Here is a 288,358-nt window from a genome sequence, read left to right as displayed (position 1 = left end):
GTTTTTAATGGATTTTCGCTCCTATTTGAATATATTTGCATGTTCAATGTCCCTGTAGTCATTTAACACCGCTCGCGGGGCTTTGTTTTTTAATTAGTTATTGATAGCTGTGTTTTTATATGACTTTAAGGGGGAAAATTGAGGAAATAGCTCAAATGCTAAAATACATCCGCCTATTTAGAGTCTGTTCGGAAAGAGAAGAATCGTGGAATGTATTGGGTCCCATACATCCCATGACTCTTCTCTTTCCGTACGGACTAGGTATACCTAGTTAGAGTTAAGGATGACTCACGTTAGACAGAGCCGTGTCCGGACTGGAGCTTCCGGCGATTACTTTTCTGTGACATGACAGGTGATCACGTGATGCATTCCGTATAAAACGATGCGCCAGAAGCTCCGGCCCGGACACGGCCCGGTCTAACGTGAGTCATCCTTTACGGGGCGAAAGCCAATCCAATGATTTCTTGCGATGCCAGCAATTTAGTGGTTTATTTTTCAGGGGGCCTATCCAAAGCGACAATCGTTAGCGATGTAACGAACGAAACGCTACATGTCTCTCGATCGCACTTATAAGGAAGAGATAGAGGTAGGTACAGATAGCGTTTTTTTCGCTACGGCGCAAATGATTGTCACCTTGGTTAGACCCCAATATGCGCTATATGCATCTCTTTCCTCAATGTGTCAAACGAAAGTGACGCAACGTTGCATCGCAATAAACTAATTGTAAAACTCTGTGCCAGTATTTTCTACACCGCTATTACGAAAATCCATTTCCTCGCAGAAGGCAGGTAATGTAGAACAGTTTAAAAGAATACCCAGTTTTTATCTCACACGTTGTAGGTAAAATAAAGTGGGATGCGAGATGAAAAATATGCGTTATTACCACGGCTGAGAGACTTCGTGTCAGGATGATAGCCTATTCTGACTAGACCGTGCAGTACATTTGGAGACAGCAGAACTTTTATGCAAAATATTATGAGATTATATTATGAGATTACCTTCTGACCTACATAAGATATGCTTAATATCGTTATTACTATTATTATGTGTTATTGACATTGATATCTTTTATTGACAAAAAGAAATATCACTTTATGTGTGAAAAATGTATTCACTGCTCATTATTTTTTTGTTATACAATACTCGTAGTTCTTGTATTAACGATACGGCCAAGCTACATGCATACTAGTATTTTGACTAAGGTGTAGAGTTTGTGAAGTTCAGGTGGCCACTGAGGAGCCTTCCAACAGTCCAAATAGGGTGGCTGCAATCCAAAATCGGTCCGTGAATGTCAAAAACGTACAATGTTTAATATTAGGATGCCGTCCATTTGGATGAATCCATTGTAACGGCATCCATTGGGAAGGCTCGTCAGTGGCTTGCTTTAGGGCTTGTAGAGTCAGGGCGTGTACCTAGAGTTAGAAGCTTGGCGCTACATGAAAGATGATAACAACGCTCTTAGGTGAAAAATGTATTCACTGCTCATTCTTTTTCTGTTACACAATAGTTCTTGTATTAACGAAACGGCCAAGCCACATATTTTAAGTAAGGTGTAGAGTTTGTGAAGTTAGAGCTTGTAGAGTTTGGACGAGAAGCTTGGCTCTACATGAGATTTGATAACTTTTTGACGGTGCGAGCCATATTGGTCTCGTCTTGGCAACATTTTACATGAAATTTTATTTGTATTTATTGTATACATGTGAACGTTTTACAAAAAAATGTACATTTCATTCATTTCTTCAAAATATTGACTTCTTGGGCTCATTTTACTCAGAATCATTTATTATTTGTACATTCACGCCTCATTCACGAAAAAACGTGTCCCAAAATGTTGTATGAAAAAATATTTTTCCAGTACGTCACGTTCATACAAATAAAAAACTTATTCATACAAAAATGTGACGATCTGGAAAGGAAATCTTGGGATACATTTTTTCATGTATGAGGCGTGAATGTACAAATGATTCTGAGTAAAATGAGCCCAAGAAGTCAATATTTTGAAGACATTAATGTACTTACTGTACATTTTTTTGGAAAACGCTCATGTACAGTACAGTGCATCAGAATACGTGGTGTTAAATATAATTTCTAACAGGCCTATTCGGATTACGAGATAATCACAAGATCTTGAGACGATTTAGAGATCAACTAGATCTACATTAGATATCGACTAGATGTGACTTGGATATCTAAGTCATAACTAGTCGAAATCGTTCAAGAGGACCTCCCGAATCGCGGAAACGTCAAATTTGACATAATCTATCTTACAAATATCTTTAAATTATCCGTATCGTAAATTGTTGAAATCTAATAGAAATCTAATTTATTTTCCGAATCGAGCCGTTAGTAAATAGTACTTGCTACCCTGTGAGGGCATTATGTTTATGTTTTTAATTTTATGTTATCTACGTCTACCTTGCCGGCTGTGGTCCGCATTAAGAGCATGTTTTCCGAGCGGGCGGCCAGGAATTTATCGCAGTCATCGCTTGCCGGTCCCTGCGGAACATCGTATGCGAGAATGCCCTCAATCTAGGTAACTACGAGTATCATTTCCTGAGTAAGTCTTTTGATCTTGGAATTGAACTGATATTTTTCGTACGAGGCAGAAACTAACTGCCAAGGAAATCGTGTTAATAAGTTTAATGGTAAAATTGATTATAAGTAGGTTTGAATGAAATTAAGAATCTGACATTTTAAGCCGGTCGCTACGCTACGCTCTGTGTCGTGTCTGGAGACGTGCTTATTTTTTTAAAATATTTAATAAAAATAATCTCGCGTTTGTAGAGGTGTTTAAAAAAAAATATAGGGAAATATTCAGAAATAACCTTAAGCATAAAAGTCAACTACACATTCAATAATTTTGGAAATTAAGGATATAATTAAATAAGTTTTGCCTGTTTCACACCACAGACTTATGCCAACATTCATATTCGCCGTATTATTTAGGGTACAGCAAGTATTAAATGTAGGTAAGTACGAGTAATAGGTACATAAATGCAACCACCCGATGTATGTGTGTTGTGTGCAAAGCAATGTTCTCGAAATATTAAGGTAAGTACCTAGTTGTTTAGTAAAGATACGTGAAAGATTATTTCCCAGCGTGAGAAAATTACTTCGCAGTCTAAACAGCTTAGGGCACCGAACCGGGAAAGAGCCTTCTCGGGGCGTGGAGATTACAACATACGTACATAATTTATTTGTACTAAATAAAGGAAGGTGTTTTATTTAAGAACTATATTTATGAAATACAGTTTAGTCCTAAAATATTATGTTTTATTTTTTAGAAATCCATGCAGTATTTTTGAATGTTTGTGGGAAAAATACATAGGTACTAGAATGATTATAGATATCCGCGCATTAAAAACATCCCGATCATTGCTGTTGCGTCCGCTAAAAACACGAATAAACATCATGATTATTCATAATGAAGAGAATGCGGTGATAAACGGCAATCAATACCTAGAAACGTTTTATGTTATTTAATTCCCAAAACATAAAGCGCACACACATCGTAAATCCTCACAATACTGGCCATCGGAGGCCATAAACTGGCGGGAAAGTGGAAAAATAAAAGCATTCCTGGCCCCGACGCACGATTCGGGCCCTCTAATTGTGCATTTCCCGCTGCTTCCGTTAGACTGACGTACGGGTATGAAATGAATTTACTTGGAAATCTTGCTGAGGTGTAGTAAAATAGGTGTTTCCTTTTTAAGTCACAAAGTTTCAGGACTACTACTCTTACTGATTATGAGGTTTAATGTAGTACTAGAATTTATGGCTAGACTAGGTATATCTAGTTAAAGTAAACTACATAGTTCACCTAAATATAATTTTTCTACTTAAAGTAGTGGTGGCCGAGTGGATATGACGTCTGACTTTCAATCCGGAGGTCGCGGGTTCAAATCCTGGCTCGTACCAATGAGTTTTTCGGAACTTATGTACGAAATATCATTTGATATTTACCACTAGCTTTTTGGTGAAGGAAAACATCGTGAGGAAACCTGCATACCTCTGCGAAGAAATTAAAAGGTGTTTGTGAAGTCCCCAATCCGCATTGGGCTAGCGTGGGGACTATAGCCCAAGCCCTCTCGCGCAGGGGAGGAGGCCTGTGCTCAGCACTGGGGCGTATATAGGCTGAAATGATGAAGATGATGACCTAGGTACTTAAAATAACCAGCCCAAGGCAACTATTTTTGTAGGAGTTCGCATTGCTGTCTCGTTACAAGGTTTAAGGTGCCAACCATTGGTGGATTCAATTTATCCTTTTCTTTGTGTTGATTGTAGATTAAATTAAGGTAATGTGCGCGAATAATTATAACGCTTTAATATTACATACGACATTAGTTATACTAGTAGGTCTCGGGTACATTTAGAATTCCCATGTACATACTCGTATTAAAAGAACTGCTTTTATACACCTACCTCTAAACTGATTCACATTTATTATGTAGGTATTGGAAAGTATGTAAGGTGAAACGAAAGTAGTCTGTACTTTGTGCCAACATTCTGTCGATTATGCATATACAGTAGAATTCAGTAGATACCACCCCTGCGCATTCTTATTTTTTGAAAAACGAACGAGGAATGGAAACACGTAACATGACAAATTGTAAAAGCTAAGCATGAGATGTGCACATTGCACAAAATTAAATCAAAGAGACCGAGTCACCTTTAGTATTCACGGCAGGAGAGCGAACAGAATCCAAGCGTATGACAAATTGAGTTTACAATTTCGCCATTTTTTACAATTCGAGTCTAAAAATTAATTCAACTGCACCAAAACTCATTGGTATGCGCGCAACGGCCCGAAAATCAACAACTGACTGAGCATTGTCTATTCAGACCGCGTCCGAATCAACCCTTTCTCCTCTCAGTTCATTTCTTTCCAAAAATTGTGATTTTATTTCCCTCAGTGTAAATGCAATGAAATGTCCTTTTGTCAACGGCTCCCCCTTTTGCAAATATCTCTTTCTCGGTAATGCTCAGTCTTTTTGTCCTAATATTTGTGGATCAACAGTTCTATTGTCTGAAACAAAATAGATATTGTAATTGACAGTTCACAATAACGTTTGTTTTTGCGTCTTAATTTTAAGTACATAATTTTCCAATTGGATTTTTGTTGTTTATGTAGTTAAGTTTTTCAACCGATTTCCAAATTTAAGAATTAGGTTTCAGTTCGGAATCTCTGATATTTTTATTGTATTTTTCGATTTCTCGCAGGTCCATGGGCCAATACCAGATTTTTTGTCATTCTAACCACCAAATGATAGCATTTTAAATTGTTTTGTGAAGAAGGAATTTTTGTTATTAATTATCTCTAAGAAATTCATTTGTCCACTTCGGTTGGCATTTAATTTAGTTTCTTTAGGCACAATCCCATTTTTCTTGCTTTCAGGATTTTACAAAAACAATCCAACTCCACTCGACTGCACTCTGTTTTACTGTAGTTTAGCCACCACTTAAAGGTCTTCCTTTTATCCGACAGTGTCACCAGAAGCCGGCAATATCCCCCGAGCCCGTTTACGTTGGCCACCGCCAAAACAGATTAATTATGGAAGCCTGGCTCACTCAGCCCGTATGGCAAGGCAAGCGATATGTCAAACGCATTTAACTACTATATGTGCTAGTGGGCTCGATTCGGATTTTTAAATAGATATCTATTAGATATCTATTAGACATCACCAAGATACGATAACGATATGTTTAAGATCTAACCTGTCAAACTTGACATTTGCGAAATTCTGGAGATACTCTTGAACGATTTCCACAGGATAATGACTTAGAGATCCAATTCACATCTATTAGATATCTTACTCTATCTAACGTAAAAGTGACATTGGTTGCCCAAATTGCGTTGCAAAGATAACTAGTTGATATCTAAACTATAACGTATCTAGAATAGATCTACAGTACGTGTCGTCTCTTGTGAATATTTTCAAGTTCGAATACGGCAGAGTGTAGCTTTGCGATGCTGTTGTTTTCGAATTCATTTAGAAGGGTTGTTTGACTCGTGTTGTGTTCGTGATAAAACTGGTAAATGTTTAATTAGGTATAAAAAATTTCATAATATTGATACTTATATAGTACTCATTTTGACTTATTTTCAATAATAGTAGGTTACACAAAAAATATCTGGCACGATCTTATTTGTAGAGCCATTAGAGCGTGTCACATATTTTTGGGACCCGGGTATGTCCTTAAACTACGTCCAAGACCACCGGTGGACGGGCAGCAGCGTCCCTCAAATTCGGTGTATTCGACTGCGATCGCCAACCCGCCTGCCAAGCGTTGCGATTATGGCGTTCACCCCCCACAAGGGGAAGGCCTATGTTCAGCAGTGGACGTCTTATGGCTGAGATGATGATGATGATGACATATTTTTGCGGCGTTCGAAGAGTAACATATTATTGCAGGTGACTGTACCTAATGCAAACAATAGGATATAAATCCAAAGCTAATATTCATTGAACTACCGCTACAAATACAATGTTAAACAAATACAGACCGCTCGTTTCCGACTAACGAAACGGCCATGTTTAAAATTACCATAAATGCTTATATCTCATTTTGCTACATTGTATGCTGTTTCATTTGAAATTCAAGTATCTCCGCGATTATTTTAATGTATACGTTTTAGTTTAAACTAGCGACCCGCCCCGGCTTCGCACACGTTACACAAAACCTAAACAAATTATAACTCTGAGGGGCTACCGTGAAAACCGAAATCCGCAAATTGCGGGGATCTTTCTCTTTTACTCCAATGAAGGCGTAATAAGAGTGACAGAGAAAAATGCCTGCAATTTGCGAACTTCGATGTTCGTGGTTATAGGCCTGACTCTGACTCTGACTCTGATTGTGACTCTACACCTAAATCTTCCTCAAGAATCACTCTATTGATAGGTGAAAACCGCATGATAAATTGATAATCCGTTCAGTAGTTTTCGAGTTCATCGCTAACATACCTGACATACACACAAACAGACGCGGCAGGGGACTTTGTTTTATAAGGTATACCGTAAAATCAGGTGCCCTTAGGGCCAGTTGCACCAACCACATTTACAGACTGATCAACGTCAGCCGGCGCGCGCTCTAACGCCTTGACAACAGAGGCGTGTTCAGATATTTGTGAGCACCTTGGCCGCTCCGATATATCTGATGGCGACTGTACAAATGATAAAGGCTCGTTAAGAATCAACGTAAAAAATTGGACCATAGTTGTACATAAGGACTATATTAGTTACCTGATATTACCGTAGTGATAAAGGCAAAAATATACTGGCATTTATTACAAGATTAAACTATAATTTGTAAGTTAAGCAGGTAACTTTATGGCTGTTATGTGCTTCTCGGCGCTGTTTCAGAGTGTAATGAGACCTTTGAAAAGATTTGTATGTTTATACGCCGTAGTTTATGAAGTGAAACATTTTCTTGTATTATATTTTATGTCAAGTATTAACTTTTGAAAGAAAGTCATCTATTCTGAGGTACCTACTTGTTTTTTCAATTTAATCGAAACTACATTAAAATATAACCTAATTTTAGAATAGAATAAGATTAGAAATAATATGTATTCGTTAGCACACACATGAATGGAAAATTATAGGAAACAGAAAAACATAAAAAGGAGAAAGTGCCACGAAATGGTCTCACCTCAGCATGTTGTTGGCGACTTCCAGCGCTGATCTTCCGGCAAGACCATCTGGTGAAACAATCACGACAGGTAACAATAATAACAACAAAATTAATATAAAATAAACAAAAGACAAAGATAGTAATAATTACCAACCAACGCAATTTTTCTAAAATCTAGCTTTTGAGTATTTCTCAAAAATATATATTCATCACCATCACTTCGGCCATAGCACGTCCACGTCGTCCACTGCTAGATACAGACGGCGCCATTCGGGAAATGAATTAGACATTCACTAGATATGAAATAGTAACGATATGTGACGTTCCAGGACAAAAGGTACCTTATGGCCCCAATAATATTGGAGCGACGTTAATAACAGCGTAAGCGCCAACCACCATAAGGTACCTTTTGCCGTGGAACGTCACATATCGTTACTATTTCATAAATAGTGAATGTATAAAATCATTTCCCGAATCGCGCCGAGAGTCTCCTCAATATACTTCCACATTGGCTAGAAAAAGGATACGTTTGCGTTCGAGGTTTTGGTGTCTTTTATGTTTGATTCTGTTAAATGATTCATGAAAATACAGAATGATCCGCCAAAACATTTAGTTTAAGAATATCAAGGATCACAAAAGCAATACGGGCTCAGGGATTATTATAACCGCGAAAATCGAAGTTCGCAAATAAATAAATAAATAATAATAAATAAATAATTAATAATTAATAATAAAAAAAAAAATGCGTGCATCTTTCTCTGTCACTCTAATTAAGCCTTCATTGGAGTAAAAGAGAAAGATCCCCGCAATTTGCGAATTTCAGTTTTCGCGGTAGCCCCCCAGGTAAACCGCCGCAAAAGGGGTAGAAAAACAGACTGGCATGTATCGAACGTATGATATGTGAATATTGAGGATTTCAGCAATACGTGCCTGCCAAAATATTACCACGATATTTTTCCAAAAAGTTTGTCTGTTACTGCGTGGGGAGTGCGGTAAACCGTTATTTATACGGGTATATTTTATATCAATAAATACTGATCTCAGGTGTAGGTTTGAACAGAGAGCCTACCGCGAAACACGTTCGACGTGTTGCTTCCCTGTCACACTTACGTGCGAATTTACAAGTGCGACAGAGAGGCAACACGTCAAACGTTATTCGCGGTAGGCCTGATAACGTCTGGTCTAGATGTTGCAGTAATATTACGAAAATACATAACATTGAAATAAATTATTTTTCACCACACACCTCGTAAGTGCTCTCTTTATTCTTCAAAACTGATGAGAGTTGCATTTTATCCACAAGAGTGTTAAAGTAATTAGATGCAAATTTTGAGTTGTTTTCTCATAACCCTCATGTTATATGGTGAAATTGATTGACGTGTGATGTGATGAAGGCGGGGTAATTCCGAAGGTTTGTTAATAAGGTTGACTGGTAGAGATAAGGTTGACTGGTAAAGAATGCTTTTGGCATTAAGTCCGCCTTTTGTACGATATGTTTTCTTTTGTGCAATAAAGTTTAAATAAATAAATAAGGAAGGAATATAGCATAGATTGGACCTGGGGAGCCGACACGTTCACCCCCCCCCCCTCCCTTTTGGGGGGTCTGCATGGTACGATCTCCTGGCTACCGGGCCCGATCAGCTTTGTTTGACCTAAGGAACAATCGTGCTAAGCGGCATCGCCTGAGACTAAAGTGCACTTCCATACATTTGTGTTCCTTACTAACCCTACTATACCTTCTGGCGAATTTTAAGATATCAATGTGATTTACTTGACAAATATGCCTGATTAGGGTTTGCAATCCGGATCCGAAATGTATGAAATTATCCGGATCCGGATCCGGATCCGCGGATCCCGGATACATTTCGGATCCATCGTGCAAACCCTATGCCTCATGTCTACTTTATCACGTGCAACAGCAATAAACAAAGCACAAATTAAATAAAAGTCTTCCATGATTCATTGTTAGCGCCCTCAAATCTCGATACTCTTAGTTTGGGGGCTGACCCCTCGTAAACGGAGATTGGGCGAGATGACCAAATTTACTTAGACGCGAGTACTGTGCCAATATACCGCGGCAGTACCGTCGTGCGCGAAATATCCCACGCCCTTTTAACTCGCTATATTTCTATAAAAAAGGCCAATTCGAACATATACCTACATCAGAACTTTTTAAGGTTTGTTTATTTTTATTAGTATTGCCATTCAGCGAGGGAATGCTGCCAGCGGGAGCTTTATTTAGATGTATGTTAATTGAGATTAGTTTAGTTTTTAATTTTATATGTAGCTTCTGTACTTAAATATTAAATAAAATTTTAGAAAAGTCTGCAACGATTTTGATAGCATACGCAGTGCAAGTGTTTTTTTTTTTACGTCATAATTTTATAGAAGTTTGACGTTTAAAATAACACTTGCACTGCGTGTGCTTTCAAAATCGATGCAGACTTTTCTTGGTATAACTCTACATTACGTTAATGTAGCCTTGAGGCTTGTAATATCATGAACGCAAACCGACGTCAGCAGCATGACCTGTGTGAATAATATATATGCATCATATCAAGCATTGTGGTCAAACGTTTGCAAATGTAGTGTAGGCATTTAGGTCATATATAGGTTTTAGCTGCTCGCTGTCAGTGTCAGCCTCTGTGGAGGACATAGGTACAGGTAGAATTTAAAAAGCAGAGTTATTTATATTTGTTTTTTTTTAGTAAATTTATTTAATAAAATTAGATTAATGTCAAAATAAATAGTTACACCAAAAAATAATTTTTAAAGCGTCTAAATCTAACCTTATAAAATAACTTACAATTAAATAAAAACTAAATTAAAACTAACACAAATAGACCCCCAGATCCGATCCCTGCGGAAGGGTGCCCATAATGCTGGCCACATTGCCCCGCTGGATTGCTGGCCCCGCTGGATGGCAACTCCAATTCTTTGGCCAAGGAATGAGCCAGCCCTAGGAGCCCTGGTGGTGTCAATTTGATATTACATAGTATTCTCAATATTTTTGATGAGATTTATGAATGATTGTGGTTAAAAAATAATAGAAGTTTATGATTATTGAAATAAAATGAAGGGACTGCCCTCTGTTTTACCAATGTGATAATGGTAACCTGACAGTGACAATTCGCCGTACGTTACTGGTACAATACAACAAGTAATTATAAGTACGTTTATTTGTAAAACATGCGGCGCGATTCTGGAAATGAATTAGATATTCACTAGATATGAAATAGTAAAGATATGTGACGTCCCACGAAAAAGGTACCTTATGGCGGTTGGCGCTTACGCTATTATTAACGCTCCTCTAATATTATTGCGGTGCTATGCGACGGAAGCGCCGGCCGCCATAAGGTACCTTTTTCCATGGAACGTCACATATCTTCACTATTTCTTATCTAGTGAATCTCTAATTATTTTCCCGAATCGCGGCGCCAGCCGCCATAAGGTACCTTTTGCAGCGGAACGTCACATATCTTTACTATTTCATATCTAGTGAGTCTCTAATTCACTTCCCGAATCGAGCCGATGTTCCAAAGTGCCAAAGCATATGCATGACTTAGGTAGGCAACATGTCTACCTGCGTTTGCAACTAATGTTTTTATCATAAGAGAAAATACGGTACACTTAGTAGGCCAAGAAATAAGAAGTTATAGAGGGAAATGCTAGGAACACAATTTTTGACTCCGTAACTTTGTTTGGACTAGTTAGGAGGTGAACATATCAAAAGTCCCCGGCCGTAGCCCCGGTGCTCATTTTTCGGTTTTTCACTAATATCTTGGAAACTTTGCGTCTTAGCGACATGACTACTGAGACAAACCAAAAGCTGATAAAATTTGTTACAAGTTTTATTCAGTCAAGTTTTTCGATATCTTGAATAGTTTTTGAGATATCCGCTCTTGAAAGTTTATTTAGGGCTTTCAATTTTATTTTGATATCTACATTAGTGAAACTGCTAGGCCGTGTTTGGTATCATTTTCGTATATATCGGGGGTGCTGAATTCATTTTTGGTATCCCTCTTCCCCGCAGCACCGGGGCTACAGCCGGGGACTTTTGACATGTTCACCTCCTAACTAGTCTAAACAAAGTTACGGAGTCAAAAATTGTGTTCCTAGCATTTCCCTCTACAACGTTTTTTGAGCATTAATTTACTGACCTATAGTGACTTGCGTTATCGACTGTACACTTCCACACCTATCACCATCTTTCCGCAGTTCCACTCGTAAGGGTCCACAAACATAGGAGATGAATCATAAAAGTGAACATTCAGCACGCACTGAATTTTATGGCCGCTGCACCCCAGCGTTTTATTTTGCACTTGACAAAACTTTAGTTATGAAATGCCAGTAAAATTGTAGATTGGTGAAATGACTTTTGAACAGTCGTAGAAGAGTAGGCTTTTAGAATGACTAGAATCATAAATGCTAGTATTAACTCTAGTTTTCTAAAATTGTGTCAACAATATATTGTTAACACATTGTTATTTATTACTTTTCAATAATATGGTATGATTGAATAATTTTACGGTTTAGACTCACTTGTTTTTAGTCACTCGTGCAACATGTACACGATACACGACACACACACACACACACACATGCACACACACACACACACACACACACACACACACACACACACACACACACACACACACGCACACACGCACACACGCACACACACGCACACACGCACACATACACGGCCGATACACCGCCGTCGTGAACGCTGCTCGCACTGTTAGTGCTTGAGAAAGGAGACCTAGGCTCTCCGAAACATGTCGCGCGAGTGACTAAAAACAAGTGAGTCTACACCCGAAAAATTATTCAATGTTAGTATGTCTCACAACAGCTTAAATTCGAATATGGTATGATATGGTAGAGTCGGACCAAGCTAACTCTGCATGGCATTTCCAATGACGGGTGTGGCAATGTCAACATTAATGTCAAATTTCTATGAAAATATGACGCTTCTAATCACATTCACTCGAAGTTCACTCGCTTGTTCTGTTTAAGTCGGTGTAGAACATTTAATAACCGGAGTCGCCTTTAAAAGCTTTTCGATATAAAACCCCTCTGTCGAAAACCTTGCAGAATTGTGCAAACTTTTGTATGGACTGCCGTTTATCTGGCATGGCAATTTGTACGTTACGTACAACTCACGTACAAATAGCAGACTGTTTTGTACAGAAAATGGCAGCAAGGCGTCTTCAGTTACTAGATGCTCTAAGGTGTAAAGTTAGCTTAAACGGACTATACAGGATGTGGCCTGTAATACGAGCAAATAATTAAAACATAGATTGTACTCCTCAAACGGTGACAGTTTTGTTCTACAACTTTTAAAAATTATGAAGTATTTTAGACTCCCTATTTTTCATACAAAATAAATATTATTTTCAATGGACGCCATCGCCACGACATATCATTGTGATTGACGTTGCTTGTTACGCCTTAAACATAACAAAATTCGCAATACATTGCGTCTTAGAAGAAACTTTAAAGTGTATTAAAAATCAAACCACAAGTTAGTTTTAAAAGTCGCTGAACAAATGTTGGTCAGTATGAGGAGTACAGCCTACAGTTTAATTTTTTGCTCATATTACAGGCCACACCCGGTATATTTCAATCAAAATAAGGTAATATTTCTTTAAAAACCTAAGCATGATTTAGTGATTCCATTTTACTGCGGTTTCCACTTTTCATCTGTATTTTTGTTTTATTTAAAAACTCACGTTTTTGACAAGTTTCTAAAACTGAGTTTACATTTAAGAGTCAGCGGGGAACATACATATTTTATCTGCTAAAAAGCAGAAGAACTCATATAAATGTAAAAACATTTACATGCCCCATGTTCAGTTCGTTTTGTCCGGAAACCCCAGCGGGCCGGACGAATTTGTATGTTAAATGTTTCACCGAAATTTTGCACAAATTTCAAAATACCCGACACATTAACAAGATATTAATCACAAAACCGCCAAGGATATAATCCTTATGACAAGACAAGCATGCCGGATTCGACGAATTTATGGATAATAGGGATTTAAATTCTGCTTTTATAATTTCCGTCCGTGTGCACCCTTTTTCGTAATCCCCGAAAAGACAACGACTCAGTAAAGGGTTCCGTATAGCTTAATTCCAATAAAACTTGGTACGTGCAACGAATAACGCTTTCGGTTCGGAGGTTTTCCATACGAATTCTGTAGGGCGCCAAATCTGCATCAAAAGACAAATCCTTGACACATTGTCAAGGATTTGTCTTGACACATTGTCATTGTTGCGAATAAAAATGTTTGAAAAAACGCTTTTTTATGGAACTAAACAATAGGTTTATGGGTTTTGTCTTCGTATGTATGTTCAATTCACACAAATAAATGAAACTAACATTTGTGAGAGTTGTCTTAATTAACAGAATAAAAACATCAAAGAGATGAGAGTTACTTGCAGGGACTGGTCAACCAAAAATGTAAAATATTTAATAAAATGGAATTGTATTAGAAAGTCTTTCATTTGTTCAGTCATAAAACTATATTATAACTGACTAATTATTTGTGCTAAAGAGCTACGACTTACAAAAAACCTAATTCTATTAATATTCACTGCCAGCGCAAAGTACGCGCTACGAGCGTAGCCGATGCCACGGTTTTTACGTGTGTAGGGAAAAGCGCCTACGAACAGAGAACCCGCCTAGCGAATCGCCGAATGTGTTAAGTACAATGAATGTGTTAACATAACCAAAAGCTCAAAAGTATCAAAATGAGTCCTTTTGTATTCTCACAAAGTATTTTCGTTTTTAACCTAGAGTAGGAATACGTAGTTATACCGGTGTGCAACCCTGCACTTCGCCCGGCCCCCCTAACGGCGCCGTAATGAAATGCTATAGGTATTCATGTCGCCTCACCGATACACCCCCGGCATACTGATACTGTAAATTCCGAACGAAGTTTCCTTGACGGATATATATTATCGTGCGAGAAATTCGCTTTTATGATTTTTGAGAGCTTTAGCAGTGTCAGGTATGATGAAATTTTGGGAATTAATGGGATTGAAATTTGGCTGAAATCGGCGGTTTTATTGGCAGTAAGTACTGCTTACAGTGCTTAAGGTCCCAGGTTACAAACCCTTTAAAAAATCTGTGCAAGTGTTTAATTTGTACTCTTTTCTTAAATAATCCCATACATCATAATTTACTCGAGAATCTCAAAATAAGCAATAAGCTCCGACGCTGGTTTTTCGGGATTCATTTCTATATAATTAAACTCTCAATCACGAAAAGAATCTTCAAAAACTGCAAAGTTCCCATGAAATGTTCTTGGTAATTTTTTGCACGTTTATTGCCAAACATTCTTACAGTTAGTGGTGGCGCTACTGCGCCAAATTTTCTTTTTCAGCATAACCTCTTTTAACATAAACTCTCTACGGTGACTACTGGCCACCGAGACGTGACGCCGATATATTGACAGACTGACAACTGACATCACTCTTGGTCTTGAAAATAAATTGCCGCATCTTATACTGATATTACTGATTTCCGTCTATATAAGAAGAATCCTGCAAAAGTTAATATTATATCGCTCCGCCGCATGATAAGAACATACCGCTTTAGATTTTAGTGACGAGGACTACGGACTAACGGGGTAAGTGAATCACCTACAAGTATAAATTTCCTTTTAGACACCGTATCGCAGTATCGGCTTCAGCTCCCGGAATTTCCCGTAATCCTCAAAACTCAAAAAGTCTACGACAATATTAATCAGTTAGTTTCGATTTCTATGACACCTTGCTTTCGACGTCAATGAGTGACGTAAATGTTTAATGAAACAGTCGTTCACAGTTAATAATCCCTGATCTAAACGGTATCTTTCGAAGTGGAAACTTGCACGAGAATATTTTCATGAAAGTTTGCAGATAGGTATTTTGAGAATTTTGAGAACTTTCTGCAACTTGCACATTGCTAATTACTCCAGGCAAATTTCGGTGCGTACTTTACGCTCAAGATTCATTAATAAAGTAATATATAATTTACGCAACTCGTTATCAGTCTGATAATTGAACGAATGCCGAAATTAATTAGCGTCTAAGTCCCGGTCGTAAATTACACGCCGCTGTTTTAGTCCTCTCCGATCTGTTTTCTCTAATTAATGGAACAAGAACTTTCTTTCCGAAGCTCTGAAATGGGGCATTCCACGAGACTGTCGCTTACATAACGCTTTTGCCTTGTATGGCAGCTACCTCAATAAAATACGTGAATCTCGAGAATATGCTGCCAATTTGTTAGCCAAGTCATGAAATATTACCTGATAGACCGGGAGATAGTGACACATTTTACTGGGTCATTTGTACCAGTATAGCGGTTCGTCAGGGGTCTAAGCATGTAATGAAGGACCCAATATCGCTTACTCAGCATTTCCAGAAGTATTAGAAGAATTGCGTTATGTAAGCGACAGTCTCGTGGAATGCCCCTAATACGGTCCTATTCATTTGTATTTTTATTAAAAACGTTATTTTTAGATATAATATTTGGTTTGTAATATTTTTAAAGGCCTTTTTCCGCCGGTAAGCGAAGTGGAAATTGTTTTGTTTTGGATAAGTTGCTCAGTTATTTAGTTTAAGATCGGATAAGCTATATATTAATTTTTCCGGAAGAAAGAAACTAGTATCTGAAACAAGATATTTTATTTAATAGTCGGCCTACACTAATAAGTACTTATACTTCGATCACAGTTAATACCTAGTTGTATAAGTATTTGTTGTTCCATATTTTTAATCAGACAGTTAACTTCAGGTAGCACAATTTCAGCGAAAACGCAAAATTCCATTAAATTCCAAAAATAGATTGCGTATTGAATGAATCTGGAAATAACTAACGTTAGCTTCCTTCAATATAACTAAGAACTTACAAAGTAAACACCTACAAGTAGGTTGACGATGATTAGTACGTAGTTAGGTAGATCGGTATGTCTAGGCAGGATTTAGAAGAAACTTACATAGGCTTTTTCTCAATTATTCTTTGTACAGAAGTACATACTTATTATGTAAACTCGTTTCACTAACAACAACAAGCCACAGAGTAATATCTCAATTAATAAACTAACAAAATAAATAAGCTATATTCAGAATCAATAATAAATTACCTCTCAATAAATCCCAATAACGTTAATAAAACCAAATTTTAATAAAGCCTTGCTCGTTGTTCGCGCTGAATATTCAATAATACGAGTATAATATTTACTGTTAATTAACATAATTAATTTTCGAAATTAAACCTCAGTACACAGATGAAAAGGAAGAAAATTTATCAACCGACTCGTTACAATTATTACAGCGTGACGGAAAATATTATTAAAAGCTTTAATGTGTATTAAATTGATAAAAAAATATACAAAAGCGATTTAAGATTGCAACAATGAGAAATTTAAAACTACTTTTAATTTTGTACATTTTGCTAATGGACTGTGGAGCTTCTTACTGGTTGCGGTTTTGATGATAAAAACAAACCGGCCAAGTGCGAGTAGGACTAGCGCACGAAGGGTTTCGTACCATTTTACAAAAACGGCAAAAAAATCACGTTCGTTGTATGAGAGCCCTTTTTAGTATTTGTTGATAGAGCGGCAACAGAAATATGTATTGTACATCATCTGTGACAATTTCAACTGCTTAGCTATCACGGTTCATCAGATACAGCCTGGTGACAGATAGACGGATGGACAGACAGACGAACGGACAGCGGAGTCTAAGTAATAGGGTCCCGTTTTTACCCTTTGGGTACGGACCCTTAAAAACGATTTATATTTTGATGCTTCTGCGGAGTTTTTTCATTAGAAAGCATTAGCTAGAAACGAAAAAGGTGTTCTTAAATACATATTATATAGGTACCTAGTGTCCTTCTTTCTTAGACTATTGTACCTATTAGTCAGAGGGCTTCCCGCCGGGACGGAATTACTACTAACAAGCTGACGCATCTCCGCCATCTCCGGCGACGCCCCGAATGTCTTTGTCTTGTCTTCTCTATGGATTTTCTCTTAATTATTTGTGATAGATTTGTTTAATCACGAGCCGAAAACTACCGTCCCATTGCCATCCTGAGCTCTTTCGCTAAGGTTTTCGAGAGTGTTTTGCACTCTAAACTGTACACTTTGGTGGATCCTTATTTAAGTGATGCGCAGCATGGGTTCAGAAAAGGCCGCTCTGTCAACACAAACCTTCTCTCGCTCGTCAACCACGTCTCGGATAAACTGGACGAAGGATGCCAAGTTGACGTTGCATACCTTGATTTCAGAAAAGCGTTTGACCAGGTTGACAACGATATCCTTTTAGAGAAGCTCTCCGCGATAGGTTTTGACCCATTACTCCTAAAATTATTTGCCAGCTACCTGAAAGATCGCAAACAATTTGTCAGGCTTGGTTGCTTCGACTCCGATCCGTACCCAACGAGATCTGGTGTTAGTCAGGGATCCTCGCTAGGGCCCTTTCTCTTCTCTATTATGGTGAATGATCTTTCGAGCTGTCTGGTTGATGGTAAACTTCTAATATATGCTGACGACATAAAAGTCGTGGTTGATATCAAAACCCCGTCAGATTGCCAATACATGCAGCGTAACCTGGATGCGATATATCGGTGGAGTGTTAAAAACCGCCTTTCTCTTAATGTGGCTAAGTGCCATGTCATGAGTTTCACTAGGGCTAAGCAAGGAATACTGTCGAACTACCTCATTGATTGCGAGTCTCTATCCCGCACCCATTCTATGAAGGACCTGGGGGTGCTCTTTGATCCAGGTCTTACTTTTCATGACCATATGCGGTCTCTGGTTACGGAAGGGTTTAAGCGCTTGGGGTTTGTTACACGTATCTGCAAAGACTTTACGCATGTAGGGGTCTTTAAAGTTTTGTACTCTGCTCTGGTACGATCCAAACTGGAAGCAAGCTCGTGCGTGTGGAGTCCTTACGAGACAACCTACATGCTAATGCTGGAGAAGGTTCAGAAACGTTTTCTGCGTACTCTCTTCAGGAAACTGTACGGGTACTATCCTTTTATGTATCCGACAGCCTACCTGCAGGGCACGCTAGGATACAACGCACTAGTGACGCGCAGACTGTTCGACCAGCTGATAACCGTGCTTCGTATCCTGCGTGGTTGCCTGGACTGCCCCGAGTTAGTTGGTGAGGCATGTCGACTATTTGTCCCGGACGAGCGTACCCGGTTTCGTGCTGACCGGCTGCGTCTCTTCGCGGTCCCGCCTGCCCGCACTGTCTCGCGGCGCAACTCGCCCGTTTGCCGAGCGCTGAACACGCTCAATAAGCTCGGTGCTGTGCAACACTCCTGCGATTTGTTTGCGGACGGCTGGACGGTTATTGAGAAAGATTGTTTGAAAATATGCGAGTTACTAACCAAATGATTTAAATGTTTAAATTCGATGTATTGTATGACATGATCTGTATGTAATCGTTTTGTTTTATTTGTATGATTATTAGTTAATTTATAATTGAACTTAGGTATAAGAAATGTAATGACTTAGGCTAGTCCTGTAAAATTGCATTTTGCGTTAATAAATTGAAATTGAAATTGAAATTAATATTGTCAGGGTGTTCATAAAAAAATATACGGTAATTTTTCATCGCACAATTGACTTTATATTATACTTTTACGTTTACACATTTCGATCATGAATAGAAACAAAAAGTGATGCAATTTTCAAACTTTACAAATGCTAATGTGTAGGTAGGTACCAGAAAATAATTTTTTTTCATGATTTTTTTTAATTCAAATATCTTTTTATGTAAAAAAGTACCTATTTCAAACAATAGCTTAGAATTATCTTTACCAAATAAATACTTCTCAATATTTGAGATAAAATTGGTTACCTTCCTTAATTGGTTGGTTGGAGTATTTTTACGTTTTATGGTTTATGATATGTACTTACATTAAATAAACTATATCTAAATTAAGATTAACATAACATATGATATGATATAAAAAATTTATAAATCAGATCATTTGCTTCTTTTTATTTACCTGTAGAATACTTAACCGATTGCATTCAGCAGCAGTAGCGAACATGAATTTTCCCCGACCATAAACAAGTATTTACTGGAACATTATTTTTATTTCCATACTAAAGCAAGCGGGAGATTTGCGATAGGAGAATACAATAAAAATCATAAGCAATATTTATTATTTTATCGTGAACGCGACTTTTATAGTGAGTTTGATTTATGGGTGAACAACTGAATAATTTTGGGGCGGACGCTATTTCCGATTTTACGCATCGCAGACGCTTCCGCAAATCTTCTTGGAGTTTTCTAAATGTGGTAACTACTTTTCCAAACATGTATCAACAATTCGGAAATCTAACTGGCGCAGTATTGGCGGAGTAAGTATTACGAATTAAAATATTTTTTTTTTAGTAGTTTGACAATTAATAACATTTCGGCTATAAAAAGTTATCGCCATGCACATGATAATTATATATTTATTAGAATAGAATAGAAATGATTTATTCGTACGCACAAACAATCGGTACAATACATTATAATAATATAAAAGAAAACACAAAATAAGATTAAAGTGCCACGCGATGGCCCCATCTCAGCATGTTGCTGGTGGCGTCCAGAGCTGATCTTCCGATGAGACCATCAAGTGAGAAGAATCACGGGAGGTAACAGACAAGACATCAAGAAATATATACTGGATACTGGATGAAACACATGTCCCATCAATTTCGTACACCAATAAAAATAACATAAAGATTTTCTTAACTCGAAAAGATACACGACAAGTCTACATAGTTTGGCGCATTTAAAATTCTGTTTGGTATGAATTCTTTATCTTCAGGCAGGTTAGTAAACGTGTTTCGGCGGAGTAAGCCTCGGCTTTACCGTTCCCTTAGCAGCCATTCCTGGGAGCCTGGGATCAACATAAAATAAAATTGAAGTATCCATACAGAAGGTGCGGTGCATTACGAGTTCGGTATAAAGAGACTGATTTCCTTGCGTTATTTGCTTGCGGGTTCATTTGGGCGTAAAAGGTTGTTTTTGAGTAATATTTTGTTACGTGTGGTGAATTATCTAAGGAATGGAATATAAATTTTTATATTGTTGCTTGATTGCACTGTATATTTTTCGAGTAAGTTAGTCAACATTTTCATTTTTAGTGTTCCGTACAAAACTTTGTTTACGGAACACTTATGGGATCACTTCGGTCTTGCAAATCAGTTAAATACGTTTTTGTATTTACTCATCAGTGGACCGATATTACAAATTTAACAAAATGTACTTAAACATAATACATCAGTCGCTCGTTTACTGGTTTGCGGCTTAACCAATTTAATTTCAATATGGCAACACATTAGTACTGGTTCGATCATTAATGGTATACAACATTTATGTGGTTGGATCAATCAATTTTACATATACGATAATGATCATGATTTTTTGAAACCACTAGAAAAACAGTGAATAATAGCTTAAAGTTAATACTTGTAAATAGCAGAACTTTACAATTAATGGGGTATCCAGACGGGACTGACGAAATCAGTCGATTTGTTCAGGAAAATAATTGGTCAATCTCATCTAGCGTCCACACGTACACAAATTAAGTCACCAATTTGCATTTTACTATGAAAATTGTCATTTTTGTGTCCGCACCTGCTGATGTGATCGGGGAATCAAATTGGTATTTGCGTCCGCACGGCCCTGTTCGATCGGAGAATTTCATCAGATTGGCGAAAAATTGTCTCGTCTGAATACAACTTAAGTTGTCCTAGGTATGTTTGACACCGATTGTACCCTTAAACTTCACGGAGTTAAAAAAACACGGTGTATGCTCAATTTAGCAGAATAAAATGAAATAGTGTTTATTTAAGCAGCGAAAAATATTTACACTGAAAGCACACAGACGAAATAGATAAAAAAAACAAAAAACGAAACATGTCCACCCTAAATGCCTCCACTCCATTCGCCGGTGCGTTTGACAAGCCTAGTCATAATCATAACATGGGATATAGGTAGGTATAATACGTGTACATATATCTATTTAGGTACCTACTTAAAGAGATCATAGAGCTATCAAAAAATTAATAAAAAAAATTCTCACTTCAAAATAATGTCAATTTACTAAAAAAATACTAAATTTCGATGAACTCTTAAAATCGGAGTACCTGTAGAGCATGGAATCTAGAAAACGGATTCATAAAGTTACTTAAAATAACTTAGCAAAATAGAACCATTGGCTTTTTATATTTCATTAAACTTCCTTTTGTTTACTTTTGTGAGAAGCTACTAGTGAATTTGCGTTACGTACAAATAGCCATACCTACATTCGACGTGCCCCTCACCTGCAAACATCGGCATATTGTTTTGTACAGAAGATTATAGACTAGGCGCGTGGTTCTTCAATTCTCTAAACTGCCGACCGGCATAGTTATAGTTACGTATATATATAATGTAAGACGATGGTTACCCACACATTTGATTTTCTAAATAACGCAAACCTAAGCTCATTACCGTGTCCGGCGGACAAAGTATCAAAAACACTCCCTCATTACTGGACCAACAAACCTCGCTCTCATGTGACCAAAATAACAATTTTAGGGAGGAGGGGGAAAAACAACAAGGTATGTTGTCAATAAAATCAGCAGGTGTCCGGAGGGATGGGGTCGTTCACCTTTGGACTGTACTTAGCCTTTATTACGAACTGTGGTTGGGGTTAACAAGTTACAGTTTCGGTTTATTGAAATGTATGGGTGTTTGCAAATTGACCGTGTGAGATTGCAGAAGATTAAAGTTGGATAGCGAACTTTCAAATTGATTATCGATACCTGCGAGACTTTTTGTTTTATTTTACGTGCAAGCTGTCGAGTATAATATTAAAACTAAGAATTCAAGAGTACGTTTAATTAGTTTCACTAATTAACACAGTAGGTTTCAAATGAATTTGCTCTAAGAAAAAGAAAACACTTAATCTTTCGTGGCGATTCAACAAGTATTTATTTTAAATGTACAGTATTTAAGTTTAGGTTAATGAACAATTTTTTTTTACAAACACCGAGAAGGTGTTATTTTCTTTAAACATTTGCATGAATACAAAAAATACTGCCGAAAAATAGGCAGTGTTTTGTTAACAAATTTTATTCCCATTAATATCTTAAAGTTCCAAATAGCAATGGAAATTATATGTATCAGAAGAAGAATTAACGAGGCGACCAGTTTATTGATATAGGTGATACATGAAACTATTGCGGTTTCAAATGAGCAAAGAAATAGAAAATATCGTCGGGTGACAAGCAAAAGTCACTAACTAACACCATTGAAATTATTGGACAATAAACCGTGTTACAAGTGTAATAAAGTACATTGTTACTTTATTTTTTTGATAGTACATAGTGACTTTTGCTTGTCACCCGACGATATGTCAGTGCCATCCTTATGGGCCCTCGCAGAAGTATCAGCGCTATAACAAAATTGTTGTATTTATACAATAAAAACAAAGGGCAGTAGGTCCCGAAGGAGCGAGCGGTGCCTGTCCGTTCTGTCCCTTAATAAATTCTTTATTCCCTCCCAGATCTTTACTTCTGCCGTTGTGTGGGTGTTACGAGATATTCTCGTAATCCTCTCGGCTTTTTTGGATTTTCTCGTAATTTGTCTTGATCGAGCCGAATGAATATTTTTACTGTACCGATACCCAGTACCAGATTATTTTTGGGATTTTTCTCAGAGAGTACTAACTAGTAATTCTAGTAAACCATATACTAACTAAACATGTATGACTGTACTTGAGATGAAAGTTATGTGATGAACAAATTAGTTTCTTGCCGCTGTTTGAAGTTGAAGTTTTTACTTCATGGATTATGAAGTTTGCTGTAGCGCCGGTATAATGAAGTTAGTTTCAGGCTGGTTCTGATTAGTGTAGCGAGCTCGAGTGCATTTAGGGGTCATCCATTAATTACGTCACACGAATTTCTAGGTTTTTTGACCCCTCCCCCCCCTTGTCACATTTGGTCACATTTGGCAAACCCCTCCCCCCTAGTGTGACGTCACATTTTTTCTACGAAATCGCCTAAGTATTATTAATATTTTATCAAAATATTTTTAACGATATAAATATTAGTAATTTTATAACCCAAAACTGCTTAGGAAAGAAAATTAAACGAATAAAAATGATTATAGTTTAAAAAACTTGTTATTTAAATGTATAGCGAATAAAATAATTTAAATAAATTTTCGGTCACTGATGAAGTTAAAGTGACGTCACAAAGTTTGTGTCTCCCCCCTCCCCCATGTCACAATATGTCACATTTTCTTGACTCCCTCCCTCCCCCTAAACGTGTGACGTAATTAATGGATGACCCTTTAGTACTACTATCATCCATTGTAGTACTAAATGCGTGTATTATTCTTGAGGTTGGTAACAAAATAAATGTTTGCGTCATTAATAACTAATAACCACCCCACGTAAAGGGGATCACTGATTAACTGTCCGCCAGACGGACTGATTAACAGTCCGCCGGACTGTCAGTTGTTCGGAACTGTCAAAATACTGACAGGCCGATCCCGTCCGGCGGACTGGTTAATCGGTAGGCCTCTTAAAACCCGCGACAACTTAAATGAGTAGAGCGTAACAGGCCGCGTAGCCAAGATGCAAATCGCTTACACTCCGTAGCGATCGAAACGCAACTGTCACTATCGCACTAATATGGAAGAGTGATAGAGAGACATAAAGTTTTTCGTTGTCGAAGCGATAGCGATTGTAACCTTGGCTAGGCCGCCAGTAAAGAACAAAAACGGCAACATTTCGCTCTTCTATAGTGATTCGCTAAGCGATCGGAATGTCCCCAGGGCTGATCGAGGGCGATTAACGCAAGGATGAAAGTTTTAAGAGCTTCGTACACAAACGCGAAGAAACACTTCGAGTACCTATAGCTTCTACTGAAGTTTGGCCTTTGACTACGAAGTATGGACAAGTTGCCACATTACACTGATAAATATTAAATAAATGAAATTCACAATATTGCGCATTATTAATTTAAAATACATCCCAAGAAAAAAAAAAAAATATTAAAGAAAAATCCATTCCATTCCATTCCATTTCATCCATTTTAACGCTGCTCCAATATTATGCCCTATGCGACGTAAGCGCCAGCCGGCATAAGGTACCTTTTGCCGTGGAACGTCACGTATATTTACTATTTCATATCTAGTGAATCTCTAATTCATTTCCCGAATCGCGCCGATAGTCATTTAACCCTGTTTTGCCAAAGCGCGTGAGTCCAATCAATACCTGTTATCAGCTATTATCATTACCAAAGCCACTTATAGTTCGTTTTTTTTAGCATTAGAAAGAACTCCGCAGAAGCAAGCCTGCAGTTTTTATCAGGCTCGTTAATTGTTAATAATTATTGAATTATCTAATGTCGCATGGTCAATACATATAATTTACTTCAAATTGTTACCGCTAAAAGTGCCAGATTTAGAACCACAAGCGAACTTCTGCGAAGTTCTTTCTAATGCTAAAAAAAACGGACTATACATCTCAACACTATACGGCACTATTACTAATTACTAATACATATACCTACGCAAACATCGCGCCCGGTCAATTTGGATAATTAAATTTTGGTAGCCAGATAGATCCGTCTGGCTTTCGCCGTAGATAATTAATTAATTGACAGGACAATGGAGGGGCAACTGTTCGGGGTCACTCCGCTATTAATAACGTTTGTTTTGCGTGACTAATCACCACATGTCACGGCCCGATAATATTTATACGCGATATATCGATTTGGATTGCATGGAATAAATAAATTTGATTCCGCAAATGTTGCTTACTTTTCACACCTCGTATTTCATTTTAGTTCTTTTGAAAAAGCGACCTTATTATGTGGTTACAGGGTTGTGATTGTAATTTTAACGAAATCATGAGAGATTTGAAGGATTATTTTTGTAAAAATGTGGGAACAAATGTCCGAGGGTTGCCCTATAAATGTCAATAGTTCGCGTGCTCAAGTAGTAATATACCGGGTGTGGCCTGTAACACGAGCAAATAATTAAAACATAGATTGTACTCCTCAAACGATGACACTTTTGTTCAACAATTTTTAAAAATTATGAAGTATTTAGACTCCCTATTTTTCATACAATATAAATATTATCTTCAATGGACGCCATCGCCACGCCATATCATTGTGATTGACGTTGCTTGTCACGCCTTAAACATAACAAAATTCACAATACATTGCGTCTTAGAATAAACCTTGAAGTGTATTAAAAATTAAACCATAAGTTATTTTTAAAAGTCGCTGAACAAATGTTGGTCAGTATGAGGAGTACAGCCTCCACTTAAATTTTTTGCTCATGTACACCCGGTATATTTGAAGCAGTTTTCCAATACTATAATGCATGGTTACAGTCTAACACCGCAATTTTACCTGAAGCATATCAAGCTACCTACCACTTATGCACTTGTGTTGCAATTTGGCTAGAGTTTAATATAACAAAGTGAGGGGCGGAAACCGGTAAAATTTTCGATTTGATTTTCTATCAAGTGAGTTTATATATTCGCTTTATAAATGTCACTATCGCTGATCGACATAAATATTATTACTACATGTAAGTTAAAAAAAAACAAACTGATGATTAACTCACATCATAGACGGGTCTAACGCGAATTATATTAAATTACCTATTATGTATTGTGTATTGTGTATTATGTGTTCAAAACGCGAAAGTTTAAAATATTAAACTGATGATTTATTTAAATCCATATTTAATCGATTATCTTATTCTAATAAGATCTTGCAAGTATACAAAGTTTTTCTATTTGCATAACCTGCTACACAAAAAAAATATCACGTCAAAAATATCCTATTATTTGTGATTGGAATAGGTACCAGTGGCGGAGCGTCCATAGAACTCGATTCCCATCGGCTTGTCTGATATTCAGGCTCTTGGGCCATTTTCTTTAAACTTATGAAGAAAAAGAAGGGTAACTTAAATACTTGCCTACAAGCGATCTAGACGCGCCGCCACTGATAGGTACGATTATAAATCATGTTTCTATCTACTAGAACTAATAGTTAAAAGCCCAAAGAGATGATAAGTACTATAAGTTTAAATATTTGTACCATTTCATAGTTTCTTTAATAGATTGCATGCATTCCAGATGGAACCAAATCGAATTTAGCTAACAAATGATTGCAGATACGGTAAATGACTACACTTTGGAAAGTGCTCGGGAATACTCGAATTGACTGTCACAAAAGACAATACATAATACAGACAGTTCACCCATGCTCAGGTAATCTTAGAAATAGATCATGCTAAGCTAAAATAATTTCTCAATCTGATGAACACCTGAAACATCTGAACACTTTAAGGCATACCTATGTGTTTTCTTTATATCTTTGTACTTCGTTGAGCTTCTGACCATGCAAGGTAAGTTTACTGATGTAGATAAAAAAAAAACTATATTTATAATAACACAGGCTCAGTTCCTGCGACACCGCGGCGCGGCATGGGTTCAAAGCCAAAAGGAATCAGTTCCATAATGCCTATAATGGCTCCTCTACACGATGGGCCAGCGCCCACCACTCCAAGGGACGCATTTATGCGTTAGAGGGAGCAAGTGATATTCAGTGGCTGATTTGCAGTCTTTGCCGCCCTAGGCCCCAGGTCCTTTAGCCGCCCCTTTTCTCAGCACCCATCATATTGACTATATTTTGAGTTATTTCTTGTTAACATCAGCGAATTTTTTGTCACAATTTGCCGCCCCTAATATCACGCCGCCCTAGGCCCGGGCCTACTAGGCCTTAGGGCAAATCCGCCACTGGTGATATTGCTATCTTATTCTACCGCATGGCTGCGTCCCTTGGAGTGGCCGGCGCTGGCCCATCGTGTAGAGGAGCCATAACAAGAAGGGAACTTGTCAGTTTTTGGAAGAACGCGAGGGCTATACAAATTATGATAGTCAAACCATTGTTTTCTCGTCTTTGCCTGTGATTTAATTTAATACCGTGTAGTTGTAGCGTCCACGGTTTACCTGGAAAGTTTGCAAACTACGGGCTCGGTGTTTTGTTTAGTTGTTAAACCTTAACCTCTAGCGGCCCACCATACAAGGAAAATTGGCAATCCAATTTGAATCAACGGTATTAGAAAATAGAGTTGAATTTGTTTTGTTTTAAAATCGAACGAAACGAAATAAAAGAAACTCTATTCCATTTAATTAAGATTTAAATTTCATTGCAGGTAATTTGTACTAGTATTAGGACATTGAACCCCAAGAGGTTAACTATGTATCATGTTGAAGCTACCTACTTTTGTTTATGCTATAGGTAAACATTTGCCTATAAACGTGGGGAGTTTAACATAAAGACTGAATTTTAAACATGTCGACGCTAAAAACACGTATGTATGTACACTAACATCAGAATAATCTGATGTCATTCAGTTATTCGATTGATCGTACATGTCCGTACATGTATGATGTTGATGCGGGCGAGACGCACGATAAATAAGTAACATCATTCTTTAGATATCATTCTGATGTATGATGTATTGTATCTAGTTTCATACGTAATAATCTATTTAAATGCAGACTATAATTATCATTATTTTACAGTTGTTCTGTACCTATGTACCTACCTATATTTTTTTTAATATCTAATATATATTAAAATATTACTTACTTAGTCGATCATAAGAATTTTCTATTTTTCGATATAGGCAATAAATTTTTAATCTTCTTATTATGTCAACAAAAACACAAGACACGGGGTGAATAATATCGGGATTTCGGAAAATCCCTCCAAAAGAGGGCTATATTCGCGAAAATCTAAGTTCGCAAATTGCGGGGATTTTTCTCTGTCACTCTAATTACGCCTTCATTGGAGTAAAAGAGAAAGATCCCCGCAATTTGCAAATTTCGGTTTTTGCGGTAGCCGCTCAGGTAATGCCGCCGAGCGTTTTGTTTTTTACTAAATTTAAAAATAGCGACGTCATGACAGCAAAAATATCAGCTATTTTTCACATTGTACCGATTTCATAAAGGAGCATAAAGCACAAATAACTCGAGGCGTTCACTTGTTATCCATATCGGGACATTCAGAGCTGGCCTCGTTAGCAGGCCTGCTGTAGTTTCATTTTCACAATACTGAATATATATAGAATTTGTACAGACAAGCACATAATACAGTATGTTAATCTACTATTTATTTATCCTTTAGTAGGCCTGCTGTAGTTTCATTTTCACAATAGATACTGAATATATATAGAATTTGTAAAGACAAGCACATAATAGAGTATGTTTATCTACTATTTATTTATCCTTTAGCTGGCCTGCTGTATTTTCATTTTCACAATACTGAGTATATATAGAATTTGTACAGACAAGCACATAATACAGTATGTTAATCTACCATTTATTTATCCATTTAGTTGCTGATGATGATACATTGCCAAAGCGAGAGGAACGAGGACGAATATGTCGAGACGAAATTCTTTGGAGGAGTTACATTGGTAAGCAAAAGCATATTAGAATCAGCGAATTTAGTCCTGTTTATAGGATACCGGGCACTCAATACGACGTATTTGGACCAAAATAACAGAGTAAATACAATAGAAGTAAATTAACAAAAAGAAAAAAAAACGATTATTTCTAGATCCAAAAATTCCATTTCATACACACGTTGTCGGGTTTACCGTGGTACTCGTGGTAGGTTGTGCTATCTTGGACTATGGCGTTCATAGTTCATATGTATAAGGTGGTATAGTATTTTGACGTTGAAGATATACAGTAATTATTAGCTCTTTATCTCTGGTATCTGTATCAATTTGTGCAATATTGCCCCGAACAAGGCAAATTCTCGGCGTGTACCAGGAGCGCATAGTTGCAAACAACATTAAAACAGGATGGATGCAAGCCTGTCGTCTAGCGGAGTAACTTAGCTGGTAAGTAATTGTTTTATAATTGAGTGCCTTTGAATACACTCTATTAGAATTATTATTTTAGACTTGATGATAATATGTTGACGGTCTTCATGGTCTACGAAGGTTCGAATCCCGGTAAGCGCATTTCAATATCTACCTGTGTAAAATTGGTCGAGATCATCATCATCAAAATATTTAAATTGACATGTATTTTTTTATTGTTAGGTATTGTGAATTTTTTATTTGTACGATTTTATATAAATGTTTGAAGTGATTTGTAAATTTTCGTTGCTTTATTGAAAAGTGCCAAAGTGAAACGACTGACGTTTTTATTGCTTAAATTGAACATAGCGCTTTTTGTGACCGATTTAAGCCTATTCTGCTTCTGTAAATACGGTGACGTGACACCCCTAAGGATCCCTCTCCTAAATTTTAAGTCTTTGAGGCATTGTGAGAATGAATTTTGTCACCGCATCATAATCCTATTACGGCGGGAATATATGTGAGTTGTATTGTATCTTGACAATTCCTGACGCAAGTTAAGGCAATGAGCATTAAAACTAGGTGGGTAATAATCTTCTTACGTTCCCCAAAGGAAAAGAAGCCTAGTAAAAACAAAAGAACGTTCACAATATTTTTAAATTTTAACAAGCTCAGTTAGACGCTGAAAATAAGCTGAAAAAGGGTTATAAAAGTAGCTTCAGCTACATCAAGAAACGTTGAAAAATTGTCCTTTAATGTATAAGCTTAGTTAAATGAAAATTTCCTAGAGATATCGTTACAGTAACAAATCATGCTTTTGTGCTTGCTTCTAGCCCCCTCGCGGGGACGTTTTCCACTCCATAAAATTAAATATTGCTCCGAGAAAGAATAATTTTATTACAGACATTACGTTATGAATGAACGTTGGTTACTTTTGTATTCTTCTTTTGTATTTTGTATTGTTACGGCCAGATAAGCGAGAGGGATCTGTTTATATTAAACAAGGCCAATTTTGTTTTATGAAGTTTTATGGGGTTTTGAAATGAGCTTCTTTAATATTTTAGTTTAATTTGTTTCAAAAGAGCAAGGAGTGATTGGATGGGGTACATACTTATTACATGTTCGGAAGTCGAATTATATTCTCTGATAAAGGTCGTGTCGTGTTGATTAACTATTACCTACCAATTGAAGAACTATAATGGTAACATTTCATTTCTAACCGCCGCTGCACTCCCGGTACTGAACGCGTCGCTGTCATTGTCAATTTCCATCTTAGAAGATATAACCAATGGAGACGCCATGCCTAAAATTTTCGGTACAAAATAGTCTGCCGTTTTTTGCGGGGGAGGGGCACATCAAATGTATAGGTACGTCATGTCAGATAAACGTCAGTCCATACATATGGTTGACATGAGGTTGACCATTGACGGCCTATTTTCGACAGAGGGGAACGCCTGTTAATGGCGGCTCCATATTTCCATAGTAAAATGAACAGTAGTGCAGCTGTCGTTGGAAATGGACTGTCACCCTAAGTAACAATAATAACTCCACGGCAGACTTCGGCCACGGCGACTGCTGTCAACTCCGTTGCTGTCGCTGGTGTGCTCGCAAGTGGCTGATGTAGCCGATCTGGTTGGTAAAAGTTCGCGAACATTGCGAGCATGTGAGCACACTATTGACAGACTGAATTAATGCGTCTGGTGTAAATTAAGAATACGAAAAAATGCGAATAGAAATTATGCTACAGGAAAATTATGATTTTGGGAAAATGATCTAACCAGTCTATTGACATAGTTACAGCGTATTGCCGCAGGTGGTCTGGCTTTTTAGGGTTCCAAAGGGTAAAACGGGACCCTATTACTAAGACTTCGCTGTCCGTCCGTCCGTCCGTCCGTCCGTCCGTCCGTCTGTCACCAGGCTGTATCTCACGAACCGTGATAGCTAGACAGTTGAAATTTTCACAGATGATGTATTTCTGTTGCCGCTATAACAACAAATACTAAAAACAGAATAAAATAAAGATTTAAATGGGGCTCCCATACAACAAACGTGATTTTTGACCAAAGTTAAGCAACGTCGGGAGGGGTTAGTCCTTGGATGGGTGACCGCTTTTTTTTGTTTTTTTTTTTTTGCGTTATGGTACGGAACCCTTCGTGCGCGAGTCCAACTCGCACTTGCCCGGTTTTTTTCTATCACGCTCGGCATAAAGCTGTAAGCGCCGCCGAGATTTAAAATCTGTTATTACAGCCCGCCATATCGTACACACTTACCTCAGTACCTACTTATCGAAGTATTGTAAGGACCAATATCGAACGAATGTTTATTATAGCAAACTGTTGTTAATTAGAAATAAAATCAAGCTATCGTATATAGGAAGGTACGCCATCAAGTACATAATCATCATCATCATCATCATTTCAGCCTATATACGTCCCACTGCTGAGCACAGGCCTCCTCTCATGCGCGAGAGGGCTTGGGCTATAGTCCCCACGCTAGCCCAATGCGGATTGGGCACTTCACATACACCTTTGAATTTCTTCGCAGATGTATGCAGGTTTCCTCACGATGTTTTCCTTCACCGAAAAGCTAGTGGTAAATATCAAATGATATTTCGTACATAAGTTCCGAAAAACTCATTGGTACGAGCCAGGATTTGAACCCGCGACCTCCGGATTGAAAGTCAGACGTCATATCAACTCGGCTACCACTGCTTCAAGTACAGCAAGTACATAATACACATACTTTATTGGTATATCGGTCCAAAATTAACAAAGCGCCTGCAGAATGTATATAGCAACAAGTTTACCGCACAAACATTTTCCATTAGCACTTGCTGTGCATCGGACAAGCTTAATAACTTCCACCTTTAATGCACTTACCGGCTATATTATCTAAATATACCTACACCTAATAATGTTCAGCCTTTCCTAAGGGGCTTTCCACAAGTCCACGGCTCGGCGTTGTCGCTGCAAAACGCTATTAGTAGTGAAAATATACATGACGCATGGACCCGGGTATGTCCTTAAACTACGTCCAAGATCACCTTACAGCTACAGTGTCTAGCTACAGCTACAGTTACAGCGTCCCTCAAATTCGGTGTACTCGACTGCGATCGCCAACCCGCCTGACAAGCGTAGCGATTATGGCATTCACCCCCTATAAGGGGGAGGCCTATGTTCAGCAGTGGACGTCTTATGGCTGAGATGATGATGATGATGATGATGGATGTAGGTTTAGTCACCACACGGGATAGTAATGCCGTTTAGGGTTTTTGCTAATTGGGATTCTGTAGCGTAAGTACATTGAACAACCAACTTAGCTAGGACCCTAAATGGCGCAACATTCGCGGAGCGTGATGGTACACCCAGTTGCAAAAGTGCGTACCCCGGGCCTTTATGAATAAAGTCCATTCATAAAGTGGATATTCACTTTTGTAGCTCACTATACATATATGAAACCGGATAGTTAAGGAGGACTTTGTCTTTATGGCATTAGTTATAGTATAGGCATACCAATTGATATATTGACTTTGCCTAATTAAGTTATGGGTCTCATAATCAAAACGAAGATGCGGTCCTCTATTTTGATAATTTTACTTTTCTGGACCCTCTATCACTTTTGCATATTCGACCGATAGAGAGCGGATACAGAAATTTTGATTTTTGTTTTACGCTGTAGGGAGGGCCTCAAGTCCGTGCCACGGTTTCACAGCGTTTCACCATGACACTGCCGCGCCGCGCCGCGACGCGGTCATGTGGCCAGGCCCTTATTTCTTAAGCTTTCTGAATATCAAGGGTGGCGACACACGTAGCGCCGTTTTAAATAAAGAGTGCAGTTTAGTCATAATGGACAATTTTTCATGTAAATGGAGGTTTTGAAGTTTCAGCAGCGTTGGTGAAAAATCTTGGAAAGTATTGTGTTTTAGCGCACCGGCTGAAAGTTTAGGACGTGATCAGAAATAACAAAGAAAATGTGGAAAAATTCGGTGGTCCGGATAAAAACTAGACTTTTCAAAAGTATGAAAATAAAAGAATAAGAAGCCATTTATTGCAACACACAAAGCATTCAGGTTACAAATAAAAATTGTGCGGCAAAAGGAACGGGCTCAGCATACGCTGCGTCAGTCATTCATAAATCACCTAGTATGGACATATATGCCTAATCTTTTTTAATGTTTTTAAGTGTACCTACATATTTAGAAAGTATTTCCTTGAAACAATTTTTTTAATGATTTAATTAAGACCAGGCTAAGGTTAGTTTCAGAAATATAATTGTTCTAATTCTCTAAATCTTACTCGTATTTAATTATCCCTACTAATATTAATAATACATAATATTAAACACATAATTGGCTTATTGACTGACAAGAGACTGTCTTGGTTGTTGTATTTATCACTTATAAATGTTGCTAAGTATTTTCATATGATGCCGCTATTAATGTATTGACTTGTGAAAAAGCCCTTGAAAATGTACACCTCGCAGACTAGTCACTATATGGGGCATTATCTATGAAAAGGGACCTTATTGTGGATGGCGCTTACGCTGCGCAGCGTCCCGCGGCGTTGTGTTTATATCGGAGCATCGTTAATAATGGCATAAGCGCCATCGACAATAAAGTCCCTTTTCATAGATAACGTCACATATAGTCTCGTTTGCAGTCGCGATAAAATAAGCGCAGCTGCGCTCAGCGGGTGAAAGAGGAGGGGTCCATTTAGCAGGCCTTAGTGCAGCACTTATCGAACCTTAGCTTAACCTTAAGGATAACTCACGCTAGACCGGGCCGGTGTCGGGCCGGAGCTTCCGGCACTTCGTTTTTTATGGAAAGCACCACGTGATCACCGATCAGCTGTCATAGAAAATGACGTGGTACGCTCGGCCCGAGCCCGTCCGGTCTGGCGTGAATCATCCTTTACCCAATGTTGCACATGACGACTTTATACGAAAGTGCGCAATACTAAACCCAATGATTATTATACCGGGTGTGGCCTGTAACAGGAACAATAAATTAAACTGTATAGGTAGGCTATACTCATCAAACTGACCAACATTTGTTCGGCAACTTTTAAAAATATATTGCGTTTTGATTTTTAGCAATACACCTTTAAATTTGTTCATTAAAACAAAAAAATATTCACTGTCAGATATGTTTTTAAGAATGACCTTACCTTCTTTAAATTTTAAATACCTGTCCCAGGCGTCGAGCGAGAATATCAAATGTTCCGCTTAATTTAGCTTATTCTCATATTACCTTAGTCTCATTCATACTCGTATTTACCCTACATTCTCATTCAAAGGAAGTCCATTATAACGGACTATCCCAAAATTAAGCTTCTAAATTCAAATTATTATTGTTAGACGGCAGGGTGAGGCAAATTCGAACTTAAATTCCAACGTCTACTACATAAATGATGTAATTTTGCTATCATTCGCGCGAGCATTTCGCTCGTAGGTACTTGTCTACTTGTATGACGAAAAACGCTCCAAAAGGGCCTTGGTAGATAGATACTTTTGGCGCGCCCTATAATACTTTTGAAAATGGAGATAAATCTCTACATTTCTCGTTCAAAAGTACAGTCGCCATCAGATATATCGGAGCGGCCAATGTGCTCACTAATATCTGAACACGTCTCTACATATTGTAAAGGCGTTAGAGTGCGTGTTCAGATATTGTGAACACCTTGGACGCTCCAATATGGCGACTGTACCTATTTTCTACAGTCTTATTATCAGAGAGCGAAACTTTGGTGCGGGTGACGTCATTATGACGTGTAGTCGCATATAGGATGTTTTTTAAAACAACATTGTAACACGTCAATAATTCTTAATAATGATAATATATATATAATTGTTTATTTATAAAAATGCTTGGTAATTTACACAAAAAATAATGTAAACATTAATAAACGATACGAGTAACATTTTTTATTGGGTAATGACTCATTGTAATCTAATGTAATTCTAACAAAAAATATTATTCATCGTGTAAATAAAACAACACAACAAAATGTTCCTCTGAATGACGAAGTTTTTTCTTAATATTTAGATATATACATTTCACACGTACATTCAGGGCAAAATAATTCTTGAACCTCTCGCCAGTTAACAAAATTGGCGTCGAACTGGTCATAATTCCTATAACCACACCTGGAGCAAATGTTGTTGACGGTCAACCCTTCTTCATTTAAATCAATTTCTTTTGATGGGAATGGCGCTAATGTCTTTAAAAATAGTTCTTTGCGTAAAACTACTGGCAATCCGAGATCCCAAACCCATCCTCGAAAATTTATCATCTAAAACAATAAGTGTTAAGGAATAAAAGTAACAACATCGGTATATAATTATTATACGGGGCCTGTACTTTTCATGCCGATGACATCAATTTGACGTCACGCTGCAGATGATCCCAAATGGTTACTAATGATAAGAGGTGTAAAAACTTACTTTATCAGCAAAACTGTATTCATTATTCTCATCTAAGTAAAAAAGAAGATTTTTATTTAATATTCTAGCAGTGCTCTCCATTGTAAGGTCTCGTAATGATTTGGGAATTGAATTACTTCCACCCATCCTTTACGATTACGAATATATCTAGCAAAACTTCAGGAAAGCGACAATAAATATGGTATTTTTTAAAAAGTATAGATTAAAGGTTTTTCATCTAACTGCCAGTTACATAGCGTTTACTAGGTACCAAAAAGTTTATATACAGTCAGTTTGGGTAAGTTTGGGCCGCTGCACCCAAAGGGTAAAACGGGACCCTATTAATAAGACTCCGCTGTCCATCCGTCTGTCCGTCTGTCACCGGAACCCTAAAACATGTTGTTTTTGTGGTGTTGCCAATGTTACCCAAACTGACTGAAATCCTTCAGTTATTATACTTCGATTCAAAATTAATAATCAAAATCTGTTCTAAACTACTAGGAGTCATGTTACATCGCCTGCTAGTAAAAATCCACTTCAAAATTGAGAAAGATCTTTCTACTTCTACGGACGTAATAGGAGCATATTTGAAAAAACGCCACAAGTCCATTTTTTCTGAGGATTCATGGAGACAGATTTCCTTGTCGTCGTTCAGATCAGCCATCTTTTCCATAATCTGTAATCCACTATTTTTTTGTAATATTGTTTTATGTTTTTTGTATATGTTTTTCCCCTTTGCATGTAGCCTAATCTTAGATAGTTTTGCCGTGACAGTTTTAACCACACGCAATGACTCGCTCAATGCCAACGTTGAATTTTGTAGATGCCTAGTAGAATCAACCAAGATGCTGCAATTTTCAGTTATGAAAAGTATGTTCTCTTTTACGTTAGGTTTACGAATTGCTAACTTTGCTCTTCTCACTTTGGCTGCATTTTGTTCATTTAAAGCATTAATAACATTAGTGATTTCATCAAAGTACTTCCTGTAGTACATGCATGCCTCAATCCACGTATTCCATCGTGTTATAATGGGCCGTGGTGGCTGAGGCATGTCAGGGTAAAGTTGTCTCAATACTGTCATTCTTGAGGGCGATTTTAAAAATAATAATTTCACACTTGCTATTAATTCATTAACATCGTCGTATAATTCTCTAATTTTCTCTGCAACACGATTAAGCCCGTGGGCTACACATGTTACATGTGTCATATTTGGGAAAATGCCGTTTAGTGAGCGGCCTGCTTTTAACATATACGGAGCCCCATCAGTGAGAAATAATGCCACTCTTTCATGATAATTATCACTTTCAAATAGTTTGTTTAACGAGTCAATTACTAATTCTTTAATAGTGACATTATTTGTTTTGTCCAGAACTTGACAAGCGATAATATGTGGTCTGCTCGCGTTAGTTTCCTTAAGAGCTCCGACAATAACATTTGCAATGTTTTGCTGTAGTCTGTCTTGTGTTTCATCAACACTTACGTAAATATAAGAATTACCTATATCTTGCCGTATAGAAGCGTAAGTCTTTTGAAATTTTTTTGGTAAATAATTACATCTTAGGTTCCCTTCTGATGGTATACTCACACTGCTTGAATATTTTCCGCTTATGCATTTTTCAAGAAAATTAGAAAAGTTTTTATTTTGTAATTGTTTCCAAGGTATATTCGAAGCTATCATAAAATTTGTTAAATCCATGTTAAAATCATATTGTGTCATTTTCTCTCCTTCTCGTTCAATATGCTTTGTTGTTTTCAAATGTTTCTCTATATTGCTTGCTTTTGCTGTTAGATTTTGGTCACAGCAGGAGCAGTACATATTTTCATTTTTTACAATCAGAAAAGGAAATTGCTGCAAATACGGCCGCATAGACTCCATAGCGACTTCAAACAATAATATTTCGGTTATATTTTACTAATAAATAAATAAGTAAACATAAATTGGTTGTCATTTCCAACAATCTTGTTTTTAACATGACAAAGACAGTTAGTTATGTTTTTATACGTGGCCAGTACGTATAAAAACTCTTAACTCAAGTTTCTATATCAGTAAACTAAAGAGGCTAATAAGTTGTTATTTGATTAAGTATCTATAATCTAGATAACAACACTCTGTATTTAGCTTGACGTCATACGTCTGTCATCGGCACCAAAGTTGCGCTCTCTGCTTATTATTCTACATAAATAGTCATCCCTTTTTGTTAGCTATTTTAGAACAGCAGATACTTTTAACCCGTAGTGAGTGTTGGCTACTGGCTGGCGCGCGACCTCTTTGGAACATATATTATTTTGTAAAACCTTTCGATTTATGATTCAATATTATTGTCAACCAGTCTGCCTGTCACCGTTGTAATAACAACATCTTTATTGTGCTTTTTTATCAATTAAAACCATTCATTATAAAACGTGTTTCCATCATCTCATAAGTAATACAGTCCATTCCACATTAGCTATCAGTGAGAGTCGTATTGGGGTGAGCGAGACAAGGGCGAATGATACCAAAATAACATAATTTTGATATCAAAATGTTAATCCGAATTGGCCTCTGGCTCTAGCTCCGTACGCAAGATTCGCTAGATAACGGCTCCTAAGGGCGTTGTAATTAAATTATAAACTTTTCTAGCTAGGGGCGGAGGGTCAACTGGACCCGTTAAGTAAATGCCATATCGTAAAACTTTATTACGTGCCAAATAAAAGGTTGTAAAATGTAAAGGGTTGTAAACTTTTACATTTGTTCTGTACGCGGTAACATTGTAAAAGTAAATTGCTAAAGTAATTGCCGGTTTAGATTCTGGATACAAAAATCGTTATCACCTCCATTGTTGTTTTTAGGGTTCCGTACCCAAAGGGTAAAACGGGACCCTATTACTAAGATTTCGCTGTCCGTCCGTCTGTCACCAGGCTGTATCTCACGAACCGTGATAGCTAGACAGTTGAAATTTTCACAGATGATGTATAAGTATCTGTTGCCGCTATAACAACAAATACTAAAAACAGAATAAAATAAAGATTTAAATGGCCGGGGCTCCCATACAACAAACGTGATTTTTGACCAAAGTTAAGCAACGTCGGGACTCGGGAGTGGTCAGTACTTGGATGGGTGACCGTTTTTTTTTTGCTCTTTTTCTTTTTTTTGCATTATGGTACGGAACCCTTCGTGCGCGAGTCCGACTCGCACTTGCCCGGTTTTTTTAAATGTTGTTGTGTGGAATTAGACTCTTGGAGAGCCTTTACACCTCCAAATCTTATTAAAGTTGGAGTAAGGTTCTTACTGCTATGAGTTCACCCTTATATAGTTTCATCATCATCATCATTTCAGCCTATATACGTCCCACTGCTGAGCACAGGCCTCCTCTCATGCGTGAGAGGGCTTGGGCTATAGTCCCCACGCTAGCCCAATGCGGATTGGGGACTTCACATACACCTTTGAATTTCTTCGCAGATGTATGTAGGTTTCCTCACGATGTTTTCCTTCACCGAAAAGCTAGTGGTAAATATCAAATGATATTTCGTACATAAGTTCCGAAAAACTCATTGGTACGAGCCAGGATTTGAACCCGCGACCTCCGGATTGAAAGTCAGACGTCATATCCACTCGGCCACCACTGCTTATATAGTTTAAGACCTACTATTTAATTGTTAACTTTAGCTTCATGTCATCATAGGAACAATTTTATTCATTATTGTCATAAATCAATTCTTGCGTTGCTTCGACTATAGGTTACTATACTTGTACATAGTTTTAGTATACTCTCCTTTTATGGCTCCTCTACACGATGGGCCAACGCCGGCCACTCCAAGGGACGCAGCCATGCGGTAGTATGATATATCAATATCACTTGCTCTCTCTAACGCATAAATGCGTCCCTTGGAGTGGCCGGCGTTGGTCCATCATGTAGAGGAGCCATATTAAACCTCCAAAAAGTATTGGCTGCTGTTTTTACAAATGTTGCTATAAGTATTTATGGCAAGCCAAGTGGAATAGCAAAAGGAGGCATAAAAATGTATGCGTGAAGGGTCGCTCATCCACACATGAATTTCACGCCTTTTACTGCGTACAAAGTACGCTATTAATTTTGTATGGACTTGTAAAAAAAGCCCCTGAGGCGTAGGCAGAATAAATTTTAGAATAAAATTACAGTATTTTTGTGAAATTTCAGAGCAAAGTTAGCGTTTTATCTCTGGGTTAGTTTATAGGGAGGTTAGTGTGAGAACAAAGTTCGTGCTACGTACAAACATCAACACACCTAACTGTACATCGACCTTATTACAAAAGGCATAAGGTCCACCGATGAACAGTTAACAGTGTAGGCGATGGTTCTAGTATGTAACAGCCGTTAGTCTGAGCTAGTGCCGCGGTAACTCGCGCACACGTTTTTATGCGGCTGACGCACCATTACTATCTTTGCAAAGGCTTTACCTATCTTGGTTTATAACCGGTATAGTTTGTGGATAGTATACGGTACCTATATCTCCGTATGAACGTGACCTGTTTTCTATCCGAATTTTGCCAAAATGGAAATTATTATTAATATATTAAGGTAGGTAAACGTACTGGTGCTCCCAGTACATGTCATCGTGAAACTTAAGTCATTGCCAGTAGAGGTGGCAGCAAGGCGCCATCTAATGGGCATTAACATGTCGAGCACTAGTACGTTTACCTTATTTAATTTATATAGTTTTTATGTAAGGTATTACTACGTCTCCTTTCTTGTTTTTTCTCGATACGTATTACGAGTATTAATACTATTAATACTCGTATTTATACTATTATTTACGAGTATTTACGGGTATTATTTACGGGTATTTGTTTTACGAGGCGTCTAAAACCGCGCGAGGTTCGGTAAATAACTAATTGACTATTAAAACATTTCTTATTTGCTCCAATATAATAAATAAATAATAATATTTATTTAAAGTACCTATGCTAAATGTAGAATGAACTCTTTATTTTTAGGTGACATATCGACACCTTAAAATATCTTCAAAACAATTTTTCTAACTATAAAAAAATACTGGAGAAAGTTTTCTGGAGGCCATTCAGTGTCACCTTTTCAGTAAATCTAAAGAAATGTTTTACCTTTTCAAATCATTCTCCAGTTATTTCCACTCGAGCGAAATGCCCAAAAGCCTTCGCTAAATACCGAAAAACTTTTCGTACGTGACCCCATCAGCCTCCTCGAGGGACCCGAAGGTTTTTTATTACTTTTATTTACCTAATATGTGCCTTTTTATATCTTTTGTAGTTATTTGAGGTAAGTTTTATTTTATAGCGTTCGGAAACATAAGAAACTATTTATTTTTAACCGACTTCCAAATCCCAAAGGAGGAGGTTATCAATTCGGTTGAATGTTTTTTTTTTCATTTATTTATTTTTCTTCTTAGGCTAGGTCATTTATAACATGAATATAAAAGTAAAATACAAAAACACATAAAAAACAACAAAAAATAAGTATAAACACATTATAAAAAACCTAACCTAGGGTGCCGCCAGCAGCGGGGCAGGGCCCAAGCTGCCGGTGGTCAGGGCCGCAGAGAGAGGAACCGGCGGACTATCCGCGCCGTGTCCAAGATCACCGCCTTCTGCATCTGACCCTTGATCCAACCACCTAGCGAGAGTCTCTCAAGATGTCGGTCGAGACTCTTCGCTATTAGACCGTTCACTGAAACGACTATCGGGACAATGATCGTCGAATCAACATCCTACATAGCGGTTATCTCGTGAGCCAAGTCTAGGTACTTACTGGACTTGTCCTTCTCGGCTTTCACGAGATTCTCATCATGGGGGATGGTGATGTCAACGAGCACGGCCCGACGTTGCGATCGATCTATTATCACGATGTCAGGCTTATTGGCTACAATAGTCCTGTCAGTGATGATAGATCGATCCCAATAGAGCGTGGCACGACCATTCTCGAGAACAGGCGCAGGTAAGTACTTGTAGTACGGTACTTCGCGGTCCACAAGGCCGTATAGAAGAGCAAGTTGCTGGTGAATAATCCTGGCTACGAGATTATGTCTGTGCAAGTACTCACCGTTAGCAAGATGAGAACAACCGGAAATGATATGCCTGAGTGATTCTCCGGGACGGCGGCATGCCCGACAAATGTCGACCGTACCGTCCTTCAGGATATATTTCCGATAGTTGTTCGTCATCATCACTTCGTCCGCAATTGCACAGGCAAAACCCTCGGTTTCTCCGAAGAGGTCCCCGAATCGTAACCAGTTCACCGACGCGAGCAGGTCCACATCGGGTCCCGTGAGGGCCTTGTAGAACCGCCCGTGTAGCACCCTACTCTCCCATGCCGCCTTGCGATCCGCAGTACTTAGTACCACAGGTTTGCGCCAGTTCTCGTTTGCCAAGGAGAGCGGCGTGAGGTTCCTGTCTACTGCCACCACATCACGATGCATCCCACACTCGTTGTTAAGGAAATAATTCCTGAGATTGTACACCTCGCGGTTGTGGAGATCCTTGGCGTTTAGGAAGCCTCGGCCTCCACACTTCCGTGGGATGTACAATCTCATAACCGACGAGCGTGGGTGTAGCATGCGATGTGTGGTGAGCAGTGATCGGACCCTCCGATCCAGGGCGTCCAGCTCGGTCTGAGTCCACCTTAGTATGCCAAAGGAGTATGTGAGGATTACCCAGGCGTTGAAGGCGCGCACTTGTTTTTTTTTATTTTTATTTTTTTTATTTTTTTTATTTTTTATGTTTGTTACTCCATATCTCCGTCATTATTGGACCGATTTTGAAAATTCTTTTTTTGATTGTATGTATATGCATACAGATTGGTCCCGTTTTTGTCAAAATCCAGTTCTGATGATGGGATCATTGAGGAATTGAGGGAACTCCTCAAATCTTAAAGGCATACATATAGTGATTTTTGTGTTTTTATCAACAAATCAAGCATATCTATTCAAAAACGTGACATTTGATGAAGTGGAACTGATGATGATGATCAGAACGGAACTCTTCAACGACGCATAGTTCACCTTTGGCGATTTGTCCTCTTCGTTATGTTTGTTAAGCAAGTTAAGTTTTTAAGCCACATTTTTGTCAAGCTTGAGTGCTCATGATAGGATCCACGAGAAATCGAGGGAACTCCTCAAATTTTAAAGGCATGCGTATAGAGATTTTTATATTTTCATCAGAAAATCAAGCATTTTCATTAAAAACTGTCGCATTTGATGAAGTGGAACTGCTGATGATGATCAGAACGGAACTCTTCAACGACGCATAGTTCACGTTTGGCGATTTGTCCTCTTAGTTATGTTTGTTAAGCAAGTTTAGTTTTTAAGCCACATTTCTGACAAGCTCGAGTTCTGATGATGGGATCCATAAGGAATCGAGGGAACTCCTCAAATCTTAAAGACATACGTATAGAATTTTCTGTGTTTTCATCATAAAATCAAGCATTTACATTAAAAACTGTCGCATTTGATGAAGTGGAACTGCTGATGATGATCAGAACAGAACTCTTCAACGACGCATAGTACACGTTTGGTGATTTCGAATTTCGATTTTGACTTGGACTCGTACCCGGATCCGGTTCGGACCCGGACCTGGACCTGGACTCGGACTCGGACTCGGACCCGGACTCGGACCCGGACCCAGACTCGGACCCGGACCCGGACTCGGACCCGGACTCGGACCCAGACCCGGACTCGGACCCGGACCCGGACTCGGACCGGGACTCGGACCCGGACTCGGACTCAGAGACCCGGACCTTGACCCGGAAAACCCCTATGATACCTAAACTAAATAAACCGCTATGATTACCTACCATAAAATGTAGGTAAGGTATAAAGTATGATGATGCCAAACCCCTCCCGCTCAAACCCCCGTACACCGCACCGCATGCGCCGTTAAGTGGGTTAGGTTAGGTTTGAACTGCGATCCTCACAGAACCGAACAAAAGTGGGTTAGGTTTGGTTAGAACTGCGAGCTTTACAGAAACGAAATGCTACTAGAAAAGTGGGTTTGATTAGGCTCGAACTGCGATCCTCACAGAACCGAACTGCTATCAGAGAAGTGGGTTAGGTTAGGCTAGAACTACGACCCTTACGGAAACGAAATGCTACTAGAAAGTACTGTTTTTACCTCCTTTTCTACATAGTGCACCATCTACCATAATCTTTCACCGGGCCCCATAGAAGTCGGTTTTTTTTTCTTAAAAATTATTTAAGTACAGTCCATTATATGGAGTCCAAAAAGTTAAGTCTTACTTTTTAAAATACGAGTTTGGCTGTTGTTATTCCCTGTGTAGTGTAACTAAGGTTAGTCATATTATTCTATGATTTTTATTTTATTTTGTTATAGAATTATGATTCAATTCATAAGATTTAAGGGATTATGCGATCGACAACACAAACGCAATTCTTCCTATTCGCGATTCTACACAATATTTTTTCTACGCAACCGCAGTTTACTACATTCGTGATTCCATACAGACGTTATTTTAACGCTATCGGGATTCTTCCTATTCGTGATTCTACACAATATTTTTTCGACGCAACCGCAGTTTACTACATTCGTAATTGCACTCAGTTGTTATTTTTACACAATAATACCTATAGCGTCATCTTAATAAATTCATTTAGGTTAGGTTCAGCTAGATAGTCTGGCGGTGGGAGCGGGCGACTTTCAACCAGGGACTGGTGGACAGGGAAGGTACCTTTAAAAATGGTTTTGACCGGTACCGGTACCGATACCATTTCGGTACCAATATCAATCGGTACCCGTATCCAAACGAACTTCCGTTCAAACGGCGGTAAATAAAAGTACCTTTACGTGTTTTTTTTATAGGTATCTGACCGTTAAAGTAGCATTCCATATTTATCTCAATAGGTATTTAAAGTATCCATATAAGCTTTAGTCCAAACGGTACCGTAAAATATAGGCTTAAGTTCAAACGGTACCGTTTTTCCTAAACAGTCAAAGTTTTCGAATTCTGCACTCCCTGAAACCTATGAAACGACACCGATTGATATCGGTACCGAAATTCTACCTTAACGGTCGGGTACCTTTAAAAGATCGGTGAAAACCGATTTTAAAGGTACCTTTTCAGTCCCTGGTTGAAAGTTACCCGCTTCCACCGCTAGATTATCTACCCACCTACCAGCGCCTCTTGATTGCGGCTGAGTTAAAAATATGAATTTATTAAGTTGAAACGCTATAGGTATTATTGTGTAAAAATAACAACTGAGTGCAATTACGAATGTAGTAAACTGCGGTTGCGTCGAAAAAATATTGTGTAGAATTACGAATAGGAAGAATCCCGATTGCGTTAAAATAACGTCTGTATGGAATCACGAATGTAGTAAACTGCGGTTGCGTAGAAAAAATATTGTGTAAAATCGCGAATAGGAAGAATTTCGTTTGTGTTGTCGATCGCATAATTCGATTTAAGACATTTCCACCAATTCATAGCTTAATCAGGACAGACGTCGAAAAATGTGCATTTCTGTAGAGTATTAAACTATGTAAGTCTAGTCAGCGGAATGTCAATGTTAACAGTCAGATAAGGTGGTACACCACATGGTTTTTGAATAAAATATTAAGTTAAGCGAAAAATTAAAGATTTCAAGACACTTTGGTTTTATGTTAAGGTGAGATGTGTCCTAGCTAGGAATGCTAATTACGGTTCGATTTTCTATCTAATGAACTACACGCGTGAGTTTGGAGCTTTGGAGTTTCAACTAAATAATTTCTGCTGGGCAAAGGCCTCCCCTGTCTTCCGCCACTCGTCACGGCTTCGTGCATGCTCCCGCCAGTCGCCACAAAATGAGTCCAGGTCGTCTCGCCATCTTGTTTTTGACCTGCCTGTGCTTGGGATGATCTGTGGTCACTCGGTCGCTATTTTGAATAGAAAATTAAAAAGGAAAATCAGCCGATATATCATAGGCTTTGTGAAACCTCGAGCATCATGGGTAGGTTGGTATAGTTGGTATTGTCGCACACTATTAGTTGGATTACCTACTAACAGAACGGTCGCAAAACCTATTTATACCGACATAATAGGAATCCATCTTCATTCAGTACTGAGTATGTATGGGTCGGCATTGTTATTGGATCACAAAGCGAGTGAAAAGCCTATTGATATACTCGTCCGTACAGTCGGTATCCCGTACCACGAGTCACTGACAGTGTCAAAACTGACATACTCTAATGTCTACGTAATTTACTTTCTATACATCTCGCTCACAATAATATGTCAGTACGAGCGAGTGCATAGAAAATAAGTTACAATCACGCTAGCGTTTATGTCAGTGCGAAACTGATGATAGCCGTATAGATATTTGTGACGTTATTACGTGTGTTATGGAGATATATCTCATGGATTATGTCTGACTGAGCTTACATATAAAATAGGGAAGGTAATGAATGACATTTAATTTTGACCGCTAATCTCTAATAAAATAATATTTACTTTCGCAAATTTATACATAAACATTGAGCAGTAGGTAGTTGTTTGCTATCAGTGCACATACTGCACATACTGATGAGAACTTTAATCCACGATATTGAAACTGATGCTAGGTAAATAACATTACTGATCGTGGAAGAAGGACTTACTAACCAAATATACATTAACAGGGAACGCTCGGCTACCGTCTACTGGCGGTGCACCAAACTTTGATCCTGAGCGAAATTTAAACCAACAGGCTCGCAAGTAAGCTTCAATTAAGGATGAATCACGTTAGACACGGCCCGGTCTAACGTGAGTCATCCTTTATGATGGGTTTAAGGACCTACTTATCTACCTGAATAATTACTAACAACCTAATAAATAAACAAATAATCTATTAACGACGGTAAACATGGTGAAAATTTGGTTAGCAAAAAATAATCGCTGGATTTTGTTTTAAGTGTTTTAACCTGTGAAAAAGTCATTCGGTTAGGTTACACTACACTTACCTTTGTGACCTACCGTTTATTGAAAAAAAAAACTCACTTTGAGGCTAATGAAAATTTGGCAAACACCTCTGGTTCAAAAATTTGAATAACGTTTCCTGACGCCTACATTTCGATAACAAGAGCAGATAAAAGCAAGCGTTCTTTGCTTCGTTTTTTTTAGCATTAGAAAGAGCTCCACAGAAGCGCAAGCATACAGTTTTTATCAGGCTCTTTAATTGTTAATAATTATTGAATTATCTAATGTAGCATGGTCAATACATATAATTTACTTCAAATTATTACCGCTAAAAGTGCCGGATTTGGAACCACAAGCTTACTTCTGCGAAGTTCTTCCTAATGCTAAAAAAAACGTACAATAGACGGGTACGGGAGAGCATATTATTAACAAATCGTTAAAACAGAATCAGCTCCCAAGTATCACATAAGCATTGCAATAGTTTCACACATTCCGTGCCGTTAAGTAACCACTTGAAAGTAGGGTTGCCAGATGGTCGGGATTTGGCGGGATTCTCCCGATTTTTAGCATGTATTCCCGATTCCCGACAAGTGCAAACTATCCCGAAAAACAGCTTCACGTTATAAAACAATAATTTCAAGATCCGAACTGTCGTCGAGCGAGCGAGCTGACGTAGTGCCAATAATGTAAAATATCGTTGTTTTTAATACAATTACTTTAATTTGAATGTTTTTTTTTCCGATTTAAGTCCCAAAATCCCGAAAAATTTATATTGTTTCCCTTTCGCTTTGCGCGCGTCTTTCTATCTGGCAACCCCACTTGAAAGTCGGTGAATCCTCGCGATGCGTTAGTAGCTTCCCCGGCAAGTTAACTGTCGTTAGCTCCAGGATTTATGACCCACACAAGCCTGCACCAGTGGGTTTCTATAAATTATTTGCTGGCATGCATTCTCTTACATAACTCCGTAGTAATATTTTGGTTCGTCCCTGTTAGATACTCGTATTTAGATATTAAGTACTTGAATGATAGCAAAAGCGATGGATTAAGTTATTTGTGACCAGTAAGTCCTGTCAAGTTGCTACTCATCGTACGACTGCATGTGAAATAATCCCCATTATGGGTGCTTACCCATTGTATCACCCGTTTTCTTTTCAATAAATTAATCATTATTTTTTTATAATATTTAAAACTTTCGCGTTTTGAACACATTACATTTATTTTTTTCTTGAAATATAAAAAACAATTTTGTTCAGCACATCCTGCCTGAATACAGGGTGGCCAAAAAATAAGTGCATTCCCGTTGCTAAGGAGGTCTTATGATTATACTGAGCAACTTTTCATATGGGACCAACCGTGAAATCCTGAAAAAAAAAATTGGCTGTTTCATACATTTTGGCTGGTCCATTTTCTATGGGAGGGTACATTTTTTTTCGCGATTACTGGGTTGGTTCCATAATAAAAGTTGCTCAGTATAATCCCAAACCTCCCTGGCATCGGACTTATTTTTTGGCCACTCTGTATACATAGAATAGTTAGAATATGAAGAGGGGAATATGGGGACTAACTTTGTATGGAAAGGCAATCTCGCGCTTTCGTCCACTTTCGTCTTACTGTTCTCGTGACCATAGTACAATGGTCACCACTTTCCAAGTCGCCGAGAGAGGACCTTTTCCATACTAAGTGTGAGAGTACCCACGCGATTGAATTTGTGCGGACAGTTCACACTAGGTAATAAACAACTTACAAGCTATTTGTTGTGGAATCATTAATATAGGTACATAAACAATAGTTAGGAAGGTTATAGTTATAAAAAAAAGCTGTTTTGTATTTTATTTTTATAATAAAACTTAGATTGAATTAGAATAGGTAATAAAACTAATAAACAACGTACAAGCTATTTGTTGGGTATACCATGGAATGATTAATAATATTAATATATATAATATTTAGAAAGGTTATTGTTAAAAAAAACCTGTTTTGTATTTTATTTTTATAATAAAACTGAGATTATTCTATAAAGCACTCTCTTTTAAACAGTGTCCTATTCAGATATTTGTATAATTTTATTGGGTTTGTGTGTGATCCTCGGATCATTTTAGGTATACTGATACATGAAATGTAAAGGTATATATAAAATGAGTACAGTCAACTGTCAAAATATGGGTGTAGTCAACTTATTCAAAAACATGTCCCATAGTTCTCAATTCGCAGACATAAGAGCTATGGGACATATTTTTGAGATGATTTGTGCACCCATATTTTTACAGTTGACTGTACCTAATCAATGCCCACACTTCTACTAGAAGCGGTACCATCCCTATCCAAATATCTAATAGAAAACCATGGTTACCCTTCTATCGGAATCCCAGTGATAATCTATTGTGTTGAGTGAATGAGACATGAACAATCGGTAGTGAAAGTCAGGTGGTCCCTTTTACTCTCGGCTTAAACATTGATTTGAATAAAATAAGGTGTGAATGATATGCCATGTTTGGGATTGTAGTTTACGAGTATACAAAGGCCTTAATATTATTCGTAGTTGTACTTCTAAATTGGACCTTAGTGAGCAGTGAGAAGGTTTATTTTCAAGAATCATTTGAATACGAATAACCGCTTTTGACAAGTTGCTTCGTAACTTGCAACAAGGTGTCTAGACGTTTTTACTAAACCTCGTATATGGAAAGTTGAGACAATGGAATATGCGCTTTATTTTAATGTCAAATAAAGCGTAATTGTGGTATGGTGAATATAACCGAAATGAGGCTTTTATAGTAAGCAGATTAGTTGGCGATTATAGTAAAGAGTTGCAGGTTGCTGCTGGTTGACATTAAGCTGTGTTAACGTTTAAGACTGAAATATTTTAAATTACTATAATTGAAATACATATTGCATCTGCAACATAGGTAGGTACATATATAAGTTAACCTTCAAACAAGAAAAGTTTACTTTGAATACATATGTAGTACTCTGATTAGGATGGCAACTAATAACAAATAAAATGGGTAACTATGTAGGTACTTAATTTACAAATAAAACAATATTACTTATGTACCTCCACATAAATTTTCTTATGAAAACTTTCCAATTTTACTAATTATGATGGTATCATTTTACTTAAAGATGATTTTTATAATTGTTAGATGTATTTTATAATTTTATTGTTGATCTGTTTTAGCCATATCAGATAAACGTCAGTCCATACATGTGGTTGACATGTCGTTGACCATTGGTCGTCTATTTTCGACAGAGGGGAACGCCTGTTAATGACCACTCCGTTGGTTATATTCTCTAAGACCACCTTCAATATAAAACTAATAACCAAAGAATTTCGCAGTTCCAAAACCCCAAACTAAAAACTTCAAAAGATATTAAGTGTGCGCCATGTTGTCGTGAACTAAACCATCACAGGACAAACAAAATTGGTAAACTATTGAACAACATCTGTTGCGAGCAATATTCGAGATTTAGGTGAGATTTTGTATAGAAATGAATCCGGTCAATTGGCTGGCCATCTGGCGGTGGCAATAGTGTGACAATACTCACAGTAGGATAGATTTTATTCAGTTAGTTTTTGACTGCAGTCTGCAGTATGTAGGTATGAATTTTATGAGAAGTCTACATTGGATAAATAAATATATATGTTTTTAAAAGATATAATTAAGGAGTATAAGGTAAGACTGATTTGTGGTATGTTCCATTCGAAATTGTTCTGTTGACATTATGTTCGGAATTTCATCGGTAGCACATGTTAAAGTTCTTTTAATCAAAATCGAACGGCTTGTATTGGACATGGGTCCAACGGATACATTTGAAGCTCCGTCACGTCTAGTCTTTAGGCCGGAGCTTCCGGCACATCGATTTCTATGGAAAGCATCATGTGATCGCCTGTCATGTCATAGAAAAGTTAGCGCCGGAATCTCCGGCCCGGACGCGACCTGGTCTAATGGCTCCTCTACACGATGGGCCAACGCCGGCTACTCCAAGAGACGCATTTATGCGTTAGAGGGAGCAAGTGGTATTACTACCTCATTCTACCGCATGGCTGCGTCCCTTGGAGTTGCCGGCGTTGGCCCATCGTGTAGAGGAGCCATAACTTCAGCCATCTTTTATGGATAAACAATTGCTTGCCCACTGGAGGTATTTTGTTTCATACGTCACAGGGGTCCAACTGGTCACGAGTCTGATAAATGTGTGGTCACGCCGATTTTCGAACCCCGACCGGCGTGCCGTTCGGACCTAATGAAAACCAATCGATTTGAACTTGTTATTCTAAATGTTAAGGGTAACTGCAACAATAAGCTTTGTGCCTGATTTTGTATACATATTTTATATACACGATACTAAACGACTAATACTGATACTACGCCAATTCTTGGGTTTAGTTGTCAAGCGGACCCCCGGCTCCCATGAGTCGTGGCAAAATGCCGGGACAACGCGAGGAAGATGATGACTAAACGATATTTACTTAATTTGAAAATTTCAAATGTCTATCTCGTTCTGAACTATCACGGTTCATGAGATACAGTATGGTGACAGACAGACGGACGGACAGACAGACAGACGGACAGCGGAGTCTTAGTGATAGGGTCCCGGCCGTTTTTACCCTTTGGGTACGGAACCCTAAAAAGATGTTACCGACTGCTTGGTTCTTTACTATTGCGTAGTAACATTTGTTAGCCCGATAAGACTATATTTTTTGTATTGTCTAACAACAATTAATTTTATAGGCATACTATAAATACGGCTTAGATAATTTGATGGTAGGTATATAATTATGTTTCATATGTATTTAGGTAGGTATATTAATTTTCTAAATTGATTGACACATAGTACCTAATAAGTGATATTAGTGTAGGTTAATGTGATTAGTTGATCAAAGCTTTGGCGATTTAGCTAGACTAAATCGATCTTAATAGATTGTGCGCTAATCTGATAGGTAATATGTTGTTAATTATGTATATTATATATTATTGATACATAAAGATTAATTAATTATACAAAATATAATATTTATTTTATGTAACTCCTACTGTCTCATTAATATACATATTGTTATATTGTTTAAGAACAAATATTATGACAACAAAAAAAATATACAAATAATAGTCACTATAATATACATGTACATATTTGTGATATCTGAAATAAAAACTTTCCAAAAACTTGCTTCATCTTGTCCAAACCGATCTGCCATTTCATTGCAATATTGGTACAAAACAGGATCATTCAGCAACATGTATATTGGCTAATCCAATTGTCACTATCCCATAAAAACTACGGATGTGCAAGTTTCCGCAAGTTTCCCAAAAGTTGGCAAGTTCTCGAAAACAAAAATCTTAAATTAAAATAGGAACCATAGGAAATTTTGAAATCTTTTTTTTTGGAATCGGCACATTTCGATCTCCCTATAAAAATATGGGAAGTTCCGAAAATTTTCATTGTGGATATTTCGAAATATTTGATAAAAGTTTGCATTTCTGTTCGATTAAGGCAGAAGCATAAACCATTATTTTTAAAATTAGAAAAGTGGGGTATTACTTATCTATGAAAAGGGAGCTTATTGTCGATGGCGCTTACGCCGCACAACGACGCGTGGCATAGTATTTATATCGAAGCATTGCTAATAATTGCGTACCCCAAACACATTTCGAATTTCAATCTAAGTCATAGATAACGTCACATTTATTTTATGGAAAATTTGACATTTTGTTCTAAGCGGTGGAGGTACTGGGATCATAGCTGAGTTACGTTAAACAGTCCGTAAAATGAGCTTGTTGCTCGAGAAAGATACTTAATAAAAAAACTATAGGTAGTTAATATTATTCTATACATAGAAGTATTTTACATACCAACATATACCGTGACATTTGTCAAAGCGCTGCGTGATTTTCAGGACAACCAAATGATCCATTACCTACTGTACAATTAAATGCCTACAATTTCGTGTAATATTATTTTAAGTATTTACCAATATTTGTCCAAGATATTACAGGACAACACCCAAATTGTACCAACAACTGGCATCCCGACACGTAGGGGTCTTTGTTCCAAACGGTGTCAATTAGGCCGCCGTCATAATCCGGCCCATGTTTGCCGAAGGCCGGCCCGCAAATAAGGTATTGGATTAATACGTTTCTCGACATTGATACGCCACGAATTCGGGAGCTAATATGTTTGATTTATTAATGGAACTCTGTATTTCACAAAAATAGAATATTCGGATCAAAAAAATTTGACCGCATCTGCTGTTATTGTCAATTTCCATGGTAAACTTGTGAATTGTAGAGAACTTGTTTAAAAATAACTCCTATCTGTGTTATTCTAATAATTATCTGGTGCTTTATTTCATGCATTGTGTCAAATAATTTATTTTAAATAAAGTATAATACCCTATTTTATACAAGTGTTACTCCAACAAGCAAACCAGTAAAGTTTCTTAGCTGCAAGTAAGAAATTTATTGTTCAATTTTGCGATTGGGTACCGCTACTGGGAAAATAAAGGCTTAAAGTTTGTTTCAGTGAAATGTGCCACGGCATTGTTAATTTATTACTGTCTTACTTGACTCGACGGTGGAATAAACCCTAGATTGGCGAAAAGTAATTACAGTAGCACCCGTTTATTACGATCACAGATTTAATACGATTTTTCCCGTAATTTACGTTTGAATTATATTGAATATTCACTATGTATATAGGGTTACTTTTTTACCAGTATACAATAAATCAACATACGTAATTGTTGCCAAAAATAAAAAATACCAGCATTCTTTGTTACTACTATTTGGGAACAAAAAAACAAAAATACCAATGCCCGAACTTATCCGCTAAAGTACTAGAAAATGTGGATGCCTTACGCATATTGATGCTTATTGAAGCAAACGCACGAACTGGCAACTGTTTGTTTACGTCATCGCGCGCGATTTCATACCGTTGACACCTTGTAATTAGTACAACCAGAAGTTACTAAATTGGTGAAGGATAAATTAATTGATGCGAAAAAAAAAAAATTGTGCAATGTGATCTATTATCGATACCAATGATGTGGTAAAATTTATTGTACCGGTAAAAAAGTAACCCTGTATTTGTTGTAGTTTTAGTAAACAGACAATTTGTACACTTTCGGGTAGTTACAACATTTATCGGTTAACCGACCAAATACAAAACCGCCTGGATCTATCACTGAACGGCCTGACTTTAAGTTATATTAGGTACTTGATCATGTAATGTATTTAAATACATGTAATGTATTTAAATACCTAAAGATACAGAGTATAGTGTGTTCCCGATATTTTAGCACTGTTGCACATGCCATCTTCGTTTACACTGGAACGTAGTAATGCACAAACGTTCCAACTCACATGGAGGTCCTTGTGGGTTGGAATTGGAACGTTTGTCCTTAACTACATCCAGTCTGGTCCCTGAAACTAGTTTTCATACATTTTTACGGTTAGTTAGTGCGCTTTCCCGCTTAAGGTGCGTTTTTAATGTGGTCGACATTAGAATCGTCGTAAGCGGGTTTTTTGAATTTCATAATAAGGGCGCGATTGGCGTAACATTAAAAGCGAGTTTTACCATTAGGCATAGCAATGGGTACTTTGATGGATGAGAATTAAATAGGACCGACAAGTCCAAAATGAAAGCAATTATTTGTGGATGCCGAACCCCCTAACTGTCGTAACGGCCGATGAAAAGGCAGTTTGAATTTGGAATTTATTGAACCAGAATACGGTATATAATTGTATGAGTTATACAATGGCTGTTTGTGTGGGGTGGAGTATCGCAATATGAGTTAATAGGCGCCAGTCGGCGAGTTGCGGAAATCTGCCCGTTGTTAAATACAGTGAGTTTTATAATGAAATAAATAAATAAAAAACTACGAATGAGCTGTTACATCAATTTAAACCATATTAATAGGATAGTAAAATTGTTTTTTGAATGGGCTTGTTCCCATTCAGTTAGTAGCAGTAGTATAGTAACAGATGCTTAAAAGAAACAATACCTTTAACAGATTAAGGATTTAAGCTAACAAAATCACCTCAAAAAACTCCAACCATACATAACCATAGCATAAGTAAATTTCCTAGTAGGAATATGTTCGAAATATAGGAATTCCCCGCTCCATACTCCAAATATATTCCTTTGGTAAAATCCCAGCTTTCCCAGTATCTCGTGTCGTGTTGTTTGATTTTGAATCTGTATGTTGATTGATATCAGCGCCTCTGTCGGATATCGGAGGAAGTTGCTAGGTACAGTGCAAGTTTTGTTAGCTTGTGTACCGAATATATCATGCTATGCCAAAGATCACATCCCTGTTAGATAGATTATTTTTTGAATGTAAGATGAAACGAGACGGTTAAAAAATGTATTTATTTATATTTTACATTTGTGTGCAAAATCTCTATTATGAGATTATGTGCGCCATTAAGAACCATATCGTTACATCACTTCAAAACTTAAAATTAAACTAACTTAAATAAACTTGAAGGGAAACGAGGACGTGGGAGAAGGAGAATATCATGGACACGGAACATAAGAGACTGGTTGGACGTGGGCAGTACAGAAAAACTAATTCGCATGACTTCAGATAGAATGGCATATAGACATAAGGTCGCCAACCTCCGGGATGGAGAAGGCACTTAAAGAAGAAGAAGAAATAAACTAGAATAGATCTAGTTTTATGGCCCCCACAAGGTGGACTGACGACCTGGTAAAGGTCGCTGGAGTTCGTTGGATGCGGGTGGCGCAAGACCGGTCATTGTGACACTCTTTGGGGGAGGCCTATGTCCAGTAGTGGACGTCATCTGGCTGATATGATGATGAGTTTTATGGCAGCACCAAATGTACGGGAGCGCTCATGTCTGGTGACCTAGCTCGGTTTATGTGCTCCGTCTATAGTAGTTGAGGTGGTCTGTGGATTCAGTTTTCACGATTACGATGTACCCTGTACCGAATGGAAATTACAAATATCGACTGAACAAAATTGAGTTTCAGAGATTGCGTTTTAAATAGCGTAGGATGCAACTGGTCCCAGTCACATCGGGTTTATAATAGCAGTTTGCAAGTAACAGAGAGTATGGTGATTCGTGTAAATTTTTCTTTTTGTATACTTATTTCATTGTGTTTCGGCTGAATACTGAGACTATCTGGCCAATTCGAACGGACTGACATTTGAATCATGTTATTTATGTAGTTATCGTGCGTCTCGCCTATCAGCCCATGACATCAGCAAGATGTAATTCTGATATCAGTGTATGTTCGAATTGGCCTGTATGTTTATACTATATTTCACCTTGTACTTATGTATTCTTGCAAATAAACGTATTTATTTCTATTTAAACATTTCATATAATTTTGTGTAATTTTTGGAACAGTTTAATATAATAAAAAAAAATATAATGAGTCTGTAGGAGGTAGTCTGCGTTGTGCACCCTTCAGGTCGATCTCCAGTATAATGTGAACTCGAAACACGTAACAAAAGTACATATACAGGGATCTCTCGTAACTGGTCGGCTGATACGTTCGATTCGTTATTGCTCGGCAAACAATTTAAATAACGACGATGGATACAGAACTTGTTCGAGTTTGTTTTCTCCTACAGTTTTATTGGCCGAGCAAAAGCGAAGGTCTCTTTTTCAGCTTGGATAAATATTCTCTGGTGTGTCCGGATGTTCTCCATTACTCGTACAGGTCGCATTTTTCAACCAAATAATTTCGTGAAACTTACTGAGCAGTGAGCAAATATAGAATTTTGGACATTTTTCAAAATGGCATGGGGTTCGCGAGATCTATGTACAGGTCACATCACAGAGCCACTAGTAGGTAATAAAGAAAATATATTTTATTAAAACACTTTAGTATTACATTTAATAAAGTAGATTTTTTTTATGATGATAAGACAATGATATACGGCAGCCGTTTAGCAATTATGAGAGTTATATATTTCCTGCTGCTCAAAAATATGTAAACATGCTCTTTAACGTCTTGAAAGCGACTGTACCTACCTACACTGAAATCAAAATACAGGATGATTCAGGAAACGTGAGCAGGACCCACACTGCGCATTTCGTAAATTATTAGCAACTGCAGTTTCGTATCAGTATTACCGAGGTTAACGTTAATTTTCTAGTCGAGTTGAAAACAAGTTATTAATTTATTTACGACATGAATGGTCACCCTACAATTAGAATACTAAACTACCGATATTCTGTGTCAAATTGAATGTCATCACGGTCTGGTTACTTTTGAAAACTCGTATCTCACTCAAGTTTGACAGTTTAGTTTCTTCGTAATCATAATGCTGTCATTACGGTTAAAGAGGTTTTATGTTTATCGATTAGGTCTTGTAGCCGACCATGATTTTAGAGAATTAAATTTGCCCTCGCCAAAAAGTTTAAAAAATAGGAAAAAGTGTGGTTGTTTCACCTAAATACGACGGTGATCGATCAATTATCAGTTACTGGGTGTGCAGGATTAGTCCTGCTCACGTCTCATGAATCACCCTGTATACAACAAGTGCAGGCTTCTAATAAAATCGATCCCCATTAAGTAAATAATAATAAGTTACAAAAAGTTTAATCTCTATTGAGTGATGGAGGGCACACGCCGTATCGACATTACACAGAGTTAATTAAATAGGGTAGCTCTTACTAGTTACCCAACAGCTGCTAAATATCAACGAACTATAGTTAGAATAGATATAGTGACATTATTTACGTACATATAGTATCTTATCTTCTTCTTCCTCGCGTTATCCCGGCATTTTGCCACGGCTCATGGGAGCCTGGGGTCCGCTTGACAACTAATCCCAAATTGACGTAGGCACTAGTTTTTACGAAAGCGGGGAAACTAGCGGGGACAGAGGGGAAACTAGGCCTTATTGGGTCCGGTTTTCTCACGATGTTTTCCTTCACCGAAAAGCTACTGGTAAATATCAAATGATATTAGTAATGAGCCAGCCAGGGTTTGAACCGGCGACCTCCAGATTGAAAGTCGCACGCCCTTACAGCTTTTTTTCATGTAGATATAGTAAAACAGTAAATATTTGTTTTTAAGGTTCCGTAGTTAAAGAGACAGTCGAACTGCAGAGATAATTGAAAGTTTGTACGGAACCCTCGGCGCGCGAGTTAAACTCGCACTTGACCGGTTTTTTTGTAATCAGTATCACATAATGAAGACAAATGCAAATTGCCAGATATTACAGCATTTCCCTTTAATTCTGCCGGGAATAATGGCAGCCATTTTTAAAAAGTTCCAGCGAGCATTATTCTTCGTTCGCATTATCGTTAAGTTCGCACTAGAAGAGTGATAGCCCCAGAACTTGGCCGCGCTTATAGATCACAACCCACTGCATGGTACTTCGTAGAAAAGTTTCTAGGTATTTAAGTTGGACTCTTACTTATGGGTACTTATGTACCTACATGTATCGTATCTTATTGTTTTCGGGGGACCTTGCGGATACACTTCGACCCACAGGGATCTTTTGTGCAATTACCCCCTAGAAAAGATCCGTCAACTGGGTACTTAAGAGCTTTTCCCACTATATCCATGTGCCGGATGATGGAGCTCATGGGTAGCGTTTTAAAGTCCTTTGGTTCCAGACATCCTACTCCAAAGTCCTTCATTCTTTGTCTGGCTCGGGCGTAACATTCACATTAGGTGTTTTACTGTATCTTCCTCTTCGCCACACATACGACAATCGGTGTTGTCAGTGTCCCATCTTAGCCAGAATTCCTTTGAACCCGTGATGGCCAGTAAACACCCCTGGTATGATTTGGAGTTGTCTTTTGCTAAGTTTCCAAAACTTTTTGCTCCAATCGGAGTCTACTCCTTGCATAAAGAGCTTTGCGTGCTTTAGACTCGTCAGACTGTCCCATTCTTCCTGATGTTTTGGTAAAATCAGTATCCTAAGAGGTACGGGCTTAGTGGCTTCATAGGCGTACGTACGGTGGGGCAGTTGCCCCACCCTGGTCTCTAACCATAAGCTAAGAATTTCTGTTTCAACCGTACCCTGTTACAACGTACCCAGCCTCCCCTACTTCTGCCCCACCCCTTAAAAAATGCTGCGTACGCCCGTGAGTGGCTTCAATATTTGTTAGTAGCTTGTCATCTGAAGATATCAGATTGACATGAGGACATTTTGAACAGTCTAGCGGTAAGATGCGACTAACTTACTCGCACACGGGGTAAATTTTATCGCGCTCCCCAGCGATGGGGTTGGTTGGCACTTTGATGGATAGCATCGGCGGGGTGTCAATAGGCGAACTAAATTGATAGAGCACGTATGAGCATAAGCTAATTGAGGCCTACGTGCTCGGAAAGTGCTGTGGGGCAGTGGTTCTGCTGGTTAGGTATATGCACATTATGCACTACCTATGGCACTGGTTAATGTAACTGTTGAAGTGTGTTGAAAACACTGCTTTACGCATTCGTGTTAAGTTAAGTTTTGGTTGAAAGCCGGTTTTGAATAAGAAGACAGATTCATTATAATTTAGAATAAAATATTTTCTGCATTTAAACAAAGAAGTGAAGATGACAATAGTTTGCAGAAAACGAAACGAAACGCTATTGTCCCTCTATCATTCTTCCATATTAGTACGATAGAGACAGATAGCGCTTCGTTTCTCTGCGAACGATTGACGTCTTAGCTAAGCCCCCTGGTGCTGACTATATAAAAATATTATCCACTCATACAACAATAACGTGAAAATCTCACAAAATGCAAACATTTAACTTGCAAATAAAATCGGCTGCATACTAATTAACTACACAAATAGCGCCATTTTCAGTAAAAACAACATCCGACCCATTTCATTATGCTCTATTTTATGTAATGTGTTATAAGACTACTAATTAAATCATTCCCACTAAGGGGTTGTGCACAAATCACGCGAGGTGTTTTCGGCTACTTTTTGACCCCCCCTCCCTCTTGGTGATATTTGGTGAGGTTTTTGGCTAAACCCCCTCCCCCCACACACATCACGTGTATTTTTTTGTTTTTTTTTTCATTCAACCTAATTTTAAGATAAATAGTATTGTATGTAGAAATATTGTTTAATTTTCTATTTTCGTTAAACAGACTGGCTATTTTGAAGTGCAGAGTGAAGATTCATGTTTATGTTTATTGAACCGAGAAAAAGTATCTACTCATGTGGTAGGTTTTTTTTCTTAGTTTCGTTCACTGTAGAAAAATACACGTGAGGTTTCCATATACCCCCCTCCCCCAACGTGATCTATCGTGATTTTTTCGTGACCCCCCTCCCCTCATCGAACCTCGCGTGATTTGTGCACAAGCCCTAAGGTAAACTAGAACACGTTATCAAGAAACTAAAAAGGGCGTAACCGCCGCATATTTTATACAAACATGTGTCATTTCATGTAAACGAGGTTGAGCACGAACCTTAATAAACTAGCGAGAACATTACCTTTTGAATTTCATTTCGTATCTAACAAGTCCGACCGCCACCTTAGATTAAATTAATCATAGATACGTCGGGGTCCCTTTGTTTCGCATAAAGTTTTAAGTCATAATGTATTGTTGGTCATGTTATCATTAGTCATAAAACTGAAACCGTTAACTTTTCAAGATTTTCGTAAGGTTATCCTATAGATAGGTTAGGTTTGTTTTATGGCAATCCTGAAAAGTTACGCGTTTCTGAACCAAACTAATTATGACTAACGAAAATGCGGACAAACAATACATTAAGACTTAAAAAGTTGATGTGCAGTGTGTTCGAAGTTCGAATGAAAAGTAATCTCCGGCTTGGTCAGCAAACATGTTTCCTTGTTATGACTTTTCTTACTTAATCTGCTGCAAAAAAATGCTGAAAAGTTTAATATGTACCTGCTCGAACAGTTTGGAAGTTGTGGAAACATTTTAGAACTGCCTGTGTTTTTTTACAGAAGTAGGTAAAGCCTGACAACAGTTTATTTGACCCTCGCCATTTTGCGGATTTTCAATGGTACTAATTTCTTTTACTGGCAACAAGTACTCTTTGACAACGAACGTTGGATGTCATCGAATGTCACCGATGTAAACAAATAGAAAATATCTACGGATATATTCAAATATAAACGGTTTTATTACAAAAATGACAAAAAATATTCCAAAACCGTGAAAAAAAATGTAGTGAATGCAATCAAATACTTACAGCTTAAAAAAGACGAAGGATTACATAGCATTCCAATAAACAATGTTTTAAAGTTGGTTGTTGACATGACCGGTATTGACGTTTTATAGTGCGGTTGTATTGAACTGGTTATCGTATCGTGTAGGAAGTAACTCAAGAAAATTGGAGCAATTGCTGTGACCATGTTAAAAAAATTGAAGATGATTATAGGAATATAAAGGTCCTATAATCGAATTGGAAACTGAACGTTTTATAATCGAGGTTAGTGGTCCTGAAAGCGACACAACATCTGATGAAAATCAGACTTCGTCAGAGTCAGAAAACGAAGAATATATAAATATTGAATATTTAGAATCAGATTTTGACGAATAGGTAAATTGAAAGAACCAAATTCTCTGTAAGCAATGTTTCTGAGTATCAACATGAAGCCAATGCCCACTACCCCAACTATACATGACGTGTACTGTACACATTATTGCCATATGTAAGCTGTTTGCAGCGACACTATCTCAGGGTTAAATAAACTGTTGTCAGGCTATACCTACATACGTGAACTCCCGCTAGTCCCGCTAGCAGTTTGTCTTTTCTTAGTAGGTACATAGGTGTCAGTTAAGTTAGTGTAGAGCAGGATCGGAAGAAAATTTATTTATGCATTATTAATATACATAACATACTTATACATATTTTAGTTATGGTATAATAGTTAGGTACATTTTCTCTACAACAAGCAGTTAGGTATTTATACTTACAAGTATTTCTTCGGTTAGAGAAATTACTTACAGTGTGCTCTTTGCTATAATGACAGATGATACAGCTATTTAATTAATGAATAAACCGATTAATTATTTATAATATGCCAAAATCATACTAGGTGTAGGTATGATTGATTTTTCTACAGGTGTGTAGGTACGCTGCCGAATCTAAATTGTAGGTTTCAATCTAAGTAACCGACAACATTTAATTTTTCATACGCCAGAGGTGGTGCACTATAGTTAATCCGTATCATCTGCTACCCGGGTAATTATTTAAAAGGGAACAGTATGAACCGCACTTAAGCCCTAGCGCGTGCACGACCCTAATTGTTGCGTCCGATAACCAATATCGGTGTGGGGTGACCCTAATTTTGGACATTAGTTGCGAAATTACAATCCTAGAAATTATAAGGTTGAACATGCCAGTAATATCATGATCATGGGATTTAATTATTAACGTGAACATAGGTTTAAGATAAGTTAAATAATAAAGTCAGTATGATTCGAGGTCGTTTTTAAACACACAATTAGAATAATAGTTAGTAATTTAATTGAATATAGGTATAATCATTAATATATAAGTACCTATGTACATTATATATTTTAACTGCCCCAGTTTGTTATAATATCCTGCAGTATTTTGACTATTTTGTTTTTTCGGAAACATTTAAAGTATTCAGAACATGATACCGAATATGCCCTTAAACGGATCCCCGTTATTTTTACACCTTGTAAGTATATTAAATATGTACCCACTGTGACCACTTATTTATATTTCAAGAAAGTCATTATTTGTGTCAAAATTTGGTTATTTCGTCTGTTGCTTGGCAATAGGTACCTAACTCACTGACGACATCGAAACAACAGGAACTCACGACTTGCGATACAGATTGCAGTCCATTCTATTTTTGACATTTGTACCTCGTTATAAAGTTCAAGGTACTAAGGTAAGTACCCCTATTAACGAGCCCATTAAAATCGGCACTGATTACCGCGGTATGTACAAAAAGCGTTTTATAAGAAAGCCTATTGACTATTTTTAAATGGAAGTACACACAAATAAAGCCTTCTCTATTGACTGTCGAATAAGTATAGCACTAGTAAAGAAACACAAAGTAAACAATTCGAAAACCGTCAACTAACTCATCGGGGGCGCAGGATTTGAATGCTCCATACTAACGCGCAACACCTCAAGTAAGCAAACGCGTATTTTATTCAGTGATTTTCATAGTAATGGTGAATATTATAGAAAGATTAAGACGTTATATCAATTCTTAATTATGATATTTATGGTTCCCTAATCCTCAATTTGTAAATATTTGCTTACCAATAGTAAAAGGCAGGAAATTAAAAACCTCGGTGTTGAGTTCCATTTTTTGGTGTGGTTCCTAATTTCGAGGTATAACTCGGTAATAGCGGAAACGGTATTTTAAGTTCGAAGGGTTATATATTCATATGTATGACGGCTTAAGGCCGTTGTCAGGGTCTTTGGGTTCGTCAAGGTCCGACATGTGGGCGTGTAAGACGACTATTTCAGCAGTAGTAATTAAAACAAGATAACACTTTTAATATGACGTGTATTGATCAAAACAAATGAAACATTGATTACTTTCTATAATTAATAACAACAATAATCATTAGAGGCACAACGATCCGTCGGAGGTTCGCAACAGAATGCCGGCGCGGGTGCAGTGGACCGGTTTTTATGCCTTCCCACTACTTGTCGCCGCAGCGCTCCGAAGTTCCGTTAGGTGGTGCCATCTGGTCTGAAGCGCACCTTGGCCTCAATTTAGTCAATAAACCATCTTTTATTATTTTGCCGACACGGCCTTCCTGACTTTCGCACGTCCTCGGGCGCTTAATCTGTAAACAGTTGACATAAATTTCATTTTAGTCGTAATCATAACTAATCTTCAAATCGTCCATAACATCACTTCATACTACTACAAATCAATTCATCAAATCATCAGTCACTTCAACAGCTTTCGTCCTGCACTTGTTACAGCTCTGCGCCTCTAACTGGGGGCCGACACTCATATAGAGTGAGGCAAGCCAGAAGATTGCAGCCAGTCAACAAATATGCAGCTCACCTTCACACAAAAACCTGCAGCTTTACATTCGGCTAGTCCCTGGGACCACCGGAATGTCTTCCATCTCATTATGCACCTCAACATCTACTATCATCGGAATATTCTCATTACTGTCGCTTTCACTTGCCGACACGGTCTCATCCTCCTCATAAATCTCATCACACATAACCTCTGCCACCTCAGTCAGCCCTGCTCGCCCTTTAGGTACCTCTCGCAAGCTTTCATGGGGATATTTGTAGGTCCTACTTGAGCCATCAATGTTTTGCAGTTCATAGCGGTCATTTTCCAAAACTCTAGTAATTTTAAAAGGCCCTTTAAACTTTCGATCTAGCTTAGTTTGGTTACGTTCACAACACTTTAAGAACACAAAATCACCTTCACTAAATGGCTTTACTTGAGCTTTACCCCTGTCAAATCTTTCTTTATCGGAAGTAGCTGAAGAAAGAATATTATCAGCCGCAAATTGCCTATCTTCCTCCAAAGTATTCCTATTATTATCGTTAGCGTCTACATCGTGTATTATCTTTGCAATACCTAATGGTTGGCTCTTAATACCAAACATAAGCTCGATGGGCGTAAAACCTGTAACGCGGCATCTTGTTGTATTTAAAACTAACTGAATTTCTTCAAGTTCATCCCTCCAGACACTATCATCAAAGATTTTTAAGAGTCTGCATTACTCTTTCTACCTGTCCATTTGCTCGACTAGCCCCGGTTGCAATGATGTGCAGATCTATGTGATTTTCGAGGCAAAAGGTCCTAAACTCACTACTGACAAAGCAGCGCCCTTGATCTACAATGACTCGTTTTGGGGGTCCAAATAAACTAACAGCATATTCTAAAGTGTGAACTGCATTGGCGGAATCTAAATGTAGTGTGTGACGCAACAATACGTATTTGGTAAATGCATCAATGGTAACGAAAACGTACTCTTTTCTTTGACTTTTACCGCTAAGTTTACCACTAATATCGATATGCACGGTATGCCAAGGAATAGACACTTTAGGGATTGGATGTAATTGAATTTGTTGCGCGCCAGAAGTCCCTTTACAAGTTTTACATATTAGACACGAGTCAACAAATCTTTTTACCGCCTTAGCCATGCCCTGAAACCAGTAACAATCATACAGCTTATCCAATGTCTTTTCATAACCAAGATGTTTGAGTTCTACGTGAATATGACTAATGAGTGACCAAACCAAGGAACGGGGTACCACGGGCAACCATGAACTACGTTTATTGCGCTGGATTTTCCTATACAATACTCCTTTCCTAACATCATAAGACTGTGCTACATGTTGGGGGAGGTCACCGTTACTCCATTTCGAGACTATGTCAGAAATTTCGCTGTCACGTTGCTGTTCTACAGCGAGCCACCCATGTTGCAATTCAACATTTTGGACGATTTTGTGTTTTACGTCAGTATCGGAAGAGGTACTTTCGGTAGGGAGAGGATTTCTTGACAAGAAATCGGCATGTGACATATGTCGACCTTCTCTATACTCTATATCAAAATCATAGCATTGTAAGATTGCCCACCACCTGTGGACACGTGGCGTCAGGTCTCGTTTTGAACTAGAGCTTTTCAGTGCATTACAGTCTGTACGTACTGTAAATCGACGTCCATACAAATAATGTCTGAAATTCTCTACAGCCCGAACTACAGCTAGGGTCTCGAGCTCATACGAATGGTAACGGGACTCGGCTTGGGTGGTACGGCGGCTAAAATAGGCCACCACGTGGGGAACTTTATTGTGCCGCTGTATCAGGACTGCACCATAGCCGAGGGAGCTAGCATCCGTATGAAGCTCTATTTCCTTATCGGGATCGAAAATGGCCAGTACTGGCTCAGAAGTCAAAATCTCAATGACCTTTTTGAAAACATCAGTATGCTGATCTGTCCAATTGATGGTTCCCTTTTGTTGAACTAGCGGATATAATGGTGCCATCAATAGCGAAAATTTCGGTATGAATTGCCTAAAATAGGAAGCTAAACCGATAAATTGTCGAACTTGAGTCGCTGTACGAGGATGAGGGCTATCTACTAAGGCCTGCACTTTATTTGGGTTGGGTCTGATTTCTCCCGATTGGATGACATAACCGAGGTAAGTAATTCGTGTCTTTAAAAAGCTACATTTTTTCATATTCAACGAGAAACCAGCCTCTTTAAGAGCATTGAGAACATGATTTAATCTTTCCATTCCTTCAGCAACAGTCTGAGATGGTATTAAGACATCATCCATATAAATTTGTGCAAAATCGCAACCTTTGAGGGCTTTTTGAATACATCTTTGAAAAACGGAAGGAGCATTTCGGAGACCGAATGGCATTGCAACATATTCAAATTGTCCATCGGGGGTAACGAATGATGTTCGTTCTATAGATTCTCGTTCAATAGGGATACAGTGAAAACCAGAGGTCATGTCAAGTGAGGTGAAATAATTTGCACCGTGTAACCGATCGATTTGGTCAGCTATTCTAGGAAGTGGGTAATTATCAGCACGAGTATTAGAATTTAGTTCCCTATAATCGACTACCATACGATCACTACCATCTTTTTTCTTTACTAAAAGGATGGGGCTAGCAAAAGGCGAATTACTTTCACGTATTATTCCTGCTTCCATTAGTTCAGATATTTTACTCCTAACAACCTGTCTTTCAGCAGCCGAAAGTCGGTAAGGACGTCTTTGTACGGTTTTGTTTTCATCGATCAATTCAATTTTCATAGAGCCAGTGCTCACTCTATTAGTGGGCACACCGTCGACAAAACTATCAGAAAATTTGGTTATCAATTCTAACAGAGCAATTTGATCTGACCCAGTAACATCAGTATCAATCTTTGACAAATCAACTTTAGGAAGTACATTACAGACTTGAGCAAACTTCGATTTAAATAATGTGAGCCCTAATTCATCATCGATTTCAACACGTACCCCCATTTTAAGAATATCACGACCTATTAATACAGGTTCTACTAAGCTACTATCACTAACAACGTACAGCACTATCTCTAAAGTCAACTGTTGCACGTTAACAACACAACGCAATTGCTCGTTACATATGACACCCTCACCTACACCCTTTAAAAGAACTGTTTCGTGAAATGGTGTTCCTTTAATTTGTTGCGCAACGCTTCGTTTAACCATTGAAATTTCAGAACCAGAATCAAAAATAAAATGACAGCTTTTACCTGCTATATTTAGCTCACCGGTTACCGCTTGCTTGGAACATAGGTTAACTTCCTTGACCGTCACATTATCTTTCTTCGCTTTGGCGGCTTGGCAGGTTGATGACAGGTGTCCAGGTTTGCCGCAGGTAAAACAGGTAACAGGGCGTTTTTCTTCCGGTCGAGAGGAGGGCTGCTTTGGAATCTGTGAACTTGAAGGTCGATTTAGATGACAGTTCACTATTTTGTGGCCAACTTCACCACATCGGTGGCATGTGCCGGTAAAAGTGCGAGAATCAAAATACCGTGGTCGTTTATTATCGGTGTGTTGTTCGAAATCATCATGTTTCCTTTTTAGAAGAGATACACCTCGCAGAACTCGGCATAAATGAGATTTTGCCGTTATAACATGAGCATTTAGTTCGCGTCGAATATTCGGGTCAGTGTTTGATAGAACTGATATGACAAAGCCAGTAATCACATTCTCAGGTAAATCAAGATTAGGAATCTTTTCAATTAATTGCCATAGTCGTACAGCAGCATCAGCAGCAGTTTCTTTGTTATTTATTTGGAATTTGATGATATTATCAAAGTAGTCCTGCATAAGCATTGGCTTAGCAAATTTGGACAGTAACAATTCTTTTATACTGTTCCACGTGATACAATCAGTTTTAATTTTCGTTAAGCAAGTAGCTGCACGACCACGCAATGCATGCGTTAAAGCCAATAATAAATCGGTACCTTCAAGCTTCCTTTGTTTTATAATAACCTCATTTATGTTGCACCATCCTTCGATGTCAGCGTCAGCATCCTCCGGGTCAAAACGAATGAGCTTCAGTGGTGGCCCAGGCGCCGAGTTAGGTGTCATTTGAGATTGTAAACCACTTGCCATATTACGCAATACTCGCATAAAAATATCAGCGTCATTATTGTTTGCACTTGCGGATGGTTTCCCTGGCATACTTTCACATTTGCCTTGGTCGTCACTGGGTTCGTTTGTCACTTCTGATGACGGCTTAAGGCCGTTGTCAGGGTCTTTGGGTTCGTCAAGGTCCGACATGTGGGCGTGTAAGACGACTATTTCAGCAGTAGTAATTAAAACAAGATAACACTTTTAATATGACGTGTATTGATCAAAACAAATGAAACATTGATTACTTTCTATAATTAATAACAACAATAATCATTAGAGGCACAACGATCCGTCGGAGGTTCGCAACAGAATGCCGGCGCGGGTGCAGTGGACCGGTTTTTATGCCTTCCCACTACTTGTCGCCGCAGCGCTCCGAAGTTCCGTTAGGTGGCGCCATCTGGTCTGAAGCGCACCTTGGCCTCAATTTAGTCAATAAACCATCTTTTATTATTTTGCCGACATGTAAATACATATTTCCTTAACTGTTGATTTTATTGAAATATTTTACCATCTATAAAGCTAAAGAGCTATTAACGTGGTATGAAATCTATTCAAGAACTCTTAATTTTGACGACAGTTTTAAGCACTTAACTGAAGGTTTCCTTAGAAACCATTATATGAGAATCTTGTTTAAATATTGATATAAAAACAAAAGCATGGCTGTCAAGTCTGTTTTATATAATGTTTCGTAATATTTAGTATCTTCCATTATGATTGTGTTCAAAATATACGCGATCTTTATTTATTTTTATTACTCGTAAATGAGTTTTACAATAATGTGAATTAAACGGTTTAGCGATGGTTACAAAAGACATAAATCGGTAATAAGATGTATGGGAACCCAATATCGACCCACCTACAACTTTGGTAGGAAATAAATAGGTTCATAATATAATTATTATAAAACCTATTCTATTATTTTAATTAGAACATATAATACACCAACATACAATCGCAATCCAACGCGGTAACGCAGCGAACGTGATGGGCACCTTTGCGTCGGGGGCAGCCCGGGACGGGGGTAGGTTGTTTATTTTATACATATTTAGTTTATATTTAAGTTTCGTTTTTAATTAATTTAAAATTATTTTTGGATTATGTATGTATATAGTCGCCTAGTATCCATAGTAGAAGCTTTGCATAGTTTGGGGCTGTGTAAAATATCCCCTTATATTTATTTATTTAATATTGTTTCATTTAAAAACTTATATACAGCATGCATTTTTGATACGACCACATATATATTATTATCTAACTGTAGATAGTAGAGCTAGAAGAGCGGTGCCTCCCAACACAGGCAATTCTTTGCTTACCGGGCGGCTCCATCCCCTAAACCATGGCCACGTGTATTTAAAAGAAATAAAGGATTTTGTATTTTGTATTTTTGTATTTGTATTTGATAGTAGGTGTAAGTAGACTCAAAGGAAATCACTTGCATAATTATGTTTTACTAAAAATTCTCTTATTTTTCCTTATAGAAAAACCAAAAAAAAATATTAATTGAATCTTATGATTGGAAATCTGATTAAATATAATACCTACTATTTATTTAACTACTTTTGTCAAATAAATATAAATAGGAACTAAAAATGCGATGGGTTTATTTACCCTCGTAAAAAGGAACCCTTATCCGCGGTATTTGGGTAGCAATGATCAATTACCACTGTAATAGGCGATTTCGACGTTTTAGGTTTAATAATCATTTTTTTCTATATAACTGGCCAAAACAAGTCCAAAAACGAATGAAATATACATTTCCATATGCAAACTATCATAAAAAAATATGTCATTGTCCATACAGAGCTAGCTTATGGTTCATTTTTGGCTGTCTTTGTAAAAGTTGCTTAACCCCCTCGTTAATAGGGGTACTTACCTTATTTTGTTACGTTTGTAGTTAGTAACATAAGCCCTATAAGTTTATTGTCAAAAAATCATTTTGAATACTTACAAGCTTATATTGCTGTTCTTTTCTTTCAACATTGTGTAATCGTCTCCAATAATATTTATTTACTCGTCGAGACAATTCTGACAAACCCAAACACAAAGAGGTTCTGTTGTGTTTTATCGTTATCGCAGACTTTCTGTGGCTCTGGAGTTGCAGGTGTCCATAAACTACGGTAGCCGATTGCTATCAGGCTGGCCGTATACTTATTCGCCACTGACGCGATATAAAAAAGTAGAGAAAGCTACCGAATTGACCTTTATAAAAAATGCCCAACAAATTCCTAAATTACAAATAACTACTCATACAAGATGTTTTTTTTTTCAATTTAAATTTGACCTTTATACCTTGGTATAAAGTCTCTTGGTATAATGTCTTGACATTGTACTTGCACTGGTGCCATTGTAAAGGGCACGGAGTCCCCGCCATGTTATAAATTACATACGGCGTGGGGTATGTCATTGTTGCGTCCATTTCTCAAACATAACCCTCACTAGTTATAACCGGGTAAGTATAACAAGGTTCCCAGTATTTTAATCCCAATCCCTTTTCACTTACGAATGACTGACACTGTAAGTACCATTTATCCTCGCTTGACACAGGTAGAAATAGTGTGTTTTCATATAATTTTTTCTTATTGTTGAGAATAGTTATTTACGATACAAGTGCGAAAAAGAGGAAATTCGAAACGAGTGGAGATAAATTAAAACACAACCGAAGGGAGTGTTTTAAATCAACACGAGTTGCGAATTACCTTATCGCACGTGTATCGTACAACATTTTACAGTACATAGTGGCCCTTTAAACTTTTGACATCGCACGAAAAGTGCTATTTAACGCACTAGTGCGGAAAAATAGGACCATATGTACTGTAAAATGTTTTTTCATAGAATAATAATTCACACCTAAACGGAGATGGTCAACGCATCGTTTTCTATGAAAAGCATCACGTGATCACCTGCCATAGAAAAGCCCCGGATGCTTCGGCCCGGTCTAACGTGAATCATCCTTTAGACTCCTTTTTAAAGCATTTGCCAAAGACATACTCATCGGAAAAAACATGTTCTCAATAATAATAAGATAATAAATTAACTCGCCTTCAGATTTCGCTGTAAAACTCGGAAGCACTACATATTTGTTTGTAGACTTTACACCTCCTTTATAGTCATTTATACGATTTTTTTAGATAACGATAAAATACTGATAAATATTTTAACTGTCGCAAAATGTATTAAACTGCGTCGATTGACTGCACCCTGTGGCTTCGTGACGCATATAGCGGTAGTGGCGGAACACTTCATACATTTAAACGATGTTTTCTCTTGGGATTACTTTATCAATGTCAAAAAGTTGACATTATTGTTGATAAAATAATGATAAAAGCCCAACTGATATTCCAGCAATGTTAACACTAATTTTCTAATTTTCTTTTCTATATAAAATTTCCTAACAATATTAGTGAATAAATAATAAGTGGGTAACATTAAATCATTATAATAGGTACATTACATATACCAATAGGTGAATGGTGTAATATTGGTTTTTAGACTATTCTGAGCACTAATTTTGTGTAAAAATTTCATTATGAAATTACTTACTTTACTCATCTAGGTATTTCAGATTGGTATCGTCTAGGGTCGTCCCATTCGTGTTTTGTCAAGTTCTTAAATTAGTCCTATTCTGCTTTCGTCACCCATTCTACATTCGTCACAATCGTCGGTAGCTTTCAATGTAGAATGAGTGACGAAAGCAGAATAGGACTAATTTAAGAACTTGACGAATGGGACGACCCAAGACGATACCTTCAGATTGTATTTATTACCTATTTAAGTGATTTGAATTAATGTTTCTATCAACAAATTGTAGCTAGTCGATTAAACCCAATGAAAATGCCAATAAAATGCCTAATTCATTTTATAAGCTCCTAAATATTGTTACCACAGATGTACACGCATATCAGGATGTTATACAACATACCCTATTGTCAATGCTCGCGCGCATCTACAACAAAAGACCGCATGATTAACTTCAAACCCGCTTATTTTCTTTTTAGAGATCATTCGAAAGTACGACTTATGTTCATAAAGTTATGGTTGAAATTAGAATAAACGTTACAGGAGGGTTAAGCTTGTTTTTTTACTAACTATACCCCTCGCTTGGTAATCAAAAAGTCCGTAAAAAATTACATTGTAATAAGGAAGGCGGTAAAAAGAACCATTGGTCTCACTAACGAGTATAAATCATCATATCGTCGTATTTTCACCTTTAATAGCTGGTAATTTAACCATCAATGGAATAAATTAATATTAATGATCCTTGAAATTTTATGGTCACCCTTGTTGAAAGGTGCAGTATGGTGTAATTGTTGACTTTAAAGAACTTGGTTAGTCAGATGAGGGGTATAAGCGAAACCCATAAGTAAGTAAATTACCTAATATGATAGAAAGGTGCGATGTGGTGTAGAAATAACCCAAAAGTTGATGGATTTTTCGAAATAAGTAAATGGTACACTTTTAAGTGAAAATGCCCGGATATGGCATAAAATTAACTGACTTTATTTAACTATGCCTAAATGTCAGATGCCTTAAGGTTAAGATCTTACCTCCTATTTTCCTAGAGACCTAGGGGTTGTCCATAAATTACGTCATCGATTTTTGACGATTTTCGACCCTCCCCCCCTATAATCATCCAAAAATCATGCTTTACATGGCCCCATTTCCTCCTACTTCATGCTACCGTAATCCGATGTCCAGACCCCCCCCCCCCTCTAATTTGAAATGACGTAATTTATGAATAGCCCCCTACGTTCTATTTCTTTTAATATTTTTGTCCGACTTTAACCTAGCTCTTGATGAAATACTTGTGTGTGAAATTGTAGTATTCGTTTCTAGGATTAGTAACTTGAGGGTAGAAATGAGACAATCATTAATTTTGAGACATTTATTTTTTATAAAAAATGTGCTTCAGTAATATTCTTCACCGATATCCGTCAAGCCGACATACAGACATCCATACAGACAGACATTACATGCGATAACGTATTCAAGCGCCGACATTACAGGTAATTAATATAATCTAATTAGATAATTCGGTTTTCTTTCATTTGCAAATTTATGAAGGTCAATTTATTAAAAATAATATTTTAAATCTGCTTTGAAATTACATGTAGGGTATCTACGTTAAAAAGTAATTGAATAGAAATCCAGTTTTAAATTTAAATAGGAATAAATATACCTAGATTTGATCCTCTTTTTAATATTTATGGTTAATTAATTCCGGATGACTTAATAACTTGAAAGAAAATAAAAGTTTATAAAGCGGATCGAAAATTCGGTGATAAAGTATTTCCCTTACCTTGTTAGAATACTTAACCTCTAGCCGCCCATTCGTCAAACCTTGCCAAGCAAAATGAAATTTTATTTTGTCAACACAAAGTTCAAATTAGAATGGAACAGGAGAACTTTTTATGGCTATCTGGGCGGCTAGAGGTTAAATTTATTTTCTTTTGCGTATCAAAATGATTACCTTCGAAAATATTTTTCCATTCTTAAGTAATAATTACGATTGAATAGTTTTTTTTTTACTGTTGTTCCCGTTCTTGACCACATGTCTTCTACTAACATTTATTTATTTGTGAATTGCATTATGTTTATAAAATTAAACACAACATGACTTATAAAAGCTTACTCGTAGTATAAGCAAGTAGTTTTGCATAATATTGGGGTCACTAAATGCAAATACTTTGCTCTATTCTGCATATTCAACTTTAAGTAGGTGCATTTGCTATTTCATGACCCCCAAATACCTAAATCTAGAAAAATAAAACAATTAGGGATATAAACTAGTAAATATTTACAGAACTTAGAATTAGTTTATTTACAAGCCTAATCTAAAATAATAATAGCGGCTATATTTTCGTTAAGCTAAAACATTATTTTGTTAGAGATATTTTTTGCTGATTAATGAGACTTCTTAAAGGTACTCAGCATTATTTCGTCGGGTGACAAGCAAAATTCACTAAGTACCACCACAAGTTCATAGCCAAAGTGAACCATATTAGTACTAAAAGAAGGTAGATTTTTGTTTAATTTTTTAAAAGTAATTAGTGACTTTAGCTTGTCACCTGACGATTTGTTCATTCTTTAATGTTTTGCTAGCGGTACATTTTGGTCATAGCAAAGCACTAAAGGCATAATAAATTTAATAAACATTATAAGATTAGAGAGACATACATGTATAACGGATAAATAATTAATTCTAATAGTAAATATTAGGTTAAATAATTAGGTACTTTTTTATCCGTGATGTAAAAAATGGAAAGGTAAAAATTCAGGTTTCTAATTGTGTAGTCAAATCCTAACTATTGTGTATGTACACTTAAATATAAAAATACCCTCATTAAAAAGTACATACTCTAGAAGGCACGTTTTGTACCTTAATAAACGGCTATAGTGTAAAAAGATCGAAATATTAATTCTAATCTTGAGGAATTCGCGTTCGGTGGATTCAGATGCGTATGAAATGCGAAATATAAGCGATATTATGTAGATAATACAGTGATAGTTAATAAATAATTATATCTAAGGACATAGTAAAGCTGCTTACGTATGTACTTAATAATAAAGTAACAAATTCGTTTTGGCAGTTTCAAAATACTGGTCACGCTCATCACATCTACACAAGCTTTATTCTCACAGGTAATACGACAGATTTAGGAACTGCACACAATTCAGTCAATCATCTACCTATTTATATTCAATCCAAGAGAGAAATGAGAAAAGTGTCAACCGGCTGTTCGCTTTTTTATATTTTTACATTTTAATTTGCGACTTACGTAAGTATGTTATTCTTATTCAATTCAATAAGAGAACTCAGTTACTAAGTGTCACACAAAGCTAAAATAAAATATTCTTTATTATCAGAATTAATCTCAGTCCATAAGCTTCTCAACTTTTTCAATTCGACAACACAAAAACATTGACACATTATATGGTGTTTTAATTTTGGGCATTTTCCAACACACGTCATGTTCAGGCGAACAAACATGAATAAACCAATTTTAAAAGAATAATTTTGTTGAACATGACTGTAACCAATTTGTTGATTTGAAATGAAGTCGAACGTGTACAGTCCCACATTCGCGTAGATTATAAATAGAGCTTAACTTTATATAAAACTACATGAGACGTCTCCATTAAAGCCAAGAACGACATAAGTTTCAGCATAAAACAAAAAGCGTAACTATAAAACGATGTCTTTTGCCAAGTCAAAGTCAAGGAGTCTTATTTTAATCTTATGGCTGTTGCTAAGCCAAATAAGTCGTTCTTGGCACAATACACGTATTCAATTTTCAAGTCAAATTGATTATACAGCGGAGTTTTTGCCAATGATTGTGCCCCCGCTCGTGGCATAAACTCGCCGGCCATCGAATTCTACAGATGAGTTCCTCTTCAGCGCGTCTTCAGCAGTGTCTTTAAGAGGCTCCTTTTCATCTCTGTAAAGATATAAATTGTTAACAATCTATCTTTCTAGCATAACATATTTTCTACGTGAGCCACAACTATATGGCGATTACTTAGATTGCTAAATTGAGTCGTTGATGCGTGTGGATTATCAAAATTTTCTAAACACAATCACCATATGACTTTACCTGTGTTTAAAACACGTATAGTGGCTATAGGTGTTTCAATGTGCCCCTTATATACAAAAAAATATATGCTAAGTAGACATTTATTTACAAGCTGCAGAATACCTCAGATTTTCATTTAAACTGTTTTCCAAACGTCCTAGATGTTGCCAATATTTAATTTTTTTTGTTTCTAAGTCTATTTTGAGTTACCCACGAATTTTCCATGAATCTCGTTAGATTCTTACCTAATACCGTCAGAAGTGTTATTCAAAACAGAAGTGTAAATACTGTCTCAACTCAGCAAACTTTTTACTGCGAGTAATTTCAATCAATATTCAAATCGAGATGAGGTTCATAACCAGGTTCGAATGCCACTCCTGCGGGCGCAGCACGGTTCCATTTTTATCGACTATCACTATGCGCGTCCCTTTCGCACTTACATACTTGTTAGAACGTGACAGGTATGGTGACAAGGGATAAAAACGCCACCGTGCTACGCCGCCTGGTATTGTTTAAGATTATCCCATATTTTATAAGGATATTTTTCCCGTTAACATAATATCTGACAACTTTTCATATCTTCAATGCTATGGCTGTTTGAAATAATTAAACACTACCGAATAACAGTGGACAAGCGACATATCAAATAGACAATGACAGCTATAATACTTATATTTACAACTAGCTGTGCCCGCGGCTCCGCCCGCGTGGAATTGGCAGCTTGTGGCGAGCTGTTGGGGAGTAACGACCCCACGGACCCGAGTGCTCCCGAGAGTCGGTCAGGGTCTCCGTCTCCGGCGTGTCTTCGTCGGTCGGAGTGGACCCCAAGGGGACCCGCAGGACTCTCAGCTCTGGCTTGCCTTCATTGGCCGTCCAGAGAGGAGTCGTTAGAGCTATATGCTCCAGGGGTGGAAGTGAAAGATGCATAAGACGCGAGTTGGCACAGTGGCTGGTAACAGCCACTGGGTAGAAAGCGGCGCACACCTCTCGACACCCCTGAGCCGCTCACATCGATGTTGCTCCTGGTCGTCTTTACGACGGCAGTTTCAGGGGCCCATCTAGTCAGCGGCGAGTCACCGCCTGCCTCGATGACGGTGTTAACATTGTTATGGCAGGTGTCCGGACCTCTTTTACAATAGCCCAGTCTCATTGTCCACCCAAACATCAATCCATAGACCGGAATACTGTTCACTTTTTCTACAATAGTCCCAGTGCCTGTTGCGACCGGTTCATGGGTGTCTATTGTTGCGCCTGTGAACGGGTTCCAGCAGGCGTTCTACATGACATTAAAGCTCTCCAAGGGGCCTCTACGTGTTGGATCTGTGTCCCCACGCAAGCCTATCAAAAGACCGGGATTTGTAGGCCCGTGAATTCCAAAATGGAGAAACAAATAATAATAATAAATATTATAGGACATTCTTACACAGATTGACTAAGTCCCACAGTAAGCTCAAGAAGGCTTGTGTTGTGGGTACTCAGACAACGATATATATAATATACAAATACTTAAATACATAGAAAACACCCATGACTCAGGAACAAATATCTGTATCATCATACAAATCGATTCCCAAATCGTTTCACTCCGCAAACGACCAGTGCCAGATTAAGATATTTTGATCCCCTAAGCATTTCTAGACCATGGTGGCCCCTCTCCCTAGGGTCATCGAGATTACATTGAATTTTTTCGATAAGTTGAGTGACGTTCATTGCCGCATTACAGCTGAGAATGGAAATCAGTCACATAATTTTATCACGAAAATTGACAGTGCTGCAGCAGTAACGTTGCAACAGAGTAATGCCGCTGCAGTCGTTATATCTTAGAAAGTAATTGAAAACGCGAGCGTAGCGAGCGCGAAATTTTTTCGATATAAAAACGCAATTTGATAGACAGTTGTAGATTTTTACTTTTAGTATGGAAATCAGTCACATAATTTTATCACGAAAATTGACAGTGCTGCAGCAGTAACGTTGCAACAGAGTAATGCTGCTGCAGTCGTCATATCTTAGAAAGTAATTGAAAACGCGAGCGAAGCGAGCGCGAAAATTGTTCGATATAAAAACGCAATTTGATAGACAGTTGTACATTTCTACTTTTAGTATGGAAATCAGTCACATCATTTTATCACGAAAATTGACAGTGCTGCAGCAGTAACGTTGCAACAGAGTAATGCTACTGCAGTCGCCATCCGAATGTCACCTTTATCATACATATCTCATAATGTTATTGAAAACGCGAGCGAAGCGAGCGCGAAAAATTTTAAATATAAAAAACGCAATTTGACTTAGAAAGTTATTGAAAACGCGAGCGAAGCGAGCGAAATTTTTTCGATATAAAAACGCAATTTGATAGACAGTTGAAGTACATTTTTACTTTTAGTACATAATTTTATCACGAAAATTTACAGTGCTGCAGAAGTAACGTTACTACAGAGTAAAGCTCCTGCAGTCGCCACCCGAATGTCACCTTTATTATATGTTATACATAATGTAATTGTAAACGCGAGCGAAGCGAGCGCGAAAATTTTTCCATATATAAAACGCAATTTGATAGACAGTTGTACATTTTTAGTGTTCCGTACAAAACTTTGTTTACGGAACACTTATGGGATCACTTCGGTCTTGCAAATCAGTTAAATACGTTTTTCTCAGAGACCGTTTGACATAGATACCTAAAATTTGGAACAGTTATAGCAATTACCACCACTCATATTGTAAATAAGTCAAAATTGCTTATTTCTTATTAAAGGGGGAAATTTAGGGGGTTGAGAGGGGTAGGCTGAAACTTTTTTCATTTGTAAGAATCGTGTGGGGTACCATTAGAAAGCTTGCAAAAAATTAAGTCGATGGACTGATTTTGACTTCATTTTAGACTGCAATAGTTTCGTCAAAAAATGCATTTAAAGTTGCAAGTTTTCATACAAAAATTTTCACCTCTGTCCTGGCGATTTTCGCGAAAACTATAGCTAACAGGCAGCTGACCAGTCAATACCCAACTTAAAGAAGCATGGAGACGGCGGGAAAATTATCAGCTTAACTTTATCTTTATTAGTTTTTCAACTGCAGCTTGACCTTTGGTTGCTTAGGGCTAGCTAACTGATGCTTACACTGGTCAATTCATATTAGGCGAGAAACATCCTTAGTTAAAACTTTGGCATTGAAATTTATGACTTATGTCTTTGACACAAAGTTTAATTCTGCTTGCTTATTTTTGTGGGATATTTAATTTTATCTCAATAGCCTACTATAAGTATGAGAGAGATCTACAAAATACGACCTTATTATATCGCAAATAAGTTTCAATTTCGAACGGGCTTTCCAACCAATGGACTAGGCATCTCAAAATCTGAAAAATTCAAATTAAGAATTCCGTTCTTGACTGTCGTTGTGTTTTTTTTCCACAATAGGACACATAGAGTTAGTAAGGCGTATAGAGATAATAAAGTCATTTAATATTTTATGAACAGCTTTGGCCTCATGTATAGATTTTATTGAGAGTATCTGATTCGTCGAAACAATATACTCAATATTCCTTTTCATTTAGTACCATTACATTTCTGTATTAATTGTATAATTATAATATCTATTAATTATATTCAGTACTTATGTATATTTTTGAACGGATCGGTGAGCAACAAGATTCAGGCAGGGCTATAACCGCGAAAATAGAAGTTCGCAAATTGCGAGCATTTTTCTCTATCACTCTAATTACGCCTTCATTGGAGTAAAAGAGAAAGATCCCCGCAAATTGCGAATTTCCGGTTTTCGCGGTAGCCCCTCAGTCCTGTTACGAGAAAATAATTTTGGAAGACATTAATAGTATATGACAGTTAAATATCACAGTTTTTAGAAACAAAGGTAAAATTGACGAAATATTTAAAGTAAGCCGATCTTGTTTTTTAGCAGTTCTAAATAATATTAAAGTCTATATATATATATATATATATATATATATATATATATATATATGGCATAAAAAAATAATGAGTTCTAAATTCAAATTGAAGGAGTATACATTTAAGGTAATGAGTTCTAAATTCAAATTGAAGGAGTATACATTTAAGGTATTATAGGCCAAGCGCGCACACGATTTTAATTTTTGCGACACGATTTTAGAATCGCGCTGTAATATATCGCAGAAAATTCACTGCGCGCACTGCGATGAAAAAGTCGACGATTTGTTCATTCTCAACATGGATTTCGTACCAGTCGCTTGTCATGAAACGTGTATTTAATATGCGATTGCTGTATGACTTTGAGCATTTATAACACAAAGGTGATCCCCGTCTATTTCCATAATTAAATGGTCAACATCTAGCGTCTCATTTTGAGACTCCATTGGAGATGCAGGTGCCGAGATGTTGGGGTTTGGAGAGCGAAATGCCGACTGAGGTCCGGCCGGGGTGCGATTTTATTATCATAGTGCGCGCGGGGCCATACAACTCCGCATGCTGCAATTCACTTTGCGACAATCGCGTCGCGAACAATCGCGGAAAAATGTGACAAATCACAATTTTAAAATCGCTGCGATTTTTTTGTCGCATATGCGCGCACTAACATATAAACACATACGTTGCATTTCTGCGACAAAATTATCGCAGGACAATAAATCGTGGTGCGCGCTTGGCCTTACTCTAAATTATTATAATACATCAAGCATTCGCGAGATGCTCGACATCGGTATTCAAATACAAAGCAATAGTACAAGAATCTAACTAAATGCAAAGGCCGAAGGAGCGATTCAAAAATCCGAAGCATCCGACAGACGCGCGCCTCCCGTAACGCCAAGCGCGCACCACGATTTTAATTTTTGCGACACGATTTTAGAATCGCGCTGTAATTTATCGCAGAAAATTCACTGCGCGCACTGCGATGAAAAGTCGACGATTTGTTCATTCTCGACATGGATTTCGTACCAGTCGCCTGTCGTGAAACAATATGCAATCGCTGTATGACTTTGAGTATTTATACCACAAAGGTGATCTCGTTCTATTTCTATAATTAAACGGTCAACATCTAGCGTTTCATCTTGTCATTGGAGAAGCAGGTTCCGATAAGTTGACGCTTGGAGAGCGGAATGCCGACTGAGGTCCGGGGTGCGATTTTATTATCGCAGTGCGCGCGGGGCCATACAATTCCGTATGCTGCAATTCACTTTGCGACAATCGCGTCGCGAGTAGTCGCGGAAAAATGTGACAAATCACAATTTTAAAATCGCTGCGATTTTTTTGTCGCATATGCGTGCGCGTGCGTGTTCCATATAAACACATACGTTACATTTCTGCGACTAAATTATCGCGCGACAAAAAGTCGTGGTGCGCGCTTGGCCTAACTTTTCCAAGTATTTTTATGTACAAGTGTCTAAGTCGCAAGATCCAAAGGCTGAAATCGCATTGGGCCGAAAGCCCGAAGCATCCAGGAGGTCAGTTCTAAACACAGGTAATTAATACAAGTCGACGCTTATCATGAATAGTGGCACAACTCAAAATGAAATGCCGTTCGATTTTAAATCTTACCAGTAAAAGATATTAAATGCAATAGCATTTCATTTTGAGTTGTGCCACTATTCATGATAAGCGTCGAAGTGTCTAAATGCGAAGGCCGGAGGCCGAGCTCAGCGTAGCGCCGAAGGCCCGAAGCCTGCAAGATGCCAGTGGTTAAACAAAGAACTGACAGCCTGGACGCTTCGGGCCTTCGGCCCTACGCGGAGCTCGGGCTTCGGCCTTCGCATTTAGATACTTATACTATTGTTCTGTGTTTAAGTACTAACATCCAGTGCCCCGTTTATCAAAAGCTTGTAACTTGTAATACAATCGGAAGTCCCTTTCTAACAAAAGTTGTCAAAAAGGGACTTCCACTTGTATTACAAGTTACAAGCTTTTGATAAACAGGGCACTGGACGCTTCGGGCCTTCGGCCCTACGCGGAGCTTGGCCTTCGGCTTTCGCATTTAGACACTTGTACTATTGCTCTGTGCTAAAGCGATGACATTTTGCTAAAGCTCGGCCTTCGGCCTTCGCACTTAGACACTTTGTACTATTGTTCTGTGTGTGTAGTTGAATACGGTATCCTAAAAACAGGCAAACAACATCTGTAAAATGTAACGATGCGAGCGGTACGGCTACCATCAGTTTGACATTGACATAAACGCTACCGTGGGCGTGAACGTAATTTACTTTCTATGCATCTCGCTCGTACTGACATATTAGTGCGAAAGAGAATACCTATAGGAAGTAAATTACGTTCACGATATCGTTTACGTCAATGCCAAACTGATGGTAGCCGTACGGAACACTAAATGCCTCGAGCTATCTCGGGCTTGGCCAAATTATTACTTTTAGTCCCAACCAGGCGCGAATCCAGGATTTCATACAGAGAAGGGATGGGACAGTTTTCTATCAGCCTAGCTTCGCATGGGGCTCGATATTTAAGGGTCTCAGCGAGGTTGTTTTCATATAGAAAAGATGCAAGAAAGCAGAGCTTGGAATTGACCAAGTGAATGTGAAGTGTGAGCAAGGCAGAAGACCCAGCTGCGAAAGAGGAAAGCTTGGATTTGGATCCACGCTCAAGTGTAATTAAGGCAGAACGTGTTGACATGTGTGTTTATTTTACCACTACGTAACTATGTAAACTCATTTTTAGTTTTCTTGATTACTTAATTTTTACTCAGTTCTCCAAAAGATGGCACTGTGCAATGAGGGGTAATTAATTCACTGTCGTTTAATTTTGTTGTATATTATTAAATCGACATAATTATTCAATTAAATTTGTTGATGTCCGTACCCCCTCATCTAAACTTAGAGTTAATTTGGCAAAAACCTTCCTCGGTGGCTATTCATGTCACTACGTATTAAATTCAGAGCCATCTGTTAGTTTACCAGGGTACTCAATAGTGGTAGCACATATTTGAAAAAAGTTTGCCCCTCCTTCCTATGTAGCTCCATAAGATTCAGGGGCAAACTTAAATCAAGCGAGTGCTGTGGCTACCCCCCCTTTTAAGGGTTGAATTTTTATAGCCTATAACCTGGCCGGAGATTTTCTCGACAGATTAGTAAAGTTTGCATCAAAATCCGTTCAGCCGTTTTCACGTGATGCGCGTTCAAATAAACAGACAAACAGATAAACAGACAAACAGATAAACAGACAAAAATTCTAAAAACTGTTGGAACGTGTTCTGTTATCGATTCTAAGTATCCCCCGCCAACTTTTTTTCAAATATCTTCCATGTACAGACTTTCGACCCTCTACAGCTTTATTATATGTATAGATTATTTTTATTTTATTAGCTTACATACACATTTTGCATAATTACAGGAAAAAAGCTCATCGAAAAAGCGTATGTTGTTCTATTTTTAATCTACTCTTTACAAAAGGAAATATGATAATCCATTTGAAAGGCTACACAACAGAATTTGGCTTTTATCTTTACCATATCGTAATAATTAAAGCAAAATCCGTGCTTCAAAGTAATTAGATCTTCAAATAACGTCACGCAACCTTTCAAAAGGGATTATGAGATTTACCGAAGGGTGAATTCTCAAAGCATACAAACGACAACAAGCTGTACAAGGCCAATTACTGCATTGCTAAATAATTTCTGTGAACTGGTGTGAAATTATTAGAAAAGTTTTCTTACACTGGCGTGGTCGGGACATAGCTATGGTGGCCGGAAGGCAGCGTGGGGGAGAGATAATTATTATTAGTTATCAGTGCAATTTTAAAGAAGGTGCATTCTATAAATTACTATTAATGAAAAACAAACCAAACTTGAAATTAGAATGAAAGGTGAACGGTCGTAAGAGATGTTCCAGGCAACTGGCACAACAAACGTAATTTCACGATTCAGACAAGAACATTTCCGAAGCTTTAATTAAGTTTCAAGTCTCGATATTGATCCTACATCTAAAACAAGACGTATTTACACAGATCTCTAATTACAGAACGTAATTAAATCAAGCAGAATTAATATGTACGCAATTTAAACTAAATCTAAATCCAGAGCTGTATTTACACGAGGCTTGGGCAAGCGCAACGCTTTGGTCAATATTTACAAAGGCCAAAGGCTAATAATAACTTAGTTATTAGCCGGTGGCAGCATCCGCACAAACAAAGCATGCAGACAAACTAAAGCCTTACGTCGGAGTCGGTACGAGCTTGACGGGCGGCGGCAAGGGCGCGGGGGACGGAGGCGCGCGCGGCTTCGTGCTGCAATAAGGGAGCGGGAAACGCCAACCGTACAGACTAGCGGGCAGAAACATCTCTCATCGACACTAACACTTAAGAAAGGAAACTAAAGGAATCACGTAAACACAAGGAAAGAAAATGATTGTTAAAATGTCGACGGACAGTGATGTCAATGAAATTTAATACTTATTAACGAAATAATAAAAACTGACAAGGGAAAAAAAATGATTCATTACCTCCCCAACTTGGCTTCGTCGTCTTTGTGCTTCTTGCCACGTTTGCCGCAGAGAGTGGCGATAACGCCCTGGCGCCTGAAGCAGAGGAGAAGGAGATCCACGATGAGGAGGCAGATGAAGACTCCGGCTAAAGCCAGCCCGATGATGGCGCCGCTTGATAACATTTGAGAAGATGCATATCCGGAGAAGGGTACACCTGCAAGATTACAATAGTTACAAAAAAACATAAGACACCAATATGATTTAGAAGGAACAGTAGACGCTAAAGTAAATAATAATATAAGTTTAACACACAATACGTATCAAGGTAAATCTAAAATCTTAAGAGTCTACTGCTCCTGTCACGGTTAGTTTGTGCATCACGTCGCAAAAGCTGTAATGTTAATGACATGAACGTGATTGTAATAAATGAAAACGGAGAATTAGTGCATAAAGATACCTACATAATAATTATTAGTTTGGTACAAATTTGTGGATATCTCGAAGCAAACATTCATTACAATCTCAATGGTGACAACAGAGGAGTGCTTTCTGTTGAGGAACACGTGCACCCAATCACCATAAGAAGAGAAACTTCAACAACATACATTTCAGATAGTTAAATAAGAAAGCTCTCCGCTAGAATGAAATGGGGTTTGAATGAATGAAAAATGATGATATTGAAAATGATAGACAATGATGCACAAATAAAAATACTTATACTTCATATAAAAATTAAAAAGAAAAGTTGTCAAGATGCAAACATTCCAATTAATGTCAATAAACGCAAAATAAATAATGTTCAAACCCCATCACAACTTTGAACTATTGAAGCGAATGTCGAAGTCTATCTAGATTGTAATCGTTAAGAAAGTCATGTATAAAAACAACATTGATGGGAATCTATAGCACCATCACCGTAATAACACCCTAAACATTTAAGTAATGGTCATTAGCCATTTGAATTTATCAATCTGTTTCATCTAGCTGCCGCTAAATTTGATAACTTCAAACAACAATGAACTACCGTCAACAAAAATTTCAAAAATGTATGGGTAATGAAACTGCCAGATTACGGGAGATGATGTAAATTTTGGATAGCGTAACTTGACCAAATTAAGTATAATATATAATTGGCAGTTTCAAGATCTGAGCTGAGCAATCCATGCGTGGATGTAAATAAAAAGGGAAACTACATGATAACCTACAGACCCAGTAATTTATTCAATGCTACATTGATATCCTCTAAAAGGTTTAATAAGAACAAACATCTTTATGAAATGGAAGTATGGTTGGCTATGTTATTTCTGTTGGATAATATTTGAATATAGAGGTAGGTAGTTACAATGACCATGCTAAGGGTATATTTGCTTGAAGGTGTACACAGCTAAGTGGATCATGCAGTATAGTAATTAGGTCATTCCAAGGGAAACTATACAGCAGAGTTGTTAACTATTAACTATTTATCAATACAAAGTATATTTACCCGGAGGCAGTCAGGGCGACACAAACACTGGTCGAGTGAACGACATTCAAAGGTTAATTATTTAATTTCTTGATAAGCATCTTGACAGCTTTCTTTGGGAGTTTTTCTAGGGGTAAGGGATCCTTCAAACTAACACAAGTCGATGGTGGAACTCAGGAATGAATTACGGTTGCATAACAGTACTTCATTCGTTTCATTAAACAAAAAATGAGAAGGTATTTTTGTTTTGGAAACATTTATTATTTTTGACATTGGTCGTTTTTTCTAACAGATCACATTCCAATCCTTCATTTTAAATATCTTTTGCCTAGCTGATATCTTATACTCTATTACTTTCAATAGATCATTTCTACCTAAATCTTTCTGCTGGACGACATCCTTCACAATATCACTACTAAATATAACTATCGATTTTCACAATATTCTAATAAAAGATAAAATAGTTATCAAAAACTCGTACACACATATCAGCAACTCACGAAGTTTCAAAACCTTAAGATTACGCATATTTATTAATGTACACTGACACGACATACGTTATATTTTGGCAGTGTTAATTTATTAGCAATTATTCTATCTAATTCAGTACTTAAACTTCTTTGACACATAATATTAACACTCAACGAAGGTCAAAAATCATTATTTTTTAGTTTTGATTTCGTTAATGATATTTTTACTTAGAGAACTTTATACCAAATCATTTGATGAGAATTATTTAACATAAATTATACATTTATTTACAAATCAACGTATTGCTTATCACAACGAGTCTTTTTCTAGTTATATAACAACAGTCGTCTTAATTTAATTTTAAGCTGATGATTGACTACATATATTAATGTTTTTATACTAAATACTTTGTTAGCAATATAGTGATCAGGATTTCCGTTTTAGTCCATCTGATTTTTGTTGGACTTCCATTTGGATTACCTAGAAAACATTTGTTATGATAATATTGCATATAATAGGTAAATATTATGTGACCAAAAAATAGTAATTGATAAAAATAAGAAAACATAACTCACCAGTCATAATAAATTAACACCAACATAATATAATGTCCTCAATTCTAAACAAAAGGAAAACGTTCTAAATACAAATCATAATAAATGTTCTAATTAACCAACTCAATCACTTATAAATGCAAAATCATTAACTCGCACTCACAAATAAACACATGCCAACTTAATCAATTTTAAAACAAATCACATACAAATCATGGTTATTATATATTTGTACCTTTAATGACTTATTATAATAGATATATGTTTGTATATGTATGATAAGGCAAGATATCAAAATGTCATAATAGCAGAATATATTGTTGAATACAAAAACTTATACAGAGCTTGTAAAAAATAAAAATAAAAACAAACATTGAAATGAAAATCACACTAATATCAAAATCAAAAGTTTTACAAAATGAGTACGAAAATGATTGTACTTACACAAATTAAAATCATTTGAAAATCTAATTTCAAACAATAAACAACTATGTTGCGGCGTCATAGTTTTCAAAAATTACGTGCACTGAATCAAAATATGAGTCACACATCACAAAAACAAAGACACTAAAGCAAAAGTGATCAGAAAAGAAGATGCAGCAGAGGATGCCGCAGATGGGTATAATGGGTTAGGAGCTGTATAGACGTCGTAAAAGCCAGCTCGGAGAGGCACTTCGTTAGTCTCTTGGTACTCACCGAGAGCGGTCTGGACATAGAGAGTCGAGGGCTTAGAGTAGCCCAAGATATTGTGGGCGCGAACACTCATGCGGTAGCGCGTGTCGGGTTGCAAACCGGTGACTTCATAATTAATAGCTTCATAGGACTTTAGTTCTTGAGTAACGCATAGAGATTCAGATGATTCTCGCCATTCACCGCTCACTTTCAGCACCTGGTAATTAAAATAACGGATTCACTTATGTTGTCAAATTACTGTTCGGCTGCTGTTCGGTTATTAAATTAAACTAATTAATTACACCATCCTCCTAGCTGAATACTTACTGGACAATAGCTGACTTCATACATATCAATTGGTTCTCCGTTATGAGCTGGAATCTTCCATTGTAGTTCATATCTGTCAGCATATTTTCCGTGCTGCAGCGATTCAGGACTGGGAGTGGGTGGTTGTCTCCATTTTGGTTGCTCTGGTGGCGACCTAAAATATAATTAAGTCAAGTTTAAAATTCGCAGCAGAAAAAATAGAAATGCAAAACAGACTAGCGAGAGGAATTAAAATGGAGGAGTTCCGCTGATCTAGAGCGAGGCGAAACATGTTGCTGAAAATAGGTAGGTTTGGCACGATTTTATGTAGAGGTTAGGAGACCTTAGGAAATTAACAACAAAAATTTAAAAGTCTAAAATTGGAGTGAAGATGAAAAGGAGAAAAAAGAAAGGAAAAAAGTAAACAAAAATAGAGCTTTGAGTTACCTCCTCGGCATGACGACAGTAATAGGTGCTCCCCAGCTACCGCCTCCAACTATATTTACTGCTGCGAATCTAAAATCGTATGAGAACATCGGTTTTAAATCCTCCACCACGTACGGCGAGCTCACAGACCAAGTTCGGTTCTTCGCAAAGTTCCAATCATAATTGCCGTTCTCTTTGTATTGAGCAGTAAAAGCCTGAATCGGTGGATTCATTTCTTCAGCAGGTCCCACGATATTGAATGTTACTGATGTAGCTGTTAGTATTTCTTGACGCACCTGCGGGCAAAAAGAAAAAAATATAAATTTAAGAAATAATCACCGTAATACATTTAATAAAAGAAATGCATACTTGAGTGACAGGTCCTGGCACAAAGGCTTCCCTGAGTTCTGTGGAATGAACGGCTTCGCCGTGTCTGTTGGTGGCGATGCATTTGTAATGTCCATACAAAGTTCGCGCAGTCGGAGTTACTCTTACGGTGCTGTAAGGCCCTGCTCCATAGATCCTCACATGGGGTGTTTCTACCAAGTCCAGTTCGTGGAATCTGATCAAGCAAAATAATACGCGTTTAGTTTTATTGTCTTATTCAATTACAGAAACGAATCTTTTGAATATTATCAAAATCATACTATGAAGTATTTGAACAAATTAAATTATTTTCAGAAAATATTTTAATTTGTTTTTATCAAGTAGAAACACTACTATATAAAACTAAGTATATGACATTTATTTCAGTTTATTATCAAAATCATACCTCCATTTAATAGTTGCGTTGGGGATACTCTCCGCTATGCAACTGATATTACGTGGTTGGGAATTCCAACTCCAAACCAATGGTATATTTTGATTAGGGTTAAATACAGGCTTGAATTCTACCATCAGATGTCCATTCTTCCTTGCCTCGCCACCTTAGAATATTTTTGAATTAGAATCCGTTAGGTATAATCTTTTGCTATAAGATTTTGCATTGTTTATCTCTTAAATATGAGAGAAACCAATTTTCTGCTAAGTACTTACCGTCATTGTTTGCTATACATTCGTATAAACCATCATCTGTTCTATTTACGTTTGAAATAGTAATGACTGCACTAGTTTGCATTTGATCACCGGTTTGATGAGAGGTGGTTTCAATGTTTATTCTGAAACAATACAATGCTAATTCAATATTGTCAACATTATGAAGTATGAACTAAAACTGATGTCAGACAAATAAAATAATAGAAACTGAATTGTTGTCTTAGAATTGACCGTGAAAGCTTATTCCAAAGAAACTGGAAAATAACCAGATAGATAATATGTTTTATGCGACACCTTCTGTGCTTTGTTCGTAACCGAGAACAAATACTGTCGACGTAATTTGTCTTATTTAATTGGGGACTTAAAGCTATTTATTTGATTTTTATAAAGAGTGGATTTTACTATTGGCTTTGCCTTTTCCGACAAAATATGATCTAGGTAGATTTAAATTTCATTTAACATAAAAGTCTGGTGTTAATCGCTGGTAATAAAACTTTTTTTAGGTCGAAAAAAAGTTTTATTACCAGCTTCAGCCCGTCAGACTTACACTTACCTTCCATCATCGTTAGGCCCATTTACAAAAGGTTCTGTCTTAGAATGTTTACGGAACCTAATCCTAGGTGCAGGTCGCCCTGTAGCTTTGCATTCCAACCGCCCTTCGGCCTTTTCAGCGACAGTCATGTTTTGCAACTCGAATATCTTCGGCGGAACAAGCACTTCTACTTCGATTTCAGTTTCGTTTTGACCAGCCTGGTTGACCGCGCTGCATATGTATTTACCGTAATCTCCCGCTTCGACTCTATCGAACGTTAGAAGTCCAGTGATTTCGTTTACACTAAATCGAGATGTACTGGCCAAGTTCTGTAAAAATACACAAAGATGCCAGTTAAAAAGAATTGTAATGCCTGTCCTGCTTCGCGAGCAATGGCATCAGCAGTACCATCAGCAGAGAAGATTTTCTAGCAGCTTTTCGTTTAACCGGATCGTTGTTATACTTATTTGTTTACCTTTTTTTTTTGCTATTATTAACTAACCAGTTTTTAATTTAAATATGTGCAAGTCACAAGTCACCATTAGCAAACTTACCTCTCGTGTCGATGCTTTAATCCAGGAGTATTTCGGCGGGGGTTTGCCTCTAGCTTTGCATGTGATGGCAGCTGATCCTCCTTCTTTAATTTCCACTCTTGGCTCACGCTCTTCCATCTCTGGTGCAGTGTAAACCTAGAATCAATTGATTCAATAAACACTTGTCACTATTGCTATGCTAATTAAATTACTTTTTAACTTTTTTGCTACTTACCTCAAGTTTTATATTCCTTTCTGCGAGTTCACCAGTTTGGATGACAACAGCTCGGCAAGTGTATGTTCCGTCGTCGCTTTCTTCGATGTTTTTGATCATTAGACCATTGGCATGAATAACATATCTGTCCCCAGTCGAGATCTAGAAAAAAATATTCAGTAAGTAGCAAGTAGTCTAAGCTAGCTGTGCCTTTGAGATCATGTATTATGGCCACTTTCTTTGCATGCGAAGGTATTTATTACATATTTGAATTTATTCTGAGTAATCTTACCGGAGTTCCTTCTTTGAACCAATCAACGGACGGCGCAGGCTCAGCAGCTACCTCACACATCACTTTGAAGTCTTTGCCTTTAGTTGCGAATTGATTCTCATTAGCGTTGATCCATGTAATGGCAACTGAAATAAGAATAAATATAAAAATAATATATCTGTGATATGTATTGTAAATACATTTATCCATGATATCGATGGCGACATATCTAATGTTATGAAACTTTTATTTTTAGTTTTTGTTTCTTCTGTGAGTTTCTTTTGTCTTATATCTCTTCTTAAACGGTCACGTCGGATTTTGATTATTGGATTCATAGCTGTGATCGAAGCTCTCTCCATGTTTCTACACATATCCTTGTTCACGATGTACGAGAGAATTCGGTGATGGAGCAATATCTTCTCTACATATGAGTTAATTATTAAAATAAAAACGTACCAAAAGTGTCCAAGACGACGCTAGCGCTCAAAGGCTCGTTGGTGTAGGCGGACACGCAGGTGTATTTGCCAGCCATGGCGGGCGTGATCGAGGATATGTACAGCGTTTGCAACTGCTTTGTGGGGCTCGACTCCGTGTAGATCTCTGGTCGAGTGCTCGGACTGTTGAAAAGGTACAAATATGTGACGGTTTGTCGGATATCCATAAGGTTGATTTCAAATTAAAGCTATATGGCAATAGTGCTTAATTGACAACCGACAATAAGTACCCTTTTGGTTGAGAATGACACATATTATGAAAAGTTGACGGTCGTAAAATACCGCAACGATTGGCATGTATTAAGAGGTAACCTATGTCCTTCAGTTAACGAGATATGCTTGTAAAAAGGAATAGTTTAGTAAATTCCTTTCAGAAGAAGTTTCATGACCGTTCAGGTCATGACTCTTCTTATTACAAAAGATTTTCCATTGAAGACATTGAAGTATTGTATTTATAAAAGAGATTCCATTTTTGATCGCACTGCACTGCGCAGAAGTGTATTAAATATCTTCTTCAAATCTTACGACCCTCTTCATAGACTTCAATAACTTAGGTCTTTCCACCGCGACTGCCAGTCAGTCGAGAGTGGAATTGGATGTCTTGACATGGCACTTGAACTATACTAGCATATGGGTGTTTAGATAATCTACTTTTTGGTCCTTTTCAGATCTAAACCACAAGAAGTTTGCAGGCGGCTGGATCTATAGGGCATGCGGCTTAAAGATAATCTAAATACTAAAAATACTTACGAAGCTGCATTGATGACCTGACCCTTCGGGTCCTTCCACTGGGGTTGCGTGACGAGCGCGGGGTCCGGCGCGTTGGCCTGGCAGGTGAGCACTACCGACTTGCCCACCGCCACCGTTTGCTGCTCCTGTCTCGGGAAGATCTGCAGGCTCTGCGCTGAACATCCTGGGGACAAAAAGAATATCGTTAATTTAGATGTATTTTTATCCGAAAAAGTGAAAGTAGTGGAGACGTTAATCTCGAAGGACTGATAGGCTTTGTAGAAGGTGAGGTGGTTATATTAGTCTTTCCCTTTTCACGCAAAATAAACATATTGGATGTCGACTTTCAGAAAATTTTCAGGCAAAATAAATAACCAACTAGCTGTGGAAGGATGTGTTGTTTTTTTTTTTCAAGTGAAAACTTCTTTAGCGGCGCTGTGCACTTTTTGTGATGGGGAAAAAATGTTTAACTCGCAACAGGTAAGATTCGTAAGTCGTGACGTCACGTGTGACGGACACGTGACGAACGTTACGTGATTTAAATGCCATCTAGTGAGTTTACGTCTAATTGGTACTAATATAACTCTAATACTAACAGTGATGTGCTTATTAGGGGTTTCAAGTAATGCGACGAAATAACGCTAGATAGCGTTAACCTCAATTATACATAGTGCTGCAGATATTTTGCACTAGATGGCGCTGTTAATAATATCTTGACACTTCGGACACGTGACCTGATCGAAAAACTGTTACAATGTCATTAAGTTTTTACTTCTGCCGGCACTCCCGGAGTTGCAACCTGTTGTTTTTTTGTTCGAACTTGTTATTGTGTTAGTCTGCGTATTTATACAAGAGTTTTTATTTAAGTTTAAACCGCAGGTATCCTGCATTAAAATAAAGAGTTATAATTATTTCGACGGTATATTTTTACAAAAATTTCGCCATATCAAAAAGAAAGCAGGAAAGTCTGTTGCCTGCAGCGGAGCAATGTTTAATTAACTTTACTGCTATTTATTTCGAGGCACGTGACGCTGTAACTCTTAGTTAGTTAGCCCTCTGTCGCAGTACACAGATTACTGACAGCGATGTAACTATATACAAAAACCTTTAAAACTAATTTTAGACATCCAATTCCGAACTCGACTGGCCGTTGCGGTGAGAAGACCTAAGTTATTATATTATTCAAGTCTTTGAAGTGGGCTGTAAGATTTTAATAATACAAGTATTTAGGCTAACAGGCGAATTCGAGTTTTAGTTATAGGATCTTATTCCGATATGAGACTAATCTGTCTGTGTCAAAAGTGACGTTTTTGTTTGAAGAAATACTGTCACTGACAGATCATATCGAAATGAGATTTAATAACTAAAACTCGAATTGGCCCGTAAGTCCTTTTGAGGCATAAAAAGTACCTACTTACCTACCTACTGGTTAAAGTGACTTAAGATTGGCTTTATAACTGTATAATAAACTCAAAAAATGCATTTATAGTGCCAATAGCACTGGCTATTGGCAGTATAAATGCATTTTTTGAGACTTAGGTTGGTAGTCTAGGAATGAAAATGAGCTGTTTAGAAATAACCATTCAATGAGTCTTAGAATTTGCGAAGTATGAAAGTCGCTTGTACCTTCTAAGTCTAACCCTAATCTTTATAGTCGAGAATAATTTTTTTTTAATCGATGGGGGACATGTTACGTTGCTTTCGGAATTTTCACTCCTGTTCAAAATACGATGAGGGCACAAGATAATTTCACAACTAAAATCAGAGTTCTGTGCCGCCCTGAAAGTTATGTCTAGCCGAGAATAGCTGGCGGTTTCAGCTGCCTGAAAAGTTTGTTAATAACAGAGGTTAACTAACATACACCTAAAGTTACATAAAATAAGTTCATTACCTACTAAATCTTACATTTTCAAATTTCCCAAAAAAAAAAATTCAAATTTTTTTAATAATGTAGGACTGAAGACCGTTGAATTACTCGACCCGTACAGTGTCACAAAAAAATAATATCAATCAATGTGTTATTGCACATGCACTTTATCATTGTTGTGTGGTGTCTATCAAATAAACTTTTCTCACAATAATATGTCAACAGAGAGCGCATCTGCCTTCTCTGCAAAGCGAAGTTTATACAAGTATTTTCAATATAAAGTTGAAATGAAATGGAAAAACTCATCATATTTATTCAAAATAGCAATTGTTGAGATAAAACCTTATCCTTAAAATAAAGGGTTGATTTCCCCCTCTTTTGAGATATCGTGTAATTAGTGTCAACTTTCCACGGACGAACATCGTTCATTGGCAGTTATACTTTATCAAACCGGCTATCAAAATGACAATTGTTTCTTCAAATAAGTAAATATTCAGTAAATATTCTTTTCACCACACCAGCTCGGAAAGGCTTACTTTGCAATTCAAAAACTGCTAGCAAAGTTGCATTTTATTCACATGTGAGGCAAAGTATTCAAATGCAATTTTTGAGTTGTTTTCTTATGTTTGCTGGTAGAATTGACTTTTAAATGATGATTTTGGATGATAAATATTTAATAACATTAATTTGATATTGATTTGGCTTGATTTTGTTTGATATTTTACATTTAATAGTTGCTTCGGGTTGGTGTGGTGAAAAATTTCGTGTTTCACTCGGGGGCTAATGTTGTTTAACCCTCGTGCTTTGAAACCCTCGCAACGCTCAAGATTCCATCTTTCGAACCACTCGCTACGCTCGTGGTTAAATTTTGGAATCTTTCGCTTGCTCGGGTATCAATATTAGCACGAGTGGTTAAACAACAACTTTGCCCCCTTGTAAAACAAATAACTATTATTGCACCACAAAGAATACAAAAACAGATTTACAATTAAGATTAGTTTCTAGTTAAATTTTATTTAATAGTACATTTTGCTAATATTCTTTTCATAAATCTAATAATGATCTTGCCCTTACACAAAATTAAAAAAAAGTAAAATGTCAGTAATTTTTATAGAAAATAATACGCCTCTCCATCATGAATAAATGCAGGGAAATTTGCAGACAAAATTGTAATATACTTTTAGTTAATATTTACGTAGAGAATAAGCTTTTAGATATTAAATATTTTCCCTTATAAGTTCCCGAGTAATCTAAAAATATGGATTTCTCTAATGCAGTGGTTCTTAACCTTTTCAGTCCGGTCACCCCTATGACTAACTAGGGAACCTGATTTTACCCCTCCTTCCAATGGTAATAAAAAATAAAACGTGTACGTTTGTTGTATTATTATATTAGGTTAGTTTATTACCCCCGTAAAATACCAGTTTTACCCCCACGGGGGTAATTACCCCCAGGTTAAGAACCACTGCTCTAATGGCTACATTGGCTACTAGTCGTATACATTAAATAAGTTTGCATCGTTCGCTAGCTATCTGTATCTAAATCTCGCACTGCAGTCTACCTATTCGCAAAATATGTTGTTACTGTACTGTTTTATCCCTAGTATAATTTGAACCATACGGTCGTAATAACCGACCTAATAGGGAGTCTAAGTAACACTGGTATACGTACCACTAGCGATGTGAGTATTACACAAAGATGTTATCTGAGAACTCGAGGGTGTCTGCTTCATTCACTACAGTGAATACGTACATATACACCGTGTTTTTATTGAATTCTGTTAACTTCGGGGTATGGTCAAGTACGTTTAAGAGAACTAAATGCCATAGTTAATTTAAAAAAAAAAAATTTTTTCCTTTTTTTTTTACAAAAAAAAGGTACCTATAAAAAGTAATTAAATGTAGCATATAGCGTTGTTGTAACACGGACAATACATTTAACTCAACCAAACAATTAAAATCTCTGACATATCAATGTCATTACGAACATCGATCGACCGAGATTGTACTTAAGTTTAGTAGCAAATGTATGAACTCATTCTAAACACTATTCAATATGTACACCGGGCCTAAGGCAAGTGTACACGCTTGTAGAGGCCTTATAAGAAAAACATTAATTATTGATTATCTCCGAAATGGAGTTAATTAGAATATCGGTGTCTTTGAGAAAGTTGCTTGATTTAAGCTCAGGAACGCACCCTTGCAATTAACGGAAATCAAAAAAAAACACGGTGTATATGCTTACATACGTATGCTTGTGTATTACAGGTGGATTAAGAAAGCCTTGTTAACGTTAAGAAGAGAATAATAGATACTCGTATATGGCTTAGCGACATTCATCAAGTTTGTAGTGTTCGGTCACATAAATACTTATCGCATTCACTGTCAGCGCCAGAGCGGCTACCGCGAAAACCGAAATTCGCTAATTGCGGGGATCTTTCTCTTTTACTCCAACGTAGGCGTAATTAAAGTGACAGAGAAAAATCCCCGCAATTTGCGAATTTCGATTTTTGCGGTTATAGCTCAGCTACGCGCTACGAACGTAGCCGATAACACGGGAAAACCGTATGTAGCGAAAAGCGCCTACGAATAGAGAACCCGCCTAGCAGGTCGGTGGCAGTGAATATGGTTTGTGCACCTAAAGAAAAATGTTTAGTTAATGAAAATAAAAGGCATTCTAATTCAGGTGTGATTGATTTTAACCTGAAGCGAATCACGCATGGCTTTGACTGCACTTTTATTTAGTGTTAATTAGGGTTCCGTACCCAAAGGGTAAAACGGGACCCTATTACTAAGACTTCGCTGTCCGTCCGTCCGTCCGTCCGTCTGTCACCAGGCTGTATCTCACGAACCGTAATAGGTAGACAGTTGAAATTTTCACAGATGACGTATTTCTGTTGCCGCTATAACAACAAATACTAAAAACAGAATAAAATAAAGATTTGAATGGGGCTCCCATACAACAAACGTGATTTTTGACCAAAGTTAAGCAACGTCGGGAGTGGTCAGTACTTGGATGGGTGACCGTTTTTTTTGTTTTTTTTTTGCATTATGGCACGGAACCCTTCGTGCGCGAGTCCGACTCGCACTTGCCCGGTTTTTATTTTGCAATCGTGAAACCATGTTATAACTTCTTTGAAAAGGAGATTATGTAGTTGATGCAGTCGTAAAAAGATATTAAATGCATAATTAAAGTAAAAAGAAACCAATTCCTACAAGAATATAATCAGGAAAGTTTAAATAAACTATGTTTATGTCATGATACTAAGGCAAATCTAAAGCTTTTCTCTGTTTACGAGGGTTTACTCCGGTGTAGGTACCTACGTTTTTATGATGAAATATATACACATTTTAAATTCAAACGAAACGAGCGTTAATAAAATTTCCATACGGCTTACGAACCCTAATATCTATGTCATAATCATATTCTCCGTGCGTAGGTCGTCACATCTTCAGCTGTTGACAAGTATCGCTGTATCCGCCGGGAGGCTGAGGAGACTCCCAAACTTATTACGACGCCATTTGTTCAGAATCACAAATATATTTTCCTGGCTTCATTGTACTTACCGATTACACGCCGCAAAAGAGTATTCGCCTCAGGACAACCCTAGTAAGCTTGCTCTCTGGTTACAACACTGTCAGGAATCTCAATGTTAAAGTTTTCCTGCTTTGTTTAAGTGGAAAGCTTGTCTATGTTCGTAAAGCAACAGGAATAGCGCTTGCAGCGGAGACGCATGGAGTTTTTTTACAATGTTTTAAGTATGCAGACCGCGTGCCATAGACCCTTCCCTCCCTCTTCCAACGAGCAGCATTTTATACGACACTACCAAAATTACGTCTACGACAAAACAACAAAATTATACGAAATCGGAAAAGTCATTTCAGCAATAAATTCTCTAGATAATTTCTTAAATAAGAGCTTGTCAGTGTAGATGAAAATAAACGAGACAGATAACTAGATTTATGTTGATTTAGCAATGATGAAAACCGACGGACGAGGGAGATGAACTTTTATTATATAAAAAATAACTTGAGGAAAACCTCTGGCACACAGGCATGCAAATTGGCTGGGGGAATTTGTATTGAATTCCCATATGAAAGAGCCATCCCGCCGGCTTTATAACCGTACGAAGTGAATTTTCAAAAGATGGACTCTGTCAAGAGAATATCATTGCGATTTTATTTTTGAGTAAAAAGTTTTAAGGATAAAACAAGTGTTAATCTCCATGAATTTACAATTGTGTTTAGTGCTCCCCAGAGCAGTATACAAGAAAAGTTTCGCAGTACGGAAAGACGTTATATGCAAGATCGGCGCATCAAAGCCTTCTATGAATTTTGCAGACATTTATATCTCGGAGGCATAAGAGAATTGAACTGCTTGTGTACGCTCTCATCCTCTCATCTCTATCTCACTTTTCATCAAACTATAATCTTTACTGTTTGTGCAACAAGGTTGCTTTTCTAGTTGCATAAATGCATAAGATACGCGCTTTGCGAAGTAGGCGGTCATGAAATTACACCAACGGGCATCGGGGAGAGAGGGGAAGGACAAATTCGCCAACGAGGGGACAAGTGAAATAAGCGAGCGGCGGATTAAAGGGTTTGCGGAAAATTTGTATGCTTCATAACGGCTCCCCACTCGGTTTTGTATTACCAATTATGTTCATTTAATTCCTAACAAGCTCTTCGGTCGGATTTGCGGATGCGTGACGGAAAATTCATTAACGAACCTCTGTTGTTCTGCTGAAATGACTGTCGAGATGTGTACAGATGTAGAATTCAATTTGCTAAAACCCTGGCACTGAGGAGCCACAACAGTCCAACAATAAAGAAGAGAAAATTGTGGGCGCCACTGGCTATAAGCACGCAACATTATGTATCACGGTGCATTTACATTACGGTTACAGATAGGATATAGCCTATCTACATAATATGTATATGTTACATGAGTCCTGTACGTTAGTTGTTTGCCACCAAGTTTTTTTGACAGATATTTGACAAGAACTTTGGTGTCGCGTTAGGCACTGGTCCCACCGCGAGCTAGTAAGCTATGAGCTATCGGCTATAAACACGAAAAGATAAGCACTCCCGTGTAAATAAAAGAGACACGGCGATATTTATAGCTCACCGCTGGGCGAGTAACTATAAATATCGCCGTGTCTCTTTTATTTACACGGGAGTGCTTATCTTTTGTTCGTGTTTATAGCCGATAGCTCATAACTTACTAGCTCGCGGTGGGACCAGTGCCTTAGGTAGGTAAAAACTGTTTTAGTTCTTCTTTATTTAATTTCTACAACTGTTTATTGTTTACATACTTATGAAAACTTTTATCTTACCTACATTAAAAGATTACATTTCCAATTAAAACCATAGAAATTTAAAATAAATCCAAAATAAAAAGGAATTCCAAATAAACATCTATTTACTTCTATATGTGAGCCAAACCTTTTACGAGACAGAAAACGGACTGACGTAAAAAACGACCCTTTCCCCTAAACACCTTTTAACATCACCTTTGACTCGTACAATAGGCAAATCGTAATACGGCGGTGCAACGAACCGAGGCAGTTTCAGGTCTACCGGCCCCGGTCTTTCGGCGTCCCTTGGCCCCATTGGAAATCAGTCTCAAGACCGCACGGCGATCCACCCTGTATAGATACAATAGATACATACAGTGTATATCCGGATAACTCAAGCACGACAACTAACATTGTTTCAATATTGCAATGTTTATTCTTCGGGAACAATAATTTAAATTTGTTTAGAAGCTTTTTTGTCGGAGTCGGACTCGCGCACGAAGGGTTCCGTACCCTAATGCAAAAAAAGGCAAAAAAAAAACGGTCACCCATCCAAGTACTGACCCCGCCCGACGTTACTTAACTTCAGTCAAAAATCACGTTTGTTCTATGGGAGCCCCACTTAAATCTTTATTTTATTCTGTTTTTAGTATTTGTTGTTATAGCGGCAACAGAAATACATCATCTGTGAAAATTTCAACTGGCTAGCTATCACGGTTCGTGAGATACAGCCTGGTGACAGACGGACGGACAGCGGAGTCTTAGTAATAGGGTCCCGTTTTACCCTTTGGGTACGGAACGGAACCCTAAAAACGATTTTTAGCTCGCTATGGTATTAAAATCGAACACGCCAATCGAAACATAATTAAAACAACTCTTCATCGCATCTCTAATCCCGATACATTTTCACTTTCGATTGGCATTTCGATAAATGCGCGTCATTTTGGATACGGCCTCTGTTATACTCGTACTTAGGGTTTGCACGACGGATCCGAAATGTATGGGAAGATCCGCGGATCCGGATCCAGATCCGGATAATTTCATATATTTTGGATCCGGATTGCAAACCCTACTCGTACTAAAATCCCTAAATAATATTTGAATTTTTTTTTGATGTGTTAAAGAAACTACAAAGCGTTTTTTGCATCTTTACTCCAATTAACACACCGAAATCTTTGGCTAAACTTGGATGAGTTTTAGGGCCCTCCCTATATTCTTCTTCTGTAGAGAATTTGAGAATAAAACATTGCAAATACGAACAGGGTATAGTGATTAATCGCGTGGGCATTATTTCCCAATTAAGCCCACCTTCCCCATTGCCGGGGGAGCGCCGGCGAAGTTGGAACAAACAGGATTGTGCTCCGTCTGTTGCCGAAAACCCCGAAATCTGTTGACGATAGAAAAGCCGAAAATTAACGCTGCGCGCATAATTGAGGAACTCGGCATGTTAGTTGGTTCTAAGCACATAAGTTGTTGCCTAAGTCTGTGTTTGTTTTAGTCGGAGGATTCCCGATATCTTCTAAATTTAGAACAATAACAACCGCGTTGTTAGACATGTTCATAATATAGTTAAAGATCCAAGACAATAGACGATAAATAATGTTGACTTTTATTTCCTTGTGTAAGCTTTCAGATCCCTTAAAATATTATTAAAGAATCTTCTAGGTAGCAAGCCCAAAAATCAGTAGTACCTACGCGTCATTCACGGAAACGAAGAGAGATTGCAAAATAGACTACAATAATGTAGTGTACAATGTGTACAATGCCCAGTAGTGTACAATGCGCGCAGCGACATAGACGCATGTGTAATTAAATTATAATTTAATTGCGAAATTAGCGCGGCTCGGCCGCCGCTGGTAGATCGCGCGATGAGTGACTCCGAACAGAATCAACCCATCGTGAATGAGTTCCTCGCCTTTCTGCAGCTAAAAAATAAGCTGGTGCAGGAAGGAGCGATGGATGTGGTGACTGCTGTCCAGATGAATTCGCATGCGTCGAGTTTCACCGTGGAAGACATCTGTGCAGCGAAACAAGTGCTGTGCCAGTCCCTTGGGATCGTCGGCACCTATGTACCTCACCGTAGAGGGGATGAAGCCGGGAAGAAGTCCCTTGAGGATATAATGAAAATCCTAAGGGAAAACAAGGATCGGATTCCGGAGTTTGTGGCGACGGGTGCCCCAATCCTGCCGTCGTGTGCCCCGGACAATGTCGACGTCCGCTTCTTGTTTAAGGAAATCGTGGCCCTTAATACAAGATTAGCCGAAGTTATTATGAAGTTTGAAGCTAGCCCAGTTACTATCGCCGAGTTACGCGACGAAATCACATGTTTGCGGAATGCTCCAACTCGGTCGGCGGTTTCAAATTTCAAGAGCGATTATCGACCTGACACTGGAGTCGAGTCGGTTAGTTTACGTGTTGCTGACACTGTAAAATGTGCCGCACGCGCCGCTGCACCGCCCGCGCACCCCCCGCGCGCGCGACCGCCTCCTGTCCCTTCGAAGTCACGTCAGCGTGCATATGCTGACGTCGCCGGTCAGCCCGTCGCAGCTAACCGGGTCAATCCGCCTTCAGGCGTGTGAATCACGGGCTCCCCTTTTGGAGAAGTCCTCCCGCACCAATGTGGATAAGGAGGGATTCACACTGGTGGAAAGGAAGAGCAAGGCGCGCAGGGCGCCCCGTAAGACTCTGTGTGGCACTGCGGAACCGGTTAATTCTGGTCTACGAATTGCGACACCGAGTAAGGCGCTCTACGTGTCTCGCCTGCATTACTCCGCCGGGGCCGACGAGGTGGTGGAGTACGTCCGCCGGAAGACTGGCTACACGCTGAGGGTGCACCAGCTACAGTCGCGTCACTATGTGCACTTCAGTTCATTTGTGGTGCGCGTGCCGCGGCCGCTGCAGGACACCATCGCAAGCGCAGACTTCTGGCCGAAGGGTGTGGTGTTTCGGCGGTACCGGGGCAACCTGCCGAATCCTACACCAAGTCAGACGACGCAACGGAGCCACGCTGTTACGTCGTCCCCCAAATCTAATGTTTAATTTGTCTTTGGTTTTTATTTGTAGTTTATTTGTATTGTATCTTTTTTTTTTTGTAGTTTCACAGTGCCTTGGTTTTACTGTAATGCTGTGTTACTTATTTGACTAATAAATAAAATAAATAAATAATCATTGTCAGGTCAATCAAATAGAAAATTACACAAATTATTATTTATACAAATACGAATGGCTCGTTTAAGTTATTCCCTATAGTTATTTAAGTTATAAAGTATAAGAGGCATCATTATTTTTCGGTAGGTAGGTACTTACGCTTGCCAAATCCATCCCTCAATCCGGCTAACAATATGATGCGTCTGTTTTCCTGTGTTGTAAACAGAAGACAATAGAATCTGACAAGCCAGTTCACCCCATTTGACATGTGACTCCTCAGGCTCCGAAAAGGCCGTCTGAGGGAAATGAGATAAATTACCGTGGTTTGTTTGTTCAACGAAAGGGGCCAAACCACCTGCGGCGGAGCGTTACTCATCTCAAAGCTCTTGTAATCGAAGAAAAGCGTAATGATTCCGCACAAAAGCGTCGTATACTTATACAACCTAACTCGAACCAGGTGCTCGAGTTCCTGGGATTACCATTAACGTGCCTATTTAGAGTAAACGAACATCCGTAACAATAAATTTCGAAGGTAATGCCGCTAAACTTGGCTAGGGGCGTCGTCATTATCAGTTTAGCGGGAGGGTCTGAAAAATATAAAAAGGCCGATCTCCGAAAGCCGTTGAGTGCGAGGGCGTAACGAAGTGTGGCCCACTTAAAACAATAGCTAAATACGAGGGTAGATCCGAGCCCATTGTACTCAAAACCGGAGACCACTCAATATGTGCTGAATTCGTGGAATTTTTATGGGGAGCGTTTGGAGTCCGTTATTGCTTTGGATATTTACGGCGTCCCGCGGGTCATATAAATTTGAGCCGTTTTTGGAAACCGCTCAGCCTGTTGCGTAAACCGTAAGCGTAGGTATAAAGTTTATATTGTATGAGTTATTGTTAAAGTTTACTAATATGTGCAAATATTTACAAGTTATATTAAATTTGTATTCGGTAGGATAAAACTACCTGCAAATACATGTAATTCTATTTTCTATTCTTAATGCATAAAGGAAGGGCCTGTTTTTTTTTTGAGGTAAATATCGATCTGGGTAATAACTTTGGCAGTTCTTAGTAGCAATTATATCGATAACACAAAGGTATTTTTTGCAAAGACATAAGTTAGGTATCGCAAATTGATCCAATTTCACCCCTGTCTTTGTCAGACCATTAATTACTACTTGATGCTTTACCCCCGCACCCCTTGCACCCCGCAACCCCGGTGCAACCCCGGTTTATTGGCCGCAAACAAACCGAACCTTCACCCCGCATTTGTTTATTACCTTTGCGAACTTCAACTGTAATTGACTTTTACGAAGATATTTCGGTTTGTTTTAACGGAGAATGTAATGGAAACGAAACTTGAAGATCTTTACTGGCAAAGCTAGCTGTTTTGTATGTATTTTGTGTTTGGGTAAAAATACCTATGTGGTCCAGTTGTTTTTATGAAATTTAGCTACCGCGGTATCGAAGATCGAAATTTCTTAGGACTACAGTGTGATATAACTAAGGCAACTAAGGCAATTTGTTTAGATTGCTGTAAGATAATTATTTTCCATAATAGGACAACCAAGGTCAAATACAATAATTATATAGGTATCATTTTAAAACTCTCTAAAAGTCTCTACTTAAATTAACTTTTAACTCAAAAATCCGTGACGCAGACCGAAGAATAAATGAAACTTGTAAAGACTGCGGTTTGCCTGCTATCTGAAGAATGTGATGACGTCACGATCCGGTGGGGTCAAAATTAATCTTTGATTATTAAAAGGATGTAAGTGCATATTATTTACTTGGCGTTTATAACACTCTCTTTACGAAGTCCTCGGACCACCTACGCGTCGATTACAGTCAATTCTCAACCGAGGCTAATCACACTTTAGTCGTGAAACTTATTCATGTACCGATGTACAAGTGTTACTTTAATCTGTACACTATTAACATATGCACTGACAAACTGCCGTATTCGAACTTCAAGATATTCACAAGAGACGACACTTTCTAGATCCATTCTAGATACGTTATAAGTAGTTTAGATATCAACTAGTTCTCTTTTGCAGCGCAATTCGGGCAACTAATGTCACTTTTACGTTAGATAGAGTAAGATATATTAGATGTGAATTAGATCTCTAAGTCATATCCTATGGAAATCGTTCAAGAGTATCTCCAGAATCGCGCAAATGTCAAATTTGACAGGTTAGATCTTAAACATATCGTTATCGTATCTTGGTGATGTCTAATAGATGTCTATTTCATAATCCGAATCGGGCGCAAAAACACATATGAGCTGTTTCCCGCTGACCAGTTCAGTCCAGTTGTTCGCGGGTACGGTTTTTTGCAGGATCCAGTTTTCTGTAGTATGCATGCAAACAGAATCCTCGTGTGAAAGTTACTGTATTAGCACCTATACTACTAAAACGGGATCCTGCAAAAAACCGTACCCGTAAAAAACTGGACCTCAGTGGGAAAAAGCTGTATGTGTGTTAATTTTGTAGGTACTGGAAACGTGGCGCGCGGCATTGAAAGTGTGAAAGTTATAATGAGAAGTATTCGTGGCAACGTATCTGATTAATTACACACTACAAAGTGTTTTTATAGTACCTATTTATAATGAAATGAAATAATTTAGATGGCCACCCTTATCATCGCAATAAAACTTGTGTAACTTCAAAGGGAAATGCCGACCCGGGAGGAATGCCAATTTGTTTTGGCAAGATAAACGCCCCGATTTCTAAGACGCGTAATTAAAATTATTCGGTGAAATATTGATCAGAAACAGCTTTGTAAGATGCATGCTGAATTAGATAATAGGCGAATTATTGATATTTTGTTGCAGAGTTGGTTTTTTCGGTCAGTGGTTAATCAGATTCTCAAGACAAAACATTATTATCTGTTAGATTTTTTATTATTGGAAGACTTTTGACACAAGAAAAGGAAAGTAAGACAGCTACCACATAGCAGCTTATTAAAAAAATTACGATTTAACGCATGGCCAAGTTGTAAAATTTTACAATTTGAAATATTCCTCATTCGCGACTTTGCCACTTATCAAAAACTTTGCGATAAGTGAGCTCTTTCCATCGCATTGGGATTGTTAATTTTTATGGAGACATTATCTACATAACGCTAATGGCACAGACTGCAGTCTGACAGCATCAGCATAATATAACATATTATTTGCCTATATGTAGAATGATATACATAAATAGTAGCCAGGTACTCTATAAAACTAGGCTCTAGCGTTCATGACGCAGTATGATATCGTGATATTCGTGATGCATTATTTACGTCACATATTAGAATAGCAATATCATTACCATGGCAATAACGCGCTACCCTAGAACAGTAGCGCCTTTTTAAAATTATCGTTTATCACAATCTTAGCGATATACCTAGTAGCCCTTTCAGTCACTTAACTTCCAAAAGAATTGCTCTTTTGAGGACAGGTTTATCTGCATAACATTAACTGCATAGACTGCACGCGTCTGACAGCATCAAGTGCATTATTTACGTCACATATTAAATTACTAGGCGTTCTGCAATTTCATTTTGGCTCCTCTACAGGATGGCCCAGCGTCGGCCACTCCAAGGGACGCATTCATGCGTTAGAGGGAGCAAGTGATATTGCGATCTCATTCTACCGCATGGCTGCGTCCCTTGGAGTGGCCGGCGCTGGGCCATCGTGTAGAGGAAGCTCGTATAAAACCCGTGAGCAGCAGTCAGGCAGGAGCACGCGCGGGGGAAGTCTGCTTTTGGTCCCGCCCCATACTACCGCTAAAGCCAGGAAATCCGTCGGTGTGTTAGGACTTAGGAGTCAAATTATTCAACGCGTTACCTGCCGACATTAGAGATGCCCCTAGTGACGTCACATTTGCTAATAAAATCAAAAAAATATTATTAGAAATGGCCTGTTACACCATCGACGAATTTTTCGATAAAGTGTCATCGATCCACGCACAAAATGTAAATATGTAAATTGTAAAGTCCATGTTTGCACTTGCAGTAGGTATTTTAGTGAGAAATTTAATTTTGGCTTTTTTTGTCGCGATGAAATATTGTTAATATTAAACTATTAACTAGTTATTGCATTTTTCTGATGTCTACATTGTATGTACTTTGATTTTTAATTTATAATTAATGAATTATGATTGACATTTGTATTCTTGACGTGTAATGAATTATCTTTATCAATAAATATATGAATATGAATAATATGAATAGGAGCCCTTACAATGGCCATAACACGCGACCCTTGAAAAGTAGCGATGTCGGACCAAGCTGTCAAATTTCGCCATTTGAGTAACCTTTTCAGAATTATCGTCTACCACTTATCACAATCTTAGCGATATGGTAGCTCTTTTGGGGCCCCTAAATTCATAAATAATTGCTATTATGAGGACAGGTTTATCTGCATAATATGAACTGCATAGACTGCAGTCTGACTATCAAGTGCATTATTTACGTCACATATTAAATTAGCAGGCTTTGCAATTTCATTACCATGCCAATAACGCGCGTCCCTACGCGCCCGTGATTTGTATTCCGTACCTCGCCGCGTCTGACCAGATTAATTACCAGCCCTATGTTTGCCAATAAGCCTGACTTTCTAATCTTGGATGAAATACAGATTTACGTGCTACCTGATAAGGTGGAAATTCGAGCTGGCAGCAAACAATTTGCCTAATTTAAGTTACGTAAGTGTTAAGAACGAAAGATTTTACAATGAAAATATCATCTGATCGTATCTAGACATGAAGGAACTAACGTAAAAAAGGATCAGAGACAATTTTACCGACATATGTTAGGTAATGTTTCAAATTAAAAAGACTTACTTAATGTAATAATCATAATCAATATAACAATATGCGCAAGTAAAACACAAAAGTAAGCCTACTTAATAACTAGAGAATCTATGCTTTTTTTACAATTATTCAAAAATCATATCCGCCATGCGTCTTTTCAGAAACGATTACTAAGTGTTTTGATTTATTGTTGTGTTTACAAATTTCCTTAATAAACTACGGAGTGTGAGCCAGGAGCCATTAATTTGTCGAGATATTTACATAAACCAACTGAGCTATTTATCTTATTTACTAAAATTGCGTTATTTTGCTTCACACTTCAACGGAGTTTCAAACAAACCTACAGTAAAAATAAAAACCTTGATATTTCTCTTTAAGGAAACATAATTGTTGGAAGTGTAACACTGGCCAGCTTTAGAATTTAGTTTGAATTTGAAGATGTCAAGGCCTGTGTTCGTTTTGATTATCACTCGACAATAATTTTCCATGTTAATTATATCATATGTAATTTTATAATAATAAATGTAGTATATTAAAAATTTCACTTCTTTCCGACTGTGTTATCACTCTGACTCCGCATAAAAAGAAAAAAATAATACATATTCCACAATAAAAAAATTCTAACACAAACCAAAAACACGGAGAAGTTACACAAACTCGCTACAAATCACTATCGTATTTACCTAAAGCTTACCGATATTTTTTCGCATCCATAATCCAAAGACAAACAGGTAATCGTGAGCAAACGCATGTAACACAGAGTTTCAGAAAGCTGATCCCTCGTCCTCTGATCACGTGCTGTTTACTGATCATTCACTACACGTATAACAACCGTAAGAGTAATTGGAAACGCACTCAATAATGTACCTTATTACCGCGCTGTAAATTTCAAATTTGAACTGATTTTACAATGGCTGTAAAGACTGCCGGTATGGTAGGTTTGCTACAGGGGACTGACAAACGTGCCTCACTCGTGACTTTAGTTAAGATATTAAACGAAGATGCTCTACTTTATTGGCAGTTTTGAAAATAATTCAAATTTCAATAATTTTATTTTAGTTTATGTAGATTTAAACTAAAGGACGCCACGTGCACCGAAGTGTCAAAACTGAAATTGAACCTTATGCATATGCACGTAGGTCTATGTTGCTCTGTGGTCTGTGACCGATTAATCGTCTTTGGCGTCGGACCTGCGGTGCGGATATATCGGTCATTGGCGTCCAAAAGGTTAAAGGGGCAATAATTAATCACGTAAGGGGAGCTCAAAAAATATTTTATCTGAAGTTTGGTAGAAAATTTGGTAAAGTGATTTAAGAATACTTAGGTATACGAAATTTTTTACAAGCAGTCATGGATATTTTGATCAGTGCAAAACCGCGAAGACTTTCTTTAAAGTAAGTTTTGCGTAAGTGTCATTTAATAATTTTGGACTAAGTGGTTTCAAAAATCTTTAGAAGTTGAACAATATACCCTAGCACCCGTCGGACTAGGAACTCTAGGAAGGACCAAAAATTACCAAAATCCTCTTCACGTGGGTAAGTAATGAATAGCCCCTAAATAACTTAAGGTACAAGTTTACTTCTAACCCGACACCGAGACCCGTAAATTCTACGTAAGATACCACCCATTATTTAAGGCGACGTGGAACCCACATACGAATCTCTTGAGACAGATATTGTAATTGTGGTTGGCAACATTTCGTTCCCGTAATGTATGTGGGGGTTTTAAAACTACTGCGAGCGAGTTACTTAATGTGATTTGTAGGGCTTTGAGAGTAGGGTTTGTTTGGAGGTGTTTTGGTATATTTTACCTCGAATTAAACTTATCTACTTATTTATCAGGTATTCACAGTTACCTAATAGAATTATCGACAAACGCTAAGAAATCGAAAAATACGAAAAGTCACGTCATTACTCGTAGGTATTTCTATAAGTAAATTATTTATGATTCAATTGGCGCTTCCTATAAACAATCACTTGGGCCCCAGTTTTATGTTTTCAGTTGTAGTGGCAAAAAAAAACCACAAATTATAGGTACGCTTAAGAGCAATAAATGGATCACTTTTTATATGGAAATCTTCATAAAAATAACACGTTTCAATCTTTTTGATTGTAGAACCAAATGTGACCCTCCTGTGGCTCCAACCCATTTAACCATGAGGCGATATATCACTTGACTTCGTTTAAGCAAACTGGTGGCATGACGCCATCGTTGGACTCTAAAGTGAGCAAATAGTTAACGAAACTTCCTACCGCTTTGTCATGTCTCGTGTATAATAGGCATTTTCACTTAAAAGTGTAGGTATACTATTTACTTTTTTTCGAAAATACATCAACTTTTGGGTTATTTCTACTCAGAATCACGAGGACTATTGATTTAAAAAGAAAAAAATGTGTCCCTATAAAATGACAGTTTTATAACGCATTTTCTCATACATTTTGTATGGACCGTTACAAAACTGAACCCAAAATTTGTATGAAAAACTGATGACACTTTTTTCTTTGTCTCATTCAATAGTACTCATGATTCTGTGTCTAAATAACCCAAAACTTGATGGTTTTTCGATAAAAGTAAATGGTACCATTTTTTCTGAAAACCCCCAAATACGTTTAATTTATCATTGCGTTGCGTTTCTTCGACTAGTTAGTTTATTCAGGTTAGAGTTAATATAAAGCATTTGCGTAAAATGTGGCGAATAAACCCCAAATGGCCTAGAAAGACTGAGCATCTTGTCAAATGCTCATTTTAAATCGAAACAAGTGTAGGTACTTAGGTATATACTTATCCTCAGTGGAGAAATAAACACTGCAGCTATAGCTTCAGAATCACTAGAATTTTTCCTTTAAAAATGGTAGGACCATAAAGTAAATAGTGAATTGGTAAGAACTGAAAAACTCAGCGAAATTCAATACTCCACTACTTTACACAAGTCGTTGGTAGTTGCTCAGGTTTGGGACATGTTGACTAACTACTTTCGTATTCAGAACAGGACGGTGTAATGTAAAACAACCCATCAAGACTTTCAATAAGTCGCTTTTTCAAAATTGCCTCACGTGTCTTCAGAAACGCATAAAAACGTCAAAGCGCTTCCCAAAGGCTCATATGAAAAACGAGATATAATTAAATTCTCAAAAGATTCTTCAAAGTGACGGGTTGATTTAGGGCGAGTGGAATTGGCTGAAGAGCCGCAAACCGCTTTATTACCATCGCGACTTTATTACAAACTCCAGCGACAAATGTGACAAGGACAGTCGGGAAATTGGAAAATGTGACGTGTCGAAAAAACAGGAAGTGGCTGTGCGACGATGGAAAGGGCGGGATTTTCCGTTTGGGCGAGATGGATATGTTCATTCGAAATGACGATTGACCGCTCTCCGATTGGTTTATTGGTTTGATGAGGGTGATGTTTCGTAGCTGAGATTCCTTTTACTGTTTCTAGTTATACCTACTATAAACCGGGATGTTTACCAGATGGTAAACAACGTAGGTATAGATATACCTACGTGTTTCTACAACCATACCCCGTTTTAACTTTTTTTAATATGTAAATAGATAGCAAAATAATTCAAGGGCGTCCATACCATTAAGAAGCAAGAGATTATTTAATGATTTGCATTTTATTTTACGAAGCACCTTATTAGAATGGGATTTGATGGGAATTTTAGTGTATGATCGCAAAATTATGAACTTATCTAAAGTAAGACCAAAAAAATGTATAGCATACGCAGTGATTGCTATTTATACGTCATAAATTGGAAGTTTGACGTTTAAAATAGCACTTGCACTGCGGGTGCTATCAGAATCGTTGTAGACTTATCTTGGTCTAACTGTAATATCTATATCGAAAGGTATGTTAATATTGTCATCAGTAGTATATCGTCGGGTGACAAGCAAAAGTCACTAACTAACATCATTGAAATTATTGGACAATAAAGCGTGTTACAAGTGTAATAAAGTGCATTATTACTTTAATTTTTTGATAGTCCTTATAGTCCGTTTTTTTTAGCATTAGAAAGAACTTCGCAGAAGTAAGCTTGTGGTTCCAAATCCGGCACTTTTAGCGGTAATAATTTGAAGTAAATTATGTGTATTGACCATGCTACATTAGATAATTAAATAATTATTAACAATTAAAGAGCCTGATAAAAACTGCACGCTTGCTTCTGTGGAGTTCTTTCTAATGCTAAAAAAGACGAACTATAGTGAGTTTTGCTTGTCACCCGACGATATTTTATCGGCGGCATTATGATTTATGATTGTATATTTTTAGCTGCACCCTTTACTTGTTCCTGTCAAAGCTTTATTTGCAAAATTGCGAATTCCCCCCAAGTGAAACGCTTATTGACACTAAACTGTCAATCATTTGTCGTCGTGAAGGCACGTTTCTTCACAAGATGCGAAAACACTTTTACAATCTTCAATACTGACTAATATGGGCGAAGTGCGCGGCGTGAGAGAAATGTGAACTTTGGTGGGACATATTCATACTGACAGCTGTCGACTGTGAGATAGCTAAAGGGCGCCACAGTTATTTTATTTTATTTATTAGGAAAACTTACAGCTTGAGCAACAAGTTAGGTAGTAACCATAGTCTAATAAAACATGGTCTTCTCTTCCCAGAGTGACACAAGCCTACGTCACAATAACATGGCCGCTATATATAGCGCTATCGCATGATGACGAAGGCTTGTGTCAGTCAGGTGACCTAGAAAAGACTGGAAGAGAGCACCAGGCGGAGTATTATACCATGGTAGTAACATAGAAACAGTAAGCCAATTACATGTTTTCACAGGTAGAGGTTATACACACAATAAATAAAAAGGTCATAGTTTTTAACTCTCAAAAAATGATCGCATTTCTGGGTTAACATTAACATTACAGGTGTTAAGCATGTCTAATATTTTTAAACACGTTTTGATGAAGTACCTCTACAGTTTGGCAAAAAAGAGTAGAAATTAAAAAGTGGCAACACTGTAGTGTCGTCTCTTTCAAATCATATATATAAGAAAACGGGACGACACTACAGTGTTGCCACTTTTTAATTTCTACTCTTTTTTGCCAAGCTGTACATGTCAATGACACTATGTAATGATATTTGGTGGTTTGAGAGTAGTCATAAAAATATCATCAAAACATTGACACAGTTCATTATAAATGTGTCAAAAGATTTGTCCGAAAAAAACATTCAATACGTTCATAAACATATTAAACATGTATGTATCTATAGATAATTATCAAATTGTGTACGTAGTCGAGAAAACTAATACCAAACTGTTACGCATTGGCAGTAACAACATGTGGAACAAGTGAAGTTAGATTAATTCGTACTTCGTAACAATTTTATTCGGCAGTCTAGTTGGATTGAGCAAGTTTTGAATTAGTTTGGACGGCAGGATGTTGGGACTAGATCGACATAGTCGCAATTGTTAGCACATATTCGGACAGCAGAGTGTATTTTGTTAACTAATGTTTATCAAGTATTCGAAATAAACAAAATAAGTAAATTTACATAAAATCTAAATAATAAAAAAAATTAACAAGCCTACAAACCAAAAATATATGCAAATGTGTCACGTCACAGTCGGGATAGATAATATATCATTCGCCTTAGAATTTATCTGATTAAGCAAAAACATTCAATAAAGTGGTCCAGTAGCAACTACACGTGTAGGTATAATATAGGTTACGATCTCTGCTTGACATAATACAGTGATGTATTTTAAAAAATTACCTAAGTAAACACAAAAGCCAACAATAATTTTCATATAAAAACACTTGTTAAATTTTCAATTTAAAATCCCCTTATCCGGTTAAAGCTATTAACACACGCGAAAACAATATTTACCCGGGGCATGCCCGGGTACTCCGGTAGATGCACTAGCTGGGAAGTGGCGCCCGCATAATTTTCCAATTATATTTCCCTTCCAATTTTCCGAGGTGTCGCCCGCGGCACTCGTCAAGTGCAGCCTTACGAAACCCTACGGACTACGGAACCCTAGGGTTGCTACGGAACCCTCGTAGTTTATAATGTGCAGAAGTCAGGTGCACCGCAATTACTACTCTTTTGTACGGTTCGAGATCGAGTCAGCGGAGCGTTGTGGGTAATTTGATTCCGCGCTTGGAATCTAGTTTTAATTAACGGTTTCTTGTAAGGTTTCTTTGGTAATTTGTGAGGTTGACTGTTCTGTGTATTGTATTGATACCATTGAGCTCCATTTAGACGGTTCGGGAACGATACTATACGAGGAAATTATTGAATCAATGAAATACCGTAATGTAACAAAAATCGCATGCAATTTCTTGCATCGTCTGAATTTGAATAGCGTTTTAATGTAACTGAGGATTACATTTTAATAATATTGTTAGAGTTAATAGATTTTTTTTAAATATATTAGGCCGGAGTTGGAAACCGAAGACAAATGATGTCAATAAAAATTGTGAATCCTAATTTTTTTTTGTACTTTCTAAAATCAGGAAACTTTATCAGCCGAATGATTACAAATTTCTCTCTCACCTTAAAATATCACCGCAAACTGTACATATATTGTTTTCTGGTAAGAAATAACCGTTTGTCATTACGATTAATTGAACAATGAAAGTGTAAGTAGTAGTAGCAAAGCGTAACCGAGATAAATAAATACCTACAATGAGCCAATTTGTCCAATAACTGTTATTTTGTAGGTATGCCTGAGAAGATCGAATCGATATTACTTGTTGATCAAGATAATTATTGGTTTGGCAACGCAAGCTATCTCCAGATTTATATCTAGAGTACGCAACTCATTTTCCGGAAATCGTTTCTTCTAAGTTGCGATTTCTGCCATTTGCAATTTTTACCACTTTTTTTCAATAGCTTCATTTCCAAAAAGCATTTCTAACCATCCGCATATTTTTTCATAATATTTTTTCTTAATAGCTTATTTTCCTATTTTTCCTAATAGATTATCTAACCATTCGCATAATTAGGATATCATTTCTTATTGAGAAAACTATTGAGAAAGAATAAACTGGTAAAAGTACCCCCATTACCTAATAGCTACTGATAGCTCCTGTGTTTGTGAAAATGTAATAAACTCTGCAAATGAACTGTAAAAAGCATCTCCTTTAAAAATGTTATCTCTTCTTACACTTGTTTAAAACAAATGCAAGTGCAACACAATTGTGCGAGAAATTCCTTCGAGTGCGATTTCCCCAGTATAATGGTGTGCGCGAACAAATTGTTGTAGAGGATGCTTCGTTACTTAAGACAGTCGTGACACCTCGTGGCATTTATTTTCCAGTTTGCTACGTGCGCAAAATGACGTCTCATGTGTTGTTATAAATATAATTACAAAATACGATATAAAACTACATACTAGCTTTTACTAATAATATATTATTCAATCTGCTTTCCCCATACAATCTTCCTTATTTGATTCCCCATACAAATGCAGAGATAAGTAGCTCCTAGATAAAAAATTATGGCAATCATTCAATTTGAGCATATGCTTACATCAATTATCAGGTGATGCATCTCAATTATCTGAAATATCTTACTTCCACCCGTTTTTCACCCTTTTAAGGGATGATTTCCGGGATTAAAACCCCCTATGTCCCCCCCTCTATTTCCTTCCCTGGGACACATATTATTTCTATGCCAATTTTAAACTGAATCGGTTAAGCGGTTTAAAGTGAAGAGGTAACAGACAGACATACACACGCATTTATAATATTAGTTAGGATAATAATATTACTACGGGTTAATTCTAAAGATGTGTTTCGTGAACAAACGGAGATACCGAGGTAGCTTCGTTACTTAGGTCGGACGTGACATCTCAGTAAAGTTTGTGCAAAGAATTGTGTCGCTTGCTTAAGGAGATTGGTATCATGGTTTTATTTTTTAGAACGATACAATTTTTGTTCCAGAGACATTTTATTAAACAAAGAAGAAACTTATAATATTTAATTGGTAATTTTGTTTTTGATTTTAGAAGTGTTTTTACAACTTTTTTGATTGGCATTTAATTCTTAGACCTAGAAGTACACCATTTAGGAGATATGTAGGTATCTTAGATATCTATATAAATGGCTAGCTTCTGCCCGCGACTTGGTCTGCGAGGAATGATGATGATTATTGATAAAAACTATCCTTTCTCGTTCCCCGGGCCTCAAACTATTTCCATGTTAATTTCATCAATAAAATCGGTTGTGCAGTTCAAGCTTGACGAGGTAACAGACATACGGACATAGTTACCTAGTAAACCTGTGTTGTGTGCAATAAAGTGATTACTACTACTATTAGTAGCGAGGGATTAGCAGGGATAAAATATACCTACTACCTATCGGATTAAGTGGCGAAAAACTTGTAAGAAACATTAACACCGTTTTAAATCTTTCGAAATTGTATTCCGATCACGCTTCTAACTAGTTCACGGCGTCACCTCAAATTGCTTTAACAAGTGCAATTACAATTAGCTTAAAGCCAAGACGACAGCAATTAGAGTGGGTCATTTAACGTCACTTGATAACCCATCTACATCAAAAATTGGCGTCCTTGTATCTCGAATATTGCCAGATAGAAATGGACTTACGTGGTTAACATATATTTCATGCTAAAGGGGGGGGGTTGCGTCAAGGGAAGGAGATGGGTCACTTAGGCCCACTTGCACCATCCCACTAACCTGGGGTTAACCGTCAACCCAGTGTCAAATTGTTCTGGTAACCATGGTCAACTCCACGTTTAACCGGTTAACCCCGGGTTAGTGGAATGGTGCAAGTGGGCCTTAGTGTGCGTAAAGCACCATACCCGAAGGTATCATACTACTTTCATTGAATGCTGGCTATAATTTGCTTGGCTTACCCATACATTAGAACTCAATATGACTGAATTAATTACTGACAGATCGATCGAGATCTAGACAAAAATAAAAACAGCTCACAAGCCGTCTACATTTCCGGTTGAAATGAAGTAGTCACTTTGGACAGCGGACATCATATTAATTACAAATTGGTAACGAGAAACAACTATCTGAATAGGCCTGCTGTTCCATGTTTCCCAAGTCTTGGCAATTAGTTACGAGACGGCGCCGCACTCGCCAATGGCGCCACTGTCCTGTCTCGTTAGTGGTACGTGAGTGGGAAACCTGGATGGGATGGCTGTAATTCGTGTAATATTGTAACATCATTTGTTAATTAACACGGTCACAGTTGGTCTTTGGCGAAGGAAACTAGACTAACCACTATATGCATATATGCAGTTGGTTCCCTTCCAGATTAACAGGTAATAAAATTAACTAGCGACCCGCCCCGGCTTCGCACGTTAATAAATTATACACCTAAACCTTCCTTAAGAATCACTCTATTGATGGGTGAAAACCGCATCAAAATCCATTCAGTAGTTTTTGAGTTTTTCGCGAACAAACATACAAACAGACAGACGCGACGGGGGACTTTGTTTTATAAGGTGTAGTGATTGTAATAAAAACAGTGCCTTAATTCTTTGGATTAAGGTGACAGTCCATTTCCAACGACAGCTGCAATACTGTTCATTTTACTATGGAAATTTGACGACCAGTCTGGCTTAGTGGGTAGTGACCCTGCCTGCGAAACCGATGGTCCTGGGTTCGAATCCCAGTAAGGGCATTTATTTGTGTGATGACACAGATATTTGTTCCTGAGTCATGGTTGTTTTCTATGTATTTAGGTACATATTTACATATTTTATATATCGTTGTCTGAGTACCCACAACACAAGCCTTCCTGAGCTTACTGTGGGACTTAGTCAATCTGTGTAAGAATGTCCTATAATATTTATTATTTATTTATTTATAAATTGACAATGACAGCGACGCGTTCACTACTACAGGTAGTGCAGCTGCGGTTAGAAATGGAATGTTACCATTAGGGGTTTTAGGTTGGGAATGGAAAATCACTGAGATTAGGAGGAAAATACATATTCATCGACTTTTGACATTACAATTACATGTCGCTATGACAAATAATTCGAATCAATTATTATTCTTTTTAATTTCTCAATAAAACCATCTGTTTTAATTAAAATTTCGAGTTACCTATAAATTCTAAAAACAACAATCTTCTAAATTAAACAATTCCAAGGCGTTGTTTGTAACTCAATTTCCCCAAACATCTCTCCTCAAAATTAATTAGAAAAAATCCCAAAAAAACGCCAATTTTTCTGCACGTGTCTCGTAAAACAAGAAAATCTGAATAAGTTTTCCTTTTAAAACGCGACCCACTTTTGGCAAGAAATAAAACGAAAACTCTTTGCGAGTGAGCGTTTTCACGAAATTAAAAAAAAACCGAAGCGGAGTCTATTCACGATTAACTTTATTTGAATTTGAATTCATTTGGACGGACGCCTGCGGCCTGCTAATGACCGCTTTATCCTTAGATTCGGGACTTGGATAAACAACTTGGAAAATAGAAATATACATACATATCGTACATATATATGATGAGAATTGGGCGCTTTGAATGTTTATGGGTATTTTATGATTTCGCTCCCAGGCCGGACGACCCGATAGTCGGGATCGTGATACTACTGCTTTATATGACGAAATTGTTGTGGCCTGGCGCGGACGTCTTGTTTGCCTGAGTGGCAATGAATGTGCAGGGATGCTTTCCGGGACTTTCATTATAAATTAAATTTTGTATAAGACGTGTTCGTAAGAAAAATATTCCTAAAACTTATTTCTCAGCGTATTTTTGGTACAGTTAGCTGCAGAGATAACTTGTTTGCAAGGAGGGTCATTTATCTCTCCTGCTTACTGCAAGTACATACATAATAGTTATTTGTTTTACAAGGGGGCAAAGTAGTTGTTTAACCGCTCGTGCTAATATTGATACCCGAGCAAGCGAAAGATTCCAATATTGAACCACGAGCGTAGCGAGTGGCTCGAAAAATTGAATCTTGAGCGTTGTGAGGGTTTCATAGCACGAGGGTTAAACAAAATTTGACCCCGAGTGAAACACAAAATTTGCATTTGATTACTTTGCCTCACATGTGAATAAAATGCAACTTTGCTATCAGTTTTTGAAGTGCAAAGTAAGCCTTTCCGAGCTGGTGTGGTGAAAATTCTGTTTTCATAAACGATCTCCAATGGAAGCGTCCTTTCATTTCTAATGTATCACGTGTGTTACAGGCACTCCAATTACAAGCAACCCAAATGTGACTAGACTAGACGCATATCAATTCATCTCACATGACGGGCAGCTTACATTATCTTCCTCAACCCAATTTAATTTATTAAAGGACGTCACCCCTGTACTAACAATACTGATCTAACCTGGACCTTAAGTGCTTGTAATAAAGTTGACGAAATGTCAGGGACATGTGTGGACGATGGAACGTTCAACTGATCCTAGATGGACCTTATGTTTTGGTAATAAGGTCCACAGATTGTCAGGGATGTGGGCATGTACGAGGCTCAGGTGGGCATCATTTGTCAGATCACTTTACGACCGAGATCAAAACTACAGGCTTAGTCGGGTTTAGACATATGTTTACGCCAGCTTGCACATGAGACACACATAATACATATACAATACATATATACTTATTCAACAAGGAATACACCCGTATGTAGGTATTAGATTATATTCCCTATAGCGAGACGAAAATACACGTTGTGTGGAAATGTTCTTATAAGGTGGTCTATTAAACTGAGTAAACTGACTTTCTGTCGTATTCGAACTTCAAGATATTAACAAGAGACGACACGTACTAGATCCATTCTAAATACGTTATAGTTTAGATATCAACTAGTTCTCTTTTGCAGCGCAAGTCGGGCAACCAATGTCACTTTTACGTTAGACAGTAAGATATCTATTAGATGTGAATTGGATCTCTAAGTCATATCCTGTGGAAATCGTTCTCAGAGTATCTCCAGAATCGCGCAAAAGTCAAATTTGACAGGTTAGATCTTAAACATATCGTTATCGTATCTTGGTGATGTCGAAAAGATATCTCATAGATGTCTATTTCAAAATCCGAATCGGGCCCTTTATATCTTATTCATTTATACTCGTAGATATTGATATTTATCAAACAAAAATCGCAAACACAACCCGGTGGAGTCAGTCTGAATTGTAATTAATAAAGGATGACTCACGCTAGACCGGGCCGTGCCCGGACCGGGGCGGGCCGGAGCGAGCCGACGCAGGAGCTGTCAGGAGCGCCACCGTGACCGGGCCGTTCCGGGGCCGGGGCGTAAGGCCACCCGTTTATTACATTAACACTAGTGCTGTCCGAGCAATGTCCGAGCCTCTAGTGTTTACATGTAGGAACTCGAGTCCTTCGAGTCTGAATTTGATGTAGGCACAGCTCGTTTTTACAAGACTCTGCGCTTAAAAAACTTCCCCCGACTTCTGTCCTTTGTAGTCATTTTTAAGAGCAACTCAAAAGGACTCGAGCCTCCAAATAAAGACTCCGTGAAAAAATTTATAGGTTTTTCCTATATAACAGTAAGGAAATTAAGCGTTATTTTATGATTTATGTACGTATCTTAATCTACAAATTATACATAAAGACAATGCATTTCGATTTTTTTTTTTGTAAAAAAACGAGAGTTCTCTGAAAAGTACTCAAGTCTCTACAAGAGACTTTGGTCTCTATCTAGTTGAAAAGAACTCGAGTTTAAACTTAATTATAAGAGACAGAAAATGGAGTAGTCTTCAAGCAGAGGATTCAAAGGATTCGAGTCCTACCCAGCCCTATCCGAGCCGACCGGGACGTCCGAGCTGACTGTTCATGACAAATGTCATAATAAATGTCAATCAGATTGAAAACAATGGTTCGATCGGAAGCAAGCGGATATGGAAGGAAATAATATAATCAAAATATTGGCCCTAGCTGCCTTAATGACTGATTAAGAGGCTACTGCATACTCTAGGGCGTACATCCACGTCGACACGTTCGGAAAAATAAGAATAGGTACATACAACATGATGTAAAGAGCTTTATTTACATATGACTCAAGATTCTTTCGAAGCCGTCCACACGGCAGAATTAAACAACGTTTGGTAAAACAAAAACAAGATTTCAGAAACCAATATCCAGCATTCACCGTCTGGCTCTCTGCTTAAGGTAAGATATGGAAATACATAGTGCATGTACCTATTAATAAATATGTATAATCATGTGCCGAAGTATATTAAGCTATTAAGAGGAAAGGGAATGACCGGTTCTCCATACAAACATAGTTCCCGTTTTCCTCACTGGATATTGATATTATGGAATATTTAGGTAGTCGTCAGCAAACTGTAGTGGTACCCAATGCATTTAGTTACATTCTACAAATGTAGATTTTTCAGCTTATCTGGTTTTGACATTATTTTCTCCCATCAATGCCACGTTCTTCAGTGTTCATGTGTTCAGTTCAGATATGTTCAATTTCAGGAACCCATGCATGAAAAACGAGTTTAAAAGAGGAGAAATTTCCAATGGCTGCGACGAAGTAACAAAAATTTAAAAAGTATCGGTATAAGATAATTATCTACAAGCTGTTTTCGGCCACATCGAATACAGTACCACCACTAAGAATGTCGGTGGTGCGCTCTCAATAAAATAAGTAAGTAAATAAAAACTATTAAGCTCGTTACACTAAGATAGAATTGTGTCGGTTACAAAAAATAAACTATCTACTTACTTACTTTCCTCTGGTGAAAAAGAAGCCAAGATGGCAAAAACGGAACCCTTACAGTTTCGTCATGTCCGTCCGTCTGTCTGCCTGTCTGTCTGTCTCTGTCTGTCTGTCTGTCCATATGTCACAGCTATTTTACTCAAAAAGTATAAGATAACGATTTGGAAATTAGGTATATTTTGTAAGTCGTGCAGAAGAAGATAACAATATAATTGATTTTAAATATGGGTTGCTAGTTTATATTTATTCATTAGCTTGCATTGCAATGGCACTTTAGGCTTAGCCTATAAGTACTAAGATTCTAATGCTTAGATCTAATATAAAAAAAAGTCCTTCTTTGGTCCGACTCTTAAATAATATGTTTGGACTCTTTTCTTATGCCTTTTTACATTACGACTTTTAAATATTTGACGCTGTCATGTTTTTCGAATAGTATAATACTTAAACATGTCAAAAGAAAAAATAGTGATATTAAATTTGTAGAAAGATACTAAATGTATTTGAATATGCAAGAACACGTTGAATGCAGTAGTGTAGTGTTGAGTGGGTTGTATCGTGTTACCCTGCGCGTCAAGGTATTGGCAAAAATAGGTATGATTATGGTGAAGTGCCGTTTGAATCTGCATAGGAACCCGCTTTCGCCTTTGTAATACCTATATATTAGTATGCATTGATGCTGTTCTCTTCTCCAGGGTGTTTGTCTGTCTGTATTTTAGGATTTCATTAGCTATCCAAAACATCATCATCATCATCATTAACTTAAGAGTTATTCTCTTGTCGGTGGAGTATCTTCCAGCTTTCCCTATCTTGCGCCAAAACATACGAACCCAAATTATTTCTGTGTTTTAAGGGTGAAACCCTGGTCGTGTGAAGAGATTTTATTTGACAAATACAGCATTTGCATTAACTACACATAGATGAGGTGTTCCACGATTATGTGGCTTTCGAAATGCTTTTGTCTTGTAGGTATGACAACTTCCTGAATTAACTGCGTAAAGCTCGAGAAAATACTACCAATAGGCTAGGCTAGATGATAAGTTTTTTGTAAAGGATGAAATGTCTATAACATATGGGACCCATGCAGGCATGCACCCATGATATTGAAGTAGGAGGATTGTTTTTAAAATATTTGTAAGTATATTGTATGTACGTAGGTTTGTCTGTAAGTATATTTTTTGGTTCTAGAAGTAATACCTAGTAACCTTAACAGTGATGTCTTTCACGTTTTTTTTTCAAGTAGGTACTTACTACTTGCATACGTGAGAAATAAGAAGACGAGTAAAATAAATTTAATATTACTGTACACATACGTATGTCCAAAGAAAGAGCGCTATGATAAGCAAAAGTTATTTTTTAGGGTTCCGTATCTCAAAAGGAAAACACGGGACCCTTAAAGGATCACTTCCGTCCATCTGTCTGCCCGTCTGCCCGTCTGTCCGTCCGTCCGTCCGTCCGTCTGTCCGTCTGTCCGTCCGTCCGTCTGTCCGTCTGCCCGTCCGGCCGTCTGTCTGTCGATACCCTTTAATTTAATTTAATTTTTTAATTTATTGAGAAAACCAAACAGTCATATAAACATATCAAAAATACAATACAAGATGTACCGCAACGAAAGATACAATCAAAAAGACCTGGCGGCGTAGCACGGTGGCGTTTTTATCCCTTGTCACCATACCTGTCACGTTCTAACAAGTATGTAAGTGCGAAAGGGACGCGCATAGTGATAGTCGATAAAAATGGAACCGTGCTGCGCCCGCTGGACCTTATATATCTGATGGCGACTGTATTATGATTTTATTGTTATGACATGAAGTATGGTAAATAATTTTGATGGTATATGTTTTGATTATTTTTTATTAATAAAAATATTACTTATAGAGAGGAAGGAAGAGAAACTGCCCAAATTCCACACGGGCTAAGCCTTGGCCACAGCGAGTATAATCATTAGGTACACCTAACTTATAAAACAAAGTACCAAAGAGTGTATATATTATAATATATGCTCGCGATCGTAGAATCAAAATAGGTATTGTGATACAATTAATTGTATTATAAACGATTTTTTTTTTCATGTATGTACCATGGACATTCCTCGATGGCACCAAGTTGCAACCGGAAAGCGATGATCACTCGGCAAATCAAGACTATAGCGGCCACATCTAAGGAGATCATGAATACCTATTCAATAAATTTTTATTATTTGCTGTTTGATATGTAATAATAAGTTTTTGGCAAAAATTTCATTTTTGGTACAAGCTTTTATCGTCGGCTGTACTTTTTTCCACAGGCAACTAATACTCATCGAGACAATTCTAAAAATCCCAAACACAATTAGGTTTCGTTGTTTTATCACAGAGTTCCTATGGCCACCTCCGGTCTCCATCATCAGATCAGCTCGATGACACCATAATATTGCATAGTCACCCGACTTACAATCGGAAACCGGGAAGTGGATCAAATTTAACTTGCAAGATTTGATTACAGACAGACAGACAGACAACGGTCAGGTGAAACTAAATAAAAGCTTGTAAAAATGCGGTATAATCCAAGATTTCACAGGTCCACCCGCCATCCTGACATCAGAATAGCGGGTGGACCTTTTTTGTTAAATATCTCGTTTGCGGAAGAAGTACACTGGTTTCTATTCATAGTTTACGCATGTACACTGTAGGTACAATATAAAAACATACATTTTGCGTGAAATAATGCAATATTTCACAGATCCACCCGCCATCCTGACGTCAAAATGGCGGGTGGACCTTTTTCGATAAATATTTCGTTTCTGCAAGAAGTACACTGATTTCTATTCATAGTTTACGCAAGTACACTAAAAGTACACCATAACTACATACTTGGAGTGCGGTATAATCCAAGATTTTACAAGTCCACCCGCTATCCTGACGTCAGAATGGCGGGTGGACCTTTTTTGTTAAATATCTCGTTTCCGGGAGAAGTAAACTGGATTCTATTAAAAGTACACTAAAGTACACCGAACGTACAATATGTTTATAAATATTTCGTTCAAATTCGCTGAGGTCCACCCGCCATCCTGACGCTCACGGAATGGCCGTCCCTAGCAGAATTGTAATTTAAATTGTTGCACACGCAGTAATGTCAAATCAGGGTAGTTTGATTCAAACCAGGGTAGTTTGATTCTTATACAGTCAGGGTTATAACAGCGAACCACTTCATTAATTAATATATTTGCCTCTCTATCACTCTTATGATTATTTGCGCGAAAGAGAGGCACTCATATGATTATTTGGCATGGTTAGCGGTCCCCCTGACGCGTTCCACGTCTTTTAGGATGCTATTCCATCTATCCAATTTCTTTGCCCAATGTGTAAAGTCGGAGCAAAAAAAGTCTGCAGCGGATTTGATAGCCCACGCAGTGCAAGTGTCATTTATACGGCATAATTTCAAAGAAGTTTGACGTTTAAAATAACACTTTAAGGCACTGGTCCCACCGCGAGCTAGTAAGCTATGAGCTATCGGCTACAAACACGAATAAAAGATAAGCACTCCCGTGTAAATAAAAGAGACACGGCGATATTTATAGTTACTCGCCCATCGGTGAGCTATAAATATCGCCGTGTCTCTTTTATTTACACGGGAGTGCTTATCATTTGTTCGTGTTTATAGCCGATAGCTCATAGCTTACTAGCTCGCGGTGGGACCAGTGCCTCACTGCGTGGGCTATCAAATATGCTGCAGACTATTCTTGGTCTGACTTTCTATTAAGTCTCACATCAGAGAGTGAGACGCAATGACATTGGACAAATAAATTGGATAGGACGGTGGAATACCACCCTTAGTCATTCTCATTTATGTAAGAACAATAAAATATACGAAGAGTTCTATTGTATTATTTCAGTAGTTAGTGCCTTTGGGTAATTTTAGGCAGGAAATAAGGAATATTACGGAACATTCTGCGTATGGGGCGTTACTCTCACTAACCCCAGGACCTACTGCGAAACACGAAAACCAACATTTCGGTTTCTGCCTCTCTATCACTCGATATCTGCTTCTCTGCATATCGACAGAGGCAATCACTCGATATATGCTTCCCTGCATATCGACAGAGGCAATCACTCGATATCTGCTCTTATCGACAGAGGCAGATAACGAAATTTTGATTATCGCGTTTTGCAAAGAGTAAAGTAAGTATGCATCGATATCATGGTGAAAAGTTGACATGAAAACTGTTTAGCCCGCTCCACACTTGTGTGCGAATCGCAGCGCGAAGCCCAGATTCGCGCACGAGTGTGGAGTGGGCTTTTAAGGCATAGTTATGATGTAAATTTGTACTCTGTGCAGGCAGAGAAGATCAGTTGAACTCTAAATGAATGAATAAAAATGGTATAGTTTGTCAAAGAACTGTCTCATTTCAAACATAGATAGAGAGAATCATGCTATCTTGGTCTTACACTAGCACTAACACCCAAAAGAAAAGGATGAGTATAGTTTTTTTGTTCTTATTTACTGACAAATTTGGTTTGACCAGCTATAAATACGGTATTGTCATATATATTTCTATGAACTTCGTACGAAATAAAAAAGTATCTAAGTAATAAGTTACTTCTACACTCCATATAATAAGTGGTAATGTGAGAAAAAACTATATAGTATCTTAATATTCATTATAAACCTACATGCTCATTATTGAATCATTTTTACAAGCAGTAACATCAATAGATGTCTCATTTAATATAATCCGACTAAATTACATTTCAGCAACACTTCCATATTTCACAAAATAAATCAAGACATTATCCAACCTATATAATCTTGACGTATATTATATCAAAGACGGCTGTACCTAATATAAACCGACCAAGTAACGAATTAGCTATACCATCATATTTAACAAACAAATTTATGACGTTTTGCAACCTTCTTATTTTGGCAAATATATTCCGACACAGGGGTGGTATTCCATCTGTCCAATCTTGGTCCAATGTGTATTTGCGTCTCACATTTTGCTTAATGAGAGAGTGAGACGCAATGCATATTGGACAAAGATCTTAAACAAGTAGAATACCACCCGAAGAGAAAAATAGGTTGTCAGGAGGCTCCGGGACGTGACCGGGCCGGGCCCGCACCGTGCCACGCCCGAGCCCCGGTGATCACGTGATGCTTTCCATAGAAAACGACGCTCCGGAAGCTCCGGCCCGGCCACGGCCCGGTCTAGCGTGAGTCATCCTTAAAGTGTCAAATCAAAAAACTCTCCAACATAGCCTAATAAGAGTCTAAAACTAAACCAATAAATTGATGAAATACTTACATGACTTGAAAACGCCAGAAACTGTTTTAATAAAAAACCGGCAAGTGCAAGTCGGACTCGCGCACGAAGGGTTCCGTACCATAATGAAAAAAAAACGGAAAAAATGCAAAAAGAAAACGGTCACCCATCCAAGTAATGACCACGCCCGACGTTGCTTAACTTTGATCAAAAATCACGTTTGTTGTATGGGAGCCCCATTTAAATCTTTATTTTATTCTGTTTTTAGTATTTGTTGTTATAGCGGCAACAGAAATACATCATCTGTGAAAATTTCAACTGTCTAGCTATCACGGTTCGTGAGATACAGCCTGGTGACAGACAGACGGACGGACGGACGGACGGAGGGACGGACGGACGGACGGACAGCGAAGTCTTAGTAATAGGGTCCCGTTTTACCTTTTGGGTACGGAACCCTAAAAATTATCTATAAAATATTCAATCCAAACCAATTTAATTTGTTACCTTAATTCAATGCATCACGGTCTAAATTAGATCAGCCACACCATAATACTGCAAGCTTTTTTGTTTAAGAGTATTCAGCACAGTTAGTCCACTAATTCCACTATTATGAATAAACATAAAGGTCACAGAGCAGCAGCTCGGTCACTCCGTACAAGGCTGGCTCATTGTACACCAATTTGTGAAGTTACTATTGACGTTTGTGGTTCGCTTATCATAATATAACAAAAAGGGTTGTGAAACTAAATGAGGCTGTGAACAGAGGTAGAGATTTGCTGTGGTTTATTGTTACTATGTGGTTACCTAATAAGAGTAGTGTTGGTGGGAATTTGAGTCTTTTTACAAGCTTTTATTTAGTTTCACCTGACCGTTGTCTGTCTGTCTGTAATCAAATCTTGCAAGTTAAATTTGATCCACTTCCCGATTTCCGATTGAGCTGAAATTTTGCATGTATATATCTGATGACAATGCAATATTATGGTACCATCGAGCTGATCTAATGATGGAGACAGGAGGTGGCCATAGGAACTCTGTGATGAAACAACGCAACCTAATTGTGTTTCGGGTTTTTAGAATTGTCTCGATGAGTATTAGTTGTCTGTCGTAAGAAAAGTACAGTCAGCGATAAAAGTTTGTACCAAAAATGAAATTTTTGCCAAAAACTTATTTAATCTAAATTCGACTCGTCTTATCGAGACTCTAAGTTACTCTAAATAAGTTTTTGTCAAAAAAAAAACATTTTTGGCACAAGCTTTATTAGTACAGGCAACGAATAGTCATCGAGAGAATTTTAAAACTCCAAACACAATTAGGTTGCGTTGTGTCATCACATAGTTTTTATGGCCACCTCCTGTCTACATCATCAGATCAGCTCGATGGTACCATAATATTACATTAAAGATACAGATAGTTTATTATTCAAGTAGGCATATTACAATGCGCTTATGAACGTTAAATAAAGCTACACCGGCTCCAACCCTACACCTCTGCCTCGAGAAGTTTTAAGTTCCCCCAATTGGAGGAGGGTATCCCAATATGGGACCGGCAGAAAACTCGGCGGGACACATCTTTTCAACACATTACATCTTATAATTAACATGCATTACGAGTAAATAAGAAAAAATACAATTTAAATTACGATAGACTTATCATCGTATAAAAAAAATTGCATGCTGTTTATCAACAGCTGAAGAAGGTGAAACGATTGTATGTAATGTACATTTAACCTAAGATACTTTTTGTACACTTTCTCTGCACATAAATTATTTCTATTTCTATCACCTGACTTACCTTAAAAACCACTGACCTGAGTCATTGAGCGGGATCATCATCTTGTAATAGTATCAAGAAGTCGCGCTTGAACAATCAGATTTCTTCCGTTACATTAAGTCATTGGACTTGAAATGTTCAATTGTGCCACATTAGTAATTTCGATTACTTCGCAATTGTAATCATAAACTTTAATCTTCTTTTTTTCTTTTGGACCGTTTGGCAAAAAATGTACTAGTAGGTCAGAGAACTTTAAATCTCACGCTTCAACAAGAATACTTTATAACTTAAAAACACATTTACTTGTTATTATAATTTACAAAAAAATATAAACAGATGGACGGAAACATGCATGTTTCCTACATGAGCATGATACTAAAACCCTACATCCTACGATTTTAGTTGGCACATACACAGCTGCAATAATGCATACCCACTTTATGAATGAATCCCGTTGTTCACTTTTCGAGCTCGCTGTACATAATTTGTATCTCAATAAAGGTTAGTTTTTAGGGTTCCGTACCCAAAGGGTAAAACGGGACCCTATTACTAAGACTTCGCTGTCTGTCCGTCCGTCCGTCCGACTGTCTGTCACCAGGCTGTATCTCACGAACCGTAATAGCTAGACAGTTGAAATTTTCACAGATGATGTATTTCTGTTGCATAGCGGCAACAACAAATACTAAAAACAGAATAAAATAAAGATTTAAATGGGGCTCCCATACAACAAACGTGATTTTTGACCAAAGTTAAGCAACGTCGGGAGTGGTCAGTACTTGGATGGGTGACCGTTTTTTTTTTTTTGCTTTTTTTTTGCATTATGGTACGGAACCCTTCGTTCGCGAGTCCGACTCGCACTTGCCCGGTTTTTATTTTTACTGATACATATCTACATATCTTGTTTCTTCCTTATAGAACAGATAGGATGCCATTTGCTATTAAACTAAACGAATCGAAAATCGAAAACGAAAAATATATTATATACGGCATCACGTTTTGTATGTAAAATAAAAAGGGATAAAGCATTGAACAACCTAAAACGGTCAAACCCAGTATAGGAAAAAATTTTCCGAAACTGAGGCCTCAGAATTTCAGATCATAATGCATTACTGTAGCCAATGCAAATGGTGACTTTTGTGGTATCTCGAATTTTCCATTTCCATTTTCCTTTCAGTCTGATAAGAGCAAAAACAAAACGTAGTGTTTTATCGGCGCAGACGCGCACGGGGCACCTGTTACCCGCAAAAAAACCGGCACATCTGTTGCTTGTCAATTTTTTGCCCGTTTCCGTTTCTCGAAATCGGCAAAACACAACACAACCCTATTTGTTTTATGGAGATTACGCGATAATGGACTTTTTGTCGGGGAGATAAGAGCTTTGTCGTGTGTATTGGTAAGTTTGTAGGTGTGCAAGATGCTGACGAACGTAAAGCATGTATTGACGTTTTGTCTCTGTCGTAGTAAAACACGATGTCTTGATTAGGTTCTTCCGGTTTATGCTTACAAATAGATTGCAATTGAGATACTTATAACTTTTTGTTGACTTGTAAAGGATGACTCACGTTAGACCGGGCCGTGTCCGGCCCGGAGCTTCCGGCGCTTACTTTTCTATGACATGACAGGCGATCACGTGATGCTTTCCATAGAAAACGATGCGCCGGAGGCTCCGGGTCGGACACGGCTCAGTCATCCTCGGTCGGGTCGGGTCAGTCGGGTGAGTCATCCTTAATTTCTGTTAATTTTGCATGCGGGTTTGGTCACAATACATCTGAAAATAATTTTAATCTAAACAATAAGAATAGGTATAATATAGGGTCACAGACGTTCACCAAATTTTACGTGAAGTTTTGAGGTGCCATACATTATCAATTTATCACTTTTAAGAGTGTGCAGACGGTGTCAGCCAACTAAAATAGGACGATTATCTGCGTACAACTTGGATATATGTAAATAGTTTTTCGTATATAATAACGAGATCGTTTTTTAGCGATAAAGCCAAGCATTTACATCTCAATTATTTTAATTGTTGTATTATTATTGCCAGCCTCCTTGCAAGCCTTGAAAGGAATTTCAAGGCTCAGACCTTCAGGAACTGGATCAGAGTTGCCGCAAATCGTGCTCAATGGCGTGCAATAGGAGAGGCCTATGTCCAACAGTCGACGAGAGTAGGCTGATGATGATGATGATTATTTCCAATTGTTTATACGACAACGGTTTCACTCACTTGAATTTTTAGTCGCTGAATTAGTAGTATTTAATTGGCGACATGTTTCGGGCCCGTCGGGGGTCCTTCCTCAGGCTCGAAACATGTCGCCAATAGCGACTAAAAATTCAAGTGAGTGAAACCGTTGTCGTATAAACAATTTAAAATATGTCTCACGAAAGTTTAATATCGATGATTATTTCCTTTCGCCGTCCAGAGAAATTCGCGAAAGTGTAAACTCACACAGCCTCCCTAGAGCCCTAGCACGGGGGACGCGGCCCATTTCCCCCCTGTTGTATCGTAGACGCCGATGACAAATAGCCCAGTCAATGATGCATGCTAGGCGGGCGCTGGAATAATACACCTTGACGTTACGAAAATGTAATGGTTTTATTGTGTTTTTGGAAACTGGATTTATTTAGAACTAGCTCCTGCCCGCGACTTCGCCAGCGTGGGTTGATGATGAAGAGATGTTGATTCATAAAAAGTGCGAGTCGGACTTGCCCACCGAAGGTTCCGTATATACTTTTTAGTATTTGTTAATATAGCGGCAACAGAAATATGTACATCATCTGTGAAAATTTCAACTGTCTATCTATCACGGTTCGTAAGATACAGCCTGGTGATAACCGGACAAACGGACGGACGGACAGCGGAGTCTTAGTAATAGGGTCCCGTTTTATTACCATTTGGGTACGGAACCCTAAAAACCGTCCTATGTCCTTTCTTGGGCCTCAAATTAACTCGATACAAAATTTCATCTAAATCGGTTTATGCGTCAAGAGGTACCAGGCAGAAAGAAAGAGTTAGTAGGGATAATATTAGTAGGAATTTGTACTATAATTAATGGTGATCAGAAACCTTCGCAGACTATTTTTTGTGGAATAACTTCATGGTTTAAGACTGTCTAGTGCCTTCGAATTCCCTACAAAGAAAAATATAATCTACGAGAACGCTAGCTACAATTGCCTTTGATCAAATGAATAAAAAAGTAATTAATAATAATGGTGTAATCCATCTCATTAATGTCAAAAGGGGTGTCTACGTGTTGGTTTCGCTCCGCGCGCGCCTCTCAAATGTCCGGAAACAACAACAAACGGAACACCAATGCTGATGGGTAAAGATATAGATGTCAATTTCAAAACAAAAAGATACTATCGCCGCCATAATTAGTGTGGATTAGTGTTTACCGGCTATTCTCATTGTTTAAACTCTCTTATCTAATCGACCGTAAAGGCTACCCGTTAATTTTCCGTTAACAGCCTACAGACCTCATTTATATCAGGTATTAGATCAGCTGTTGAGCTTGACGAATAGGTCGGTTGTGGGCAATGTAGCCCTACAAATGATTCACGCGATTGCGGATCCGACGCCTCGGTGTGTGAGCGAGACATCGACATAGCAGTGTCCCACTCGCACGCCGGAGCTGCGTGTGGATGCATCCAATCTAAAGGCTGCGTCTAGACTATACACGACTAACAAGTAGCAGCGATACAGCACATTTGCAGATTAACAAAAAGTTACCTTTTTGATTTCAATACTGCCCTAACAGCTAACACGCATGACATGACAGATGTCGACAGGAGAGTTGAACTGAATGTTTACACACACATCTACTAAGAGTACTCGTTGCAGAAAATGTAGTGAATGGAGGAATGAGTGAATTTTTCGCATAGTAAAGGCAGCAATAGCAGCATATTTAAAGGGAGCTAAAGTTGCCTTGAACCAAGCTAACTCTGCATGGCATTTGCAATGATTATATTGATTATGTATGACAAATTTCTATGAAAATATGACATTATCTCACTTTGATTTTTTTTTAAGAATTTTCTTCTGTTAAAGAGGGTGCCAAGTTAGCTTAAACGCTCTACCGGAACACTAAGACTATACCAAAAATTGAGTGATGGTATGAAACCCTCAGTGCGCGAGTCCGACTCGAGTTGGTCTGTTTTTATTGTCATGCGGTTTTGCATCGACCTTATCATCTAGCCGCACAGAGACCTAGAAAAAGGTCTCCTGTTCCATTCTAATTTGAACTTTGTGTTGAATGAATTAAAGTTTGATTTTGCTTGGCAAGGTTTGACGTATGGGCGGCTAGAGGTTATGTCTCTTTTTTCACAGTCCAGCGTTTTAAAAACCACGAAACTTTATCTGAGCAATTTATTGTTTTAATGGTATCTATCCGGCGTGCTAGGGGAAATATAAATTTTACACTCGTTGTGAGTAGGGTTACCAGATAACAGGAATATTCCTGACATGTCAGAAATTCTGGCCTTTTGTCAGAAATGGGGACGGAACACGAAAATGTCAGGATTTTTTTGAATTGATAGACTTGTTTTATAAAGTATACCTATAATAACTTAAATTAATAAAACGCGGCCATCGGCTCAATCGGGTGGCTATCGCTAATGGCTAGACCCCCTCCCGTCGTCGTCAAAAATATGTCGTCGTCAAGAAAAATATGCGGGAATCATGAATTTTGTCACGAAATTCTAAATTTGTATCTGGTAACCCTAGTTGTGAGGCAAAAGCCGGTTGCAGTTTGGAAATAGTTTGGCTTCTGGAGCCGATCCCATATTCGTTTATTTGCAAATGTGCTCGGGGTATGGGAATATTTTGACGTGTTTTTGCGATTTCTCACGGGACGCGTAGTCGTGCAACTCAGTTTATTGTACAATGTACTGTGTTAGACCATTGCCACTCACAGATCACATGCTGCAGACGCAGCATATAAAACGCGTAAGATAAGACGATTTGCGTGGCGTCGATACCTACGACACTTCAATTTTCACAACACAAGCCTTCTTGACCTTACCGTGGTGCTTATCGTCAATTTGTGTAAGAATGTCCTTATAATATTTATTTATTTATTTTTATATGGAGTAACTGCCACGTTAAACATTTGTAATCATTTTTTGGAACTTTAGCACATTCATTTATTTAGAAATGTAATTTTTAATACGTCATAAACACAAAACGAAAACATATTTCTTCAATTATTATTTAAATTAAGCCCAACCAAAAGAAACTTCGAGGAACTTTCATAGCGACCATCATTTAGCGCGAAGCGCGACAGGTATAGTGTAACTGCGAGTATTCAGGTGTTTGCTTCATATTGAGAAGTCTAACGGAGGTAACCTATGACATATTCACGTCCATTTTCGGCGTTACGTCCGTACAAATTTAAACTGATGGTCGTCGTGAAGCGTACTGAACAATGGGTATATATGTAGGTACTCAACTACTCACGTACTCACGAATATCAAGAGAATGATGAATGAATGTCATCCATTTGTCATCCGTACCTGAAATTGTAGCGATGCTACATAATTTCCTATACTAAACATATACTTCCTCATACAACGTGACCTATACAACATTAGTGTCGCATTTCCAACAGAATAACATACACCAGAGTATGACACTTATGTAAAACTGTAATGTACCTTCTCAGCTGTAGGTTGATTAGCATATACTGCCTCCTGGCTAACTGGCTTCGAGGAGACAAGTCCAAAGAGCATGCCACTCGAACGGAACTTGTCACCCAGATTGTGCAGAGATTGCTGGACCAAACCTGGCTTCACGTATATCAAAATGACCCTCGTGATATATCCTAACTGCCCAAGTAGGTCACATCCTAATTTAATTCGTATTTTAGAATCATTTTCGGAATTTTTATGAAACATAAATTGCAACTTTGAGGGTGCCAATGAGTTGAGATTTTTGACAGGTGAACTGTCAGAAAATAAGTTACGCGTTTAGTTACCGCATCGGAAGGAAGATATTCTGAATGAAACAATGTAGAAAACGTACGATAAAAATGTAATTATTAGTAATTATTATTAACCACTTAAAATATTACAAGTATTAACGAGCATTGATATTTTTCGAGAATCATTTGATTTGGAAAAGATTTAAGTTGGTTTGACGTTTAATGTGTTGATGTGAATCGAAACGCAACGTGTCCGGTAGGAGATTATTTCGAACTGTCACTACACTTGGAACTTGGAATGGGAATACGCTAGCATGTGGATGGTTTCTAATTAAAGATTAAGAGGAATTGCCTCGTCTCCTTCCGCCGCCTGGTCCGGCTGGTGGGAGACCGATTTGTAAAGTGCGTATATCGCTGTGCGTGAATTGTGCGCGTGATTTACTTAGTGCGTCCCGTGTCGCCGATGGACATGAGCACGGTTGGTGATCGTGTTCCCTGGCGCGCTGTTGCGCGTCCCCGATTTTGCTGAGCGTCCTGCTGGCGCTGCCTCTACGCCGTAGGACGCGGCCTTGACTTGCAGGCCGCGTGTCGGATGGCTATGCTGCCGTCCGACGACTCCAAGGTGTCTTCGTGCGGGTCCTTCCCGTGAAAGTCGGAGCGCCGCGGGTTGTTCTCGCCTTAGCTTGTCACAGCTGGGGCTCGATGAACGCCCGCCGCTGATCTACGTCGATCTGTCTGCTACGCTAAGTTCCAGGATGAAAGCTACACCCGGTATCCGTGAGTGCACTAGACTTTCGTTTTAGGTTTTGGCCAAAACTCCGCGTTTCGCCCGTCTCGCGATCGTAGATTAAGGTCTACTATGGTGTCACCCCATAACTGCCAACGGTTTATAAAAACAAATTGTATTTTGAGTAGCGCCCGCCCTAAAGCGGAGTGCCTTGTAAGTAGTTAGCGGAGTATATTAAATTGCATGTCAGATATTTGGTGTTATCTTTTCAATATCCTACCAAGTTCCCGTTAACCAGGTTAGAATAACAAGAGGACCCTTGTACTTCAATAGTCCAATGTTTTACTGCGGATCTTATCCGAGGTATTTCTCCCATTAATTATTTAAACATTTTAAAACCTTATTATTTCTCGCAACCTTATTATTTTTTATTCACGACATTGGCGCCCGAACAAAGCTTAAATTCAATATATAGCCTGGTTACTGTGAGCTTGGGAGAGTGATAACATAAATTTATAAAATTTTTGTCATTTAAAAAAACTTAATATTTAAAAAATTGAGTGAAATTGTTTGTTTTAAAAATACAATATTAATTAATTTGTAAGTTTACTTGTGACAGGGTAGCAAATTCACCAATTATTACAATTATTATTAGGCTACACTATGACTAATTAGCATAGCGCTCAGCCACATATTATTTTTTCACCATGCTCCATTTGAGAGGTAGGTAATTTATTTTAACACTTCCTGCATAAAGTGAAGTGTTACCAATTTATTATACTTTATTACATACCCTGACACAAGCAAACCATTTTTTTCCACCGACATGCCGGACGGGGAAGGAGAGGAATTTCATGAAGTAGGAGGGGGGGGATACCTTATCTACCCATCCCTACCCATGCCTAATGCCTCATTGTTTAATACGCGACCATGGGGTGCCGCGTTAGACAACCACCCGCCCGACCCACCCATTTCAAAAGTATTAAAATATTTATTCATTTTTATTTCTCAAACCAACTCAAACTTTTCATTCTGATGACTTAGTATGATAGACGAGACACTCTAAATTTCTTGGTTTTTGACTTATTCAGTTCTAAATAGAACTACTTTATAGAACTTAAATGTTCATATTATTTGTTTTTGTTTTTTTGAAATTTGAGGAAATAGGTCTTAGAATCAACCTCAATTTCGGCTATCTTAGCATAGCATTTTTTAAAGTTCTGCTGAAACATGCACCATTTGTATTCGCTAAAGGTAGGGACATGTTGTTGAACGGCATGCTGCATTCCATTTGGAGTAGTATTCCTGATTCGTCACATAACCTCCGAATTTCCGACTGCTAGAGCAAACCGCTTTGTAGTTAAGGTAATCTGAAAAAAATCAGTTACCATTTAATTTTAAAGCATTGGTTCAGTGACATTATGCTCAATGTTATATTTTACAAGGTGTATTTTCAAGTTAGTAACTTATTTTTTATTTGGGTGAACTTAGGTAACAACCCATTTTTTTGAGTACGCGTACCTCCTTGACTCATTTGGTCAAGATTTTTTTTTCAAGCGTTTCTATGGAAACCAAATTTTTTTGTGACTACACACCCTAAGGGTCCAGGGTGATGTAATTATATTGGATATAATTCACTGACTTAGACATGAAAAAGAAAACTAAGTTTTTTTTTTTCACTTAGTGTAAGCCCGCTGGCTACACATTGGGATTTGACTTGAGTGTGAGCTACAAGTTAGCCTCCACTATTATTGATATAATTTGTAGATATAAATTAGCAACTAGTTACCACATTATATTAAGGTACTAGTAATTTAATTTTGTAGTCATAGGCATGCACATAGTAGGGCATGCCATATTAAAACTTAATTCTTAATATTGCATTATGTATATGACTACTTGTAATATACTAAATAGTAAGAATTTATAAATATAGTTGAAAATACTTAATATTTAAATTGGATTTAAATACTTTAGTGAATCTTAGAATAGGGAGTTAGCTTATTATTATTTATGTTGAATAGTGGATTGTAGGATTACTTGAATTGAAAAAACATTTTTAGTTAGGTTGCAGAAACCACAGTGTAGTGGCCACGCACTGTGATTTCTAATAGAGTTAACATTTAGAAATAAAACTTACAGTCCCAGAGATGGACATAGACAAATTAAGTTTTAATGATATTTAGCATGCACAATAAATAACAGTCAAAGCTTACTGTTAAACAGATAGACGTATCTGCATGCATAGTTAATGTCCTGATGGACTCCATGATTTTTTGAGAAAATTTTTTTTTCTCCGGTTACCCCGGCTGCCTCGGTTAACCGGTGCTTAACCTCTTTGCCGAGAGAGGGGATATTGTAGCGATGCTACATAATTTCCTATACTAAACATATACTTCCTCATACAACGTGACCTATACAACATTAGTGTCGCATTTCCAACAGAATAACATACACCAGAGTATGACACTTATGTAAAACTGTAATGTACCTTCTCAGCTGTAGGTTGATTAGCATATACTGCCTCCTGGCTAACTGGCTTCGAGGAGACAAGTCCAAAGAGCATGCCACTCGAACGGAACTTGTCACCCAGATTGTGCAGAGATTGCTGGACCAAACCTGGCTTCACGTATATCAAAATGACCCTCGTGATATATCCTAACTGCCCAAGTAGGTCACATCCTAATTTAATTCGTATTTTAGAATCATTTTCGGAATTTTTATGAAACATAAATTGCAACTTTGAGGGTGCCAATGAGTTGAGATTTTTGACAGGTGAACTGTCAGAAAATAAGTTACGCGTTTAGTTACCGCATCGGAAGGAAGATATTCTGAATGAAACAATGTAGAAAACGTACGATAAAAATGTAATTATTAGTAATTATTATTAACCACTTAAAATATTACAAGTATTAACGAGCATTGATATTTTTCGAGAATCATTTGATTTGGAAAAGATTTAAGTTGGTTTGACGTTTAATGTGTTGATGTGAATCGAAACGCAACGTGTCCGGTAGGAGATTATTTCGAACTGTCACTACACTTGGAACTTGGAATGGGAATACGCTAGCATGTGGATGGTTTCTAATTAAAGATTAAGAGGAATTGCCTCGTCTCCTTCCGCCGCCTGGTCCGGCTGGTGGGAGACCGATTTGTAAAGTGCGTATATCGCTGTGCGTGAATTGTGCGCGTGATTTACTTAGTGCGTCCCGTGTCGCCGATGGACATGAGCACGGTTGGTGATCGTGTTCCCTGGCGCGCTGTTGCGCGTCCCCGATTTTGCTGAGCGTCCTGCTGGCGCTGCCTCTACGCCGTAGGACGCGGCCTTGACTTGCAGGCCGCGTGTCGGATGGCTATGCTGCCGTCCGACGACTCCAAGGTGTCTTCGTGCGGGTCCTTCCCGTGAAAGTCGGAGCGCCGCGGGTTGTTCTCGCCTTAGCTTGTCACAGCTGGGGCTCGATGAACGCCCGCCGCTGATCTACGTCGATCTGTCTGCTACGCTAAGTTCCAGGATGAAAGCTACACCCGGTATCCGTGAGTGCACTAGACTTTCGTTTTAGGTTTTGGCCAAAACTCCGCGTTTCGCCCGTCTCGCGATCGTAGATTAAGGTCTACTATGGTGTCACCCCATAACTGCCAACGGTTTATAAAAACAAATTGTATTTTGAGTAGCGCCCGCCCTAAAGCGGAGTGCCTTGTAAGTAGTTAGCGGAGTATATTAAATTGCATGTCAGATATTTGGTGTTATCTTTTCAATATCCTACCAAGTTCCCGTTAACCAGGTTAGAATAACAAGAGGACCCTTGTACTTCAATAGTCCAATGTTTTACTGCGGATCTTATCCGAGGTATTTCTCCCATTAATTATTTAAACATTTTAAAACCTTATTATTTTTTATTCACCACAGTGCCAGCGCTACTTTAAGTAATTATTTTTTATTCACGACAAAATGTAAGAAACATTGTTGTTAATAACTTTCACGATTACTGTAAAGGAGCGGTATCTTACGAGTATGTTTATTTTTAATAAAGATTGTCATCGATTGCGAAAAGACTCCATCTTATTACTTTTGTGAAAATTGCGATGTGAAAAACTGTTACAGTTGGCGTAATATATTATACTCGTAATTTTGTCAACTAGATATAATATACAAATTATACTTGGTCAAGCAAATCTTGGCAATAGAAAAGGCGGCAAATTTAAAAAATGAAGGCGCGAAGGGTTATCGTCCCATAGAAAATTTGAATTTCGCGCCTTTTTCTACTGACAAGCTTTGCTTGACCATCTATATTTATTATTTTAATTCCAAAATCACACTGCTACATAACAATATTATATTGAAACATTATTTCATAACAATTAAATTATAGTCAGTAAGAACCAGGAAAACTATACTTACCTATCCTTTTCTTTTGGGTGCTAGTACTAGTGTAAGACAAATATAGTATGATTCTCTCTGTCTCTGATTGGAATGAGACAGTCCTTTGACAAACTATAGGTATTCATATCAAAATAACCTTTAAAAGTATTGCAACACCAACAGAACAGGGTTTCACAATATCAAATTAAGGCCTTCGCACACATTCCTACACATTCCTATAAGGACTGTATCGTTTATTATAAATACAACTTTACTTAGCCGTTTTTTCTGGTATTATGGTTTATTAAAAAATTACACATATAGTTTAATTAGTGCTTTAATAATAAGTAACATTTCGTCCTGAGCCACTTGCGATTTGCTGATGATCTCATACTTCTCTCGGAAAACACAGATGACTTGCAGGAAATGCTTCACCAACTTTCTTATGAAAGCAGGAAAGTGGGACTGGAAATCAACACCGAAAAAACTAAACTTATGACAAATGGACAAAAAATTGAAATGTCAATAAACAACAACATAATAGAATACGTAAATGAATACACATATTTAGGACAAATTATTTCTCCAGAACACCAGAATGACAAGGAAACAGAAAACAGAGTGTGTATTGCATGGAAAAAATACTGGTCATGGAAAGAGGTTATGAAGAACCCGGAAATCCCACTAAAACACAAAAGTAAACTGTTCAACTCTTGCATCCAACGTTGCCAAACGTGGGCCTTAACACAAAAAAATAGGAAATCCCTAGAAGTATGTCAACACAACATAGAGAGAAGTATTCTCAACATCAAAAAGAAAGACAAAATAAGACTAAGCACCATAAGAAAAAACACAAATTTAAGGGATGTATCCTACGTAACAGATAGCCTAAAATGGAAATGGACCGGACACATGCTCAGAGAGCCAGGACAAAAATGGTCAAAAATTGTTACAACCTGGTACCCCAAAGACGGGAAGAGGAAAAGAGGCAGACCATACCGCAGATGGGAAGACGACATTAGAGCTATCGCTGGACCAACATGGACATGGACAAGAAGAGCAACGAACAGAGAGGAATGGAAGGTCTTAGGGGAGGCCTATGCCGGGAGGCAAGTCGACCGATGTCAACTCTAACAAAAATGACAAACAACCTTATTCTAAATATTTAAAAATTATAATAATTAATAACAATAAATGTAGATACAAACAATAATAATAATAGTGTAATATGTTTGACTAATATGAATAATTTGACAAATATCCAATAACATGACAAAATGTACCATTTAAAAATTTAAGGTCGAAATAAAAGGCTATTTTATTTTATTTATTTTATTTTATAACATTTCGTCCTGGGAGATCACGTAAAGCATATGGTTTGGACAATATTTACCCAATCCTCCCGAGTAACTACAACGATTTCGGACAAATACTACAAGAAAATTTACGGTTTGCGAACAAGATAAGTATTACACAAAAAAAATCGTACTATGTAAACAGCAATTACATATGATTCGTAAAGCGAAACATCTGGGCATAGTCTAATCATTTCTTTTAGTTGGAAAAAAAGTTTTGGATCTGTGCTTGGTGGCCTTTTTGAAAATATGGCATGTTACTTACGACAACCCCGACTTTGGTATACAATATAACCATCATGGAGCGTTTCTATCGACCTGTTCTAGCCATGGTTCAACGCCATGAATGTCCGTTAGGCTTTGGATTTCGGTAGATTCTTTTAGCTGTTTCCGTCATTTCCCTGGCGTCAGAAATTGACGGGAATCCAAAATGTTGCATAAAAAGTCGTTTTCATGTAAAGATAAAATACACCACATTTATTCTGTGGATGTTCAATTGAGCAATCATGAAAAGGACACTTAGATGGCATATTTTGGCAGCATATTAACCTTTTGTTTCTTTAAATCGTACTAAGGAATCGGTGAAATAGTCTCAAATTAAGCTCGATAGGCTTGTCCGAATTACATTTGCTAGAAGGTATTAAAATCATCATAAAGTCCCTAAAATAAAATAAATGTAAAACATTCTTATATCAGATATGTCTTAAAAATACCCCCAGATTATACCTTAAGAACATAGTAATACAAAATAATACACACGTCAACAGTTAGACCAGGTTTTATCTGTATTTATAATAAACGATACAGTCCTTAGTGCCACGAAAAAGCGACAAAACAAAAGCACCTCAGCGGACCAGCGACGCGTCCCGAATGCCAAATGATGGTCAAATAATCGCATCCAGGGGTAACAAAGTAGGGGGCCCTTGCGCTCAACACTGACTAATACGGCGCGCTGCGACTAACGTTTGCTTTCACAGACATGTTAAATCGCTGGCTTTGAATTCGCAAAGGCATCGGTCAAGTGGGTAATGCAAATGCTGGCAATATTAGCTCTTGGGGGTTCTGTGCAAAATGTACGAGTTAGGTACAGCCAGCAGCAGAAGTTGCTAAGCGGGCGAGGTGTTCAAAATGATCTTGCTGCGACTTAATTGTTAATAGAATAAGAGCGTGTTAAGGTAATTTTGAACACCTCGCCCGCTTGGCAACTTCTGCTGCTGACTGTACTACCTAAATATGCTTTTATAGCCCCTCTCTTTTGGTGTCTGGACATCGGATGATGGCAGCATGATATACGAGGAAACGGGGTCATTCGAAGCATGATTTTTGGATGATTTTATTATGGGGTTGGATTATTAAAAATCGACAAAAATATATGACATAATTTATGAACAGCCCCATTGCACTCGTGAAATGATAATGATGGCTTCCCGTTTGCACAAGCGTCATTCAATATACATATGTGGTCTAAGATAAGCTTTGAAGAGACAGTGTGGAATTGCTTATATAAAACTTCAAAGTTCCAAATCGAGGGGTGACCGGTCCAACCCGATAAGTCGACATATTTTATTATATTTTTTCATTCAAATTAGAATTATATGTAGGTATTTGTGATGTGCGTGGAGTTTTTATTTGAATGAAAAAAAACTTCGATACCGCTCACCCCTCGAAATTATCAGGCCAATTTGAACTACATCAGTACACTGACATCAGAATTATATTTGAATGATAATATCATTTAGTTAATATCGTGCTTCTTGCCTACGCTGAACAAGTACGAGCGAAATGAACGACTGAATGACATTATTTACATTCATTCGAATTGGCTTGTATTTCACTCTATCGACATAACTGACATAATGCTTCTGAATAAAGCTATTGTTTCAAATAGATATCCTATTGAATTAGAAAACAAAACGAATGCGTGTAAATTCGACAGAGCGTAAGCTTGTTTCGGTGGGAACTTTTAATCGGCAGAATGGAGTGGAAATAGGAATATCACGCGGATTTTCAGTTTTTCTGTCACTGCGTTAGGTTCACAGCGATCCATCATGTGGAATGTTGAAACTGTGGTTGATAATGCAGTTTTAAATGGGCATGAGTACATTAGTTGGTGGGCAGGCCCCATTGCACGCAGAGAAGATGGCCTATGGGGTCGAAAAGTGCTCGAGTCTCCACTCGACCACGTACTAGCAAGCGCAGCGTAGGACGTCCACCCACAAGATGGACAGACGACCTTGTTAAGGTCGCCGGAAGACGCTGGATGCGGGTCGCTTCCAACCGGCACGTATGGCGGTCCAAGGGGGAGGCCTATGTTCAGCAGTGGACGTCTTATGGCTGAGATGATGATGATGATGATGACATTAGTTGGTTGGCTGTACAATATGTAGGTAGGTAGGTATGTGATTATTTCTGACTTGATGGTCTCATCGGTAAATCAGCGCTGGAAGTAGCCAGCAACATGCTGAGATGAGGCCATGTCTATTGTCTGCGTGTTTACGAATAATAAAAAAACTATTCTGTTTTATTCTATGTAGTAGTGCAATAGGTGCGGTAATTCTTACCTATCGATTATGTACTCAAAGGTTAACTGGAAGAGATCCATCAAAGGGACAAATTTTAATCGATAAAATACTTTTATTAAGTGTTTTTTGTACGACAAAGTTTTTATTACTACACTATTAATCATTACAGAGAAATTGGTTGTTAAAGGGATATTTAATACTTACTTTAAAATAGGTGTGGTGGCTTCTATGTGTAGCTAATTAATGTACTCGTATTTTATGTATTAGTTTTAATATTTACTTTTAATAATGAGCTAGGATAACACTCGTAATGTTTCATTTTTATAAAACTTAAAAACATTTTGTTTTAACTAGCTGTAAATTATCTAGCAAAATATAAACAGGTTTATATCAATTCAGCATCTATTATCGCTCTCCAAAATTCACTCAAATGTACACAGAAAGGGGAATCGTTTAAACAATCAAGAAAGCAATATGAGCTATTAGGAAAGTTGGAACCCTTTGTTCATTTTATTTAGACTGCGTATTATCCTTGCCTCCCCTAAAACTAATTTATATTAAGGTATTACCGTTGAGGTATGAGGTTCATATCGAGTTAGTTCCAGATGGGATCGTACGCAACCCCTTCATGTCAAAACTGAGGTTTGTCAGACATGGAATGATTATACGTTACATGAGTACATTTATTAGTATAATACCTCATTAGAATACGTTATGTTACTTATCATTATGATTTACTACGATGATAAAACGTAATTTAAGATTGCTCTCATGGGTAAGAGAGATAGAGACGGCAAGAAGAGTTTCAAAATTAAATCTCATAATAGTGTAGGTAATTGGGGTCAAAATTCCTTTCGTTATCTTGTGTCTGACTACTCTGTCACGCTTGTATTTTTGTCTGTCTTTCTAGCTGCAGATTATAATTCACACAAGCAAAAAATAAAAACTAATATCCACCCCATACAAAAAGCTACACTCCGTCACATTTTTTGGGGACAAAAAACAAGAAAACGAAAAGAATTTTATTATTATTATTTGTATGTCTTTGCCATATCTCGGGACCATGGGGTCCCGGACCTTTGGGAGGCGTACGTGGGGCCGAAGCCAACAGCGCAGAGGCCCTTTAAGACACTTTAATCTAAAAGCAAGGGATACACGTGGCGGATACCATCCCCGAACGCACAATATGATACATCCGGAGATGGTCCCCGCCAGGTGCAAAGACTATTGCAGTGCAGCACTTTTGTGCTGCGATGGGAACTAAGGTCATGGGCTATAGATTTGAAAGTTGGATGGACTGGATAATGGGCTATGGGAGAGACTAGCGGACACCTGCCGTGACAATCAGTCTCAAAATTGTAAATGACAGGTGGTGACTCGCCAACTCATTGAGTGGGCCCCGCAATGGCCGCACGCACAGTGCGACAACAGGGCAACACTTTGGAGTGGCTGTAAGGTTGTCGAGAGGTGAGTCTGCGGTAGCCAGATCCCGGTATTCCGTTCAGCAGGCCGCCGGCGTTATGACATTTTACACTTCCAACCTGGAGCATAGGTCCCGCTCTTGCGACTCCACTCTGGCCGGCCAATCAAGGCAAGCACAGAGGCGAGGGCCAGATAAAAGTGCCCTCTGGAATAGGGGTCCGCGGTGTCGCCACTCACCGTCAGCTCGCCACAAGCTGCCCCCGCGGGGTTATTATTATTATTATTGTGTAAGCAGGCAGGCAGTTGTGACAACTGATATTGCCTGTATCCAGTAATCATTAATAGTTATCGTTGACAAGTAGATGTATTGATGTGTCTGTCTAATTTATTTTTAAATTGGTTCACATTTTGTGCTGAAACCACATCTTCGGGGAGTTTGTTCCAAGCCCTCACTACTCGGTTGCTCAGAAAGTGTTTGTATGGGTTACTGTGGGACCTATGCCTTTCTAACTTTAAGTGATGACCTCTCAGACGGGTGTTGTTGTTGCGCTTGAACATCTCATGAAAATCCTTGAGGTCATAGTGCCCAGACAGTATTTTGTATGTTTCTATTAGGTCTCCACGTTCTCTGCGGTGCTTAAGAGTAGTGAGCTTCAGTTCCTTCAGTCTCTCCTCATACGGCTTGTTCTTAAGTTGCCTTGGTAGTTTTGTGAAACTCCGTTGAACCTTCTCCAGCATATCTATGTCCTTGGCAAATTTTGACCCAATTTTATTAAAACATCGACGAATATCCCGTAGACGGTAACTTCTGTTGTTCCTTCTAACATTTTATCCATTTTCCCCACCTGACTCGGCAAGCCTTTGTCCACCCGGTCACGTAAACATTTTTATCTTTTTTGCGACAATTTGAAATGCCCAAGCCGTAATTTAGGAGGGAAATTTTGACGCAGATAATACCGTAGTACGGCTTAATTAAGTTTATTAGAATTTATTTTGTTGGAACGTGCCCCGAAGCGTTACTGAGCCCTTTATCCGGACTGGTGAAATCTGCTTTCGGGATGTAAATGCGATAATACGCTTAGGCGTACATTTGCTATCTTTTTAATTGCTTTATGATTACTGAGTTGTACAATATCTGTATGTTTCGCTAGTTAATGGAATGATAATCTTGTTTTCGTTCATTTGTTTTATTATTCTTAATTAACACGTAATTAAGATAATCAACATATTTGTTTGTTTACTCGCATCTGCCGCCGTCAAGTACAGAATTTTAATTCATTAATAATACTTAATAGTACTTAGGTACATACATACAACAAGGAATTATTTCATTATACCTTTTAAAATATTCATTGAGTTAAACAAGATAAATAACTGCCATTAACCTATAGATAATAAACATTTCAGATAACTTTCAGACGATTTTGGACATGACTGTGATAAAATGATTAGGTATGTATATGTAGGGGTAGGTGTTTCGTCCCGTTTCGTAGGCCTCCACAGTCACCAAACCCGTTGTCTAAACAGCAATGCATAAATCGTCTGCAATAGACGGAAAGGCCTGTGATGAGTCTGTTTCAATGTTTCGTATTTCTTTTGCGTCCTTCTTTACTATTTAATGAAATATGTATACATAACAACTACGATTCTACGATCTAAAGAGGCATATCAAATGTACAAACCACATTTGTCTCATCTTACTGTTCCAAGAACATGGAAACATTATCTTGAATCGTAACGAAATAGAGAAACAAGGGCCCATTTGACCTGGATCTAGGTGACATTACTACCGTATCGCTCTTTTCTGTTTCAAAATTTGTAAGATGACAAACCATAACGATGACATGTTGAATTTCAAAATTTGTCACTTGTCAAAAGTACCTACCAACACGGTTACGGTTAGCCATCATCATCATCATTTTAGCCTTCAGTCGCCCACTGCTGAGCATAGGCCTCTCTTCGTCGTACGCCACTCCCGGTCTTGGACTAGTCTCATCTCATCCAAAAATGCCCTGCAATTTTTCGAACGTCATCCACCCAACGAGTCAGCGGACGCCAGGCGCTTCTTTCATTCGAAAGTGGCCACCAATCCGTCAACATTTTGGTCCACCTGCACTCTGCCTGGCAACATGTCCCATTTAAACTTGGTAATGACGTCACCCACATCTCACACCCTGGTGCGGCGACGAATTTCGACATTCCTCACTCGGTCTTGAAGTTGGTTGACATAAATGACTATGGTTGACATAAAGTCGGACAAAGTTAATTCTGCACAGAATTTGAATATTTCTATGAAAATATGACGTTTTACTGACACTTCCACACTGTGTTCTGTCATTGTCGGTGGAGAGTTATCTAAGGGTAACATTCCATTTCTAACCGCAGCTGCATTACTGTCAATTTTACTATGGAAATTGACAATGACAGCGACGCGTTCAGTATCGGTAGTGCAGCTGCGGTTAGAAATAGAATGTTACCATTGACGGACTCTGATGTTGTAGCCACGACACCTGTCACTGCTCAAGTCAAATTGAGAAGTTGCCAACGTGCCACGAACAATCAGTTCTGTATTTGAATTTTTGGCTTAAACTCCCTCAAGTGTTCTTAAGACGGTTGGAAGACGTTGGAGGCACGTTCTGTTTACATTGAGAAGCACTTTACATTGGGAGGCAAACAGTGACGTAGGGCTGTCAAACAAGAAGTAAAGTAATATGAGATGAACCCGCTGGATTGTTAATCTGTGTTTGTTATATCTTTATCGGGGATTAGTCTGTGACAGTTTGATTGGGATTTGTTTTAATTACATTTTAAGAAGAACTAATCTGCTAAGAAATATCTCATACAAATATTGGTTCGGTAACATTCCTAAACGAAAAGTGTAATGTTTGGCGGATTTTAACACAGTTTTTTAGGGTTCTGTACCTCAAAAGGAAAAAACGGAATCCTTATAGGATCACTCGTGCTTCTGTCTGTCTTGTCTGTCTGTCCGTCTGTCAAAGCCTATTTAGTCGGAAACTACTGGACTAATTAAGTTGAAATTTGGTACACATTGTATAATGACCATGCCCCCCCGCCCCTTTATCTCCGAAACTACTTTGTCAAAAATTTTGAAAAAATACAACAAAATAGTTCTTTACCTATAGATGACAGGAAAACCTATTAGAAATGTACAGTCAAGCGTGAGTCGGACTTAATGTACGGAACCCTTGGAACGCGAGTCCGACTCGCACTTGGCCGGTTTGTTTTAATTTAGAACGAGGTTTAACATAAACGAAACATTTGAAATGGGCGCTTAAGATGTATGAATAGGAGTTCTATAAAACCAAGTTTCAAGCTAACAAAGACGCGGACAATAGCAAGCATCATCATCTCCTCCTAGCCGTTTTTGCCACTGCGACTGAGTTCTAGCAGAGAGCGTCGCTAGTGCGCTCTCAGGTGACTGACATAGCTAATTTTTGCAGCGAATGTGCTACCACACTCGACATAATTGTAAATTATGGCCACAGCCGGACTATTCGTCCCTCTTTTATTAACAAAGTCAGTAAAAGACGGGTAGTCTATCTCGCCGCGAGATACTGTCGTGCCAAACATGTGTTAGGCCTACAGTTGGTCTGGCCTTTAGCTCGCTTGGTTTCGAGTTTTCTACGCTACAATAAACATTTCATCAATAAACATTTTCATACAATTATTTAGGTAAACAAGTCATACATATTTAGGTAGAAAATAAAGTTATTAAAAAGTAAATTAAAAACGCTAACTTCCCTAACTTGAGGAAATTCAAGTACCGACGACTTCGTAAGCAGTTTGAACAGATATTGTTATTTGAATACGAAAATATTTACCGAAGCTCGCGATAGAATTCCGACTGAGTGTACTTCAAAGTGTAATCTCTTCGCTAAACATACTTGTATTGTACAGTCAGCGTTATAAATATCTAAATAATCGAAATTAAACTTTCTTAAGACATATTTTAAACTGTTTAGACGACTACGGCAACGAGCGACGAGGCGGGCGGCGCGCTCAGTGCACGAAGTGCAGCCGCTACGAGCACTTGAGCCTGAGGAAGGACCCCCGACGGGCCGGAAACATGTCGCCAATAGCGAAAAAAATTAAGTGAGTGAAACCGTCGTCGTCTAAACAATTTAATATCTAAATACACGGATTGTTTTCTGTAATGAGGTGTGCAATAAAGAGTATTTGTATTGTATTGTATTGTATTATTAAGAGGCGATAAGACCGCCTGTTGTTTACCTCTGCCTGTATTTCTGTTTTCTTTTGTATTGTCTTCTTTTATTGAGGTGTGCAATAAAGAGTATTTGTATTGTATTGTATTGTATTATTTTATTTCATAGTTAGGTCCTAATGTGTATAATACAAACAAAAACAATTTAGGTAAAGTTGTATTTTTTAAATTTTCCGAATGTTACTAAAGAAATGTTTTACCATATAACTTATTATTATTAAGTAAGAAAACTGAAAGAAGGAGTGAGTACTCTAAACCTACTTATTTATCTTTAAAAGTAACTTATAAACCATATTCTAAATAATTCTAAACCTACTTATAGTAAACTATAATTATTGTCCCATACTTTGGCTGGACGACAGAGCTTGGCATTAGGGATTAGGGTAACATTCCATTTCTGACCGCCGCCGCTGCACTACTAGTACGAAAGCGTCGGTGTTATTTTCAATTTCCATAGTAAAATGAATGGTAGTGCTGCTGAGTGCTGTTGTTGGAAATGGACTGTTACCTTTAATTTGTGCCCTGTTATTAAAATTTCCAGTTATTCCTTTACAAAATGTCGCAGGCTAACCTCGTTAACTTGTCATAATGACAGGTTCCACCCTCTTCAAGTGAGAAATTGACACTTGTTACAAAACCAAGCCTTTGCTTACATTGCTTAATGATTGATAGATCGAGCCTGGTTGGTTATAAACGATTTATTGAATAGCGATTACACCATAACATGTAATTTTCATTGCTTTTTAGGGTTCTGTACCCAATGGGTAAAACCGGGACCTTATTACTAAGATTCCACTGTCCGTCTGTCTGTAACCGATAGCTGAACCGTGATAGCTCGACAGTTGAAATTTTCACAGATGTCTTCCTGTTGCCGCTATAAAAATGATATGAAGGTGACTAATGGTCAAAAATATGCACAGAAAAATAATTACCTGCTTTAAAAGCCGAAAAAAAACTCACAACACATGAAATAAACTGCGTCAGTACGGGACAGCCCGTGAAATGCTCATTTGCTTCGGCTCTTTACTAAGATATCTACAGGGATTTGTAAAAACTTCAGCAACGGACTAACAAATAGTTAACTTTACGACCTAATACATTTCTGCACGCCCCCCGATTCAAACTCATCGAAGCAAGATGCACTGCACAATTAAGTTGGTGACTGTCTCAGATGCAGTGACGATCAACTAAGTTACTTGTACGATCTGTAATGTAACCAAATTTACCTGGTCTATCTTGAAAGTTGATCTCAGTACAAAGTAGGGTTCAAGTAAACCTGGTTGTCTTATTGGTCTAATCTAATGTAATCCTGTGCAAAGTTTTCCAATAATCTCGGTATCGTTGGGTCATGAGTCATGACGCATTTCTTCAACCTGTGTCATAAAACGTAGCTGATCTCGTAAAAACGGATGTTCCGGGTAATTTGGTACGTTTGAGGTATGATTGGCTGTCATTATATTATTTTTCTTATCCGGGAATGAGTTTGGCCAAAATAAACTCTTTGTAAGTACATATAGGACTCAATGAGTCTATGTGAAGAGGAGAAGGAAATGTGTAAGCTTCTTTTAGGCATTAGATATTTGCGATTAGAAAAATAGCATATGTATTACCTTCTTGCGTCGCCCTGTCAGGTCAGGTAATAACCCCATTTTTGAAGTACATGATTTATTACGCATTTCACATTAATTTCCTTATTTTAACGTGTATTTATGTCGACACTTTTACATTCCCTGTAAATTAAAATATTTTATATCAACAATAGGGAGGGTTGGAAAGGGAGAGGGGAGGCCTTTAGCTAGCAGTGGGATACATACATAGGTTAACAAAAAAAAATCAACAATACCTACTACTATGGCAGTTCAAAATTGACACGAAAGAATTAATTAATTAAGGTGATTAAGTAATTCTGACCTTTCTGATAGAGCACCAATTTAGACATACACAAAAAATAAAAAATACCTTTGACTAAATAAAGCCACTTGAATACCCACCACGCACACTTAAACATGAAAAGTGAAGCAGGGAATTTAAAAATGAACACAGCCATTAGCTTTAAACAATTCCCCGCAAAACTTCCCTTTTTCCCAACCCTTCCAAAAAAGACGCTCAAATTCACAAGTCGCCGTATTTCTCGTCGTCTAGACGCACCATTTAACTAATGAGATAAATCTTCTTAGGGGCGATTTTTACCCCAGACTAGTGAAGTAATCTTTCAATCTTTTAATGACATAAGTTTGGGCGGTTTGATTGTTCAGTTGGCTCGATCGAGCGGTGTAAAAATACTAGGGGTGGGTTATTACAGATGTACAGATTAATTGGATGTTTTTATTGTTACTGTATCATCCTATTTATTTTATGTATCGTATCGTATTTACCTATCTTGATGAAATTTAGTATAAGATTTATTTATTATTCAGAATTTTAGTCGCATATATAATAGGTATACTAGGTATAGTGTTTAAATTAGTTATGCTATAAACAAAAGTCAAGCGGCAGGCCTTCCACATCACATCGAAAGCCACCTCGGCTTGTAGTAATGAGTTTCACGAAATCTAGGTAAAAAGAAGTTTTTGAAGTTTATATAGGTAATTATCTACTCATTTAGACATAAGGACATTTATTTCAGAGATGTGTGTATTGTGTGTCCCTTTCCGGCCTTCAAACTACACCTACTGTATCGAAATCGATACAGCGATCTAAACGTCAGGAGGTAACAGACAGACAAACTTGCGCATTTATAATATTAGTAGGGATAATTATCGTTGTATAAAGTCCCACCACAAATCTTATTGTGTTTAAAAAGTTGCTGACGATTTGTATAAGAATGCTCCGTAAAGTTTAGTTTGTTATGGCTCCTCTACACGATGGGCCAACGCCGGCCAATCCAAGGGACGCATTTATGCGTTAGAATAGAAGGAGCAAGTGATATTGCTATCTCATTCTACCGCATGGCTGCGTCCTGTGAGTGGCCGGCGTTGGCCCATCATGTAGAGTCATTAAGTCGTGAGCCAAATCTGAAATACTGTATTAGTTAAAAAGTCCTTCCTTTTACAAAATAACAAGGATTGCATTACATGTATGTATACCCTTATCAAGAACGATTTATTCGTATTAAGGGTAATACGCGTCCGTTTTTCACATAACATCTTTCTCTCTGAATTTATATATTTAAATAACGACCGGCTCTACCAATCCGCAATTTGTTTGCAAAAAGAAATTACAAATTTAATCTAAGAAAATAACCTCCAATGGGTATCATCAGTCAAATCGAGGCCCCCAGCCAACGGGGGCAATGGAATGGAAACTCTCAAAAATGTAATCCATTTCTCAGTAGACGAGTCACGAGATAATGACGCTGTGAAATATATCTTGCGTAATGACACTTAGAGATGCGGAGTCTAATTCTTTGTTATCTGTAATCGTAAGATCTTGGAAGTATTAAGTGGTTTTCACGGTGGTGTGAAAAATGCATGTGGGTATGTAAGGATTGTGAAATTAAGTGCTTAAATGCATTTGAAGATAATGCAAATAATATACTAATGCATACAAGGATAGGTATAAGCTATTTGTGTATGTAGTAAATTAGGCCACTCACGATGGGTTTGTACAGTTTTCATTGAAAGTTTCTATTGTAGTAGGTATCATGAAAACTGAATGTTTTTCATAGTATTGTCAGTAATGTTAAAACTGATCGCTTGGGTTCGGCTTGATGAAATGGAATGTATTAGCGAGATTATACACTAGTGTTTACAACTTAACGGAGACATACACACGACATATTTTTGTATACATCGACAGGACATAAACTAAAATAGATATTATACACTAAAGGAAAAGTGACCAAGTCTACAACTACAATTTATTTCATAAAATAATTTGGTTTGTTCGACGCGACATATTTCTGTGTATCTGTGTATTTTTTTTTTAAAGTTTTTAATAAATTTATTCAGGGACCATACTTTTATATCCGCAACGCAGGTTTCGTCAGATAAACACAAATTTACAATCAACTACAGGCATCGTCACAAAAAACTACAGCGACAAAATCCGCAACAGGCTTCGTCAACTCACTTACTCTAAAATACAAATTGAAAAAAAAAATACAAATAAAATACACCCTCCAACTCGCCGCCAGCAGGCAATGTGCCCAGCAGGCTGGCTGGCTGGCTGTGTGTATTTAGGTCTCGCGAGACCTAAGTATCTATTGAACTTTTAACGAGACCAATCGAGTCCAAAATTATTGATAATTCTCCACGCAAATGGCATCGTTACTTAGATCTCGAGTGACTCAGTGAATTAGGGGAGCAGACGGCACTCAACAACGCGACTTATTTTCTCTACCTCGTATGTTATGCAAGTATTTGCTAAATCATAAACAACTTTATTAACAAACTGTTAAAGTTTCAATTCGCGTAGTTGAAATGCAGTACACAGGACACCACGCGATTGGGCTCATTGTTCTTAACAAGTCATTCAAGTACGGAGTTGGAAAATGTTATTTTATTCTCTTATTGAAAAAGTTAAGAATTTAAATGTAGCAGTTTTGTTACTTTTGTTCGGAGGTGTTGGTGCTTTTACATATATTACGAGTAATATATTTCTTGGTTTCATTTTTAAGTCTTATGTGCTACGAAAAAAGACTAAAGATGTTATTATTGTCATTTCAACGTAACGCTGAGTAAAAAAATGTAGTAAAATGTAAATAACTTTCATTATCATATTTAACATTTTTAAATATATACGTTGGTTTGATGCCATCGAGGAAGTCACACGTGTCAAGTTCCAGGGCTCTATGCGGAAGGCAGAAGATCGGCCAGGTTGGAGAGCAATCCAAGTTAAAGCGACTTATGGAGGTCACGACCCTCAGTCATGAGGTTTCGACGAAGAAGAGAAGAGAGAAATATAAAGATTTAAGAATAGTATAATGAAATTTCGAAGGTTAGGTTTGGGGAGCTGTAGACCTGGCGAGCTTCAAACTTTTAGGTTAACTTTATTGTAAGTTTAATAGTAATTATGTTTATGGTTTAAAATAAAAATTCAACAAAAATTTATTACATTAAAACAATCATAAGTACATAGGCAAAGGGTTAGGTAATACATATGTGGGTAGGGTAGAAAAGTGGTTTCAATCGATGTGTGGAATGGCGGCACCGTCGTCGAACCCAAGCCACCTGGCGGTCGACTTAAAACGGTGGCGTGTGCCTCGGATACACATGCTGGTGGCGCGTATAACGGCGATACTGAATAAATAAATAAATAAATAATATTAAGAAATAATATGGAATTTCATTACACAACCTATCACTGGTACAATACCAGTAAAGTACATCATTTAGAAAAAAAGATAATCATCCTCAAAGTAGTCATTTTCGATTACTTATAATATCACTAATTTCCACCTCTTTTGTTCAAGGGGAGAGACAAAAGAATTAACTGCAGCCAAATGCACCGAAAATAAATTCATACAACGAGCTCAAATTAGGCAATTGATGCTTCCTGCATCATACATCATGTGGCGTTACACTGACGCTTGCACAAATTGATTGAAAGGGACACTGATACCAAAGGGCCTACCGCAAAAATCGAAAATTCGTTATCTTTGTCTCTATCACTCTTGCATTATCGAGAGAGATGCAAATCGACGAACGAGCGAAGTGGTTCGCAGTAGGCCCTCAATTTATGCTATACGACGCGTTTACTGGTCGCCTGCCGGGTTCGACCGGGCCTACCGCAAACTTCGAAATTGATATAAGCGTCTCAATTTCTGTCACTTCAATATCGCAAGAGCTATAGAGATAGACAATTTTCGAATGTCATAAAGCATTGCCTCCTCGTCGTCGACTGTTTGCGAATTTACTCTTGCGAGGATCTAGAGGTAGTTCGGCCTCTGTTTTTTGTAAGTCATCCATCACTCAGTTTAAGGTGGGTACATAATTGAATAAACACCCTGATACATTACGAAATTGGGTACTTTACTTAAAATAAATTATTTCACACTATAGTTCGTTTTTATTAGCATTAGAAATAAGGTAAACACTCTTGAGTCTTTTGATTGAAAAACACGTTTTAAAAATAAGTTGCGGCAAATATGTAACAATTATGAATTTACTACGATCATTTATATTCTTCTGCTTTTATAAGTAATAATTACTGATTTTTAAAAAGCCTTTTTTCAATTAAAAGACGTGTCAAGATCTCTTACCTTCTTTGTAATGCTAAAAAAACGAACTATATAGACTAAATAAAGCACCAGATAATCATTAGAAAAACATAGATAGCACTTATTATTAAACATAATTTATATTTAATAAATCGGATAGAAATATAAAAAGAAGGCGAGGTGACCATGACGTCACTATACTCGTTTTCATATAAATTCCATATTGGCAAATTGTTTTGACAGTTATAAAAAAGAAGCCGTTTTGACTAGTAGCAAAGTAGGAAAGTAGCCAAATGGTGGATACACAGACAAAACATCCTCCAGACATGCTTATAATAGCGGCGACCCCCTCTGCCACGCATACGGTAATTTTACTCCATGTTTGAGTCGAAAGTGTCTTTGTGTGACGTCCGTGTCTTTGAACGGACCAATCACGGCACGGGAATTCGCTCACCTCGTCCCGCGCATTTTTGGCTTCATCGGTTGCATGAAATAATTGCTCTAAACTCAATCTAGAGGATTCCTAGTTTATGGGTGGATATGTCTTCTTATTCTATAATATCTTCTATTTCATTTAATAAATGTATTTAAACTGCAGGGAAACCCATTCAAAGTTATTTCAAAAGCCGGATGCAAGTCTGTGAGGAATTTTCTCTTGTTCTGTTTGAATTGAACTTTGCATTTTTATTAGGGATTTGCATTCCACATACTCTTGTTCATGTTGTTCATGTTATAGTAGCTCTGTGAGCTGTAGACCTGACGAGCATAACTTCAAACTGAATACCTAAATGTATGCTTCCGACATTTTGAAAATAATCAAAAAATTTATTCGACAAAAAATATATTTACTCACAAAATTTCACGAGAATCGGTTGAGAATTGCGTCTTATCTTAGACATCCGGACATACGAAAGCATTTTTGCCCAAGCTGAAACGGAGACCTTCGCTAACGCTCGGTAAAATTTCAAAAAGTAAATATTGATATAAATTTCCTTGTTAATCAACCATTTTTTTTTCATTTAACGCAAATCAGCGCACTTTTTAAAATATGACGAAAGACATTGGCACGAGTATAACTAATAACCAGACATCGTTTTTATAGCATTGCAATTGCAATTGGTATAGATAATTCCAACTAAAAGTGTAAATTAAAGTTAATACTAACGTAATTAACGCTAATTAATCATTAGGGTTGAAATGTTTATACAAATTCCGTTAACACCACTCCGCTGCACCGAAAATGCTATAAAATTTACGATGTCTGTTAACAACCAATCTCCAGAAATGTTTTCATTCCGGTTTACAATGTCCGCAACAACTCTTTTTTTAACGTTGATACAAAAATCTAAATGTTTTCATACAAAAATCTCTATTGCAAAATGTTATTCCGCAAGTTTCAACAAACACCGGTGTTTCAATTTCAAAATGCATCACCTCCAAAACAATTCGCATACAGGCAGCTATCAGATCAACTTTTGTTTAAAATTCGAAACCTTTTGTTTACAGAATCCGCCGTTTTTCATTGATGTCGCTTTCAGCTGTTTCCGACTATGTATTGTTTTTTAACGAAAATGTTTATTAAAAAACCGCTATTAACGACGCGGTTCGACATATCATGAAAACAAAAGCGCATCAAATCGTCAGGGCATCAATTTAATTGTACACTGAAAATTACACGCAATATGGTTGAAATTTGCTTGACATGTAGATACAAATAAGTTCTTTTTAGTTGTAATGTGAGTTGTGCTGATATTTAAATGTTCACGCGATGTTGGACAGTATGGTCGGAGTGTTTGATACGCCGGTTGAGCGACGTGGGAATCTGTGTGATCTTTCATACTCATCATCTTGGCTAAAAATAGAAACTCCGTTATAAGGTTGTTGGTTTTCAGAAAATATTAGAAATGTTCTGAAAATATTATGGTTATGAAGATATATTCGTAGTCGTTTTTGTTTTGCCGCGCGTTATTTTCTGTCTAGTAAAATAAATAAAACAATACACTGAATCCGGTGGTATTCGCTGCAAATAAATATAAACCTTAGGTCCATTCAATGAATAATTAACGTGATATATATATTCCCTGAGCCAAACTGGTCATTACTCGGCTAATTTGATCTGACCACCCCTAGGTTCCTTATTCCAAAGGTCCAAGAAACCAGTATAAAAGCGCTCTTTGTCTACGTACAACTGTTAAGGATCTAGAGGTCATGTTATACAGGCCAAGAAACCTAATTCGTGCTAATAATGGGAAATGAAGGTGATTGCGGGTCAAGACCTCGTCCATTACGTCTTAGTCGGATTAAATGCCCTGTCAGGTGACTGGCAAGATTGGCATGGAAAGTCTATTAATTGGTTAATTGTTTCCATTAGAGCAACATCAAGTAAATAGACAATTTTAGTCAATTAGTGCCCTAAGTTTGGAAGTCCAATGTACGACTTGTGTTGTTTAGTATTCAGCACCGCAGCCTGTGGCTGAACGTCAACACGGGAGACTCTTCGAGAACCCGGCAGATGAAATACAAAGAGGTAAAAGATAAATCGTCATCCCATATTCTTAACAAAAATATAGCATAGGTTTACTATTGCTCTTTACTCGCAAATTCATAAGCCATTCAACCCACTCGAAGCAGTAAAAGTAAATAAAAACAAAATAAGAAACGTTTGGGTAATGGTATTTGCACCTCTTAAAGTACCTATCTGATAAGTCAAGATGATGACCAAATGACGTAGGTAAATGTTACAAAAAAATCTTTACCTCAATATTCTTAACACCATTTTAGGTTGTACCATTGCACTTTCAAATCCCTAGGTCATTGAACCCAATCGAAGCATTCCAGAAAAAGTAAACAAAAGCGTAATAACAAAGCTTGTGATTTAGGTTCGCACTAGCCTGTGGCTGAGTAAACAGAGAGTTCCTCTTCTGTTTCTCTGAGAATCAGGCTGATCTAGTCCGAATGAGGTAAAAGATAACACGTCATCCCATATTCTTAACAAAAATAGGTTGCTCGTTGCTCGAAAACACATAGGCAATGGCCTGAGGTTGAATGCAACCAACTCGAAACAGTCCCGAAAAAGTAAATAAAAGTGTAATAACAAACGCTTGTGATTTAGGTTATGGGATATTTCTTCTGTGACTTCTGCCCTCCAAGAACCATCAGACAGGTCAAGATCATGAACAATTGTAAAACAAAACAATACTCTTCTTAACACAGCTACGAGTATCATAGGTACAGTTACTATTGCACTTGCAAATCCCTAGCCCATTCAACCCACACGAAGCATTCCAGAAAAAGTAAACAAAAGCGTAATAACAAAGGTTGTGATTTAGGTTCGCACTAGTCTGTGGCTGAGTAAACACGGAGTTCTGCTAAACTGCGCGGTTATTTGCGGTAAGGATAGCGTAGGATTTGCTCGGCCACCATTTGATACAGAATTTCCGCCTATTGAAAGTAGTGAGCTTTAACCATAATGTGTTGTATTATATTTTGTTTGTATGTTACAAATGGTTTTGAACTACGAATATATGTAGTAAAACTACGGCTTTACTTTTATGGTTTTGGAGAAAATATTTAGTCATGCAAATAAAAACACACTAAGTAAATAGTTCACCTATACATATTTGATGTCTAGATTTTGTAGTAATTTTGGCAAATATTCATACAACATAACATCAAAATATGATTAAAAACGGATGTAAGTATATAATTCTTAAAGTTCACAGTGTTCAACATACTTTCACTCTTTATTTAGTTTATCATATTTATCGTTCCTATTTCTAACTAAGAACAATTAATGTAGGTAGTATATTCGAAATTAATTGAATGCCCAAACAACATTTAAAAAATGTTCCATTTTTATCCGAATCATCAAAGCCGAAAAACTCTTCAGCAGATTTAATCGAGCACGAATACCTCATTAATTCGATTAGGGCACCGAGTGAGCTGAACAACAAAAACATTTTAGCGTTCGAGGACTCTAAGGGGGCTGTTTTAATGCTACAAATGTCGAGACATTACGATTTTGATCGTTCGTGAAATGGAAAATGGAGAGGCTTTTTCAATTGGTATCGAATTAATATGATTGTTTCGATTGAACGTTGTTATAAATTAACAGATTTTTAATGAAATAAATAGGTTTTGCTTGTTTCTCTTATAGTAACGTTAGAATTGATTTTATTTAAGCGGTTAAAAATTTACCCTTATACATACATATAATTAAAGCTAAGACTTACCGTTTAACTAATAGCCTTGAATTCATTCCATCTAGGTATATGTATAATTTAACGTAGTACTTACATTATTAAAATATTTTTTCTACTCCCGTACTTTTATTTGTCATTTAAAGGGTCATGCACACACCTTTAAAACCCTACCTTATAGTTGTCAAGACAAGTCTTTAGTCTATTCCCCAAAAAAGAATTTGTGCATACACGCAGTATCTTTTTGGCGATTTTACGATACTTCGTGTAATGACCACTTAAAAAATATTGAATGAAATACAGTGTTGCCAACCTTATTTTAAATGTCATCTCTGACAAACAAGTGAACCATAGAACATTTTTTTTAATTTCATTCATTCTTTTCCGCCTGTACCCGCCTGTACCCTCCATTTATGCTACTTCTTGAATTAAAAATAGTTGTTAAATTTACAATTTTATTTAAAAGTAAGTGCTTGGTCGACTGGTCGTAGAAAAGTATTGTATGCAACGTTGTTTAACTGAGTCAAAAAATATTCGTGGGGTCTTTATTAACAATTTTCGGCATCGCCTCAAATTGTTACTCACGCCACTCGCCTTTTTTGACCCCTCTCTTAAACAACGGTTGCATAAAATACTATAAATAAATTTGATAACGCTTCTGCGGTTGTGTTTCGCTAGCAATTTTAATATAACTTATGGCAATCTCATAACAGATGATCTAATGATTCTAATGACACCTCATAACATCCGTCGTACGATGTAGGTAAGCTGTGCCAAAGAATTGACTTTCACAGATACATAAATACACGCGCTCTACTTCATCATAAATCACTGTATAAACATAAAGCTTTTGCGGCAGTCGGGTAAAATTGGTAAAACGGTTGACATCACTTTTTGATTTATATACTGTAACTTAAACGAATTATGTTCAAGAGAAAATATAAGGTAACATTTGTGGCTGTTACGTTTTCAATTTAAGCGGGTTTTGTGTACTTAAGAGCATTTGGTTACATCATTGCATCACTTGGAAGGGATTAGTCTTTAATGCTTTATCAAACCAAATCCCCTTATTATACTATAAACCAGAACACGATATTAAATTCCACGACAACAGAAATCAAATATAATACCGAACATAAAGAGCTATAAACGGCTCGAAAAACTCAATGACGGGTGACATAATATAGCTCGCATAATATAGCACAATGGAAGCTCGTTCGATATCGAAAGTCGACACAAAAGCTCTCGGAAGCCTCTCGTACACCCGTTCTAATAAAAACCGGATATGGTCGTATACAGGATACGATCACCGCAAACTCCCTTAATAAAAAAACACCCCGATAAAAAAGGAATCCTTAAATTCGAGCTCACTTTGTCAAATGCACTCTTCAATTTAAACTTTTCCACAAGTTTTTAACGACGAGTTTTTATTTCGCGCGTCCTAAACGTGAATCATATTTTCGCTCCGGGACGCTTGGAAGTGTCGATAAGTTGATTTTACGACTCAATGAATACAGAGTGTGGAAGCGAGGGTGTCTGGGCAAACAAAGACCGAGGATGTTGCTCTTCCAGTCTAAGATGCATCGAATATAAGCAAAAGTAAGGCGATATGTCCCGGGGTAACCAAACAAGCAACCCCAATAGAAAACAAATTGACATTTCAATGAAACCCGCCCAAGGACTAGCCCATTTGCAATTCAAAGAGGCACTCTTCAATAACATGCCCAGAGCGTATGGAAATAAGTACCCGCGTTTTGAAAAGGATCTGATTTCTGAATAGATAGCCTTCTTGAAGCCAAGTATTTGCAGATTAGGTGAACGGTTACGATAACTTGGAAATAACCTGGTTTATATCGATGTAAATTCATTGATGTTTATTGTTGGATGTGAACGGCGTTAACCTCTTAAATTGACGTGTTTCTATTTGGTTCAGTAGAGCAGAAGATTAGGGATGAGCGATGACATTTACTAGCATTCGAATGACTTTTCAGAACCCCTAGTGTAAATTTCATTCGATAGCGTGACGAACGTTCGCATTTGCGATGTCTAATTTTGTATGGGATTGTGAACAACGCCAAGCGGGACTTTTTGGAAACTCAAAATCTCATACAAAATTAAATTTAACGCAAACACGTACGTCACGTCACGGTATCGAATAAAATGTACACTGGGTACAGAGTAACGAAGTGGCGTATTCACGTTACTTAACATTTACATCGTAAAGTGTGAAAGTTAGTGTGTTTGGAACTTGTAATTAAGCATTACGTTCTACCTATGGCTATCACGCCGCTATAAAACTAGGCACACATAAGTAAAGTGCATTAGCACAGCGTAAAATAAAGTAAGGAACCCCATAAATGTACCCCAAGAGACGCCCTACTGTGCCCCCTGTCGGTCTAACTTTACTCTGCTGTAATTGTTATTTATGGTGACTTTCTGTGACCAAGGATTCTGTATAAAGGTCACATTCGGATGGTTACTGCAGCTACATTACTGTTACTTACAGCATTACTGCGGTGACTGATAATCAGACACTTTTCTTGATAAAATCCGTGACGTTCGTTGCCATTACAATATACCTACAATACCTACATCATGCCCTCATTTCAAGCTATATAGCTTGGTATACCATGGATAAAAACACCATTGTGGTAGACCATAACTAAAACTCGCAGCACGTCATTTAGTTGCCTACTGTGTAGTTAATGCCAAGAAGACGGCGTGTGCAACTGTGCAGAAATATTATAAAATCTTGAAACAAATATAAGAACATGTCTAGGTGAAATTCAACAACAAAATGCAGCTGCAGTCGTCATCCAAATGTTACCTACCTTAATTCTAACCTAAGACTTATTCATATGTGTGTTCGGTTAGGTGATATATGCTTTCTGCGCTGTGGTTTGAGCATTAGGCAAATCGACTGTGCAATTTGCATATGCCCGAGTTTTGGTTGCGGGAGCCAAATGGTTTCTGTTATTTTTCTAATAAAAGGTAAAACTATAGGTACATTACCATATAATAATGTACATTGGACAATCTAAATATACTTAAACGAGAAAAAAGTTCAAGTGTATAATATGTAGGTATTAAGTACTCATACATCTTTTTGTAAGTGTATTAGTAATTAGGTACTAATACTTATTATCTATATAACTAAGTAGGTAGCGTCACCCAAAAGTGAAAATTTGATCTCGTTTTCATTCGTTTCCTGTTGTAGTTCGATAAGGCCAGTTGTACCGACTACATTTAGCGGACTGATTAAACGTCACCAAGATCAGAATCATATACCTACACTAAATTACACTCGAATTAAACACCGCATTACAATCTAACCATGTGTTAGAATCATGTTCAAAGTCCCAGCATACAAATCTTACAACCGGAATGAATCTCCTGGCGATGACAGTTTAAATATATTCACATGGCCTGCATTCGTCCTGGGGCAATAATTCTTTCTGTACGTCACCGGTATAGCACTCGGACTCTTAAATCTAATCTTGATTTGACTTTACTCGCTCACAACAATATAAGCGCGGGAAAAATTCAGTGAGAGTAACAGGATGAATATTAAATCAAGATGAGATTTCTAAAGACTTAATGCGCCTCAGGAAAGTAATAGACCTCAAGAATGACGTCAAATTGTTTCCGCCGAGACTTATTTTAGGCGAAGTCAAGGAGTTTTGAAATCTTTTAATTATAACCTAGCATTTTGTCCTTTGTTTCAAGTTTGTCGATGTTGATATATCTTTAAAAGTCCGTATAAGAATACACTGGTAAACCTAGCTCAATGCGAGACACCAACAAAGACGATTATTTATACTTACCTATATAAAAGATATTAGAGTCCATATTTACTAACATTTCTCATTCAATCCACGACAAAGAAAACGCTTTTTCTGAATGAGCAATATAATATAAATATAACTCTTTAAGAACTTATATCAGAAAAAAACTAATATTATTTTTACACATACCACAGTAGTATTAAAATACTAAATTCTTTACTCAATTTATTTCATAGAATTTCTTAACCAGTACATAAATATTTCGCAGTTTTTTATCTAGTATTTCAAAAGTTAACGCTATAACGATACTTAGTCAAGTCTTATCATTTAATCGCCTTTCATAAATAAATAATAAACAAAAGATTACTTCACAGAGCAATTTAGGCTGAAATCATTAATTACTTACAAAATACATCTGCTCTATGGTTGCACAACCAACATCAAAAATGTAACACGTGTTGCCTGACGATCGGAAAAACAATAAAAATCAAATATGCCACGCAACATGGTATATGAATTTTATGATCCCCGAAATGTGTGACATCATTTCTGGTTCATAATAACTTGAGAGCATCATAAAGTGCCGAAAGAAAACAAAAAAAAAGAAAGTCTATCAGATCCTCGGAAAAAGGAACAAAACTTTTTATAAGAGAAGTTATTACGGTCGGTGAATTACCGGGTTTCGTTACATTAGTGGCGTAACTGAAAGTCATTTTGAATGACTTGGCATAATTCGGAATTCAAAAGATTGTTAAGTCCGTCGAAGATCTGCATCGAATTTGACGTGACATAGCGAAAGTGAAAGTCTTTATACTTCAATCTTCAATTTAAGCATAATAATATTACAATGAGCTTGTGAATGTCAAAAACTAACCACCGGTTCTAACCCTAGACCACAGCCCCGAGAAGATACAGGCTTACCAGCGCAAGGTACTCGGCGGGGCGCATTTTTTCAAAAAAGTATAGTTCAAATCTTATAAATACGTTGTTCATCCGGAAAAAGTCTGGAAGTGCCATAATAGACATCATGTTTTAATAGAAATTTTAAGTTTATGGTGACATTGGTGACACTTGTCTTTATGATTGCAAAGTCTGTGCAGAGTCTCTTCTTCTCTGTCGTATCGTTGAGGCGTCCGCATCGGAAGTAGAGGCGGACACAGCTCTTCGTACGATCTCCCGCCATCCTGTTGGTAGACTATCTGGCACAGTCAGATAAGCGGTTTCTCACTGCGGATTTTATTTGTCCAGAGTCTTGCCCAGACTCAAAATAAATGTTCTCTTCTCCGGCAAGGAATAAATCTTCTCTTCTTTATAGGTATAGTTCGGTGTCAAGAAGAACAATAGACGACTAAAATGTTAATCTGATCTCATAAAAGTGAAACTAGTACATATATTATTATGACCGATTTTGGCAGATTTATTTTCTGCACCCGGTTAAACAATGCGTTATAGCCGTAATAAATTGGTAGACCATCGTCCGCGCCATATTTCAGACCGAGTCCCTTTACGACACCCACGGGGGCGACGAAACTTCGTTCTTATGAAGTGGGAATCAGGTAGATAAGATAGTAAGAGGAAAATTCATTCAATATCGGTATTGAGAATATTGGATGCCCTACCTGAAATCATAGTTATGTTGTCTTCAAGACAATCTTTTGGTAGCGATTTAACCAATGAGATAAAAACACACTTCATGAATGTTCCCAATTTTGTGACAGCGTGATAAAACGGTGTCTGTCACTTTCTATCCCACGGTGTTAAAAAGTGACAGTTATTTTATCACGTGGACAGTCAAGTGGCGGATTTGGAGCATTCCATTAAAATTGTCTACCGTTGTCCCGTACAAACGCGAGTTTTCTGAAGATTTGCAGGTATAGGAGTTTCTATTTCTGTAACAATTGGTCAAAAATATGACCAGAAAAATAATTGCCGGCTTTAAACGCCGAAAAAAAAGTTCTAGTATATGCGTTTGTACGGGACAGCTCGTGGAATGCTCCATTTGCGGTCTTGGCCGCCCAAGGCCCTGTAGTAAACACTAGCAGCCCTTTTTCTCAGCACCCACCATATACTGCCGCCCCTAATATCTGGCCGCCCGGGCCTACTGTACTGTGCCTTACGGCAAATCGGCCACTGCATGTGGATAAAGATGGATAAAGCCATCGATAATACGCCTGCTGATCAAAGTGTATATGTGTTATATTCTAAGCTCTCAAAATCATGTATGTCGTAATAAGAGCTCACTAATCACTTAAGAAATGATTACGGCCGCGAACATGTGCGTAACGAATGTTAATTTCATAGCTTTCGTTTGTTTATGACTCCCTTGAACAATGCTCTTTGTCCAGTGACGTAATCACGTAACGTACCGAACGGGCCACATTTCAAAAATAGAACGTCTTTGTCCTATTCCAAAAAAAAACGGTATTTTTATTTTTTAATTCGTGTTTGGACAAAAGAGCTATTGAAGTTTGGCAAATGCTCTAGTTCTAGCTGGGCTCGAATAAGTTTTATTGATGAATTGAACAATAAGGTATTGTTTAGTTTGATTTGGTTTTGTTATACTCGGTTTTAACTGTAGGGTGTCGGTTTAATATAGTTTAATATGCCACATGGTGTCGTAATTATAAGGAAGTGTTTAATTGAAACTGTTTGAACTTTTTAATTTGGGAGTGCGTTGCAATAAGTAAGGCTATAAGGGCAACCGGCAATTTCCTGTGTAAGATGTATGTTTTTAACGACAAGTTTATTAAGGTTCATTAATACTGATGGGTTATTTGGGTTTTGCGGGTAGTTTATGATACGGAGGACTAATTCGTGGTGTTTGGTATGTTGTTGGGTTCATGCAAGAGTGTTGGTTTATGTTAAACGGGTTGGTTAATAGTCTTGTAATAAAGTTGTTGGTTAGTTATTTTATTTACGAAAAAGATTATTTATTTGTCGTTTCCTGTTGATTCGAGAACTAATTCGTGAAAAGGATGAAAGTTTAAAACAATAACAAGTACCTTCTGTAGCTAGGCGTTAATTTGTTTTAAGTATAGTCAATATTTTTAAACTAGTAACATTTTATTGTTCAGGTACCTATATTAATAATCGGTTTTATAATAAAGACACATTTGTGTTTACATATTTAATTACACAAACGGGTCTACCGCGATATAATTTCATTGTTTTTACCTTTAATTCCGACGTGTAGACCCGTTTGTGTAATTAAATATGTGTACAAAACGCGAGAGTTTAAAGTGTTACATTTGTGTTTTCTAAGGCTTACAGTTTTAAATTCATACATACCTAAGTATAAATACATCATTTGCACAAAAGTTGCCAGGATCCAAGACTACCATGCACGACATACCTGTAACAAAAATGTATATATTAGCTAATAAAATAAATCAACTCAGACCTAACAATCTTAATCTAGAAACATAAGAAAACGCCTTTTCATACAAACGTAGTCCTCATTTTCCTCTCTGGATAAATAAAATAACAATTAGATTTGAGCATTTAAAAATTTGAATGAAATCTGTATTTTGCTTTTCATTTTTACAATAATCATAAAATCGAAAAATGTCAAACGTAGGGGCATAGGTATGGTTAATATACATCAAATTATTTAAAAATATTTTCCATTATGTCAATATCCAGAGAGGAAAATGGGGACTACGTTTGTATGAAGAAGCGGCCCTTTCCTTCTCAACCTCTCGCGTTCTGCGATTTATTTTTCCGAACTCGACTCCACACTCGCCGCGCCGCGGTTCGCGCACGAGTGTGGAGCGGGCTTAATAGTTTTTTTGTCCGCATTCCGGGATACGAGGGTTTAAATCATATAAAGTCCATCCATCCGGACCGCGTCCGCTCGCGCCTTATCTAAATCATCAAACAAGTCAACTGGAAAATTGAAACCCCGCAACCCCAATGCCAAAAACTAACTTGATTAACTTAATTCGTTCACCTGATTAAATAATTTGAATTCTTCGTTCAAAGGCGAGTTGAAAATTGGCTTTCATTTACATTTTGGGGTTGTGTGGAATAAAGCAATTTTGTTTATTTGAATGCGTCTTTTAGAGTGTTATGCTAGAGTTAGACCAAGAAAAGTCTGCAGCGATTTTGATAGCCCACGCAGTGCAAGTGTTATTTTAATGTCAAACTTCTATGAAATTATGACGTATAAATAACACTTGCACTGCGTGGGCTATCAAAATCGCTGCAGACTTTTCTTGGTCTAACTCTATACGTTTAGGTATCCGGACTCTGTTTCACCACCGTGACAATTGCGACATGACAGTGTCAATTCGCCGTACATTGCTGGTCAAACGAGTAAATATGTACTGTTCTTATGCTTATCGACCCGGAAAACCAAACCAAAATTGGCAGTGTCAAGTGTCAATTGTCAGTGTGGTAAAATAGGAAAGAAAAGAGGTTGTATTTAATGCGATCTAACTCTAGAAACCAGACCGGCTAGCATGAGTTGCTTTTCACGCGGGAGACCATACTTGACGGCTCCTCTACACGATGGGCCAGCGCCGGCCACTACAAGGGACGCAGCCATGCGGTAGAATGAGATAGCAATATCACTTGCTCCCTCTAACGCATAAATGCGTCCCTTGTAGTGGCCGGCGCTGGCCCATAGTGAAGAGGAGCCATGAAGTCACGCTAGAATCGCTATAGTGATGTAAACAACATTATTTATTTGCGGTATTTGACGTCTGTCACTCACAACAGCAATACTACGTAAAATGTCTTGGACATCGAAATCACAAAGGAAAACAACTGCACTGCGAACGTTTACGTTCTACGTCTTTTTTTTTTTATTTTAGGGTTGGCCGGACACCACCGTCATGAATCGGTAGTCGTCTAAATAAATCGATATGAATTTTTCATTTTTCTTTTAATAAAAATAAGGAAAAGGTGGATAATTAACTGTAAATATGGATATATTTATCGTCACTTAACAGACAACAAATTTGACACAGAAATAACATAAATAAACTTTAAAATAGATCCCTAGTTAGTTTCAATTTTGACAGTGGGTGCGACCTACTCGGTCGGTGTATTAAATGCATTTAGCTTGCGGGAAAACCATATAATTCTAGCTTTATTTGAATCTCAAATAAAAATTCATTATACGTCACAATTCGATACCTCAGTCTACGTGCCATCCAATCGTAATCGCTTGCTGTGACAATCGATTTGCGTTAGTTACATCTCTATATACGTCAGTCATAATGTGTCAAATACCGCAAATAATGTTGTTTATACTATAGATGTATGGAGTCGCGCGCGAGAACACAACTCACGCTACCAGGGGCCCATTTCTCGAACTGTCTAATATTATTAGTGTGTTGTCATGGAAACCCATACGATTTGACAGTTTGTGTACTAATAAATCTGATAATATTAGCCTAATACCATTCGAGAAATAGGCCCCAGGCCTCATGATCGATTTTGCGTGATGGTTTGGACTAGACGACTTCATTACGCTATTATAACAATACGTCATTATAAATTAATTACACATAAACCTTGTTTATTCTGTGTGCTTTCTAATCTATGCTTTTCCTATTTGGAAGATAACAAGACCCACCACCCAAGTGCAAAAACATAAAACAAACCCATAAACAGCATTCACAATATAGCGAAACAATTGAATACGTATAAGGAATCATAAATCAATGTAATCTACGCGATAAAAACTATTGGGTCTCAGGCATTGTGAGGATCCTCTGAGATGGTATCGGGGGCCCATTACACTTATCTTGTCGTTGGTTGTCGATATAAAACAAAATTGACTTGCAGCTTGACAGTTTTTGTACAAGTATGGAGGCGCACAGCGTATGTTTTCGTTGGTTGGTAGTTTTTAATTGAATTACTAAATAAGGAATTTTAGAGGTAAGAGTGTATATAATCACTAATGAAAGCGAAAATGTAATGATAATATGAGTTATTTATAAGTTTAATAAGCTTTTAACTTTTAGAATTTATGAATAACAATTTGTTTACAAAATATTTTTAAAAAGCAATCACCCTTAGTAAGTTTAACAACTTCGACGCAGGCAAAGTAGCTAGCAGATGATATAGGAATAGTATAAGACAAATGATAACGTCAAATCAAAATATCGATATAACAGTGATTTTCGCAACCCTACTGACTACGAAAAACGCAACAAACTTCCATTGACCGTCACCCCAGATGGTATCGACTATCGAGCTGTGGGTCCACTCCTTAGATGAAATTAAGATAAGGGTGCGTCCACACTGGCGCGTTCCGTAAGTAAGAATAACGCATGCGACGCAAATGAATATATAAAAAAAACAAACGTCATACCAAGCTATTGATATGAAAGGGATATTCGCAGCCCTACTAACTAAGAAAAACGCAACAAACTTCTATTGACCGTCACCCTAGATGATATCGACTATGGAGCTGTGGGTTGATTCCTTAGATGAAATTAAGATAAGGGTGCGTCCACACTGCACGTTCCGTAAGTAATTGGACGGTGCTATCGGGGCTCGTCAATCGTAATAAAACTCTGCAAATCGTCGGATGCAGCGAAATGGGGCGTTCTGATGCGTTTTTGTTTCTAATGGAATGAATATTGTATGTGAGTGGGGAATTAATAAATGCAATGTTCTTACCCGACTACGGCAACGCAAAAGGAGGGTTATGATTTTGACCGGTATGTATGTGGGTATGTATGTATGTATGTATGTATGTTCATCTGTTCCCTCATAACTTCTAAAGTACTTATTATAATTTAACAAACGATGTGTCATTCGAATCGTCTTAATCGTCCGCTGGTTATAGGCTATATGGCGTCACAAAAAAATGAACACGGCGCCCTCTAGAGGTCATAAAGTCACGAACCAAAAAACTAAAATTAAGTAATGATGATGTGTTATACATCATTGGAAAGAGCTCAATTAGCACATTTCAAATATATAAATATTGTTAGCTTTTGCACCCGGCTTTGCTTGCATGCGCCACATAAAACATTAATTTATCGGTTAGGTGATTCGAACTATGAATCTACAAGCGTTCTGGATTCTATCCGCGTGTTACTCGACTACGGCGATACAAAAAGGTTTTTGCAAAAGAAATTTGTTTGGCCGCTATACATGGTGTTTTTTTAATGTCCTGCAACATTTTATAACGTGAACAGGTATAGAAGTCCTGATCAGCCAAAATGTATGAAACAGTCAATTTTTTTACAAGATACGTACGTGTTCCGAAGCCTGGCGCCTTCGGCACCCTCGTACTAAAATTGTCGGGCGTAGCCCGACGTACGCGTTCCAGAGCCGGGCGCCTTCGGCGCCCTCATACTAAAAGAGTCGGGCGGAGCCCGACGTACGCGTTCCAAAGTCGGGCGCCTTCGGCGCCCTCATACTAAAAGTGTCGGGCGTAGCCCGACGTACGCGTTCCAAAGCCGGGCGCCGAAGGCGCCCTCATACTAAAAGCGTCGGGCGTAGCCCGACGTACGCGTTCCAAAGCCGGGCGCCTTCGGCGCCCTCATACTAAAAGAGTCGGGCGTAGCCCGACATACGCGTTCCAAAGCCGGGCGCCTTCGGCGCCCTCATACTAAAAGAGTCGGGCGTAGCCCGACGTACGCGTTCCAAAGCCGGGCGCCTTTGCGCGCCCTCATACTAAAAGAGTTGAGCGTAACCCGACGTACGCGTTCCAAAGCCGGGCGCCGAAGGCGCCCTTATACTAAGTGTCGGGCGTAGCCCGACGTACGCGTTCCAAAGCCGGGCGCCGAAGGCGCCCTCATACTAAAAGCGTCGGGCGTAGCCCGACATACGCGTTCCACAGCTGGGCGCCTTCGGCGCCCTCATACTAAAAGAGTCGGGCGTAGCCCGACATACGCGTTCCAAAGCCGGGCGCCTTCGGCGCCCTCATACTAAAAGAGTCGGGCGTAGCCCGACGTACGCGTTCCAAAGCCGGGCGCCTTTGCGCGCCCTCATACTAAAAGAGTTGAGCGTAACCCGACGTACGCGTTCCAAAGCCGGGCGCCTTCGGCGCCCTCATACTAAAAGAGTCGAGCGTAACCCGACGTACGCGTTCCAAAGCCGGGCGCCTTCGGCGCCCTCATACTAAAAGAGTCGGGCGTAGCCCGACGTACGCGTTCCAAACGGCGCCCTCATACTAAAACAGTCGGGCGTAGCCCGACGTATGCGTTCCAAGGCCGGGCGCCTTTGCGCGCCCTCATACTAAAAGAGTCGAGCGTAACCCGACGTACGCGTTCCAAAGCCGGGCGCCTTCGGCGCCCTCATACTAAAAGAGTCGGGCGTAGCCCGACGTACGCGTTCCAAATCCGGGCGCCTTCGGCGCCCTCATTCTAAAAGAGTCGGGCGTAGCCCGACGTACGTATTCCAAAACGGCGCCCTCATACTAAAAGCGACGTACGCGTTCCAAAGCCGGGCGCCTTCGGCGCCCTCATACTAAAAGAGTCGGGCGTAGCCCGACATACGCGTTCCAAAGCCGGGCGCCTTCGGCGCCCTCATACTAAAAGAGTCGGGCGTAGCCCGACGTACGCGTTCCAAAGCCGGGCGCCTTTGCGCGCCCTCATACTAAAAGTGTCGGGCGTAGCCCGACGTACGCGTTCCAAAGCCGGGCGCCTTTGCGCGCCCTCATACTAAAAGAGTTGAGCGTAACCCGACGTACGCGTTCCAAAGCCGGGCGCCTTCGGCGCCCTCATACTAAAAGAGTCGAGCGTAACCCGACGTACGCGTTCCAAAGCCGGGCGCCTTCGGCGCCCTCATACTAAAAGAGTCGGGCGTAGCCCGACGTACGCGTTCCAAATCCGGGCGCCTTCGGCGCCCTCATACTAAAACAGTCGGGCGTAGCCCGACGTATGCGTTCCAAGGCCGGGCGCCTTTGCGCGCCCTCATACTAAAAGAGTCGAGCGTAACCCGACGTACGCGTTCCAAAGCCGGGCGCCTTCGGCGCCCTCATACTAAAAGAGTCGGGCGTAGCCCGACGTACGCGTTCCAAATCCGGGCGCCTTCGGCGCCCTCATTCTAAAAGAGTCGGGCGTAGCCCGACGTACGTATTCCAAAACGGCGCCCTCATACTAAAAGCGACGTACGCGTTCCAAAGCCGGGCGCCTTCGGCGCCCTCATACTAAAAGAGTCGGGCGTAGCCCGACGTACGCGTTCCAAAGCCGGGCGCCTTTGCGCGCCCTCATACTAAAAGTGTCGGGCGTAGCCCGACGTACGCGTTCCAAAGCCGGGCGCCTTTGCGCGCCCTCATACTAAAAGAGTTGAGCGTAACCCGACGTACGCGTTCCAAAGCCGGGCGCCTACGGCGCCCTCATATTAAAAGAGTCGAGCGTAACCCGACGTACGCGTTCCAAAGCCGGGCGCCTTCGGCGCCCTCATACTAAAAGAGTCGGGCGTAGCCCGACGTACGCGTTCCAAATCCGGGCGCCTTCGGCGCCCTCATACTAAAACAGTCGGGCGTAGCCCGACATACGCGTTCCAAAGCCGGGCGCCTTCGGCGCCCTCATACTAAAAGAGTCGGGCGTAGCCCGACGTACGTATTCCAAAATCGGGCGCCTGCGGCGCCCTCATACTAAAGTGTCGAGCGTAACCCGACGTACGCGTTCCAAAGACGGCCGCCATCGGCGCCCTCATAGGCACTAAAGGAGTCGGGCGTAGCCCGATATAGGCGGCGCTCTGCGTACATTTCTGTACTGAGGACGCCCGCGCAAAAGTAATATAAAGTGACTTCAAAAAGTTAGTAACGAAATCATGACCCCAAAATTAATTAAATAAAAAATAAGTTCAAAAACTAAAACCCGACTACTGCAAATCGCGCTCTAAAAAGTATGAAACAAGATAGAATTCTTATGTACAATTATCAAGCAGGAAATATTATAAATGTTACCATTTTTTTTTATATAAAAATACAACGTAATATAATTTACTGATTTTTTTTATATATTTACAGAGATTCAGAGGATAGCCGTGGTCGTATGCCATATTACTTTTAAGTTTATAATCGTGGCATACGACCACGGCGATCCTCTGAATCTCTGTAAATATATAAAAAAAATCAGTAAATTATATTACGTTGTATTTTTATATAAAATTAAATGGTAACATTTATAATATTTCCTGCTTGATAATTGTACATAAGAATTCTATCTTGTTTCATACTTTTTAGAGCGCGATTTGCAGTAGTCGGGTTTTAGTTTTTGAACTTATTTTTTATTTTAGTTTATTAGGTATGTCAGCCATTTTTGGTACTTTTGCTTTGATTTTATATAGAGAGAACATGCGTCCATGTGATAGTGTCGTTGAATTTCGAACTAGGTATATATAAAGTTCACTCGATAAAATGTGACGCTCTCAATCAATATGTACCACTTTGACGCTTACCATAAAGACGAAATTTGCTTGTATATTTACTATACAAATAACCTGTCAGAGCGTCCTATGGCAAGCGACAAGGTACCTTTTGATCGAAAACGTCACAAATATTGAATCGAATATAACAGTAGGTAACCGTCATGGTCCTATATATCTATCTGGCCATATTTCAGCTTTTATTATTGTTTTAAAAGTGAGTTTAAAATTCGATATATTCGGTAAAGATATCACTACATTTGTGTCCATTCCAGCGGGCGCAGCACGGTTACATTTTTATCGACTATCACTATGCGCGTCCCTTTCGCACTTACATACTTGTTAGAACGTGACAGGCATGGCGACAAGGGATAAAAACGCGACCGTGCTACGCCGCCAGGGATCAGTACGGATATGATGGTCGTATTTGTCTACGTGACAGCGTGATAAAACGGTGTCCGTCTCTTTCTATCCCGCAGAGTTAAAAAGTGACAGTTGTTTTATCACGTGGATAAATGTGGATAAAGCGATCCATAATAGGCTTGCTGATTATAGCACTTAGAATAAGATTAGCAGATAAATTTCTCATTACGATTTGATCAAATTGTCTTTGTTTTAAGTTGTCTGACTTTTTATTCCCCTTTTATAACCCTATTATTATTAAATTGAGTTCCATTATATAGCGATCAATTATACTGATTTCAAAAACGCATTATACCCGAGACCCAGATACCGCTGTACAATACTTTAATCCCGGACAGTGTAATATTTTGTTAAGTACTTATCTATAATATACTTTCTCTTAATATCTAATACATCTCTTAAGAGAAAGTTATTTAGGTGTAAAAGCAATTGTTTTAGCTATATATGGCAATACGAAATAAAGCACCATTAAATCCGTTTTTAGGTTTCCGGTAGTTTTGTTAGTTATTGACCGAGCGTTAGCGAAGTTCTCCGTTTCAGATTCGGCAAATATGATTCCGCATGTCCGGATGTTCTCCTCTGTAGGTCGTAATATTGATCCGATTTCCGTGAAAATTTTTGAGCAGGTTCAATAATTAAACAGATTTTTTGCCGATTCCGTTTTTGGAAACTAAGATGGCGGAGTCATAGGTATATTTATTCATTTTTAAACTATGCGAGCGAGGTCTACAACTAATAGGAATTAATCCCAATTTGTTTTTTTTTAAAGCAATGATACAAACGAAAAGCTACTTTATTCGCTTCGTGAAAGGTTCTAATTAGCTTGCACCGATATGTACATTGTATTTATTTCATGTAAGGGATCATCCATTAATTACGCCATACGAATTTCTAGGTTTTTTGACCCCACCTTCTCACACTTGGTCACATTTTGCAAATCCCTCCCCACCTGGTGTGACGTCACATTTTAGGCAATTTTGTTTTCAACGAAATCGGCAATACTAACTCGGCATTATTTTTTTGGTAAAAGAAATATTAGTAATTTTATAACACAAAACCAATTAGGAACGAAAATTACCTACTTCCAAAACCTCATTATTTAAATGTACAGCGAATAAAAAAATATAAATTAATTTTCGGTTACTTATGAATAGTTATGAAGTTAAAATTACGTCACAATGTTTGTGACTCCCCCCTCCCCCATGTCACAACATGTCACATTTTATTGACCCCCCTCCCACCGCCTAAACGTGTGACGTAATTAATGGATGACCCCTTATCTCATGTAGAATCTGCGCGTACGAAGAGCGACATGCATTTTGTACCATCACACGCTCTGCGATTGTTACGCCATTTAGGGTCCTGGCTAAATTGGTTGTTCTATACTTACGCTATATAATTTCCAATTTAGCAAGAACCCTACATGGCATAACAATCCCGTGTGGTGAAACTACATACCAACCGTCCCTAAATACGTCCTAAATACATAACTTCCAGAACTTCCATACCAAGGCCTTTAACGCGAATGTAATTCCTCTTTCAGGGTATAACTATTACATAAATTAGATACGGGAACGATGCCCCGGGGCCCAACAGCGGAATCCAATTAAGTGTTAACAACTTTCAGAAGCAACAGAACCGATATAAAGGTTTCACGTAAACCCGACACTGCGGCAGTAAATAAATTTAATAAATTTCTTTATTTCGGACAAACAAAACAATTGTTTGAATAGTTTTGCGATATTCGTTTCACTGTCTAAATTTAAGGCTGGGTAATACAGTCAGAAGTAACATATACCGGGTGTGACCTGTAATACGAGCAAAAAAAAACAGTATAGACTGTACTTCTCATAACAGTTACTCTAGGACACAAAGTGTAAAGATATACATAGAGTCTGTGCGGAAAGAGAAGAGTCGTGGCAGAAACGGGAACTAACATTTTAAATTTTATATGGCAATCAAACCTTTGACACCTGTCTTGTAAAAAGTAAACAAACTTCTGTCAATGTATATTTTTATTAACAAAAACCGCAAGTTTTATGTATAAAAAATTTTCAAAACACGATAAAACCGTACATAAAACCACAAGGAAAATTATATTTAACATTGTTCGGTTTTGTCAGCGGGAAGAAAACGGCTAAAAGCCGACTATCGACTTACAAAAAGTCGCGGAACGTGTTTCCGCTATTCGTGGGTATTGATGTTGTATTTAATATTAAATTGATGTTGTATTTAATATTAAATAAGCCCCCTAAGTAACTTGTCTCCGGTACATAATCGGTAAGAATATTCATTCAAAATATATTAATTTTCATAAATATGCAGGTCATTCATGATCTTTAAAATAACTGGCAAATAGTCTTGATACTTGCCATTTTATGCATATTTATATGTAATTTCTTTTTCAGGATTGTGTAAATGTACCTACGGTATCTCGAATAAAAGACCGCTAAGTAGGTGATATGCAAGAATTCGTAATCTACGTGCCGGATTCAAGCACATCCAGTTCAGATGAAAATAGTTCTATGAGTGTCCCTAGTTGTTTTGAAGCTAGCTCAAACATAAGTGACATTGAATATTTTAATTCAGACTTCGATTACAAAGAATAAAACTTTTTCTAATAAAATATTTCTTTATTTGTAGGTTCTGTTAGTTACGAAATTATATTTCATATTTAGCAGTGACTTTTCGGCGAAGTAAAATATCGTGAGATGAGAGAACCGAACATATCCCAATAAGGTCTACCTACTTATGCACTATTTTTATTCATATTCATATTTATTATTAATAATGTACACATACATTACAAGTCAAGTTTACAATGGGTGAAATATATCCCAGATAAAATTACAGTTCTATTGCCCAGTGTTGGCCGAAAGTTAATGCAAATTGAAAATGCTGGCCATTAACCATTATAAATTGAATCGTAAAATGTAATAGACCGTTACGGTTTAAGGTTCAATTTATAATGGTTAATGGCCAACATTTTCAATTCGCATTAACTTTCGGCCAACACTGCTATTGCCCAATTTCTACCCGATCTACCCGGTTTTAATAACTGTTGGACTGCACAGATTAGGCAGTACATAAATGAGACTCGTATCTTGTTTGGTACTAAAATTATAGTTGTATTGGGCAGATTCTTAAATAGTTTTAGCAGTTTTGTCAATCGCAGTCACTTTTTAGTATCTGAGATATAAAAACAAGTGTGTTTTTCAAAGAAAACTAGTGCCTGCGCTAAATCAGAGGATTGAGTTGACGAGCCGACACCACCACCAGGCTCCGTTTAGTAAGCCGTGGTAAAAAACCGGAACAAAAGGGATTCAAGTATCATGACCTTTAGTGTCGTACTATAATCACGTGACTAGTGTTGTCAGCATAGCAAAAACCATAAAACAGCACTGGCGCGCCCTCAAATCCCACGACTCTTCTCTTTCCGCACAGACTCTATCTCCTTTTGATTCACTTCTAAATAGCTACCCTCCCTCACGGCCCGTTTCTAACTTTAAGATACGTCAATTAATAGATCTGCAAGCCTATTATGGATCGCTTTATCCACATTTATCCACGTGATAAAACAACTGTCACTTTTTAACTCCGCGGGATAGAAAGAGACGGACACCGTTTTATCACGCTGTCACGTAGACAAATACGACCATCATATCCGTACTGGTAACGATATGGATTAGATATGTCAGTGTCAAATGTGACGTTTCTTCAAATAAATACGTCACTTTTGACACTGACATATCTAATCCATATCGTTTGCAGATCTATTAATTGACGTATCTTAAAGTTCCAATCCGGCAGTCAGTCTGTAGCTTCTTACTTTATCTGAAAGAACTATTTGAAAGTATTTCACGAACCATGTAAAAGCTGAAATGCTTTACAGAGTACTTAACAAAGTGGTTTTGCGGACTATACATTAACGAACCGACCGGCCTAATTCGAGCAACGTACAGAGAATTTATGATTAGTGTAATTATGAATTGGACCACTCGATTATGTTTACCTACTATCGGAATTGGCGTTTATATTAACCGCTAATATTGGATTGATTATATGATTGTGGTTTGTGTGTAACGTGTTTTTGACCCTTTTCCGCCCGACCGATCGGGAATGTTAAAGAAACGTAAACTTCCCATACCTGATCGCGAAGTGCATCCGCGCTAACTGGCGGACGCCCTTAAAAAATGTTTATTCAGTAAATAAACCGTCCGTCTTCCGTGATTCTTCTCACTTAAAAAAAAAAACTTGATGGTCTCATCGGAAGATCAGCGCTGGAAGCCACCAGCAACATGCTGAGATGGGGCCATTTCGTGGTACTTTAATCTTATTTTGTGTTTTCTTTTATATTATGAATTGTCTCGTTTGTTTGTGCTCACGAATAAATCTATTCTATTCTAAATATTTGTTCGGTTCGGTTTGTTGTAGTTCGGTTTGAACTGTTCAAACCGAACTATTCGACCGAAAACAAACATTGAAAAATACGCCTAATATGCCGTATACCGAATATTCAGTCCATCTCTAATTTGTAGATACATATTTTATATACAATTTTAGTCCGTCCGTTATTTTCATTTTATTTTCAACAAAATATTTACTTTTTTTATTAGCTGTGTTTTTTACCAGCCTTTATAAAAACGAACATTTTGATACGAAAATCTCGTCAGCTATTATGAATAAACCGTTTCGATATTTGATCAGATTTATCAAAAATGTTGAACGTTGAAATTCGCATTCAGATTTCATTCATCATAACACAATGAAATCCGAAATAATGGCCCAGGCGTAAGATTACAAAGCATTTCTTACATTTCTTCGACTGTGCGGGATATTCGAATATTTGGAATATTTAATCAAGGACTTTTCTTAATCAGGCCTTCTGATTCTGAATAAATAACAGGGCAGGTATGGGGCGAATTTAATTTTCCACGCCAATAATTTCGGATACATTGGGTGGGCTGACAAATCTATTATTATTGGGTATTAAAGGGCACCCTGTATCTACGGCTTTACTTGTAATCATTGAGTTTTTTGGGGTTCTGAATGCAAGGGCGGTATAAATGTAGTTAGGAATGGGAATGTTTTGGGACACTGAAGAATTCCTTACATTTGTCTAACTATGCATGCAAATCTATTAGTGTAAGTTAAAATTACATTGGGGTGGGTTTGATCTCTTACCATAACTACCTCTAATATTACTGCCGGTGAAAATTCTCCCACAAAAATGGCTTAATGAAAAGATATTATTTTCTTTTCACTAAGCCAAGCCAAGTTCAAGCAAAGGAACTGGCTAGCCAGCGCCAAGTGTAATATTACACGAACCACTTGGTGCCACTTTTGACCCTTCTATAACTCAAAACATCTTTAACGTAAACACATAAAACTACGTGTGTTTAATTATATCTATAAGGACATCTAGAAGCCCAAATTTCATGAAGCTAGCTCAAACGGTTATAAAGATATGAAGGTCAAAAAGTCGTAAATTTTAAGACTGACTGACAGACTTATAGTACCTAAACCTAACCTACTTCCAGATGACCTAGAAGGATGAAATTTGGAATCCAGCTCAGTTATTGTGTGAAAGCGTAGGAAAAAATCTAAAAATAAAAAAAAGTTATAAAATAGGGGGGGTCCCCATACAAAAAAAACATTTACAGTACATATGGTCCTATTTTCCCGCACTAGTGCGTAAAATAGCACTTTTCGTGCGATGTCAAAAGTTTAAAGGGCCATATGTACTGTAAAACGTTGTACGATACACGTGCGAAAAGGTAATTCGCAACTCGTGTCGATTTAAAACACTCCCTTCGGTCGTGTTTTAATTTATCGCCACTCGTTTCGAATTTCCTCTTTTCCGCACTTGTATCGTAAATAACTATTTTTATTGTGACTGACATATAAGTACCTAAACCTAACCTACTTCCAGATGACCTAGAAGGATGAAATTTGGAATCCAGCTCGGTTATTGTGTGTAAGCGTAGAAAAAAATCTAAAAACAAAAAAAAAGTTAATAAATAGGGGGGGTCCCCATGCAAATTTCTTTTTTATTGTGACTGACATATAGTACCTAAACCTAACCTACTTCCAGATGACCTAGAAGGATGAAATTTGGAATCCAGCTCGGTAATTGTGTGTAGTTAAGCGTAGGAAAAAACCTAAAAATAAAAAAGTAAAAAAATAGGGGGGGGGGGTTCATACAAAAAACCTGTAATACGCGCTAAACAACCGGCCAACGGTGTGTCGTTGGCGGCGCGCGGCACCACATAATTAATACAAAGAACAGAAGTAAAAAACATGCAGCGGAAACACAAGAAAAAACATTAAATCTCAATACCTGCCTAGTTTTCTTTACAAAAAGTATTGATATCCCATCAAAAACATAAATGTAAAAAAGGAGAGCCAAGTTCAATACAAAAATTATGCTTGGCTGTGGGGTTCGCCGCAAAAAGAATGGAGATCTAAATGAGTGCCAAGTTCTATGCAAAATCCAAATATGTATTTATAGGAACAAAATAACATTATAAACAAGTATTAAACTCTATTTCTTTGCTTTATTGGATACCTATAACAATTGCTGTTATTTAAAAATAATGTGAGATCTTAAAATAGGTTAGATTTGGCTTGGCCAGTTTTTATCAGAATTACAAAATATATATGTTGAATAACTTTATAAAATGACTGATGTAATGAAAACTGGCCAAGTCAAATCTAACCTACTTTAAGATCTCACATTATTTTTAAATAACAGCAATTGTTATAGGTATCCAATAAAGCAAAGAAATAGAGTTTAATACTTGTTTATACTGTTATTTTGTTCCTATAAATACATATTTGGATTTTGCATAGAACTTGGCACTCATTTAGATCTCCATTCTTTTTGCGGCGAACCCCACAGCCAAGCATAATTTTTGTATTGAACTTGGCTCTCCTTTTTTACATTTATGTTTTTGATGGGATAATTCTTACCATTTTTATGGTATAATATTTAGGTATATCATTGCCTTTAAAAAAATAACATCATGAGTAAGGTTTATTTTGATTCGAGCAGTAAATGGCAAGTTCGTTCAACAGGAATAATCTTCATTTAATTTTCCGCTAGCATTACGGTAAAGCACCTTTTTGAGAATTTCAAAATACAATTGTAAAGGAAAATTCAATATCTCAGAGCACAACAGCGCATTGTTGGGCGGACAATGCGGGAAGACATGATATTGGTTGCGACTGGGAGAAGTGAAAAATATCAACTCTGCGTTTTCAACGTTAGGGATAATGGAAGTTGAATTCAATGTGGTTTAATAAAAAAACAAACATATACAGTGTTAGTTTCCAATATAAACTATCACAAACCCTGTATAGGGGAAAGTTTTTTAACATCAGACTATTTAAAGCACACTTTTGAACTAATCTAAACAAAGCCATAGCTTTTAAGCTGTCTGCCGCTATCTTTATCCAATTTTGATTTTCAGAAACAGTTTCTTTTTTGAAGTGTGCAATAAAAGTTATTTTATCTACCTATCTCATACAGTGGCCAAAAAATAAGTGCATTGCCGTTGCCAGGGAGGTTTTGGGATTGTACTGAGCAACTTATTTTTCGCGATTTTGGGGTTGGTTCCATAGTAAAAGTTGCTCAGTATAATCCCAAAACCTCCCTGGCAACGGGAATGCACTTATATTTGGCCACCGTGTATAAGTCTCATAATCATAACAACAATAAGATTGATTTTGGCATTTAAAAACGATAATTTCACTCCTCATTAACTGCAATAGAATTTCGCACCTCGAAATAGCTCCAAACAGCTCTCATCACCGCACATCGCATTCCAAAAACTTAATAATAGCCCATTTGTATTTTCTTTCAACGTCTCATTTTGGGACAATACGCCTAATGTAATGCCACAAATGAATACGGAATTCCGGGAGGGTTCCGTAAACTGGGGCGATTTATACAGAAGCAAAATGTAGTAAGCGTCAATGCGCTTAACGCATTTTCTGACATTTTTTCTCTTAAAAACTGGGGAGAGCTACAAACGAAAAGGTAGAAAGCGCCAATGCAAGCAATGCATTTTCTGACATTTTATTTCTGATATACGGCAGTGTAACAGCGGAAGCGGCTCAAAGTGAATCAGCTCGGAGCGGACATGCCTGGATTAATTCGTTAAGACTTTCACAGAAGAACAAAAATAGTATCGGTAATCGTTTGTTCTAAACTAATTTGCTTTCCCCGATTGTTGATGTTCAATACGACATAGTTTTTTACGCGCCATTTGGTGCGTAGAACGAATGCTTAAAGTTTTTGGTTTTTTTGTGTTAACGTCTTTAATAGTATCATTGTTTTATAGCCTACCATTCCGTTATGTCAAGATAATGTAAACATTGTAGTCTACATTCATTCATTTAGTTATATTACTTTTCTATGGAATGGCTTCTAATATTCTGATGGTGATGTTACATTACACTGATGAATACAATTACCATACCACTAGAACTCATGAAAATAAAGCAGGTAGACAATCAAATTGTCTACCTACTTACACTTTTAATTAGTACAACAACAGCAACACTGTCCATCAGTGGACCTTATGCTTTTTGTAATAAGGTTTACGAACTGTCAGTTAACAGTGTAGCGATGGTACCCAAAGAAATAAAAAAACCGGGCAAGTGCGAATCGGACTCGCGCACGAAGGGCTCCGTACCATAATGCAAAAAAAAAAAACAAAAAAAAGCAAAAAGAAAACGGTCGCCCATCCAAGTACTGACCCCTCCCGACGTTGCTTAACTTTGGTCAAAAATCACGTTTGTTGTATGGGAGCCCCATTTAAATCTTTATTTTATTCTGTTTTTAGTATTTGTTGTTATAGCGGCAACAGAAATACATTATCTGTGAAAATTTCAACTGTCTAGCTATCACGGTTCGTGAGATACAGCCTGGTGACAGACGGACGGACGGACGGACGGACAGCGAAGTCTTAGTAATAGGGTCCCGTTTCACCCTTTGGGTACGGAACCCTAAAAATAATAACACGAGCTGCTAGCATCAAAATCGATCTCTCAAAAGGAACTCCAAAACAGCAAACATGTTTTCCCCACGAAGCGCGAACTGCCTAAATTCACCCACACGTCGCTTATTCAATAGAATTTGATGTAGTATCTCCGCTATATTTCCACGGCTTACTGTTTCCCCGGCCCGGAATATAATAAGCGGGTTATAACATTTGCATATAGATCGCCGTGTTCCCCTAAAAGTAGGTATTGTTATTTCCAGAAATTTCTTATGAAGAGCCGTATACAATGCCCAAGTGTATGATAGGATCTGTGGAGCATTAATCGTGTTGTACGTTCATGAATATTGATTCGAACTGAAATAATTGCTATTTGCTATTCAATTACGTCATTTATGTGTTTTGCTATCTGCTTTCTTTAATGTGTTTCACATAGCATGTCATATGTGGGAACAATATAATTATCTTTCACTACATCTTCAAAACAATCGTAGAACGAACACAGCAGTGTATCAGTGAAAATCGCATTATTAAAAAATGCGAATCTCCAGCTGTAGGTACTATTCGACACGCATAGTCAGAGGTATACATATAAATAGGTCTGTTCCTGTCTGTGTTGTTACTATTTACTTACATATGACAAAATAGATACCTATTTAAATATACGACACGTTTTCGAAATTACTTTACCGCTCTTTCAGCAACACTCTTTGTCCATCGGTGGACGTTATGCATTTTGGAATAAGGTCCATGGATGGGCAGTTACCAGTGTGGGCCTAACCATTTTTCAAATCATTATTTAATTGGAGTATAAATTTATGTTATTATTTTTCATTCTCTTACACACTCTCAATTAAGGACACACGATCGAATCCGAGCTTCAAATATATCAATTCATTCGTATCGATGTCACACGTATCAAATTCCAAATCCGCTCCCCTAAACACGCCGCACCCGATCTATTTCAGTTTTTCGGTTCAATATGTACGCACTGGTTCGCCAGAGCCTATAAAAATTCAGCGAGTGTCGCGGGGGGCCCGGAGGAAGGCCGGCTATGGATGCACCGATGCGCCACCCACATAGAGCATAGTCATACATACATATTTTAACGGCATCCTAGCCTAGTCGATGCCTGCCTACGAAGGTTCTAATCCTGCAGCTTTATCCACGTGTTAAAATAACTGTTACTTTTTAACTCCGCGGAATAGCTTTCTATTCCAAGGAGTTGTGGAGGTGAGGAGTGACGGACACCGTTTTATCACGCTGTGATGTCTAGACAAAAACGACCATCATATCCGTACTGTAAGGGTATTTATTTGTAAGTAAGTATGTTCCGTCAGAGAGATGTATTTAAGTATTTATATATAGGTATATATCTAATATACCATATGTATGGTTGTCTAGTAGGTACCCAAAACAGCCTTATTGAGCTTACTGTGTAGGGCTAGGTTAAATGATGAATAATGGTTAAATTAAATGTATAAGATTAAATCGACTTAGACTCAAATAAGATAAGCGTTATGTATATGTACCCGAGTCGTTAACTTTTTAGTGCAATGCCCACAGAAGTGACCTTTTTCTAAAATGTGTTGACCCTTAAACCAGATTATAGTCAAACCGCATCCCCCACAGATACGAGTAGCTGAAACATTCACCAAGAGCCAACGCTAACTTATGCCCATTTCCAAATGATGCACGGACTGCAACTGAAATAGGATTCGAGAGATGCAATTTCCTAAATCCAACAAAGGTTGTAACACGACTCACGTACTGTCAGATCAGGCGGACAATGTCGGGATTTGGAACGTCCATTCGAATTGTTTGGATAAGTGCCGCTTGGTTAACAGTGTTACGGGTGTGCGTAAACGGTGGCAATTAGGTTTATCTGTGTATTCGCTCCGAGCACTGGCGCCACAGTCCTATTCAGAATCAGAATCAAGTATTTATTCGTGATAAACTTAAAACTAAAATTACATACAAGAGTATAACCAAAAACTACAAAATTCGCTCCTTGAGAAACATACTGCCGTATTCGATCTTCAAGATATTCACAAGAGACGACAAGTACTAGATACGTTATAGTTTAGATATCAACTAGTTCTCTTTTGCAGCGCAATTCGGGCAACCACTGTCACTTTTACGTTAGATAGAGTAAGATATCTATTAGATGTGAATTTGATCTCTAACTCATATCCTGTGGAAATCGTTCAAGAGTATCTCCAGAATCGCGCAAATGTCAAATTTGACAGGTTAGATCTTAAACATGTCGTTATCGTATCTTGGTGATGTCTAAAAGATGTCTAATAGATGTCTATTTCATAATCCGAATCGGGCCCATAGTGTCACTATACAAAATGATTTGTGCCTGAAAATTCAATTTTTCAAAAATGGAACAAAGTCACTATTCGAATGGTTCTTAATTTTGTATAGTGACACTATAATAATATTTCTCAAGGAGCGATTATTAATAAAATTGGTAAGCGTTAAAGTTTACCACGAAATGCGCTCCCCTCAGCATATAATACTGACCCGAAAGTCAGCGCTGATCTTCCGGCGAGACCATTTGTGGGCCACAAACGCAGCCGTACGCAGCCCTATCATAAGCTGAACGCAGCCTTTGTAGCAGCTATTGGGTGTGGGACATATTGCTTTTAATAAATACTAGCGACCCGCCCCAGCTTCGCACGGGTTAACAAATTATACACCTCTTTCTTAAGAAGCACTCTATAGATAGATTAAAACCGCATAAAAATCCGTTCAGTAGTTTTTGAGTTTGTCGCTAACAAACGTACAAACACATCAACAGACAGACTCGGCAGGGGACTTTGTTTTATAAGGTGTCGTAATCTGGGGACAATCTTACACATATCAACTTAGCCCCAAACTAGGCGACGATATACATACTTAATATAGATAAATACATACTACATAGATACCTACATATACAACACCCATCAGGAACAAATATTGGTGATATACACACATATAACTGCCCTGCCCTGAAATCGAACCCGGAACCTTCAACTTATGATAATTTTGAAACGAGATAATACTTATTCTGAAAATCATAAAATTATATATCTATTTCTATATATTGCTAAAAAACTGAAGAAATAACTACCTATAGACAAATTTTCGTTTAGTCGAAGCCGTTTGATTAACTCTTACAAACTTACCAAACTTAATCATAATCAACAATGAATCAATGAATGCAAAGTTCCTAATTAAATGTACAATAATGCTATAAAGTACGACTAAAATTCACCCTAATTCGCTTTTTATACAGTCAATTTGATTTAACAATACTTCGAGTCCAAACGCGGTCGGTACTCGGTATTGACTGAATTCTCAAACACGATTCTATTCACAAAGCGAAATCCAATAAAGCAAACCCCATTTTAATCACATAACAAAACCCATAGCATTCCATGTCAAAACAAAAGCGGTACTTTCTAACTCGGGCGTAGACCAAGAGCTAGCTCCGGAAAATGGTACATGATAATGAGAGCAACGAGAGACGGACCACGCTAAATTTTCTTGCCAAGTGCTACCTCAATTAAAAGCTTATAGAGATATGTATGCGATCTTACTGCAAAGTTTGTGCAAAGTTAGCGTGGTTATAGAGTCTAGCCAGTTAGTTTTAGCTAAACTATACTTTTTACTGGATCCGGGCGTCCGGCAGCTGTTCATCGGTGGAAGTTAGAATGGCAGGTAAGACTTTTCTGTTGTTTTCTCCAACTACTGATTACTGAGAGAAAAATGCCGAAGTGGTCTCAATTTTAGAGGGTTATATTTCAAACCACATGGCGATACTTATGACTAACGTCGGCATGACTTGAAATTTCATCCCCCAAACCCAGAACTCTAAAACTAGCATCCGTCATTATGTGTACCATCGATGAACAGTTGCCAGAAGGAGCCTGAATCCATAAGGACCGTGTAGCAAACTGTGTCTAGTTTCATTGCCTTCGAAATCATGGATTTCGAGAGCAATGAAATGGTTCTCCCTTTGCCGGGGTTAGCTCTCAGACTATTACAAACTCAGTTATCGAGATGTAAAGCGCGATCGTGTAAAGTTTACATTGTTTCGAGCGCCTGATCGAAACAAATTGATTTTTAAAGAGAAAGTGTATTAAACCAGTGAAAGGCCCGTCGTGATACTGATTACAGCGCTTGACAAAATACTGCGTCATTTTCATTATCCAACAAACATTGTTATCTTTATTCTAAGTCATATTTTAGAAAGTTGTTGAAAATTTATAACTTTGCCGATAAAAATATTGACGTTTTGAGATAAAAGTTAAGTCACGAACGGCGGGTGTTGTAAATAGGTTTATAGGTACCTCAAGACAAGACCAATACAATATACACATAGTACTAATCGTGGCGTACAATCTTATCTTATGAACTTATCACACCATTTAAGATGAAAGTGGAGTACCCGCGCGAAATCTCATTTTCATACAAGCGTCGGTCGTCGTCTTTGATAATATTCTTCTATTTCAAATTCTCTTTGATAATACCTAGTAGATAACCGCATTTATTGAAAGACAACCAATAAAGCACTTAAGTATGGTGTCAGACATAATTATATCGTGATGGCAAATCAGAGGGCAGAAGCCGTAGCGAGCCCTTTGTCAGGTTTGCTAGGGCTTCCCAAGGGCGGCTTTGTGGCTTTGTCCTTAACTTTTATAAAATGTAATGAAACGCTTCGATGAATGAACTTAATGGGGGTCATACTGAAGTCAGTTTTTAGGGTTACGTACTCGTATCCAAGGGTAAAAACGGGATTTACTAAGACTCCGCTGTCTGTCTGTCCGTATGTCTGTCACCAGGCTGTATCTCATGAACCGTGATAGCTAATAGGCAGTTGAAATTTTCATAGATGATGTATTTTTGTTGCCGCTATAACAACAAATACTAGAAACAGAATATAATAAATATTTAAGTGGGGCTCCCACACAAAAAATGTGATTGTTTTGCTGTTACTTGCGTAATGGTACGGAACCCTTAGTGCGCGAGTCCGACTCGCACTTCCCCGGGTTTTTACCACAATGGGTCTAACAGACCATTTTCACGTTGAAATTGTTGTAACCAACACAAAGCCGTGTTGTGTCGGTAAATCCGTCGTCGGTATACAATTTCTATCTCTAGCGCTTCTGAGATTTTGAGTTTCAGTTAAAATAAAGATATAAAACGTTTCGCAAACACGTTCAAGTCTATTCATCATAAAGTCTGTGTATTCATATAGTGTAGGCACTTGATTATTAATCATGTATTTTTGATACGACCACATGTTCTAAGGGTAAGTATGATACATGCCCAAATAAATAAACTCTCATTTTGTATTTTTTTTCTCTTTGATTTTATTAAAAATGTCGCAGTTATACATATACCTACATCTCAGCCAGGGCGATTTAGATATAATATCTATCCTAAACTGTATTTCAAGTCCACATTCTTTTGACACTTATATTAACAGTTTACCCAAGCTAACCCGAAAATTCGCAAGAAACTTACCAAGAAACTTACGAAACTCGTAAACGGAGGTCGTCAAAAATCGATGGGGCCGGATTAAGAAGTTTCCCGTAAATTGTGTACGTGTGTTTACTTTCGGAGGCACCATCAAAATGCGCATAAATCAAAACTTCCACTCGGGGTTCCTCAAAGGAAACTGTCGCTTTCAATTTCCGAAAACGCCTCAACTTTATCCTGTTTTTGTTTGCTCTATTGATGATGGAAAATTTTTAATGTGTTTTCTTTAAAAGCCACGCACAAAGAGCTAAAAAAACATGTCAAAGTTGGTAATTAAGTTTTCTTTGGAATGTTCAACCTACCTACTTTCTTTGCCAAAATAAGGTGTTTGCATAAAATATCCAGCAATAAAATGGCGACGTGAAAGAACTGAACACAATACTTAGGTAGGTTAATATTATTATGACTTCACACGCTTATTAACACCCAAGGCTTTGCTTGTTTAAATAAATTCTTAAATACGCAGGCGTAAGTTTGAAAATTCGTACTAATTTATATGAAGAAGTTTTAACAATGAGATTATCGTTTGGCTTCTATTGTTCAGGTACATAAACGTCCAAGCGAGTGCTTACACCGTAAAAACTTAAAGCGCAACGTTCAAGTGCCAAGAAAAGAGGAAAAGTCTTTGTTCTTTGCAGCCAAAACAAACGGTGCGTTAGGGCGTTTGTTACAATAACAAACATGGGGGAATGGGCACGTACTAACAGTAGTCTTAACTAACCATAGGTGGACCTTATTACTTTGGAATACGGTTGTTGTCAAGACGGTACGCATACACCACGTTATAGGTTTGGACAATTAGCTAGGTCAATACAAAAATATAGCGGGTAATATGTTTGGTGTTTGCTGTGTCTTTAGCACGGCCGAAGGTGATGAGGGTGAGACATTTGTACTTAAGTACAGCAGTATTATCTATCTTTCTAAGATAAGATAATATTCTTTTCCAATCTTCCATATTTATTGTTATTTATATAACTTGTCCACTTTTTGCAGAGATCGAGACAGACCAGGGCGTTTTCGGAAAAAAATATTTGGGTAAAATATCACTGTCCTACGACTTTGGTATAATTTTTTACCGTCAAATACTGTTTTAAAGTGTACTACCATGTATACAAAAATTGTAAAGTGATTGATTATCTGAGTATTTATGGTAAAAAACTGATTAAATGGTACTTTAAAGTAAAGAAAATGTACAAAAACTGAAGAAAGGGAGATGATTTTTGAGTGTCCCATGCACACTTTGCATACTTTGGATCCAAATATTATATATCTGCCTCCTTCTAGGCCCGAACCTGGTTGTTGTGTGATAAGATCGTACCAGCCAAAATCTATTAAAAACCTTATTTTATAGCACCTAAAGTAAAAATATGCATTAAAGATTAATTTATTGTTGTCCTTCAATATCGACGTAGTGGAAATTTCCACCAACGTCACGGAGTTTTTACCAACTTAGTAGCAAAAATCTACTAATATCATACGGATTTTTACATGATCGTAACATTATGTTCCTATAATTACCCGGTGTTTAGGTTTTACAAGGCAATTGGGCTCGAAAAAAGCTAGTGTAGGTTGTGCGTCACGATGTGCAGAAATTTGTTTTCCACAACGAACTGAATTAAACTGAAGATAAGGAGTCAATTATTGACTAAATATTTATGAATTACGTTAGATTATTATGTGTAGTATGATATCAAATAATTATCATTAAGAAAATTCAAACGATCAGACCGCTATTTCGCTTTATTAACCAACCGGCATGCCTACGTCACATCCAAAACGTTACGTGATGTATTAGTGGAACAAAAAACGTGACGTATGGAATGAAAATGCACGGTTTACACGCCGTCAGTTTAAGTTGCCAAAATATAGTAGGTAGAGTGATATTAAAAACACACAAATAATTTTATTCTAGCTATATTCTTCTATCTACTCGACCTACTAGTAATTACTTAGCACCAGTGGCGGCTCGACCTAAGAAACGCTGGCAGGCGCAGGTTATGCTTTCGACTGCAGCAGTATTGCAGTACGACAATACTGCTAACTGCAAATGTCAAAAAACTGGGCAGCTACATCTATTTTGATTTTGTAGCAGTAATGCAGTCGGCAGTATTATCGTGCTGCAATACTGCTGCAGTCGAAAGCATAATTACTGCAGGAAATTTCAAAATCTGTTAAGTTAAACTATAATAATAGGTATTAATTACTAAATTATTTAATTTAGTACAACATTAAGTAGGTATTAAATTAAGTAGCTATTTTCCGCACATGTAAACCCTTCATGTAGTTCCTAAACGCGATATTATGGTCCATAACGTCACTTTGTCCTACTGTGGCTGTGATTGATTTTATTAGAATTTATATTCATTTTTAGGATAATTGATACTGATTTCGATCTCATTTGCAAGAATAATATATGATAATTATTAAAAACAACTTTTGATAATTACGTTTTTTATAACAAAATTATTGCAAAGCAACAATTAAAACGAAAAATGTGACGTATTGGAAAGATTTCTTTAAATAACTTTATTGTAATACTTAGTATTGCAGTTGTTATTCGTTTTTAGAAAATTAATATTGTTTTGTATTTCAATAAATAAAAACTGGTTCACTTAAAACACTCCAATCTTCACTTAAAACCTGCCTAAAACTTGTAACGTAATGGATCGTCACATTCGCTGTCATTCAGTTTAAAGTGATTTATTAGGAATATAAGTAATTTATATAGAAGGAAAGTAACATTTTCATAAAATATATAAATAGTAGATTTAATTCAACCCATTTTTAGTCAAAAAAAATTTTTTTTTGGTGTGTGGAATTCCATTACGTGACGGACTCTAATTCTAAAAACGCCCACCAACGCCTCAAAGCGACGTCGCGAAAGCGGCAGAGCTCCACGGGAATCACGATCGCGAGACAGCAGCGATTGGTATGCATTAGATGAGACAGGCTTCCTAAGAAGTGTTTGTCAATAGAGTCCATAAGGTTTTGTGCTCTGTCCTTTTGCAACGCATTTAAGTTTAGCCAGGCGTGTCTCATTCCGCGATTTCGTCGCTTTGCTACAGGTAGCTAAGTACATCCGTTCGGCCCCAATTTTGGGGTTTGCCATAAGCCGCGCGTGGCGCTGTCGCCACCTAGTGGCCATATCTGTGTTGATCGTAACAGACGCGTTTTGTTAGAGAGTGAGTCTTCTGTACTTAGTACTATTATTTATTCTGTGGTTTAGCCTAGGCTAATATTCTAATAGCCTAATAGGCTAATAGTCAATTGGCCGATTTTGGTTCGTATCATTGAGTTTTTAGATCTTATACCTGGGCCTCGCATGCACGCACATTTTTGGCCAGCAAGGGAGGACTAATAAAATTATAGCCTAATCCCTCTTGTGCATGTGAAGAAACCTATACCCAGCAACGGGACGTATACAGGCTGAGAATATTACTATCTATTTTATGCCTTCATTGTGCTCAAGCTTGAAGTAGTGCATTATGGCAGCAGCTTAATCAGTACAATGCAGAATGCCAACTCGACGCAACGCCCTGACTCCAGTATGAATGTTGTTGATATTCGTGGAATATTCGCAAATTGAAGGTGTATTTTAGCTACGTGTTTCTGAGAATGCTTTATGGATATGGTGTGATTTTACTTGGTTTGGTTGAACACGTTTTAACTTTCGGTCGAAGAGAATTTGCGTTGTATGTAGATGTCCATAAAATCAAGTGAACAACTTGCACTTCACGATTGACCAACATTAGTATTTAAGACACCATATAATATATTTTCATGTTAACTGACGTAATGTAAGGAAAATATAACTTATGGTATAATATAATTAGTTTATAGATATTTCCAGTCGGTTGGGAATATGTAATGTATTAAAATGTAAACATTTTAACTTATATGTGAAAACGCGTCCACTGCGCTATTGCAGGTGGTACCTATCTAAAACACTTGGGGTGGACTAAAAAGTTGTCAAATACACATTCGCAATTGATTTACAAAAATCTATCATTCTTTGATAATTATTAAAAATCTACGAGTCAAACAATCGAGTCACTTCAAAACTCTAAATTATTCCCATTCATCAGAGTAAATCGGGAGAGAAATGCTTGACGCCAGAGAGAGCGTTATGATTTGTCGCCGCGCTGACACAGTAATATCGCACTGTCGGCGTTAATTGTGCAAACAAGAGGGACAGAAAGATGCAGAAGGGGCCTCAAGGGGCCTAATGGCAAATGCATTTATTTAGGCCTCAAACGTTATTCTTGGACGCCTACATCAAAACCGATGCGATTGCTATTGTTAGTTTTTTAACCATTAGAAAAAAGATAAACAATCTTGATGTGTCTTTTAATGGAATACCACCTTTTAAAAATAAGTCACGGCAAATATGTAACAATAATGAATCTAATACGATCATTTATATTCTTCTGCTTTCATAAGTAATAGTTACTGATTTTTAAAAAGCGTTTTTCAATTAAAAGGCATGTCAAGATCGCAAAGATTCGTCTTTCCACAGTTTTATTAAGGTTCACCAACAGTGGCAACAACTTATGGACTTATTGCTGGTGTGCCCATCAGGCATGCCTAGGTTGTTTTATGATATTTTCGCTTACCAGGATTCGAACCCGGGACCTCATTCTTCGTAGGCTATACTACCAACTAGGCTAGGTTCAAACTATGTGATGACAAAATTGTCGTATTATTTATAACACCTATGCGATTAGAAGTAAAAGATACCAGAATCGATCCAGGACACCTACTGTATATTAGTGTATATATTGCAGTAGTGCCAAAACTGGTCTCAAACGTACCTGATAAAATCGTATTTCTTGCCGGAAACAGTCCTTACTAACGTACCTGTAATGTAATAAAAAAATATGGTTAGCAAAACTACTCAAGTACTACTACTACTTACAAATATAATTGTGTGTTTACCAGTTCCTAGTAAATTTCATCGATAGTTTCTATTTTTAGTTTCTTTAGAATTAGTTCCATTTCTATCTGCCATATTCTGAATCATGTTTTCACGACTCCCTGATTTCTCTTGTTGATTTAACAAAACGTTTACGGAAACTTCATCGAGCTCGACAATTGACTCGTTTCAGTCAGTAACAACTGTTTCTCCTGATGAAAACAAGTCGTCTACTTCCATATTGTTCTATGTATCCGGTCTATAAGTAAGTACTTTTATTTAAATTTGGTTCCTCTCGGGTCAATTTTCACAGTTTTTTCTAACTTTTTTTCTTATTTTTTTTACTTTATATATCTCTTGAATTTGTTGGCGTTAAATGACGGCAAACATGTGTTTATATTTTTTTGGGTTTCGTACCCAAAAGTTAAAAACGGGACCCTATTACTAAGACCTCACTGCACTGTCCGTCTGTCTGTCTGTCACCCTCAGTGAGCGAGTCCGATTCACACTTTTCCACCGGTTTTTTCATACAAACCGAATATTAGATTATGATTTAGACCGGCATGTTTTTAAAAAGCGAGCCAGTAGCTAAAGATAACTCAAGCACACCTGCCGTGCTACCAGATTAGTCTTATAAGTAAGGACCAATACCATCATGAAGCCAAACATTTCTCTTATCTGCAAGCCTGTCACGTGTTCCTATCTTAAACTCATAAACCGTCACACATGGCAAACCAAAATAAAAACTCGCACAAAAACTAGAGCTGAAGAAGTCTCAAGCACTTCAAAAAGGTTCAAAGTAGATAAAATTAGAGCTCATGAACTACTTAAAATTTATATGAAAATAGTAAGTAGCTCGCGTATACATTTCAATTTAGCAGGTACAAAAGGAGTTGATGACAGACAAGTGTCATTACTCATTATAGTGCATTTATACTGCCCTACGATAGGGGTAAACCTAGTGCTTAAGGCGAAATAAGTTCAGAGTAGGTTTTCAAAACGTGTCATGGGGTTTAAAGTTTTTTCACAGCTACGAAAAATGAAATGTCTTATATTCCTAAAGATATTTACTATACAATCATAATATTACACATCATTAATACAATTATTGTAAATAAACCCTAAAAATAATTCAAATAAAACTTAACCTACAAAAACCTAAAATAACCCACCCTGCATCGTACCTGGCTCAAAGGTCCCCATAATGCCTGAGGCATTCCCCCGCTGAACTGCTATGGAGACCTGTTGAACCAAGTACGGTACGACCCAGAGCGAGGATCACCACCTCTCTCCCAATCTCTCTTTACTATACAATTATATGTTTTATTAACTAGATCTTTTTGCGTTTCATCCAACACACACACAGTTTAAAATGCCATCATTTTATGGTCTTCATCAATAGTTTCTTTTCACCAAATATGACTTTTCGAAAGCCAAAGGAATACCCGAATCACTTTATGTGTGCTTATAAGATCCCAAGATCCCAACTAATCGATGCTTCGAAAATTGTGAAGTCTAAAGGGTCGGCAGCGGGCCGTATGCTTTGCCACCGACGTGGTATTTAACCCCTGGAGCGCCCCAGAATTACCGTAGTATGGAACTCCTATACTAGTTACCAGCACACGTGTCTGTGTAGGGCGCTCCACGGGTTAAAAAAGTCTGAGCGTATTTCGCCTTAAATCGACGTGTCCGCAATGTCACAATTCAAACAAAGAACACTTAGCAATTTATAGACCCCAGGGGAAAACCATGTTACTTAGTTTATAATCAACGTCCTAAGTAGTTATTAAAGGGGGTGAAAGCCTTTCTAAATACTTATACTTGGTCAGAATTACAAAGTGTTGACAGTGCTAATGTGTAGGGGAGCCGGGGGCTTAATGTAACAGGGGTAAGTACTAACGCTCAATTTTGACGGGAAATTAAAAACATTTTTTTTTTGCTGAATTACTTTCTTATAACTCGAGGAATAACGTAAACACCGCCATTGCCCAGACATCGAAGCGAGTGGATGTGCATACGAGCTCTGTTTCGACCAGGTATTGAAAAAAAGATACGGGGTAAGTTGTAACAACTCCCAGTTTTTCAAAAAGTGTCTGGTGTAAAAGATGCGTAAACATTTAAAATTATTTTGTAATAGGAATTAGTGCTTAGATTAATACTTTACAAACCCTCATACACAAAATCATAAAATTATACATATTTTAGACAATACAGGCGTTTTTCCTAAAACTGTTACAACAAGCCCCCCGCTCCCCTATTGCGGAATTCAACTACTTTTTTTAAGTAAGACTAGAAGTTAGAAGGTACAAAGTTAACACATTCACTGACAAGAACACGCTAGCCATGTTCATTTTATATTGTAACACCATAACATCCACAAATAAATTCCACACTAATTTAGGCTAGATAAAATTCTTAGGCGCACAAATCCAAATGAAATACAAGATACAAGTTTTACTGCAAATACAAGTGAATGTCGAAACAAGACGTGCTTCGCTTGTATCCAATATATCTTGTACCCGAATCGAGAGCAGTACAGACTCGAGTGCCTCTAATGTAAGTACTTTTATATACGTTCGAGTATTTTCATACGTATAATGTATTTTCAAACTAATAATTTTAGTTCAATATAATACCTAGTATATCAAACTAACTTTTACACAAACAAAAAACAAAAAAAAATTAATATAATATTCCAAGGGCTCGAATGTATATGTTGATTTGATTAGATATATTTAGTTCTCAAAGAAAAAGACATAGTATTTTACAGAAAAGGGTAAAACAAAGGCTTTCAATAAAATATCGTCATATTAACATTAGAACAGAAACTAGAAATAATATAAATAAATAAATAAAACAATGTCACACAAAAAAAGAGATATCAATGCATATTACATAGCTAGGGCCAACCTAGGTACTGTCGAATGTCAAGAACAAAAACTAAGTTAGAAACGTATTCTCATAGCTCCCATGGCTCCTTCGAAATTCGAACAAATATTGGTAATAGATTTAATTCTTCTTTAGTTCTCATCATCATCATCACCATATCCGCCAGAGGACATCCACCAGGGATGCCAACTTAGTGGTTTAACCACTAAATTTAGGGGGAAATATAAACCAGCTAGGGGTTTTTTTAGGGGCTAAATATTTTTAGTGGTTTTTTTAGGGTTTTTTTAGAGTAATAGAAAAGTTCGGGAAATTTGAAAAAATGTAGGCGCGAAGGGATATCGTCTCATAGAAAATTTGAATTTCGCCCCGTTTTCTACTGACAAGATTTTCTTGACCATCTATGTATAACGTTCATGTGAATGATCATTAAAATGTCGAACCGGTTGAAAATCATAATAATGTTCTAAATTTGGAAAATCTATAATAATTTCTTTTATTTTTTATTTAGTGGATTTTCCAAAATAATAGTACAGTACAGTTTTAGGGGTTTTTAAGTTGAGCTCAGGGGTAAAAAGAAATTGGAGTTGGCAACCCTGACGTCCACTGCTGGACATAGGCCTCCCCCAAAGAGTGCCACAATGACCGGTCTTGCGCCACCCGCATCCAGTTTAGTTCTCAACTAAGTGCATTTGCTCTTTATTTTACTAAATAACAGCAGAACTATATATAACCAATCGAGTAAAACATCATAAATCAGTTTAAAACGCTCCACTACAGTACAACTTGAGAGATTCAGTTGAATTAATGCCACAGTTTGTGCGAGCCCGGGTTCGCGTTAAAACTTTATTTGTTGCAATTTGTTTCGGTGAAACGACTCTTCATTGTAGTCTGGAATGTATTATATTTTTTACGAAGCGAAAGCCAAACCGAAAGGTTATGATACTTATGATTGTACCCGTTTACACTGTAACCAATAGTTAGCACCATCAGTGACTTACAGAGACCAGTTCGTAAGATATCTGAATCATGTCATTTACTTAGTTATCGTGCGTCTGACTTGAGCCAATACATGTACGGAGAAGTACGAGCAAAATGTACGATAACTGAATTACATCAGTTAGATACAATTTTGATGTCAGTGTCCGTTTGGCGGCCGCTTTTGGCCTGGTACCTATTGTCGCATATTCTAAACCATAGGGCTTGAATTCGAACCCTTGGTCGTACCAATGATATTTTCTATAGGTACTTATGTATAAAATATTGTAATAGGTAATGGATATCGTGAGGAATGCGAACCAATTCCAATAAGACCTTAGTTGCCCTTTTGGGTTGGAGAAATGCCAATTGCTTTTGTGAAAACCAATGCCCTGCGCCAATACTTAAGATTAGCTTGTCAGTCGGTCTACTTTAAGATGTACCAGAGAAAGCGATATTTTAATCATCATAAAGGTAACAGTCAATACGACACTACCGTTCATTTTACTAAGGAAATTGACAATAACACCGACGCGTTTAGTACCAGAAGTGCAGCTGCGGTCAGAAATGGAATGTTACCATAAAAATGAAGTTCTATGCAAATCCGCAGTCCAGTTAAGTTTTTTTTTTACAGTTTCTACCCGACTGTCCAATAAAGGACTGTCGATAAAATTTTTAAATTTTTTGGCATCATTTAAAGTCATCGGAACATGACGGCACCTGTCGATATTTTAAACCAGTAGCTTTAACGGTTACTGCGTAATGAATTTGGAATCCGCTTGGTGTGACAGATTGCAAACTGCCGTACGAAATGAAAATGCATCGTTGACCATTCGTGAACTTTAATCCGATGGTATTAAGGTCTACAAACGGAAAAATAAGGTCGATAAACGTGCTGTTAGTACATGCCAAAGCGCGATGTAATTAACTCGGAAGCCAGGTAATCAAAATATGGGGACGAAGGTTTAATCGTGTTGATCGTGGTGATTTGTAGTGGGGAATAATATTATTACTTATTAATATAATATGGAATATTACGTCTACTTGCCAAATAATATTATCTACTTCTGTACTATATTTACTAAATTTCAAAATAACGCACTTTATTCGTTATAATTTTTTGTGTACTTTCGGTTGCAAAAGGTAAAAAGCATACTTCTTAGATTCATACTTATAATATAACCTTTATATGAAAAGAAAACTAGCATACATATTAATTAGTTTAACCAGTGCGCTTTTACGGTACCGGTGCGATTTGCATTAGAGCATAAAATAATTACTTAGCACCATTAGACAGTAATTAAACATTAATTAACTAACCAGGGCACCACGGACCTGGCCAAGCGGTCGTATTACCGTAAGCTAATATGCAAAATGTACGTGACAATACACAAAACGGCGATTTAATTCATTTCCACAGTTTTATTGAAGTGAAAACTTCTTTAGCGGCGCTGTGCACTTTTTGTGATGGGGAAAAAATGTTAAACTCGCGGCAGGTCACGTGACCGTAAGATTCGACAGATTGAAAATTCGTAAGACGGACACGTGACCTGATCGAAAAACTGTTACAATGTCATTGAGTGTTCACTTCTGCCGGCACTCCCGGAGTGCAACCCGTTGTTTTTTTATGTTCAAGACTGAAATTAACCCAAAAAGACTTTTCATTAACTTCGATCTATTTTCATTATAACGCCCCAGTAAACTTTGCACTAGAAAGAGGACCATTCGGGTTTAAAATTAGTTATTGATGTTGATGTCATGGGCGTCTCCCGCGCACCTTTAATTGCGAGCGACATGCATAATGAATTAGAAATATAAATAAAAATCTTAAGTATTGCATTTCGCCTACACTAATCATCGTCAGCGACTGTCAAAGTAAAAAACAAACAACTAAAACACCAACATCACAAAAACAACAACAACAAAACCTTAATAACTTTTTAAATGAGAATCAGCATCTCTAAAATGTTATTTTAAGAGAAACAAGTCCATTCATGTACCGTGATTAACCAATTTTAACTAAAACTGCTAAAGACGCGTGAAATACACCGAAGCGAAGGGTACAAAATGCATACACGAGTAAATTTTGCACATAAATCAAAACAAGCTACAAACTTGTAACACTCAGATTTATAATTACCAACCCCACTTGTTATAAGTTCATTTCAGCGAAATAATTATAATATACTCCCCTAATTATAAAATGTTCGGTGATTTTGCAAGTTTCGCCGAGAGATTTAAGTCGCGTAGCGTGCCGTAAGGCAGAATTGGAGTTTGGAAAGCTGATTTTGCAAACTGTTTGTTGGATAACAAACAATTATGAACATTTCCGTCAAGTTTGCTTAATGTTTCGCGGTGAAGATGTGATGATCATTGGGAATTTAGCTCAGTTATGAGTTATGAAGTTGGACGTTTCACGGGTGAAGATCTGTGCTGTGGGTTTACACAAGAGATCATAGGTATTTACATAATAATACATGTATTAGCGCGAGCGAAACACACGATAACTAAATAACGTTTTTCATATTTTTAGGGCATTATTTAGGGCGACTGCTACTGTAGTTGGCCACTGTACCTATTAATTGGCCACTCCTAAGAAATCAGAAAGAAACAAGCCAATTGAAGCCTTATTGTTAAAAGTGGCCAATTTTATGTAGTGGCCAATAACTATAGCAGTCACCCTAAAAGTGACATTCCATTTCCAACTGCAGCTGCAATACTGTTCATTTTACTATGGAAACGCGTCGCTGTCATTGTCAATTTCCATAGTAATATGAACAGTATTGCAGCTGCAGTTGGAAATGGAATGTCACTCTAACTCAGTGTACGTTCGAATGGCCTCAGAATCGCCAACGCCCTGCTGATGGTGCCACATTGCCGTCGTGATTAGAAATTTAAAATTTTTATTACTCAAATAAGTAAGACAGCATTACAGTAAAACCAAGGCACCGCCTCACTGGTGCCTCACTCAAATAAGTCATCTTTATGACTCTTCTCTAAATATTTTCGAGGCAAAGGTGTAGGGTTGGAGCCGAAGTAGCTTTATTTGACTTTCATAAGCGCACTGTAATTTTTTTTTTATAGAACAGTTTTTTTACACAATTTGACTAAGCCCCACTGTAAGCTCAAGAAGGCTTGTGTTGTAGGTACTCAGACAACGATATATGTAATATATAAATACTTAAATACATAGAAAACAAACATGACTCAGGAACAAATATTTGTATCATCATACAAATAAATGCCCTTACCAGGATTCGAACCCGGGACCATCGGCTTCATTAGGCAGAGTCACTACCCACTAGGCCAGACCGGTCGTCGTCAATATGCCTACTTGAATAATAAACTATCTCTATCTCTTTATCTTTATCTCGAAGCGAAGTAGCCAAAAATAATAAATAATAATTATAACAAAATAACAAGCACTAATTAAAAATTCGAGCGTTGAAACTTAAACGCGAATGTTTCACTTAATTGCGCCGACAACTTAACAAAATGTATTATCTCTGAAAGTTTCAGGAAGCGCCATTGTTCGTAGCAGCGTGTGAAGTTGCGAATTTAATTTACAGGTTAAATAGCAGAAATTCATATAAATTCTCACCTAACATAGATATATGAAATACGAATATGAGTAGGTACTGGCACTGGGCCCGACCGAAGTTTCGATTTCGGTTTCGGCACAAAAATCATGTTTCGGTCAAAAGATCGGTTAAAAAATCGATCAAAAGATTGCTGAGAAGAGATCGCTGTTTAGCGATCAGTCCGCCTGTTGTTACCTACGCCGTTAAACTCCAATGTATTCTCTGTAACTTTTATTTTGTAGTGTGCAAGAAAGTATATTATTTTTCGAAACTGACAATTCTTTCGTCCACACCAAAACTGTATTTTCGGTAGTGTCCGATCGATGTTTTGGTTTTAGTAGGTTTCGGCATTAAAATCAGTAGTATTATTTAGTAGGTTTCGGCCGAAGGTTAATTAGGATTGGTCGAAACTAGAGCAAAACCAAACCTTCGGTTTAGGTAAATAATGTTCGGAGTTACAGAAACAAGTTTTATGTAGCCGGTACCGGTCTTTAGTACTTTGCCCTTGTGCTTAGTAAAACGTCGTTCAATACCAGAACACTTGATTGTGCCTATTTTTAACGTTATCTATTTACATCGGTCGGTAGCTAAGGGGATCGTTCAAAAACCAATAAGTATTAATTATTATTTTTTATGGTTGAGTACCATCGCCCACACTGTTAACTGTACATTGGACCTTATGCCTTTTGTAATAAGATCCACCGATGTACAGGGCTATAACCGCGAAAATCGAATTTCGCAAATTCCGGGCATTTTTCTCTATCATTCTAATTACGCCTTCATTGGAGTAAAAGAGAAAGATCCCCGCAATATGCGAATTTCGGTTTTCGCGGTAGTTGCTCTGTTACGAGTGTTGGTAAGTACCAACTTGGTACCTATGTGAAACGAACGGATATCTAAGAGTGTGTTTACTGTTTTGTATCATTTGAGGTGTGCTTTTCGAATTGTCTTATTTTTGTATGCTTTTCATAGAGAAATAAGCCCTTTTGACAGACCTCATTTAATATTCAGTCCCAAAAAATGGCAAACTGAAAACTTATTGAATCACCTTACGCGTACCGTGCATATGTCAGAGACTTATTTCCACAAAATTGTAACCAATGGCGGTACAATTCGGAGCTGAGTGTCGAGGAAACTACGCGAAATAAAAAATAAAAATTGCAAAAGCGGCCCGCGTACGTGATAGAAGTACCAGTAACCTTCCACTGTGGAGTCAGAATGTAATAGCTCTATCTGTCTTTGTCTCTATGTCATTTATTTTTTCTCTCTGTTGTAAAGAAATGTGTTAAGCAGTTTTAGCATTCCCTCAAAAATTATATCTTAATTATTTTCAAATTATTGATTATCGATGCCCTGAAAGTGTGGCGCCTCTTTTTTCCTTTTCAACCGCCGCCCAACCTTTCAACCGCCGTAGACACATATAAGACATACAAAATCGAGCTCATTTCGCCGCGGTCTGATAAAATATAAGACAAAACTTCGGGTAACTTCGTATCGCCGGCAATACGAGCACGCTCGATGAAAAATTCTATGGCGGTTAAAAGGTCAATTAAAGCATCATGTCACAAGCTAGAAACAGATGGCGTCACTGTGGCTACTTGTACTATAGCGCCATGAAGCCTCCTACATCTAGGAATCGAAACTATGTATCGAAACTATCGAAAATAATGTATTATGTATGGAAATAGTCACGGGACTTTTCGTAGTCTAATCCTACAACCGACGCCTGATGCTGTACAGTCAGCAGCAGAAGTTGCTAAGCGGGCGAGGTGTTCAAAATTACCTAGACACGTTCTTATTCTCTTATCAATAAAGTCGCGTCAAGATAATTTTGAACAGGTGGCCCGCTTAGCAACTTCTGCTGTTGACTGTTCATGGTTTGCAATCATTAGATAGATCAATACATTTTTCTATAAAATTTTCAGGTCTTACCTATTTCACAATATCCACTTGCAATTAAATAACAATATTATTTCAAATATTTTGTACTAATTTGGAATAACGAGTGCACTATTTTACATGCATCTCACATACAAAGCGGGCAGGTAAGTTTCTAGACGATTTTCAATCAAAGAGGTCAAAGGCTTACGAGAGACTCTTCCTATTGGGTGCAATGCAAGATACTTGCTTTGACTCAAAGCCATGTTGAAACGGGGATCAGACATGTGGAGATTTAGAAACGGATCCTGTTGATATGATAGATACTTGTAATAATTAATAATGGCGGAATCAGTTCGAGAGTATTTGAATGCAGTTGCAATAGTTGCATTGGATCGAAACTGATCAGACGTGACATGGATACTTAAGATTAAATTCAAGATGACAGAAACGGTCACAATTGGAATTAAACCTTAATTTCCGTAATTAATAGGTATAAAGTATAGTCCCGCAACAATTCCAAATATTCCCCGCGATGCGAGTGGAAACTCGGTAAAAATAAAGAAATAATATTTGACTATAGTATTTAAACGATAAACAAAAAAATGCTAACCTAAACACTAATTATGAAACCTCACAACGGGACTTAATCGCGTATTTAAGTTTTAAGATTTACCTCCGACGTTTCGAGGACGGCGTTGTCCCCGTGGTCTCGGAGAAGACTGGCTTAAGTTGACATCAACATCTTCTAGCCGCGCGAGTTTTTCGAACTACCCGCACTTGGTCTTGTTTATCAGTTTGAACGTTTTGCGCACTAGGGATGTCACTCTGTCGACACACAACACTAACGATATTCGATTTATCGACTGTCTAGTATAGTATAGTCGACTGATTTAGTATAGGTATTATACTTCTAAAAAATTCCGTAAAATCTAAGATAAACGAACTTCAAAATTTTGCACGCAAGGAAAAGTTCTTTATACCTACATACCATCGCCCACACTGTTAACTGTACATCGGTGGACCTTATGCCTTTTGTAATAAGAGCCAACGATGTACAGTTAGGAGTGTTGCTGTTTGTACATCTCGTATCTTTTTAGGGTTCCGTACCCAAAGGGTAAAACGGGACCCTATTACTAAGACTTCGCTGTCCGTCCGTCTGTCACCAGGCTGTATCTCACGAACCGTGATAGCTATAGACAGTTTAAATTTTCACAGATGATGTATTTCTGTTGCCGCTATAACAACAAATACTAAAAACAGAATAAAATAAAGATTTAAATGGAGCTCCCATATAACAAACGTGATTTTTGACCAAAGTTAGGCAACGTCGGGAGTGATCAGTACTTGGATGGGTGACCGTTTTCTTTTTGCTTTTTTTTCGTTTTTTTTTGCATTATGGTACGAAACCCTTCGTGCGCGAGTCCGACTCGCACTTGCCCGGTTTTTAATTACAGAGCAACCGCTACACTCGTGTGGTGTGCGGTTGAATATGTTTCATACACCCGACTTGAACGTACCGAAAATTTCCTGCAATTTCAACGGTTATATTTACCTAGCAGCGTTTTTCATCTTTTCAAAACAGCCACATTTTACCTTTGGTGGTTTTAATACGGAGGGAGAATGGTTGACTAATTAAGTATGTAGTTTTATGATTGCAAAATCACGTAAGGACGCTATGGCGAAGCCTTATTGGCCATGGTCAATTGGTCAGGTGGAGAAGACCAGTGACAAGACTGTATTTAAAAGACGAAATATTGCAAAAAAAAAAATCTTATTGGAAAGCACGGAAAATCAATCATGTCATATATTTTAAATAAAGAACTTTTAAGTTCTTTTTTCATCTTGCTAACAACGCTACGACAACGAAACGCTATCTGTCTCTCTAACGCATTAATATGGGAGAGTGATAGAGACAGAAAGCGATTCGTTGTCGTAGCGCTTGACATCTTGGCTAGGTCACGTTTTTTTTAATTTGTTGTCTGTTTCTTTCACACTCATGGAAAGTTCATATACGTGACGGCTGTGCGTTAGCGCTATTTTATTTATGGTAACATTCCATTTCTAACCGCAGCTGCACTACCGGTACTGAACGCGTCGCTGTCATTGTCAATTTCCATAGTAAAATGAACAGTAGTGCAGCTGTCGTTGGAAATGGACTGTCACCTTTAGTGTCTCTGGCGCAGACTGGAATCGGGATGCGTAGGTATGTCCTAGTTTATAGCTTTCACTAAGTGCTCTAATCATTCTTGATTGTCGAGGTTGACGATCGTCCATCATTGCACAATAGAGCGTTCTTAGAAATAGGGATAGTTAACGACATTGCTGCGAATTGTTGGAGAGAAGAGAAACCTACTGAGGACCAAAAAGAATAGACGAGGCAAAATTAGGTCACTTGATAAGACACGACACTTTTATTAAAACTATAAGTATTAGAAGGCAAGATCGAGGAAGAGGAAAACCACGAGCAAGCAATATACACAACAACTAAAGGCAAAAGCAAATGTCGTGTCTTACAGGGACCTAAAGAACCTGGCCGAGGACTGCGGAAACTGGCGCATACTCCACCGACAAGAGCCATGCTTTTAAATTATGTTGATAATGAACGACTTTTAGGTATAGCTAAGTGGTTTGCTTATGCGAAAAAGTTTGTTAGATTATATATTTTTTCACTCCGATATTTGATATAAAATTTCTGGTTGAAATTGATGTCAAAAGAAAGGGATGAAAGTCATGTGACGAGAAAGGTATTACGAATGAATGTGAAGGGAGGTACGAGGAAAGGAAAAGGTGGATGGACTGTGTGAGAGATGATATGAAACGAACGCAAGTGAATGATGAGATGACGGGCGACAGAGAGGTATGGAAGAGAAAGATTTATTAGGTTATCAGAACTTTTGCTTAAGTACATGTGTCATGCATGCAAGCAAATAGGAAAGAGAAACACCATCAGCACTCAATTCCGAACAGTTAAAAGTAAAAGAGGGGTCCTTTTATTGACAAATACAACTGGTGCTGAATTCCAGACAGTTATTAAATAAGTGAAGTCACGTAGTCTCACAAACCCTCAGGTAAATATCCACTTACATCCATGACAAATTGTAAAGGACGCGCCACACTCGCGAAAAACCTGAATGATTTATCATATTCCCCACAAAGCCAGGGAATCCGTTGATACACTGCGTTACTTCGCATCAAAATACGGAGGCCGATTGTGTTTGCATAACTTTATACGGTTTTCATCTTATTTATTTAATCGTTCATCTGGGGGCCGATTTTTGGAATTCGACCACTCGATTTCGTGTATTTCGTTAAATGATATCTCCACTACTAGGCGTTTAAATTCGACTAATAGAATTGAAATCGAGTGGTCAATACCACTAGATTCCAAATTTCGATCGCTCGTATTTCAAAAATTAGCATTTCGCCGTTTTCCACCGATTTTCGAGTGACGAAATCGAGCGATCGAAATTCAAAAATCGGCCCCCTGACGTAACATTGTAGGCATGGGGCCAATCGCGTCAGCTTTACAAGAGCGACGCTTTGTGTCTATGAGGCCACAAGAATTAAAGTGGTACTTGACCCATGATCTTACTTAGGGTCAGTTGCACCAAAACCGTTTGTCACTGTTATAGCGTTTGCTAAATTTTATTGTATGGGAAGTTTCATAGACCTTTGCTGTGTGATGTTGATCAGCCTGTTAACTGTGGTTGGTGCAACTGACCCTTATACAAGACATTTTATTTCTTGGACAAAAACATTTTCTAGTTTCCTTATCTATATCGAAATTCGAAAAAATCTTGTGACGAATTATATTCCTCGGTTCAAGATTTTATTCGTGTACCAGAATCGGCCTTAAGACTCTCAAGAGCCTTCAAAGGCTAGGCGGGCTTTATTTATGGGGCCTTTTGTTGCGAAATATAAATAGTTCTCGCTGAAATATCGAATAGGGTGGTAAAATTAATGATGTGGTCAGTCTGGATTGGATTAGGGTGACGGTAAAAGGGTGTAAGGCTTTGTAAAACAGCTAGGTTAATGGGAGTTCACCCCGGGTCTCAAGTGTTGCATTGGTTGATTGGATGAGTGTGGGCATTGCTTTTGAATAGGGAGCAATGGCACCATACGTCAAGAGGGCAATCGGGAAAAAGCTTTTGCTCATTATTGCGCTTTTGCATATAGACGGTTAATGATCGCTGCTGTTTTGAATGTGTTTGACCACTTGGCTTGAATTGTCTTTCCCTTCCCCGATTGATTACCTAAGTTGACAGTATCTGACAAAGCTGCATTTATATATCTTTGATTAATACGAGTACCTATCGAATTTAAGCTGTTGTGAGACATACTAACATTGATTAATTTTACGGTTTACACTCACTTGTTTTTAGTCACTCGCGCGACATGTTTCGGAGGTCTCCTTTCTCAAGCACTAACAGTAACTAACATGTCGCGCGAGTGACTAAAAACAAGTGGGTCTAAACCGTAAAATTATTCAACGAGTACCTATATATCAAATTGAGTAAAATATCACTACACTTTCTAAAACAAAGTCGCCCGCCGCGTCCGTCTCTTTGTGTATATGTATGTTCGCGATAAACTCAAAATCTACTTAACGGATTTTCGTCTTATCAATAGAGGAAGGTTGCTTGTTATTGTTTAGCTGTTTAATTTGTTACGGTTTTGTGTAACCCGTGCGAAGCCGGGGCGGGTCGCTAGTTTTCTATAATGTTAATCTCCAGAGAGGAAAATGAAGAGTACGTTTGTATGGACAAGCGGTAACGTAACATCGTCTCTTTTCCTCTTAGCAGAGCATACCAATAAGTGCGAGCAAGATATACTTCGATTCACGCCAATAACTAATCAATATTAGGTTTTAAAACTTCGAATTGGCATCTTAGGCGTCTTTAAACCGTGACTTAAAGGAACAATAATTTGTCAAGTTATTGGTCAATTAAAAACGTAATATGAGACGAGAATGCGAACTAATATTTTTATGCACTTACAGAAAAACGAATCAAATAAAACAGGGCCGGAGCGAGAAGCAATAAACTTTTATTTGTATTACACCCTCGTTTGAATACATTTTACTACCTGCTCGTAAATATTACCTACTTGAATTATACGAAATGTTAACAATGCCAGTGCATTCAGGGAATTGTTTCTTGTAAATACCGAACGAAAGGAAAGTATTTTTCCGTTTTAAATATAAATCCAAATTGAAAAAGCCTTCTTGGTAGCTATTTTAATATGTACTATATTATTACTTACCTACCCTTAAAATAATTTTACCATATTCCAAATAATATAGCATTCATTAAGAGATTAAACTTTTTAGTGGAACACCACTTTCTTAGGTAAATCATAAATTAGATGAAAGATGTGTGTTTGATTATCAATAATAGTACACCTACTAATGACTCCGACAACATACTTGTTATTTTTGGAAACTTTTTGTTAATCAAATAATTGCAAAGGAACACGCAGACATTAATCTGTTCATAGCACTTAACCTCAGCTATTCTAATACCTAAAAACTACGGCGAAAAGCACAAGCCCGCCGAGGCACATTTTTGTAACATTCACCTATATCCCACCGCAATACCCATAACCTGAGTCATAATCTCACATTATGCCACGGGTCAGCGACCGCAAGATGTCCGAGATACGACCATCTCACGTGCATAATTCATACTGCGTCCCATTTGGGTTGCGATAAAAATTCTCCGCATTTCTTCCTAAGCCGGCGCTAAAAGCTAGGACGGCTAAATTTGTCGAAGGACGGTCTGATATGTACATTAGCGGCTATTTTTCTTGCTACCGAGAATTCCAAGCAAGACATCTAGCCATATAACTAGCCATAGCCATTCTAGAATTGAATAAGTAAGTAGTTTATAAAACATGCTTATTTACAAGTCGTCTTAGTCCTATAATCTGATACAATCTCATGGTCGTAAAGACGTTTTACTTACTTAAATGACGACTATTATGGTAACGACAACATTTTTTACGAGTAAATAAAATGGAACTCTAATGATAAGGCGCCGAAAAATAATCGAGTCAGACAAAACAAAAAAAAATCACTTTAAAGACAGATACAAAAATAAACGTTGAAGATCGAAAAGAGAACAGAGATCCCCGAGATCAAGGTAATGGTATCAGATTGCAGAAACAATATCCATTGTCTACGGTAATCAATTTTAACAGGCACCAGACGACCTGTACAATAAAAGTATGTAGTTTAACGAAGACAAGACAAGTAAGCACCAGGTTTTTAATAGTTTCTGACAATAAGTAAGTATTTTTTTTCGTTTCTGATGCTAAAGACCCGTAGTAATTTTTAGTGTTCCGTACAAAACATTGTTCACGGAACACTTATGGGATCACTTCGGTCATGCAAAACGGTTAAATGCGTTTTTTTAGTGCAATCAGTTGCTTAATGCACGTGTTGCGTTGATTTTCACTACTAATGTTATAATATAACGCTCCGTACTTACATCGTTCAAGAAATATGCAATCACATCAGTGTCTATCTGTCTGTCACGGACGTTTTATTGCGAATCGTTCAAAATTCGAAGTTGATATAAATCGAATTTCACTCGACGATGTATTTATGTATGTATTTGCGTGTGCGTTATTTAAATAAAAATATAAAAATATATTCTAAGTTTCACAGAGTTAATATGTTGATACATGTATTATTCACTACATCGAACGATAAAATTATAACAGTTACTTTGTAATAGGCTCCCATGATGTGAACCGTTTTATTACACATACCATACAGTACTTACACGAACAATTAACAACAATGCTTATTAACAGGGTTCATAAAATGATTTTATGTGTAGATTAATAAAAACTTAAGAAGTTCAATTGCTCAATTCGAGATAAATATTTTTAGTTTCTCCTTGTCTTAAAATATTTTTTGTAGTGTAATGTTAAATATCTTTTAAAATTTTATCATGAATAGGCATATGGCGTATGCTATTACTTTGAGGGATTTTTCAAAAGTTTGTACAAACTTCGATAATGTATATAACTTTTTCAGAATCAAAACGAGGTTCTCCACTGTTTGCAACTTTACACCCAACGCGTAAGGTAAACGTACGCACTATAGTGCTCGACATGCTAATGCCCAATAGATGACACCTTGCTGTCACCTCTATTGAAAATGACTTAAGTTTCAAGAGCTCTGGGATATCTGGGTCCGGGAACGCGTCGAGCACCAGTACGTTTACCTTATAAATACTTAGATTCATCATCATCGTCATCATCATCTCAGCCTATATACGTCCCACTGCTGGGCACAGGCCTCCTCTCGAGCGTGAGAGGGCTTGGGCTATAGTCCCCACGCTAGCCCAATGCGGATTGGGGACTTCACATACACCTTTGAATTCTTCGCAGATGTATGCAGGTTTCCTCACGATGTTTTCCTTCACCGAAAAGCGACTGGTAAATATCAAATGATATTTCCTACATAAGTTCCGAAAAACTCATTGGTACGAGCCGGGGTTTGAACCCGCGACCTCCGGATTGAAAGTCGCACGCTCTTACCGCTAGGCCACCAGCGCGCTACTTAGATTAGTTCTAAATACTTAGATTAGTTCTTGTAATTCAAAAATATAAACTCAATTTCTTTGAATACAAATGCAACCAATCTGTGTAACAGCTCTGATAGCCATTCGAGTTTTAGTTATTGGATTCGTTTCCAATGTGATATTCAAAATTCAAATCACATTACACATTATTAGGTGGAGCTTATAAGTAGGTGGGTGGTACTGATCTGCCAGCAGTGTCAAAAGATACATTTACTCAACCAAAAACGTCACTTCTTCAACCAAAACCGTCACTTCTTCAACCAAAAACGTCACTTCTTCAACCAAAAACGTCACTTCTTCAACCAAAAACGTCACTTCTTCAAGCAAAAAGTCACTTCTTCAACCAAAAACGTCACTTCTTCAACCAAAACCGTCACTTTTGACACTGACAGATAGTATCATATTGGAAACAGATCTAATAGCTAAAACTCGAATTTGCCTGCGAGAGTAACATTTTAAATTTCAATTATATTTCGGAACGGCACCGTCGATTCTTTTGAATTTCTATTTGGTTTGCAACAGTCCGTTCATACTTCTTCATACAGATACTTTAATCAATATTTAATTTCAAAAGTGTTCAATATTAAAGTTTCTATCATGGAAAAGCTTCAGAAGCCTGAAGTTATTGACTTGATTATGTTTGCATTTTCTTGTACTTACCGAAGAAAAATCGATGGACATTGCTTTGCTGTTTGTTTTACAAATACAAGAACATATTTGCTACAAGTTTGTAAAGATTATATCAATTCTAGCATGTTAATTCTATAAAATGAAATATATGTACTGTACTCTAGAGAAAAAGTGACCAAGTCCGCCGGTGGCGGAGGCCGGAATAGAACCGGCGTCTTACGCGGCTACGGCCCACTTGCACCATCCCAATAACCCGGGGTTAAGCGGTTAAACCGTTAACCCAGTGTCAAATTGTACTGGTAACCATGGTAACTCCAGGTTTAACCGGTTAACCCCAGGTTAGTGGAATGGTGCAAGTGGGCCTTAAGGTCCTGACACTACTGACCACTATTAGACCACCCGGCCATCAGATCTGCTGGGTGAACGATCTGAACCTTAAACTTTTTGTTGACTTGACGACCTTATCAGGAACCGTAAAATGGGGTGAGTTGGGTGAAATTTGACTTTCAAACCTCGATAAAATTTTATTTTTACATGTGAAAACTGAATGGTGTATATAATAAGTGGTTCGGACGTTTGTATTTTAGTTCATATTTTATTTTGGGTAATAGTTCCATTTCATAACTTTGACGATGAAGAGGAAAACCCACCTCACCCCGTAGTGCCTCGTATTTGGGGTGAGAGGGTTTTTCATACAAAGGTGATTTTAGAAGATTCTTGGATCGATTTTTTTTATTATGCGTATTACTGTAGCTCCATTTTAAATTGGAATATATTATTTTTGTAGCAGTAGCCTTAAAATTTCTTCTCACCCCCCTCTCAAACCTTCTCTCCCCATTCATAACCCACCTCTCCCCGCGAAACCTACTCACCCCGTTTTACGCTAAATATAATTAATATACTTTATCAGTTTTACCAATAGAAATAGCTACTTAGTAGGCTGATATACGTAACTATATATAAATAGGGTGATTGCTATAGTTATTAGTAGGGTTTGCACGACGGATCCGAAATGTATGGGAAGATCCGCGGATCCGGATCCGGATCCGGATAATTTCATACATTTCGGATCCGGATTGCAAACCCTAGTTATTAGTTAATAGGCCACTCTTAACAATAAGACTTCTTTTCGCTTGTTTCTTTCTGATTTGTTAGGAAAGGCCAATTACTATAGCAGTCACCCTACACAATCTATTTAAAAAGAAACAACCCAAATGTGGTTTTCGTCAAAAGATAAGCCACTTGTAAGAATATTACAGTAAGTGAACAGAAAAATAAGGGGAAGATAAGCTTCTTTATACATTTCTGCTTCCTCGAACAAAAGATATTTCCTTTGACGGTTACATCTGTATCTAATGGTAAAAGAAAATGTTATATACTCCATAATGCATAGTTCTTCGCAACTATGGGTCTACTGTTTAACTGTGCTGTTCGATAAGAAGTTAGGTATTATTATCAGCTATCGCTTTGTTTATTGAATATGTCCTTAAACTACGTCCAAGACCACCGGTGGATGGGCAGCAGCGTCCCTCAAATTCGGTGTAATCGACTGCGATCGCCAACCCGCCTGCCAAGCGTGGCGATTATGGCATTCACTCCCCATAGGCCTATGTTCAGCAGTGGATGTCTTATGGCTGAGATGATGATGAAGATGATCGCTTTGTTATAAAAAAAAATAGGGTCGTGTAAAACCTGTTCCGAAACTACGAGAATTAATGCAAGTGGCTCCTTCACGCCACTTCTCCCATACTCCTAAATATTTTGCAATACGAAAGGTCCGATACATAACTCAAAAGTTAAACTCGTAGCTGACTAGTAACAATGCGCTATAAAATCAAAATAAATAAAATAGGAATTCCTTCACTAAGTATTATGCGAGTTTTTACTCTTAGGAAAAATAAATAATAACGACTGCTAATTTCGATAAGTTCCGTCTCGTGCTCGTGACTTATTGTTGCTATGTTCACTAGAGAGATAACGGTGTGTAAATAAAAGCGAAAACGTCATCGTTGACGTTGACAGGTAATTGACAGATACAGCGGCGGTAACAACGTCTCCACAACAGTATTAATCAGTAGTATGTACTGCTGCAGTCTTCATTCGAATGTCACCTTTATTTTGCATCAAAAATAATGATGAGGCACAAAACTATATGGGGATATCTTTCTTTGTATATATCTCTTACTTTGTACGTACTGACAACCGCAGGTGCCCCTAAAGATTTCAAAGTTCTACAAATGGAAACTTGGAAGGTTCCCTCTGGGGACTGGAAACTTAGAAAATGGCGGCTTCCGGTTTTCAGTTGATCTGCATCCATCTTAAATAGGGTCTGGTTCTGCTTTCGTAATGGAGATTTGTTGTGTTTTGTTTCTGGTGGTAAGCTGCCAGAAATTCAAAGGGGCCCACAGATTACCAGTTCGCCGGGCGATATAAGCCTGTCAGTTCTTCGGAGCTGTCAAATTTTGCGTTTAACTGACAGGCCGATATCGTCAGGTGGACTGCTAATCAGTTGGCCCTTTTAGGGACATGCATTTGTCCATTAAGCTTTCAACACAGTGAACCGCTTACTTATCAATCAATCAATCAAGCATTTTATTCGTGGTGAACTTAAAGCTAAGAAAAGTATCTACAAAAGTATAACTAAAAACCGGGCAAGTGCGAGTCGGACTCGCGCACGAAGGGTTCCGTACCATAATGCAAAAAAAAAAAGCAAAAAAAAAACGCTCACCCATCCAAGTACTGACCCCTCCCGACGTTGCTTAACTTTGGTCAAAAATCACGTTTGTTGTATGGGAGCCCCATTTAAATCTTTATTTTATTCTGTTTTTAGTATTTGTTGTTATAGCGGCAACAGAAATACATCATCTGTGAAAATTTCAACTGTCTAGCTATCACGGTTCGTGAGATACAGCCTGGTGACAGACGGACGGACGGACGGACGGACGGACAGCGAAGTCTTAGTAATAGGGTCCCGTTTTACCCTTTGGGTACGGACCCCTAAAAATTACAGATATTAATTAAATTGGTAAGCGTTAAAGTTTACCACGAAAATGGGCTCGCCTCAGCATAATACTGATCCGAAAGTCAGAGCTGGTCTTCCGGCGAGACCATTTTGTGGGCCAAATGTTACCGTAAACTCTAAAATCCTTATCACACAGGCGATTTGCGGGCGAGTTGCAACTAGGGTTTGCAATCCGGATCCGAAATGTATGAAATTATCCGGATCTGGATCCGGATCCGCGGATCTTCCCATACATTTCGGATCCGTCGTGCAAACCCTAGTTGCAACTGTTGAAAGCGAAGCGGTCAACACTATGCGCGCTCGCCTCGTTCAACTCTCCCGCAAATGGCCAGTGTGATAAGGCTCTAATTCCTAATGCGTGAGTGCGTCAATAAAACTATGTGCTTCGAAGTGAGATATCTGAGTTGGGCCAAAACAGCTGCTGTAATTTCAGTAAGTAGCTCCAAAAACTGAACGTACCAGATAAAATTGTATTTCTTGCCGAAAACTGTCCATACGAACGTACCTGTAATAAAAAAATAATGGTTAGCAAATCTACTTAAGTAGGCACTAATTACTACTAAAAATATGACATAGGTATGATTAAATTTTGATGAAAATATGATTGATTGAATAAAGAATTACATAGTTATAGCGAAGTGTGAAATTAGAATTACTTTTATAAAAGTCAGGAACTCACTAATATTAACAGTAACAAGTCTGATACCTCGCTATGCTCGAAATGACATAGCAATAAAGAAATTAACAGTCCCTATTAATTAATTGTCTCTGGTCCAGCCAACGCACTAATAAAGGCTTCGACACACTTGTTAACGCTCAATTTCTTAAACAAGAGAACAACGACCGCAGACGTGTTAATCACCCCAATAAACACAGTACATAAACAATTTGGTGCTGTTTGTTTACACTCACTTTACAGAGAACAGTCATGAAAACATTTGACTGCATATTGCAACTACCGTGAAATACATGCTTTACGAATTTGAATCTTAAATCAGAGAACAAAGATTGAATTTGCAATGTAAGTAGCAGCAAATGTGCAAGCGATGCGACAGCGTTTGTCGTTGGAATTTGAACTTTAAAATAATAGTTTTAGAGTGTAAAATAGCAGAACGCGTCACATAGATTATGTAAAGGACTCGAAGCGTACTCAGTGCGTAAAAGAGACGATAAATTTTGGAATAAATTTCACGCTCTGCTTCATGGATTCATACAAATTTGAATCTTAATCTGGGAAAGTTATTGTATGGAGTGATTCACAGGTTACCTACATTTTATGTGGGTACCTATAGGTTGTGAGTATGTGTGCATGGGTGATGGATAGATATTTTATGTTCATCATATATTATGTAGTAAACATTGATTATTTATGTACCTAGTAATAATTTTGTCAATGAGTTTATATCTATGTATATTAATGTCAATTTTATCTACTTAATTAATAACTTATTTGTCAAAACATCAAAACCCATTCAATAATATAAATTACCTATAGATAAACAAATGAAAAACCTACCTACTTATACAGTGTGTTTTCTGTAACAGGTGCAATAAATTAAACTGTAGGCTGTACTCCTCAAACTGACCAACATTTGTTCAGCAACTTTTGAAAATAACTCATGGTTAGATTTTTTTTACACTTTAAAGTTTATTCTAAGACGCAATGTATTGCAAATTTTGTTATGTTAGAAGCGTGACAAGTAACGTCAAATACACTGATGTCAGCGTACATTGAAGGCAATATTTATTTTGTATGAAAAAGAGAAAGTCTAGGATTCATAATTTTTAAAAGTTACTGAACAAATGTTGGTCACTTTGAGGAGTACAGCCTTTAGTTTAATTTATTGCTCCTGTTACACGAAGCACCCTGTATATAAATAATTAACACAAAAGGCTGCACAAATTTTCAAAAATTGTGACGCTTTCACTAAGATTTTTACATTTAAATGATATCTAATTAACTTTACCTCTAAACAAATGAAAGATGCACTTATGTAAATGTACAATAGCAATATTAATAAACGTTAATTAACAGCAGACGAGTCGTAATTTTATGTGAGTCCTCAGTCTACGGGATCCATTCAATAAGCCGCTTATTTTAGAGTCAGGGCTGTCACCTAAGTCTCATTTAAGGTGACAGTCCATTTCCAACGACAACTGCATTACTGTTCATTTTACTATGGAAATTGACAATGACAGCGACGCGTTCAATACCAGTAGTGCAGCTGCGGTTAGAAATGGAATGTTACCATTACGCGATTATCACACTGACGGACCCAGACGCCGCTCCGTTGTGTGAGCGAAACAGCGTTATGCAGGTATATAGACGTCCCGCTCGCACATCGAATCGGCGTGAGGACAACGGAACAGCATCCAATGTGTCTAACTCGCATAAGACATTCAAAATTAAGCACGGCCCGTAAAAAAACACTCCACGACGCCTCCGACCCGGCCCGGTTCGTAAGCTTGGCTTCTTTCAAAATTTCATACTTTAATAAGTGTGAATGGGATAAATTTTTGCGTCCATGTCATCGATTTAATCGGTGGTGCATGTTCGCTTTTAGGTACCACATACAAAACGGCATCTTCGACGCAAATACTTAGCTCAAGCTTCGGCCTTCAGCCTCCGTAGGCCTCAACACACACCATGCCAATTCGCTTTTTACCCTACCGCATTTGCAATCAGAAGTATATGTTATTATATTATTCATCTCTATTGACAATTATTTTAGTACAAATTTAAATAAATATTTTATCACATGCGTTAAGGGGTTGAGACACTTGATCATATCGTGACCAATCACCACCCACCGACAGCGACAGTATCACCATACACATATGAAAGGCTAAATTATATTTTAACGCGGTGGCAACCCTAGCTTAACTGTTAATTGCATAAATTTATGAGCACTGTGGGTGGGTTAGACAATCATTGCGCTAAAAATAACGTTATTTAAATTTAGAATTATTCAACCCTTATATGGTTATGAATTGGAATGAATGGGTTAATTAATCGGATGTACGCATCGATGGTGTGACTAAAACAGAGACAATTTCTGTGGTTTCATAATTTATATTATTCTCCATTCTTCTATTGTTTAGAAGTAAACAATTGGATATAGTTCATGAAAAATGACACAAGCAATACAGAATATTTTTAGTAGGTACGTAATTTGAGAAGATTTAACTACATTCAAAATAAATACGTAATTAGGAAATTAGTAATTAGCATGAGATTTTAGAAAATTTCTATCAGTTACACATTTCTACAATTTCTACATCAATCCAATAGAATAATATTAAAGTCGCTTCTAATGTCCATAAAAGGCTACATGGCCCATCCGCGTAAATTGTGTATCGTAAAATTTTAATAGAAAGAAATTATCCTTCAATGATTTTTACGATACTACTATTGTTCATAAAAGTAGGTATTTTATACGCCTTTGATACACGGAAGCACTTTTTAATGTTTATTAAATAATTATTTTATTATTGCGTTCCATGTAGGCACAGATGGGTATAAAGTTAAGGTGACACTCCATTTCCAACGACAGCAGCACTACCATTCATTTTACTATGGAATATGACAATAACACCGACGCGTTAGTACTAGTAGTGCAGCTGCGGTCAGAAATGGAATGTTACCCTTATTCATCATCATCATCATCATATCAGCCCTTTATCGCCCACTGCTGAGCATAGGCCTCTCTTCTAGTACGCCCCTTGTCCCGGTCCTGAGCTAATGTCATCCAGAAGTGACCCGCAATTTTCCTGATACGAGGATTTCCACCCAACGAGCCAACGGACGCCAGGCGCTTCATAAACGAAGTCAAGATTAAAAAGTACCGTTTCCGCGGAATGTCAACTGTGTCATTAATAAGAACTGAGTAAACACCGCTGTTTCGATGCGGCCCGGACAAATTGCCCGCAGTAGTTGACTCGAACTCATTATGCTTATCGATTTACTGTCAAATTAAAAGAATACAATGGAAGCTATTTTTCAAGGAAATGATCCTGCATAATGATGGTTGCGCTTTGAAAGTCTGTCGTTTCATGCAGCACTCTTTGCACTTACTTGTTAGAAAGCGATGACTACTTTAACTGACATTTAAAGCTCAACCATCATAGCTGGTAAGGTAGGCTCTCATAATCCTTGACATGACAATTTTTCCCTGCATTTTCTTTTCTGACATAATTTGTTACGTTACGAAGCAAACCCTATTTACCTTTGAAATTAGATTGGCAGTTCTTGGCTGTGGTCCTTAATAACGAAAAGCCCGCGGGACTAACAGAATTGATTTATCAACGTAGTTTTGTATAAGACTTCTCAAAAGGAAGGTTCCCGAATATATTAAATATATTTGGCAAAATGTTTCACTTCTTATTTATTACTTATTATTCATTTGTATTTACCAGGAACCTCGTACCACCCGCCCACCATACCCACCATAGATAGTTTTTAAAATTTTAATTTGGACCTTGTTCTATGAGTAAATTGCAACGATTTCGCTAGTTTTAAAAAGCAATGATACAAAAGAAATGCTACTTTATTGGGTTCATGAAAAGTTTAAATTAGATTGCATGAATATGCACAATGTAATGTAGGTACATTCAGACTCAGGATGGTAAGTATCTATTATTACGAGTAGTTATACATATATTAACAAATCCAAATCCGACACGTTAATATTTAAATAAGTATGTACCTGTGCATAAGTACAAGAATCGGGGAGCGGGCTGACTGATTCAACCTCACAAAACCTTTTACATCGAATATGAGAACCAAAGTTCTGTTAAATTACTGTAATCCCAAAATAACTGCACCAAACGTACTCTTCTCAAGTGCAAGGCAAACGTTATCAAAATGTAATAAAAAACCAAATATGAGCCAAAAACTCAACTCGTCATAAAGTGGCGTAGACAAAAAATCAGAAACACTTGACCGTATTACTTGGCTTCGAAGTCCGGGCCATAAAAAACAAAGCACTTTGGACTAAAGCCAGCTTCCAGTTCAGCCCCATTCAAGAGTATTTAAACTTAATATTGAAGCCCTTTTCATTTTAAGCAAAGATTCTTTGCCTTAAAAGGATACTCGAGATACGAACAAGATTTCAGTAAGCCATCAGCAATAGTACATTATTGTCGAGGCTCGGAAGTAGCTACTTGCAGGCTGAGGATTCGTTTTAAACGGACGACCTTGGGAGTCCGTTTAATTGAATCCGAAGCCAGCAAGTTGCCTTCCAGCCGAGTCATATATAGTGCTTTTCTCAAAAATGGTGCAAGAAATATAAATATCATAGAAATATTTTACAAAAGCAACGTTCGTACATATATATTTTGACAAAAAAAAGCCCTTCCCGCCTTTTTACTTTTTTTAATAAAAAAAGAAGTGTATTTTTCTGCCAAAAATACGCCAACCTATTTGAGACATCTAAATAGTCGCGGTACTAATCATCTGTTTGGCTGTTTAATGGACCTGTGCCTTCATTTGGTATGGTCATTTCAACTTTTAAAAAGTTTGGAACTCGACAAATAATGGAATTTGTATGCAACATTGCAGTCCCAAAATCGAGACTGCAATGTTTTTAACTTTTTAATTTTTGACTGACCATAAACTACGCGCTTCGCGACCTATTTTTTAGACGGCAAAGTCGACTTTGCCGTCCATTTTTGAGAAAAATGAATTTACAGTGATCTTGAGTTTTCGCTTTAGAAATTTTCGTTATCGATAAGATTATTTATGTAGACCAAAGAGATGGTTACAATACAATACAATACAATACTCTTTATTGCACACCTCATATACACGTAGTTTACAATAAATGGACAATAACATAAACAAAGACAATAGGGGTAACAACATAGGAGGTTATTTGATTTCCATTAAAAACCTATTTTTGTTTATTGTAGACGTCGCGAATAAAAGGTCTCAAGGGACGTTAAAATGATAATATACCTAATTCACGACACGCAAAAGGAGGATTGCCGCAAATCATTCGACCGAAGAGCTATAAAGAAATAAACACTATAAACAGCATCATTCTAGTTATGTGATTCCGCATGGCAGTAGAAAGTATTCGCCGTTTCTGGCCCCGCCTCTCAGTGGTCCCCGATCCTGACCCCAGGGCCGAGCCACCGCCCATGCTGAACCTAAAAAAAAAAAAAAAAAAAAAAAAAAAAAAAAAAAAAAAAAAAAAAAAAAGCCCCCCATTTGAATTGATTGCGCTAGGTCCCAGCAGTGCCCGGCGCCTCCTTCAGGGACTTACGAAATACGCTAATTAAACAATACACCTTGTTCACCACGGTAACAATAGGCTCGTCGACCCTTTTCTATTGTTCGATCTCGACTCGGGCGCGCTATTGTGTTACCGAGCATACTACCTGCCTGGACCCTTTCCTTAACCCACCGACGTCTCCATTCATGCCTTCTTTATGTGTGTATACAGTAGGTGTTTGTGATAGGTATTAGAGATAGGTATTTTGCAATATGTATTAGCAATAGCTATTTGCAATAGGTATTAGCGATAGGTACTTATTTGTGATGCATAGGTACTCTAACTATCAACTCTAATAACCCGCATTGTCTTATTACCTCTTGGAGCTATTTCGATTTATAAGGAATACAGTTCTAACCTTCTTCTGACTAGAATTTACACTATTTAGACTTTGGTAGCCTAAACTAACCTTAACCTTTTACCAAACCTAACTTATTCTTCGAAAACCTTCTCATTTCAAACTAACCTGCTTTCACCTAGTCTTCCGATATAAAGTAAACTCGTAGTTACTTGTTTCTTTCTATTATTTAAAAAAATAACGAGGCGTGTGAGGCATTTCTTGTGCACTTGTTTTCATTGTTAACAGCTTAATTGCTTTATTGATAGATGTCTATTATATTTTATGCTGACAATGGGTTTATTGTTTCCTATACCTATTTTTTTATAATTTTGGTTTGAGTAAAGAGAACGTCTGTTTAGATGAACTTGTTGAGACATGTTACTTTGAGTGATTTAAAAAAAGAACGAGACGAGTCAACTGGTTTCAACATGATTTAGTCTAATACATCAACATTTCTTGTGCGTTGCTATTCATTGTTATAACAGCATAACTGCTTTATTGGTAGACATCTATTATATTTTATACTGACAATGGATTTATTGTTTCATATTATGCTTTTGAATTTGGATTTGAGTAACGAGAACGTCTGTTTAGATGAACTTGTTGAGACATGTTACTTTGTGTGATTGAAAAAAAAGAACGAGACGTGTCAACTGGTTTCAACATGATTTAGTCTAATACGTCAACATTTTTGTACGTTGCTATTCATTGTTATAACAGCATAATTGCTTTATTGGTAGACATCTATTATATTTTATACTGACAATGGATTTATTGTTTCCTATTATGCTTTTGAATTTGGGTTTTAGTAAAGAGAGCGTGTATTAGATGAACTTGTTGAGACATGATTTTAACGGTACTGTACCTTGGTCATAGTGACACAGTATAAAAGCCGAAGAGAAATGAGTTTGAGTAAGTATTACCGTCGTGGCAGTCCTCTGTATCAGAGCTCCTTGTATCTATTGCAGTATATAGAAATATAGTGTTAATTCAACAGTGAAGTGTTTAAGTGTTTATAGAAAGACCCAACAATGGATGTAAGTATGTCTTTTATTACCGTAACTTACTTTGTTTTGTTTTCACTTGTGTTCTTTGTGTTTTAATTATCAAGATTGTAGACAGTGTGTAAATTATTGTTTTATATTGTTTCAGTTCACTGAAAATACTTTCAAGAACTATTACTACCCGGATAATAATAAAGACGAATCAAGCGATGAAGAGGGTACGCTTGGTTTCAAAGTTAAACAAGCCATCGCAAAGAAACGTTCAGGAAACAATATCGATAGTTTCTTTGAACGACCTAAAAAGCAACCCAAAATTGTGAAACGGTCTTCGAATGTGAGCAAAAGTTCACCAGACGGTGTTGCAAACTTATCATCCGGACAAGACGACGGGGCGTATGCATCACATTTGATTAAAATCGAGATATATGATATGCAAACAATTAAAAACGTCCCACCCATGGAACACTGGAAGCATGCGGACTTCAGATTGAAATATTTTGCGTTGGAAGACGATTTGGAGCTACAAAATACGCGAAATATTATTTATAACATAACAAAACAATTAGCTTCTAAGGACAGTAGTGTGAAATATTTTATAGATAATAAGAAACAGTGATAGTTATAATTATTAATGATAGTAGTAGCTTAATGATTGTGTTAACGTATTTCTCATTTTTTACCTCTTAAGTACATTTTCCATGTAACAGATTATTTTTATTGTATCACATTCTCATTTGTAAAGGTTGCAGTCCCCACTCTTAGAAATCTTATACCTGTAGTCAACTATTTAAATGAAAGAAAGCACTGTATGATTTCTCATTTCATAATGGACTCTTTGAGCTGTGATGTCTACGATCTTGAACTTATCAGACTCTGTGAAGAAATAGAAGAAAATGAAGATCTATGCGAGGCTGCCCGTCTTGTGAGCCAACTTCATCGAGAGGCGTAAGTAAAAATATTCCTGTTCATACATGTCTATAACTCTTAACCAGTACCTGTTTAACAAAGGATGGGTTCCTAACTTGTTGTGACTTGCACTTATTGTTAGGATAAACGTGGGGTGGGAGAGGACTGGTTATATAAGCGGGGTATCTCGAGTTCATATCATTCAGTGTTTTGGTGCCGTGCTTGTACTGTGATATCCTTTTCCATAATGGTGTTTACTTACTATCATATTGGTCTCACTTTACCTCGTGATAAGATTGAGGAATTAAGTAAAGAATTTATTTTAGAAGTTTTTCATAGAAATATAAGGATGTGGCACATTTCAAACAAATTACCTCACACGTTACTGGAAGATTCTGATATTATACCTTATTATACACCATGTGATGGCCACATCAAAAATTCCAAGGGGAATACTGAGACATCAGATGTGATTGATGGAGTTTTGATGATGCAGGCCTATTGTCAGCAGTGTCGAAAAGACTTACGTTAGTATATACAACCAACCATTTTAGTAATTATTTTTATTTTATCTGACATTAAGATATTTATGTTTTTTTTTTTGTATTGTTATAGATCTTCTCAAATAGGACGGGGAGTAAAAAGAACAGGTGCAGTTTTGGAGACTGAAGAATTCTTGTCGAAGAAAAACCGTCTAGTAGCTGCTGAACCTGTCGCATCAACATCATCCGAACCAGTTCCCGATGTCATTGTGAGTACAAATAATAATCATGAAATTGAATGTTCTGTGTGTAATAAGCTTGTCTCTAAAAGATATTTTAAAAATCATTTAAATAGTAATCTTCACAAAAATAATGTTTTAAGGGCTGACATTGAATGGGTTAATGTTCAGTTAATTGAAAATGCTTTTAAGAATAGGGTGGCCACTTTCAGAATACTATTAAATGAAAATGTTCACCAACCATTTACTCCCGAATCTATATTACTAGAAAATAAAGATAAAATCTTTGCATTATTGGATCGTTCCCTCACTGATCACCATGCTTTAAAAGTAAACTTTATTTTAAATGCGGATTTTACTCAAGAGACCAAACAAGTAAATAATACATTTGATTTCCAATTATGTAACAATGTAGTTGATGTTAGTAGCGACAAAGATGAGATTTTCGAGTCAGTTGTTAAAGATATATTAACAAAATTATTTAACTTTGAGAGAAAAGATAGTGGATGGAGTTTAGTAAAATTTAACTATCTAGATGTTAATGTAAACAAATTTAATCCAATGCGTGGTTCTTCCTATATCGAATTACCACGTGATATTCAGAACAGAAAAGCAGTTATTAATGTAAAAAATAGTGATCATGAATGTTTTAAATGGGCTGTATTGTCAGGCTTGTATCCACCTACAAGTCATCGTTCAAACACTACGAAATCGTATATAGCGCATAAAAATAAATTAAATTTTGGAAATTTAACTTTCCCACTTAAAGTTGGAGATATTCAGAAATTTGAAAAAATGAATGATATAAGTATAAACGTTTTTGGTCTTGAATACAATTCGAAAAGTAAAATACATGACGTAGTAGGCCCATTACACTTAACAAAGTGCAAAAAAGCTACCCACTTGAACTTATTGTACATATCCAAAGACAGTAAGGGGCATTATTGCTATATCAAAAATTTATCTAGGTTAGTATCTAAACAATTATCAAATACACAGCATGCCGCACATATTTGTGATGGTTGTTTGTCGAACTTTACAACTCGCGACAATTTAATGAATCATCAAAGAAACGATTGTTTCCATGTTTGTACACATTTACCTTCAGAACAGGATAAAAAGAAAAACTGGTTCAATGAAAACGTTTCCTGCAATATACTTACTTTCGATAATTATGAACGTAAATTAAGGGTACCTTTTGTTATTTATGCTGATTTCGAGGCCTTTCTAAACCCGATTCAAACAGGTAAAATTAATCCTACTACATCCTCAACAACAAATGTACAAAAACATGAGGTATATAGTTTTGGATACTACATTAAATGTTCTTATAATGATAAATTATCAGTGTACAGAACATATAAAGGCAAAAATTGCACCCAAGAATTTATGAAGTATATGGAACAAGACTTAAAGGCCATTTGTAGGAGAAATACTTTTGTAAAAACTCCATTGCCTTTATCTAACGCAAATAATGTGAATATTTCTCAGAGTAGTACATGTTATATTTGTGATAAAAATTTAAACGAGGATTCATTCATTTCCTATAATTACCATACCGGTCTTTATGAAGGAGTGGCACATAAATTTTGTTCCGAAAAATACAGGGCACCTAATTTTGTACCTGTATTTTTCCATAATTTGTGTAACTATGATAGTCATTTTATAGTGCATGGGCTTGGTTTGGTGGAAGGCGACATTGAACTGATTCCAGAGAACAAAGAGAAATACATTTCATTTTCTAAGAGCTTGCAAATAAATAATCGCACAGTTAAATTGAGATTTGTTGATTCTCTTAAATTTATGTCCAGTAGTCTTGACAAATTGGCAAAAAACTTGTTGCCTGAACAATTTCATGAATTAAAATTGAATTTTTCATGCGAGGAGGATTTTAAACGCTTATTACGAAAGGGTGTATATCCCTATGAACACATGTCATCATACGATTCTTTAAACTTAACAGCTCTTCCCTCTAAAGATGATTTCTTTAGTTCCTTGTCTGATAGTCAAATCTCAGAGGAGGATTATGATCACGCAAAAGATGTTTGGTCTCATTTTCAATGCAAAAATATGGGTGATTATTCTGATTTATATTTAAAAACTGATGTTTTATTACTAACTGATATATTTGAAAATTTTAGAAACCTTTGTCTTAAGACGTATGGATTAGACCCCGCTCATTATTATACTGCTCCGGGATTAAGTTGGGATGCAATGTTAAGAACTACAAAAATAAAACTAGAACTCCTAACTGATATCGATAAAATAGCTTTTATAGCGAAAAATATTCGAGGTGGCATATCACAATGTAGTAATAGATATGCGAAGGCTAATAATATTTTTTTGTCAGATTATAATCATAATATCCCATCGTCATTTCTTATGTACTTTGATGCAAATAACCTTTACGGGTGGGCTATGTCTCAATGTCTTCCTACCGGTAAATTTGAATGGGTAAATACAGATACTGACTTTAATATATCTGATGACGCTGATCATGGTTTAATTTTAGAAGTTGATCTCGAATACCCTAACGAGTTGCATGACTCTCATTCAGATTTGCCATTCTGTCCTGAAAACGTTTGTTTGGGTAATTCCAAAGAAAAAAAATTAATTCCTAATTTAAATAAAAAAACGAATTATGTCATTCACTATAGAAATCTAAAACAGTGTTTAAAAAATGGTTTGAAATTGAGTAAAATCCATCGCATTCTTAAATTTCAACAGTCTATGTGGTTAAAAAGTTACATAGATTTGAACACCCACATGCGATCACAGGCATCATCTGATTTTGAAAAAGATTTCTTTAAACTAATGAATAATTCAGTGTTCGGTAAGACCATGGAAAATGTTGCAAAACGTGTAAATGTCAAATTATTAAATAACTGGGAAAATCGAGGAAAAACGCAGGGGGTTCAATCTTTGATAGCGAAACCCGAGTTCCATAGTTTATCCATATTCTCTGAGAATTTAGTGGCCGTTCAGTTGAATAAAACTAAAATATTTTATAATAAACCGATTTATTTGGGATTTTGCATATTAGATATATCAAAAACTTTGATGTATGACTTTCACTACAGCTACATGAAAACCAAATATCCAGACAATCTTAAGCTTCTTTATACAGATACTGATAGCTTAGTATATCAAATTTTCACGGAAAATTATTACGCAGATATAAAATCAGACCTTAATTTATATTTTGATACATCTGACTATCCTCCTAACAATAAATATGATTTTCCGTTAATAAATAAAAAGCTATTAGGGTTTTTCAAAGATGAAAATAATGGTAGAATTTTAAAAGAATTCGTAGGTCTGAGGTCTAAAATGTATACCTTAGATGTTGAAAAATATGACGAGAATGATGAGAAAACTGAAAAATACGGTGTTTTATCAAAAGCCAAAGGAGTCAATAAATGTGTTACAAAAAAATTTACTCTTGACAATTACAAAACGTGTTTATTTAATAAAAATTTGCAACGCGCTCAAATGTTAAGATTTAAGTCTATAAAACATATAATATTCACTCAAAAAATAAATAAAATATCATTATCGCATGAAGATACAAAACGATTCTTATTAGAAAACTCTTCTGACACTCTTGCGTGGGGTCATTATAAAATACCGCAATAATTAAAAAGTTTTAAAGTTGTAATTTAATCACACAGAACATTCGAATTCCAAATTATTGTTTGTACATTGTATATTTTTAAGATATTACTTGTAATTAATTTTTGTAATGAAATTAATGTAATTTTTAAGATATATAACATGTAAAAAAAAAATGTATGAATTTTATTTTATTGTATCTTTTAAGGTAGTTTTGTAAATAAGAAACAAAAAAAATTGATGTTAAAAGTGTGATCATATGTAATAAATTTTTTTTTTACGTAATCCTTTTGTTTTTTTCTACTGTATCTGAGTTGTTTAAATAGTAATCATCTTTCTGAATATTACCATTTAAAGTCCATCCGTTAACATATCAACACTCTCCAACACACACACACACACACACATACACATAGATTACGATATTTAATAATGATTCACTTTTATCATCCTTTCACCACCATTGTCGCAGGTCCTAGTGGCTGTGGTAAAACTCAATTTGTCACAAACTTTTTGAATAACTCCAAAGAGATATGTAATGTTGAATTTGATGAAATCATTTGGTGTTATGATGAAATGCAACCTCTCTACAATCTGGAAAATGTAAATTATAGTCAAGGAATACCAGATTTTTCAATTTTTGATGGGAAGAAACCTAAACTTCTTATTATAGATGACTTGATGAGAGAATCAGATGGACGAATCGTTGACATTTTTACGAAAGGTAGTCATCATAGAAACTTAAGTGTTTTTTATATTACACAAAACATATTTCATCAAGGTCGAGGTCAACGTGATATTTCATTGAATACAAGCTACATTGTATTTTTTAAAAATCCCAGGGATAAAACTCAAATACGCTACCTGTCACGACAAGTTTACCCAGAAAACTCAAAGTTTGTGGACGAAGCCTACAAAGATGCTACAAAGGAGGCTCATGGTTACCTCATGATTGACCTGAAACAAAATACAAATGACATATGCCGTTTCAAAACAAAAATATTTCCGTTCGATGGGCATTGCACAGTGTATGTACCTAAAAAGGGGTTTAAATATGATAAAAATCAGCATATTTTAGTCAGTTCTACATGATGCATGCAAGAGTAAACACATATAAACATTTACTTGAAGCATTGCAGTTGCTTAAACCCAAATATCGTACTGCGTTACTTAAATCTTGTGACGATGAAGAGATCAACATTATTTGTGAGTGTATTTATAACGTCCTAAATGGGAAAATTCCATTGGAAAAAAAAGAAAAGACGAAACTAAAAAAATATAAAGATATTTTAAGAAAATTAGTTTCGAAAGGGAAACATAAAATAAGAAAAACTGTTATAGTTCAAAAAGGAGGTGCATTTCTACCTATTATTTTAGGTGCAGTTTTAAGTGCTTTAGTGAACTCTTTATCATAAACAAAATGGAAAACACAAAAAAAATGTTATTAGTAGAATCAGATTTTATTGAAAGACTGAAACGGAATGAGAGTCCACCCGAAAATTCCTCATCTCGGCTAGATGGAGAGATGCAAAAGATCCTTAAAAGTAAAATGAATGATCGCGAAAAGTGGACGTTATATTCTCAAGCATTACAAAGATTTCTACATTTTATTGAAACAGATCGAAAACCGTTTAGAATACCCATCGTGATGGAGGGACTAGATCAAGTCATCAACGAAAGTAATGATATTATAAAAACAAAAGTGAACAAAAAGGAGGAGAACGAAAATAATGAGTCAGTTACAGATAATGTTACTGAAGCAGCTACACCGTCATCGTTTAATACACCACCTGGTGAAATAAATCAAGAACTAATGCCAATTAGTCCATCAAAAATTATAAACATATTACCTAAATCTTATGAAAAAAAAGCTCGAACGTTGTTAGATTACATTGTTTCAAGTAAACCGAAAATTTGGTGGAAACAGACTGGTGAAGTTGTTATAAATAACCAAACCATTCAAAATAGTAATATTACTGATTTGGTAAGCGACACCGTTAGATGTCTTAAACGTCCTAAGCCAATTGGATGGGAAGTGTTTGCTTTACTTTTAAAAGATATCGAAGTGCCTAGGTCATGCATAGGTAATCCTACAAATTTAGCATTTATTAATGGTACTCCTTTGATTGAACCCTTTACCCCCTCCACATCTGTGAAGACGAGAGCCTCAACAGATAAAGATAATAATACTTCTACACCTCTTGCTACACGGGAGCAAAAGCGATCCGGAAAGAAAATAGAGTGGGAAAGATGGACTCCTTATTAGACATTAACAGAATCTACTATGATGTCTCTAATCCAGCTGGCTATAGCAGTTTAAATAATTTATCAAAGGAAATGAAAGGTCAAATGAACAAAGAGGAAGTGAAAAAATGGTTACAATCTCAAGATACGTACACGCTGCATAAACCTACTCATAGACGATTTACTAGAAATAAATACATTCTCTCGAACTTTAATGAACTTTGGCAAGCCGATTTAAGTGATATGAGTACTTATAGTCAATATAATGATGGGTACAAATATATTCTTTGTGTTATTGATGTATTCAGTAAATATGCTTTTGCAAGAGCCATGAAGAAGAAGGATTCAGCAACTGTTAAACAATGTTTTGAAAGCATATTTACTGAAGCCAACTCTGTTCCCCGTCACATCCAATCTGATAAAGGTACAGAATTTGTTTCAAAGGCGGTTAGAGATTACTTTAAGAGCAAAAATATTAATTATTATACCACTAATAACCCCGACATTAAAGCAAGTATAGTAGAAAGGTTTCAAAGAACACTTAAAATGAAAATGTGGCGTTACTTCACTCATAAGAATACATATAACTACACAAATATATTACAAGATCTTTTACATTCTTACAACCATAGCTATCATTCTAGCATTAAAATGCGTCCAGTTGATGTTAGCTCTAATAATATTATGACTGTTTGGTGTAATTTATATGATCGCAAAAAAGATAGGCAAATTTCATCAGAAACTAAAAAACTAAATGTAGGTGATCATGTTAGAATCACTAAATATAAGCATGTGTTTCAAAAAGGTTATGAAAGTAATTGGAGTGATGAAATATTTATTATTGATTCGATTATTAACAGATCGCCACGAGTTGTTTATACAATAAAGGATTTAGAAGGTGAACCCATCATTGGTACATTTTATTCTAAAGAATTACAAAAGGTAACTTACCTCCCCTCCAACGAGTATAAAATTGATAAAATAATACGCTCGCGTCGAGTTGCTGGCAGAAAGGAAATACTAGTTAAGTGGCAAGGTTATCCTAATAAATTTAATTCTTGGATACCTGAATCAAACTTAAAGAAAATATGAGTGAAAATAGTTTTTATCTAACTTTGTTAAGTAATAGTTCATCAGATTACTACACGGATAACACGACTGCACATTTCTTAACTAAATTACCAAAGACCATTAAATTGGATGGAGAATGGGTAGTTGGGTTGGTGGAATTTCAATACCCTTGTTCCATGTATAATGTTCAAGATCACGAAAACATCATTTATTTAAAGAAAACGGTGGTATCACCCACCGACAAAACTACAAAAATAGTGGATATAAAAACTCATATACCAGCCACTACATATGATAATATAGATCATTTTCTTCAAGCGTTTAATGAAAACCCACAGTTAAAAAATAACGTAAAATTTCGATATGATGGATTAACAAAACTGGTTGGAATAGCAACAACAAATAAAGAAATAACATCTATCATAACAACTCCGATACTAAGTCTGCAATTGGGTTTCAAACCGAGAACAAATTTAAAACAAAATGCATTAGGAAAAAACCCCGCAAATTTATATTTAGGTTTACCATCTCAAATATTTGTTTATACTGATATAATACATCCACAAGTAGTCGGAGATGTTATTACTTCATTACTCAGAATAATACCTTTAGATCCAACTAAGTTCATTTATGGAGCTTATAAAACTCACATCTTCTCACCCGCTCATTATGTACCAGTTTTACGAAGAGAGTTCGATACAATTGAAATAGATATAAGAACAACGACTGGTGTCAGAGTACCATTTCAATTTGGATCTTCTTGCGTGAAGCTACACTTTCAACGAGTAAAATGATTTACAACAGATCGTCAGTCTCTTGTCCTTACGAACATTATTATTCACACCAAGCCGGCTCTGGGATAGGTATTGTCTATAAGGGAGTTCCATACCAACGAGGACATGGTATAGGCAGTTTTTTGGGTGGACTATTTAGATCAGTGCTCCCTTTGTTATCTAGCGGTTTAAAAACCATTGGAAAAGAAACCTTAGGGGCAGGGGTTGGTCTGTTATCTGATATGGTAAATTCTCGTCCTATGGATAGTTCCATTCGATCACGATTTAAGGAAGCGAGCGCTAACCTAAAAAGAAAGGCTGATGAAAAAATTGATTCTCTCATGTCAGGATCTGGGTATAAAATGTCGAATAAAAGAAGAGAACCGCTCATTACTCGAAAAGCATCGCGACGAAGAGGAAGTAAAAATAATAATAAAAATAACGATATATTTTCAAGTTAAATAATGTCATTTCTACACAGTCATTCATGTGAATGTGCAAAATCAGAATTAGATATATTTGCCCTTCCATCAACTCAAACAAGTATTGAAAGCGGACATTGGATTCATTACAAACCAATTTCATCTTTAAGTGATGATGGTCCCATTGAATTTCAAGTACCTGGATCAGGAGATGACTACATTGATCTATCACACACAATGTTACATATTACTGCTAAAGTGTTGAATCAAGATGGGACAAAATTAAAAGCAGATGCCGGAGTTGGACCCACCAATAACTGGCTACATTCCCTTTTCAACCAACTTGATGTATATTTAAATCAAAAACTCATATCACCCCCAAACAATACATATGCTTATCGTGCTTATATGGAAAATCTTCTCAACTATGGACCGGCAGCCAAAAAAACCCATCTTACTTGTGGTTTATGGTATGAGGATACCCCAGATTTTATGGATACCGTTGACGCCAACAACAAAGGATTTCAGAAAAGACTAGAATTTATCAAAGAGAGTAAGCAAGTGGAAATGATTGGACATTTGCATGGCGATATATTTAACCAAGAGAAATTCTTGATAAATGGCGTTGAATTGCGTATTAAGTTAGTCCGATCAAAAGAATCGTTTAATTTAATTTGTCATCAAGATAAAAAATATAAAGTACAAATAACAGATGCTAGTCTCATTGTTAGAAGAACAAAAATAAATCCTAGCGTTTTGTTAGCCCATCAAAAAGTATTGGCAACAACGACTGCGAAGTACCCCATTACGAGAGCAGAAGTTAAGGTTCTCACAATACCATCAGGGGTCCAGGGTAAAACATTGGATAATATATTTCTCGGACAAATTCCTAAACGGTGTATTATTGGATTTGTATCAAATTCAGGTTTTAATGGAAATTTAGCTTTGAATCCATTTAATTTTCAAAACTATAATATGAATTCATTTAGTTTGTTTGTAGATGGTCATGAAATTCCTTCTAAAACATTACAACCGTCATTTAGTTCTGGTTTAATAGCGGCGGCATATCACACCTTATTTTCCGGAACTGGTATTCATTTTCACAACGAAGGTAATGGAATAAGTAGAACAGATTATGGTGGAGGTTATTGTTTGTTATGTTTTGATTTAACCCCAGATTTATCTGCTAGTTCAACTTCACATTGGAATCTTGTTAGACATGGAAGTGTTCGGATAGAAGTACGCTTTGATTCGGCTCTAACTAGCACCATTAATTGTATCGTTTATGCAGAATTTGATAACATTATTGAAATAAACAAAAACCGTGATGTATCTGTAGATTACAATAGTTGATAAACATAATTATATAAATACAATGTTTTCTTTCGTTTACTTTATTTTGTTGTAGTCATTGTTTGCAGCATCATCAAGACATAAATTGTTATTAATTAAGTAATTATGGATACTAATGAGATACAATTTTGTATGAAGAAATTAAACCCACTGTTTGAAACAAATGTTTTTGCTGCCAACAAAATACCTATTTGGGTCGATCTACCTGTCTTTATTGTTAGTAATTTGGACCCTGACACGAAACCAGGCTCCCACTGGGTTGCCATACACATTGATGTTACTGGTATAGGAGAATATTTTGATTCCTTCGGAAGGAAGCCTTCAGGTTACCATAACTTATTTTTAAAAAGAAACACCAGACAGTGGTTTTATAACAATAAACCTCTTCAAAACCATTTTACTTCAGTTTGTGGTGAATATTGTTTAGTTTATTTGTATTTTAAATATCATGGAAAAACTATGAAAGATATGCTAAGTTTGTTTTCTGATAATTCTGTATGTAATGACCTTATATTAAGGAATATGTTTAAAACATTTTTTTGTGAAATAAAATAATACGTGTACTTAAATAAGATTTTTTATTTTTTCATATAATACAAATACCTTTCTAAACTATACATTTTTTTTTTTTTTAAATTTTATTATTTACAAAATATTTCTTAACATTCTTGTTACTTAAAAACGAGACGACACAAAAAAATCTGTTACATGGAAAATGTACTTAAGAGGTAAAAAATGAGAAATACGTTAACACAATCATTAAGCTACTACTATCATTAATAATTATAACTATCACTGTTTCTTATTATCTATAAAATATTTCACACTACTGTCCTTAGAAGCTAATTGTTTTGTTATGTTATAAATAATATTTCGCGTATTTTGTAGCTCCAAATCGTCTTCCAACGCAAAATATTTCAATCTGAAGTCCGCATGCTTCCAGTGTTCCATGGGTGGGACGTTTTTAATTGTTTGCATATCATATATCTCGATTTTAATCAAATGTGATGCATACGCCCCGTCGTCTTGTCCGGATGATAAGTTTGCAACACCGTCTGGTGAACTTTTGCTCACATTCGAAGACCGTTTCACAATTTTGGGTTGCTTTTTAGGTCGTTCAAAGAAACTATCGATATTGTTTCCTGAACGTTTCTTTGCGATGGCTTGTTTAACTTTGAAACCAAGCGTACCCTCTTCATCGCTTGATTCGTCTTTATTATTATCCGGGTAGTAATAGTTCTTGAAAGTATTTTCAGTGAACTGAAACAATATAAAACAATAATTTACACACTGTCTACAATCTTGATAATTAAAACACAAAGAACACAAGTGAAAACAAAACAAAGTAAGTTACGGTAATAAAAGACATACTTACATCCATTGTTGGGTCTTTCTATAAACACTTAAACACTTCACTGTTGAATTAACACTATATTTCTATATACTGCAATAGATACAAGGAGCTCTGATACAGAGGACTGCCACGACGGTAATACTTACTCAAACTCATTTCTCTTCGGCTTTTATACTGTGTCACTATGACCAAGGTACAGTACCGTTAAAATCATGTCTCAACAAGTTCATCTAATACACGCTCTCTTTACTAAAACCCAAATTCAAAAGCATAATAGGAAACAATAAATCCATTGTCAGTATAAAATATAATAGATGTCTACCAATAAAGCAATTATGCTGTTATAACAATGAATAGCAACGTACAAAAATGTTGACGTATTAGACTAAATCATGTTGAAACCAGTTGACACGTCTCGTTCTTTTTTTTCAATCACACAAAGTAACATGTCTCAACAAGTTCATCTAAACAGACGTTCTCGTTACTCAAATCCAAATTCAAAAGCATAATATGAAACAATAAATCCATTGTCAGTATAAAATATAATAGATGTCTACCAATAAAGCAGTTATGCTGTTATAACAATGAATAGCAACGCACAAGAAATGTTGATGTATTAGACTAAATCATGTTGAAACCAGTTGACTCGTCTCGTTCTTTTTTTAAATCACTCAAAGTAACATGTCTCAACAAGTTCATCTAAACAGACGTTCTCTTTACTCAAACCAAAATTATAAAAAAATAGGTATAGGAAACAATAAACCCATTGTCAGCATAAAATATAATAGACATCTATCAATAAAGCAATTAAGCTGTTAACAATGAAAACAAGTGCACAAGAAATGCCTCACACGCCTCGTTATTTTTTTAAATAATAGAAAGAAACAAGTAACTACGAGTTTACTTTATATCGGAAGACTAGGTGAAAGCAGGTTAGTTTGAAATGAGAAGGTTTTCGAAGAATAAGTTAGGTTTGGTAAAAGGTTAAGGTTAGTTTAGGCTACCAAAGTCTAAATAGTGTAAATTCTAGTCAGAAGAAGGTTAGAACTGTATTCCTTATAAATCGAAATAGCTCCAAGAGGTAATAAGACAATGCGGGTTATTAGAGTTGATAGTTAGAGTACCTATGCATCACAAATAAGTACCTATCGCTAATACCTATTGCAAATAGCTATTGCTAATACATATTGCAAAATACCTATCTCTAATACCTATCACAAACACCTACTGTATACACACATAAAGAAGGCATGAATGGAGACGTCGGTGGGTTAAGGAAAGGGTCCAGGCAGGTAGTATGCTCGGTAACACAATAGCGCGCCCGAGTCGAGATCGAACAATAGAAAAGGGTCGACGAGCCTATTGTTACCGTGGTGAACAAGGTGTATTGTTTAATTAGCGTATTTCGTAAGTCCCTGAAGGAGGCGCCGGGCACTGCTGGGACCTAGCGCAATAAATTCAAATGGGGGGCTATTTGTTTTTTTTTTTTTTTTTTTTTTTTTTTTTTTTTTTTTTTTTTTTTTTTTTTTTTTTTTTTTTTTTTTGGTTCAGCATGGGCGGTGGCTCGGCCCTGGGGTCAGGATCGGGGACCACTGAGAGGCGGGGCCAGAAACGGCGAATACTTTCTACTCATGGCATTCCGATAGCGCTCGTTCCGCAGGGTTACTGAACGACCCTTTGTGTTGGAACATTCTTTTGATTACAATTCTTCACTGCCATTTTTCTGAGCATAACGTTAATAGAGACAGACCGAGAAAAGTCTGCAGCTATTTTGATAGCCCACGCAGTGCAAGTGTCATTTAAAACGTCAAACTTCTATGAAATTATGACGTTTAAATAACACTTGTACTGCGTGGACTATCAAAATCGCTGCAGACTTTTCTTGGTGTAACTCTAGCAAATGTTACACGTTATTCAGCCTCCCAAAACTGCTTATCACGAACAGTTTTTACCCTAAAACTTATCACACAAGTTTAAATTATGACCCCGTCATTCTCCACACTCCACATAAAATTTATGAAACCACTCCATTCCGGGCTTTCATGGCCTCACAAAAGATTAATTCTAAAGGTTGCGGGATGAACGCGAAGAATTTCATACAGATTTTTAATTTTATTTAGCTCGCTGAGGCCAGCGGGACGGGTCCTCCGAGATACCTGGGCTAAAAATAAAATGCAAGGATAAAGAGCTCCACTTTTCGAAGCCTCTGACTTAGCTTTATTGTTTTAATTTTTAAGAGGAAAGGAGCCGTTTCTCCACACAAACTTAGTCTCCATTTTCCTCTCTGGTTATTGAGTTTGACTTTTTATAGATTTTTTGATTATGGTAAAAATTAGAGAGCGAAAAACGGATTTCATACAAATTAAATCTTTAAAGGGGCCCACTGATTAACAGTCCGCCGGACGGTATCGGCCTGTCAGTTAGAACAAAATTTTGACAGTTCCGAACAACTGACAGGCCGATACCGTCCGGCGGACTGTTAATCAGTGGGCCCCTTAACAAGCAGAAACGTCTGCGAACGATGCTACGAATATTAAACCGATGATGCAGTGAGTTCAAGTCTTACACAAGAGTGATTTTTCCACTTTTAAATTTAATCTAAGGTAACTAATTCATAAAAAATTTTAACCTACCTAAACTCTTATAATAATTAAAAACAAATAGCTAACCTAACTCTTATAATAATTAAAAATTCGAAAAATTCAACGTGGTTGATATACAACGAATTGTGTCAAAATATATTCAATAATGTTAATATCCGGAGACGAAAATGAAGCTTACGTTTGTATGAAAAGGCGATTTCGAACGGATCCTTAACATTCGTCTTGAGAACAATCAATTCCTTAGCGTTCGTGTTCTCACAGAAACACGAGTCGAACGAAACCTGACCGTCGCTTGACCGTGTTACTGACTTAATTCTGCATTTGAGTGCGTGTAGGGTTGCCATATATGGAAGAACTAGCTGTTGCCCGCGACTTCGTCCGCGTGGAATCTTATCTTCAAGATTTTACAGCTTTATTAGTACTATAATTTTCATATCCAAGCAATTTTGAAATTAAGTACTTTCTTTTTTAGCAAGTTGTATGAAGTTTTAAGTCAAGTGAATTTTGATGTTGGTTGCTGAAATTACTTTTCTTGTATTCTCATAATAGGTGCCTATGCCCTTATACAAAGATTCAAGTTTCGCACTCACAAAATATCTGATCTTCATACAAACTTTCAACCCCTTTCTCACCACCTTGGGGGATGATTTTCAGAAAGGCTTGAATTAGTTTTTATGTTTTTTAATTTAATACCTTTTTTTGCAAATAGTTCAAGTTCCTATCTTTAAATTAAATTTACACCCCAAGACGAACTGAAATGAATTTAGTTTTCTTGTATTTTAATTTAATACCTTTGTACAAAGTTTCAAGTTCCTAGCTTCAAATAATATTTGCACCTGAAGACGAACTTTCATCCCCTTTTTAACCCCCTTAGGGGTTGAATTTCCAAGAACGTTGCAATTACTTTTTTTTGTAATCGGCTGTTATGCCTTTCTAAGAATTTTCAAAGCATTAGTAATGGATTCAAACTTTGAAACCCATTTTAACCCTGTTGGATTAATTTTACTAAACGCTGAAATTACTTTTATTGTCTTATAATAGTATCCCCAAATACAAAGATTCAAGTCCCGCGCTCGAATAAATGTTTGATATCTATACAAACTTTCAACCGCTTTTTCACCACCTTAAGGGATGAATTTTCAAAAACGCTGAAATTAGTTTTCTTGTATTTTAATTTTAGTATTTTAAGTTCCTTGCCTAAAATAAAATTTGCACCCTCAGACGAACTTTCATCCCCTTTTTAACCCCCTTAGGGGTTGAATTTCCAAAAAAGTTGCAATTACTTTTTTTTTGTAATCGGCTATTATGTCTTTCTAAGAAGTTTCAAAACCATTTGTATTGGAATCAAACTTTCAAACCCTTTTTTAACCTTGTTAGGGGATGAATTTTACAAAATGCTGAAATTACTTTTCCTGTCTTCTAATAATATCCCTAAATACAAAGATTCAAGTCCCATACTCGAAAAAATGTTTGATATCCATACAAACTTTCAACCCCTTTTTCACCACCTTAGGGGATGAATTTTCAAAAACGCTGAAATTAGTTTTCTTGTATTTTAATAATATATCTTTTTACGAAGATTCAAATTCCTAGCTTAAAAGAAAACTTTAACCCCATACAAACTTTCATCCCCTTTTTAACCCCCTTAGGGGATGAATTTTGAAAAATCCTTTCTTAGTGGACCCCTAGACCTTATAAGGAATCTAGTTGCCAAATTTGGACTTTCTAGTCCCAGCGGTTTGGGCTGTGCGTTGATATAAGTCAGTCAGTCAGTCAGGTCTTTCACGTTTATATATATATAGATTAAATGTCCTGATAAAAATCCTGACATTTCTTGTAACAGAGATTTGGCGTAGCTTAAACGACGCCCCGGCGCAATGCGCCGCGGTGTCTTCTCTTCTTCTTCCTCAGCGAGTATGCGCCCACTGTTGGGCATACGCCTCTCCAAATCTCCTCCAAGCAGCCCTATTTGCTGCTTCTCTCCTCCAGAGCGGGCCTGCAATCTTTTTAATGTCATCCTCCCATCTTGTTGGAGGTCTGTGATCTGGTCTTTTTGAACGAGGCCTCCTTCATTGGAGTAAAAGAGAAAGATCCCCGCAATTTGCGATTTTCGGTTTTCGCTGTAGGGGCTACACTACTATCGTGGATCTACTTTTCCCTTTCCCTCCGCCCGACCCCGTACGTCCCCGCGCTTTTTTATGAGGTCATTCCTAAAAATCCTGACACTTGCCAAGTCCGGTCGCAATCCGGACAAAGGGTCAAAACTCCTGACATGTCCGGACAAATCGTGAAGTATGGTAACCCTGAGGGCGTGGCGGTGAATACAATCGAGTCATTCATTAATGAGATTCGCAGGCTTCAATTACAAACGGTCAAGAACAAGATGCATTTGAAATCTGATCGCATCAGTTATCTATCTTGTAGGTAATGGATTAATGGGTATTATACAAATGGATGATAAAGCTCTCAGATACACTTGAAAAGATTTAACTCTGATTGGGATCAAATAGAAATAGACTATTTAGGTTGGGTAATTTTATTGAGTTGTTGGGTAATTCTCTTGAAGAAAAGCAAGTGAAAAAGAGGTTTATTAACTTTATAGCAGGTACAAGTAATACATTATGAAATACTTTTTTTTTTACCTAGCCTCTTTTGTGTCCCGCTGCTGGGCAAAGGCCTCAAATATTAATTTAAAAATATAAACTTAGGTATACATATAAGATAAGATAATGCCCTTTTTAGAGATTGAAGATAATATATGTGTTTAATGTGTTGTGTTGTAAATATATACAATAGTTTTTATCCTTAGGTACTGTGTACACACATTTTTATTTAATATATTATATATTTTATTTGTACTTCAACATTATATTTAATAAATAAGAATTTAGGGAGATACATACCTAATCAATTTGAAAAACGTTTTTAAAGTAACTGCCCCATTAAACATTGATCTATTCAAAGTAAGGCGTTTAAATATGGGTTTTCCAAAATCAAATTACCATTAGCAAGACAACGGGACAAAGAGGGATCCATCAAATAGATGCACATAATTCATGAAAGGCATTATAAGCGTGGTGGTCATAGTAAAGAAAACAAAAAGACGCATTAGGGAGCCGAAAATCGACTTGCAACGAGGAGGGATTGCGTCCCAAGGGACGAGAGCTCACGCGTTTGAAGTCGAAACAGAATAAGTTTGACTGTTCAGCGATGGGAAAGAATTAAATTGACGAAAATAGTGTTTTGTAAACAAAATTTTTGACATTAAAGGCTAAGAAATGCTTGCGGAAGTTTCCGCGAACATAATAGGCTTGCGCTAAGTAACTATTAGTTAAAGATAGAACCGCAACAAACTACCGTAGGACTATTCGTAAACTAGTACCTATTGTTGATTGTCTGAAATGCAGCGTAGGTAATGTTAATCCATATTAATATTAAGTATTTTTAAATGTCACGTAATAGGAAATTTCTGTCCTGTAAAGTAAGTGTTTTTCTATCATATTGTCGTTGGTACAAGACTTCTAAAACATAATGATACCTCGTACATCTAATTTGACAATACAAATTGGATTATAAAAACATATAAAACCACAGAAAAATATTTTTCGTTTTTTCCTTTACATCAAAGTGTGGCGATAGAAAACTACTTACGCTACGTCTTACGTAGACGAACAACGCGCGAACGCGGCGCGGCGCGGCGCGGCGAAATCAATCCTTTGATGCCCATAGAAGTGTCCTACGTAAGCGATCTCGTTGCGAACGCGGTGCGGCGCGATTTACACGCGAATGACAGGCGGCGCGGCGCGGCGCGGCGCGGCGGCGGCCGCTTTCGCCGCGCCGCGCCGCGCCGCGTTCGCGCGTTGTTCGCCTACGTAAGACGTAGCGTTAGGCCCCTCGCTTCCCCGCTGTCTTATGGGGATATAGGGGCACAACAATGCCAGCCGCACGGCTCCTGAGACGCCCTCTACATCACGCGCGCCTTTGTTGCGTACCTATTGTTCTTTTCTGCTTCCATTTTTAAACAATTTAGCGGCAACCGCGGGTGATTGGTCGTGAAATAGGCAATATTGTTTAAAATTGAGCCAACCATTGCACTTTATTAATTTTATTATTTTAATGTTATTTCGACTCAGAATCAAGAGCACTTTCGATCCTAATTGGATAAAGATTAGTGTCCCAAGATTATTTTCCATTCCGTTACCATTTTTCAATAATGGTAACGAAATTGACGTTCTTTTCCCCTTCACACATCATAACTTTTAGGATCTCAAAAGCTCAAAAAGCTCGTGATTCCGAGTAGAAATAATACAAAACAATTACGTCAGTAAAAAGATGTGTACAATTTGAAATAGAATGGCCCAAATAGACCATTCGGAAACAATTTAAATTTAAAATCCAACATATGCAACGCTCATATGTGCTATGCAAATAGCACCATGTAAATATGTTTAATTAATATTTATGTGATGCGTTGTAAGATAAATCCCTTTCAGTGTATTTATCTGGGCTCCGGTTTGAATTTACAATCTTGATCGCGATGAACGGTTGATCTTACAGAGACTTGGCTTCCATTGCTTAGCTAACATTAATTCTTGACTTGAAATACGAACGATATTAACGGCGCTTTGAGGTGATGGAAAGTTAGCGAAACTGTTTATACATTGAGTGATTTTCTTGGAAATACTAAGATGCTATATTTACTTTTAACGGTAAAATTAGAACAGAATTTATTACAATTTAATATTAATATTGTGAAAAGTACCTACATCTTCCTTTATTCTATATGACACTATAATGTTTCAAATGTGATAGCTGAATGTGAAAGTGAAACTAAGGTGAAAATTTACAGTTCACGCAACGGTGACAGACTAATACGAGTGAAGTTGCTAATATGTAACTATTTAATCTTTCGAGCGTCGGCGTCTGATCAGCGCTATGGAAAATGACGTCACTGCGCAGTTGCGTCGACGTTGCGTCAAGCAGCGGCCATAGAGTTGTAGACGCCGACGCTCGAAAGACGCTAAATGTGGGGTGGCCCTTTTATTAAATAGTTACATATTAGCAACTTCACTCGTATTAGTCTGTCACCGTTGCGTGAACTGTAAATTTTCACCTTAGTTTCACATTTGAAACATGATAGTGGCCCTAAGAATTCAAACTTTTGACCGCGTAGTCTGATCGACTTCTGACGCTGACTGTACCTCAAGCTTTGTTTAGATAACGATTCGTTGTAGGTATCTCTAACCTATCGTTTTCTCGACCTAGCACCAGGTTCGTCTTTCCTATACTCAGTCTTCTCCATTTTGCCCGGTCTTCGGCATCCTCAGGTGTGAGATTGTTCTCTTCCATGTCCGCTGTCACGACGTCCAGCTAGCGCTTCTTAGGCCTACCATGGCCGCATATTCTAGGGCCTTGGACAGTGAGGTTGAGGCATCTATTTCCGACGTAATCTACCGGTCTGCGGCTTATATGGCCATCGGAGGCGACTTACCTGCAGCTTATCCGCTACGTCACGGTTTCCGAGGCTATTTTTTGTAGGTATTACGTTGTTAAAATAATTAACGGAAGCCAAAGTAAACAATGACGGCCTTGAGCGAAAGTAACGTGAACGTGACACGAGGAAAGCGATTGTATTCAATTAACTTCATTTCTCAAACGTAAGAAGTCGTCAAAAGCGATGATATTTCGAATTATGAAGGTGGGAACAGAAGTTTATAGATTTTAGAAAGCCAAGCTAAGTTAAAAAGCGGACTAGTATATTATTACTCTACTTTTAAAATATTGATGGAGTAAGAAAATGAAAAACGTTAATCAGGAAGTAGTCTGGAGCCTTTAGTATAAACGGATCAAGTAACTAAGTAAATGCTTAGTTACTTGATCCGTATATACTCGTAAATGTTTTATAATAATAATAATAGCTAACTAGAAAAAAAATCTATACATTTTCTACAATAATATGTATCTAATACCTATAATACTTACCTGCTTAACAATACTAACTCTTCGTGATTTAATTTGGCCATACAAAATTATTTACTTATACCATAGTTAGTTAATTAATTCTGTTCTTGCCAAAACGTTTTGTATTGTTATAAAAATAAAACCTAAACAAAAGAAACAGAAGAAAAAGGAGATTAAAAAATATGTCTTTAATTTTATTTAAATGTCACTGCAACATGTCCGCACTAATAATATATTTATTAGTGCAAGAGTAGCGCATAGAACACAAAAGCACACCCCGGACACTGGCGATCAAATGTATGAAACAAACGCGTTCCTACGCACACAGAGAAGCTCGTGTAGGTGAACGCGTACCATGCTTGTGTGAGTGAGATAAGACGTGCGAGGGTTCTCGCCAGTTTGTTGTCAAGTTCGATGACCTCAATGACTCAAAACTCATTGCGCGAATTAGGAAGAAATAAGAATCGTATTATGTTGTAAGGTGGGTATCTAAGCTCAATTTATACAATAGTTTCATATTTTGAATCAGTATAAACAAAGTAACGAAATTCAAGCCACCAACATATTACGTACGTTGTAAACATGATTTTTTGTTCATATAGATATTGTATTGGTTTCAGTGTGATCTGATAGGTTTTGTAAATATTTGTTTAATATTTGAATATTTTACGTGGTCTCCGCTCTGCGCACCGCGTCGTCGCGTCCTTGCCAGCCGGTAACTGTGAGGTAACCGAGAGCGGGTGGGCGGCACTTTCAACGGGAGGCAGGGTGTGTCCATACTGTACGTTAGTACTCTTTATTATACTGTGACAAAAGTATCGAAGTTTAAAAAACAGACTCGTATCCGCGGCACCAAACTAACAGTGTCAAATAAAATACACCGAACACGTTACTATCAACAAATACAATGCAATAAACTTGAATTGCACTTTTTGTTGCAGTTAACAGCCATTGCCGCTGTCAAACATACTCCATTTTATTGTGATCGGAATATATTTAACTGCATTTTGGATTGGGCAATGTCCATGCGGATAAAACGTCACTATAATCAATGGGTAAGGTGTCGAGAAAAAAATATGAGCGTGAAAAATACAGTACCACGCTTTTGAGTAATTTGAAAGGATCACAGCAAAAACGCGTCTTAAGCGGAAAAAGCGTATTGACTTAAAACAATCTATGAAAATTAAAAACAAACGGGTTCGGTGTAAAACGCCTCCTTCCTCTTCCCTATTCCGAACATATAATCTGTTCGAAAAGAGAAGAGTCGTGGAATATCGCCCAATACATTCCACTCTTCTCTTTCCGCACAGACCCTTTCTCCTCCATTTCATTCGATATCGTGTCTAATTATTAAACTAACTAAGCAAATAAGAGATATAATTGTTAGTTAAAACTGACTGGAGTTTAAATAACAGCTAACTAGAGGAATGCGACCGTGCCGCGCCAGTAATTGTGTCTATTAAGCCATGTCTCCGTTAATTTAGTCCTATATGCTCTGACTGAATCCCATTCAGACCGAATTACTGATATGTCAGACATTTAGATTAACTACATAGCCGGACCTACAAAACAGGTAAGTCATGCAAAGGCTGGCCTAAATACAAAATTTGTTTAGTTGTTAGGTTGACAATTTTTTTTATTGCGGCCTATTTTTGATTTTTGATAATTTTAGCACACGTTTGTGTTTGTGTATAATGTGTATTGTAAAGGTTTGCAACCTTTACAGCCGTTTTGATTAGTGGACGGACGACCTTGTTAAGGCCGCCGGAAGACGCTGGATGCGGATCGCTTCCAACCGGTACGAGTGGAGGTCCAAGGGGGAGGCCTATGTTCAGCAGTGGACGTCTTATGGCTGAGATGATGATGATGATGATGAACAGCTATATATGTATATTTAAATTTATATATGTTTTTCGTAGCTAACTTGTGAGAAAAGAATAAAAGTACTATCCATTAAAACCTTAGAGCATTCAGTAACTATAGAACCCTTGTCTGTAATTTTCTGTACAGAACAGTCTGCCGATTTTTGCTGTGGAGACCCCTCCACGACGTCGACGTCGACTCCACGAAACGTCAAATGTCTGGCTATTTTGTACGTAACGTACAAATATCCATGTCAGATAAACGTCAGTCCATACAAAAGTTTGCACAACTGTTCAAGGTTTTCAGCAGAGGGGTAAGCTCTTAAAGGATTACAGATATTAAATGCCTTAAGATTAAAACTTAAGTCATTGTCAAGTCAATAGATATCATGGTATCATCTATTAGGCATTAACAATTTATCATGTCGTTTGCTTTATAAAAGTAAATTTGAGTTAAAAGCGAGCATCACAATTCTGCAGAAAATGAATCTTCTGCGTTGTATATTAAATATTAAATATATTAAATATTATATTATAGGACATTCTTACACAGATTGACTAAGTCCCACAGTAAGCTCAAGAAGGCTTGTGTTGTGGGACTTGTGGGTACTCAGACAACGATATATATAATATACAAATACTTAAATACATAGAAAACACCCATGACTCAGGAACAAATATCTGTATCATCATACAAATAAATGCCCTGATGTTGTGAGAAACAGAATCACATTTTGAATCGGTTGAATCGGATTCTCAGCTTTCGGTCGAAGCAACAAAGCCAAAGCCAAGTTATTGTTACCTCTTATCATGCAGTTTCACATCCTCCTTACGCATTTCTACTAATGTAATCTTGTAATAGTTAAGATTCTTAAGTCCGTCATTTATGTAGACACTATAGTAGAGATAGAACATGAGTAGTATAATTTTCCATATCTTTTGCATTCCAACTTACTTTTGGACCTCGTGGTTTGGTTTCTCGAAAAATTACTAGACTTATATCGACTGGGATATGGACCGTGATTACCTTTGTAGGTATGCATTGTTTACGAGCTCCGGTAATAACGGTCTATATTCCGGTCGATACAAGTCTAGTGAAACTAACCGTGAATCATTCAAAACTGTTATTCTCGTAAAATATGTCGCGCGGTCGGATAAAAATATTGACTTAAGTCTAAATACAGGCACAAAACTCATATCTCATAGGTATTTTTTTTTATTTAGGGTGGTGAATTACGCGTGGTTTTGTCACGCCATCAGATTACTTTTTGAGTGATAACTACGAAGTTACTACTTAAGTTACTTAAGAGTGACATTCCATTTCCAACTGCAGGTGCAATACTGTTCATTTTATTATGGAAACGCGTCGCTGTCATTGTTAATTTCCATAGAAAATGAACAGTGTTGCAGCTGCAATGGAATGTCACTTTAAGTTAATAGTACAAGTAGTAGGTATTTAAATTAAAGTTTGCAGCATAAGTATGAGAATATCAGGAGGGTGCAATGTTTATGTTTAAACACAGAGTTCCCGATCTTAAGTCATCAACTTCAAGCAGGGAACGGGTTAAGTGCTCGGGAAACAGCTTTACTGAATAAAATATTAAGTTCCTACATTTTGTTATAAACAGGGGATCTTCGGATTCACAATTAATTTCCTGAAGTGTTCAGAAAATGTTTGATTTTTAGGGTTCCGTAGCCAAATGGCAAAAAACGGAACCCTTATAGATTCGTCATGTCTGTCTGTCTGTCCGTCCGTATGTCACAGCCACTTTGTTCCGAAACTATAAGCACTATACTGTTGAAACTTGGTAAGTAGATGTATTCTGTGAACCGCATTAAGATTTTCATACAAAAATAGAAAAAAAACAATAAATTTTTAGGGTTCCCCATACATAGAACTGAACCTCAAAAATTTTTTTTCATCAAACCCATACGTGTGGGGTATCTATGGATAGGTCTTCAAAAATGATATTGAGGTTTTTAATATCATTTTCTTCTAAACTGAATAGTTTGCGCGAGAGACACTTCCAAAGTTGTAAAATGTGTGTCCCCCCCCCCCCTGTAACTTCTAAAATAAGAGTATGATAAAACTAAAAAAAATATATGATGTACATTACCATGCAAACTTCCACCGAAAATTGGTTTGAACAAGATTTGGTAAGTAGTTTTTTTTTAATACGTCATAAACCGTAAACCGCAATTTTATTGTGTTACTTGCTGTTACGGAACCCTTCATGGGCGAGTCCGACTCGCACTTGGCCGCTTTTTTAAAATGTAGTGCTGCAATCGGCGAATATAACGAGCTCATCAGATCTATAGCTAAACCATTTTTAAACCGCGCACCCCTTTAAAGCAACTACGCTATTTCTTTATAGTCTTAGTACTGAATGTAAAATGTATAATTAAATATTGGTACAATAAAGAAGCCGCCGGAAGACGCTGGATGCGGGTGGCTTCCAACCGGTACGAATGGAGGTCCAAGGGGGAGGCCTATGTTCAGCAGTGGACGTCTTATGGCTGAGATGATGATGATGATGACAATAAAGAATATTTACTTACGATGACAGCAACTAAAGTCAGTATACTCAGTATTTCTACATACTTTGTGTATTGCGTCTATAAGATTACTTTAGGTGCAAGCATAGAAGCTGCTTGCAGCTTGCAGTTGAAAAAAGTTTATCGTTACTTTATTATTATTATGAGCCTATATTGTCCCACTGCTGGGCAAAGGCCTCCCTCTTATTTCTCCACGTATCCCTATCACCTGAAGTCTCCCACCAGTCTCTCTCATAGGTGTCAAGCTCGTCCCGCCATCTCCGACGAGGTCTGCCGTGACGCCTTACAGTCCGTGGGACCCAGCGGGTGGCTGTTTTCGCCCACAGATCATCCGGCATACGGCAGACGTGTCCCGCCCAGTCCCATTTAAGCTTGGCGGCAGTTTCAGCTACGTCAGTGATTCGCGTTTTGGAGCGTAGTATTGTATTTTTAATGCGATCGGTCAATTTCACGCTCAAAATACTACGCTCCATGGCCCGCTGACAAACCTTGAGTTTGGATTTTTGAACTTTTGTCAAAGACCAAGTCTGCGCTCCGTAGGTAAGGATGGGGAGAATGCACATGTCCATGAGTTTTCTTTTTAGCGGTATAGGAAGGTTTCCCTTCATGTACTCCTTCATAGACCAAAAGCTCTTCCAGGCATTCTCGGTCCGTCTTGCGACTTCTTTGTCTTGCCGTGCCTGGAAGGAGACTATTTGGCCAAGGTATATATACTCATGGACATATTCTATTTCTCTCCCATCTATTCCTATTCTTATTGGTGCACTATTGGTCATGAGCTTAGTCTTTGACATGTTCATCACTAATCCAACCTCAAGGCTTGCCCTGCTTAGGTCCTGTAGCATGTCGCAGAGGTCGGTAGCTGAAGATGAGAAGAGGACTATGTCGTCGGCGAAACGCAGATTGGTTAACTGCCTTCCGTCGACGCCAATGCCCCTCTGTTCCCATCCTGCCGCCAGCTTCCGGAATACTTGCTCAAGGGTACTGTTAAACAATTTGGGGGACAGAGGATCGCCTTGCTTGACGCCCTTGCTTATGTTAAAGGAGGGTCCGGGTTTGATACTGGCGGTGCTAGAGGCATAGATATTGCGGATAAGGTGAACATACGTGGATTCTATGCCTTGGTCTTGTAGTGCATCAAATATGGATGTGTGGGTTATACTGACAAAAGCTTTCCTGTAATCTATAAAGGCTAAATAAAGAGGGAGGTCAAATTCGTGATACTTTTCAATAATCTGATTTAGGGTTTGTAGATGGTCTGTGGTAGAAAGTCCTGGTCGGAACCCGGCCTGTTCTGGAGGTTGGTAGCTGTCTAATTTACCAGCAATTCTACGTTCGATTACTTTAATAAAGGCTTTATAGAGGTGTGAAATAAGGCTAATGGGTCTATAATTATTGATGTCCGATTTATCGCCTTTCTTGTGTAATAAAATAATATTTGAATGGCAGAAATTATCTGGAAGTTTACCTGATTTTAAAATAGAGTTGAAGAGATTGGTAATATGCGGTAAGAGTGTTGGTTCTCCCATCTTTAGTACCTCTGTCGTGATGCCATCCTCACCAGGACTTTTCCCATATTTCATCTTCGCGAGAGCCAGATGAACTTCGTGGCCAGTAATGAGTGGGATGAAATCAGGACAGAAGTAATTGATGGGAGATTGATATTGGTGAACTAAATTGGGATCGGAATATAATTGCTTATAAAAGTTAGTACCTATGTGTGTTATTTTCTCTCGGCTTCTTTGTTTCACACCTCTATCATCGCGCAAACATGTTATCCACGTTTTGCCTTTACACATGCCCTGCTTAGCTATTTTTAAGGAACGATTCTTTTCTAATGCTACCTGTATTAAGTTATTGTTGTATTGTCTGATATCACTTCTAATATTCCGCTTTACTTGTCTGTCAATCAATTTGTATTGTGTGCCAGTAATGTTGAGTCGGTGTAATTCTCGTTGTTTCAGTAGGTTTAATGTTTCATTTGATAGTTTCTTAAGTTTATGATTCTGCTTTTTAATATTGTTACTTGCGATTCTAATACTCTTTTCTAGCTTTGAGTATTCCATGTCTACGTCATTGTCGGTATTAGTGTCGTTTTTCAATAAGCTGAAGGCATTATGTAACTCTACGTTTAAACGATCTTTATTCAAAATGAGATCTTGTTTATCTAGTTTTTATCGTTACTTATTTTCAATAAAGAGTTATTGCGTTGTTGTAGACAGTCTGCAAAAATATAAAAGTAGTATATCGGTATCCATATAGCACCTCTGCCGGACCTCGTTACGAAAGCAAACACAGCTGTAGGGCCTATAGCGTGGGTGTAAATGAATATTCCTCTTCCTTAATTGTTGTCCCCTTTATTTATACAGAGTAACGCGATACAGCATGACACCAACACGGCACAGCTAAAGTTACCAGTGTTTTAACTTGGTAAAATATGTCGGTCAATGTGAATAATTGGGTCTAAATATTATGTTCATGAACTTATTTAATCAAATTGTATAGAAAAATGTTTTTCATTTAAGTGTAAATTTTTCTATATAATTACATACCTAGTTACCTACTAGTAAATAAAAAAATGGATATTCTGAATCAACTTAATTTAAAATTTAAAAAAGGAATATACATAATTATTATAGTTAAAATAATTCGAAACGTCATTATTTTCACAAAGAGTAAATTAAAAATTGAATTAAGATACCACTACGCTTATTCCAACGAAGCAAGGACCTCTTCTCGGGTAAAGGCCTCCTCCTGAGAGAGTGCTACTTAGATATGTCTTGTGATGTTAGAGTCCCTACTAGTATAATAGGTAATACCTCTAGCGGCCCACCATACAAGGAAAATTGGCAATCGAATTTGAATCAACGGTATTAGAAAATAGAGTTGAATTTGTTTTGTTTTAAAATCGAACGAAACGAAATAAAAGAAACTCTACTCCATTTCATTAAGATTTAAATTTCATTGGAGGTAATTTGTACTAGTATTAGGACATTGAACCCCAAAAGGTTAAATGAAATACTCGTATCTAATAGGCGCTGTGTAGTGTGTATGTCGAAGTAATGTAATTTCATTTAAATTACTTACTATGCCAAAGGAAAGTGAGAGTACTGCCACTGCCTGTACATAATCTGTGACGCCGGATGCATTACTCGTTAATGTCAATAAACGGTGCCCAAAACTCAGACACTTAATAACGGTTGAGTCAGCTAATGTGTGAAGTCATGAGACCATTGTTTCGTTGTTCATTTAAAAAGCGCCTAAAGTTAATTCCTTTTTATCCGTCGTAAGTACAAGTGGCGTAATATAATGATATATTATACCTAACAGCATCTAACAGTTATAAAACGATGGAGATTTTTAATTGCTGTGCGACTGTGGCTCATGTCTTTTTAGCATTAGAAAGAACTTTGCAGACGCTTTACATTCAAACATGTATCTGATGAAGAAAGTAGGTATGTACCTGTTTTTAAAGTAGGTACTTAAATACACGGAAAAAGTAATCAAGAAATGTATTTAGTCATGAACATTGTTTTTATCTTGTAATGTTGGAAGTGAAACTAGAGAAAATAAATGACGATTTAGAAATGGCGGAAGTCAGGAAACCACATCCAGGTAACCAATGCTCATTATCATAGCGTTTAGGACTTCCCTTTGAATAAAACTTAAACCACTAAGTTATAAGTATCAATGTTGATGTTTATAAATAACAAGACTGAGGGAGAAAAGAAAACTAAATTAAGTACATTACAGAGAGAACAGATAAACATGATGTAAAACACGATTCGACACTTCTGCCTCATAATAATGTTATTAGTAACGGTTTCGATAACAACCGGAACAGATCAAATTACCCCACAAGGAGATTAATTAGGTTTAACAAAGCTATTTAATCGAATATGAAAGTTCTTATTTTTATACCGGTGTACCAACAAAATCTTGGAATTTTAGGTGAAGCTGACAAGTATTCTCTCCAAAATTGGATGGTAAAGAATTTCAATAAAGACACAAAGGTGGTACGAGGCTCTCGTTTGAATTTTTTGTCTATTTTAGACGATGTCTATCGTAAAACTTTTAGTGTACCCATGTGGAAAATACGAGTATAAATCGAATTTTAGGTTGTAAAAATTCCAACTTTCGAAAAAAAGTCAACCCAAAACTGATATCTGGCTACAAAAAACCTTAATAAAAGAAAATGTCTACTAATCATTCTTGGTAATGAATTGAGTTAATTAGTCTCTTCTCTTTTTCTGTGCAAAGAACCTTTTGTATATTGATCTTAATTGCAGCTGTTTTTCAATGATCTGCAGGATTGAAAAGAGTAATTTTGGTAGGTATATTATTTTTTAATACAGTTGCTCAAAAAGTGCTACTTTACGTAGCTGTTTAGCGTGCGGAAAGTTGGTTATCTCGAACTAGTGCTTTTTACTTTTCCAATTTTTTTAAATTTATACTTGTTCCAATTCACGACTACTTATTGATGAGTGTTAATATTAGTTTCCTTTAAACGTCGTAATCAGCATAAAAACCTATCGTTAATGTAAGAATACGAAAAATATTACATATTTCATATTTAATTACTTACCTCTTCATCATTATAACACGTTTATTTTTTAATATTCAATATTGAAAATTCCGTTCTTAATAAGTTGACTGAATGGAACGGAATAGCTACCAAACGCCCATAGATATAATATACTTAAAGACGACGTCTAACCGAGCTGTCACTGTTACCACTTTTGTTTAGTGTACGATTAACAATGTTTTTCTTATTTTTTCGCAACTGTATTAAAAAACGTCGTTCGATACACGTGCGGAAATGTCATTCTTCACTCGTCCCGAGTCTTGCCACTCGCCTGCGGCTCGGCAAGATATCTCGGTACTCGTGAAGTAATGACATACCTTCCGCACTAGCATCGAAATGTACTATTTAAAATGATAGCGTTCTAATAGGTTCATTGTTCGATCCATCAGGCCAATAACAAGGTGTTAGTTTCCCGCTGGGACCAAACTTACTTTTTATTTTCCTACCACCATATTGTTTACAAAGTAATCTCTACGTCGAAGCACTCTTTCGAGACTGTTTAACAGTGTAACTGAGAATGTAAATATGTGACTCACACTTAACAACACTCATCTTATTTCTTCACATGGGAATCATCTTACATATGTGCCTACAGAACACGTACTACAGTCAGTCAAATAGAAGTGCCGATATATACCGAAACAGATCCTTATCCTTAATTATATGATGACTGATGACGAAAGCTTATTACGAATATTACGATATTATATTTGGCTACTTTGACCGTCAATGTCTATTTGATGCTGGCTGCTGACTGTACTGAGGGATTTCATTAGTCTTAAGAATTTAATTCAATTATTTTCGTATTTTCCTATACTTTTTTTTCGCTTTGTGCATGACTGTGGCGCTCTGTCTAGTATGGAACACATTAGTTAGGTATCTGACAGTTATCAGCTGTCAAATAATTTGAAGATCTCGTCCCATGAAAGATCACATTATTCCCAGGCATTGCGTTGCGATCGTTAAAATTGTATTTTCCCCACTATGTATTTCGCACATTTACAATAACCGAATCGAAGTAACAAAACCAAAATCTACAATATTATTCTTTATTTGTTCTTCGTCATATAAGAAAAACTAAAAAAGTGTACGTTTATTAGTCTCGTCGTCCCCTCCAAGAATGTTCCTAATTGCCGGATCTGTAACATCGTAAACTTCCCACAGCTTGACACATTTAACACTATTTGCCCTTAAAACATATAACTTTTATGACAGCTAGTTAATGGACAAACTCGACTTTTACTACTTTTAGTAGTTTCTTAGTAAATTTGATCCGAGTTGTTTCAGAAACTGGATCTTTTGTTACATTCGTATGTTTTAATTTAAGCCTTTTTTGACGATCTTTTTTCCAATTCGTTTTGGAAAACGTGCATCTTTCCTGTGGAGCTAACGTTTTAAGTACACTTGATATATTTTAAGTAATAGTAGATTTAAACATGCCTGAAACAGTCCAGAAAGACAAATTAATAAGGAAAACTCAAGCAGTAAGTTTTATTAGGTTAGACACATTTACAAAACAATAACGATTCAATTAAATACATGTTGTTTATAACGACGATAGATCAATTCATGTTATCAATATCCAATCGTAAAAACCAGATCAAATATAATTGCACATCGTGCGCACGCGACGAGTCAATGCCCTGATATGATCAATATCAATACAAGTAGATCACGGTTTTAGTGGGTGCGCAGACGATCAAGCATGCTTGACTGTCAAGTTGACAAGCACATGCAGTACCTGACAATATAAGAGACGTACCTGATTTACGTAATTGATAAGTCTGCTTAAATTGTACCTGCGATTTCAAGACCGTCGTGAGTTTTTTGGCCTGAAGATCTCGAGTTGAGTTTGTTTTCAAAGAGTGTGGGTCAAACTTTAGAAGCAATCAAAACTTGCTATTGTAGCTCAAGCTAGTAAATGATCAATTGCGATTTTCAATCCTGCGTGCTTGTTAAGCACGGTTGATCATCTGCGCAGCGCATTAGACTGCTAATCAATACCATTGAAGATAATTTCATTTTAATCGTCAATCGACTTCACGTCCGGAATGTAATCAGCGATTACTAGGAAACATGGAAACGCGAGTAAATTGATTTAGACCTGATTAAAATTCGTACGGCCTGCTAGTTCATTGTAAGCAAGTGTTAAAACGAGTAAGACTGCGAGTCGCTTCTGAATACTAAGTCAGGTTTTGCTGGAATACAAATTGAATCGTGAATCCTCTTCCTGACATTAGTAGGTACCTTCTACATTAATGAAGCGATGTTCCTCTATAACTTATTAGAATAATAAAGAACCTTTTGAATTACCTTTAAGTGCGTCTTCATTTATTATCTTCCTAGTTTTCGTCTCATTTGTTTTTATTTTTACGTTTGAGTTATTACTTAACTACTTAGGCACGGAATAATATCTTATCTGTAAAAAATTGTATGACCAATTTCACCCAAATCTCTTCAACGGAGTTCTGTAATTCAACCTTGTTATTATTTCCCAAATATTGGTGGCATTTCGATTGACACAATTCGTCGAACTGACCTATAATTCCATTACAAAATTGACACAAAAACAGGATATGAATTGGCTGAATAAAATTCATTTTAGTATCTGGGATACAAAAACACAATTTAAGTAACAAACACCCATACTTTCACAATTACAATATTATAAATAGGACATATGACATGTCCCGTATTCAGACAATGACCGAGCATATTGTAATAACCAGTTAAAATTATCGCGACCGAGCCAGCGGGTGCAAGCAATTGGTGACATTCATTTTAATACCACAAACTTACAAGTGGGCTTCATTAATATTTATGAAACCAAGCTGACTAGGCATTACAATGAGATTCTTGACTTTCCAAGCCGAGATAATGAGAATTGTTTGGAGTATTTAATATAAAAATCACCTAGCCGCTTTGTAGCGCTCGAGTTGCTCAATTTTGTTGAGGCAATAATTGTTTTACGTTGGAAAAAGGAATTTTTCATTTTTCTTAACAAGGACCTGTCTCAAAGCTAGCTTCGGCTTTTTATCAAGAAATAATGAGCTTCAGAGACACTTTTCGTAAGTTTGAGCGTCATTGTTGAGCGTGAGAAATCCTAATTTACTAAACAGTGGCACAGTAACCCTGATATCGTTCTAACAGGCACGTTCTAACCGCACTATCCTTTAGCTCCCTTAATGATATCTTAAGTACTTCAGGTCAGCGAAACTTGCAACTATGGTTAGTTGTGGGGTCATTAGCCTCACATTAAGCATAGAGCAGTGGCTGTTGGCCAGTAGCCAAACTGCCTTCGATTTGATAAGATTTTGTGAGAGAATTTTCTGAGGAAGTATTAGCATACTTACCGTCCTATTGATCGATAGTGGTGCTATGATGTTTTTGGTTATAAAATCATATCATAAGTCATAACCCTTTTTTTGCTTAAGCTTTAACCTTAACCATAAAGTCAGGAAATAATCAATAGATTGGGTTTTCGATTTGAGTAATACCGTATGTAGGTAAGTGAAACTACATGCATTTACATTCAATCTTTTTTATGAATTCTTATTGAATTCTTATTGAGAATTAATGCTCCATATAAATAGAAGATTAAATTCATATGTTTTATTCCGCCACGATACCACGACTATACTTTTACTTCAATTTTTAAACTTGGCATCAGCATTTTCACCAATAATACGTATTTTACTCAATTCCAAAAAATAACATTTCCTTAAAAATACCTACAGATCACAAACTGTCTAATTTATCTAAAAAAAGTCTAACTACAGTTATTTTACCCGAAGACCACACAACAACGCTATAAGAACAGAACTAACAGAAGGTAAACTCCGGGGATTCATTTTTTGCCCGGCGGGTCTGATTTTTTTGCAAATGGCGTCAGTGGATGGCCACATCGGCCACCTGCTGCGCCGGAGATGGATCAATAAACACCTGTGGCATAGAAAAGACATGGTTTTTGTCGGTATCGACTTATTTATCTATTTCAATGGACAAAAAAAATAGACACTTCATGTTTAGCAAGATTTGGAGTAATGTTGGCACAACACATTTTTTTTTACTGCGGAAATTCTGTAAAGATACGTTAAATCATTTCTTCTTCCGTATTTCATACTTAGAGTAGAGAGAGTTATGAAGCTAGTAAGTTATCCATTTAAGAAATCTTTTTCAGATATTTTTAGGCAGTTGGGAAAAGACTTCTAATACCTACTCAGTAGCTGTAAATAAAACTTTAAAGAATATTTGTTAATCATAAGTAACTTGTAACTTCTCCTTGTTTATAAATAACCTCACCTTTGGCAATAACTTCGATTGCCTCTTGACCGCTCCAAAGTTTATTTTCGTATCATTATGCCCCTTCAAAGTTATGGGCGCTTATCGTTGCACTTATGACCGAAATAGCACCGTTTAAGATTAATTCATCATTACAAACGTATAAGAGCAAACATTATGTTTTTGTATTAATGCAGTACAGTTAATTTGGCACTAATCTAATTATTGCTGGTAAAATATTTAAGAATTTCCCCTAACACGCTGTACCGTGCGAAAAGAAATTTCCTACCACGCTTCAAATGAAGTCTCTAATACTTCAAGAATTTTCCCTACAGAGTAAGAAATCTTCAACATTTAATTTAGATACTTGGGCGTTATTAAAAAGTTCATAGCATAGCGGGCACTGAGATCACAAGGCGAAACGTAGATTGAGATAGACGGTCATTACAACAATGGTGGGAAAGAAAAAGAACTACAACGAAATTCACGCTTGTGTGAAAAAACAATGCAAATTAATGCATTTCACCTGTGGCTGGGCGTTTTTGCAATAGTTAGCAATTTACTCGGAAGGTGTATAGAATGTTTTGTATGTTTATTGTACGATTCTCACATGGTTACTTTTAATTAAGTTGAAATCATTGACTACCTAACAGTTCTAACAGACACCGCACCGCATTACGAAGCCTAAAGCCTAAGCCATTACGTACCTCGGCCAGAGAATAAGCCTGGCCATCCAAAAAGGAAACGCTGCCAGCCTCCTGGGCACCATAACAAACGAAGGTGACCTGGGGAGCATTTTTTACCTATAGTTAATTTAAGATATATTAAATTTTAGTTTTATTTTAATGTTGTTTTTCTTAATATGTTTATATTTGTAATTTCAATATCCATGAAGTTAAGCCGACGCAACTGAATAGAGTAGTTGCGATCTCCTATTACTTAGCGTCGATTTTTTATTTGATCGTCGAATTTTTTTTCGTTTTATATTTGATAAAATTTAGTGGATAGCTAGAGTTCCCTACTCTGTACAAAAAAGTGCAAATTTACAGTATATCCTACAAAATCTAACTCTGAGTTATGAAAACAGCATAGTAGTATCGTATTAACTCGACGGAAAATTACTTAATATTTTATCTGGACAAGTTGTGATTTCTTATTTAGGTACATAAATCCTATTTAGTATGGGATCTCGTGATCGTGACTTGTCATGCTCCATCTGGCATTTACCTAAGAACGTATTGGTAAAACTCAGTCGCCGTGGCCAAAAACGGCTAGTAGAGAGTCTCTACCAGAGACTGACGAGAGCAAAGTGATCTGTGATAACTATAATATATTTTGCTCAAATTTATTTAACTTTATTTCCAAAACGATTTTAATATATTTTCAAGTATAGCCGCTGAATGTCTTAAAGCAAACCCGACTAAGCTTTCAAAGAGGAAGTACGGGGCATTGAGAAATTGCCGCGACGTGAGCAGTTAACTGCAGCGCTGGTGCAATTGGGAACACTGATTTTGTTGAAATGGTTTAGTTTCTAGTTTAGTGACTTTTATATTAAAACTAAAGTATGGTATGTAATACAAAGTAGAGAAAATGCAAAATCTTTTATGAAAAGTAAGTAGTATTGTAACGAATCATTTCTAAATAAATGCAAAATCTTTTATCAAGTAAAAGTAGCATCGTAATTAATCATTTCTAAATAAATGCAATAATGAAAAATATTTTGCCAAATAAAAGTATTATTGTAAATAATCATTTCTAAATAAATGAAAAAATGAATCAGGTTCGTCTTTACATCATTTGTGAGTGTTCCAACATCGCTGTTAAATTTTATTCTTTTTCTTAAAGCATATTTTACCAGCATCAGCAGAGTTTCAGCTCAAATTATGCTTTCTTACAACAAGAATTGTGTCAACCATTGTTCTATATGACATTCTTTAGACAGAGAACCGAGGTACATTTATATACTTTACACGTACCATACGTACAATACGCTGAATTTTATTTTAGAAGTTGGCTATAGTAAACATAGACATATTTAGGTAACTACCTACATATGTACTAAAACTGAAAGATTTGCAAGATACAATTCTACGATAGGTAGAGTACAAGATACAATACTGGTACACTCAGAACCATATCTAACTGTCATATAGGCGTATCGTGAAACGTCAAAATGTTTGACTCGTTCCCTACGCGGGGCTCCTATTTCTGGGCAGTTTGCCCTTCGGGCATCTGAGGCACCTAACGAACATATCCTACCTTTATATAGTAGTGTACCCTATGATGGGCGTGGAACCAGTAATGGGACAAAAAACCACAAATCCTGTAAAATAAGTGTCTAAAAGTAGCTTATAAACACTCCCTGTATATTATCATAAATAAGAGTCCTAGAGCTGTTTCAGTTTGAATTTTTATTAAATTTGGTTGTTTTTTAAGAAATTGGCGTCAACCCAAAAGTTGTCGTGTCACTGAAAAAAAATACCACTACGAATTCTTAACAACTTCGCTAAGAGAGGTGAGTTAATTTATTAAATTTTAATTAATTAATACTTGATGAAAACTAGAATGTGTTTTGTTAATTGCATTTACCATGAGATAAGGTATACAACATACTATGTTGTGACTCCACAGATGTAAAAAAATAGTGGTATTTGGCCCAATCCCATTATAGGAGCTGTAAAACTGCATACCTCCTATAATGGGATAATTTACATAATGATGCTTGCCATGCCATCATTTCATGTTTAAACAATACAGAAGTAAAATGTAGTTACGAAATATGTCAACCAGGAGGTATGCTCGGACTTCTGATAAATTAATATCGTTTTTTAGTGTGGGTCAAATCTTGGTAGCCGAGTTTGAGCCACTTTCCCGTTTTCCGATTGAGTTGAAATTTTGTATTCGTAATTAAATATGCAAATCGGATGATAATGCAATATTATGATAACATGGACCAGATCTGATGACCTATTTCAATATTTTATACTGATAGAGCAGTGTCCATTACTGGGGGGCCCATTACTGGAGCTTTGGTGTCCATGACTGGAGAAAAATAGCATAGTTTTAATTTGTTAAGTATGTGGAAACTCATTGCAGTATCTTTGGTACAACACGCCTGAAACATGAAAGACGGGTAGGACTTTCATCTTTCAATACGCTAAGCGGTAGACCATTCACATGTATTAGGGAAATATCACAAATACTCCAAATTCCCTCTTAAATGTCCCATGACTGGTGCTGTTACTATATTAGTTTAATGTGACTATCGTCAAAACATTACACAGGAACATTACGATCTGCCTGATCTTACGATCGGCCGCCGACATAGGTACTATTTTTACATTATCGCAGTATGCTACAAGTAGAACTGTAAACGAATCGTAAACATAAACAATTTTCTTTTGTGAATAAATGTGGAATTGTTTACTACTCGTAAACGCTCGTCAACATAGTTTTACTGTAATCAACTGTTTGTTTAAAAAATAAACATTGATGGCAATATTTATAAACGTTTGACAAATCTAACAAACCGTTGAAAATCGATTGTCCCTATTCGTCATTTTTACCCGACTACGGCAACGCAAAAGGAGGGTTATGATTTTGACCGGTATGTATGTGGGTATGTATGTATGTATGTATGTATGTTCATCTGTTCCCTCATAACTTCTAAAGTACTTATTATAATTTAACAAACGATGTGTCATTCGAATCGTCTTAATCGTCCGCTGGTTATAGGCTATATGGCGTCACAAAAAAATGAACACGGCGCCCTCTAGAGGTCATAAAGTCACGAACCAAAAAACTAAAATTAAGTAATGATGATGTGTTATACATCATTGGAAAGAGCTCAATTAGCACATTTCAAATATATAAATATTGTTAGCTTTTGCACCCGGCTTTGCTTGCATGCGCCACATAAAACATTAATTTATCGGTTAGGTGATTCGAACTATGAATCTACAAGCGTTCTGGATTCTATCCGCGTGTTACTCGACTACGGCGATATAAAAAGGTTTTTGCAAAAGAAATTTGTTTGGCCGCTATACATGGTGTTTTTTTAATGTCCTGCAACATTTTATAACGTGAACAGGTATAAAAGTCCTGATCAGCCAAAATGTATGAAACAGTCAATTTTTTTACAAGATACGTACGCGTTCCAGAGCCGGGCGCCTTCGGCGCCCTCATACTAAAAGAGTCGGGCGGAGCCCGACGTACGCGTTCCAAAGTCGGGCGCCTTCGGCGCCCTCATACTAAAAGTGTCGGGCGTAGCCCGACGTACGCGTTCCAAAGCCGGGCGCCGAAGGCGCCCTCATACTAAAAGCGTCGGGCGTAGCCCGACGTACGCGTTCCAAAGCCGGGCGCCTTCGGCGCCCTCATACTAAAAGAGTCGGGCGTAGCCCGACATACGCGTTCCAAAGCCGGGCGCCTTCGGCGCCCTCATACTAAAAGAGTCGGGCGTAGCCCGACGTACGCGTTCCAAAGCCGGGCGCCTTTGCGCGCCCTCATACTAAAAGAGTTGAGCGTAACCCGACGTACGCGTTCCAAAGCCGGGCGCCGAAGGCGCCCTTATACTAAGTGTCGGGCGTAGCCCGACGTACGCGTTCCAAAGCCGGGCGCCGAAGGCGCCCTCATACTAAAAGCGTCGGGCGTAGCCCGACGTACGCGTTCCACAGCTGGGCGCCTTCGGCGCCCTCATACTAAAAGAGTCGGGCGTAGCCCGACATACGCGTTCCAAAGCCGGGCGCCTTCGGCGCCCTCATACTAAAAGAGTCGGGCGTAGCCCGACGTACGCGTTCCAAAGCCGGGCGCCTTTGCGCGCCCTCATACTAAAAGAGTTGAGCGTAACCCGACGTACGCGTTCCAAAGCCGGGCGCCTTTGCGCGCCCTCATACTAAAAGAGTTGAGCGTAACCCGACGTACGCGTTCCAAAGCCGGGCGCCTTCGGCGCCCTCATACTAAAAGAGTCGGGCGTAGCCCGACGTACGCGTTCCAAATCCGGGCGCCTTCGGCGCCCTCATACTAAAACAGTCGGGCGTAGCCCGACGTATGCGTTCCAAGGCCGGGCGCCTTTGCGCGCCCTCATACTAAAAGAGTCGAGCGTAACCCGACGTACGCGTTCCAAAGCCGGGCGCCTTCGGCGCCCTCATACTAAAAGAGTCGGGCGTAGCCCGACGTACGCGTTCCAAATCCGGGCGCCTTCGGCGCCCTCATTCTAAAAGAGTCGGGCGTAGCCCGACGTACGTATTCCAAAACGGCGCCCTCATACTAAAAGCGTCGGGCGTAGCCCGACGTACGCGTTCCAAAGCCGGGCGCCTTCGGCGCCCTCATACTAAAAGAGTCGGGCGTAGCCCGACATACGCGTTCCAAAGCCGGGCGCCTTCGGCGCCCTCATACTAGAAGAGTCGGGCGTAGCCCGACGTACGCGTTCCAAAGCCGGGCGCCTTTGCGCGCCCTCATACTAAAAGAGTTGAGCGTAACCCGACGTACGCGTTCCAAAGCCGGGCGCCGAAGGCGCCCCCATACTAAAAGTGTCGGGCGTAGCCCGACGTACGCGTTCCAAAGCCGGGCGCCGAAGGCGCCCTCATACTAAAAGAGTCGGGCGTAGCCCGACGTACGCGTTCCAAATCCGGGCGCCTTCGGCGCCCTCATACTAAAACAGTCGGGCGTAGCCCGACATACGCGTTCCAAAGCCGGGCGCCTTCGGCGCCCTCATACTAAAAGAGTCGGGCGTAGCCCGACGTACGTATTCCAAAATCGGGCGCCTGCGGCGCCCTCATACTAAAGTGTCGAGCGTAACCCGACGTACGCGTTCCAAAGACGGCCGCCATCGGCGCCCTCATAGGCACTAAAGGAGTCGGGCGTAGCCCGATATAGGCGGCGCTCTGCGTACATTTCTGTACTGAGGACGCCCGCGCAAAAGTAATATAAAGTGACTTCAAAAAGTTAGTAACGAAATCATGACCCCAAAATTAATTAAATAAAAAATAAGTTCAAAAACTAAAACCCGACTACTGCAAATCGCGCTCTAAAAAGTATGAAACAAGATAGAATTCTTATGTACAATTATCAAGCAGGAAATATTATGAATGTTACCATTTTTTTTTATATAAAAATACAACGTAATATAATTTACTGATTTTTTTTATATATTTACAGAGATTCAGAGGATAGCCGTGGTCGTATGCCATATTACTTTTAAGTTTATAATCGTGGCATACGACCACGGCGATCCTCTGAATCTCTGTAAATATATTAAAAAAATCAGTAAATTATATTACGTTGTATTTTTATATAAAAAAAAATGGTAACATTCATAATATTTCCTGCTTGATAATTGTACATAAGAATTCTATCTTGTTTCATACTTTTTAGAGCGCGATTTGCAGTAGTCGGGTTTTAGTTTTTGAACTTATTTTTTATGACATTTCTGTTTGTTAGTAAAAGGCAAAATTTACCAAAGGATACAAACCTTTGGTAAAATTTAAAGAAGGTTGCTAAGTTTATGAATGGGGTTAAAGTATAACGAGCGATATAAATATATATATATATATATTGCTGCCTTGCTGCCATTTCCCCTTAGGACCTACCCTAGGCGAACTAGTTTGATTAGGTTACCTACTTATTTTGTGTTATCCTTAGTTTAATATTTTATTTTTACTATGGCGTACGAGTACTAATCTTTGAAAAGCGGAATGACTTTAAGTATTTGTTATATTTTTTCGTTTGCAATATGAAAGTAGTGGTTAAGTGAGACGATGGTTTCCAAAACCCAAAAACAATACCTATATACAGCAAAACTGATTATAGTCGATACCGACTGATGGCAGTTCAAAACAGAACAAAAAAAAAAATATTTTTTCGTCGGCGCTAATTGATTAACAATACCAATACAAATTATTTTATCTTATTTTCGATATTTGGTAATATCTTACTTGTATTATAAGAGCAGTCCAAAGTGATTTACAAATAAATAAATTACAGCAGAATAATTACGCAAATTTACAATTTAGACGGAAAAATTTTAGCTTCATTTTCTTCAAAGAGTCCTATTCTTAATAAGGGCTAAATTTAGAATGAAGATTGTCCGACATAATTGTTAGTCAGTTGTAACATGTGGTTAGTCATGCCTTTAATAAGTCTACTGAAATAACTGCGGTAGGTACTTAGTCAACCGAGAAAAACGTAACTGAATAAGTTTGAATATTATTTACGGCTGTTAAGATTCTATTTTATTATACTCAAACACACAAAGTACCTAATACAATCAGCGTCAAAATAGAGTTCGAGTGTTCATGGAAATATGACGGATGTCAGTTCTTAAAACACTTGACAAGAATACTTTAAACTTAAAGGATCGTTACAGTTAGGTAAGTTTAGGTCAGTGACACAGAAAAACAGCCTCGCTTATTTATTATTTATACTTATACAGCCTCGCTGAAACGCTGGCTGGACGTCGTGGCAGCGGACATGGAAGAGAACAATCTGAGAACAATCTCACACCTGAGGATGCCGAAGACCGGGCAAAGTGGAGAAGACTGAGCAGGAAAGCGGACCCTGGCGCTAGGCCGGGAAATCGCTAGGTTGAAGAAGAAGAAGATACAGCCTCGCTGGCAAACTAGCATACAGCCTGCCCGTTGTTAAGCCGTCACCGTATGTTATGGACGCCTGTAAAACCGCACGGTCTTCAAGGTAATATAAATTCGTCTGCCGCAAACCTCGGAACTCCACCAGGGGAGTTACGAGGTTTATGACTCTAAGTATTGCTGTCTAAGGTAACAATTACTAATTTCAGTAATTTCCTTGAAATGAAGTCACGAGGTTTGCGACTTAAGCCGACATTATAAGCTTTTATCTACCAAACATTGATGTTTATAAACCGTTCCGCTGAGTTAAAGTATCAACCTTATAACAGTTTCATTGACGCACTTGCTCCACCTGCATTCAGTATAATTAAGTAGAACCAAGCGTAATAACCAGTATAAGACGGACATGCCATAGCATAGTTGTTATGGATATTGAGGTGAAGATATACTGGAGAGAAGCTAACACAAAAAGGGTTTGTGAATGGATGAACTGGTGTACATGTGGCTAGTGATGTGGGTAAATAAATTCCCTAAACGTAACATTGAAATAAAACTTATCATGCAACGGTTAAGTACTTAAGTGTTAAATACCGCTAACCTTAAGAAATTATTGTATCGATAAAGCTTATGTAAAGTATCGTATCTAATTGGCCAAGGTAAGAGAAATATGTATACCTTTCCCAATTATTAGAACGTAACTTTTGAATAACGGAAGACTTAGGCTAAACCTTAGGCTAAAACTTAGGCTAAGGATGATTGTTTGTAGATCCCATAAGTAAAGGCAACCAAAATTGCCCAATACTTCCTCGAACAGTAAATTACCGGGAACTTTAACGGGCACATTCCCACAATTTCCGGTAACGGCCCATCACTACGTAACCTCGTCAAGGTCCGAGGCACTCGGCCAGTCTGTTGTCACACTCTGCTTACCCGCGGACCCGCAAACCCGTTGTGAATGAGGTTGTGCGAAGTATAGTTAGCTATTTGGCCAAGGTAAGAGATGTTTCATTATTATAATATGTATGCAGTTCCGAATACCGGAAGACTATAATTTTAACAAGGGTATTCAAACAACGGCACACGGCAAGAATCCTGCCCGCAAGGCATCCAATACAAATCCAATATAGCCCGTGGAAACGGGATAGACAAAGATCATAATTATGCCCGCGAAAAGAAAACGGGAGCGCCGAGGGCAAGGCCGTATCCCTCGGTTCATAGTTTGGTGTTTGAAGACGACTTCGTAGAGCTGCTGGATCACCTCAGGAGTCAAGACATACAGACAATCTTTGATCGATGCGGCAAGAAATGCCGATAGGCCATTAGATTACACACAGCCATCGCAATCGATGTAGGCTGTTATGTAGACCTTCGCAAAACACCTCCTTAGACGCTGCAATTATCATCTGCAAAGATGCTGTGGCCAATGATGATGCTTGTGGATGTGGGTGGGAGATAGTTAAGGCATACAAAGATGCCGAAGAAGACGAACAAATTTCTGTTTGATTAACCGCTCAACAAAGATGAAAGCATTTGCTTAGCAGTGAAATACTGGGGTGCGTAATAAAAATAAAGAGAATATACGTTATGTACAAACTAGAGCTGTGCTAGCTAGCTTTATAATTTCCCAAGGGTTTCCAACTGAAAGTTTTTTTTTAAATCAGCTGTTTCATAAATTTTGCTGCCTTAAGCTAATATTTGCCTCAAATTTTATACCTATGAACAAAAAAAGACGATGTGTATTTTCCAAATTATACTCGAATAATTTATAAATGCAGTTTTGAATTTTACATCCCGCTAAGAACATTGGGTGGTCTGAAATGTGTCACACAGTTTCTTTATTTGACTTATCGTTAAAAATATATCACGCCCTCTGCATAAACCAGCCTTTTAAAGCGCATATTTTTATTGCGGCGCATTAAATATTTATGACCTCAAAAGTTAGCTGAGAAGATTACAAATGAAGGGCCATTCCTTTAACCGACAGAAAGACAGTGTGAGTGTGTATATAATAAAGCCATGCCAGCGGTTTCATACAAATGATAACTACGCGTGGACAAAAAAAAACCAGCCAAGTGCGTCGAACTGCAAAAAACGGCAAAAAAAAATTACGTTTGTTGTATGGTAGCCCCACATAACTATTTATTTTATTATGTTTTTAGTATTTCTTGTTATAGCGGCAGAAATAAATCATGTGAAAATTTCAACAGTCTAGCTATTACGGTTCATGAAAAATAGCCTGGTGACTGACAGACAGTGGAGTGTTAGTAATAGGGTCCCCCTCCCTCGTTTGGGTACGGAACCCTAAACAGGTAGTCGATGATTACATATTTCGGATAATTGTTAGACGCCATTCCATGAAACTCTCGATCTGCAAGTCGTCTCGGTCTACTGCCCACACTGTTCTCAACAAGCGAGTGTTACCGATGGTCTACTTTATGCAGACACAATTTTATATGTCTTTTTCTAGTTTTTACTTTTTGACGTAACAATGATGACGGTAATGACGGTCCGAAAATTTTGTTCTTGGAGGAAGATGCGTCTGGGATAATTTTGCATACTTACATAAACATTAGTAAAAAAATTTAGTTGTTAAACAATTCATTGATTAACGTATTAATGTTTAACCATTTATATATTTACTTGTGAAATTACTTGCTTGTAAAAATCTTGTAACTTCATTAAATCATGAAATAAGTTACACAAGTTTTTTGTTACTGCTCTTGAAGTCATAATACCTATACCTAACCTAACGGATATATTGATATTGCAGTTTGACGACCAAATTTTAATGAAATTTTTAAACCATTAAGTAAAGGGTCAATTCTTCATCATCTACCTATTATAATAGTTATCAAAACATTCAAAACCCAAATTAAGGACGAAATTAAAGTCAAGATATAAGTACTTACGTATAAATGTTGAAAGTCAACTAATAAAATAATATAACAGTAAAACTGACCAATTTAGTGAAAGACGTGTTAGTATAAGGTTTAATGATGATTTACAGGATATTCTGGTTGATTGCGTCAATTTAAAATGTCGTAAAACGTTTATGTTCTCAGCACGAGCCAACTGGTTCCGACTGATACTGCAATATTACATGAGTTTAATGAGCTTCCATTTGTTGCCAGACTTTAAATGTGAGGAAATCTAGTGAGGAAATAAAAAAATCTAATAAAACGATTCCAGAATATTGTCTGTCAAGCCATTTCCGTCAGTAGAAAGCGGCAAATTTAAAAAATATAGGCGCGAAGGGTTATCATCGCATAGAAAATTTGCGCCTTGTTCTACTGACAAAGTTGTTTGACAGACTATAAGTATGTAGGTGCTTTTTCTACGTGACGAATATACACAAGCACCTATTGTAGATAATGAATTACGATACGCTGTTAAAAGAAATCACTCATGGTGAGTCGATGAATATGTTACTCAAAAAGAATAGTCAGAATAAAATACAAAACATTAGAACACCAACAGCGCTGTCATGAAAAAAAAACTTCCATCTCATAGTAAAAGAAAGTCGAAATTATGACATCAAACTTACTGGCGATCCGTCACACTCGGCTGTCGGCATCAAAGGGAAATCATTGTAGCGTGAAACGCCGCTCGGCTTATAAAATAAAACCGGGCAAGTGCGAGTCGGACTCGCGCACGAAGGGTTCCGTACCATAATGCAAAAAAATACGGTCACCCATCCAAGTACTGACCACTCCCGACGTTGCTTATCTTTGGTCAAAAATCACGTTTGTTATATGGGAGCCCCATTTAAATCTTTATTTTATTCTGTTTTTAGTATTTGTTGTTATAGCGGCAACAGAAATTTCAACTGTCTAGCTATCACGGTTCGTGAGATACAGCCTGGTGACAGACGGACGGACGGACCGACGGACGGACGGACAGCGGAGTCTTAGTAATAGGGTCCCGTTTTACCCTTTGGGTACGGAACCCTAAAAAACGTATAGTAAGCTTGAACCTTGCACACCTTTCAGATAGAAAGCCGAGGCAATTGTAAAATTAGTGACTTACACGTCAGAGGATCATCGAAAATCTAAATTTCGTTATCTGCTTCTTTATCGCTCTTGCATAGTTTTAGTTTGAGTGAGAGAGCAAGGTTCTCGGTAGGTCCACAGATTATGCAAGTGGGGCGAATTATGAGGTTTTTTGCCGTAACGATTTCACGAAGATTTAGATGGCTCATTTGCTGCTGAGTGAGCGTTACTGCCAGAGTTCAAAGTTTTATTACGTTGAAACTTGTCGGAACTATGGATATGGAATTAGTTAGCTTGTAATTTTCCCAAGCCAATTCGAATGGCGTTCGTAATTCAAAAACTTTCAGAAGGTTTAAGTGGGGAATGACGCGTATATCAGTCACTTGGTTACTTGCCATAATTTGAAATTCTATATTACGTGATTGGAGAAAAAGATAGATTTTTGGTCGCAGAAATCAACGGGTCAAAAAAACATTTTTTTTTCAGTGGAATATGACAAAAAGCATATTATTAATTTTACTTTCCCTGTGAATGACCAAAAACAGAATCAGTACGACCTGCCGTACTACAGAATTCCAAATATTGACGTTCAGGGTGAAAAGGGTTCAGGTAGGAAATATAAATAGATTTTTGACCGCAGCATTCAACGCACCTACAAAATCTACTATTATTCCGCAGAATCTGAGTAAAAACGCATTAACCACTTTCCCCGCGAATAACCAGAAACCAAGTCAGTGGGGTGAAGTCGCGAATATTAGATGCAATTCCTTGCGACTGCAAAACCAGTCCAAGGAAGGCAACCGGTTCCACCGGTCCTGCTCGAGACGAGAGCGAACACATAGTTTTGTCAGCGGATGCTAAGGGAAAACGGATATAGGGAAACCTTTTTAGATAGACTATTTTCATTCACGATAGCGAATAAAGCTGTATTTTTATATGAATCTACGTGCTTTAATATTTCTATCCTTTGATTCCTTTTGTATATCTAACTCATATTAGAGTCTGTGCGGAAAGAGAAGAGTCGTGAAATGTATGGGACCCAATACATTCCACGACTCTTCTCTTTCCGAACAAACTCTAAGATACCTATGTCTGACAAACTAAAGCCATTTGGGTATTGTTCTTTGGCGACACGAGAGTAAAAACAAAAGTAATTCTTATATGTACGATATTATAGTTTTTAATACTACGTACCTATTGTGTAGGTAATCATCTATCATTCCTGACAAACATATATCCTTTAAGTGTACAGTTAGCATCAAAAGTAGCATTCTCTAATAGGTCAACAAAAATAAATTTATCTCTATACAGAACAATTAGACTGTCAGATGCTGTTAAACGCGAACCGCGAACTGTACTAGATCTACATATTTGGAAAAATATTCCAGGGTAGCAGAAACTTTTGGGGCGTTGTTGCATACGCTACTACTGAGGCTGGCTGTACATTGTCGTGATAAAAAGTTACATGACATGAACGTTGAATTTATATTTAGAAGTTTACGAAATTATAAGATTTGCAGTTTATTAAACACTGAAGATAACTGAGATATCAGCTGTGGAACTACAACGACGGTTATTGGCCACTACTTGCATCAGATAAGATAATTGTTATCAGTAACGTATACACAAAATAGGTGTAACCCACTAACGCATTGACGCCATTTTCAATGACATTGCTGATTTAATGCAACGGAAAAATCAAACCACGTGGTAATTCTATCAACAGGAGTAGGGTATTTGATTGTATTTAAAATAAATTATTTTACTCCATGCATGAAATAAAGCACCAGAAGATTAGTAGAGAAACGTAGACAGCAGTTATTTTAGGCACAATTTATATTTTAAGACCCGTATAATATATATAAAAGTAGGCAATTTGATTGTGACGTCACATGCTAGTGTTTCCTAGCAAAATCGTTTGGACAGTTCGAAAAAACCGGGCAAGTGCGAGTCGGACTCGCGCACGAAGGGTTCCGTACCATAATGCAAAAAAAAAAAACAAAAAAAAGCAAAAAAAAAACGGTCACCCATCCAAGTACTGACCACTCCCGACGTTGCTTAACTTTGGTCAAAAATCACGTTTGTTGTATGGGAGCCCCATTTAAATCTTTATTTTATTCTGTTTTTAGTATTTGTTGTTATAGCGGCAACAGAAATACATCATCTGTGAAAATTTCAACTGTCTAGCTATCACGGTTCGTGAGATACAGCCTGGTGACAGACGGACGGACGGACAGCGAAGTCTTAGTAATAGGGTCCCGTTTTACCCTTTGGGTACGGAACCCTAAAAAGAAACTGATTTGACTAGTTGTCAAATACTTACCCAATTGTTTAATGTACATATTATTTTGTATTTGTGTGCAGGCAGGCGACGTATACCTATGCTATGCAGCGTAACGCATAATGTATCAGTTTCGTGTAAGTAGGTATATAACTTTGATAATTTAGCCAGCACGTGGGTTGTTTAACAAGTCTTGGCAAATAAAAAATACCAGAATAGGCAAGATCTGCTCTTAAGTCTGGGTCAAGACTCGTGACTCATTCCGTATAAGTCACGGAGAATTTCTTAAGTATTTCTGCATGACTTTGATTCTGTTGTGTATCTGATAATTTTCATGACATGTGGTTATTTTTAGAGTTGGACCAAGCTAAAGTCTATTTCAATAGAACTTGCTAACTATGTAAACAAACCGCCATATTGAAATTGTCTCTGTATGATCAATTTACTAGTGATGGGCAAGACTCCTACTTACTACTTTACCAATGTCTAACCATATTGAATAATAAAATACCAAAAGTAAAAAACAAGTACCTTACTTATTTTTAATCTGTTTAATCACGACCAGAAGACAAATTAGTACTTAATAATGATTTATTGATGTATTTTATAACCGTGGCGATAGGTACAGAGCGTGGGTTGGGTAGTGTGTAGCGGGTTTATATTACAAACTTTAGTCACAACACTACCCATCATAGACAATTGTAGAATTTAAAAGAAACAAAACTGCCATTCCATCAGGTCCTAATAACCTAACTTATGAAACCATTTTAAACTTTTAATTAAATATCCAAGATACAGTTATATATTTATGTATTTTACGGAACGGACCGTTTCAATAGTGCATATGTGTATGGTTTCAATGGTATTTGATGAGGTGGTGTGATAAAACAAAGTTACGTTGTTTGTTTACATAGTTAGCAAGTTCTATTGAAATACAGCCGTATTCATAAAAAATCCTTAAATGAGGAATGATCAGCTTATTAGCTAATCCACTGTTTAGGCTTAATAAGCCGTTGATAAGAACCATGATTTATAAACGTTTGTTAGGGGTTTCTTAACTAATAAGCAGATTAGACGCGTTATGTTGGCATCTTGGCACATCATAGACAAAAACATGGCTGAACATTAATTTAAAAAAAAAGTTTGACAGCAACACTAGCGGTAAATCGTAAAATGCTGAACAATACGATGTACAATTTTGGCCAGTTTTCTGGGTTATTATATATTAAAATAGCCTCTGCATCACAAAAACATATAAATAATATTGCACGGCTGGAAATTTTACAAAACTTGGTAAGTATAACCACCTATATCATAGGCTGATAATCAGACATGTTTCCTTTTTAAAGTTACAAGTACCTAATTATGAGTTCTTTGCAAGCAATATTGATAAACCTATGTGTTATTGGTTATAGTTTCAATATATTGTGAGGTAAAGAGGACGGAGTCAAGAATTGGAGAAATCACAGCAAGAAATCACCGCAAGCCCGCCTGCGCGCCATCGCCACCGTGATACCACGGATTCCAACACATTTTGTTCTGGTTGCGAAACACGAACGATATTGACACTATTCATATCAAATGATCGGTGAAGATAAATCAGGTGAGCAAGGTTTGGTTATTCATTTTTATATTTAGTCTAGAGTGTCCCACTGCTGGGCAAAGGCCTCCCTCCTCCCTTTTCACGTTTTATTCATTACTTAACGTAAAATGTGGTAGTATTTTCATGAACATACACTCGACACCCAAAAAATTACGGCCTCTTCATTTTTTATTTGACATTTTATTTGACTTACTATCGGTGTTTTCTAGAAGAGCAGAGCTAACTAAGCTAGTTAGGAGCTGTTTATAATTAGAATTAGTGGATAACTTAACATAGCATAACAGAGTGGAACATACTTAACCAACCACGATGGAACCAATTTATCAGTGAAGTGGCGATTTATCTTCAAACCTTTTTTGTTTAGCTTGGGCGCAGAGTTAAGCACTTATATGTATATGCAACTAGACAGTGACAATGTTTGCAGTGAAACATCTCAGCCAATTGCCGCATTAAAAGGCAAACTGCACAATTCATAATGAGGCAGAAATGTTCATTATTCACAGGAGCGTCGCTGTTGGTAGGTTATGTAATTTAAAACCAACATAGATATCAATATGATTTTTACATAATCTTCTTATCAATCATAACACACCTGTGTAGGTTAATTATTTGTTTAAAAGTATATTAGCATTTCAATTCATAACTTTGTTATTATTGTATAATTTGATTTTTTCAAATTACAATTGCCGGTAAGTAACAGTGTAGGTACGCTAGGTACAAGTAATATGTAACTATGAACAAAACAGACATGTATGTAATTCTTAAGTTTTGCTGTGAGATAGCTATGGTATTGACAAACTACAACAGAATCTCTGCCTGGATGGAGATCCATTATTCCATATAGTTGCCACAACAATATGGAAATTATTCCATATCGCCATATCCATTAGGATGTTGTACTTAAACTAAAAATAAAAGATGATATAGGTTGATTCAATGAATATATTAATTGAAACTGTGTTCTTTTCAGGTTGCGAGTATTCCATCAGCTATTGTCCGGAGCTGGCTACACAATCTGGTGGCCACACTGTTCTGGCATCTAACCAGCCAGCAAATGAAGTTGGTTGTACTGAAATAAAGAAAAAAATATTAACTAGTTTGATGATTGTTAAATGTAATAAAATTGTTTTATTTAAGTGGGTTGTTTGATTTCCCTAAATTAGCACATGAAATATGTTTATATGTTTATTTATCTATCACAATGTCAAAAATTAACTCTGCTCAGTGTGGACTTCACACAGAACTCAGCATTCAGTGCAGTGGCAGCGTTGACAGTGCATAGAAATCCAACCAAAGTAGGCCAACCATAGTTTATTTTGATAGGTATATTATATTTTAGTGATAATGATACCTACAAATTGGAATATGATATGTCCCACAATAAAGGTACCTATATACCTGCCCATATTATTCAATTAAGTATCTTCAGTATTGCTGATATTGCTGTGCCCTTACAGGGTCCTATGTAATATGTGCACAATTAATACCTTTTAGTTAGAGTTTGAGAATACCGTAATCTTATAATAAATCAACGTTTTATGGCAGGTAATGAGTATGTAAGAAAAGTAGGTATACTCACTTCTTTGCGCTGTAGTAGTTTTCATTCTTTTATGATAGGTATATAGGTTGGTGAGGTGCTTTATCCGACGCCGGTGCCCCAGTCGTGAAGTCTAGTCTTATGTATAACAGCTCGTATCGCATAAATTGCTTGCATCTTGATGAATGCGACACAATCATGAAAACAACTCCTAGCAAAGGCGCAATATCTAGGTTTCCCGCTATTTACGCACTATATCTAGGTATGTAATGGTTTATCTCCTTATTTACACATATTAAACCACTCATTTATTAAATTTAGAGGTTTTTTAAACAAAAAGAACCCAAATCACTAAATTACGATACAAGTCTCATCGACGTTTGCACGAATTTGTGAAATGCTGTCTTGTCAAAATCAGCTGTTTTGTGACCGCCATCTTGTATTTTAGGGATAATAAGCAGATAAAGAAGGGTCCACGGCTCCGTAACTTTCCGAGGATTTAATAAAGAGATGATCAACTGTTTAGCGATAATAAACGTTTATGAATCACGTTTTGTGACATCCGGTTATCAGCAACTGATGATCAATGCTCTAACTGTTTATGAATACGGCTGTAAGTCTGCGTGGCATTTATAATGCCAAAGTGTGACTATGTTATTATCAATGTCAAATTTCTATAAAAATATAACGATTATGTTTTTGTTGCATTTCTATTTGATATTTTCATTTACTATACATATAAGTCGTAATGTTCCTATGTATTTTTTACGCACGCACTTTCACGAAAGCGACTGCCATCCGACCTAACCCAGAGGGGAAACTAGGGTTTGTTGGGATATATGTACCCCTATGTATATGTGCCGATAGCAATATGTACATCTTTGAAAACAGCCGTTTCTCGTTATCTCGTCCACCTGCCCACGAGATTATGTTGTCAGTTAGCGTCACCACGCGTCGCCACGGGTCGTGATTCATCATGGCGACCCATATCACGCATTTTACTGCTACGGTATAATAACCGACGTGTGCTCAAACCCGCTTTCCAAATTGTCGTTTTATACGGCACGTTTATGACATAGAGATTCCGTGTCCCGCGATACAAGCATAGGGTTGCCAGACGACAGAAACTTTCCTGACATGTCAGGAATTTTGGCCGTTTGTGTTTTTTGCGGCCGGAATACGAAAATGTCAGGAATTTTAGTGAATTAACAGACTTTTATATTATGTAGGTAGATACCAAAAAAGGTACATTATTCAAATTTACTTACATAAATCCAAAAGAAATCAAATTTAAACAATGTATCAAGCATACCTACATAGATATCGCCTTACCGCTAGATCTCCCCGTCGCCGATAATGAGCGTCAGGAAAAAAATTCGCTAATCAGGAATTTTGTCAGGAAATTTCAAATTAAGAACAGTTCGGATATGATGGTCGTTTTGTCTACGTGACAGCGTGATAAAACGGTGTCAGTCTCTTTCCATCCCGCAGAGTTAAAAAGTGACAGTAATTTTATCACGTCGATAAATGTGGATAAAGCAATCCATAATACGCCTGCTGGTAACCCTGTACAAGCATAAACATATTGCAAGAGAGCTCGCATTTTACGGTATTTGCATTTCTTACAAGGGAATGGACTGGAAGCATCTCCAAAGCATTTTTAATATTGTAAAAGTTAAAATTTTAGTCTCGTATATAATATAATGTTAGAAATGCGAAAGTAATTCTGTATGTCTGTTACCCTTTCACGCTTAAACCGACGATGAAGCGATTTAGATGAAATTTGGTATGAACATAGTTTGAGTCCCAGGAAAGTACAGGATAGTTTTTATCACCGAAATCATAAGAGGTGAGAAAGGATGGATGTTACTATGGATTTCAAATATGGACATAGGTTCTGTTTCTACGCAATCAAAAACCGGGCAAAAGCTAATATCTTATAAGAGTTATAAGCGAGTAAACAGAACAAAGATCTCGAGAGCATCTCTAATATTGCACAAGTTAAATTTATAGTTTAGTGCAATTCCGACTATAAATCTCTCTTCAGCCTGCATTTAGTATTTATAGGCAATGTTGCCTAATCGTCGACACGTTCAATCGATCTGAGGGACTACCACGAACCACGTTCGACGTGTTGCTTCTGTCGCACTTGTAACATATTCGTACGAAAGTGTGACAGGGAGGAAACACGTCGAACTCGAACGTGGTAACGTGGTGAACGTGGTAGGCCCTCTGTTACTATTTGCGCTAACGGAAGCTCTTGTAATAATTTCTAATGGACTAACCCCCTTATTCATAAACGCGCTACAAACCTCAATTAGCTAAGAATCGTTTATCCTTATCTGTCATTTTGACTTATGTATTTGTAAGAAAGGGATAAAACACAATTTTGAACTAAATCAGGCCCGTAAAGTTTTATGAATAAGGGGGTAAATGTGCTTCTCTTAGGATTACGGATATGACGGTCGTATTTGTCTATTAAGCGACAGGGTGATAATGATAGTGCCATCTCTTTCAATCGCATGCTGTTAAAAAGTGACAATTATTTTATCACGTGGATAAAGCCATCCCATGCAAAGAAGGGTAGGAATCTTGTTCACTGTCCCGCCTCTGCCTATCTTTATCCCAATGCACGTTATACCTATGTATTATTGCTGTACCACCAATGATGCCGGAGGTCAATGACTCTGTGCAAACGGGACAGCAATATAACTATGCGCGTGCGATAGAGATAGGTACAGGCGACTCAATGTACGAAATTCCTTGTGCTCTGCCGTTGTCGGTAAGTTGAAAGGCTATGTTTACAAACTGCCACAACATTACGAGCGTTGGTCACACGTGAAAATTGCTTGACACTGATATCATCTAAACTATCATACATGTAATGTTTCCTAGAACACGGTCATAACCTAAAACGACCCCTGCTGAAGGGCCGTCGCCGCCATTATGGCAGCGCCGGAGTTAACAGGCTTAAATGACAGCGGCTAATGACACGGCAGATGCGCTGACTCCGTGAATATCATTTTATATCTCAGTTAATATTGCCAGTGATGTGGCTTGACGTGATGGCATCCCACGCACGTAGATATAGAAGCTTTTTTTTTAAGTGAAGTAGGATTTAGAGCCTGAGTGTGAGCATTTTAAGCAAGCTTGGCAATAGTTGCGTGCATGGTCCTGTTTTTCAGCTAGCTATTAGGTGCGACTATTTTAAAGATTTAAGTATTTGAAACTTACATGTTTTTTTAAATATTATCCGCCTTTTCGGGTATAACGTCTAGTACAAATTCAGTGAAGTTTAAATAGCTTTTATTCAATTCAATAAAGTAAGTAGATATGTAGTTGAGTCCGACCAGTGAGTCGTGTCACAAAAAAAACGCGGGAATGTCAGTACAAACCGCACCTGGCAATACAATTACTATGAATTTAAATGACAGCTTGAAACTGACAGCTTATTAGATAGGAAAAAGAGTTGCCATATAAAGAATTTTAAAAAATAAGTTGTGACACGACTCGCTGGTCAGACCATAGATTAGTATATGTTATTGGTCAGACTCTGCCTATGATCTTAGTTTATTCCTGTTACACAGTTACACTAATACATGAATGCGAGCGAGGAGCTTTGAGATTGATGATACCCTATCAGACATTTTTACTTTTTATCATCTTTCTTCTTCTTCTTCCTCGCGTTATCCCGGCATTCTGCCACGGCTCATGGGAGCCTGGGGTCCGCTTGACAACTAATCCCATGATTTGACGTAGGCACTAGTTTTACGAAAGCGACTGCCATCTGACCTTCCAACCCAGAGGGTAAACTAGGCCTTATTGGGATTAGTCCGGTTTCCTCACGATGTTTTCCTTCACCGAAAAGCGACTGGCAAATATCAAATGATATTTCGTACATAAGCTTTTTATCATCTTTCGTTTCTTATTAAAATGATTATTGAGAGTTATTACACTTATAATTATGTTTTAACCCAACAAGGTAATTATTTATCATGGAAATTTCTCACGCATTCGAGATTCCACGGAGTAATGAGTTGAACATAAGTAACATAACACCGGCTTTTGAAGCAGTATTTGGCTTCCATTAAAATCTCATCTTTCGTTCGCAAAGAAAAGGAAGTAATCATAAATACAGTTTGGCGAGCTTCCGATAATAATTGATTTAAGATTTAAGACATTCGTCATCTCTACCATTAGGCATTTGGGCATTGCTTTTAAATTAAATTATTAAAATGTAATTTAGATGATAAGAGTTTAAATTATGTAGTTCATTAAGTATCCTATAAAAAGTCCAGTTTCCGGTTATACCAACTTTTTCTCTTTCCAATCGCGAGTAGCGTAGGTAAGTTAAGTACCTACAGGAACTATTTTAGCTTTAAGTAAATATTTTATTTCGGTCGGTCTTAAGTATTATTTTAGTTGATACTTTAAAAAACATTGGCAAATAAAGTGTAGGTACATTATTTAGAAGATTTTATAATATGATAAGTGTTGACCAAATTCATTTTAACTTATACTTTACGTTTAAGATTGTTTAAGTCACGTCGAAATTTCCGTTGTATGACGAAAAGTATGGCATTTAACATTTACTTACGGTTTTGTGACGACCGCTAAAACTGGCCATAATAAACACACACAATCATAATAAAAAGTTAGGTTATCTGTGAAATTATATAATTCCACTGTATAATGCAAGTAGTGGCACGTGCAGTTTTACTTAATAATAGACAAAGGATTAGCCATTCGGGGCCAGCTACAAATCGATCGACTATAACTATATTTTTAGACACCGATCTTATGGTGTACTGTACACACACATTCAAAACTAACTAGGTATTATACTAACTAGTAGCCAAAAATACATGAGCAAAAATTCTTTTTCAGCCATTCGGCACAGAAATCTCGAATAAAAACGAGTTATTCTAAAGCTGCTACACACGGACACGGAATTTCCATTTGATTGATTTGCTAGCGGACGAGTCGGATGAGAACGTAACGCACGAGTGCGCAGAGAACAAATGTAGCAGAAATGGCCGGATTCTGCTATTGTTTCTGTCACCTCTGCACATTAAAGGTTGCATTCGGATTGTTGCAGTCAATGTTGATACTTTTGACAACCAGTCTGGCCTAGTGGGTATAGTGACCCTGCCTGTGAAGCCGATGGTCCTGGGTTCGAATCCCAGTAAGGGCATTTATTTGTGTGATGACACAGATATTTGTTCCTGAGTCATGGTTGTTTTCTATGTCTTTAAGTGCATGTTTATATATTATATAAGTATATCGTTATCTGAGTACCCACAACACAAGCCTTCTTGAGCTTACTGTGGGACTTAGTCAATCTGTGTAAGATTGTCCTATAATATTTATATATGTATTTATATTTATAAAAAAAATGTTGATGCTTGGATAACTAATGTTTGCTGCAGCAATGCGAAATGTAACCTCTATACTTAACTTAATGAAGGCATTGTTTTGAAACAATATTTACATCAATAATCACTGATAAAACCTCATCATTTTTGTTGATATGTAGGGTTCCGTACCCAAAGGGTAAAAACGGGACTCTATTACCAAGACTCCACCGTCTGTCAGTCCGTCGGTCTGTCACCATCACCACTTACCAGGTATCCCATGCATGAACCGTGATAGCTACTACGTTACTGTACGCGTACGCGTAATTTCAACTGTAGTATAGTTGAAATTTACACCGATTATGTATTTCTGTTGCTATAACAAACAACAAATAAAAAGTACGGAACCCTCGGTGGGCGAGTCCGACTCGCACTTGTCCGGTTTTTAATGCTCTACCTTAAAACGTAGCGGCAATCTTTGTATCTATTGTTCCCGGTTCACCTGTGCACATAACGGTTTTTGCCAGTGTTGCCAACTTGGCATAAATTATGCAAAATTTTCCATTTAGCATCTGGCATATTTTTTAGCATAATTTAGTCTAAGCCAAGTTTGCACCAACTTAACAGCAACAATATGCGCCATCGTCTTATGTGGTTCATATTTTCATATGAATTTTGACATTTGTGGACGGATGGACGTCGACGAACTATATAAAGTTGGTCAAGCAGATCTTGTCAGTAAAAAAAGGCGGCAAATTTGAAAAATGTATGTGTTTTAAGTGTCTAATTTCAAGTGACATTTTAGCATTTTTTTGTAGCATATTTCAAAAAACTTTGGCATAATTTTGGCATAATATACACATTAGTCTAGCATTATTTCAAAATCCGAGTTGGCAACACTGTTTTTTGCGCAACTGGGCCTTGTCGGCGCTAATTCAGTTCAGTCTGCGGTTGCTAATTGTTTGAACCAGACTACACTCAAGTGCAATGTAAAAGGGGACATTTCGTATATAATATCCTTAGAAAGAAAGGTGACCCGTGTTTATTGTATTATATTTTAATAGGTATTTAGTTACGCTCTTTTTCGCTTTTTTAAAGGTAGTGTCGGTCAGGAAATACCGCGGGGGGTCGTTCATTCTACAGTTTAGCAGCTTTAGCTGATTGCTAATTATTACAGATTAGAATTAGAATTAGACCAAGCTAAGTTAGCAGCGATTTTTATAGCCCAGACGGTGCAAGTGTTACATCGTCAACACTACCATGATCGTGTTAATGTACAAAATGTACAATATAAAAAAAATCGTCCCTCTCGCACTAACACACACAAAGAATGCTTTATGGCGGACATAAAAAGATCGTGCAAGCTAGGCGGTTGAATATTAAATTCATAAAAATGTAAGCGCCGTGAGTCAGAGAGAGGCTGTGTGGAATATGTTTCGGCGCGATTCGGGAAATGAATTAGAGATTACACTAGATATGAAATAGTAAAGATATGTGACGTTCCACGGCAAAAGTTACCTTATGGCGCTCCAATATTATTGCGGCCGCAATAAGGTACCTTTTGTCGTGGAACGTCACATATCTTTACTATTTCATATCAAGTGAATCTCTAATTCATTTCCCAAATCGCACCGTTTGTCCTGAACTAGAATTGATGAACACTAGCGCCACAGCCACAGATCATCTTAACTATAAGATGGACCATAAAATACCCTAGGACCGAAATTTCGGTTTCAGCAGATTTCGACATAAAAAAACCGGGCAAGTGCGAGTCGGACTCGCGCACGAAGGGTTCCGTACCATAAAGCAAAAAAAAAAACCGGAAAAAAATGCAAAAAGAAAACGGTCACCCATCCAAATACTGACCCCGCCCGACGTTGCTTAACTTTGGTCAAAAATCACGTTTGTTGTATGGGAGCCCCATTTAAATCTTTATTTTATTCTGTTTTTAGTATTTGTTGTTATAGCGGCAACAGAAATACATCATCTGTGAAAATTTCAACTGTCTAGCTATCACGGTTCGTGAGATACAGCCTGGTGACAGACGGACGGACGGACGGACGGACAGCGAAGTCTTAGTAATAGGGTCCCGTTTTACCCTTTGGGTACGGAACCCTAAAAATCATGTTTCGGCCGATTGTTCGCATTCGATTAAAACTGGAATACATAGTTACTGAATTAGTGGTAGGAAACTCAATTCGAATTAAAAATAGGAAGCTATCTCAGAAGAATTGGAATTAATTTTTGCCTGTAGGTACATTGCGCTCTCTCCCACGCTATTGATAGTATTGATGCAGGAAGTAAATTAAGATTTTTTTTCTTCAACTTTTTATAATCCCCTGAGTTACGAGTATAGGTACTACCTGGGTCTGTCTCTTGGGACACTTACCGGGTTTTTGTCTTCAACATTAACTTGTTCCCGTTTTAGTTTGGTGGGTATTTCAGTTTTAACTTAGATATTTGAGATAACAGCTAAATTGGTCGCAGTTGTTTACACAATTTAATAATTTAGGTACCTATTTACCTACTGCAAAACGCTGTCTATAAAAAACACTGGTTATCAGTAGCTAACGAATTAAGTAGGTATTTAGTATCTACATAATTAACCAACCTACATTAACAAAACTAAGTAATTAATTAGGTATATATCATCATCCTCCTAGCGTTGTCCCGGCATTTTGCCATTGCTCATGGCCTGGGGTCCACTCGGCAGATAAACCCAAGAATTAGCGCCGGCAATAGTTTTTAAGAAAGCGACTGCTATCTGACCTTTCAAAATTGCAACCCAAAAGGTCTTATTAGGATTAGTTCGGTTTAATCACGATTTTTTCTTCACTTCGCGGAAAGCGAATAACATAATTGCCAAAACACTGATTTTTGCACAACATTGACAAATAGTATTCAATTACACAAACGGGTCTACCGCGATATAATTTCATTGTTTTTACCTTTAATTCCGACGTTTCAGCTGAGTTGCATCAGTGTACGGATACTGTGAGTGTTGTGTGTCGTGCCGTGGACAATAAACATTAAACTTTAACGGGTAGCTGCAATTTCTTTGTCTACCCCGAACATTTTTATAAACTAATTTCGGGTAGTTTAGTGTTGTTTTATTAATATCTCCGTTGACATTTGTTGGGACGTCAGTCTTTCCGTGACCACAGCTGATGCAACTCAGCTGAAACGTCGGAATTAAAGGTAAAAACAATGAAATTATATCGCGGTAGACCCGTTTGTGTAATTGAATATGTGTACAAAACGCGAGAGTTTAAAGTGTTATATTGACAAATAGGTAGGTACCTAAGTGATTACTTATATCGACGTGATCACCTTTTGTATTGTTTTCGAGCTCCCAATATTAACCACTAACCGTGAATCATTCAAAACTGTTAGATAGTAGGTAGGTACCTACTACCTAACTACCTAGGTAGGTAGGTACATAATGTGCATAACGTTCAAGTTGATAAACAAGACCAAGTGTGATGTGTGTTGATGTCAATTTTATTTAGCCAGTCCACGGGGACAATGCCGCCCTCGAAACGTCAGATATACCGTCATTATAGCCAACTTTGCCCGCTTTTTTTGGAAAAAAAAAACACGAATTTCTCAAAAAAAAATATCACATCATATGACTTTTTTTTGCTGAGCACGTCCATTGTGATCAAACGCATCAGTTTAATAGAAGATTTTTTTTAAATCATGTTTTTACGCACAATTTGGCGTTTTAGGGGCGGGCAAAGATATCCGGGGTTTGCGCCAACATTGCCCACGTCAATTTGGTGTTCAAATACAGCTCGTATGATGATGATGTCTAAGGATCATTTAAAGGTTTCGGGCAATCCTACTGTTCCCTGTTAATAAATTGGCGACAAGTGTAAAAACTTTTGAATAAATTTAGTGGGCAATGTTACCCGTTGTTGGCCATTTCCATACAAGACTCACCTAAGCATTTTACAAAGGCTAAGGTTGTCACTTTAGAGAAAACCTGTTACTATAGTTTAATGGCCAAAAAAATTAGCTTTGCTGTATTTTTCATGCGTTAAACGGAAAAAAAAAAACATCTAAATAAAGGATAATAAGACCAATCAAATACAGTAGGTACATATTTATAAACTTACTTTAGTGTACAAACATATCCTTCTTTTACTTGCGAAGTTGGGTAAATTTGTCAAAATTGACAACCCAAAGCCGTTTTTGGTAGTGGGCAATGTTGGCATCCATAGCTCTGTAAATTACCGAATTACATTGCCCACCGCCAAAACTTTTGTGTGTTTAGGCCTTGTTAGATTAAACCTCAATGGACATAATCTATGCTTCATGTTTTATAACTGAAACCCGGAAATATATGTCAAAGGGTTCTCGATTTTCTTCTACTTGCATTCATTTTTCAACAATTTTTTGCCCGCAGAAATGTACCTATATTTGACAGCTCGCTGAAAATTCCCAAGTCAAATTGTGCACATGTTTGGTATATATAGGTAGTTTTGTCACAAATTTAACCTATTTTCTGCTAAAAATAGCAGAAAATAGCTAACGAATTTGTTTAAAATTGTCGTTTCGGACAAAGTTTCCCCTGGTGGCAAAGTTGGCTATGATAACGGTAATTTAAAAACTTAGGTATAATTAAGTCCCGTTTTCGTAAATATGTAATAATAAGTTCGATAAATTCTTATAGGAATCACATATGCACCAAGCAAGTACATTGATAAAAGATTAATAACCGGTAAGTAATTACAATCAGCTACCGGGCGCCCACCTTCGTTTATCGTGACATAACCTACAAACACAAACCGTCATTGATACCAAATGACTCACGCACAATACGCGCATGAATGACCGGTTTGCAAACACTTTTAAAGTCACATAGGTTTCATTTCATCATCATTTGTTAACAAACCCACTGTTACTAACAACTGACAAGTTAAATCGCTTAAAAAAGTTGGTTACCTGATAAAGTTGCCAGTAACACCGCTAACCCCGCCACACCTGTCGCTCGAAGCCGATGGGAGCTCATTCTGTCTCTTTTCAACACGCTATTCGTTTGCGTCCTCAGGGAAAACAACAGAAATTCAAACTACAAACTTGAACGTCTTTGTTTCAAAACAATAAACAATTTCACTCGCGTTTTTGTAACACCTTCGTCAAAGATAAAGATTTAACCACAAATTGCACAATAAACCGTCTTTAAATCAGTTTACGAAGCAGTCTTGTAATGATTTTACGGTTGTTCATTATGACGTGTGTTGGTAGCGGGTTGTTTGAACAGTTCAAATTTGGAAAAACTTGTTTCGTGTAGTTGATCGAGCGGGGATGCGGAGGAGCGTGCGTCCGCCTCCGGCGAGCTCTCAGCGATACTGGCTATTGGAGCGACACGGCGCGGCGGCGGCCGAATGCGGAACTACGCGGCGTCGGAGCCTCGTCCTGTGGGCTACCAGGCACGCGATACAACAAGGATTATTGCAAGGACAAAACCAAAACAAGTTATTTATTACAATACTCGACTTGTACGTAACTAATACTTAATTGTAGTTTATTACTGAAGGTAATTTCGAAAAATGTTATAGGTAAGTATTAATTAAATATATTTTTACATGGGCAATGTTGTCAAACTTGAGTAGGTAATTGGTAACTTTGCCCACCATCAGATCAAAATTATAGTTCGTTTTTTTTAGCATTAGAAAGAACTTGCAAGAAGGTAAGCGATCTTGACAAGTACATATTTTAATTGAAAAACAGTTTTATGGTCTTTATTTCATTAAAAACAATCCCACCAAAAACATTCTGTAAAAAACTAGCCAAGTCTCGATGGAGCTGCTTGTTTATCTCTAAAAAGTAATGAAATCTAGACAAAGTCGTGCCAAGTCTAAGGTTCCTTACTGCGATTTCTTTATTATTATAGTTAATGTTGTGTGACTTGGCCGTTGAAGGGTACACAAGGGTACAAAACCAGGTGCTCCGTGACACCATTGCACCACGTGGGCATATTGATTTATTTTATTAGATTTTCTTATTTAACACATTTTTTTTCTTTTTAGGAGTAGTTTTTTTTATTATTACAAATCTTTCTTTTCTTTTTTTCCGGTTCTGATTCTTGTACAGTAGCAACAGTTTTTCGTATTGCCCATTCATTAAATCTAATAATTAAATAATAATCAGTAATCCGTCACTAATCATCATATAATGACTTGGCAATCGCACATAATGCTTTACTCGTACCGTACTCGTAAATATGTGTAATGCTCAAACTGCAATTAGCGCTAGCGTTGTGTTCAATTAGAATTATTTTTAATAGGTGACGATGATCCTTTTGTCATTATGCAGCCGTGCGATGGCCAAGTCATTATACGTATTACAAATTAAAGATATCTTATTGATACGGTTTTAACACCCCCTGGCACTGATTAAAATAACCGACTTGGTTTCACATTACATCTCAAAACTTTTTTGTAGTAAAAGCGTTGCGAGACTTGCACCTTTTTACATGTAATGTTTTTGATGGGATCTCATCTCTTTTTGTAGGCAGTCCTTCTTTTCGGGTACTCATACCCATACTATGTATACACATATCATAACTAAACATATCTTCATTCATACTCACATCGTACATCGTAGAGTACCTTTACTTTACTTTACCTACTATTTGTAGGAACTGCAACAGTAACTTTGTAATATCATATATTTATATGGGATTACAAACTTACTTATGCAGTTCTTAGATCTTTAAAACGTGACTGATATTGCAATATTTTTATGTTTTCCCTTTATGTGGCCATTAAACCCTAACTCTGTACCAAATTTCAGCTCTCTGAGTTTATGGGAAGTACTAGTTCTATTCTGATGATCATGAGTGAGTTTCATAAATGCGAAACTTTGCTTTCGCTTAACTTCGGAACTAAATGACCTACAGACTTGAAATTTTGGATTTTAAGTATGTGATTATAGCTTACTGGATGACCAAAATTTCTTCGTTCTGGTCTTATCCAGAGGTTCTTAAATAGGGGCCTGAAAATGCGGCGAAATGGTTCCAGTAAATATGGTACGGCAGTGTTTGCTTCGCGCTCGACTTGGCGGGGGCACTGCCGTGCCCCCCGATTACTATACATTTACAAACATATTAAAAGTCGTACGTCACAAAAAATAAATCACACTTAAAACTAATTACTGCTACTTAACCTTAACCTAACCAAGCTATAACTAGATAAAACTAAAACATAACTAAATATAAAAAATCTCCCTCAACTCACCCGCCTCCGGGAAACTCCTCAAAATGCTGGCGACATTCCCCCTCTGAATCGCCACGCCTAGCCTCTGAACAAAAAACGAGCCCGCTCTTGGGTCGCCTGAGACGCCTCGCCTACCAATCGAGCCGACACTTCCTTCATAAATTTCTTGGTGTCGGTCGACCAAGGACCCATTGTTTCCACTGCAAGCGCCGCAAACTCGTATTCGTTTGCTAAGAACGCATACTTCCGGCGCTTCAGTGTCTGTGCCTGGTCCGCGGCTGTCCCAGGCTTCCGAGCAGACCTCTCAACGTGGGACGGGGCCAGCGTATCCACGCAGGTAACGTCCCACGCTAAGGGGCGACCCAAGCCCCATCACAACAACAACAGTTTTTAAAAATCAAAAACTATTAAGTACTTATGAAAGCAGAAGACTATAAATGATCGTATTAGAATCATAATTGTTACATATTTGCCGTAACTTATTTTTAAAATGTGTTTTTCAATTATGACACATCAACATTGTTTACCTTATTTCTAATGCTAAAAAAACGAACTATAATAGTAAAATTACTAAATGCCTACCCAATTTAAATTAAATGAAAGTCGTAATTTAAATTAAAGTATAAATTGATTTTGTTTTTGTAGGTATAAAAAGTGTATTTGACTCATAAGCCTAACTAGTTTAATTTGGGTTAATATTTTTCGATAAATGCCGGGAAAATTGGATAGTTACCGAAATACCGACTTACACGGTAACTAAGCAAACGTTAGTCAGTAGTCACATGCATAAAAATGTTAACGATTGTCATATTTGGTGAGGCAGAACCGTAAAAATATATTAATATTAGTACCTACCTATTTGAGAATGATATTTTTTGGGTAGATTTTGTAGCAGTTAATTATTTTAATGATAGTTCGCGAATGAAACAAATAATACTTACGTACTTACTTTTCTTGTACTATTTTTGCTAGGGACTCTGTTTCGACCCGTAGTTGTCTAGAGAATGCCATTAGGCATTAAGTCGTACATTTTCTTATATTTTATAGGTATATAGTACTTTATGCAACCGTTGTTTAAGAGAGGTCAAAAAAGGCGAATGGCGTGAGTAACAATTTGAGGCGAAGCCGAAAATTTATTTAACTTAATTTATTTTTAATTCAAGAAGTAGCAAAAATGGAGGGTACGGACGGGAAAAGAATGAATGAATGAATTAAATTAAAAAAAAAACATGTCTATGGTTCACTTATTTGTCAGAGATTTAAATGGTCATTACACGAAGTATCGTAAAATCGCCAAAAAGATACTGCGTGTATGCGCAAATTCTTTTTTGGGGAATAGACTAAAGACTTGTATTGACAACTATAAGGTAGGGTTTTAAAGGTGTGTGCACGACCCTTTAAATAACAAATAAAAGTACGGGAGTAGAAAAAATTAATTAATACCCTATATATCTTTAATCACAAAAGAAATGTTAACAACAGAGCTGTTTATTTCGAATCATTGTAAGAATTTTATAAAACAAAACAACTGCCACAGATACAAATTAACAGCTACATCACTTACATCAGTCGCTACACGTCCGCGGTGATTATTAACACCGCGTCAATTTGGTTATTTTCATCGCTTCATTTCTCTCCGACAACTGATTACGGCATACATAATTAATTTCATGCACGATACGGTGAATAAATAACAAACCGTTGTTTTTTCATATGTGGATGAATAAGGTGTTTGATAATTATGTGGGTGTACCTACAGGAGAATATTGAAAATGTAATGGACGTATAGAGTAACCAATGACAGCGTGCTGCCGAGAGTGCAAAAGAAAAAAGACATTTTAGATACTACATATATGTAAAGATTCAGAAACTGCAGTACTTTGGTCATGTATTACGAAATGACAAATACCACCTCCTCCAGCTGATAATACAGGGGAAAGTCCAAGGCAAACGAAAACGTGGAAGAAGACGTTTCTCGTGGCTCAAAAACCTCAGGTGTTGGTTCAAGATGAGCACTAGATCGATGTTACGAGATGCAGCGTCAAAAGTGAAAATAGCCCTAATGATAGCCGACCTCCGGTAGGAGACGGCACCATAAAAAAACCGGGCAAGTGCGAGTCGGACTCGCGCACGAAGGGTTCCGTACCATAAAGCAAAAAAAAAACCGAAAAAAATGCAAAAAAAAAAAACGGTCACCCATCAAAAAATCACGTTTGCTGTATGGGAGCCCCACTTAATTCTTTATTTTATTCTGTTTTTAATATTTGTTGTTATAGCGGCAACAGAAATACATCATCTGTGAAAATTTCAACTGTCTAGCTATCACGGTTCGTGAGATACAGCCTGGTGACAGACAGACAGACAGACGGACGGACGGACGGACGGACGGACGGACGGACGGACGGACGGACAGCGAAGTCTTAGTAATAGGGTCCCGTTTTACCCTTTGGGTACGGAACCCTAAAAAAGAAGGATGGATGTTAAGTAATTAAAGTTTTTAAATCCATATTTCAGATTTATCTCGCATTGCTTAAACCAAACGACACCAAACTTCATAGGTACCTACACTCAATGTTTTGTGGCTCAATACATTTAAAACATGAATGATGATATTGATGATTTAAATGTGGTCAACATTTTGGGCCAGTAAAAGTCTGCGGAGAACCAAACATAGATTTTATTATCATTTACTTTCATAACTACAAACATTCAAAATGTATTATTTAAATACATATTATTAATGAATGTCATTTAAAGGCTGACCAGTTATATAATATGATCAGGCGCCATGTTGCGGAATTTTACTGGAACTATTTTTTTCATACATGAAAACATGCATGAACATGTGATTAACAACGCCCGCTTGACAATGATCATAATAGGTATTTACTGGTCAGGCTTTATAATGAGTAATGAGATGATATAGAATAGAAAAACCGCACGCTCAAATGACATAGGTAAACTGACCATAGACAAATACTTCATTACGATTTTATTTCTACAAAAAAAAATTGATCCAACTTTAACCTCCAAATTCCCAGAGCCGTCAAATTCTTTTGATAGCCAAAATTATTGATGGGATTGCTTCACGCTGTCACTCACAGCTATGAGATTCGGTGAAAGTTTTTTAATCTACACAATTCGTATTAAAATCTGTGTACCCGGGATCCAATCATAGAGTAAATTGGCTTTTAAAGTTTCATAACGACCTTTTTGCATTTCTTGGTTGAAATTAGATGCTCATTTATCTTATACGATATCATTATCATTTAATGGGTTAGGAAGATACAGGTTTGTAAGAACTTTACTGTGAACCTACTGTGTACTAAAGAAAAGTTTACATTTTCTGTACTTTACTTTAAGTACATAGGTATGCGAAATAGCAGCAAACTAGTCAAATTAATCCACCGAAAAAGTTAGCGAAAATATTTTACTTTTTTTTAGTTTTCTAATTTAAAAGGTCCAAAGGTCCAAGGTTTAAAACTTAAATATAATAAATAAACAAATGAACGATAATCAGATTGACTTTGAATTAAAACTGGGGAAAATAGATTACACAGGCATATGTAAGTCAATCGGCCAAAGTAAGACGATATAACAACAAATAATAACGATACCGTTACGTATTTGGGGGACGGATAGGAAATTTTAATTAGCTTAATGTAACGAAATTTAAACAAACAGTTGATACCGTTGCAACGATACCGTTGGGTTGTGTAGGTTATTGAATTACACTGCGCCTTAATACTGGGTACATTTGTTAATGGTCAGTTGGGATTGGGACGATCCTAATAAAAAAAAGCATAGAGATAGTACCTTAAGTACCTAACTTTGCACCTAACAACCACAATCAGGGGCGTAGCTAGAGGATATGGCGCCCGGGGCAGACACCAAATTTGCGCCCCCCCCCCCCCCCCCCTCCCCAAACGAAATGAACTAACGAAACGAAAGGGTTATTTTTTTGCTTATTAAAGTTTACTTTTAATTTAGACAAATACAGTGTACCTATGTTTTTTTAGTACATCGGTGGCTAACAAGCTTACGACCCACCTGATGGTAAGCGGTCACCGCATCCTATGGACGTCTACACTCCAGGGGT

At 37.4% G+C, this 288,358-nt stretch overlaps 1 protein-coding gene across 4 annotated transcripts; it reads right to left on the bottom strand.

Annotated features, from left to right (window-relative positions):
* Positions 1–72,737: 72,737 nt before the first annotated feature.
* On the bottom strand, positions 72,738–282,434 carry LOC134671402 (fasciclin-2). Of its 4 annotated transcripts, XM_063529251.1 has the most exons (16): positions 281,984–282,434; positions 91,563–91,725; positions 90,775–90,935; positions 90,340–90,464; positions 90,069–90,209; positions 89,855–89,989; positions 89,322–89,629; positions 88,769–88,890; positions 88,506–88,659; positions 88,103–88,295; positions 87,755–88,029; positions 87,329–87,482; positions 87,026–87,218; positions 83,861–84,056; positions 83,577–83,681; positions 72,738–75,306 (listed from the first exon to the last, which is right to left on the bottom strand). In XM_063529251.1, exons 1-16 carry the CDS (start codon positions 282,048–282,050, stop codon positions 75,177–75,179), a joined length of 2,622 nt encoding a protein of 873 aa, XP_063385321.1. In that variant the 5' UTR covers positions 282,051–282,434; the 3' UTR covers positions 72,738–75,176. The 4 variants fall into 4 exon arrangements, with proteins under 4 accessions (XP_063385321.1, XP_063385322.1, XP_063385323.1 ...); XM_063529252.1 differs by lacking the exon at positions 83,577–83,681 and having other exon boundaries at positions 281,984–282,432; XM_063529253.1 differs by lacking the exons at positions 72,738–75,306; positions 83,577–83,681 and adding an exon at positions 83,058–83,097 and having other exon boundaries at positions 281,984–282,432.
* Positions 282,435–288,358: the final 5,924 nt, after the last annotated feature.

Source organism: Cydia fagiglandana, chromosome 15 (genome assembly GCF_963556715.1).
Source record: "Cydia fagiglandana chromosome 15, ilCydFagi1.1, whole genome shotgun sequence".
Classification (NCBI taxonomy): domain Eukaryota; kingdom Metazoa; phylum Arthropoda; class Insecta; order Lepidoptera; family Tortricidae; genus Cydia; species Cydia fagiglandana.
This window is presented reverse-complemented; position numbering and strand designations above follow the sequence as displayed.

What these genes read in the sequence shown, in the direction of transcription:
- LOC134671402 (XM_063529251.1), bottom strand. Translation starts at nt 282,050, where the DNA reads ATGAGCTCCCATCGGCTTCGAGCGACAGGTGTGGCGGGGTTAGCGGTG. An exon ending in GGGCCTAACGATGATGGAAG is followed by an intron (nt 88,891 to 89,321) that starts GTAAGTGTAAGT and finishes GTATTGTTTCAG; the next exon opens with AATAAACATTGAAACCACCT. An exon ending in CTATGTCCAGACCGCTCTCG is followed by an intron (nt 84,057 to 87,025) that starts GTGAGTACCAAG and finishes GTAATCTTGCAG; the next exon opens with GTGTACCCTTCTCCGGATAT.